General features: G+C 39.6%; 3 protein-coding genes and 1 pseudogene across 11 annotated transcripts; 2 read left to right on the top strand and 2 right to left on the bottom strand.

The window, feature by feature from the left end:
* The first annotated feature begins 60956 nt into the window (after positions 1–60956).
* Positions 60957–174985, top strand: DNAJC5B (DnaJ heat shock protein family (Hsp40) member C5 beta). 2 transcript variants are annotated; one of them, XM_080802171.1, is made up of 7 exons: positions 60957–61424; positions 97765–97884; positions 104515–104642; positions 142888–143101; positions 146962–147133; positions 174223–174281; positions 174497–174985. In XM_080802171.1, the coding sequence occupies exons 3-7, from the start codon at positions 104524–104526 to the stop codon at positions 174548–174550; spliced, it is 618 nt and encodes a 205-aa protein (XP_080658297.1). In that variant the 5' UTR covers positions 60957–61424; positions 97765–97884; positions 104515–104523; the 3' UTR covers positions 174551–174985. The 2 variants fall into 2 exon arrangements, with proteins under 2 accessions (XP_080658297.1, XP_080658298.1); XM_080802172.1 differs by lacking the exons at positions 60957–61424; positions 97765–97884; positions 174223–174281; positions 174497–174985 and adding an exon at positions 160209–161533 and having other exon boundaries at positions 104521–104642.
* Positions 69011–69458, bottom strand: LOC308341993 (small ribosomal subunit protein uS12-like; annotated as a pseudogene). Its single transcript has one exon. The product of its transcript is annotated as a small ribosomal subunit protein uS12-like (transcript).
* Positions 174986–187764: 12779 nt separating the features above from the next.
* On the top strand, positions 187765–230807 carry TRIM55 (tripartite motif containing 55). Of its 7 annotated transcripts, none has more exons than XM_080800618.1 (11): positions 187779–188106; positions 188664–188836; positions 195321–195486; positions 197292–197387; positions 208325–208558; positions 208904–208926; positions 209030–209154; positions 210645–210901; positions 212259–212511; positions 213886–213973; positions 229805–230807. In XM_080800618.1, the coding sequence occupies exons 1-11, from the start codon at positions 187939–187941 to the stop codon at positions 229908–229910; spliced, it is 1689 nt and encodes a 562-aa protein (XP_080656744.1). In that variant the 5' UTR covers positions 187779–187938; the 3' UTR covers positions 229911–230807. The 7 variants fall into 7 exon arrangements, with proteins under 7 accessions (XP_080656740.1, XP_080656744.1, XP_080656739.1 ...); XM_080800613.1 differs by having other exon boundaries at positions 212259–212546; positions 229805–230799; XM_080800614.1 differs by lacking the exons at positions 213886–213973; positions 229805–230807 and adding an exon at positions 212965–213612 and having other exon boundaries at positions 187765–188106; positions 212259–212546.
* Positions 230808–231727: 920 nt separating this feature from the next.
* Positions 231728–233697, bottom strand: CRH (corticotropin releasing hormone). The gene is made up of 2 exons (XM_080800625.1): positions 233526–233697; positions 231728–232786 (listed from the first exon to the last, which is right to left on the bottom strand). Exon 2 carries the CDS (start codon positions 232770–232772, stop codon positions 232182–232184), a length of 591 nt encoding a protein of 196 aa, XP_080656751.1. The 5' UTR covers positions 232773–232786; positions 233526–233697; the 3' UTR covers positions 231728–232181.
* Positions 233698–288358: the final 54661 nt, after the last annotated feature.

The following is a 288358-nucleotide window of genomic DNA, read 5'->3' as shown; positions in this document are numbered from 1 at the left end:
AGAAGTATGTTTCCTTAGATTGTTTATGCATAGATTATTGCATAGACTCACTTGGCTTCTTATATATATAAAGGTAGTTATTGAGATTCCAAGAGTAGAAAGATTGTAGAGGTATCTGCTCACTGAAGTACATGCTATATTCTTCATTGAGACAACGTATATTTTCTTTTTTAAAAACTTAAATTCAATTAGCTGACACATAGTACATCATTAGTTTCAGATGCAGTGTTCAACAATTGATCAGTTGTGCACAACACCTGAGACAACACATGTTTTCAACTCAACATAACTTACAAGTCTCCATGAAAATAGAAGCCAAATACATTTTTGTTTAAGGCACAATGCTATTCAAAAATCCAGGTCAATTTTAATTAAACACTAAAGGGAAAGTTTGAGTAATCAATCAACTGTTTCAGGGGAAATACTTTTAATTTTGAATGCAAAAATCTGTGTATAATTTAAAAGCTTATCAAAAAATTCAGAGATAAAGCTTATATTTTGTCACCAAAGGTGGTTTCAGCTATTTGCCAAAATGATAAAACTGGGACATCCAGAAATTGAGTTAAGTTCTTACTATATCACATGCATTTTTAGTATAAACATAGGGACATACTATAGGATTTACAACACAATTGCTCTTTCTGTAGGAGGAAACCATTTCTAATATATTGTTAGATGGGTAGCTTAACATTTTCCTTGCTTTTAGTCTGTACTAGAGTACTTAAGCTTTATTGTTTTTTCCATGAATCAGACCATGTAGTCTACAACCATCATGATTATTTTGAAGATTACACATAGGCAAAAAAATTTAAGGATCCTAGACCTGTTTTTCTGGTCTGTGGAGAAAGCTCGTTTTGGGTCCTGAATCCATGATGAAGCATATTACTTAGCTCTTCTAATGAGAAGTCATATTTTGTTAGACTATTGTCAAAGGTTTTTTTTTTTTTTTTCCTATAAAATTTTGAACTGGAAGGTCAGAACCATCACCCTATATTCTTCTCTTCAGAGCCATCAACCACATGCAAATCCACCTAGTCTAGTCTCATTTTCCCAAACACTTCTCATATTGTGGTACAGGAGACCTTGCTGGTTGCCTTATGAAAAGCTACTAACACTGGGTTTGTTTACTTCTTTTTATCTGACCTGTTAGTAACTAAGTGTGGTGGCGACCCTGTCAGGAAGGTTTGTCTTTTCAGTCCATGCTGTGTATTCCATGAAGTTCATTGCCTCCTTTAAGTGCTATTTATACCGTTTTTCAATTCATTCATTAAGCACTGTTATTAGGACATTATTAGATGTTAAAGATGCAAAAGTGAGTTAAGTTGGTATGTTCCCGGGTACCAAGTGAAGCAGGCATGCCAATCAGCATACCTGTTCTGCACCATGACATAAAGTGAAACAATTAGAAAGCTCTATCTCTAAATCATCAAAAGGAAAAGGGATACATTATTATGTGGGGTGCATGTTTACTGAAGTTCTTACGAATGTAGCACCTAGTGTTTTAAACACAGGACGATATCATATCTCAAGCCTTACAAAGATACGATGACCAAATGAAGTCACCTGTATGTCCAGGCCTTACTAAGATATACTATTTGATATATCTAAATAAAGTCACACTTTTGACAATAAATTATTTTGCTTTGAGTCCTCTCTCATGAAATTATTGCTCTTCAGTACCATATTTGCTTTTTTTTGCTCTTTCGGTATACATATGCATACACAGATGTGCACACACACACACACACAGGTTAATTTTTATTTTATTTATTTAATTTATTTATTTATTTTATTTATTAATTTTTTTGGTTCAATCACTTGAGAATAAGCTGTGGGTGTAAGTGACCTTTCACTTCTAAATACCTGATCATATCTCCTAAATCCCTAAATACATCCTAAGGACAAGAACACTATCTTACATAACCACAATTCACGAATCAAATTCAGGAACTCTAACAGTGATATATTATTATTATCCAACATACATCCCATTTCGAATTTTGCCAATTTTCCAATAATTAAATGTCCTCTATGACATTTATTTCTTCTATCCAGGAGTCAATCCAGGATTACACATTTCTTTGGTTGTCTTATCTCTCGTCTCCTTTTCTCTAGAATGGTTTCTCAGCTTCTTTGTGCCCTTTATGAAATTCACATTCTTGGGGCACGTGGGTGGCTCAGTCGGTTAAGTCACTGCCTTTGGCTCAGGTCATGATCCCAGGGTCCTGGGGTCAAGCCCTGCATCGGGCTCCTTGCTGCGCGCAGGGAGCCTGCTTCTCCTCTACCTGCCATTCCTCCTGCTTGTACTTGCTTTTGCTTTCTCCCTCTCTCTCTGTCAAATAAGTAAATTAAAATCTTAAAAAAAATAAAAAAAAGAAATTCACATTCTTGGGTATAGGCTAGTTGTTTATGGAAAGTCCTTCATTTTGGTTTCTCCCATTATTTTCCCAGGTTATTTTTCAGAGTTCCCCTGGGCACTGCCTCATGTGTGATCTGGAGCTGGTCCTTCCAGTTCTGTCTGGCTGGCTGACTTATCTGCCCTCCACATGGCTCCCACTTCTGCTCCTGCACACTTCCAGAGGAGGCCCAGTGCTCTCTCTCTATCAACAGCCACCACTCAGATCCTCTCAGGCCTCTGAGAAAGTACACTGCAGCCCCATGGCCTCTCACTCCAAACCCTGAATGGTTGTTCCTTAATTCCTCACAGCACACCTGAGCCCAGGCTATAGCTTTTCCACAGAACTAAATTCAATGTTTGAGGGTAACACAAACACAACACAGAGAATGATGTCACACTGCTACTAAAAGTTGCTACACTTAGAGCCCACAGGCTAAAACATGACCTCAGAGTCTTTAAATAAAGTGGTTCCCACCTCCGTATGGAAGGGTCAGCTCACTTTATCACAAACGGTCCCATGATGTCCATGGTAGGAAATTCAGAACCTGCAGAGTACCCAGGCCCGGAGAGATTAAACCATTGTCCTCAATGGCCTCGTTTCTTGATTTAGGATAGGAGGATTGATTTCCCAGGTTGAGAGATACTAAGGACTTCCATTCCCTTACCTGGGAACCTTACTTTTAAGTATGAATCAGGCTCCATGGCTCAGCGGGTCCAGTCTTCCCAGACCACATTTACTAAAGTTAGACTGTCTAGTTTTCTATTACACCACAGGTGGGCCACCAAGAATGCAGCCTGGAAAGCATTACCACAAGCCAAATACAATTCCCTTATAGCTTTTCCTCCAGCATGCAGTGAAGAGAAGAGTGGTTCTTCACACCCCTACTAGAGCCAGGTTTTCACTCCTGATTTCTTGTAAACAAATGCTTGGGCAAGAATCAATCATCACATCTCCCAAGACCAACCGGCAATTTTCAGACATAAGAAATTCTAAATCTAGATTGAGAAAAAAATTATAACTCTGCAGGAGCATAATTGAGTTTAAGATACACCCAACTTACATTACTAAATAGGCTGTTCAAAGCATTTGCATTTGGGTTACTTCATTGCATTTTGGCCTTTTTAAGAAAAACAGTGAGTACTTACTTGCCCTTATACTGACACAACTAAAAGGCCCATTGAAAGGATGTTTACAAAACCTGATTTAGCAGTTTGGCCCCAAAGGTAAATTCCAGTGTCTATCCCAGAAGTGAAACTGGTTATAACTTCAAGACTGGGAGGCTTTCCACCCTCAATTATTTTTACTATTTTAAGGCAGATTTTCAGCATCTTCAAATGTCTTGCCTTTCCAGCTTTTTGACCTGAGGTCCTCTCTCACTGTCCTGTGCTCCTGCCAAAAAAAGCACTTTGCTGATCTCTGATTCTACCCCTTACTTTCTCACTTCCCCACTCTTGCTTTTGTGGGCCTCTCATCTTGAGTACTCTCCCCATCATTCTGAACTTTCAGACTTCTACTTAGTTGTCAGGGACTGACCCTAATGCCACCTCCCACTCTCTCCAACTTGGTGTGATAGATCTTTCCTCTTAAATCTCATAGCAGGATATTTGTAACTTTTTCTTTTGGCCGTTATGTTCTACCTTATGTTGCAGTTACTGGGTTCATGTCTTATCTGTCCCACTAGGCTTCCTTCCAGTGTTATACTCCTCTTCATATCTCTCCTATCATCTGGCATGGTGTCTTATAAATAGCAGGCATTCAAAGGACTTGCAGAGTTGTACTGAACTAAAACCTAGTGAATACAATATTTCAGATGATTGCTCTGACCTAAATTACATCACATGAACTCGTAGAAAATACTAGTTCAAGAGTGAGAGATGAAGTGTTTCAATTTGTTGTTAATTTGCCAACCACGGCTTTAACTAATCATGAACAAAGAAAGGCATTGTAAATAGAGCACTTTTTAAGTGAAAACTTATAGACTTTTAATGACACAGAGTAGAGCAACTGGATATAATGGTTCCTGGGTTGTAGAGTTGGAGGTTTATGAGAAAAGTACAATCCCAGCTACATGAGAAATAATGTCGCCTCTACTATTTGGTTGGCTATACCTAATGGAAAGTTAAAAGTAGAAAAAAAAAAAAGAATGTAATAGGCTAAAAGATCTTTACTGACACATTTCTGGTAATGTTTTATTCGTTCTATTATTGTTATCAAATATAGTCACTGAAGGCCTATTAGAACAGGTTGCTGGTCAGATAATTCTACCACAATATAATGAGATGGAAAAAATATCATATAACAAATGTACACAGGTTCTCCATGGGGGAGACTCACCTTTCTTATGGATAAAGCCTTGAGAAACCAGTAAAGAGTGACTACTTCCCTGAGGGGTAATGTTTCAGATGCTTTGAAGTCTTCTGAGGAGGAAGGGAGACAAAAAGAGAAATTTATTTGTATTTGGGGTGGGGCAGAGGGAGAAGGGATAGAGAGGAAAAGGAGGATAATAGATCCAAGCACATGCCATGTTGGTTGGAATACCATGAACTGAGCAAGGTGACTCTTCTCAGTGATCTCATGCACAGTCAGGAAATTTTATAAAATCACAAAAACGTTGAGGTGATTGGATTTCTTCTGAAAACCAATAAAATGGCCAAGTTCTGCATCATGGTTTTTGTGGTCAATAAAATTGAGGTGGTAAGCTCTGGTGCAGGGGACTGAGTCAGAGAAGAGCTGGAGGCCTTAAGTTGGTGAGAGTCCCCAGAAATTCTGGGGACTTCCCCACCCGTTAGAAATTAGAGGCTTTGAAAAAATTTCCCCCGGAGTCCAGAAATAGAGAGGCTCTTAGATAAAATCAGCATTACAGAAGTTTGGTGGTCACAGGTTTATAATCTAATATTCCAGAAATGATAACACATGACTTATTTACATAAACATTACTGTTGTTTATTTTTTTAAAAAGGCAAATAATGCTTGAGGCAGTATAATGTAGCATTAATGAGGATAGATTCTGGAGCCACATGCCTGGATCTGATCCTTGGCTAGACTTTTTTTTTTTTTTTTTAACCTATAATGTACTATTTGCTTCAGGGGTACAGGTCTGTGAACCATCAGTCTTATACAATTCACAGCACTCACCATAGAACATACCCGCCCCAATGTCCATAACCCAACCACCTTATCCCTCTGCCCACCTCCCCCAACACCCCAGCAACCCTCAGTTTGTTTCCTGAGATTAAGAGTCTCTTATGGTTGTCTCCCTCCCCAGTCCCATCTTGTTTCATTTTTTCCCTCCCTTTCCCCACAACTCCCCGCCCTGCCTCTCAAATTCCTCATATCAGAGAGATCACATGATAATTGTCTTTCTCTGTTTGGCTTATTTCGCTTAGCATAATACCCTCTAGTTCCATCCACTTTGTTGCAAATGGCAAGATTTCATTTCTTTTGATGGCTGCATGGTATTCCATTGTATATATGTACCACGTCTTCTTTATCCATTCATCTGTTGATGGACATCTAGGCTCTTTCCATAGTTTGGCTATTGGGGACATTGCTGCTATAAACATTCAGGTGCACGTGCCCCTTAGGATCACTACATTTGTATCTTTAGGTACAGTAGTGCGATTGCTGGGTTGTAGGGTAGCTCTATTTTCAACTTTTTGAGGAACCTCCACACTATTTTCCAGAGTGGCTGCACCAGCTTGCATTCCCACCAACAGTGTAGGAGGGTTCCCCTTTCTCCGCATCCTTGCCAACATCTGTTGTTTCCTGACTGGTTAATTTTAGCCATTCTGACTGGTGTGAGGTGGTATCTCACTGTGGTTTTGATTTGTATTTCCCTGATCCTTGGCTCGACTTTTTACTGGCTTTGTAATGTTGAGTAAGTTATTTGGCCCTTTGTGCCTCAGTCTCTTCGTTTGAAAAATGGAGAAAATGGAAGTAGCTACCTGTGAGAAAAGGGTCTAATAAGCCTATCATTCCTCTGTGAGATTTAACCATTAGTTAACTCTTCAGCTCTGTTCTCCTGGTAACCTGGAAAAAGTAGAAATGCCAACTATGTTACTAGATATTGTTGTTTATGGTAAAAATGAGCCCTGAGTGGTACATCGCATCTGGACTGGGAGGAATTAGAAAAGAATGATAAGTACCTGATAGGAATGCCAGGCTTTGGGCTTCTCTCAGTATGATGACCCTTAAAACTAGGCTTATACCTTGCAGGATCCTTGTAGCTATAACATCAACATCCCACAAGAAATACTTAAATTGACCTAGCAATTGCACTGTTTGGTATTTACCGAGATGAACTGAAAACTTACATCCACACAGAAGTCTATGTGTGACTGTTTACAGCAGCTTCATTCAAAATTGCCAAGGGGCATCTGGGTGGCTCAGTTGGTTAAGAGTCTACCTTCGGCTTAGGTCATGATCTCAGGATCCTGAGATCAAGCCCCACATCCGGCTCTCTGCTCAGTGGGGAGTCTGCTTCTCCCTCTTCCTCTGCCTCCTCCCCCCACCATGCTCTATCTCTCTCTCAAATAAAGAAATAAAATCTTTTAAAAAAAATTGCCAAAACTTGGAAACAACCAAGATGCCCTTCAATTGGTGAATGGGTAAACAACTATGGCACATCCATACTCTGGAGTATTATTCATATATAAAAAGGAATGAGCTAATAAACTGGGAAAGGACATGGAGGGATGTTAAGGGCATATTGCTAGGTGAAAGAAGCCAGACCGAAAGCCTGCATATTGTATGATTGCAACTCAACGACATTCTAGAAGAGGCAAAATACTGGAGACAGTAGAAAGATTGGTGGTTGTTAGGGGTCTGGAGGAGAAAGGGTGAATGAAAAGGTGGAATTCATGGAGTTTTTAACGACAGTGAAACTATTCTGCATGATACGGTGATGGTGGGTACATAACGTGACATTATGCCTTTGTCAAAATCCGCAGAATGTACGAAATCAACAGTGAACCCTCGTATTAGTTATGGACTAAAGTTAATAATAACATATCAACAGTGGCTCATCAAGCTTAACAAGTGTACTACGCTAATACAAGATTTTAATAATAAGGAGTACCGCATATGGATAGAGCGTTGAGGGTGTATATGGGAATTCTCTGTACTTTCCATTCAATGTTTCTGAAAATTGTGGAGAATGAAGTTTCTAAGCCCAGTGGATCCTGCAGTCACCCCATGTGGGTCTTTTTCCTGTCCTAGAGCTACTGGCCTATTCAAGAATTGCCACTGAAGGGAAAAGTCTGAAGCTGCTGGCAAGCTTTGGTTCTTCTCTTATGTTCTTTTGAATAGGCTGGTGGCTCATGGTCATTCGGTCTGAGCATTTGATTGTGCCTAAGAAGATCTCTTGGTGGGCTATGCGCTGTCTCATAAAACCCTTGTGAAAATTAAGTGAGGTAACATTGGCAAAGCACTCAGAACAGGATTTGGGCCATGTAAATGTTACGTGATTGTTAGTCATAATTTATCATAGGAGTGGTTGTTACTAAACATTTTAACAATTACATCACAAAAAATTATGAGTGATAGGCTATCTGCAATATCAGATCAAAATATACTTTGTGTGTATATATCCATATGGATATATATGTTATAATGTCTGTAAGATGAAACATATGTATTCATTATATAATGCCTTGCCCATAGGTTGGTGTTTGTTTTGTATTCTTTTCTGAGATGGTCTGTCAGGAGCAGCCGCAAGAGGAGACATGGGAAACACTCAGAAATAAAGCAGTTTATTATACTCAAAGGTCCCAGAGACAGGACGCACAGCATGCCATGCAGGGCCACAAGGGTACCAGGGTGCGAAGATAGGAGCAAGGAGAAGTTTAGGCCAGAATTTTTGTTGGGATTTCCCCAGGAAAGGTAAGGCAGAACAGGGTAAACAAGGTACCTGAGTGGCTCAGCTGGTTAAACATTAGCCTTAGGCTCAGATCATGATCCCACGATCCCAGGGATCGAGTCCTCTGTGAGCTCCTTGCTCAGTGGGGAGTTTGCCTCTCCCTCTCTCTCTACCCCTCCCACCTGCTCGTGTTCTCATGTTCATATGTGTTCTCTCAAATTAATTAATCAATCAATTAATTAATTTAAAAAAGAACAGGGTGAACAGTTTAGGATTGGCTAGTTTGAATATTTTCCATGGGCTTTGGGCTATAAGGTTGGCCCTTAGTTACCTGATACCTGACCCTGGGATGAACAAGGAAAGGGATATCATCTTCTTAGATGACAGGCTACATAGATGAGGTCCGACTCTAGATTGGTTAGTTTGCATATGAAGGACATACTCCTGGCTGGGCCCTTTGCTATCTCTAAGAATTGTCTAGGTCAGGGAAGAGTGATCTTTCCCCAGCTAGAAAGATTTTTTAAGATGTCAAAATAATGTAACAGAAAAAAAAATACATATATATATACACATATATTTGTACCTATATACATATACATATATATAAAAATAAATAAATAATATGGAGATCTTCAGGCAATTCCCCACATGCTATTATGTAGAAATATTTCAGTGATTACAGCTTGGAACCCAAGTGAGGACTACGTCTTTAAAAACTTTAGCCTGCCCTCAGCCCAGTTGAGTTCCCTCCAAAATGAACAAATTGATCCTTAACCTTTTTAAATGAATTTATCTGAAATCTATGCTTTTCTTGCTCTTGTATCCCAAGTGCTTAACATAATGTCTTGCACTTATTCATTTCCTCATTTATCTACTTTTATTGAGGACCTACAATACACCAAGCACAGAGCTAGTAGCTGTTAAAAAAAAAATCCTAATTAAAAATACGAATCTGGTACTGAATACAAGTTATGGGTCACCTCACATTCTCTTGGCCTCACACAGCTCCTGAGCCTTCTGCCACTCACTTCTGTTCAGCTGTTTCTGCAGCTGTCAGCTCCCCGCCTGAATTCTACTCAGTCTGTACTGTTCTACTGCCTGAGGCCAGTGTCCAGAATCTGTGCCACTTGCCCATGACCTCCTCCCCTCACGTGGATGAAACACGATGCCACAGGTTAGAAAACCCTGGCTTCACAGACTAAATGGGCCAGGCAACCTCACAGAAGTTTGGGGAAGGTATCCTTTGGGGGCACACTTCCATGACAGATAAACTTCTCTGTCCCTGCCTATAATGGGCTGTTCTGAGGTACGGGGTCCTGGTACAGTATAAAGGAGGTATCCCCTTTATAGAAGAGGCTTTCAGTGTCCCTTCACAAAGGAGTGAAAGCTCTTGTGTTTGCTCCTAGCATCACTGCCTTTCTCCCTCACTTTTGCTGCCTGGAGATTGCATCCCCCAATGAAGCAATAGCAATTAGGTGTTGCCTTAGGCTCTGTTTTCTGGTAAGTCCAGGCAAAGCCTTACTCATAGAGCCATGCTCTCAATAATCCCAGTTACCAACCCTTCTGCGTATCCTACTGTGGGTTCTTTCCTTGCCCCTTGCATCCAATTCACATTCCAATTTCACTCAGCTCCGTACCATGACTCTCCATGACTCTCCTGATTGACTCTCCTGATAAAATTGGCTCCATGGATTCCCACCTATTTTTATCCCAGTCCCCCTGTTATTTTGCATTTCTTTTTCCAGCCTTTGCTCCTCCTTCTTATTATAGTTCACAGTATTTTAATATTGGGGGGGGGGATTACTCATCTCCTACCCTTAGTCATGTGATTCAGGTACAATTAAACTTCCCTCCCATACTGTCCAGGTAGTCATAATGATTAGTTTGAAGAAAGTCATATGACTAAGTTAGTCCAAACAGAGCCAGTTTTGAGAACTTTGTTGGAATGACTGAGGAATAAAAGCTCCTTTTTTATCTAAAGAAGAGAAATGAAGTAAGCTTGGACATGGAGTCAGTCTGAGAATGAAGCCAGATCCAAGAGAAAGGGAAAGGGAGGCTGGCTTTGGAAGAGGAGGTTCAAGCTACAGAATTCCTTCATGCCTGAAGTTTTCTATCCTTAAATCTTAAAGTTTTTTTTTTTAAAGATTTTATTTATTTATTTGACAGACAGAGATCACAAGTAGGCAGAGAGGCAGGCAGAGAGAGAGGAGGAAGCAGGTTCCCTTCTGAGCAGAGAGCCCGACTCGGGGCTCGATCCCAGGACCCTGAGATCATGACCTGAGCTGAAGGCAGAGGCTTAACCCACTGAGCCACCCAGGCACCCCAAATCTTAAAGTTTTTTGAGGGAATAAATTGCATTTTTGCCTTTCTGTCCCTATAAAGGGTGTATACAGATAAATATAGTTCTCTTTCTTTATAAATGCCGAGCTCTTGGGCATTAATAAAAACACCTGGGGTACCCAACAGGAGAGAATAGAGCTCCCTAGAAACTTGTGATCTCCATACCTTTCCACTACAGTGTTGTGGGATGAACGTAAATGAGTCATTTGGTAAAGACAAGGATTGAGTTACTGGCCCCGGGGGCAGACACTCCACACCTGGTACTCAAGGAGCCATTCCACAGTACACTCTGTCTTGTCACATCTTGCCTCTCCCCTTTCCCTCCTGACCTACGATTCTGTGTGAGTGCCTTGCCAGCAATCTGACGCAACTTCTTAAATTCTTAAAACTGCGGGGGAATTTTGAGGCCATTCAGGCACACAGTTCTTAAGTAGAGCAGGGCAGGTGGAATTTCTGGCACCTTACCAGGCTGGAGGTACAAAATCTTGGTGTCCCTTTTTGCAGCCATACCCCCCAGTCTACTGAACAGACTGACTCTGGACAACCAGGTGACTTTTAGACAACTTTGATGGTGGAACTCAGGTGTAAGACAGATGGAACAAACAATAACAGTAAAATGCATTGAGTACCTTCTACATGCAAGGCACAGGCTAGGTGGTGGCGGTTCAAAAAACCAAAATCATTCAATTAAGACATTATTACAAGCTGTAAAAAGTACTTTGAATGAAATGAGCAAGAGGCCAAGAGAGAATGATAGGGGAAGGTGACCATTCTGGAAGGGCTTTTCTGAGGAGGTGACGGGAAGTATGACAGAGAGAGAGAGCGAGCACAATGATCATGCAAGCAGCTGAAGGAGAATATTACAGCCAGAAAGCAGAGCATATGCAAATTCTCTGGAGGTCAGTTTGTTGAAGAAATGGAAAGAAAATCAGGGTAGCTGAGGGGTAATGAGCAAGAGGGAGAATGGTGCAGGAAGAGCACCGCGGTGCCCGGAAGCAGCAGGTCTGACCTGGAGACAGGGACTTGGAGGTTGTCAGCATAGAGACGGCACTGAAATTCATGGGAATGAATGAGGTCCCCAGGGGAGTGTGTGGTAGGGAAACAGGAGGGCAGAAGGCTGTCTGCTCAAGTGTCCTCCACAAGTCCTGGTCCTGCCTTCTTCAGGCTTCATAAGCAAGACGCAGTTCCCTTCTTCTCACAAAGAAGCCTAATGGCCTCTGTACAGAGTGAGCTGACTCTGGTTGTCCCCTCAGAAAGCCCAGTCTTTCAGCCTGTCCCCACACCTCTACCTTCCACTTTCAGATGAGTTTCCTGCCCCCACTACTGAGGTAAATAAATGATCTTCACACTAAGAGAAAAGGAAGGAAGGAAGAAACCCCAAAGAACACTATCATCACCTCCCAGCCAAGCAACTTAACCAACAAACAAAACTGAAGTGTGAGCTCTCAGGAAGGAGATCGCCCTGCTGGCCAAGTGTTGGGGGATAATGTGCTCTACTGCCGTTAGCCTTGGAGTGAATCATGCTTCCAGCCTGCTCTGCTTTGCCTCGATAGTCAGTTTATCAGTGCGCAGCACAGATCACACGGAAGGCTGGAACAAGATAAGTTGACTGTCTCTGGGCCAACCGCAGCCATTTCTGGATGAGCATGTGCTCCATTAAAAATGGGTCATGAAGCCAACATGCACCTGTAAAGACATCATGGATCTTTCTGGGTAGTGTGTGAGCTTCAAAGACCTCATTGTGTAATTACCTGCTCTTTTAGTGTGAACTGGTCAAGAGAGTCTCTCATCTCTCTGTGAATACTCCCTACTTCTGGCAGATTCACCCTCTTACCTCCTCTCACCAATAGCTTCCAGACTAAGCCAGGAACTAATTCCTGTACCAGAAAAAAGCAAACAGGAAGTGTCCCCGTTGTGCCTGTAGACCGCTTGCAACACTGAGGTTTCCTTTTCGAGTTTTGCACCTCTCCTTTTGTTCATTTTGCCCTGCCCTTTTCCTTCCGGTAAAGCATTCAGGTCACTTTGCCGGCCTTTCTCTGTAGTGCTGAGGGACCCCTAGTTTCTTACCTTCCTGACTGGCTCGCACCCCGCCATCCGTCCTGACTGGGCATTGCTGTGCTGCCCAGACTGGTGGTGATTCACAACGTTGCCCTTGTGCCTGATCTGTACCTGCCTCTGGCCCCTGGCCTCCTGGCAGGTTGCAGGTCTAGCTGTGCAACCCAGATCCACAACTTATGCACGTTCTTTGCTCCCCCAGCCCAGCTTCCTGCCTGTCTTTCTGTGCAGCCACCACCCCCACAGCAACTCTGCCGACCGATAGTGCACGCACACAGGCTGCTTTTTGTTTCATGTTGGTTCTAAATACCCGGACGCCGTGGTTGTACATCCTTATTTATACACTTCATGACGTTTGGCTCACCAGTAACTACTCCACCTCTGACTGCTTCCCACCCAGTCCCCCTCCTGCGTCTCTTCCCTGGTGGTCAGCAGTAATGCGTGTCACTGCCCCTAAGCAGGGTTGCAAGTTAATTCTTAAAAGTGTTTCTCCTTCCTGTCCTAGGAACGTCAGCTTCACGTTAGCTCCTCAGTCAGTGTTTCTTGGGAAACATGCATGCGGACAGGGGTTGTAAAGAGAAAAGCAAGTGTTGGGAACAATAAACTGATGAAGTTCCACCCTTCACTGACATTTAATGTTAAGTCAGCTGTACAGTTGGCATTAGTGAAGATGGTTTTTTTTAATTAATTATTTTTATTAACATACAATGTATTATTTGCCCCAGGGGTACAGGTCTGTGAAACGTTAGGCTTACACACTTCACAGCACTCACCATAGCACATACCCTCCCCGATGTCCATAACCCAGCCACCTTATCCGTACCCATCCATCCCCCCAGCAACCCTGTTTGTTTTGTGACATTAAGAGTCTCTTATGGTTTGCCTCCGGATCCCATCTTGTTTCATTTTTTCCTTCCATTGTCCCCCAAACCTCCCACCCTGCCTCTCAAATTCCTCATATCAGGGAGATCATATGATAATTGTCTTTCTCTGATTGACTTATTTCGCTCAGCATAATACCTTCTAGTTCCATCCGTATTGTTGCAAATAGCAAGATTTCATTTCTTTCGATGGCTGCATAGTATTCCATTGTATATATACACCACATCTTCTTTATCCATTCATCTGTTGATGGACATCTAGGTTCTTTCCATAGTTTGGCTATTGTGGACAGCATTTGTAAAGTTGTTTAAAGAAAGAAGTTGTGGGTGTCAGTAGACTAAGTTGTCTGGGTCTCCTGGGCGCATATGGTTCAGTTCTACTTCCTCTTTCCTAAAAAAGTCAGGTGTGACCATGTGACTTGTTCTGGACAAAGAAACATGAGTGCTAGTTGTCTGTGATACTCCTAGGTAGAAACTTTATGAACGAGTGAGCACTTGGCTGTGTTTCCTTTTTTCTGACAAGACCAGCCCCATCCAATAGAAACACGATACCAGCCATGTATGTAAGTTTACATTTTTTAGTAGTCACATTAAAAAAGTAGAAAGAAAAAGGTAAAATTAATTTTAGTGGTAATGTTATTATAACTCAAGATAGTTTATATCAAAACTCTCATTTCCACAGGTAATCCATATTGAAAATTACTCTTGAAATATTTCACATTCCTTTTTTTATATTGAGTCTTTGAGTGGGGTATGTATTTTACACTGAATCTAAATTTGGACTAGCTATAGTTCAAGGACTCAGTAGACAGATACGCCCAGTGATTACCATGTTGGACGGCATAGGCTTCAGCCATCCTGGAATCACAGAGTCCCAGTCTCTGTTCAGGTGGCTTTCTAGGGAGGTTGACAGAGCAAAGGCCACACTGATGCAAATGGATATGAGGGCAAGAATGAGAAGGAAGCCATTGTTGTTTTCATTCCTGAGACTTGAGGGTTGTCTGTTAGAGCATAACTTAGTCTATCCCCCTGATGTAAAGATCAGTGAAAGGCGTATAGCACTGATGTAACAATATACTGGGATGTAACAATATACTGGGGATACATGGTATTAGCTCAGGGCCCAGGCAACAAGTAGCAAGGAAATTATTATTCCTTAGAAGGATCGTAATTCATTTTCTGTAATGGCAAAACATTTGGTAAATCTCCCTTTTCTAAAACTTAGAAGGTTGTTAGTTGCCGTTGACTGTATTTATTAAGGTATTAAGAAAAATATCAGCTCTGAAGAGAATTGCTTGATTTGAAAGTAGAAATAAAAGGAGATAAAGACTGTCCAAACTTTGGAGACTTTCATGGCAGAGGCTTATTAATCGCTTATTAATGCCAAACATAAAAGATAAATTAGGAAATGGATCTGACAACAGGGAAGATTCATATTCAGCCGTACTGTAACTATCATATCAAGGCACAAACATGGAAACCTCTGAATGGATTAAATAAAATCTTTCAATTGGATAAAAGATATCTCTTTGTCTTTCTCTATTTCTACATCTCCTACTAAGTTTTAAATCTTACCACTAGAAAACCATAAGCCAAAACTTCAAAAGTCTGTGACTTTCAGGACTTAAAAAGACCCGTAGGTCACTACTTTCTGATGGGCAGGAAGCTAGTCCCCAGCGAAAGCATGTTCTCCAAAGCTCACATCAGACGTGCTCAAGGAGGATAATGGAACACAGAATCGAAGTGCATTCTTTGTCTCTGAGTAGGAGGCCTTTATGTTCATCCAATAAGATTTTGGAATCTAAATGAATATATGCCTACCATACGTTCCCAAATTGTAGTGGAAAGCTGATAATAAGGCATAAAGAAAAAATATTAGAGCAGCAGAGGGATGGTAGAGATATTGAGAACAAAGGGAATGATAAGTTACAGGTAATCAATTAGATTCTCGTTGGAATTACTTAAGGAATAAAATTTGGAATTACAGTTAGATACAATGGTTCCTTGACTATTTCCCCAAACATAACCTTTTACAGATGCTGCTGTCACCAAGGCCATGACACTATGTGTTGAAGTAAAACAAATCAAACCTGGTGTAGGTCATTCATCATTAGGACATGCCACATCTATCCTCCACACATCAACCAGACTGATCAGAAGTTGCTACTGAACTGTTCGGTGGCCTCCCATTCCCTCTAAGATAAAACTTAAGCTCCCTTAACGTAGCATCCCAAGCTCTTCGTGATATAACTGCTCTATTTTCTTTTTCTTTTTCTTTTTTTATTACTATTATTATTTGAAGGTTTTATTTCTTTATGTGAGACTGAGAAAGAGTGAGCGAGAGAGACATAGAGAGGGAGAGCATGAATGGTGGGGAAAGGCAGACAGTAGAGAGAGAAACGGACTCCCACTGAGCAGGGAGCCTGACTCAGGTCTCCACCCTAGGACCTGGGATCGTGACATGAGCCGAAGGCAGCCACTTAACTGAAGTGCCACCCTGGCAACCCCCTTTTTTTTTTTTTAATTTAAATTCAATGAGCCAACATATTGTACAACAATAGTTTCAGATGTAGTGTTCAATAATTTATCAGTTGTGTATAACACCCAGTGCTCATCACATCATGTGCTTCCTTAATGCCCATCACTCAATTACCCCACACGCACAACTCCTGTTTTCTTTTGCAGTCTCATTTCTTGTTACTTTCTTATGATTTTTGTTTCAGGAACACCAAAGTATTTTGTGTATCTTCCTCATACCTTGATGCTTCTTTTTATTCATACTTTCCTACAATATCCTCCTTCCTCCTTTTTGCCTGGTTAACGCCTACTATTTAAAACTTACTTCAAGTGCCATCTCAGAGAAACCTTGCATATCTAAGAATTAAGCTTATCACTTTTTTAAAACTTATCACTTTGTATTAAAATTATTTATGTATAATTTGTTCTTGGGGGCTTGGGAGATGCTTAATACATGTTTCGTGAATAAACATTTCCTAAATAAATGTTTCTGGAAGACAGAGCCAATGATCACAGAGAAGAATGGATGAGGGAGTCCTTTCCATAGTTCTGGGTTAGCAGAGGCTTAACTAATGGTTCTTTTTTTTTTTTTTGTAAGATTTTATTTATTTATTTGACAGAGAGAGAGAGCATAAATAGGCAGAGCAGCAGGCAGAGGGAGAGGGAGAAGCAGGTTTTCTGCTGAGCAGGGAGCCCGACCTGGGGCTCAATCTCAGGACCCTGGGAACATGACCTGAGTCTAAGGCAGACACTTAACCCACTGAGCCACCCAGGTGTCCCTTAATTAATGTTTCTTGAATAAGTGGCCGTTGAGTAGTTTGTTGCTAAAAATAGCAGAATCTAACTATAGTTTACAGTCCTCACCTGCATGGCAGTGGTATTTCTATGCCAGTAATGGATCATAATTTCCAGAATTTATTTTTTACCTAATGGGTCACCCAAATTCTGATGGTATCAGTGAGTCAGTTTTTCCTTGTCAGCTTATCAGAGAGGAATCCCTAATGCTTCACCTTTTGTTGTAACTTGCCCACTTCCTAGCCTTACAGGTAGAGCTGTCAGACAGAAATTAGAACCCCAGGCAGTAGTTCCTGTGGTGGAAGGAGCTAGTTATGTGGCAGTTGTGATTACGTCTTGTCTGATTGTGCAACCACGGCTGACATATTAATGGCCCCTTACACAACCATGACATTTAGAGTAAATTTATGGACTATGATATGAAGTAACAGATACTTGTTAAGCAACTTTTTATCAAATACTGAGATTATTAGAAATTTGCAGCACTGTGTGCTCCGGAAACCAATTCCAAATCTTCTCATCTTATAACTTACATTGTCTCTTCCTTGTGACTATCTTGGAAACTTATATGCTTTCACATGATCTCCTGGCCATGGTGGATTGGTTTGTGAGTAGAAGCATGAACCCAGAGGGACCAATCATCAAACTCCTCAACTTCAACTCATATTTGATTGCTCTAGAGATTTTCACCTGACCTAAAATTGACAAATAAAATCCAAGATTGTTGGGCTTGGTAAAAGACTGATTGGAAGTTGTAAGATGCAAGCCTTGGAAGATGAATGTAATCATCTCTCAAAGAAAAAAGAAATGAAAGATATAGTTCCTGGTATATCTGAGAAGTGCTTCCAGCTGTTCCTTTGATCCAGATGCTCTCCCCACAGTTTTATCACACTTTCTTGGATAAAGTGAGGGAATATCTATATCCTTATAGATATTTGAATTGGATTTCTGTCATTTTCAATAGGAAAATTCTACACTCATATGTGTTAGGCAGTATGCTATGTACTAGAGACACAAAAACAAAATACTATGGTTCATGTCCTCAAGAACCTACATTCTAATGAAACACTAGTGTTTTAGGTCAATGGGTTATTTTTATATACATGTCAGCAACTCATACATTATCTCATTTTTAATTTTAGGTATATCATTTTAGTAGACCTTTGTCATTCACAATAGATAAATGTGGTGATCTTTAGGAATTCCAAAGTCAAAAATATAGTAGAGAAGTAGAAACTTCATTATGTGTTTTAAATTAACAGATGAAATATTGAATTTGATGGCATATTCATTCCTGTCAGCACTAGAGGCTCTATTAAATGAAATATCCTTCTATTTTATTTATCCAAAACTTTTAAGAGCCACATCTTTTATTTGTCTTTGGTTTTTCTTCCATCACCAGTATAACTTAAAATAGAAAATTCCCCATAAGGACCAAAGTTGTTTGTTTGTTTGTTTTAATTTAAATTTTAGCTAACATACTGTGCAATATTGGTTTCTGGAGTAGAATTCAGTGATTCATCGCTTACACACAACCCATCCTCCACCAACCTTCAGTTTGCTTTCTATTGTTAAGAGTGTCTTATGGCTTGTTTCCCTTCTCTTCTTTTTTCTTTTCTCCCTTCCCATGTGTTCATCTGTTTTCTTTCTTAAATTCCACATATGAATAAGATCAAATGATATTTGTCTTTCTCTGACTGACTAATTTCACTTAGCGTAATAGACTCTAGCTCCAGCCACAGTGTTGCAAATGACAAGCTGTCACTCTTTTTGATGGTTGAGTAATATTCCATTGTGGGTGTATGTGTGTGTGTGTGTACATACATACACGTACACACACACACACACACACACACACACACACACACACACCATCTTCTTTATCCATTCGTCAGTTGATAGACATTTGGGGTCTTTCCATAGTTTGGCTGTTTTGATAATGCTGCTATAAATAGTGGGGTGCATGTATCTCATTGAAGTCAGTATTTTTGTATCCTTTGGGTAAATACCTAGTAGTGCCATTGCTGAATCATAGCGTAGTTCTTCTTTTCACTTTTTTTTCCTTTTAACTTTTTGAAGCTCCATACTGTTTTCCAGAGTGGCTGCACCAGGTTGCATTCCCACCAATAGTGCAAGAGGGTCTCTTTTTTCTGAATCTTCTATTGTTTCTTGTGTTGTAATTTTAGCCATTCTGACAGGTGTAATGTGGTATCTCATCTTGGTTTTGAGGTGTCTTTCCCTGATGGTGAGTGATGTTGAGCATCTTTTCATGTGTCTGTTAGCCATCTGGATGTCTTCTTTGGAAAAGTGTCCATTCATGTCATCTGTCCATTTCATAACTGGATTATTCATTTTTTTGGTGGTTGAGTTTGGTAAATTCTTTATAGATTTTGAATACTAAGCCTTTATCAGATGTATTGTTTGCAAATGTCTTCTCCCATTCCATAGGCTGTCTTCTAGTTTTGTTAGTTGTTTCCTTCACTGTGCAGAAGATTTTTATCTTGACGAAGTCCCAATAGTAAGGAGTTGCTACAGCTGAGGTCAGAGAGGTTTCTGCTTATGTTCTCCTCTAGGATTTTGATGGTTTCCTTCATCACATTTAGCTCTTTCATCCATTTTGAATTTATTTTTGTGTATGGTGCAAAAAAGTGGTCCAGTTTCATTCTTCTGCATGTTGCTATCCAGTTTTCCCAACAGCAATTATTAAAGAGACTGTGTGTTTTCCATTGGATATTCTTCCCTGCTTTGTTGAAGAGTAGTTGACCATATAGTTGTGGTTCCATTTCTGGGTTCTCTATTCTGTTCCATTGATTTATGTGTCTTCTTTTATGGCAATATCATACTGTCTTGATGACTACAGCTTTGTAATATAGCTTGAAATCCAGAATCGTAATGCCTTCAGTTTTTTTCTTTTTCAGAATTGCTTTGGCTATTTGGGATCTTCTGTGGTTCCACACAAGTTTTAAGATTCAGCAATTGCTGGGTCATATAAATATCTCTTGTAGGATGTTGATGTTATAGTTACAAGGATCCTGCAAGGTACAGGCCTACTTTTAAGGGTCATCATACTCAGAGAAGCCCAAAGCCTGGCATCCCCATTAGGTCTTTATCATTTGATAAATTAAAGATTTTTTGTTCTAGCTCTGTGAAAAATGCTGGTGGTATTTTGATAGGAGTGCATTAAATCTGTAGATTGCTTTAGGTAATATAGACATTTTAATTATGTTTGTTCTTCAAATCCATGAGCATGGAATGCTTTTCCATTTCTTTGTGTCCTTTTCAATTTCTTTCATAAGTGTTCTATAGTTTTCAGAATACAGATCTTTAACCTCTTTAATTAGGTTCATTCCTGGGTATGTTATTGTTTTGGTCCAACTGCAAATGGGATCGATTCCTTAATTTCTTTTTTCTATTACTTCATTATGCAGATTTCTGTACAATGATAGCCTGCACAGATATTTCTGTGCATTGTGACTTTGCTGAATTCCTGTATCAGTTCTAACAAGTTTTTGGTGGAGTCTTTCAGATTTTCTACATAGAGTATCATGCCATCTGCAAATAGTTGAAGTTTGACTTCTTCCTTGCCAATTTAGATGGATTTTATTTATTTTTGGTGTCTCATTGCTGAGGCTATAACTTCCAGTATTATATTAAACAGTAACAGTGAGAGCGGATATCTTTATCTTGTTCCCTTAAGGAATAAACTTTTAAAATAAACTACAAAAAATTACTGCTAAGTGACATAAGAGAGAAACAAAGCTCTAGTGAGTTGTATGTAGATGTTTATAAGTAGGCCAGGGTCAGCAGCGTCACAATAAACATGATTTAAATGGATATTTTGACCAAATGACAAATTATTTCATATCACGAACCTTTAGGATGATTCTAATATAAAAGTCACCATGAATATCAAATTACAGAATACTTATGTCCTATTGTATTTGCAGATGAGGAGACTGAGAATCAGAGAAGGAAAATGAAACCAAGATAATAAACATCAGTGAAGGAGACTAGACTTGGGCATCAATCATATTGGATAGCCTTCTGATTTCAAATCTCCTGGTCTGTTAAAGTATGGAGAACAATAGATTCAACTTTGTGGTGTATTAAAGGTGGTCACAAAATCTTTGATACTTCCCCCATTAAGAGGTGGACTTTATGTCTCCTCCAATTAAAATAAAGTTGGCTCCCTGACTGTTGTGATGCATAAAATATAGTGGAAATGATACTCTGCTAGTTTAGGGACCCAGAGCTTAGGAGACTGACAGCTTCTATGTCTTCTCACTTGGAACACTCATTTATGGAAGCCATCCTCCATGAAGAAGTACGACTACCCTAAGATCATCATGATGTGAGAAACCAGAGCCTTATGAAAAGGCCTTGGAGGATGAATACCATGTGGAGTAAGAGAGACAAACGGGCACTGAGATTAAGCTGGACATATGAGTGAAACATATAAGCCATCTTTGAAGTGGATAGCCAGCTCCAGTGACCCCCACTGATCAACAAATGGATCAGACACAAGTTGCCCAGCTGAGGTCACCCTGAATGTGCCTGAATTCTTCACCTTCAAAATTTGAGCAAATGAACTAGTTGTTTGGGATACTAGATTTTGCGGTGGTTTGTTAAGAAGCAATAGATAATAGGAATCAATATATAGGTACCTAGTAAAAGTGTGTTGCCATTACAAAAAACCTAAACTATGTGGCATGGATTTTGAGACTGAATGGTGGGCAGAGACTACAAAGATGTTAACTGAGTCTGGAAGGACAGAAGGTTATTATTGAGGCTTGGCAGAATGGCAACCCATAATGTAGAGTTACATAATGTATAGTTATATAATGTATAGTTACAATTATAGTTACAGAAGTGCAAAACTATCACCTGAAGTATTTTGGAAACAAGATGGACATAATGAGCCAGTGGATCTCGATAAGTAGGTTGTTAAAAGTGACAACTGGTTTCTGTATCTGCATATGATAAATATGCATGGGGAGAAATAAGATAATGAAATTATTATTATTTTTTTTTGCAGAATTCATAAGAAATGTATAGGAGCCAAGACTTGTTGGCTTCAAAAAAAGAAATATTTCCCATCTGTTTTCCAGGTGAGAAAACATTTTTAAGGTACAAAGTAGCCTCAAGACAAGATCAAATCCAGGGTGGTAAAGCAAAGACTCAGGGCAAAGATGAAGTCAAACTGCAAGTACAAATCTCTGTGATAAGATCTCAGAAAAATTTAAGTTGATATTCATAGACTCTATCAGCTAGATTTTGAGGGTACCTTTATAGTCCCTCTGTTAAACAATAGAGTTTCTAATAATTTTAAGGATATTGTCCCATCCTTAAGCAATTTTGCAGAAGACCAAAGGTAGAGAAGAGCCTATCTCAAAAATATTTATAGGCATGATTTTTATCTAACAGAATGGATTATAGTTTTTTTTAATTAAATTTTTTATTTATTTTCAGCGTAACAGTATTCATTGTTTTTTCACCACACCCAGTGCTCCATGCAATCTGTGCCCTCCCTAATACCCACCACCTGGTTCCCCCACCCTCCCACCCCGCCCCTTCAAAACCCTCAGGTTGTTTTTCAGAGTCCATAGTCTCTCATGGTTCATCTCCCCTTCCAATTTCCCTCAACTCCCTTCTCCTCTCCATCTACCCTTGTCCTCTATATTATGTTATGCTCCACCAATAAGTGAAACCATATGATACTTGACTTTCTCTGTTTGACTTATTTCACTCAGCATAATCTCTTCCAGTCCTGTCCATGTTGCTACAAAAGTTGGGTATTCGTCCTTTCTGATGGAGGCATAATACTCCATAGTGTATATGGACCACATCTTCCTTATCCATTCATCCGTTGAAGGGCATCTTGGTTCTTTCCACAGTTTGGCGACCGTGGCCATTGCTGCTATAAACATTGGGGTACAGATGGCCCTTCTTTTCACTACATCTGTATCTTTGGGGTAAATACCCAGCAGTGCAATTGCAGGGTCATAGGGAAGATCTATTTTTAATTTCCTGAGGAATCTCCACACTGTTCTCCAAAGTGGCTGCACCAGTTTGCATTCCCACCAACAGTGTAAGAGGGTTCCCCTTTCTCCACATCCTCTCCAACACACGTTGTTTCCTGTCTTGCTAATTTTGGCCATTCTAACTGGTGGAAGGTGGTATCTCAATGTGGTTTTGATTTGAATCTCCCTGATGGCTAGTGATGATGAACATTTTTTCATGTGTCTGGTAGCCATTTGTATGTCTTCATTGGAGAAGTGTCTGTTCATATCTTCTGCCCATTTTTTAATATGATTATCTGTTTTGTGTGTGTTGAGTTTGAGGAGTTCTTTATAGATCTTGGATATCAACCTTTTATCTGTACTGTCATTTGCAAATATCTTCTCCCATTCCGTGGGTTGCCTCTTTGTTTTGATGACTGTTTCTTTTGCTATGCAGAAGCTTTTGATCTTGATGAAGGCCCAAAAGTTCATCTTTGCCTTTGTTTCCTTTGCCTTTGGAGACATATCTTGAAAGAAGTTGCTGTGGCTGATATCAAAGAGGTTACTCCCTATGTTCTCCTCGAGGATTCTGATGGATTCCTGTCTCACGTTGAGGTCTTTTATCCATTTTGAGTTTATCTTTGTGTACGGTGTAAGAGAATGGTCAAGTTTCATTCTTCTACATATAGCTGTCCAGTTTTCCCAGCACCATTTATTGAAGAGACTGTCTTTTTTCCACTGGATATTTTTTCCTGTTTTGTCAAAGATTATTTGACCATAGAGTTGAGGGTCCATATCTGGGCTCTCTACTCTGTTCCACTGGTCTATGTGTCTGTTTTTATGCCAGTACCATGCTGTCTTGGTGATCACAGCTTTGTAGTAAAGCTTGAAATCAGGTAACGTGATGCCACCAGTTTTATTTTTGTTTTTCAACATTTCCTTAGCAACTCGGGGTCTCTTCTGATTCCATACAAATTTTAGTATTATTTGCTCCAGCTCTTTGAAAAATACTGGTGGAATTTTGATCGGAATGGCATTAAAAGTATAGATTGCTCTGGGCAGTATAGACATTTTAACGATGTTTATTCTTCCCATCCAAGAGCATGGAATGGTCTTCCATCTTTTTGTGTCTTCTTCAATTTCTTTTAGGAGTGTTCTGTAGTTCCTCGAGTACAGATCTTTAACCTCTTTGGTTAGGTTTATTCCGAGGTATCTTATGGTTTTTGGTGCTATAGTAAATGGAATCGATTCTCTAATTTGCCTTTCTGTATTTTCATTGTTAGTGTATAAGAAAGCCACTGATTTCTGGACATTGACTTTGTATCCTGCTACATTACTGAATTGCTGTATGAGTTCTAGTAGTTTGGGGGTGGACTCTTTCGGGTTTTCCATATAAAGAATCATGTCATCTGCGAAGAGAGAGAGTTTGACTTCTTCCTTGCCAATTTGGATAACTTTTATTTCTCTTTGTTGTCTGATTGCTGTTGCTAGGACTTCTAATACTATGTTGAACAAGAGTGGCGAGAGTGGGCATCCTTGTCGTGTTCCTGATCTCAATGGGAAGGCTGCAAGCTTTTTCCCATTGAGGATGATATTTGCTGTGGGTTTTTCAGAGATAGATTTGATGAAGTTCAGGAATGTTCCCTCTATCCCTATACTTTGAAGCGTTTTAATCAGGAACGGATGCTGGATTTTGTCAAAAGCTTTTTCTGCATCAATTGAGAGGATCATGTGGTTCTTCTCTCTTCTCTTATTGATTTGTTCTATCACATTGATTGATTTGTGAATGTTGAACCATCCTTGTAACCCAGGGATGAATCCCACCTGGTCATGGTGGATAATCTTTTTAATGTGCTGTTGGATCCTGTTTGCTAGGATCTTGTTGAGAATCTTAGTATCCATATTCATCAGTGATATCGGTCTGAAATTCTCCTTTTTGGTAGGGTCTTTGCCTGGTTTGGGGATCAGGGTAATGCTGGCTTCATAAAAAGAGTCTGGAAGTTTTCCTTCTGCTTCAATTTTTTGAAACAGCTTCAGGAGAATAGGTATTATTCCTTCTTTGAAAGTTTGATAGAATTCCCCAGGGAATCCGTCGGGTCCTGGGCTCTTGTTTTTTGGGAGGTTTTTGATCACTGCTTCAATCTCGTTACTAGATATTGGTCTATTCAGGTTGTCAATTTCTTCCTGGTTCAATTTTGGGAGTTTATAGTTTTCCAGGAATGCATCCATTTCATCTAGGTTGCTTAGCTTATTGGCATATAACTGTTGATAATAGCTTCTGATGATTGTTTCTACTTCCTTGGTGTTAGTTGTGATCTCTCCCTTTTCATTCATAATTTTATTAATTTGGGCTTTCTCTCTTTTCTTTTGGATTAGTGTGGCCAATGGTTTATCGATCTTATTGATTCTTTCAAAAAACCAGCTTCTAGTTTCGTTGATACGTTCTACTGTATCTCTGGTTTCTACCTCGTTGATCTCTGCTCTAATCTTATTTCCCTTCTTACGTGTGGAGTTGGTTTGATTTGTTGTTGATTCTCTAGTTCTTTAAGGTGTAGAGACAGCTGGTGTATTCTGGATTTTTCAATTTTTTTGAGGGAGGCTTGGATGGCTATGAATTTCCCCCTTAGGACCGCCTTTGCTGTATCCCATAGGTTTTGGAGTGAAGTGTCTTCGTTCTCATTGGTTTCCATAAATTGTTTAAGTTCTTCTTTGATCTCCTGGTTGATCCAAGCATTCTTAAGCAAGGTGGTCTTTAGCTTCCAGGTATTTGAGTTCCTTCTGAACTTTTCCTTGTGATTGAGCTCCAGTTTCAAAGCATTGTGATCTGAGAATATGCAGGGAATAATCTCAGTCTTTTGGTATCGGTTGAGCCCTGATTTGTGACCCAGTATGTGGTCTATTCTGGAGAAGGTTCTATGTGCACTTGAGAAGAATGAGTATTCTGTTGTTTTAGGGTGGAATGTTCTGTATATATCTATGAGGTCCATCTGGTCCAATGTGTCATTCAATGCTCTTATTTCTTTATTGATTTTCTGCTTCGATGATCTGTCTATTTCTGAGAGAGGCGTGTTAAGATCTCCTACTATTAATGTATTCATATCAATATGACTCTTTATCTTGATTAATAGTTTTCTTATGTAATTGGCTGCTCCCATATTGGGGGCATAGATATTTACAATTGTTAGATCATCTTGGTGGATAGTCCCTTTAAGAATGATGTAGTGTCCTTCTGTATCTCTGACTACTGTCTTTAGTTTAAAATCTAATTTATCTGATATGAGAATCACTACCCCGGCCTTCTTTTGAGGCCCATTGGCGTGAAAGATGCTTCTCCATCCCTTCACTTTCAGTCTGGGTGTATCTTTAGGTTCAAAATGGGTCTCTTGTAGACAACATATGGATGGGTCCTGTCGTTTTATCCAATCTGCAACCCTGTGTCATTTTATGGGTGCATTTAGGCCATTCACATTGAGAGTGATTATTGAGAGATACGTTTTTATTGACATTGTGTTATCTTTGAAGTCTTTCTTTCTGTCGATTGTCTCTATATTTCTGTTCAATGCTATTCTTAGGATTTTTCCTCTTTTATAGAACCCCCCTTAATATTTCCTGCAGTGTCGGCTTGGTGGTTGCATAGTCTTTCAAGCCTTGCCGGTCTTGGAAACTCTTTATCTCTCCATCCATTTTGAATGTCAGTCTTGCTGGATAAAGTATTCTTGGCTGCATGTTCTTCTCATTTAGTGCCCTGAATATATCTTGCCAGCCCTTTCTGGCTTGCCAGGTCTCTGTGGACAGGTCTGACGTTATTCTGATGGGCTTTCCTCTGTATGTAAGGAGCTTCTTTGCCCTAGCGGCTTTCAAGAGATTGTATCTACAATTATGATTCCTCAATTTTACTATGAGGTGCCTGGATGTTTTTTTTGAATTTATAATCTTGGGGGGGGACCTTTCTACTTCTAGTACATGAACACTTGTTCCATTCGCAAGATTGGGAAAATTTTCATGAAAAACTTATTCCACTATATCTTCTAGACTTCTTTCTTTCTCCTCCCCTTCAGGGATTCCAATAATTCTGACGTTGGAACGTTTCATGGCATCATTTATTTCCCTGATTCTGTTTTCATGGCTTCTAAGCTGTTTGTTCCAGGCTTCCTCCTGATCCTTTCTCTCTATTTGTTTGTCCTCCAGATCACTAATTCTATCTTCTGTCTCAATTACCCTAGCTTTTAGAGAATTTAGATTAGATTGGAACTCATTGAGGGCATTGTGAACCTCATCCCTGGTGGCCTTCAGCTCTGCCCTAACATTATGAACCTCCTCTCTGGTCGCTTTCAATTCTGCCCTAATCAATTCCGCTTGGTCATCCATGGCTTTCTCCAACCTAGCTATTGCCTGGATAATTGTTAGCCTGAATTCTCTTTCTGACATATTGTCTATGTTGATAGCCGTTAGCTCGGTTGCAGAAGGCCCATCCTCTGTATTTTTCTTCTGTTGGGGATTCCTCCTCCTAGTCATTTTGGTGAGAGATGACTGGACAGATGTAGCTGGATGTATCGACCGTGGTGCAGTCAAGGTGCACCCTGGAACGCTTCTGAGCACTCAGGATTCCCCACCCAAACGAGAGAAAAAAGAAAAGAAAAAGAAAAAAGAGGGAGAGAGAGAGACAGGAAAAAAAGGGAAGATAAAAGAGAAGGTTCAGCCCAAATGGGCCCCAGGGTAAGATTTATGACGTATACAAACAAAGACAGACAAACAAAAAGACTGATAAAAGTATATGACGAGAGAAAATATATATATATATATATAAGCAAAAAAAAGGAGGAGCCTTGTCAAGAAGAACCCCAAGTATAAGATTTATATACTATCAGGACAAACATAAATACACAGAGACACTGGCAGAAGAAAAAGATGGGAGCATGGTTATAGATTCTAGGTGTGGGCGAGGAACGTTATTTTGATTCTTCCTGGATGTATCTTGATATCTTTGTTAAAGGACTCAACTTTCCTAAGAAAAAGGGGGATTAAAAATTGGTTCACCTATAGGGGTAGCATTGCTTGGAGAAAGGAGGTTACCTTGAAGTTTAACTCTATATGAATATTAGAAAATAAAAATAAAAAAGGAATAAACTGGACTAAACTAAATTAAAAATTTTTTTTAAAAATTAAGAAAATAGAAAAGCAAAAGAAAAACACATGTGTATGTATGAAAAAATTCAGGTTAGAAGTTTATCATGGAATTTGATGTACTGGACATCTCACTGTGATGGTAAATAGGTTAAAAAATTATCCATATAAAAAAAGGAAAAAAAATGAACCAGAATCGTGGGAAAGAATTAAAAATAAAAGTTGTATCTATGAAGTAGTGGTGGTTGTTCTCTTTAGTCTTTTTTTTTTTTTCCTTTCCTGATTTGTTTTCTGGGGGAGGGGGCTGCCACGTGGGTTTTCAGTCAATGATGTTCCCTGAGTTAAGTCCTCCCGACCCCCTCAAGGGGGTGGGCTCTGAGAAAAACAGTTTTTTCAGGTTTTTGTTCTCTGGAGGTTTTTATGTTTGTTCACTTCTTTTCTCTCGCCTTGACAGCTTTTGATGGTTTTTGGAGGTTTAGAGGAAAGAAAACTGCACCCCAACCTCCCTCTCAGAGAGAAGCCTCAGTCTGCTCCCCTGCAGGTGCTGCAGCCGCTGGGCCGCTGGCAGAGCAGGTTCTGAGTCGCGGTCCCTGGGGACGCAGGATCTCCTGCTTGTACGCAAAACCAAGGCAGCTGTGGCTGTCTGGGCAGCTCCAGACCGCCAGAGAGGTTCCAAGCAGCGATCGCACACTGAGATTTTCCCGCCGGCCGGGGCTAAGAGCGCCGGGCTTGCGCGCAACTCTCCCAGGGGAGGGTTTGGGGCGCGGCGCCTCCAGCTCTATCGGCTCTATCGCCGCGTGGGTCCGAGAACACCAGGCTGGGCATTCGTGCACCTCTCTCAGGGGAGGGTGAGGCACGCGTGGATCTCCAGTAAGGTGCGCGTTCTGCCGTCTGGTGTGGCTCCCAGCCCCTCACGGGAGCCGGACTCCACCCGTTCTCGGGCGCACTGGCGGCTCCGGGACAAAGACCAGGTTTCTCCACCGCACTCTCTGGCTCAGCGCCAGGGGAGGCTGCCCTGGGTCTGGGGACTTAAGCCCCTGTCCCTAGCCGCCCCAATTCCCACAATTTCCCCGCGCAATCGATCCTTTGCTCTTTTGAGTGCTTTCAACAAGACTCCAAGTTAATGCTGGTCCCCAGATGCAGGGCACTCTCGTATTGGGGTATTATTTTCCAATTGGTCGCCTCTGGTGGCTCCCTCCCCCTTCTGTTTATCTTCTGATATCAGTCCGACGTTCCCACTCCACTTTACCTGCCCACTGGCGTCTTCTGGCCCCCGTAGAGATCCAGACGTGTATAATTCTGATCTCAGGCTGATTTCATAGGTGATCAGAGTTCTTTGGTAGGTAATCAGCTCACTTTAGGGTACAGGTTGAAAAGGTGCCTCCTCCTACTTCCCCGCCATCTTGTCTCCCCTCTCGGATTATAGTTTTATACACAGAAATCCCATGATTTTTTTTAACTTTATAAGATTTTATTTATTTATTTGAGAGAGAGAGAGAGAGAGAGAGAGCAAGCATGAGAGGGAGAGGTCAGAGGGAGAAGCAGACTCCCCGCCGAACAGGGAGCCCAGTGTGGGACTCTATCCCAAGACTCCGCGTTCATGACCCAGGCCGAAGGCAGTTGCTCAACCAACTGAGCCACCCAGGCGCCCCCCCACCATGATTTTTTTTTTAAAGATTTTATTTATTCATTTAACAGAGAAGGAGAGTACAAGCAGGGAGAGCAGCAGGCAGAGTGAGAGGGAGAAGCAGGCTCCCTGCTGAGCCAGGAGCCGGATGCGGGACTCGATCCCAGGACCCTGGGATCACAACCTGAGACGAAGGCAGCTGCTTAATGAACTGAGCCCCCCAGGCGTTTCCCCCACCCCCCCATGATGTTTTTAAAGGAATTATAGCAACTTAAGATGAAAGTGTCAGAGAAAATATAAAATTAGAAAGATGGCTCTGGATCCTTATACTAACAGAAGAAGGAGTCAGGCTGAGAAACTTACTCAGTAGAAAACACAGAATATTTCTTTTGGAAAATGAGAAATGACTTAGAGGACAGAACTAAGAACCACAGAGCTGTGTACCAGGGTGCGGGACCAGGGCTTAATGAAGGAACTGTCAATACCTTTCTGGATGTCAGCATTGTTATGAAACAGTGATTGCTCTGTGCCTCCTGTTTTCTCCCATTTTGAAGGCACATGTCTATACTGGCCTGCCCCAGCCTTGTACATTGGTGTATGAGTGTGTGTGTGTGTGTGTGTGTGTGTGTGTGTGCAAGTAACTTAAGTCTTTAGTCACAGGACTTCAGGTTAAGAGGACATATACCTGAGGAACCAAATCTAAGAAGGTTTATCTGCACCTGGCTCTGAGATCTGCAACCTTAAACCTAAGTCAAATGACATAATGGGGTGCAACTTTTGGGGACTGTGGAAGGGGGTTAGCAAATTTTGCGTGCGGGAAGAATATAAATAGTTTGTGACCCTAGGCAGCATAAAGATGGCCACCAATTCCTTGACACTCTTCCTATGGGTAAATGGGGAGTCTGCCTTCCTCCCCTTGAACCTGGTTAAAATCTATGACTGTTTTAATCAAGTGAAAGTGGCCAAAGTGAAACTACACTGGTTTCTGGATCCAGGTTTAAGGAAATAGGCAACTTTCTCTTCTTGTTTCTTGGAACTCTTAGTGTTGGAAGTCAGTCAAGTCTAAAGAAACATACCTAACCTAATACCAGCATGCGGTGAGAAACCCAGACTAGTGAAGAGACCCTGGAAGATGAGACATCATGGGTCAGGAGAGAAAGCCAAACAACAACTGTGCCACATCCCAGTGGAATAATCATCTTAGCAGTAGATCCTCCAGTCCTTGCCACCCCAACAGAGGCCTCATAGATCAGAAATAAACCCTTTCTGAATTCATGATGTGTAAAAATCATGAGCAAAATAAACTGGTTGTTTTAAGCAACTAAGTTGGAAGCAATTCATTACATAGCCACAGGTAACCAGAAAAACTTCTACTTTTTTTTTTTTTACCACTTTTACTTTGAATTCACTATTTAATCAACAGCATTTGCCCTTCCCATTCATAAAAATTGTTACTTACACATAATTTTAATCTATAGGACCTTATGACTTCTTGCCAATAGATGTGACAGAAGTGGTATCTAAGTTCTGACCCCGGGCTTCTGCTCTTTCTCTTCTAAATGCTGGAGCTTGGAGAAATGAGTCATCCCAGATGACCTTGCAGCTGAGTCCCTGGCTGACCATAAACTTATGAGCAAGTTCAGCTGAGATCAGCTCAGCCCAGCCCAGACCAGAAGAACCCTCCCAGTTAGACCCAGCTTCAAGTGCCAACTCAAAGGATCATGGACTAAAAAAAGGTTGTTGTTTTAAGTTGTAAGTTTTGAAGTGGGTTAGTTAAATAGCAATAGCTAACTGGTACAACACCCTTCTATTTGGTTTACTGTTAACCAAGAACAAAGAGAAATATTGGTTGTTCTGTCCAGTTTTAGGTATTTTTTTTTACTCTTGTTCCTTTACAAATTTGAGGATAAAACTGATACACTAACTTTTAGTGTTTCTCTGTGGCACAATAGAATGAGAACACAACAACTATGTGACATTTCTGCTCCCAAATCAAAACCTGAATCCAAGTATAAAAAACATCAGGCAAACCCAAATCAAGGGACATTCTTCAAAATTGTCAAGGTCATGAAAGACAAGGAAACATTGAGACACTATTCCATTGAAGAAGACTAAGGAGACAGGACAACAACGTACAACACTGTTCTGGAATGGATCCTTTTACTATAAAGAACATTTTTGGGGGACAATGGACAAAATATGGGTAGTCTATGGATTAGATGGTAGTAGGACATTAGTGTTAATTCACCAATTTTGATGGTTGCATTGTGGTTATGTAGAAAATGTCATGGTTTATAAGAATGATGTATTAAAGTATTTGGAGGTTTGGGAGCATCATTTAGGAAACTTATTCCTAGTGGTTCAGTTAAAAAAAGGCTTGAAGAAATATTAAAGAAAAGAATATTAATGGTAAGGCAGCTCTGGTCCCACAAATACAAAGAATAGGTACCTCCCACTTAGTCAATAATTTGTTCTTGATAACCAGACTTATTGCCCCAAAAGTGTTGAATAGGAGCCTATTTTCCATTATTTAAATGAGAGAAATCATATGGTTGGCATATCAACTTAAAACATCCAACAGGAGTGCCTGACTGGCTCAGTCAGTAAAGCATGCAACTCTTGATCTTGGCATTATAAGTTCGAGCCCCCATTAGGTGTAAAGATTGCGTAAAAATAAAATCTTGGGGCACTTGGGTGGCTCAGTGTGTTAAGCCTCTGCCTTTGGTTCAGGTCATGATCTCAGGGTCCTGGGATTGAGCCCCACATCGGGCTCTTTGCTCAGCAGGGAGCCTGTTCCCCCCTCTTTCTCTGCCTGTCTCTCTGTCTACTTGTGATCTCTCTCTCTGTCAAATAAATAAATAAAATTTTAAGAAAAAAAATTAAAATTGTAAACAAACAAACAAAATCCCCTAAAAAACCACCCAACTGATTTCCTTAGCAGGGAACAAAGTACAATAAAATGCCTAAAATGCTTATCTCTATATAAGAAATACAATGTTAGTATGTAATATGGTTAAAACATCACTTTCTGATCATCGATTAATATAGTTATTAACAAACTTTTGCTTTGTATCTAACACCCCAGATATAGTCCCCTTTACTGTTGCTTGGTATGCTTTTAAATGGTCTACACATTATGATATTAATATAATTATGAGATTCTACTAATTTGATTTGATTCAAGACTAATTACTAATTTTATTATTCTTTATATTAACTCAAGACATTCTATCTGTGCTTTTATTAAAAATGTGAGTTTGGGGGAAATATACAATTTTTCTATAAGCCGTGGTGAAAATATTGTACTGAAAAATAAGTATGTTCAATGAAATTTATGTAGTAAAATCCAGGAAGCATTCTAATGAAAAAATTGTTACCTGTGGAGCCATAAGGATTATGCCTGCATCTTATAAAGCTACAATCACTTCAGCTGTAAGTCTTAAATAGATACCTCTGTAAAACATAATTGATTGAATCTCAGAATTATATCTATACTATAAAATGTTATAAATATTCAAATGAGTGAGATCACTGGCTAGCAATTGAGAAAACAGGTTAGACCTATATATACATCAATATGAACACCAATTTAAGATAAATTAAAGAGTTAAACATTTTACATGGAAAACCTAGAAGAAATGGAATCAATTTTGTATATTTTGTATCTGAAGAGCTGCCTAAGTTTAGAAGAAACAGAAGTCAATAAGGGAAAATTACACAGATTTTGTTACACTGAAACTTTAAAGTTCTGTGTACATGAGTTTAAAAGCAAAACAAATATTTACAGCAAATAGGAGACCAAAGTATTAAATAGTAAGAGCTCCCACAAATCCATTAAAAAAACACAAAGACACTGATAGATATGCCGGAAAGAGTGCAAAGAGTCAGTTTGTCTGAGAAGAAATACAAATAGGGAACAAGATTATGGGAGAAAATTACTTTGCGAGTAGTCAAATTGTGGAAAAAATTAACTTTGCTAGTAGTCCAAGAAATGAAAATCCTAACTGGGAACTATCAAAAACATCTATTAAATTAGAGAAGTCATTAAGAATACCATAAACTCCAATGGCAGTGAAGGGTGTGGGCACTCTGCACATAACCGTTGTCTGTATAAACTAATAGAACCCTTTTGGAAAGTAATTTGGCATGCTGACCCAGGAGCTATGAATTTACTTTTTGGCCCATTACATTTTTGGAATTCACTATTCTTTTTGCACAGCGATGATCATTACAGTGTTGTTTTAATAGCAGAAGAAAGCGTCTATGTTGGACTGGGGAGAAAACTAGCTAATGGTGAAGTAAGCTGTGGCATCACCACTTTATACCACAGTATGTAGTCATTAAAATAACTAAAAATGAACAAAAGTGATGAGACAATGTTTGTTTTCTTTCTTTCTTTCTTTCTTTCTTTCTTTCTTCCTTTTCTTTCTTCTTTTTGTTTTAAGATTTTATTTATTTATTTGAGAGAAAGTGAGAGAGAGCATGAGAGGAGAAGGTCGGAGGGAGAAGCAGACTCCCCACGTTGCTGTGAGCCTGATGAGGTCCAATCCTGGGACTCTGGGATCATGACCTGAGCCAAGGCAGTTGCTTAACCAACTGAGCCACCCAGGTGTCCGCTCTTTCTTTCCTTCCTTTCTTTCTTTCTTTCTTTCTTTCTTTCCTTCTTTCTTTCTTTCTCTTTCCTTTTTTAGAGAGTGAAAGAGAGAGTAAGAGCAGGGCAGGGAGGGGAAGAGGGAGAGGGAGAAAGAGTCTTAAGCAGACTCCATGCCAGCCCAAGCCCCATGTGGGGCTCAATCTCATGACCCCAAGATTATGACCTGAGCCGAAATCAGGAGTCAGACACTTAACTGACTGAACCATCCAGGCACCAGTTGAGACAATGTGGTTTTTTTTGTTTGTTTGTTTTTTGTTTTTTAAAAGCAGAACACAAAATTGCATAGTGTGTGTAATTAATTAACTTTGTCACATAGAAACCAATGCATACAAATTAAATGGTGAGATTATGCACCAGGATATTAACAGGGGAGGGAAGCAGTGATGAGGTAATAAAAGTTTCTTTAAAAAAATCTTTTCTCTGTTTTTCTAAATTAAAAAAGAACATACATTGCCTTTGTAATTAAAACAAAGCAAAAGAAGGAGGGAGGAGAGGGGACCTGGCTGGCTCAGTTGGTAGAGCATGCGACTCTTGATCTTGGGGTTATAAATTTGAGTCCCATGTTGGGTGTAGAGATTACTCTAAAAAAGTAAGAATTTTAAAAAAATTTAAAAAGGAAAGAAAGAAGGAGGAGAGGAGAGAAGAGGGGAGAGACTATGTTCTATGTTCCATGTTTGTAGTCAAATGAGAAATTTTTCCTATACAATTATTCAATAAGTATCTCCATAAGTCCCTGAAATAATCATACAGATGCCGGTGACTACACTCAGGAAAGCATAACCGGATCACAGACCACTGTAAAAAGCCAGAATCCCACAAGGAGCTGATGGCAACCCTAATAAGGCTGAGGTCATGTACTAACCTGTTCAAGGAGACTTTCCATATAGTCATAGCTGCTGTAATACTTTACAAGGCTTCATAAACACATCAAATGCTCACTGGCCAGGAAATAAACCTGGTAGTTAGGTATTTGTGTTTATGCTCAACATAAAGTGTGTCTGTGTTTTTCAACTTCTCATAAGGTTAAGATCGCAGTGTTTTTCCGTTATAAAATTGCTCTTAGAAGAAAAAAAAAAATCAGCAGTCTCACCATACAGTGTGTTTTTAAAGTAGGAGCAACCGATAGAAGGACCCATTTTTTTTGTTTTTCAAAGATCATTTAAAAAGTTGAAGTTGGATTTATGCTGATAGTATTTTAAATCAAGGAAGTACATTGGCGATATCATTTTACTTGTAGCTTTGCTGTTCTTAGAGTGGAGGATGTTTAAAATGAATGTAATACAGTAGGGGGTAATCTTCCATTTAGCTTTACAATTCTATCAGCAAAACGCCAGGGGAGAAGGAATATCATGTTCTCTTTGAATTGCGTTTTTGCAACCCGAGCTTCAAGTTCAGGTTTCTTGACGCACCCCTGGGCATTGAATCTGAATTAATTATTGTGTCCAATTTCCTCTACCTAGCCCCTGAGACAAGTGCAAACAAGCCATCCGTGGTTACCCTCATGACCACCACAGATCGTATCAGAGGAAAGTGCAGAGCAGTACAGTATTCTACTGGTAAGAATTTATTCATTGAGAAAGATCGAAGGGAGAATCAGGTTGACACAAATTGAAAGCTATTGGATATACTGAATGTCTTCTAGTTTAATTCACACCTTCCAGGTATGGATTAAAACATATTACAAAGAACTTTGCTATAATGATTGAAGGAGGTAGTTTCTTTCTTTTTGTACTTCAGCAGAAATCAGCTGGCCACTGTCTACAATGTGGAAGGCAGGCCTCATGCCAGGTTGTGTGTGTGTATGCTGGTCAGATTGCTACCCATTCTTACCCGGGAAATCGTTCTTCAAGACTGGTCTAAGATTTGTCTGCCTTGAAGAATGACTCGAAAACAAAAAGGAGATCTAGGCTTTTTTGAAGTTCCTGCTTTTCTGAAGATTTGAAAGAAAATGTTACCAACCCTCAAAATGTGATTTCCTATGATATAAAGTTCCCAATAAATAATGAGTGGATTAACAGAGGAATTTGATCATTTTGTCGAAGCATACACTTGCTCTCAGATTGTCTCTTTGTCTTGGTTTTTATTTTCTATAAGACCTAATAATGGGGCACTGAAAAGTCTCATCCTAGGGGAAGTAAAATAGAATAGCTTTTCTTACTCTTTTTTTTAGAGACTTAAAAGAATTTCCTAAAAAAAAAAAAAAAAAAAGAATTTCCTCCAATGTAATTTAGCTTTTGGGGCAAAAATTTGAGAATGACTTTGCAAATCACCTGTAAACTAAAGAGGATGACATATGGAGTTTAGTTTTGTACAAAGGAGTATTTTTAAAATAAAAAATAATAAATAGTAAGTATTACTATTAATAATAAAGTAATAAAAGTCAACTTTGGTAGTGGAGAAGTTAGTCCTTAAAAATAAGTCTCCAGGGGAGACGAGGTGGCTCAGTCTGTTGAGCATCTGCCTTCAGCTCAGGTCCTGATCTCAGGCTCCTGAGTTGAGCCCTGAGTGGGGTTTCTTGCTCAGCGGGGAGTCTGCTTTTCACTCTCCCTTTCCCTTTGCCCCACCCCTCTCATGCATGCATGCACGCATGCTCTCTCTATCTGAAATAAATAAATAATAAAATCTTAAAAAAAAAAAAAAAAACAAAACCGAAACAACCAAGTCTCCAGGTAGTACATTTTTGTAGTTACAAAACATTGTGTCTGTCAGTTGTGAGTTAATACTCATCCTATTTTCTTTCAAAAAATCAGAACAGATTCAGGATTAACTCTACATTAACATAAGCCTTGCTTGTATTCCCATGTGGCCTTTGTGAATCAAAGAGAAATTTTAGGCTTTTGGCTACTATTCTGGGGGGTTGTGACTAATCTCAGATACAGCTATTGTGTCCCCCCCCAAAGATCTGGTTGTAGTTCTAACTTCCAGTACTGCACAATGTGGCTTTATTTGAAAATAGTCCTTATTATGTAATTGGTTATGAATAGGGTAGAATAGGGTGGGGCCCCTAATTCAATACAATTGGTGTCCTTATAAAAAAGAATGTCATGTGAAGAGATAGAGACACACAAAGGAAGAGGGCTGCATCAAGATAGAGGCAGAGGGATGCCTGGGTGGCTCAGTGGGTTAAGCCTCTGCCTTCAGCTCAGGTCATGATCCCAGCGTCCTGGGATTGAGTCCCACATCGGGCTCCTTGCTCGGCAGGGAGCCTGCTTCCCCCTCTGCCTCTGCCAGCTACTCAGTCTGCCTATTCTCTCTCTCTCTCTCTCTCTGACAAATAAATAAAATCTTAAAAAAAAAAAAAAAGATAGTGGCAGAGACTGAACTGTGTAGCCACACAACTCGGAATGCCTGGGGCCATTGGAAGCTAGGAAGAGGCTAGGAAAGATCCTCTCTTAGGGACTGTTGGGGGGGAGCCTGGTCCTGTCAATACCTTAATTTCAACTTCTAGCCTCTGGAACCATGAGATAATAAATTTCTATTGTTTTAAGCCCCTGAATATATGCTACTTTGTTATGAATGCCCCAGAAGATTAATGAATCTGTTAGAGGTAGGCCGGTGTTTGGGTGAGTGTCATTTATTATCAAGTATGAGATACCTCTTCTGAACAAAGAGAATGGAGATAAAGAAAAAAAATCTATTTTTTTTCAAAACTATATTGAAGTTTAGGGTTGTTGACTATAAAATTTTGCGACTGGCTAGATATTAGGAATCTTCACGGAAGATCCCAGTGTCTCAGCCCTGTAATCATCTCTTGATAAGATTGTTTAAGATGGGATAAATGACCAGAATGCCTGAGGCACTCATGCTGTGATTACGGGGGCGGAGCCAGGGGTCTGCCTCCAGGAAATGCTCATAGGAAATCAAGATTGGGCCCTTGTAAGGAAATGATACCTGTCTTAGCTCTGGCCTAAAGATTCTCAGAAGTGGGGCCCGGGTGTGGCCTTGGGATGCTTGGCTGTTCCTAGATTATGAGGCTATGTCTGGAGCATGGCAGACATCAGGACAAAGCGCAGGATGCGTTTTGGTTCTGTTTGGGGTTAATGCTAAAATGGAAGATTGAGAATTCTTGTTTCAAAGCTGAATAATCCAGGATGTTTAGCAGTTAGTTTATGATTTAGATCCTAAGAGTCCTTGTCTAGGAAAGATTCACAACCCTCACCAGTCACCTGGGAACTTGCAGCAGTCAGAATCCTGAGAGAAAGGACTATAGCTGAGTAATTGAGGTGGTTTTATTTAATTTTATAATTTTTTTTAAGCAGGAAGCTTTTTTCTTTTTTCTTTTTTTAAGATTTTATTTATTTATTTGGTAGAGAGAGAGAGAGAGATCACAAGTAGGCAGAGAGGCAGGCAGAGAGAGAGAGGGAGAAGCAGGCTTCCCATTGAGCCGAGAGCCAGACATGGGGCTCGATCCCGGAACCCTGAGATCACGACCTGAGCCAAAAGCAGAGGCTTAACCCACTGAGCCACTCAGGCACCCCTTGAGGTGATTTTAGTAAAAGGACTATTTGCAAAAGGTTTAGAGAGAGAAAAACAAAGGAGATGGCTTACTTTATGCTAGTCAGAGCAGAGAACCATTTCTACATGTGGGAAGCTACAGTGGAAGAGGGCAGTTACCAAAACTGGGAGATAACTGTGTGAACATGGCTCCCAGGAGAACCTGTGCATTCAGGAGAGGTTGCAGGAAACCCAAGCTTCAGATCTCCTGTTAGTGACTCCCATTGGAAGCAAGAGGGTAAAGGAGCCCAAGGATGCAAGCCACATATTCAGCCTTTGGGGGCACAGAGCAGGGTGAGGCCATGGATAGAGGGACTGCCAAACACAGATGTCTTTTAGTCAGGACCCTTCTGCGTGCAAGTGACAGAACCTCATTCTAATCTAACTGAGATTTAGTGAAAGTATCAGTGGAAAGTGCATGAATGCATTTGAATCTCAGGGGACTGACACATTGTCACTTTGGATTCTCAGCTCTATTCCCCCCCACCATTTCTGCTGTATGCTCTTAAATCAGTTTAATTCATCAGCATCTTCTACCTTTATACTTTAACACCAAAGAGAACCTAAATCCCTTTGTCTGTGTCCAGTGTGAAAAATCTCAGGACTGACTTGGCTCACATCTGCTGAGTTCTAACAAACCAGCTGTACCCAGCACTTTGGGGTGCTGGGACTGACTGAACCTCACTAGATCCCTGTGCTTGGAGAGGTGGCAGAAGAAATCCCCAAAGAAAAGTTGGCAATCCCAGAAAAAAAAGAGGGTCCTGGGCAGAAAAAGAGACTAGGCGTCCACTGTAGGAAGAACGTGAAAATGACAGTGAGCCACTTTCTCAATGGGGACATTGAGCAGGTGGAGGGACATTCTGGTCAGGCTTTAACCAGAAGCTGTAACCTTTGCTTGAGTTATTCCCCTTCTTGCTGTGATGGCAGACACCTCACCACCTTTCAGGAGGACAAAAAGGATGAAATTCTCAGCCCGATGTTTGACCCAAGCCTGGCTCTCTCATTGGATCGTCATCATTCTCATGCAAGTTAGGGTCCAGTGTGACAGCATATTTGCGGTTCTCCAGGAATGACCCACACAGCCATACCTGGCTGACTGCTTTTCCTGTATCTCCACCTTTTGTGATCTTGCTCATCATCCAAAAGCCTGCTCAAATCTTGCTGTTGCGAACATCCCTGTTCCCACCCACAGGAAGGAAGCTTGTATTCTTCTGTTACCATCAGAGAGCTATTTTAAATATTTATCAAGGCCAGCTCTCCATTAGACTTCTTTATCTATGTCTACCTTCCTTACCAGATGGTGAGACCCTAAAAAGAAGGGGTCATCCTCCCCAACCCCCACACACTTGTGTCTGGCACAGGGACTGTATATATATTTTTTTAATGGCTTAATATAAGTATAACAGCAAGGACTGTATATTTTGGAATTGTCGAAAGAATCACAGGAGAAGTGGGACGGAATGGGGATTTGAACATATTTTTTTTTCTTTGAGTATAACTGACACACAATGTTACATTAGTTTCAAGTGTACAACATAAGCATTCAACTTTTCTATACTTTTTGCTATGCTCCCAACAATTGTGGCTACCATCTGTCACCATACAACACCATTACAGTATCATCAACTAAGTTCCTTATGCTTTGCCGTTCTTTCCCACAGCTTATTCATTTCCTAACTGGGAGTGGGAGATAGAGCTTGGCTTTTAAAAGCACGCACTGCCTAAAACACTGAACTCCAACTCTACCATGGTTAAACATGTGACGAGTTTCCTTTTAGAAGCTGTGGTGCCTCATGAAAGCCAGGGTTGAAATCTGTTAGGGAGTATTTTTGCAAGAAATTTTAGAAAAGTACTGATCATTAAGCCTAATTGGTCAACAAATGTGCAAAAGCATCAAACACCATTCGCTTAACCAAACAGAGAGCTTGATCTGGTCTTTGCAGCCTATTGTAACTCTTGTATTCAGACATTTCACCCCCAAATTTATTTATACTTTACTATTAAGAAAGAGAAGTAAGACTGTTCATTGAGTGGACTGAAGGTCAATGGGCTTTCCTTCTTTCTTTTTTGGTGTTAACCACAGATGTCTTTAGCTGTACATAGCCTTTCCAAATGACCCTTTTGGTTTCTATAGCTACTACTTTGTGAACTAAAGTTCAACAGTTTGTCGATTCGACAATTTAACTTGATAATCCCCTAAGCAGAATCTGAAAACAAAACAACTTAATATCTCTGTGAAGAGATCTGATGAAATTCAAGTAAATAAGAAGTCTCCAGTTTTTTGCCTACTAGTAAATAGCCCATCTGTGCCAGGCCATAACAACCAATTAAACAAAATGTGGCCTCTAGCTATTAAAGTTGCCACTTAACAAAATTATCAAAGGAGGTAAAGGAGAGGATTTAAACTTTTTTGTTACTTCTAGGACACCAAAGAAACAATCCCATCTTCTTCCTCTTTTCTCCATCAAACTAAAGGTGGAGAAAGGAAGGAAGGAAAGGAGGGAGGGAGGGAAAAAGGGAGGCAGAGCGATGGAGGGAGGGTAGGAGGGAGGAAGGGAGGAAGGAAACAAAAAAATGCAAACATTGTCAACAATCAAACCAGTAAAAATTTAACCATGTCTCAAGAATAGGTACTGTACTTCTTAGATGAACATTTTTCATTTAGCTGAACAAACTAGAAGCTGTAATACTACTTCTCTTTTGGCTCTAAACCCCTATCATGACATTTTATTGAATCTATATTTCTATGTTAATTACTACAATTTTTCTAGAATAAAACAGAACAGTAGTACAACGGTTGTGATGACATTCAAACTGTTCAGCTGTGACACACAAATGACCCATGTTGAAAGGGAGGGTGAGAAAGAGGATACTTAATGTTTCCAGCTTCTATAGTAGAAGATGACAAGAGAAAAAAGGAAATTGGAGATAACAACTAGATTAGCCAACCAGGTGAAAGACATGGCTTGCAGGTGGAATGTATAAGGTTTGTTGGAGGAAGGGCAAGTAGATAACATCTCATTGGAGTTGAGTGTACCTGAGAATTAAGAGATGAGATCAGAGAAGATAGCTGGGCACTCGGACCCTACCTGCCGAATGAAAGAGTTTGGAATTCATCCTTTTAGCAACAGGGATCCATTGGAAATCTGAGTAAAAGAGTGATATGCTTAACAGTGTCTGAGCGCCAATAATCTGGCCAGAGTATTGAATATACTGAAGGAGGAGGCTAAGAGACCACTGCAGTGGGCCCTCCATGAGATGGACATGAATGGTATGGAAGAAAAGTATGACTATGGAAGAGATCATAAAATATGAATGGTCAGGACTTGTTGACTAATAGAGAACCAAGAAGAGGGGCATCAAAGATGACTTTGAGGTTTTAAGCTTGGATCACTGGGAAGACATGCAATAGAAGTAGGACATAAGAAGGGAGCTGTTCTTAAGAAGAAGATTAGTTCAAGTTGAGATGTTGAGTTTGAGGCAGAGACAGAAGACTGTGCAATGGAAATGTATAAAAGGCACAGCCCACAAGATATTGGACATTAAGAATAATGTCATCTCTGGTGCTGCTCCCCAGGATATATTTGGCACAGGAAGTGCGGTGGGGTTTCCTAGAGAAGAGTTTATAGAGTGTTTCAGAGAAAGGCCAAAAATTCCCTATATCATATGTACTTGGTACAAGGGAAGCCTGAAAACTTTTTGAGATTAGTATTAATGCCCCTCAAAACAAGAAGTGGACAGGGGCACCTGGGTGGCTCAGTGGGTTAGGGCCTCTGCCTTCGGCTCAGGTCATGGTCCCAGGGTCCTGGGATCGAGCCCTGCATCAGGCTCTCTGCTCAGCGGAGAGCCTGCTTCCTCCTCTCTCTCTCTCTGCCTGCCTCTCTGCCTACTTGTAATCTGTCTGTCAAACAAATAAATAAAATTAAAAAAACAAAAACAAAAACAAGAAGTGGGCATTTCATGGCGGTAGGATGAAATATTCAGAAGTGTAGCCTACAATCTGGGAGAGGAGAATCCAGACTGTGTAAGAGCTGAGACAATTGCCACAACCACAGGGACTAATTGTTGTCAACAAGTTCTGAGTGAGAAAGAACCTGAGTATTCAGAATCGCCTGGATTTTTAAATCTAAGCTACTTGTTTAGTAAACTTTAGGTGTCGTTCTCTTTCTAAAAGATGCTGTCATTCCAACAAGACCCTTTGTCAGATCCCTAAGTTAAGGAACCTCTGCATTAAATTGTTACAGGTAGATAACTAATCTCGGTAGAAGGGAACTAACCCATACAGCCAAGATGTTCTGCCAGACTTGACACGCCCAGGACAGACACGCCAGAATGCTGTGTCTGCCAGACCCCTATTTTGGTCTGCCTGTGCCTCTTGCTGCAGAGTTGATGCTCTCAGAAGCTTGAGATGGGCTAAAGGTCATCTCCCTGAACACAGTCATTTGGCTTGAGGTTGAGAGGATTCAATTACATGGCAGAGGAGGGGCACCAGGTGGCTCAGTCAGTTAAGCATCTGCCTTCAGATCAGCTCATGATCCCAGGGTCCTGGGATGGAGCCCCACATTGTGCTCCCTGCTCAGCGGGGAGCCTGCTTCTCCCTCTCCCTCAGCGCTTCCCCCTGTTCATGCTCTCTCCCCACAATAAATAAATAAAATCTTTTAAAAAAAGAGGTAGAGGAAATACGTGTATTCATCAAATTTTCTATATGAAGTAGGATTACCTTTTTACTTAGGAAAAAGTTATTAATAAGAAAAACTTCTGAGACCCCCAAATTAGAATAGTCTTAAAACCTTTTTTTTGAAGAAGATAGAACAAGGTGAGTGGAATCATCCTTACAACGGTGTTGTTTTGTAAGTCAGTGTGAGTATCTCAACTTCCTTCCAGAGTTTTCATCTTCTCAGAGTTTATCTGTACACTGGGTTGCCAAGGCAACCAAGAAACATCCAGCAGGACTCAAACACCTAAATTAATTTTTATGAATGCCAGCTACCAGACTCCTTTTCTTTGTGTTATGTAAGGCCCAGAGCCCAGCATTCACATTCTACTGCAGTTTATCTTTTGAAGCCTGTTTTCTTTTCGTAGAAAAGGATGGTGATGAATGTGTACAAGATATAATCATATGTGCATTTACATGATACACTGTTTATGTAAAAGATGTAGGACATTTGTATACACGTATGGGGAAGAAAGTATGTGTGGCCATTTAAAAAAAATGTAAATGGGGTAAAAGTTACTGAAAAAAAAATCCCGAAGAACAAACAATAACAACAAAATGTCTTGACTATTCATATATGAATTAAAATTAACGGCTAAGTTTTCTGGCTTTTTTTTCCCCCTAGAAAAAACAGACATGCAAAAAAGTCCAATTGATCTCAGATATCTTGAAAATGCCATTATTTTGTGCTCTGGCACTTTCTACAGTGGGAGTCCTTGTTAGGGGCGTGAGAGAGGAGAGACAGCTGGGAAAGAGGACACAGACTACTCACAGTGGTGGGTCAAGAGACCCCCGAGGGCCCAGAGGACACCAATGCTGGAAAGCAGACGGGTCCACTGCAAGGAATAAGTCAGCAACTAGGCAATTCAACTTAGCAAACATGCATCAACTCTAACTGTGTTGAAAAAATATAATCAAACCCCTGCTTTCACTTGTTCAAATTGTGGTCTAAGCTCAACAGGAAAAGTAAGACCTTGTCCTTTGGACCAAACAAAAATGCTTGAAAACTCCTCATGCCAAACCTTGAGTCCTATTAATGAACAGGCTGTCTCAGCTCCTTTCTTGTGGTGGGTGCCTTCTGCTTTTCATGTATCTCTTGTAGCTCACTGCAGTACTTGGTTAAGACTCCTACGTCTTGATACCCAAACCCTTTGCCTGGTGGGTCACTTGACTTCCTGGCTGTCGGGTTTCCTCATCTGATTCTTCTTCTTTCTCCTCTCAGAGCCTGGAAATTGTCTGCTCACAGACCTTTCTTGGTCCTCTCTATTGTTGCTTCTCAGCACTCTCCCATTCCTCTTCTAGTTGAATTCCCAATCCTGGCTCCTAAGCCTTTCTATACTGTATTAGGAAAATTAGGATCTCAAGGAATCCAAATTCTTCCACTCTACACTTGATCCAAGCCAGAACATATCTGTCATGTTCACTGCTACTTGCCCAGCACCTCATAGTGCCTACATATGCTTGGGATACAATAGACATAAAAGAAAGAATAAAAATTAAAATAAGTTGATAATGTAATATTGACCCCAAACTTAGGATTTTTAATAAGTTTGAAACAAAAAGGTGTTCTGCTTAATCAGCAGTTTATTAGAAAAATTAAAAAAAAAAGAAAAAAATTTGTATGCTTATAGTTGAGATTTAAATCCTAGTTAAGCCTTTTACCTTGGCCTCCTCACTGCCCCTCAACTACAGGAAGTAGCATCCTGCTTTAGGGCCTTTGTATTTGATATTTCTCTGCCAGAAATCTTCTTCCCTTAGTTACTGCATGGCTCATGAGTCCTGGAATGTTTTTTTTCTCCATTTCTTGAGTGACTCGTATGTTCACTTCCTCCATGTCTCTGCTCAAATGTCACCACAGAAGGGAGGCCTTTCCCTAACTCCTCAGCTAAAATAATAACACCCTACCACTTTCTAAATCTTTTGCTTTGCTTCATTTTCTCTCACCTGACACATCATATGTTCATGGGTCCATTTCTGTCTACTCCTACTAGAATCTCTAAGTTCCATGAGCGAATACCTTTGTTTTCTCTACTGCTGTATTCTCACTCACTGGAAGCAAGTACACACTAACTATTACATTGAGTGGGCAATTCAAGGTAGGAACTTAAATATGCGCTTCTAAATCTGATGCTTAAAACTACATTCTTTTTTCCTTTTAACATTTTATTCATTTATTTGTCAGAGAGAGAGAGAGCAGGAGAGAGAGAGAACACGCACGCACAAGCAGGGGGAGGAGCCGGGAGAGCAGCAGAGACAGAGGGAGAAGCAGGCTCCCCGCTGAGTCCAGAGCTCAAATGCAGGACTCGATCCCAAGGTCCTGGGGTCATGACCTGAGATGAAGGCAGATGCTTAACCAACTGAGCCACCCGGGCATCCTTTAAAACTACATTCTTAATCAGTACTGCAGTTCAACTGAGCAATCATTATTATTGGAACATATAAGAAATCATAAAAGAAAATAGCCTATTGTATTTAATTCTATTGCATTTAACTACACACTATGCTTATAGTTATAAGTATTGTGACTTGAGGTACATTTTCCTCATTTTTACTTACCCTATTGAGCCTCATTAACCTATTCTAAAATATGTCACTGCTTACTCAACAATATTTCATCTTCAGGCTAAATAAGACAGAACATCTGTCTCCTAGATTACATATAATAGATCATAAAAGTACAAATAGTACATACAGACCCATGTTAGGAATAGTAAAACAGACTTCTTTAAGAAACACTCATGTTTAATCTTCAAATGGATTTTCTGTGGGGCTTCCGACAATCTGAGAGCCAAAGTGCATTTATGAAATAATGCTTTTAAGGGCACCCACTACTCATCTGTGGGTAATTCTATTGAAAAAAATTTTTTTGTCACATCTAACGGTAAGTCCCAAATCCATGCCATGGGAAAGGATAAATCAAATGTGGGCATTTGTCATGATATCATATAGTAGACACCAGAACCTAACCTCTGGCTTCCCTGCTAAGTCAGAGCACCCAGAAAAATATACATACACTTGTCATTCCTAGGAAGTTAATGATCAAAATGGATATAAAGGGATTATAAACAAAAATCAGGATAATCACGGTGCAGAGAGGGCAAGAAGGGAGTTTACAGTGGTGATCTTGAATGTCCAGAAAATATTGTGTGGGTGGTCAAACAGATTTCTTTTTAAGCCTGTCAAGCAAGATTAAAACTTTATTCTTTAGTTATTGAAACATAAGTTAGAATCTTCTGCTGCTCTTTTTCAAGTACAAACGGTCAGTAAAAGTACAAACTGTAAAATTTCTATAGGGAAGACTTGAGGCCTCTCCCTCTCTTCTAGAAGCTAGATTAACAAATAAGCAGCCTGGTCTGGAAGCAGAAAAATACTTCCCTGGCATTACAAAAGTTACTCAATTTCTCTGAGCCTCCCCATTTGTTAAGCAGAGATAATAATAATGTATATCAGCAGTCATTATAAATATTAAAATGAGATAATATACGCGTGCTAAACTGGAGACTTGTGATTTAGTAAGCACTCAATAAATTAATATTAATGATTATTTCTTCCACATTCTTTCTACACCCTCACTTTTTCTCTGCTCCATTTCCTTTCCCTGTGTTTTTCCCTCACCACAGAGCCCAACTTTAATTATTATTTGTAAATATTTATTGAGCATCAATCAATTACCATTAAACAATAGTTCAGAAGAGTCAATATGTATGTGAGGATTTACTCAACAACTCCCAGAAGCAACAGTCTGGGAGAGACGATGTGTGTGGTCTCTGCCCGGTTGGGTACACAATCACAGCAATGAAATGCAGGCTGTTAACTCAGCTTGGGACAGAATTGCTGTTGGATAGATCATGGTGGCTGGCCTGACAGACTGAGAAGAGAGACCTGAAATGTTTGGATTCTTAGGAAGCCCGTTCCCATTTGGGAACAAGAAGTTTCTGGGTAAGTGCTTCCTGGTATGGAGAGTGAAAGGAGCTCATTTTCCTGCCTCCTAGAGTCCCTGAGCTCAGGAGAACAGCCTCTGTGAACTCTGGGGCCTGACTCTCTCAGGATATTTCTGAGAAGCAGGCCTATCTAGAAAAAGGGTGAATCCCATCAGAAACACTGGCTCCACTATAGCTGGGTAGACAGCAGTGAAAGTTGTTTCATGGAACCCTTCTCTGTGCTTTCCTTGCTCATACCTTTGTCTTACCTGATCTCTCTCCCTACTCTTTCCATCCCCTTTGCAGAACTACTGCTCCCAGCTTCCAAATTTCTACACCAGCCATTCTGAAATTTTGACAGTTTCCTGAAGGAGCCTTGTCTTCTCCCCTTTGCTTATTAAAGAACAGCTTCCTCTGCCTTTATTAAGGCGCTTCTTGGTCTGTCTTTTATTTGTAAAGACCTAGCCCAAGTTCACTTCCAGCAGTCTTCCTTCATCCCATCTTACAACAAGGTGTGCCTCAGCATGTTCCCGTGGTCTCAGTGTCTGGAGCCATGGTGGCTCTCATCAGTCAGTCGGTACGTAACTGTCATGACTATTCACTCTTCTGTAAGCATCTCCATTGTACAGACCATGTTTATTTGTTTAATCTTTGTGTCCTTGGTACATAGTACATACTATGTGTAAATAGGACAGTTCCTGATACTTAGAAAGTGCTTAGTAAATGTTGGGGGAACAAATGAATAAGAATCCGAATTACATTCCTCTCCATACTCCAACTGCAGGCGAGCTGCTGACTGCTAAAAAGTTCAGTAAAATAGTGTTGAAAAAGTGTACACTTTCACCTGTCTCCTTTGGTGTTAAAAAGATTAATACCTATTTGGCAACAAAAGTTGAGTGAGGAGCCTTAAGTTCCTTGGAGGAAAGGGGCCATACAAATTTTAAAATTCAGTAACAACTTTTTTTCCCCAGTAATAACTTGTATCCATGGTTATTGTCACCTTTCTCCTTGTGCTCTGCTTATAGAGAATTCAGGTGTCCCAAATTACTTAAGAAAGTGGTACGATTTTTTAAAACACTAAAAATGACTATTACTCAACATTCTTGTGAGATGAAATAAAGAGGTATTTTAAATAGGCAAACAACAACGACAACAACAACAAAACCCCAAACAATCATTGATTTGATTCACATACTCTCCACCCTCCAATTGGGGAAAACCAATATTGTTGTTGTTGTTTTAAAGAAGAGTGTGGACTGCCATCTGTTTTTTTTCCTGAGATAATATGTCCAGACATCATATGCCACATTGCCATAGGCAGAAGTTAAAGAAGATGGGTAGGACACAGATTCAGAAATGAATCCAAGAAAAATATTCACTGGGCATTGGTGGCTGCTCTACTTGGCTTCTGAGAAATCCACAGAGAGATCTTTGCTGAGTAATAGTGAGGGTTTATTGAACACAAAACCCTCCACTCCCAAACATCTAGTTCTACTATGTCCCTTAATGTTTTTCAAAATAAACTCTTCTACCTACCTTTGCTTCAGGTGCCCTTGGCATTGATGACTGGCCTTCCATAAATGACAATGGGTAGAGCTTGAAGATTCCAACTCTGATCTACTTTCCAACGATATCATCACCTAGGGTTTATAAAATAAATGTAGAAGAAAATGCATTAAAATCTTGAATTTTCTGGGAAAACCTCAAAGATGAGCATTAAAATATGTAATGAAAACAGAACTGTTGAAATGTTTCTTGCATTCCTGAGATACCTCCAAGAAAATGCCCTAAAAATGTCACCAGAAAGAGAGACAACCTTATCACTATTAGTGAAGAAAGTAAATGCATAAACTTCTATAGTATAAGAAGAGCTTTGACCAGATAGGAGGTAATGCAGTTGTAAAAAACAAAAACAAAAAAAAATGGACTTTGTAGTAACAGACCAGGTTCAAACTCTGCTCTCACATAGTAGCTGTATAACTTTGGACAAATTACTTAATTTCATGAAATCTACATTTCTTATTTTTAATATAGATTCCTAACTACTTTACAGATTTATTGTTCATTCACTCAAGTAATTGATAAATGTTTAATTTTTGAGCAATTACTAGAAACCAGATACCATGCTGGGTGCTAGAGATTCAACAATAGGATAGGATGGATTTCATTGTCTAGGAGCAGAGATAGGTGAATAAATAAAAGAATCACAATACATTATGACAACTGCCTTAATACTGGTTAATTCAAGGTAGTACAAAGGTAAAAGTGAGGGGTGTACAAGGTAGTACAAAGGTAAAAGCCACCTGGGTGGCTCAGTTGGTTAAGCCTCTGCCTTCAGCTCAGGTCATGATCCCGGGGTCCTGGGATCAAGCCCCATGTCTGGCTCCCCACTTAGCGGGAGAACTGCTTCTCCCTCTCCCATTCCCCCTGCTTGTGTTCCCTTTCTCGCTGTGTCTCTCTCTGTCAAATAAAGAAATAAAATCTTAAAAAAAAAAAAAAGGAAAAAGCAAAAGGTCAAAGTAATTGGGTCCCCTTAGGACAGTCAAGAAAGGCTTCAAAGAAAAGAGGGAGTTTAAGTATCAGGTAATGTTTAACAGATGAGCAGAGATAGGGAATGGAAAGACTTCCCCCAAAACAACAGAGTGGCCAGTGGCATGATGTGAAAAATTTAGAAACTTTAAGAGTTCAGGAAACATCAAGTGGCTCAACTTGTCAATATATTTAAGAAGTAGGAAAGGATTGGTGACCAGCTGAATAAAAAGGCTTAGCAAAGAGAAGGGTGATACCCAGGCTTCTTTAGTAAGAGACTCAGTTGAGATGGAATTCCTTTACTGGGGACACAGAGAAGGGGTATTAAGAAGAAGGGATGACATAGATAAAGAGGCAATTCAGGGACAAATTGACTGTGTGAGGGTTCTATGAAACATCTAAATGAAATGACTTGTAAGCAGTCCAGTGTACTGTTTGGAGCTCAGGAGAGAGAGCAGACCTGGAGATTCAGGTTCAGAACCCAGAGCTGCATATGTAAGACCAGGTGAGCACTTGGATCTTTCCTCCACATAGGCTAGCCTCAAGGCAAATGAAGAAGTCTGGGTTGGGGGGTGGTGTCCAAGGGGAAATCTGCACTTTGGTTCAGAGATTTTGTGGGGAAGAGCTGTATGCTTGGGAAACCCTGTGGTCTATCCTTACAGCAGAACTTCCATAAAGGAAAATATGCCATAAATCAAAAAGTACTGTCAAAATTATATAAAGTATTTTATTGGCTTACATTTTAAAAAGCATCTTGAATGAATATAAAGACCATAGCAATGCTTCTTAAAAGCCCTGTCTCTTTCTCATTTGCTTCCCTTTCATCACAAACTGCTCCTTCAACCCTCCTACATGTCCAGAAAAGCCTTCCCCTACTCCTAGCCCCCACATCTCCTATTCCTCTATCCCTCCCACTTTCTCCTTATCCTGCATCACTAAAATCCCCACAGATGAGCCCAATAAGGCAGGAAGAGGCTTCTTTGGAGGGTAAGGAGGGGAAGAAATGAAACCTGCAAAGTCAGGATCCTTTTAGGGGCCAGGAAGAGGAGAAAGGTTGGAAGGACTCATACATTAATAATTTTCTTCTTGTTACAGTAGACTCAAAAGCCACGCTGATCATCTAAATAAGGTTATGCATGCATAGAAGCCTAGCAGAGAGCAAGGTTCCTTGTTCCAGGGAATGGGATGGAAACCAAAAAGAAAAGAAGGTTCTAAGTCACAGGCAAAAGGTGTTTCCTAGAGAAATTCCCTGGGCATTGGGCAACTGCTGCAGCAAAGTGTATATGTTATAGTGATCTCTAGCACAGGAGAAAGAAGCCATTGAAGTTTCTGCTAAGGCCTAGGTATCATTGGAAGAAGATATAGAGTGAGAAGAAAATAAGAGGCATCACAGAAGCTTAGGGATCATTTTGATGGAGAAAGTCAGCACAGGAGACTGATGAGAACCTGTCAGGAGGTGGAAGACAACTAGGAGTACATGGTGTCTTGGAAATTAGGTTGCTTTTTTTTTTTTTTTTCAAGGAGACAGTGCCAAATGTCCCATAATCATCAAATTTGATACAGAATCAAAGTAATCACTGGATGTGACAATTGAGAGGTCACTGACAACCTTAGCAAAAACATCTTCAGTGAAATAGTAGAGGGCAAAAGGCAAATTACAGTACATTCATCATGAAAAATGAAAAACTGGAGGCACGAGGACAACCATCCGAGAAGCCTGTCTGTCCCCTCCCCTTCTCTCTCTCCCCTTTCTTCTTTCCTGATGGGCAAGACTTGAATCTCTTTAAAGGCCGTTGGGTAGGATCTTGTGAAAAAGAGTTTAGAAGTTCAGAATGGAAATTGTAGAGAAGGAGGTAGGGGGAGTACAGGGTTAGATTGAAGGATTCACCAGGAATAATAGAAGAAGGAATATGGTTTCCTCCGAGAGTAAAGGGAAGGAAAGTTTTAGTAGGAAAGTAGGAGGTCATCAATCAGGAAGCTGAAGGAGTTTCTCTCTGCTAGCCTTGGAGTTCTTTGCCAGGGAGTTGGCAAAGTCATCCACTGTGAGTAAGGTATAAGGAGGGAAGAGTTGGGTAGGGGGAAACAGGGAGAGGTTTGGAATAGTGACAGTAGAGATGGGAGAGGGAAACAAGTTAAACAGCACAAAGGGTTCGTATTTTTGATGTTGTTCACATGATGGTATCCACATGTTGAGAATAGACTAGTCTCAACCTGGTCTATTTGAGACTCCTAGGATATTTTTCCCAGCTACAGCTTCATGAGGTGTAGAGATGACATCATGAGATGTATTCAAGGATGGCAGTTTGAGGGAGGTGAAGTACACTAAAGAAGTACAGGTTAGTAGTATAGACAACATGCAGCTGTGACGTTCTAGCAGGAAGAAACGTTTTAGTGAATTTCAGTGAACTTCAGTCAAGTGAAGTCTAATCATGCCATTTAGTCATGGCCGTGAAGGTCTTCTAAAATTGTTGGTTTTAACTTTGGGTAGATAAAGTGCAAAATATCAGGAAGTGCCACTTGGTTACTGGACCTCAGGTTGTGACTGCTGTTATCTTGAGGACACAACAGGAGTAATCAATTCCCTTTTTGCCCTACCCAAGTCAAGGGAGACAAAAGAATTCCAACAGGGCTAATCCTCTTGCCCTTGCAGACAACCTCTAACATACCAGGAAGTAGCAGAACGGTGACGTTGGGGAACATGCTCACAAAGTATCCGCACACATGAGATCATTTCTTACAATTATTGCATAAAGGCAGAAATATTTCTTTCTTGGAAAAGAGATCTGAATTCAGATAAGGCAGAAGCAAATACAAAAGAGCAAGAACCAGAAGCAACCAACTTGTCCTTTTTTATCCAGTTAAGAAAGTAAACCTACTCTTCCAGCAGATAGGAATCAAAGCTGGCAAGAGAGATGGAATTAATCAGGAATGTCCAAGGATTCATGGAAGTCATGTCTATGCCCCCTAAAATTGCAACGTTTGTGTAATATTTTAGAGAGAAACCTGTACCTGAACCAGAGCCCATCTTGTGGCATTAATTTTGGTATGATCTGGGAAGGCGGCTCATGCGTGTCTGTGTGAATGTATGCAGAACAAAGCAGAAGGAAAGGAAACTAACATTTACTGGATCCTTACTATATGCTAGCACTGCACTTTTTCTCATTTAATTCACATATCAACCCTGTGCCATAGATGTGATTTTCTTTATTTCACAGAGGAAAGAATCTGGGGCTCATTGTGGTATGAGAACTTGCTCAATTTGTCTTTAGAGATTGCACACTGCATGGCTCAGACATGAGTCATGGAGACAGGCAGAAAGGGCCTGATGACTTGGCTCTGCCACTAACCACCCCTATGACTTGGGGTTACAGTCTCCAATTATTCAACATTATTCTAGGTGTTGCTATAAAGGTGTTTTGCAAGGGTATTAAAGTCCATAATCAGTTGACGTTAAGCAAGGGAGATTATCCTGGATAATTTTCATGGGCCTGATTCAATCAGTTGAAAATATTTAAAAGTAGTGCTGGGGCTTCCTTCAAGAGGAAATTCTACCTGCGGACAGCAGCTTCACTCTGTCCCAAATCCCAGAGTACTCTTCTCTACAGATTTTGGACTTTCCTTGTCAGCCCATGCAATCACATAAACCGATTGCAACAAATCTCTTAGTATGTGCCTTTTACAGATTCTGTTTTTCAATAGGAATCTTGGCTGACACAGCACCTCCCTCTGGTGGGTCATGCAGATTAAATGAAGTAATGTATGACTGTCCAGAAAGTACCCGACGTGGTGTCAGAAACACTAAAAAGGTTTGGAAAATGGTAGTTACTATTATGATGACTTGGCAAACACAGGTTGAGTCTAGTTGGCTTCGAACCTGACTCCCCACCTGACTCTACCCAACAATTTGGTCAAGAACTGTAGTTACTGGTCTGGGTTTTCTCCCTAATTCAATGTGACCTTGAGCAAGCCAGAAACTTTTACAGAAAGTTTCCTTTCTGTAAAATAAGGAGCTGTATATCGAATGATTTTGGTACAAACTCTTCCAGCTCTGATGTTCTCTGGGTCAGTTTTGACTTAATTTATTAGTTTTTTTTTTAAATTTTTTATTTCTTTTCAGCGTAATAGTATTCATTGTTTTTGCACCACACCCAGTGCTCCATGCAATCCATGCCCTTTTTATTAGGCCTGGTCCGTCTTATCCAGCTACCAGTCAAGATCTATTCCATTACAGTTACGTTCAAGACGGTTCCTACACAAATATCCCTCTAATTACTGGGTGGTTTATGGCCTGAGAAAACAAACTAAGTTTAATATTAACCTGAGCAAAGCATTCTTGTTCTTTTAGCCAGTGGTTATAGAGCTCCTGCTCTACCCCAGACCATAGGCTTTAGGGAATAATAAAAGAGCATTAAATCTGGTTCCTGCCCTCAAGAAACACAGCAAGACATCTAAAAATCAGGTACTACTATTGGGGACTATTTAAGTCGAAGCACTGTGGGAGTTGAGAAAAAGGGAAGAATAAGATCACTCTGAGCTAGAATGATCAGAAAGGCTTAATAGAAGAGGCAGGGATTCAGATAGATAGGATGTCTATGTAAGAGATGAGAAAGAAGTTAAATCTTCCACTCTTACTATGCATCATTTATTCCACAATGAGATTTGGTGAGATTTGGGCAGCTCTTTATATTGCTACTTGCCTTTGTTGGCACAGATGATAAAAAAGTGGATGCTTCATAACTTCAGGTTTTCTCTCCTATTTTACCGGCATGTTCTGTGCAAAGATGAATGGACAATAGTTGTACTACCTTTCACACATTTACACACAGATACCTTCAAACACCAGGGCAACCCCCATCATCCATGGATTAGGGAATCCCCCCCATAGGAAACTAAGTTCCATTAAGATGGGATCCATGCTTCTCTTGTCTGCTATATAAATATTCATGTAATAAATCGATGAAATCATTAGCCACCAGAATATGGGAGACATAAAGGCAAACTTCCCTAACTGAAACCTTCAAGGGATTAATCCATTAAACACAGTGATTCTTATACTTTGGAAATTCTTTGATTTTCAATGTCAGCCCATTCTGACTCCCTGGTCCTACACCTTGCAAAATGTTGCTTAAGCCCTACTGGCAGGGCTTCTTTTCCAAAGAGCCATTGACAGAACTTCTGCCAAAAATTTGCTGGAGCTGAACAAAAAAAACTAGTCACTGTGTGTAGAAGAAAAGTTATGCTTGAATAATAAGCAAATATCAGAAGGATTAATTTTATAAGTTTATCTTTGAGATCAGATAAAGGCAGCTTAAGTCTTTAAAGATAATATTCATTTTTATCAGTTTAATAAACATCTCTTAGCAATATTGATAGCCATCTTTACTGGGAAGGAACAAAGAAACCTTATTAGCAGTAAAACTTAAATTGTTCACTAATCTTACTTCAGTTTATTGCCTCTTTCATGATGATCTTTTGCTAACTGAGTCTAAAAAAAATACTTGGTGATACGTGTAAAGAAGCCAGAAATTCTCAAGACTGTGGTCTAATGAAAGCAAATAAACATGGTTTACAAAATAATTCAGAACACTGAAAGAGACAGTGTTTGAGGTGTAAGTATAGATTTCTAGAAATAAGAAATTAATAATCATAAGTCAATATCCACAAGGATCACTATAAAGATTGGAAGTGGAAAAATATCCTCTGTATTCAGAAACATTTCCTAGTCAATTGCAAAATAATTCTGCCCATAGATTATTAACATTTACATTCCAACAAATTTTTGTAAACATTTATTCAGTTCCAACTATGTGCAATGAAAGTTCTCAAAACATACTGTATCCAATCAATGCAATCAATCATTGCATATTTACCAAGGACTGGACTATGACATTATATTACCCAGACTATGAGTAGTCTGGGTAATATAATGTACATATGCTGTTTTTGTCTGTCAGCCTCTGTGTATTCCCCCTTCTTCTGTTAACAACACCTAAATTTTCCCTTTGGGGACCCACTCTCTCCCATTTCACACTATGTGCTTCTGTGGGATTGGCCCCACCTTGCTAGCTCCAAGGATATTCAGGTAATCATGACCTGCTCAGTTGTCCTTTGGCCAGAGTGATTGATTTAAAGATGGGTATACAGATTTAAGTAGAGTTGAATTTGGTGATAAAAGCCAGGCCAATGAGACTAAACTCTGGGGTTTTATTAGAAAAACTTGGGCAAGAAAAGCTCTTTTCAGTTACTTGAGTCAATAAATTCCCTTTTTCCTAAAGGTTGTTTCAAATGGATTTTCTGCTTCTTACAACAGAGAATTCTAATATAGTTTGTCAGGTTGTTTTGAATGCATAGATTCACACAGAACACTTACATAAAAAGGAGAGGATGCGCTAAAGGACTGAACTGAGTCCCAAATTCATATGTTGAATATTATATATCCCAGTGGGGATGCAAAGAGGAAAGCCCTGAGAAAAATGGAGGGATTATGAGTGTGGCTGGAGCCTGCTGCCCAATACCCCAGGAGGAGCAGGTGTAAGGAGGAGCAGTAGAGCAGGTACATCTATTATGCTAGGCTCCTTGGTTTTGGCATTGATGAAAGGGATGGGATGATCAGGACCATGCCCAATGAACTCTGCTTTCAGTTCTTCTCTCTGCTTAAAGCAAGGAAAGAACTTGGAGACCTAGGACATCGTAAATTCCTTTAAAAGACAAAAGGATTAGCTCTGTCATCTGCAGCAGAAGTAGTGGGGTTGGAAAGAGAAATTTCTAGATCATTTGGTGGATTAACTGGTGAAGAACAAAACAGCAGCCCTTGGAGAACATGAAGGAGCATCCAGCCATGGAACTGGAGTCAGATTACTATCTGGGCTGTACTGATGCAGCCCAGCCCTAACTGGTCTTTTAGGGAAAGGAGCTACTTAAGGGGGAGGAAAAGGGGATTTGAATTTTAAGTGGTTGCATATTAAACATTTTTTTCCCTAACCATATTTGCATCCCTCCTCTTCCAGCTCCACATACGTTCTAGTGACCATCTGAATGATGAAAAACAGAGGCCAGACCTTTATCTGGTGAGGTAAATTGTATTATTGTCATGTAAATAATTGCATTTCTTCTCCTCCCTCTATTGACATTAGGTCTAGTCATGTGGCTTGCTTTGACCAGCAAAATGTGGGTAGATGCTTAAAACATGCTCCTGTGACTTGGTTTTGCCTTCAGCATTCTTGCCCTCTGTCATAGGAAGAGCACTCTCCTTTAGCTGTGTCCCAGAGTGAGTGAGTATAGAAACCAACTACAGGCTGGAGTAGAGCCACTGCAGGCAGCCTCAGACCATGAGCAAGATACCTTCATTTTATAGGTTATAGAAATATGTGGTTTTTTTTTAATGACACAGTATTGTTATAGCAAAAGCTGACTAATATAGAAATTAGTCCCTAAAAGTATGGTGCTGCTGTGATAAGAACTTAAAATACTTGTTCTTCCCTTGGGACTGAACATCAGATAGCAAGAAAGTGTCAAAGACCACAAAGATGATGATCTTGTAGAGCAAGATTATGTCGTAGCAAATATTTGATAAAGCAATAACTTGAAGACAGAAAATATACCTCAAGAATGAGTGGTTTGGGGTGACAAGACTTCAAGACAGACTGTTATTAGCATGAGTTGGTTGCTGCCTTCGATTACGGTCTTTCCTGATTACGGTCATCCCTGCATGTAAGCAGGGATTAAAGAGTAAAGAGTGACTCCAGAAATTCCAGGACTTGCAAGTCTAAAAAACAGAACTGTTTCTCATCTTCAAATAAAAAAAGGAAAAACAGAAAAACACCAAAAACCACAAACTCTGATTAATGCTAATTACAACCAAGTCTCAAGACAAAAATCAAATAAAGAGCACTATCATACTCTTTCTTAAATGTGTTAATGTATAATGTGTAAATATATGTATCCAATATATATCCAATATATTCTCTTATCTAGACCAAATAGCTCATAGAAAAGAGATACGGACTAGGTTCCACTAACTTAATAAGCTCAAACTGTAATTAAGCCTAGAGAGAGAGAGACATGGCTTGAAAATTACTGTAGATATAGTTGTTTCATGGAGCTAATTTAATCACATACAAAAATTAAAAATAGTTTTTGGGGAGAAATATAACTCCCAAAACACTATTGCCTGGATTAAAAGAGAATGTGACTCTTTGAGCCATGAAAAAGACCTTAGGATAATAAGATATCAAAATTGGTTCATTAATTGTAACAACTATACCATACTAATGTAAAATTTTAAAAATAGTGAGAGCTAGGTGTTGGGTACATGGAACTCTGTATTATCTTAGTAACTTCTGTGTAAATCTAAAATTATTTTTTAAAAGATTTTTTATTTATTTATTTGACAGAGAAAGAGAGATCACAAGTAGGCAGAGAGGCAGGCAGAGAGAGAGGGGGAAGCAGGCTCCCCACTGAGCAAAGAGCCCTACAGGGGGCTCGATTCCAGGACCCTGAGATCATGACCTAAGCCAAAGGCAGAGGCTTAACCCACTGAGCCACTCAGGCTCCCCTAAAATTATTTTCAATTAAAATTTTATATAAAAAACTGAAAGACTAAAAGTTTTTCATCTAAGATCAAGAGCAAGACAAGGATGTTGACTCTTGCCACTTTTGTTCAATGTAGTACTGGAAGCCTTTGCAGCAGCAATCAGACAAGAAAAAGAAATAAAAGACATTTAAATTGCCAAGGAAGAAGCAAAACTCACTATTTACAGATGCCATGATACTATACAAAGAAAATCCTAAAGACTCCACCAAAAGCTTATTAGAACTAACAAATGAATTCAGGAAATTTGCAGCATATGGAATTAATAAACAGAAGTCTGTTGTAGTTTTACACATTAATAACAAAGTGGCAGAAAGAGAAATTAAGAGAAAAAATTCTATTTACAATTGCATCAAAAAAAAAAAAAGAAAGAAAGAAAATATGTAGGAAGAAATTTAACCAAGGAAGTGAAAGACCTGTACTCTGAAAACTTTAAGATATTGATGAAAGAAATGAAGATGACATAAACAAATGGAAAGATACCATGTTCATGGATTGGAAGAATTAATATTGTTAAAATATCCATACTACCCAAAACAATCTACAAATTTAATGCAATTGTTATCAAAATACCAGTAGTATTTTCAGAAAAATGAATCCTAAAAGTCATCTGGAATTTTAAGTCTCCCACATGGCCACAGCTATCTTGAGAAAGCTGGAGATATTACACTCCTGGTTGCAAATTATGGTACAAAGCTGTAATCAAAACTGTATTGTATTGACACAAAAACAAATACATAGATCAATGGACAGAACAGAACAGAGAGCCCAGGAATAAATCCATACTTATATGGTCAATTAATCTATGACAAAGGAGACAAGAATATACAATGGGAAAAGGACAGTCTCTTCAATAAATGGTGTTGGGAAAACTAGATGGCTACATGTTATCCAATTCATACAAAAGAATGAAATTGGACCACTTACAACATAATCTATTTCAATTTGAAATAGAAATTGAAATAGATTAAGGCCAAAATGTGAGACCTGAAACCATAAAAATCCTTTAAAAAAAAAAGGCCAGTCATGTCGTGAACATCAGCCTTGGCAACACTTTTCTGGATATGTCTCCTCAGGCAAGGACAATAAAAGCAAAAGTAAACTACTGTGACTACATCAAAATAAAAAGCTTTTGTACAGTGAAGAAAACCATCAACAAAATGGAAAAATTAACTCACTGAATGGAAGAGGATATTTGCAAATAATATATCTGATAAGTTAATATACAAGATATAAAAAGAACTTATATAACTCCGCAGCAAAAAACCAAACAGTTGGATTAAAAAATGGGCAGAAGACCTGAAATAGACATTTTTCCAAAGAAGACATACAGATGGCCAACAGACATATGAAAAGATGCTCAAAACCAAGAGCCATCAGGGAAATGCAAATGAAAACTATGATGAGATATTACCTCATACAAGTAAGAATGGCTAGTATCAAAAAGACAAAAAATAAGAAGTGCTGGTGAAGACCTGGAGAAAAAATAACCCTTGTTGCTGGGAATGGAAATTGGTGCAGTCATTGTGGGACAGTAAGGAGTTCCCCCCAAAATTAAAAATTGATATACCATATAATCTAATAATTCTACTACTGGGTATTTAACCAAAGAAAATGAAAATGCTAATTCAAAAGAATACATGCAACCCTTTGTTTATTGCAGCATTATTTATAATAGCCAAGATATGGAAGAAACTTAAATGCCCATCGATAGATGGATAAAAAAGATGTCACACACACACACACACACACACACACACACACAGGAGTATTATTGCACCAACATAAAAATGAATGAGATCTTGCCATATGTGACAACATGGATGGACCTAGAGAGTATTTACGTTCAGTGAATAAGTCAGACAAAGAAAAACAAATACCATATGATTTCACTTACAAGTGGAATCTAAAAATCAAAACAAATGACTAAACAAATAAAGAATAACAGAAACAGTCTCATAAATACAGAGAACAAACCATGGTTGCCAAGGGGGAGGGGGGTTAGGGAATGGGTGAAATAAGTGAATGAGATTGAGGTGCAAACTTCCAGTTATAAAATAAATAAGTTATGGAGATGAAAAGTACAGAACTGGTAATATAGTCAATAATACTGTAGTTAACATTCATGGTGACAGATGGTAACTGCTCTTATCATGGTAAACATTGTGTAAGACACAGAATTGTTGAATCCTCAGTGGGCCACACACCTGAAACTAAAATAAAACATTGTATGTCAACTATACTTCAATAATAAAAAGAAATGAACCGTGCAAAATTAAAGACTTAGGGTCCCCAACATTCTGTAGGCGGGTAGTAGGATAAGGAAGCTGCTCAGCTGTCAGGGGGTACATATTTTCCTTCAGAAGTGGCCAAGAAAGACAATGGAAAATTACCTCTCAGAAGGTGGAGCTAAGAGTCATGAGAACAATGAAAAGAAAAGCTATTCCCAGGGAACAGACTTGGAGTCTAATCAAAGAACATTTCTCACCTTCAGGTTGGGAACCTGGCAACATTTGCCCAGTGAGATTTCAGAATTGCTACAGACCAGTGACAGCTTCCCCTTCTGCAATGGGCTATTTTTGGCTACCCTGTGACTGTCCTGTATGGTATGTTGAGTGGGATTGCTATCCAGCAAATTATCGCTTCTGTCTCTCCTTTTTCACTTACATGAAGACTATCCTACCTTCTCCATTGATGCTGACCGCCTTAGCTGTTTTGGACAACGACGTGAGCAGAAGCTTTGAATGCATTTGCACCATTTGGCTTAACCACTTTGCCTTTTATGCTCCCACCCTCTACGTTAAGAAGAATTTGCCTAGGAGCCACTGTTCCTTTGACCTCTCTCCTAGAATGAAAGACTCATGGAACATACCTAACTGAACATGACCTGAAGCTCAGAGCAGGACTACTGTACCTGCCCAACCAACCTGTAAGTAAGACAAAAAAGTTTTGCTATTGGAAATCAGTGAGAATTTTTGGTACACAATAAAAGCTGATTAATACATTCAGCAAGGGTTCCCAAGGGACTGAGGAATGGCTCTAGATGGGATTTGCCCATAATTAAGGTAAGGGAGTAGGTGGAAGAGAGAGTTGTAGGGAGTTTCCAGATAATGATCTACTTTATCTCCAAAATCAGGGTAGAGTATTCCAAACCTCACATTCATGGGAGATTCTAGAAGTTTCTCCAATCACTAGAGTCCAGCATTCTATATCAAACTTTAATAATAGTGATACCATTAAAATCCAGATAATAACTATAGTCCCAAACAATGTCCTATAATATAGAAATTCCTTGGGAATGAGATTGAGATATAGAATGCTAACGAATATTAGAACCTCTTAGATCATTTTAATGCAGAATACACAAATCTTAATGACACAATCTCAATTGTGGTTTTCTGATAGATATCTTGAAAGCAATTATTAAAATAGGCATCTAAGGGAAAAATTAACTACTATATTTACAGAATAAGATTTAAAAGGCACTTGTTCATCTTTTGAGCTATAAGTTTGCACCTGTAAGATGAACAAAAGTAGAATTAAAACTTTTTAACTGCAAAAATTGTTTGCCAATAATGGTTTAATAACAATAACATTGATATTTACTTTGCTCTGATACAAGTTTTATATATTTAATTTCATGCTAAACAATATTTGATACACAAAATACCAACACAACAAAATAATTCAGACTTACCCATGAAGTTTGTTTTAATGGGAATTGACCTATGTTCAATGACTGCAAACCACTTTAGCAGATTTTACTTGTTTATATAAGAGACATTTTTTAAAAAGACATTTATTTTCCATTTTTCCTGGCATTAACTAGGGACAATCTTGCCACAATTCTACTTTACAAAACTACAAGGAAGGAACACTCAATTTGATGTTCATGTGAAATATAATTACCCACTTTTCTTCCTTTACAACATGTACTCCATAGTCAGGATGACAAGCCAAAAAGTGCATAATACACTGCTTGTCATTAATAACAAGTATGCTCTTTTGAAATTATTTCACAATAACACTTACTCAAAATATCCTTTACTTGCTTTTTTGACTATTAAATTAGAGCACCTCAACAAGTATTGCCTTGTTTCAAATCAAAGAGAGAAATAAGAATTTATCGAGTAAGTGAGTTGACTAGGTACAATAAGTATTATGAATTATAAATTAAATTGTAATGCAAATTGTAAATTTTAACAAATACCAAGTTTCCATCTCTGCCCATGTTCCATAAGGAAGTTACACTGGCAGGATAAGGGTCTGTGTGCCAGGATCATAGAAAGACACAGTTCCTCCATCTTGCCCTAAATAAATACGATACATTCTTTAAGGCTCTTCACAAAGCCCACATATTGACTAAAGTCTTTCTTTAGTCTCCCAAGCACATCTGATCTCTTTTTCCTTTAAATCCATAGTGTGTAGTTTTCCTCTCTAATAACGAAGCTAATAAGAGTCAAAATCAAACTGATTTATCGTTGAGAACTTCCAACATGCTTTGAGTATGCTAAGTAAATTATTCACCATCTCATTTCTTCTTTGCAACACTCCTGCAAAGCATGTATCATTATTTCCACTTTATAGATGATGAAACTGGGAAAGAATCTGAATTCAGGATTTAACTCCTAAAATGATAGCATTAATAACTCTGCTGGAAATACAAGTTTTTTTTTTTCCTAAAATGTTTCTTATTGGCCCTCTATATAACTTTCTGTTCTTCAGGGAGGAGCCAACCTTCTAGTACTTAAACTGAGAAGTCCCTGAGACTTTGGTTACGATGCAGAATAAACTCTATCTGGTAATAACATTAGCATTATATTTTTTGGATCTGTGATTCACTTATTATTTTAACCTTCCAAAGCCAAAAATTTTAAAGCACTCAACCCAAACTACTTTTATTGGGCAGGAAATGTTTTATTGCAGTTTGGCTGACATTTTCTTTTACAAATGTAATGTCATCAGCACTGCTTAAAAATGAATTATGTTAGGGTGTACAGTACTACCTTTGTTTTGAAAAAATATATGATTCCATGAGTACATGAAGTGGGTCTCATGGGAACAAACATTAGCAATATGTAGCTTTCTGATTTTCCAGGCATGCTTATATTTTTATTTAGCATAAGGAGCTTGGCTTGGGAAAAGGCATAGCTTTAGATTTGCTTTTGTGGGTTTATGTTGAATTCTCCTAATATCCTTTAAAGGACGGTCCACAAAGACTTAATTAAAATCGCACACATAGGCTGCTCATATCCCTTCCCTATTTTGTAGCTTTAACTCTGGTAATTATTGGTATGCTAACATCAGTGTTCCGTGGGTCACTGAAATAGAATTAATGCAGGCATCTGAAAAATCAAGCATCAGTTATGCTCATTCTTCAACATTCTCAAATATAAAAGGTGCAAAATGAAGGAAATTGGTGCTGTTTATTACTAGCCTTGGAGAATCCTGAATGGATGGACATAGATTGCAAGTATTTCAGTGGAAAAAGAATTATTTGTGGAAAAAAATACTAAAGAAAATAAAAACCAGAGTAAGGATAAACTTCCTCAACAAATTCTTTTCCAAGTCTTTAATAAAAATACTCAAGTCTCAAATTGCATTTCCTAGGTCTTTGGAGATGCTTGTAGAATCTCCCTGGTTTCTTGGGCCGAGCACAAGGGTTTTCAAAGTGTAGTCCCAACCATTTGCTCCATCATTACGTGGGAACTTGTTAAAAATATAAAGTCCTGGGCCTCTCCTAAGCCTCCAGAACCAGAAACCTGAAGGTGGGGTAAGCAATCTGTGTTTTAACAAATCCTCCAGACACTCTGATGTTCTGCTCTGAAGTTTGGGAGCCTCTGGCCTACAGCAATTGTTCTCAAACATTTCTGCATGGTAGAATCGCCTGGAGGGTTTGCTTAAGCATGGGTTCCCTAATCCAGCTCTTAAAATTTCAGTGGCAGTAAAACCAGGGAGTTACGTGGGAATCCACATTAATATTTTGAAAAAATAAAGCAGGTCGTTCTGACCTAGGTGGTCTGTAGCCCACAATTTGAAAAACTGTGGCTTGAAGTGGAATTTAAGTGTTGACAAAAGGAGTATTTCCCACCCCACTCCCCACAAAATTCTCCTCCACAACTGAGCAAGAACCTTTGAACTCTGACTTCCATCTATAATTTATTTAGTCTGAAGAACCCTGCTTGCAGAGGTTTTCCCTCATTCCCCCACTGTCTGAGGGACCTGAAACCTTTGTGGGCTCTGTCTCTGAGGCTTTGCTTACCTCTTCCCCAGTTGACACATGTGTTTCATTATAGAACCCTACACAAAAGAACTGATGTAGTTCTTACATTTGCAGAATGTAAAGTATTAACTATATGCTCAGACAACATAAAACACAAGTGAAGATGTGATTTTTTTTTTCCTGAGATAACTGAAAGGAGATCAGTTCAAGAAAAGGAAACTCAATCTATATCCTGCCATGAGAATCCTTTGTTCTAAGAAAGATGACTTTTAAACTAAGTTTTGGAAATTATTCCTTCACTCTATGGACACTACTAAAAATACTAATGAAAATAGGGAAATTGTTGGTTCACTTTATGATTCTTCTAACGAATCTCTGCTTGCTCTAGAGGTCTTTCCACTTTGTGAGATAAGAGGAATTTGATAATGTAAATGTTTGGGTAATAAATAAATAAAAAGAAATAGAAAAATGTATGTTGTATACTGATTTCACTACAGAAGCAACACTACAGAGATGTATACATGAATATAAATGTTCCATAGCTCCCTCCAATTTTACCTACTAAATGTATACTTCAAATAGCCTTTTTTCTTCATTTAAGAACATACATCCATTCTAAAACATTTAGAAAAGGCAAACAAGTAAGAATTGAATCACACATCATCTCCCATTCTGAGATAACCACTGTTGATAATTTGGTGCGGACCTTTTGAATTTTCCCCAGTATGTGTATTTATTAAAAATGGTACCTACTTGGGGAACCCGGGTGGCTTATAGTTGGTTAGGTGTCTGCCTTCAGCTCAGGTAGTGATCCCAGGGTCCTGGGATCAAGCCCCACATCCGGCTACCTGTTCAGCAGGGAGCCTGCTTCTCCATCTCCCTCTCTCCCTCTGCTGGTCCTCCTGCTCTCTCTCTCTCTCAAATAAATAAATAAAATCTTAAAAAAAAAAAGAAATATACATAATTGCCGTTTGGAATCAGATATGCACTACGTTTCTTTTCCTCACAGAACCTGTTGTACAATGGTGGTGAAAAAAGATATCTAATGCAGAAAGGTGAAGTTCATGACAGGAATAAAGGGTATTAATTGTGATTTGATTAAATCAGTCACAGTTTCTGCCAGGTATCAGCACCAAAATCAATGCATTAATAGCATTACTTCAACTCAATGCATTAATAGCATTACTTTGTATTCTTTTTTTATTTTTTTTTAAAGATTTTATTTATTTATTTGACAGAGAGAGAGAGATCACAAGTAGGCCGAGAAGCAGGCAGAGAGAGAGGGGAGGAAGCAGGCTCCCTGCCAAGCAGAGAGCCCGATGTGGGACTCGATCCCAGGACCCTGAGATCATGACCCGAGCCGAAGGCAGCGGCTTAAACCACTGAGCCACCCAGGCGCCCCTGTATTCTTTTTTTAATCAAAGAATAATTGACATACAATATTGAATTTGTTTCAAGTGTACAACATAGTGATTTCATAGATATATACATCACAAAATGGTCACCACAATAAGTCTAGTTACCTTCTAACACCCTGCAAAGTTATTGCAATATTACTGGCTATATTCCCTATCCTGTATAATATAACCCTGTCTGGAAGACTGAACCTCATTATCTATCCCCTGTCTGCCTCCCTGCTGGTAACCTTGAACTTGTTCTCTGTATCTATAACTTTCTGTTTTGTTTGTTCATTTGTTTTGCTTTTCGTATTGCATATGTAAGTGAAATCATCCAGTATTTGTATTTCTCTGTCTCACTTATTTCCCTTAGTGTAATACCATCTAGGTCTATCCATGTTATTATGAGTAGAAAGATTTCATTCTTTTTTATGGATAAGCAATATTCAAATGTATGTGAATATTATATATAATTTATACATTAACATTAAATCAAAAAAATATTATATATAATATAAATATATAAAGTCTTCCACCCCATGAGCATGGAATATCTTTCCATTTATTTCTATCATCTTTAATTTCTTTCATCAATGTCTCACAGTCTTTCACTTTCTTGGTTAAACTTATTCCTAGATCTTCTTTTTGATGAAACTGTAAATGGGATTGCTTTGTTTCTTAACTTCTCTTTTTGATAGTTATTAGTGTATTAGAAATGCAACATATTTTGTGTACTGATTTATATCTTGCAACTTTACTGAATTTCGTTTATTAGTTTTAATAGTCTTTTTTTCATGGAGTCTTTAGGGTTCTCTATACATAGTAGCAAGCTGTTGCAAATAGTTTTCCTTCTTCCTTTCCAACTTGGATGCCTACTCTATGAACATAAGGGATCTTGGCCTGTAATTTTCTTATAGTGTCTTTGTCTGAATTGGGTATCAGGGTAATGCTGGTCTTGTATATGTGTTTGGAAGCATTCATTTCTCTTCCATTATTTGGAACAGTTTGAGAAGAATAAGTATTAACTCTTCTTTAAATATTAGGTAGATTTCACCAGTGAAGCTGTTTGGTCCTGAGCTTTTAATAACGGATTCCATTTCATGAAGAGTGACTGGTCTGTTCATTTTTCTACTTCTTCCTGATTCAGTCTCAGAAGGTTCTGTTTCTAGTAATTTATCCATTTCTTCTAGGCTGTCCAATTTGTTGGCATATAATTGTTTTAGTAATCTCTTATGAGCTTTGACATCTGTGCTATCAGTTGCAACTTCTCTGCTTTCATTTCTGACTTCATTTACTTGAGTCCTTTCTCTATTTCTGTTGATGAATTTAGCTAAAGTTTCCTCAATTTTATTTTTTAAAGAACCAGTTTTTAATTTCATTGATCTTACCTACTGTTCTTTTGGTCTGTATTTCATTTATTTCTACTCTGATCTTTATTATTTCCTTCCTTCTACTAACTTTGTTCTTCTTTCTCTAGTTCTTTTTAGGTTTAAGGTTAGGTTGTTTGAAACTTTTCTTGTTCTTGAGGTTGGCTTGTATCACTATAAACTTTCCTCTTAGAACTGTTTTTGTGTCCTTTGGACACAAAATTTTGGAATGTTGTGTTTTTATTTTCATTTGTCACATAATATTTTTAAATTTCCTATTTGATTTTTTTTCATTGACCCATTGTTTAGTAGCATGTTGTTTAGTCTCCGCATTTGTATTCCCAGTTTTCTTCTTGTAATTGATTTCTATACCACTGATAAAAAAAAATATGCTTGATATGATTTCAATCTTGAATCTAATGAGACTTGTTTTGTGGCCTGAAATGTAGTCTATACTGAAGAATGCTTCATGTGCGCCTGAGCACATGTGCTGTCTTCAATGCAATGTTCTTTATATATCTATTATATCCTTCTAGTCTAATGTGTCATTTAGGGCCAATGTTTCTTAATTTCCATCTAGATGATCTATCCATTGATGTAAGTGGAGTGTTAAAGTCCCCTATTATTATTGTATTATTGTTAATTTCTCCCTCTGTGTCTGTTAATATTTGCTTTATATATTTAGGTGCTCCTATGTTGGGTGCATAAATATTTATAATTATTTTATCTTCTTGTTGTATTACTCCTTTTGTCTCTTCTTACAGCTTTTGTTTTAAAGTCTATTTTGGGGCACCTAGGTGGCTCAGTCTGTTGGGTGTCTGCCTTCTGGCTCAGGTCATGATCCTGGGGTATTGGGATCAAGCTCCATGGTGGGCTCCCTGGTGGGGAGTCTGCTTCTCCCTCTCCCTCTGTTCCTCCTGCTGCTCATGCTCACTCTCTCTCTCAAAATAAAATCTTTTTTTTTTTTTAAAGATTTTATTTATTTATTTGACAGATCACAAGTAGGCAGAGAAGCAGGCAGAGAGAGAGAGGAAGAAGGCTCCCGGCTGAGCAGAGAGCCTGACGTGGGGCTCGATCCCAGGACCCTGGGATTATGACCTGAGCCGAAGGCAGAGGCTTTAACCCACTGAGCCACCCAGGCGCCCTGCTCTCAAAATAAAATCTTAAAAAATAAAAAAATAAAGCCTTTTTGTTTGATATACATATTGCTTTCTTTTTGTTTCTATTTGCATAGAATATCTTCTTCTATCCCTTCTATCCCTTCACTTTAAGTCTGTATGTCTTTAGGTCTGAAGTGAGATCTGAGCCTCTTGTAGGCAGCACATAGATGGGTCTTGTCTTCTTATTTTAATCCATTCACCCACCCTTTCTTTTGATTAGAGCATTTAATCCATTTACATTTAAATTATTATTGATAGGTATGTATTTATTTCTACCTTGTTAATTTTTTTCTGATTGTTTTGTAGTTTTCTTTTTTTTTTTTTTGGTATATGAAAATTTAATACTGTCTTGTTTTCACCGTTAAAACTTATGATCTTGGTCTTTCCTTCTTGCCTTCGTTTAAGGCCAAAAGAGAGACATTGGCTCCTTTGACAACCATAAAGCAAATGCCAGGAATGTCACTGACAGCATGACTTTGTGATCAAATCAATCAACCAGAACCTCGTCATTTTCCTCCATAAAGTTCAAACAACTATGATTACAAAGGCTATGATTGATTGATTGGTTGATTGATTGCTTTTGGCCATTCTTGATCAGCTGGACCTGACACACTTCCTGATGGCAGAATTTGGCTGTTTGGCTTCATCCCCTACTTTTTCTAGCACAATTCTCTTCATATGGAAAATACTTCCAAAAGGGTTAGCCTTCAGGGCTGTGCTCAAATGGGCTTTCTTGTACTGTTTATCATGTTACTTCCAATCTTCTTGGTGGATATGGAGCTTCCTGAAAGTATGAAGACCACGACACTTGCTCATCCTGCCAGCACCACAGGCCTGATCAAAAGAGCTATAGATCTTTTCCATTCCTTTCTTCTTGCTTTGTCTCTTCCCTTGTGTTTTGATGATTTTCTTTAGTGAAATGTTTGGGTTTCTTTCTTTTTATTTTCTGTGTATCTATTATAGTTTTTTGGCTTGTAGTTTATATATATATGTATATATATTTCATATATAACAACCTATGTATTTAGTACTCTTTTAAGTTGGTGGTGGCTTAAGTTGGAACACATTATAAAAGCACTATTTTTTTATTCCCTATCCACCATGTTTTATGTTTTTCATTTCATATTTACATTTTTATTGTGTGTATCATTATTATAAAGTTGTTTTTACTACTTTTGTTTTTTAATGTTTATATTAGCTTTATAAGTAGTTGATCCACTATTTTTACTATGTGTTTGCCTTACTGATGAGATTTTTTCTTTCATATATTTTCTCCTTTCTAGTTTTGGCCTTTTCCAATTAAAGAAGTCCTTTGATTCCGCCCCTCCCCCCCAACCTTGAGAGAGAGTGGGAGTGGGGAGAGGTAGAAGGGGAGGGAGAGAGAGAATCTTCAGCAGGCTCCACACTCATCATGGAGGCCAAAATGGGGCTCCATCTCACAACCCTGAGATCATGACCTGAGCTGAAATCAAGAGTTGGACACTTAACTGACTGAGCCACCCAGACACTCCATCCTTTGATATTTCTTATTAATAAAGCTCATTTAGTGATAATGAACTCCTTTAGCTTTTGTTTATCTGAGAAACTTTTTATCTTCCTTTCAATTTTGAATGATAACCTTGCCCAGTATTCCTGGTTGTAGGTTTTGGGGTTTTTTTCCCCCTTTCAGAACTTTGAATATATCATGTCACTGCTTTCTAGCTTGCAGTGTTTCCGCTTAAAAAATCAGCTGTTAGTCTTCCAGCAGTTCCCTGTATGTAACTAACTGCTCTTCTCTTGCTGCTTTTAAGATTCTCTCTTTGTCTTTAATTTTTGACATTCTAATTACAATTTATTTTGGTGTTCATCTTGCTTGAGACTTTCTGGGATTCCTGGATCTGGATATCTGTTTCTTTTGTCAAGTTAGGGAAGTGTTCAGCTATTATTTCTTCAAATAAAGTTTCTGCCCCTTTCTCTCTCTCTCTCTCTCTCTCTCTCTCTTTTCTCTCTGGGATCTCTAAAATATGAATGTTAGTATGCTTGATGTTGTCCTACAGGTCCCTTTAACTATCTTCATTTTTAAAAATTCTCTTTTCAATTTGGGTGATTTCTCTACCTTGTCTTCCAGATTGCGGATCCATTATTCTGTATCACTTAATCTGTGTATTCCCTCTAGTGTATTGTTGATTTCTGTTATTGTATCCCATAGCTCTGATGGGTACTTTCTTACTTTCCGTCTCTTTATTGAAGTTCTCACTGTGTTCATCCAATCTCTCCTGAGTTCATAAAGTAAATGTCTTTATGACAATTACTTTGAACTCAATTGGGTAGATTGCTTATCTCTGCTTTGTTCAGTTCTTTTCCTGAGATTTTGTTTTGTTTTTTCACTTGGAACATATTCTTCACTCTCCTCATTTTGCCTAACTCTGTTTCTATATATTAGATGATTCGGCTACATCTCCCAGTCTTAAAGGAGTAGCCTTGTGTAGGGATGTCCTGTGGGGGCACAGAAGTGCAGTCCCCCTGGTCACCAGAACCAGGTGTTCCAGGAGTGTCCTGTGTGTGGGCTGCATTCACCCTCCTGTTGTGGTGGGGTCATGACTGTTGCGAGTATAGTGGTGGATAGGACTGGCCCAGGGCCTGACTTTGTTAAATCTGTTTTTATGGTTATATGACACTTAAGGTAACTATACTACATTTTTATTTATGTAGTGACAAAAAAATTACTTTTAAATTCTCTTATTTCAGTAAAGTGTAAGAGTTAAAGAAGATAGTAAGTAGATATTTGTTTTCTATTATAAACAATGCTTCAAAGAATGAACCTCTTGTAGCTAAATATTATTCTTATGTATGATAATTCCCTTAGGAGAATTCACAGATGTGGAATTGTGAGGTTGAAGGGCAATGATTATATTATTTTGAAGTTTGAAATTAGTGTTCACTAACCATTTCTCTAAGTTTTTATTGAGACATGTAGGAGGTTAGTAAAGCAGTATTTATGACCCAGAGGAATACTTTCTTCTTTGTTAATCAAAAGGTTGCCTAATGTAATTGCCTTCAAGTGTGTTCCCAGATCACATGACAATTCCTCCCACCCCAGGGAAGTCCCGTGGTGGGGAAAATGCTTGGTTGGAAGATCTGGTTTGTAGCTGATGTTACCCTTTCCACTTAATTAGCTTTGTGATCTTGTGCAAGTAACAACCTCTCTAAGTTATAATTTTCTCACTCATAAAATTGTTCTAAAAATAATACACTGTTTACTTCACTTAGCTGTGAAGATTAAATGAAATGATATATGTGAAAATAGCTTGTAAATGCTAAAACATGATGTAAAATGTTAGTTGTTGGTGTTATAAAAGTGCAATATATGTTCCCCTCTTGAGAAATTTTGTAAGTACAAGTCTCTGGCTTCACAGATACAAGTCATCTCATGCAATGCATATAATTTTTTAATGCCATATGGGGACAGTATCTAGAAAAAGTGAATGGTATGAAAGAGAGTTAAATTCCAGTGAAAATCTATTGCTTTACTGATTATTCTTTCCCATTCTCTCCTCAACAAACACTAGAATCTTGTATGGCATTGCAGCCATTGCTAATCCTGGGTTGAGCATTCTTATCATTAAATCTCACTGAAAACATCAGTTACTCAGAAGTCCCATTACTTGTTAATCTAGAATAGGTCTGGTGGCTCAGGATTTCTGAGTGTGGGCCAGGACCAAAATTAGTTATTTCTGGTACCTATAGATTGTCAGAAAACCTAATGATCTTCCCTAAGACTCTGTTCTCTTCCCACAATGCACATTACCTGCATGGTTTCTTGTCATGGGTAGACTCAGATAAAACTCATCCAACAAGCTATCTATCAGAGAACAATGATGTTGACAAACTCCATAGAGTAGGACCCAGCAGGGGGGCAGTGTGTTCAGAAGAACAGGCGGTTAACCCTGGGCACACCTGGGTTTAGATTTAGCTCTGCCACTTACCTACTTGGAATCTGAATTTCCCCATCTGTAAAATAAGGGAGTTAGATTAAAATCTAGTCACTAGGTCTCCAAGGTCTCCACCCATGTTAAGAGCCTATGATTCTATGGCTCAGTTAAGAAATAAAAGGATTAACCTTCCCCACCTCCCATCATGCAAGACAGAAAATGCTGAAGCCAGAGGGTCTCAGCTGGGCCTTTGGGAGGAGCAAGTATTCTACTCTGTGACATCACAATATCCAGCCCAGGCTCAGCTGTGGCTACTGAGTAGAAGGTAACAGAAGGTTCAGCTATTGATATATTAGAGGTGGGACGCTACCTGACAGAGCTAGAAGGAATCAGCCAGCCATGCCTCCAGTTCAGGTATGTAACAATTGCTAAGCTTAGAACAGAAATTGCTGGTATCTAAAAAAACAGGAAAAGACCATAAGATGAGTGTATCATCAGGCTTAGGAATAATAGTACAAGCACAGAGACTATGCACCAGACACTTTACAGTGAGCAGATAAAAGGCCGAAGGTAGTCCTACCAGAAAGAGAGCTGAGGAGTAGTCTCCCAATAGCCAGACTTATTTATTGTCATGAAGCCAGATGAGGACATTCCCAAGATTGTCAGCCCCTTACTGTTCTCTCCCCAACCAATGTAAAAATGCAAAAGAAACAATTACCTCACGGAGTCAGTGTAAAATTACTTTGTAAAGTAGTTTACATTTATTACCTGGTAGTGTTTATTCTTTTAATAGCTTCTCCCCATAATGACAGGGAAAAATAAACTAAACAAAAAGTAAGTTAACTGAAAGAGGCATTTTAATAGAATATAGCATAAAAATAGAAACAAAAATAATAAAAAGAGGAGAAATAAATTTATTATGTGTTAGCAATCAAAATTAATCCTAAAGCCTGGTTTTGAGATTTCAAGGCTTAAAGGGCAAAAAGGCCATCGTCCCCTATAAACAGTGAAAGCGAAGGGCCTTATGGTTGAGAAGTAGGTAAAACAGTTCAGCTGGAACCATTTACAACTCCTCCCCCTCTAAAGAACTCACGCCAGTGAAATCATCGCTGGGGATGCGGACATTTCTGTTTTCTTTACCTTGCCTTGGGGTTTTGGCTTCTAAAGTATTTGTTTCTTCCTGGAGTCTTGGGGCCCTGAGAGGCTCCAGTGACGGACAAATAGCTGTTCTGTTTACCAGTAGGGCGGAGCGTGGGGTGGGTGCCAGGTCCTGACTCATCTCCATTGGCCTCCCTCTGTGTCTCAGCACACTGCGACCCCAGAGCTGAGTACAGGACTGTTCAGGCAGGCACGCTGAGATTTGCCTGCAAGAGCTAAGTTTATTGCCACATTCCTTCAGTAGAAGCAGCAGTCTAGTTTCTGACAGGTAAATTAGTTACCCATAGGAGACCCCACCAGCAATAGATAAGGAGGAGGGAGACAATCTCTAACCACAGGACACAATTTTTAACACTCTTTGGTCTCCAACACATCAGGAATAAATATATCCCAGCAGTAATTCCAGCACTGTATATACTATAAAAGTAATAATAATCCAAAGCATGTTGATAAATCCAGAGGTCCAGATAAAAACAAAATGTACTTTCACATTAACTCTAGTATATATCCAACTTCCCTCTAGAGAAGCCACCATAATTTTTACAATTACATTATGATCCAACATCTTAGGTCCTTGAAAATTAAAACTTCACTGATCCAATTTTTAGAATTCATTCATAGTCAGTGACAACTAAGTTTAGGTTTAACCTGAAATAATATCCCCAAAACATAGAATGTCCTAACTTGTCTACACATATTTATTGACTATAATGTTCTCTGACCATTGTGTTAGTCATATACCACAGAATTTTAGAGTTGGAAGGGAACTGAGAGATCATCCATTCCAATGTCCTCATTTCCAGAAGAAGAAACCAGCATAGAGAGGTTGTGTCTTGACTTAGATCATTAAGCTACGGATTGCTAGCTTGGGAACCATAGCTTAAAGCCTCTTACTATTAGCCTGGTGGCTTCTTCAATACTGCCTCCCCTTAATTCATGCTGAATGAATTTCTTGGTTCATATTTCAGCTATTTTAGAGTATCCTAAGGGAGGAAATCTCATTTTACTCCCTTGATGTGGTTGTTGGCCAATTCAAGTACTCTATGGTGAGTGACACTAGTCACAAATCTCTCCTAGCCTTTACCACTCCACATAAAAATAAGCTTTGGTCAGGGCGCCTGGGTGGCTCAGTGGGTTAGGCCTCTGCCTTCGGCTCAGGTCATGATCCCAGGGTCCTGGGATTGAGCCCCGCATCGGGCTCTCTGCTCAGCAGGGAGCCTGCTTCCCCCCCCCCCCGCCCCCGCCTGCCTCTCTGCCTACTTGTGATCTCTCTGTCAAATAAATAAATAAAATCTTAAAAAAAAAAATTCTACTCAGCCATGTGACAGCTCAGAACTTTGCTAGCTCCTCTCTGAGTTGCATCTCTGTGTGACAAAGCCATCTCAGAGTGATACTGTGCAGAGATGTGAAAGGGGCTCTGTTGACTACTTCACAGTTTAATTTAAAAAAAAAAAAAAAAAGCTTTGGTCAAGGTCAAGAAAAGGCACCCAAGACCCCTTTGAACAGGCTGAGATAACAACGAAAATAAATCCAGGGAAATCCACAGGTTACTCTGCCTTGAGGCCTGATTAGGAGTAGTTTGCTGGGAAAAAAAAAAAAAAAAAAGGCATTTATGCCATTGATGGCCCTTTTGCTTTATAATAAGCATGCAACATTTCTGTGGTCTTGTCTTTCTGGTTTAGGTAGATCACTTTGTTTATGTGTATGTGTGTGTGCCTACTCTGTGATACACATGTGTACTCCATAAACGTATGTATGAATGGACACTTCATCTGGCAGGTATGGCTGTCATACCATCTGTGGTAACTGGCCTATCCTTATTACCTCATATGTCTCCTTTATGAGACTTTCCTAACTTATGCCACAAATTAATATTTCATTTAGAGTTACCAAAGCCTTTTCCAAAGCCTCAGAGCCTTTTCCAATTCAATTCATTGCAAATATATTAATATCTGTTTGAAACCCTCAAATCTGAAAGAAAATGAAATGAATAATCACTAAATATATATATAGATGTCATTCTCATAGTCATTGGCTGCAGAGGTCTGATGAATATTTTCTAGGTCATTAGGTTGTTTTTAACTTAAAGATCTTCCATACGTTTCTAGCTATCCACACAGATCATCTTTAATAAAAGTATTATTAAGTGATCACAAAGAGAAAAGAACACCCCATCATGGCATAGGGTTTAAACAGGGCTGTGGTAGTATTCTTTCAGCTTCCATATTAATTTTTCAAAGGCTGTGTAATATGTTGGGTAATTGCATACATACATAGCATAAAACTCTAGGAGAAATTTGGTTATGAAAAATGGAGGGATAAAAAGAGCTTTAGTGGGACGCCTGGGTGGCTCAGTTGGTTGAGCGGCTGCCTTCGGTTCAGGTCATGATCCCAGCGTCCTGGGATCGAGTCCCACATCGGGCTCCTTGCTCAGCAGGGAGCCTGCTTCTCCCTCTGCCTCTGCCTGCCTCTCTGTCTGCCTGTGCTCACTCTCTCTGACAAATAAATAAATAAAATCTTAAAAAAAAAAAAAAAAAAAAAAAAAAAAAAAAAGAGCTTTAGTTTCAGATTCTTCATTGTGAGTTTTAAATTCCCAAATCTCTCCAGTAAACCGAAATGCAGGTATGCCAAATGAACTTTTGAAATGTTTTCCATCAAATTCCCCAAAAAGTTTCATCTTGATAGGTCTTATTTAACAGCCTTGGGAGAAAAAATAAAAGAAAGCTACCTCGCTAGAGATCAAGACATTTGATTCTTTCTCTTGCTATTAACACCTGGGGTGCTTTGGCATCTGGCCACACCTGGATCTCTGACATACACAGGACTTTTCTTTATCCCAGCCCAGCCTCCATGCCTATTCTCCTAAGAATTGTGCAATAAGACCTTTGTAACCCGAGGCCTGTAAAGTCTGGAAAGGAATGTGACACAGAGCCAATAGACATTGCTGCCACCAGAGCAAAGGAGATTTCCTGCTGTTCACCTGGTACCTGGGGCAATCTCAGAAGGGGAAAGGTGTATGCTCTAAAAGGAGTGGGAATGGAGCCCTTGGCAAGATTGTGAGGCAATCACTCCAGTGTCTTTTCCTCCTTGTCTTTGCCAACCTCCAGAGTCATGTTTCATGCTGTTCCCAAGAGTAGTCTCACATCCATTTTTGAAGCACTTCCTTTCCTACTGCTAACTGCACTCCCTGTTGAAAGCTATGAGTTGTTGTTCTCATTCTTCCAGTGCTCCCATACATGCTGAAGGGTGATCCTAATGGGGGGGGGGTTCCATATTAAATAGTGATGTTGATGGTAGACTGACAGATGCTTCTGGCAAGGCAGCTAGAGAGATCTTTGTGATCTGAAGCCTACTGGTACTCATCAGCTAGCAACAAAAATCTCTTCTCCCCAATGCCCCCACATACATCTTCCTCCATCAATGACAAGTGCACAGTCTGCTCACTGGCAATACCTGGGGTTATCCCACCTTCATTCCTCTGCCCCGGGAATTATGTAATGAGCCGAATCACTAAGACCCTTCTTTTAAGTTGCCCAAACATCACAATGGCCACACAAGTGGACCTCTAACTAAAAGGAAGAACTAAAAAGAAGTTAAAGACTTAACCCTCAGTCTTGCACTGTTTAGTGCAACTAAATATAATTAACCATAAAGGACACATCCTGTATTTTATCAATATTGCTCATAAGCCAAAGGTGGCACCTGAAAAAAACACTTTTTAGCCAGTTGAGAAGACAACTTACTTGATAATTAGAATACCAGTATTCCTCTCTTCCTTTTAAGCATATTTAGAATGCAAAGTCATTATTATTAGAAGAGGGGGAGAGCATTTCTTTTGTGTTCGAATAGGTTCCTTTCTAGGTTAGGAACTGATACTATCTCACACCTCTAACCGACACATTATCTCTTGATGTACTCTGTCCTGTTAAGGTGGTTACTGTCCTTTCTCCTTTCTTCCCCAGATGAATTCAGTGTCAGTTTCAATTCACTTTGTGTTTTTTTAAAACTTAATATATGACAATTAAAAAAACTACATGTTGGGAATAAATTTGGCTTTTAAAGAATTAAAAGACTTGGGAGACATGATATACACCCGTGAAGAGTTCAAAAGCAAAAAAGGAACTGCATAACTATGTGAAAAATGTTTGCACTGTGGCTTCAGAGTGCCCCCAGAGCTGAGTGCAAAGTAGAAGTGAAATTGTCCTGAGAGTTCAGTTTGCTCATCACAGCAGAGTTGGGACTTGAAGAGAAAGAGTAGTGATTGACACAAGCTTGGAGATAAAAACAATTTTCCAGTGCAAATTTCAGCCCTGGCCCAACAGATCTTCTCCCACTTACAGACTTTATCTCCACTTGCCCTGTGTTTTTACAACTCCTTCCCTGCATGCAAGGCAAACAATTCACATGACCTCGTCAGGATATGGAAAACAGGAGACATGGAAACATGCCACACCAGAAAACATGAAACCAACCCTAACAGGTGGTTTCTGTGAAAGGCTCCACACGCTGTACCCTGGGTTGTGTCTGATTTTAATTATGGACATGGGCTTCTTGACCTTATACCCCAAAGTCCAACATGTTCCAAACTTAATTCATTATCTTCCTCCAAATCTGCTCTCCTTTTGTGATTCCCATCTCAGCCAATGACCTCATCATATTCCCAGTTACTCTGGCTAGCGTCGTGAGTGCGCTCTGATTCCTGGGTCTCTCCTCCCCTTCACTTGGTCATCAAGCCCAGGACGTTATCTCCACATCTCTTTCAAATCCATCGCTTCCTTCTAGTTCTGCCTGCTGCTGCCCTGGGGCACACACTCATCCTCTTTCCCTAAGATCACCCATCTCCCCAGCTTCATTCCTCTGCACTCTGTTGTTCACATCTTTCTAATATAAGAACTGGAGGTAGTCATTTGCCAGTTTAAAAACAGTTCAAGTTTTCCCATTGTTTAAAAAATGAAGATCAAACTCTATCTTGGCTTTCAAGGTCTTTCACCTTCTCTAATCTCACCCTTCTGCCACCCATTCACTTGCCCTCCCCATTTTATTCATTAGAGGGACCTCTATTCTTTCCATTGTCCAGCCTGCCCAGCCCTTTCTTTCATCAATGGTGTTACTCATAGGGCTCTACAGCTCTTTCCTCCTCCTTTTGCTCCTCCTCCTCCTCCTCCTCCTCAAGATTTTTTTTTTGGGGGGGGAGGGGCAGAGGGAGAGGGAGATAGAGTCTCGAGCGGACTCTGCACTGAGCATGAAGGCTGACACAGGGCTTGACCTTACAACCCTGAGATCACAATCTGAGCCAAAACCAAGAGTCAGAGTGCTTAACCAACTGTACCACCCAGACACTCCATACATCTCCCTTCTGTTAGCTGAACTCCTACAGGATTCTTCCTAAATGGGTGACTTTTTCTTCCTCAGTTATTTATAATTTTCTTATGACACTCTCTTATTTTTACGACCCTTCATGCTGAAGGAGTGAGCAAGGTGGGGTTGGAAGACCAGTGAGGAGAGAGTAGAAGAGTTTTTCATTCTCTCTCTCTTTTTCTTTCTTTCTCTTTCTTTAGATTTTATTATTTATTTGAGAGAGAATGAAAATGAGTGGAATCACAGAGATAGAGGGAGAAGCAGTCTCCCCACTGAGCAGGGAGGCTGCTGTGGGACTCGATCCCAGGACCCTGGGATCATGACCTAAGCCAAAAGCAGATGCTTAACCAACTGAACCACCCAGGCACTCCAAGAGTAGAAGAGTTTCTTACGATAGGAAATAGCATGTGCAAAGACTCAGAGAAAAGAGAGAATGGTACCTTCAAGGAACTAAACAGTGTATAGTAATTAGTGGAAATAGAATCTGAGGAGAGAATAAGGAATTGGAGAGAGATGGCAGTGGAGACAGAAGCAGAAGGTTGCCCTGCTAAGGAGCTGGGATTTTAGCTTAAGATCAGTGTACAGTTTTGGGTTTTTTTTTTTCCTCTTTAAATAAAGTTTATTTGATTTTTAGTAATCTCTACATTCAATACAAGGCTTGAACTCACAATCCCAACATTGAGTTGTGTGCTCTTCCAACTGAGCCAGCCGGGCATCCACAGTGTTTACAAGTTTAAAGGGGAAGAAGCAGGGGAGAGTTAGGATACTATTTGCATTTTAAAACAATGTAGTGTCTGGAGAACAGGTGAGAGTGGAGAAAAACCGCAGAAAGGACTGTCAGGAGGGCATGGTAAACCAGGAAGATGATGAGTTTGGTTTAGGATAGTGACAGGCGGCGGACTTCTGGAAGGCCCAGGAATGATACTAGTAGTACTACGTGCAGTATCACTTCCCACTAATGCCGTACTAAGCAGATCAGACTTTCTATTGTAGGAAACAAGGGCAACAAGGATTTCTTGGCTTAGGTAAATTTACACTTTTCAAAGAGAACACTGGAGATGGTGTAGAAGATGGCTAGAAGGGGAATACTGGTTGCAGTAGGACAGACAGAAAGGCAAGGCGGCTGAGGTAGGGTGTTAAATATTGACAGTGGCCAGCTGCTCAAAGCAAGTGGGCCTTTCAGTATCTGTGATCCTGCCCCAGGCAGAGTTTAATGGAAATAGAGTTTTAATTAAAAAGTTATACGTGCATGTAGCAAAAATTCAAACATCATAAAACTTTATGCTATGAAAAACCATTCTCCCTCTTCTCCCAGTCCCCAGTCCTTTCCCTCCATGGGACTTGAGACAAATTTCACATGCTCTCCAGAAATATTCTATGCATATATGAACATGTGTAAGTATGTATTATGCATACGTCTCTCCCTCTCTCTGTTCAAGTTCCCAGGTCACCTAGGTATTCAATAAACCTTGGTGAATAGGTGCCTGTACCTCTAAGTATTGTTCCTGATAGTCTCTACTATTTTTTCCTAAGAATCATTGGACATTTTATCCTCTATTACTCTTCACAGCATAAATTTTAATTTGACCTTTTCCTTCTCTCCAACTCAGATTTTAGAGGAAAGTCTTGATTTGAAGAAGTTTCCTACCTGCCAGGTCACTGATAACCCTCAAAGGCTTCAATGGGTCCCTTTCAGGGTGTGTAATGTCTGGTAGCCAGGGTCATCACCGGAAACCCAAATTGTGTCCTTTGACAGTATCCTGAAATAGCTGTCCGAGTCCAACATATTTCTTTCTCAAAGTCATTGCCTAAACCAGAAAAGATAAAGTGACCCCAGGAGCCTTATTTATATTATAATATATAATGTATCTATATCTTGATACATACCTACATACATGTTATAATAAGTGCTTGTTTTAGATCGAATACACCTTCTGAATAGCACACAAATAGTGCTATTTAGGCCATTATTGCTATTTTCCCCATCTCTCAAACATAATTTCAGTCAAATTTACATAAAGACAACAACATTTCTTGCCAAGTTCTAAACTAACAGAAATAACAATCATAAAAACAATTTTTTCGTATTTAGCGCCTACTGTATTAGGGTGCTCCAGAGAAGCAGAGCGAATAGGAGATATCTAGCCATGTTTATATCTGTATCCATATCTATATCCATGGTTTATTATAAGGAATTGGCTCACACAATCATAGAGCCTGACAAGTCTTAAGACCTTCATTTGGCATGCTAGAGACCCACGAGAGCCAATAGTATAGTTCTAGTCCAAATGCCAGCAGGATAGAGACCCAGGAAACACCAAGGTTCAGTTACAGTCTGAGGGCAGGAAAGAACCAATGTCCTAGCCCAAGACAGCCTGGCAGAAGGAAATTTCCTCTTCTTTGCATGGGGGTCAGCCTTTTTCTTTTATCCAAGCCTTCAACTGATTGAATGAGGCCCACCCACCTAGGGAGAGTAATCTGTTTTACTCAGCCTACAGATTCAAATGTTAATCTCATCCAAAAACACCCTCACAGATATATCTGGGGTAATGTTTTTGGCCAGACACTAGGCACTCCATGGCCCAGTCTAGCTGACACATAAAATCAGCCATCACATCCTTTATGCCACCAGCAGGCTTAGTAATTATGTAATTGTCATAAAGAGCCACGTAGAAAGTAGTGTCACTTATATTTGGTCAGAAGACATTTATTTAACAAATGTTTGCACATTTTAGAGATGAGGAAACTGAGGTTCAGAGAATTAAAATAAGTTCTGTCAGGTGGCAAAGCCACGATTGTAACCTAGGTCTAAATGATTCCATCTGGTATGCTTAGCCTGTGTGGTAGTTGCCTCCCAGCACTGTTGCTGCATTCCCCATAAGTCTGGAGGTGCTCCCTCCTTAGCAGTGGGACATGTCTGAAGGCATGAGCTGTTGGTCCAAGCTCAGGGGCAGCAGCAGCAGGTTTTTTCTTCCCCCCACGTGTCTGAACATACCAAACTTGAGTGCCACTCGGAGCTACCAGGAGGTTCTCCACGTTCCTTTGCCTTTGAGGTAATCCACAGAACATTAACAGTTGCTACCCTTTACTGAAAGCTACGTGCTTGGGCTTTGCATGAATAATTTCATTTAATGTTTGCAATGACCCTGTGTTCTTCCCACCAGTCTACTCTCCCGTGGAAGGGTGAGGATGACATGGCTGTAGACTGCCAAGGGCAGGGACTGTGAGATATCCCACTTAAACCACTGTCTTCAGAGCCACCAAGAGTGCCCCACATTGTCTTCAAGGTTCCCATGGACCAGCAAAATCCTATAATGCTCCCCCAAATTTGCCCATAAAAACAGCTTACAACATGCGTGAATGAATAATTCTACAGCTGTGTGCTGTCTGCTGATTCACCCATGGAACAGGCCTGGGCTTTCCCTTCATTTGGTTTGTTCCTCATGGCCTGACATGTTGCTGCTCCTCACTTTCCACCTCCTCTAGCCCTTTTAGGAAACATTGTCCAGTGACAAACTTACTGTAAGTCTCTAAATCAAACTCATTCAAAGGCGACTCCTCCATTCTGACTTCCTACAGCACTTTCTGGGTTGCTCTCCAGAAGTGCTCTTCGTGCTGACAGCATAAGCAGTCTCTACAGTGCTGCTGAGTCAGCTGCAGCCACAGCAAACCCCTTGTCTGAGAGAGCAGGAATGGCTATCGGGAAGGCATGTCTTACCCACAATCACAGTTAGAAGCCAAATCATCCATCTCCCAGTTCACTGTTTCTGGCATACCGCGTAGATATCAGTTCTGATGGGAGTGGGGTTCAGTCCAATACAGTGGAAGCAACATATCTCCAAGGCAACATATGAGGGGCAGACATGCAGTCTGTACCTGGTGACAAGGGGTGTCAGCACTTCTTTTGCATGTCTGCCTCTGTTTACAACAATGCACAATGACATAGGTGCAGCATGAACAAAGCAAGTATCGGCAGAAAAATTGGGACAAGGTGGTCCTTTTATTTTTATCAACAGAAGCAAATTGCCTTTGGTTTTCATGCTTCCCTGGAAGGCCCAGGAGAGAGCTAAGATTCTTATCTGTCTGGAATTGGAGGAAGTGACTCACTATGGCCCCCATTCCCAATGGAAGTGGCTTTGGCTTGTAGCATGTGTTTACAGAAAATCAGCTTGTAAGTGTGCATGGATCCACCCATGATCCACCTGTGTAGGCCAACAGGGAAGCATCTGGGGTCCGTGGGATGACATTTCTAAATCAGAGCACTGGTCTGGCTCCCTCCATCTCATCGCTGGTGTTTCCAGAGCTTGTGAACCATACGACAGAAGCTGAGAGTAAACAGGTTTGTTTCACCAAAAACTCTGAGAACTCCCTACCAGAAAAACACTAACACAAGGAAACAGTCATTGGTGGTAACAACTCACAAAAGAAAGAAAAATAAGACTTTTATTTTATTTTATTCAAGGTCATCTACTTTTTATTTTTAAAGAGAGAGCAAAGGAACTCTAGGTACTTTGAGAGCAATAAGGCAGCTGAGAAGGCAGCACATTCTAGAGGGGCATAAAGACTTTGGAAGGTACCCAGAGACATGGGTGCCCATCCCAGATGCCAAGGACTTATTGGTGCCCTTGGACAAATAGCTGACTTTACTGCTTGACCTGGGATTCTCGGAATTGGGAAACCTGTGTTTCTATCAGGTTCTGCTAATAATTATCTGATGTTGATGTGAACGTTCTCTGCACCTCAGTTTCTTGATTTGTAAAATGGAAATAATAACATATACCCTGCCTACCTGTACCAATCACTGTGGGTTAAATGAACCCATGTGAAAATACTTTGTAAACAACAGAGTGCTCTCTAAGCTTTTTCCTATGATGCACTCATAATGTCTTTTGCTGAAAGTGAAGCAGGAGATTGGAGGAGGGTGGTGGAGCATAGTAAAAAGACTAGGGCCCTCTGGGACACAGAGAAGCATGTGGGACAGGGATGCAGCTGGGTTTGGAGACTATGGGCCTATGGTGGCAACATCTGCCTCACCAGTGAATGGGCAATTGACTATCGGCTATAGTGGTGGAAGAAATTAGGGGTGTTGACAAGGGAATAGTTACAATGGTGATGCCAGAGTCTAAATTGAATGGGGAAAGGGTTGAAGAAAGGGACTTGGTTGATAGATTTGGGGAGCTGGAGGTATGAGTGAAATGTAAATGTTATGTACAGAGAGGAATTAGCTGGTGAGGTAGGCAGTGATGGGCTTGGAGTATGAGGTTGGAGTTCAAGGTTTGAGAGCTGGAGGATATCCTAGTAGGGCAAGAAGCCATGAGGGAAAGAGTGCTGGCTTGGAAAACCACCTGGGAGCTGAAGGGCCCCAAGTTGGTGACAGGACTTGGCGTGGAGACAGAGCTGAGTGCCAGAGTCCTGAGAGAATATGTGAGGTGTCAGATCTGGGAATGGGAAGGGGAAGACACAGAAACATGGATGGTAGACACATCAAAAGTAGGGGGCAGTGTGTGTGGAAGGGCTGTGAGGAAAATTCTGAAGCTCTTTCAGGGTAAGTGAGGCTCAGAAAACAGAATGACCCAGAGGCATGCTTAATTTAAAATCTGGTATGAGTTATATATAAATCAACCATTTTACGTTTTGATTATCAAAAGTTGTAGGGATATCTTGGCCTCAATATGCAAATATTTAAAACAAATTATAATGGAAAACTCCTTTTAACCTGTGACATTTTTTAATATAACAGGCCCAGTGGCATGCTGGAGCCAGTTAGTACCAGTGGATGAGAGCCACACATTGGTAAATTCTCTGGAATTTTACGAGCTGGATGTCATGTTGGCAGCTTGCAATCGGCCTGGAGGGAATAGTTACACCATGAAAATCCGCAAACACTATGAACTAGGGCTTTTTCTCGCCTGAAGATCTCTCTGAGTGTTAAACATTTCCCAAGACACCACTGAAGAGGCCTAAATACAAACTCCAAATCTATAAAAAATTTATAAAATTTATAGTCCTGTTGCTGTGGGTCTAGCTGCCTTACTAACAGACATCTGGTTAAACCCCTCGGACCTGGGACTGTGACCTTGTTTGGAAGCAGGGTCTTCGCAGATGTAGTTAAGATACGTTAACATGGGGTCTACAGGAGTAGGGTGGGTCCTTATTCCAATTTGACTGCCGTCTTTATAAGAAGAGGAGACTCAGAGACAGACACACAGAGAGAACACCATGTTGAGATGCAGACACAGGGAAGAACGCCACTGCTATGGCAGCAGAAATGGAGGTACCTCAAAGATGGTCTGCCACTCCAGAAGCTAAGAGGAAGTTGTGATCCAGACTCTCCCTCAGAGCTGCCGAAAGAACCACCACCTGCTGACACCTTGATTGCAGACTTCCAGCCTCTAGGACTGTGAGGGAATACACTTCGGTTTTTCTAAGTCACCCTGTTTGTGCTACCTTGTTACAGCAGTGCTCGGAAACTGAGGTTTCTGTTATGCTATCAAGTTTGGGCACAAAGCAAGTGGAAGTTCCCCAGTGTGAACCGCAAAGGGAAGGTCCCTGGTCCCTTTGCTCTGGTTCCCAGGGGGATCCTCCCCTCCTACTCCTCCAGCATGTATTTTCTGTACCATCCTCTTGTCCTTCTTGTTGGGCGCTTTGTGTTGTGTATGATGCTTTCAAGTGGAGACATGTTGCCTCCTACTCTTCTAGGTGGTAACCAGAGGTTGTAAACTCATGCCTTGTGGATCAAAGTTGCTAAATGTGATGCTGGGAGAACCATTTTGGAATGTGTGTCTGCCTTTATTTATTTATTTTTTCAAAATTTCTTGCACACTTTATTGTTTTTTAACTTTATTTTATTTTTGTGTGTTTGCCTTTAAATAAAAACACCCCATCTTGCTGGCCAAGGAAAACTTGACTAAGATCTGCCATCTGGGGACTTCCTCAATATACCCAAGGGAGAGAGAATGTCTCTTGGCCTTTGCCTCCCCCACCCCCCTACCCAAGCTGGCAGGCATTTATTCAGCATGAACTTGCTGCCTGGATCTCTTATATCTTCTGACCTGGCCCAGCCAATCAGTAGATGGGTCCGGGACCTCAGAAGTTCAACAACTGTCCTGAAGTTTCTGCCTTCAGACAGAAGCTTCAACACAAATTTTTGTAAGGTTGTGATTGAAATCGCCCAACTGACTACTTGACATTATTGCAAAACTTCGGCTTTGGAAGAAAGCAATAAAAGGGCGGTGCCTTGCCCCACCCTGATGCTTCCCTGAGTGTTTTTCTCATAATTCTGGGAATCTCAGGTGGCTGAGGGAAAGGCATCAAGGATACTGAAAATCAAAGGTGATTTGGGATGAGGAATATTTCAAAGTTGAAAGTTGTTTACAGTCCATTGCTGTTCCAACACCAGAGGGCGATACATCCACACTGAACAGCCAGTGCCTTGCTTCAGGACTGAAATCCTGAGAACCCATGAAATTTTTTCTTTCTTTCTTTCTTTGTTTTTAATGTGAGAACAAATGCTGAGCTGAATATTTGCTCATTTGCCTATTTTGTTCAGACCTCTGATAAAGTTACAGAGAAGGCTTTTGAGCCACTTACTGGATGTCCAAGCCCTGGGACTTGGGGCAGGGAGACCTGCAGATGGGTGCTGGACAAGGTTGCTGCTTCCTTTGTGAGCAAGCACTTGTCACTCACACTCTCACTCCATCCAGAGATTGTCTAGTTCTGGTGAGTTTTGTGGGAGGGTTTAGACTGTGTCCCGGTAAGAGCTACCTTGTATAGAGACCCAGCTTGTCACTTCCAGGGCTAGTCATTTTTAAACTGGTTCCGTGGGATTGCTCTACTTAGTATCTGGAGGTGAGGTCTGGCCCTGAGAGAATGGAGAAGACAGAGAGGAGATGCTGTGAGGAGGATCGAGGGAATGCAGAGATCCTAACAGTTATTACCCAGACAGCAGTAGGGCTCTGGCGATGGTGGCCACTGACCAGTCTGTGTCTGTGGTCTTATACCAGCTCCTACCAATGCCCTCTGATAGTGAGGACATCCGGCAGAATGTGCATCGTTTCTGGAACAACACAGAAAACTCTATCGTTCACTGAAGAGTCTGGAAGGAACAGGAGTAGGGCTGCAGAGTAGAGTAGAGGAGGAACTGGGGAGGCTGGGAGGCTTGCCTATGGGAGTGGTGGTGAGAGCCCTGGGAAACGGTGACTGGGTCGACATTTAGGTGAGGACTTGGCTTTGGAGCTCTGAGGCCTGAAGGGAGAGCCCAGTTTGGACAGATGCCTGCCTAGGTGGCAGGAGGGAGGAGATACCACCAGCAGTGCTCATCTAACCTTGCATATCTGGAACCCATGGATGTGTGTGCGCAATTGTAGAAAAATCTGCACCCAATTACATGACTCATCCAGAAAGGGATTTGTCCACATTCACCCTCTGGGAGAGACAGCTAAGCTTTAGTCATTCATTTCTGAGCACCTTCCACTGGTACTCAGCAGAGATCAAGATTGTTCTTAGCAATGGCGTGTTTTGTCTGGTATGTTGTCAATAGCAAAGTACCATTTACCATATAAGATACAAGAAGGTCTTGTAGACCAGAAATTGTGATAATGGGTTGGTTGCAATTTAGTGGGCCAGCTGAAAGGGAAAAGTTTGACAAAATGAGGGAAGAATGTATATGTAAAATAGAAGGCACAAGGTAACTGTCATTTTTCAGATGAATAAGATGAAATGTACCAATGAGAAGATTCACTTTGGACAGTAGAAATTGGTGCAAAAATCTTGGCGCAGTGGACCCAGAAGGCACAGAGGATTGCTTTGCTTCCCAGTCCTGTGATCATCACAGGGGCTGTCTGGCTGTGTACACCAATAAGAAAAGATTCTCTTTGTCATTTACAATCATATTGCTCAATACAGCCTTTCTACTTAAGGATATAAAACAACAGAATTTGGAAGCAGGGCACTTAGAGTTCACTTCAGTTCCAGCTTTTTGTCCCTCATCATTGACGTTCATGCTTGGGGAAGTCATATGACCACCCTTAGCCTGTTATCTCTTTCCAAAAATGAGCATTGAGTATCAAACGCTGTAATGACCAGTGAAAATACTTCAGAAATTACCAGGTGGGATATAAGTGCAGTTACTGGTCTCTAGAGGGCGTCCTTAGCAATTCCTTCTCTTTCAAATGTTTGTCTTTTCCCTGGACTGGGTGAGGCTTTTCTTTCTTTTAAAAAAATTTTTTTATTAATTTTTTTAATTTTTTTATAAACATATAATGTATTATTAGCCCCAGGGGTACAGGTCTGTGAATTGCCAGGTTTATACACTTCACAGCACACACCATAGCACATACCCTCCCCAATGTCCATTATCCCACCACCCTCTCCCTACCGCCCTCCCCCTGGCCACCCTCAGTTTGTTTTGTGACATTAAGAGTCTCTTATGGTTTGTCTCCCTCCCAATCCCATCTTGTTTCATTTATTCTTTTCCTAACCCCCAACCACCCATGTTGCATCTCTGCTTCCTTATATCAGGGAGATCATATGATAGTTGTCTTTCTCCAATTGACTTATTTCGCTAAGCATAATACCCTCTACTTCCATCCACGTCATCGCAAATGGCAAGATTTCATTTCTTTTGATGGCTGCATAGTATTCCATTGTATATATATACCACATCTTCTTTATCCATTCATCTGTCAATGGACATCTAGGTTCTTTCCATAGTTTGGCTATTGTGGACATTGCTGCTATAAACATTCAGGTACACATGCCCCTTCGGATCACTAATTTGTATCTTTAGGGTAAATACCCAGTAGTGCAATTGCTGGATCATAGGGTAGCTCTATTTTCAACTTTTTGAGGAACCTCCATGCTGTTTTCCAGAGTGGTTGCACCAGCTTGCATTCCTGGGTGAGGCTTCTCATGAAAGGGGGCTTCATTAGAGTTAAGATAAAGATATATGTTAGGTCAGTACTGTTATTAAACTACCACTTAAATGCCAAACAAATAGGGATGAAAACTATATTGCTTTCCATGTACTGTTTTCATAGGCTGTTTAGCTACATTCAGACGACAATTTGTAGAACAATCCCCTTATACTGGAAACCCTGTCATGAAGGTCTTTTGCCTTGAGCAAAAGTTTTTGCCTTCTACGTTTTTTCAGCTAATTAACATAAGGAACACCTTGGGCTACTGCGAACAGAGAAAAACTATTGGTAAAAACAAGGATCAAGGGTCAGATTACAGACATTTTGTCAAAGAAACACTTCTGTTGGATGGGAAGCCTCCTTGATTATTACAGCAATGGCTTACTGTAAGTAAGTGACAAGGTGTTTAAGCTTCACACCTGTGAAATATATACTGCGTTCCCTGATCAGGGGACAAGTCTTGGTCAATTCTTTTTTTTTTCCCCCCAGTAACACAGGTCTCAGACTCAGAGCTTACTTAACTAGATACTGTCCTTGACCCTGAACTGCAAGGTAGACCTCATGAATGAATGTGCTTATGGTAGTTCCTTGTTTGTCGTTATTCCAACAATTTTTTTTTTTCTTGAGCTTTCCCACATACACTATCTGGCTCAGTCACAGGTTGATAAGCAAGGGACTATCACAGGCAGTAGTCCCCTGCAATTAGGCGGTAAGCTTCTGAAGCAAAACTCTGAAGTGCGAGCTTAGACTAGGGAACGGCCAGCCAGTTTCAAAACCTGGGTCTACTGCTTACTGGTTGGCGACCTTGGGCAATTCATTTAACCTCTCCTCTCTCAAATAATTTTACACTCCTCCTCTGTAAAATAAGGATGTGAAAGTACCACCTTATACTTTTGTAGGATTTCAACGAGCTAATCTAGTTAACTAACCTAGTTAACACGTGTTAGTTACTATCATCATGACGTCATCATCATCGTCACCACCTCTGAACCTCACAATTTCCACTGTAGTGCTCTGCACAGTGTGACAGCAGGGGAACAATTTCCCTTTGCGGTGCAACTGACTCTACCTACTAATGAATTAAGAGATTTCAGATGAAATCTACCAGGAATGCCCATTCAAATTCTTGGAGACTTCCAGTCTACTCTGCTCTTATTTTAGGGGGTAGGAAGAGAGTAACTTCTTAACAGTTGCCTAAATCCCAACCCGAGAAGACAATCATTAGATCTATGTTTATAAAAATTCCTGGTGTAATCTTGGCACGCCGTAGCAGACTTTGATAAAAGGTCTGAGAAATAGAAAGGTTCCTATTTCTTTTTACAGAGAAGACACAGGCTTATAGTGACTTACAGTCTAAGAAACAGGAATGTTGTTTTTGGATAGTCTTTCCTAAGTTAAATTAGGCAAAGTCAAATTCTATTTTGTGTTTAATAACACAGATGCAATTATCTTTAGTAAATGTTTTCTTAGGAAACCAAGTAGTGAAAAATTCCTCCAGAGAGCTGCTTGGTTGGCAGACATGTTCTGTTGCTTAAGCGAGACGTCTCTGTCCATGAGATCTAGTGAATAAAAGAAGTGATGAACAGTGGCTCTCAACCTGCTCAGCTCTTTAGAACCATCTGGAACCCTAAAAATGCCTGAGCCTTGCCCCACTCTGAGATTTTACTTCAGGATAACTCAGAGATTTTGCTTTGGGATAATCTAGCAGGGCTTGGGCAACAGAATTCTTAAAAATCTTTCTGAGCAATTCTAGAACGACTTCTTCTTCCTCTTTAGCCTTCTATGATTCTATATTCTATATTCTATATATATTCTATATATATATTCTATATTCTATATATTCTATATTCTATATTCTCACACTTTCTACGTACATATAGATTTAGCACAGATTTAAAATACAGATTTAAAATACCATCCCTTTGTAACTTCTCTTTAAAAGGGACATTTTTTAACTTTGGAAAAATATGAAACATGATAGGAATTAAATAATTTGTTTTTCTAGACCATATATAAAAATCTGATTTTACAGAGAAATGCCATGATTGCTCTGTCTGAGATGTCACTGGTGTGGTAGCCAATAGCCTCTTCATTTTACACAATCAAGAAAGCACCTGCTTTTTTTCCTTTCTAAATTCACTTAACAGAAGGAAGCTTGCCCAAAAGACTCTTCCCTTTGAAATTTACAGAAGGATAACCCAAACTCCATACATTGTAATGCTAACACAATGTAGAGAGGTAGTAAAATAGTAACAATGTTGCTAATATTGCCTCTGTTCATCCTGTTAGACTGTTTTGAATAGGATTTGTGGGGGAACTACATGCTCTTCCATATTGTATGTTCAAAGATGAGTGATAGCTGCACCTGCCAAGATATGAAATTTAAATGAAACTGTTTACTCTGATTTTCATGACTGATAGACTATTTTGGTTGAATATCCAAATTCCTCTGGTACATGCTGCAGCTTCTGTGCTGCGGTACTAGTCATTTCTTATAATAAGCCTAACTCTATACAGCAACAGAAAGAGGAGCATAAAAGGTCCCTAGGAGTGCCTAAGGGAATGGCAAAGACCTCATAAACAGAAAACACAGGGAAAACTGGCATGTAAACTACTCCCTCCCCACCATATATGGTTCTCTCTCTAATTTTCTACCTCCCAGAGAGAGCAACTTTTGCTCAATCTTGGAATATCTCCTAAGCTCTCCTCTTTAAACTTGAATGATTCAATTGGCAATGCTTTTACCATACACTTAGTGCATTTCATATTGAGGAATTATTTGTGTGCTTGCCATTACTTCTTTCCTTTTACAAATATCACTTGAAATACACTGCTTCTGGAAATTCTCATCTGGTTAAGTGGAATATGATCCCATTAATCTCTGGCTCTATCTTTAGATGATACATCAGAAGCCATATATCTGAAATCCTATGTATGAGAGCATATGTCTGCATATTTCTTTTATTTCCCCAATTTAAGCACCGTGGAACAGGTATGTTCAATGGAATGTACTCTTCCAACTGCTCAGAATATGTTTTGCTTCTACCAGCACCCCTTCCTCTAGCTCTTTTCAGAGCTCTGCTTGGTTATTTTTGTTCAGGGAAGCTTTCTCTGCTCTGTTACACGGTTGTATATGGTATTGGAACATCTCTCCTAAGCTTCATTTATGTACTTATCTGAGTGATCATTTGATTAATACCTGCCTTTCTTGGTAGACTGCAACTCTGATCTCAGACTGAAAGTTTACATTTGATTTTGTTTACCAGTATATTTCTAGCCTTGAGCCCAGTGCCTGGACCTAGTAGGTGACTAATAGCTGAAGGACTAGATGAATAAGAAGCTGTGTGTTTTCTCTTTGAGACACAGATACAGTTCTACTTCACATAGAAGTATTGCAATACTTAGACAATTTTCAAACTCATGGCTTATGCAACACATTTAAAGATTAAAAAGTAAGGATGAAGAAGACTTAAGAAGTGGTTCATTATGGGGGAGGAGTCAAGATGGCAGAGAAGTAGCAGGCTGAGACGACATCGGGTAGCAGGAGATCAGCTAGATAGCTTATCTAACCATTGTGAACACCTACAAATCCAATGGGAAATCGAAGAGAAGAAGAGCAACAATTCTAGAAACAGAAAATCGACCACTTTCTGAAAGGTAGGACCTGCGGAGAAGTGAATCCAAAGCGACGGGAAGATAGACCCCAGGGGGAGGGGCTGGCTCCCGGCAAGCGGCAGAGCAACGGAGCACAAAATCGAGACTTTTAAAAGTCTGCTTCACTGGGAGACATCGCCCCAGGGGCTAAACCGGGGGGAAACCCAGGCGGGGTCAGCATAACCCCAGGTCCCGCGGGGTCACGGAAGGACCAGGGGTGTCTGAGGGTCGCGGAGCTCGCAGGTATTGGAGCGGGGAAGCCAGCTACACCGACAGAGACGAGGACTGAGCTCTCAGCCCAGGGTTACCTTGTGCCGGTTGCAGGCTGGGTGGGCTCGGAGCACGGCCGGAGGCCACGGAGACGGAAGCAACTGGGCGCTTTTCTCCAGGTTCCAGCAACTGACTGCTTTCCTCAAGGCGCGAATGCAGGCCAGGGAGGCAGGGCGGTTCGGCGCTTTTCTCTGAGGGCACACTGAGGAGCGGAACCAGACTTATCAAAAAGAAAAGAGAAAGGACCCAAATAAATAAAATCATGAATGAAAGAGGAGAGATCACAACCAACACCAAAGAAATACAAATAATTATAAGAACATACTACGAGCAACTCTACACCAACAAATTTGACAATCTGGAAGAAATGGATACATTTCTAGAGACATATAAACTACCACAACTGAACCAGGAAGAAATAGATAACCTGAACAGACCCATAACCAGTAAGGAGATTGAAACAGTCATCAAAAATCTCCCAACAAACAAAAGTCCAGGACCAGATGGCTTCCCAGGGGAATTCTACCAAACATTTAAAGAAGAATTAATTCCTATTCTCCTGAAACTGTTCCAAAAAATAGAAATGGAAGGAAAACTTCCAAACTCATTCTATGAGGCCAGCATCACCTCGATCCCAAAACCAGACAAGGATCTCACCAAAAAAGAGAATTACAGACCCATATCCTTGATGAACACAGATGCGAAAATTCTCACCAAGATACTGGCCAATAGGATCCAACAGTACATTAAAAGGATTATTCACCACGACCAAGTGGGATTTATTCCAGGGCTGCAAGGTTGGTTCAACATCCACAAATCAATCAATGTGATAAAATACATTAATAAAAGAAAGAGTAAGAACCATATGATACTCTCAATAGATGCTGAAAAAGCATTTGACAAAGTGCAGCATCCCTTCCTGATTAAAACTCTTCAAAGCGTAGGGATAGAAGGCACATACCTCAATATTATCAAAGTCATCTTTGAAAAACCCACCGCAAATATCATTCCCAATGGAGAAAAACTGAAAGCTTTTCCACTAAGGTCAGGAACACGGCAGGGATGTCCGTTATCACCACTGCTGTTCAACATAGTACTAGAAGTCCTAGCCTCAGCAATCAGACAACAAAAAGAAATTAAAGGCATCCAAATTGGCAAAGAAGAAGTCAAACTATCACTCTTTGCAGATGATATGATACTATATGTGGAAAACCCAAAAGGCTCCACTCCAAAACTGCTAGAACTCATACAGGAATTCAGTAAAGTGTGAGGATATAAAGTCAATGCACAGAAATCAGTCGCATTTCTTTACACTAACAAGACAGAAGAAAGAGAAATTGAGGAGTCAGTCCCATTTACAATCGCACCCAAAACCATAAGATACCTAGAAATAAATCTAACCAAAGAGGCAAAGAATCTATACTCAGAAAACTATAAAGTACTCATGAAAGAAATTGAGGAAGACACAAAGAAATGGAAAAATATTCCATGCTCATGGATTGGAAGAACAAATATTGTGAAAATGTCTATTCTACCTAAAGCAATCTACACATTTAATGCAATCCCTATCAAAATCCCATCCTTTTTTTTTAAGAAATAGAAAAAATAATCCTAAAATTTATATGGAACCAGAAAAGGCCTCGAATAGCCAAAGGAATATTGAAAAAGAAAGCCAAAGTCGGTGGCATCACAATTCCAGACTTCAAGCTCTATTACAAAGCTGTTATCATCAAGACAGTATGGTACTGGCACAAAAACAGACATATAGACCAATGGAACAGAATAGAGAGCCCAGAAATAGACCCTCAACTCTATGGTCAACTAATCTTTGACAAAGCAGGAAAGAATATCCAATGGAAAAAAGACAGCCTCTTCAACAAATGGTGCTGGGAAAATTGGACAGCCACATGCAGAAAAATGAAATTGGACTATTTCCTTACACCACACAGGAAAATAGACTCCAAATGGATGAAGGACCTCAATGTGAGAAAGGAATCTATCAAAATCCTTGAGGAGAATGCAGGCAGCAACCTCTTTGACCTCAGCTGCAGCAACTTCTTCCTAGGAACATTGCCAAAGGCAAGGGAAGCAAGGGCAAAAATAAACTATTGGGACTTCATCAAGATCAAAAGCTTTTGCACAGCAAAGGAAACAGTTAACAAAACCAAAAGACAACTGACAGAATGGGAGAAGATATTTGCAAACGACATATCAGATAAAGGGCTAGTATCCAAAATCTATAAAGAGCTTATCAAACTCAATACCCAAAGAACAAATAATCCAGTCAAGAAATGGGCAGAGGACATGAACAGACATTTCTGCAAAGAAGACATCCAGATGGCCAACAGACACATGAAAAAATGCTCCACATCCCTCGGCATCAGGGAAATACAAATCAAAACCACAATGAGATACCACCTCACACCAGTCAGAATGGCTAAAATTAACAAGTCAAGAAATGACATGCTGGTGAGGATGCGGAGAGAGGGGATCCCTCCTACACTGCTGGTGGGATGCAAGCTGGTGCAACCATTCTGGAAAACAGTGTGGAGGTTCCTCAAAAAACTGAAAATAGAGCTATCCTATGGCCCAGCAATTGCACTACTGGGTATATATCCTAAAGATACAAACGTTGTGCTCCGAAGGGGCACGTGCACCCGAATGTTTATAGCAGCAATGTCCACAATAGCCAAACTGTGGAATGAGCCTAGATGTCCATCAACAGATGAATGGGTAAAGAAGATGTGGTATATATACACAGTGGAATACTATGCAGCCATCAAAAGACATGAAATCTTGCCATTTGCGACGACGTGGATGGAACTAGAGGGTATTATGCTTAGCGAAATAAGTCAATTGGAGAAAAACAACTATCATATGATCTCTTTGATATGAGGAAGTGGAGATGCAAGGCGGGGGGGGGGGTTGGGGGGAGGTAGGAAAAGAAAAAATGAAAAGATGGGATTGGGAGGGAGACAAACCATAAAAGACTCAATCTCAAAAAACAGACTGAGGGTTGCTGGGGGGAGGGGGGACGGGAGAGGGCGGTGGGGAAATGGACATTGGGGAGGGTATGTGCTATGATGAGTGGTGTGAAATGTGTAAACCTGGCGATTCACAGACCTGTACCCCTGGGGATAAAAATACATTATATGTTTATTAAAATAAAAAAAATTTTAAAAAAAGAAGTGGTTCATTATATAAAAATAATGTGGTTCATTATATAAAAATAATGAATGTTCCTAAAAATATGAAACTGAATTTGAAGCATAAGCTATAATTTTTTTAAAACAGTCAGCCCTAATTTCATATTATTATAGCAACTTTTTCATTTCATCAAAGGATGTTGCCTTTAAGCTGATACTATTTTCATTCTAAATGTTTTTAGCTCTCCTCCCCCACACTTCTCTGCATGATGATAGGTTTCTTCCTAAACTCTGACTAGAAATCAGGATCTATGAGATATAGCTTTTTATTCCTCTATATCTAAAAAACAAAAACAAAAACAAAAAACCCAGTGCTATCTAGAGACAAAACTGCTCTGAAATGTTCACATAAAATAACCTAGGCTTGCTACCTGTTATGCTAAGTGGCACAACTTAAATTCTGCCTTCAGCCTCAGGAACCAGACCCCATTGTGCCAAATTCAGAGTAACCTCGATCTCATTTGATTTAAGACATTTTCAGTTATAGGATCTTACTCAAAATCATAAGAATTGTCCTTTCATGTGACTTTCTGTTGTATATGAAAGTTAGGACATTGTTTTAACAAGAGGTTCCTTCATTCTTAAAATCACTGCATTTATCCCTAGGACTTGGTGCCTCTTGACCAAGATTCGAGTAAAATGTTTAGATATGAAAATTAATGACCAATTAATGATTAATGTAATGAGCAATTAAACTCTCCTCTTTATTAATGTTACATGGTCTTTCCAGTATTTTTCTAATTGTTGAAGTATGGTTGTCATACAATGCTATATTAATTTCAGATGTACAACATAATGAATTAACAATTACATACATTATGAAACGGTCCTAATGGTAGGTGTAGTTATCATCTGTCACCATACGATGTTATTGCAATATTATTGACTATATTTCCTATGCTATAATCTTCATCCTGGGACTTGTTTTACAATTGGAAGTTTGTACCCATTAATTCCCTTTCCCTATTTCACTGAACTCTCCACCCCTTTGACAACCATCAGTTTGTTTTTTGTATTTACGAATCTGTTTCTGGTTTAGTTTTGTTTTTTAGATTCCACATATAAGTGAAATCATATGGTATTTGTCTTTCTCTAACTTATTCTACTTAACATAATACCCTTTAGGTCAACCTACGTAGTCACAAATGGCAAGATTTTGTTACCTTTTTATGGCTAAGTAATATTCCATTCAGATCTTCTTTGTCCATTCATCTACTGATGAACACTTAGGTTGCTTCCACATCTTGGTTATTGTAAATAATGCTGCAGTAAGCATGGGATGCATCTTTTTGAATCAGTGTTTTTGTTTTGTTTGAGTAAATACCAAGAAGTAGAATGATTGGATTGTATTTCTATTTTTAAATTTTTGAGGAAATATTGTACTGTTTTCCATAGTGACTGTATCAATTTACATTCCCACCAACAGTTCCTTACCTTCTACATCCTCATCAACACTTTTTATTCCCGCATATTTTCTTAATCGGTTGTTCTGATAGAAACCTGGAAGCAGTTCCATGGTAGCATTTGGTTGATCCAAGCACCAGCTGACTCATGATCAACAGTTAATGTAACATTTGGTATCACTTGGTACCTTGTAATGGCAACCTTTACTGTCATACATGTTTTATTCTCCCTTTGTTATGTTTTCCAGAGGGATAACGAATTGGCTGATAGAGTAACAAAGGAAAAGTAATCTGACTCCACTGACCTGCTTAACTCTGGATGAGAACAATGGAAAGGAGTAGCCTTTTGCTTTGAAACAGTGGAACAGGTACAGAATTGCTCCTTTCATTGTTGCCTCCCTTTATTTCTTTGCACATCTATTTCCAGACCAGTTAAAAACAGCAAGTTGCTCCTGTTTTGAGAACACTGAATCGGAGTTATAGGAACAGGTACTGTGGGTTATTTGTAACATTTCCAAGTTTTCCCATCTTCAAGTTGCTATTTATATAAGTGCCAATGCAATTAAGAGATAATTATTTTTCTATAATAAGTAATTATGCTAGGGAGAATTATTACTTTTAAACATAAAATTAGCATTTTGGATGTGTGCTTAGCTTTAAGATACAATGTTATTTGAATAAGGAAGTTTTGCTTCACTAAGTAGATTTCAATGGAAGAATCACAGAAGTAATAATAAAATGGTAAAGCATGTTGGTTTCCCCAATGACAGCCACTGGAAGTGTTTTTGCTCTGTTTGATGATCTAATTTCCCTTGCCCACGTTCATTTTCTGAGTCTTGAAGAAAACCTTTCAAGAAAGGTATAGTTTGATTTTTTTCCATTTTTGAGAATTCACATGATAGATAAAGGTGATTTTTTTTTTTTTGCTTTGAAAGGAACATTTTATGTCAACACAAAGAATTTAAAACAGCATTTGTAAGACTCCTGGAATTAGAATCTTTAAAATCAGTGTTTATTTTGAATTGGATGCCCATAATCATTGGACTACTAAACCTTCTTTTGATTATATCTATTATCAAAAGACAGGTGAGCTGTAGGTGTTTTAGTAGTAACCTTATAGTTGTCAGTGCTTTAAGAAATTATGATGTTAATGGCATTGTAATGTACCAAAAAAGTAATTTAAGTTCAGAAGATTAAGTATCATGTACTGGATGATCAAAATTAAATTACTTAATAATTTTACATGACAACATTTTTTCTTCATTGGATGGCTTATATAGATGAGGGACTATGAATAAATAATAAAGACTTGAATTTTACATAGGAATATTAGAATTCAAAAGTCTACAGAAAAAGAATTCATAAAAATTATATTTTATATAAGGAATTAAAGAAGAGTATGGCTTCATTATTTAGTATTTAGTTTAAGGTTATTTAAGGAGAGGTTTTACAAGGCATTTTAACTATTACTCTGTAATTAGTATGTTCTCAGGGCACATATCTATTTTTATATATTAAAACGACTAAAAGTTTCAATGTATTACACCACTGAATTTGAAACTAAATGTCATCTACATCAATAATATATGAAGAGTCTAGTTTCTATATTAGTAAGGAGACAGAAAAGGAAGCACGTTGTTGCTGTTTGACGTACAGAGAGCAATTCTACAGTTTTTTGGTCCCTTTATGCTTCTCTCTGTAGAATTAGCCAACAACTAACCACACGGACCAACTATTGACCAACTGTCTTTATCTTATGTTCCAATGGTGATATAAAAGGGCTCTTTTTTAAAGTATCTTAACAGACTTTATCTGTTTGAAAGGAAATCTTTTGGGAATAGAGCAGAGTAGATGAAACTTAGTAATTTCCAAATTCTTTATAACAACTCACTCTACATATTGTTCAATCCACACCAAAAAACAAGTCAGCTACTGGATTTTTTTTTCAGTAGGAATGGATTACAGTATGATTGGATTTCTGAAAGAGGGAATTTGAAAAAATACATAAACCAAAGTAATACCAAGTTACCTACCATGTTTTCCTGGGTGTGAGTTTCTACATGTGAAACTATTTGAGAGATGGAATCTGCCTTCCTTTTTTCTATCGGGAAGAGGAATGTGTAGAGGGATAGCCATGGGGTAAGGAACGATAAATCCTAGGCCGTTTCCATGACTGCTCTGTGGAAAGGATTAAGGGTAGCTCCCAACTGACCCCATCTCTCTTGTTCTAAAACTGGGATAATTTTGAAGGTGGTGCCTCAGAAAAAAAAGTCCCAGTCACAATGTGAGAATGTCCTCCCTTCTCCTTCAGACTCTAAGCCCAGAAATCTTCTTTCCTTTTCAGTTATACAAATAAATGATCAAGAGAGTCACTGGTTACACATCAATGCAGATCCAATATTAGGCTGAGATACAAGGGCTGTAATAGAAATTTGTGCCAATTTCTACAGAAAAAAAGTGGTTGTATTATTATCAGCCTAGATTTCATCTTTTCTGTGATGTTCTCCCTAACTTTTCCATTCGAGTTAACCAGTCAGCTTTGATTTAATTACCCAACAGACATTTATCACACACCTAATACATCCCAGACACAATGTTGGGCCTCTGGGGGCTCAAAGCAGAATCCCTGCCTTCCAGAAAATTCCTTCTTGTTCTATCCTCAGTACTTGTTTAACCTCTAAACACTAGTTTCATTATTAGCTTACAGTTTTGTATCTCATATTAGTCTGAAATCTCCTAAAAGACTTGGCCTGCATTGCAGGCCTTGAATAAATAATTGAATTTTCTGCTGCGGGTATTACCATAATCTGTTTAGCAGATTATCTTCAGTAAGTATAAATCCTTTTCCTGGATTAGTGACAAGATCCAAGTAGGAAGGAATCCAAGCTGGTCATGGAGCATGATGCTCACAATTGTGGAAATTGTGCATGTCTGTGTCTTGTTAAGATTAATTTTACAACATCTGTCGATTAATGGGAGCCATGATATCTCTTATTTCATGAAATAGATGAAGAGTGAATACATTTTTTCCCTCAAATCCAAACTGTTTCTTTGGAATGCTGAATATAGACATAAATAGATAAAGCAAATATAACTACTTGTCATACTTTCATTTCTTCTTAGTTCTCCCTAATAGCTATCCATAAACTTTTGCTGTGAAAGTGTTTTCTTTCTAAATTTTTACATTTATTTATTTTTATTTTTAAAAATTAACATATAATGTATTATTTATCAGGGGTACAGGTCTGTAAATCATCAGTCTTACTTAATTCACAGCACTTACCATAGCACATACCCTCCCCAATGTCCATAACCCAGCCACCCTGTCCTTCCCACCCACCCCCCAGCAACCCTCAGTTTGTTTCCTGAGATTAAGAGTCTCTTACGGTTTGTCTCCCTCCCTGGTCCCTCCCTACCTCCCACAACCCCCTGCTCTGCCTCTCAAATTCCTCGTATCAGAGAGATCACATGATAATTGTCTTGCTATGAAAGTGTCTTAACCCAGATTTATCACTGCTCCTTTTATCTGTACTAGTAATGTCTACACAATACATCTGAATGAATCTGTTTGAATATCTTAGTATATGTTGTTATTTCCCCAAAGTTCATTTCCAAGTACCAGGAAGCCACATTCAACTTAAAGGATGAGTAGACGCAGTAATTTAAGATTAGCCTGGCTTGGAAGTCCATGGGAAACCACTGGCGGTGTTTAATTGAGAGAGCACATGACACTTAGGAGTTTGGGTTAACAGTGAACAAACCTAGCTAAAATATGCTCAAAAGAAAAAAAAAGTGTGTAAATTTGTGTATGGATAGGAATTTTATTGGCTAAATCCAAGGAAAAGTTGATTGGCAAACTGTGGAAGGGGAAGAGTTGTAAGTGCACTCTGAAACAACTGGACCAGAAGACTGAACTCTACTGGGTCTCTCTCTCCATCTTTCAGCCATGACTCCCCTTCTGCAGATCAGTTTGAATCTCTCTCATTTCAGGCCAGCCAGTAATACCTAAATTTTACATTTTACTGGTTTTACCATCTGCAAGAACTTTCTGTGTTTAAAAAAAATGCTAGGGAAGGACTCCTATTGGTCTGCCTTGGTACCCACTCTCTCTCTCCTCAACTGAGATCAGGTAAGACTGAAGCAGGTGTCAGGAAGGGCATATGTTGCAGTGGGAATCTGAGCATCACCCAGAAAAAGGAGAGCTAATAGATTAATAGTAAAGTTGTCTGCTACAATGATCTATGGCCCAAATTTCCCAAAAGGCATTTGTTAAGCTGGCTTATATAACCCCTAACTCCCTATCTTACAGTCCTAAATTTGAATTATTATGTTGATATCGTCTTAGTTTGTGACTTAGTTTGTGACTCTGGGGATCTTGTGGCCCTACTCCTTGTCCACAAAGCCACACCTATCTTCCAAACCGCACTCATTTGTAGCATTTAGTATGACTTGTGGTTGCCTCCATTCCTGGGAACCTGGGTGAATGTATGGTGGAGAGCATCAGTATCTCGACCATTCCTTTGTGTGGTGGTAGAAGGACAAGGGAACAGGGAAGGAAGTAGAGAGGGTGTCAGACATTTGGGTACTTCTTCTTCCTTCAATTGTGAATAATCAGCTGGGCTGTGATTCTAAGACAGGGCTGACCTGTAGGACTGAAACACAGAGATGAATGACATACCCCAAGCCTGGAATTGCTTACTCCCTAGGAAAGTTGTGATGGGTAGGCAAGAAATGTAAGTTAGAGCAGTAATGAAAGTAAGTGCACAATTTACTGAATGGCTGCTAGTCAGTATGGACATTAGAGTTTGTTTTGTGGCATGCAAAATCAGATTTCTTTTCCTCTTATCCTTGTGTGAACCAGGAATTTGGGACTGGGGTCCTTCTGGCCTCCATGGACACTAGTTTCACAAGAAGCTGATTGAGGAACGGACGATGCAGCCATGCCACAAAATAAGCCCTCGTCCTTGGTGCCTTTAGGCAAGATTTTTGCCCAGGTCTGACTTTTTTCAGTACTCTTCAAAGCTCACAAAAATATTTTAGAATTCCTCGTATTGTTGTTCATTGAATTCTTTAAGACCACAAACATGGTACAACACTGGGGCCTCAGGGACCCCTAAGGCCATCCTGACCCACCAGTTGACATCTAGGGGCTCTGCTCTTGTATATGTTGGTTTGGTTGGTAATTAGTCTGGTGAGAACAGAGTTGGAAGGTCCGCTCCATTCAACCTCACCCACCACTGGGATGTCCAGTTCAGCTGTTGTCACTGTTGTCACCAGGGATTTCCTGTGTTGGACATGAGTGTCTCCACAGTCCTAAGACCATCTCCCGAGTCCTGGTATATTCATTCATTCATGCTTATAGCACTGGCTGTACAAGGCTCAAAGCTAAGAAATGCACAGTGATTTTCAAGGAACTTCCAGCCCTTGTAATCTAAGGACTTTGCAATCGAAGTAATTTTTTTCCCCTTGTTTTGTATTTGTGGCAAAATTTAATATTTACTCTTTGAACTATTTTTAAGGGTACGATTCAGTGATACCAAGTACAATCACAATGCTTTCTAATCATCACCACTATTTCTAGATTTTTTTCATCATCCAAAACAGAAACTCTGTGCCCAATAATAATAATTCATCATTCCCCATGCCCCACAGTCCTTGATAACCTCTACTCTACTTTTTGTTTTGACAAATTTATTTATTCAAGGCACCTCATATAAGAGGAATTATACAATATTTGTCCTTTTGTGACTAGTTTATTTCACTTAGCATAATATTAAGGTCCATCTATACTATAGCATGTATCAAAATTCCATTTCTTTTTATGGCTGAATAATATTTCATTGTCTGTACATGCTACATTTTCTTTCATTTGTTCATGGACATTTGGGTTGTTTCTACCTTTTGGCTGTTATAAATAATGGTGAACATTGGTGTATGAGCACTGGTGTATGTTTTCTCTTCTTTAATATATGAATATGTTTAATTCTTATAACAGCCCCAGGATTTTAGTCATATTTCAGTCTCTAGTTCACAGATAGGGAAGGTCATTCAGCTGGTCATGACAAGGCCAATATTCTGAAAAATCTGACTACAGTGCAGTCTCCGAATTACATATGGTGCTGCCTTTAATAAAAAATAGTTATCTTATTCTTTGAACCCATTATGTCCTGCATATGTTCCATACATTATTTCTAAATCCCTAAGATATCCTTGTGATGTGGGTTTTATTATCCTTTTATTATAAATGAAGACCTTAAGCCTTAGAGAGAGGTTGAGTGGTGGATGCAGGAATGCCCCCTAGGTACGCTTGCTTATTTTTGCTGCCCTAGAGCCAGAGCATGGAAGGCAGATTTTATCTGGTTCTTAGGGGTAGCCCCATTCCTTCTGGATAGACCATAAGGAAATGATCTATCTCAGGTGCAAAACCCATGAGCACTGTGGGGGACTCACATCCTACAGGTGCAGAGGAGAAGTTCTATCCTGGATCCCAGATTATTTTTTTCCTCTGATACTTCAAAAAGTTTTCTTTCTTTCTTTTTTTAATTTCTTTTTAAAACTCTTGCTCTAACAATGGCAAGGCCAATAGAATCAAAGTAAAATGGAAGATTATTTCCACTGCTAGCTAAATTTGGAAAATATACATAAAAAGAGCTGTTCAAATTCTGGCAAAAAAGAATTGACATAGGCTGACCAGTGAGGATTTATTTCCAACAATTCTGAATTAGCTGGGTATTTAGATAACATTTCACTTCTATTTAACCATGTGGACAAAGCCATATTCCATTTACATGACTGCCTGTAGCCTTTAACACCCTGACTTGAAGCTCTACTTTTGGCTCTCCTAACCCTTTTCTCTTCTCCTTGTGTGGCTGGCACACAAATGTACTTTAGATTGTCATTTTGCAAAAGGTTGGAGATAAACTGTCTTTCTCTTTAGATAGTGGGACCCAGTATGCATAACCTTCATGGCTTTGCTTTTCCCCTCTTTGCTTTCACAGCCTGAGAAAATGGCATGTAACATACCTAACCAAAGACAGAGGACTTTGTCTACATCTGGAGAAGCTCTATATGAAATTCTTGGTCTGCATAAGGGAGCATCAAATGAAGAAATTAAGAAAACCTACAGGTACAGAGAAAGTTCAATGATGACATCATTCTACTACTAGCAATAGTTATTTTGTGATAGGCAAATTGTGATAGACCCCCAATTAAAGACAAAAGCTTCTTGCCAAGACCAAGTAATCGGAGTTTTGAATCTCATGTCCCCTGTTCTACTACATAGGCTGTTAGAAATAGACAAGTATGAAACTGACTTTTTAAAAGAATACTCTCATGATTTGGGGCCTTATAAAAAGGAAGCCTGTGTTCTAGGCCTTCAGTGTGAGAGAAAGACAGAGATCACTGAGAATGACCAGGAGTTTTAATTTAACTTAAATGATATAGCATCATGGAATCTGGTAGAGGGATTTTAAAAAGGGGGGGGGGGATTGTCACAATTGTCATATTTTATGCTTTGCTTTTCAAGTGTTCAATTTTGATTTTTCATCTCTGATCGAGTTCAAAGTTAGATATAATTGGGAAAAACTTGAATATATTTTTCTTTAGAGCTCCAAGAAATTAAAAAAGTATTGAGCAGGAAATACTGTATAAAATTTGAAATTGCTCAAAATGAAGGCAATAACATTTATTCACAATAATATCTCTATCAGTAATTATTGATATTTTGTTTTCTTCTAGTCTTTTTTTTCTGTCTAGATAAGACATTTAAAAATCAAATTGGATTTGTCAATACCCCTATTTTTTACACTTTGAGCTATTTTTTTTTAAGTTTAAGTTCTTTAATTTCCTCCTATACAGATATTCCTACATGCAAATCATGATGCATATTTCCAAATATTTCATTATTTTCTTGTAAAAGATTATTTATTTATTTAATAAATTATAGCATGCAAGTAGGAGTGGGGAGGAGGAGCTGAGGGAGAGGGAGAGTGAGAATCCTAATCAGACTCCCTGTTACCACAGAACCCCATACAGGGCTCTAACTCACAATCCTGAGATCATGACCTAAGCCGAAATCGAAAGTTGGACATTCAGTCAACTGATCCACTCAGATCCCCCTTATTTCCTTATCAAAGAATAAAGCTGTGCCTTTAGAGGAAAAATTCAATCAAAATATAAATGAAACTTTCAGATTTTAATTGGTTACTTCTTGATTTGACCTTGAATTTGGTTTTTTAAAACTTAGAGTATATATATTTTTTGACATATGAGAGTTTAGAATTATGAAGACAAATTTGCTAGTAATTTTCTTTGTGGATTTTATCTGTCATGTTTAAAAAGCTACTCTTCATTATAATATTATAAAAATATTAGCCCATGTCTTCTTTCAGTACATTTATAATTTATTTTCATATTAAATCTTTGATCCATTTGGATTTTATTATGACATATGGTATGAAGGTAAGAGTCTAGATTTATTTTTTCCCAAATCACTAGCCCACAAATATTTATTGACGTCTCCATTTCTATGTACTGATGGGAAATTCTTTGACTTTGGATTGTAACCCTCACCATGTGGTAAACCGTGGGACCTGAAATGCCTTCAAGAAGCATGTGAAGAATAAATGACAGAGGTGAAAATTGCCATTTGGACCCAAACAGTTCTGTGAAAATGGTCAAGGAGCTTGATCCAAAGTCACTATAAATCTTCTAGTTTATGTTTCACTTAAGGTACTGGGGACAGAAAGTCTTTGCCATTTCATTGCTCCCCAGAGTTATTTAGAAGTTTACCTGGGAGCTGTTCAATGTCCTGTGGATAGATACCCTTGGCTGAAAGTTATTAGACTTGACTTTTGTAGCTTCAGGCTGAGACACCATGCTGGAAGTGGGGGTTTGGAATCAAAGTAATTACACTGTAAGCTTATTACCTATAAAGATGCTCCCCCAAATGAGAAAAAGAGTGATATCTAACTACCTTGTAAGCCTTAAAACCCACTTTACTTTACAAATGTGACTTTTAATTGCCTCAATTAATTTTGTAAGCTAAAATTTCAGGTCATATCCTAATTAAGGCACTAATTATGCCTGTTGTTTGCAAGTTTAATAATTACAACCTAAAATCTTTTCATGTAATCAGTGTCTTGCTATTAATTTTGTTTTAATGTCATACAAATATCATTTTTTCCAGCTGATTAGGGTGCTAGTATGCTGCCAAAAGCATCTACTTCTATCTAAATTACACATTTGTATTCTGCAAGTTATTATTCAAAATGTATGAGCAGGCTGAAAACCCACTGAGAACATTATTCTTATATTCAGAGATCTTGATCAAAGCAGTCACAATATAGTGAAATTAAAAGTCAGTGAAATTTAATAAAATTACTAACTGTTGAATCCATACTCTGCTTGACCAATGTTGCAATGCTTGATTGTGCTCTTGAAAGCAAGGCTGAATTAGATTTCTTCTTCTACATTTTATTTTTATTTTTGAACAGATAATATATTCACCTGATTAAAATAAGAACATGCAAACACATACACAAAAAAAGTTTCCCTTCTACTTCATATTCCCTAGGTTCCCTCCTCAGGAAACGCAATTCTTTGTGTAACTTCTAGAGAGATTTTAGGCCTATATAAGCTTATATAGAGATCTTCTGATCTGAGCAAAATGGTGTAGACTTGTTTCTCTCTGCTCCTTCCTGTCAAGCATAACTAAAAGCCTTGGAAATAACACAAGTGACAACTAAAGAAGAGCCCTAAAAAGTAGAAACAGGAAGATGAATTAGTTAGGGACCAGAGGACCAAGGGAACAACACAGTGGCAGGGCATTCTCTGGTTCTCCAACCAAGAGACTATAACCCAGGCCCAGCCTTTTGTGATACCCAATCTAGCAAGAAAAGGCAGACAGATAGCCTTATTCTTCCTCCAAACTGAGCAGGAGTCCTGGCAACAACTCTAGACAAGCCCAGAAGAAATAGCAAGGATAACAAACTGAAGGTTCCCCAAACAGTAACCTACCAGAGAACTTTCCCACCATCTGAGACTCCCTTCTCCTACCCAGAGACTCCACCCGACAGGGGAGATTAGCAGGTAGGATTCTTTCACCAGCACCCAGCCCAAAAAAGTGTTTTTTGTCTCTGCAGCCTGGAGATTCCCTTTCTCCACATAATGGCACCAAACCACTCAGCCTGGGAAGCTCCTTTCACTTCCTCAGCTAGTACCAACAAGTACCAGTGAGGTCTCAGAGGCAGGAGACAAAGAAGACAAACATAGTACCATCAAGGCTCTGAAAATCAAACTGTCATTGGAGCCACAGCCCATAAAAGTAGGCTATGACCAATATGCTAAATCTAAACAGAGTCAATGCCTGTTAAAATAAAAAACTTAAGACCCAGAGTCTCCTAACATAATAGCAAAAATTTCCAGATACAATTAAAATCACTTATCATACCAAAGAAAAAAACCCCAAGAAAATTGTAACTTGAATGAGAAAAGATAATCCTCTGAGTCTCATACTGAGATGAACCAGACATTAGAATTATCTGACAAGTAACTATCATAAAAAAAATTCCACAAACAATTACAAATTCTCGTGAAAATTAAAAAACAATAGAAAAATTCAGCAGAGAAATAGGAATTATAAAACGGAACCAATGGAAATTAAAGAACTTAAAAATAACAGAAATAATAAAAATAACTTGAAGGGTTCAGTTGTAGAGTAAACTAACAGACGACAGAATCAGTGAAGTTGAGGACAGATCCATAGAATTTACCCAATTGGAACAAATGAGAGAAAATAAACTGAAAACAAACAGAGCCTCAGGAACCTATAAGCCCATAACAAAAGATCCAACATTCATAGAACTGGTGTCGTAGGAGGGGGGAAAGAGAGTGGGACTGAAGAGTATTCAAAGAAATAATGACTGGAAATTTCCCAAATATAATAAAACATATAAATTCACAGATCAAGCAGCTAAGTGAATTCTAGAAAGGATAAATCCAAAGAAATCCATGCCCAGACACATCATAATTACACTTCTGAAAACTAAAGACAGAAAATATCTTGAAGGCAGCCAGAGAGAAACCACGCATTACTGATAGAGGGACACCAATTCAAAAGGCAACAATTTTCTGACCTGAAACAAAAGAGGCCAGAAGTAGCAGCACACCACTTTTCAAGAAAGAAAATTACTGTAAACTGAAAATTCCAAATCTGATGAAACTGTACCTAGGGAATTAAGAGGAAATTAAAAAATTCCTACATGAAGGAAAACTGAAAGATTTTTGTCACTTAGCCAGATATGCTTTTAAAGAATAGCTGAAGGACATATTATAAAAGAAATAATAAGAGAAGGAATCTTACATTATTAAAGAAGGAAGAAAGAACAATGGAAAATATAGAAATATGGGTAAATACAACATACTATCATCTTCATGAATTTTCTAAATTATATATGACAACTGACACAAAAATTCTAACACCATCTGATACTCAAGACAATGATATTTAAAAGTAGGAAGGACAAGAAAACCTAAATGAAAAAGTTTTGTACTTAGATTGGTAAAACACTGATATCAGTAGACTGTGATAAATTATATATACATACTCAAACACTAAGAAAACTATACAAAGTAATATACTCCAAAACACTACAATAAGGCTCTTCAGCACTGGGAGATTTCTGGGAGGCCGTAGGCACCAAACTTCCAAGCATGCCATGAATTGCCCAGATTCCTAGCCCTTAACAGTAGACTGTGATGGCTCAAAGATGGCATCCCTACCATAGCCCTACAACAAAGTTACCTGATTCTGTGTTCCTCTTGGTAACCTGAATGAGGCAACTATAGTTCACCAACCACTTTAGGCCTGTCAATGTATGTCACTTTTCTTGACACTGACTGGCACATAAAAATCCTTCACTCCAAACCCAGTAGATTGTTGATCTATACCGCATACTGCTGCCTAATTATAATGAAGCTAGGAAGACTGATCAGGGCATGTAGCATGTAGAATGTCTAGAATCTCTTAGAATCCTAATGGCTTTACAACAAGGCTTGATCATTATTCAACAAATATTTCTTGAGTACTGTTTTGGGCACTGAGAAAATTGCATTGAAAAAAGGAGATGAAGTCCCTATTTTCCTGAAGCCTATATTCCGGGCTGGGGGAAAAGGGGGGCTTAGTAATAAATAAAGTATACAGTCTATCAGATATTGGTAAGTGCTGTGGAGAAAAGCAAAGCAAGTAAGAGGTTGGGGAGTGCTAGAAGTGGTGCTTGAAGTCACATATTCTTTTTAAGTTGTTCTAAGTTGATTTTAACACTAAACTCCCTCAGTTGCAGTGAATTTTAAGTATAAAGTAGCAGCAGTTTAGAGTAGAGGGTATGAAATAAGAAAGACCTGGATTCAAACCTCTTCTCTTAGCCTCATTTTCTTCATGAGTAAAATGGAGAAAACAGTACTGACTGCAGAGGGTTGCTAAGGATTAAAAGAAGTAATATATATAAAATGTTTAGCCAAGTTCTGACACACAATTACTGTGTACCACAAAGAATACATAAGGCATCGGAGAAAGAAGCCTATAGAATGGCATTCTTCAAAGTTGGCTAGGGCATGGGTGTAAGAAGAGTCTCCAAGAAATATGTGTGTATGCATGCCTATGCATGTATGTGTGAGAGTGAGTGTGTGTGTGTGTGTGTGTGACTGTGTGTGTAGTTTCTGTGATATTTAAATTCTGTTGATAAATTTAAAGGAGTGTTAAAACTTTTATTTTAACATATCAATGTCTATAATATGCTGAAAATTACACCCTTTGCATCTGTTTTATCTTACAAAGAATTTAGATGCAAAGTTTAAAATGTTGAGAGGACAATTTCTCAAATTTATTTTAAGGAGCATATAAGCAAAAAATTAGAATCTAATTGAGAGAGGGAGAGAGAAAGAGAAAGATGGAAACCTAAACATCATGCCCAAAATGATTATGAGGAGCCATTTAGGTTGATTGGGAGAGAAAGCCGATCGGGGCCTTCCCTGTGGCGTTATATATATTCCATAACTCACTTTGCTGTTCAATGAGAGCATAAAATTCTCACAGGTTGTAATTCACTCTTCTTTTCTGCCTTTCCCATTCCATCAATTCCTTCAGGCCAAGGATTATGTTTTGTCTTCCATTGCACTTCCATTAGTTCTAGCTAATATTTACTAAATTCAAAAATGAATTGGTCAACAAATAGATTTTGCCTGTGGGTGTATGTCTCTTTCTCCATACTTACATGTTTAGCTCTGTCAGGACCTTGTCTCAAATGTTTTGCCACATAGTTGAGCAAAGAGTCATTCATTGACCCAGTAAAGAGAGGGACAGCTCAGCAAGGAAAGACTACAGTTTCAGACTGGGACACAGTGCACTTTTTTATGGCTTGAGACCCTCAAGTAAAATGTAGTTAGGGGATAAGGAATAGAAAACTCTGAGAAAATAGAGCCAGGTATGTAATATAGAAAATGTGAATATCGAGTATTCAAAGTCTCATATGCAACTTAAATGTCAGTTTTTATTTACACTGATGTGTACATTTGTAAATTTAGATAGAAATAAGAGTAAGATACCCAAAGGAAAGCCAGCAGGTTTTTCTAGTGTTTTGGGTACAGGGGCCTAACAAAATGCTGGCCTACTTGAGGAGAAATAAGACAAAGATCTAGCCCTTCCTTAGCTCCTCAGAAAAAAACACAAAATAAGAGTGAACTAGTTTTGTACAGCACCTGGGTTTCTGTGCCTCATGGATGAGCTTGTTGATGAGGTACCAAATGTCTTGGTTCACAGGGCACAGGGACTAGATTTTTCTATTTCATTCAATTTCACATGGAATTTTCTGGAAATCATCCTCCATCTCTGAAGAGGTGAGTTTGCACAGAGTAGACTAACATGAGCCAAAAGCTATTCTCACAAGAAGCAGGAAAGAGTATCATTTCCATAGTGATCTGTGGCAACCCCAATCTGTGGTGCTTTTACCCATCTTTATTAGCAATTATAGGTCATAAGAGAGGCTGCTTATGAATAAAGTGTAAATGTCAGGGGAATGCATAGCTAATAGGAGAATTGTAAATATTTACAAGGCAAAGTGATGATTCAAGCTCACAAGATAAATTGAAATTAATCTCTATCAGTACTAATTTGTTTCCTGAATTCTAAAACCTTCCACTAAAAAGAAGAGTATATGAGGCTACCTCAGAGTTATCTTTAGGTCAGTGGCATAACCCCCTTTGTCCCAAGACAAATATTCTTGGTCCTCTTAGCTCTTCACACTACTTAATTTGTTCCTGGGCACTAGAATTGTTATGACAAATGACTTTTTTTTCCTACCCACTCATTCAATCAATCCTATTTACTTTTGGATATTTATTTATATTATACTCTGAGAAATGAAAATATGTATCTATCTACGTATCTATGTCTATCCATATACATGTAATTTGTACCTTTTAAAGAGTTAGATTTAGTAAGGTTGAAAGATACATATAGAAAGACAAGCAAAATAAGGGAGACTGTGGTAAGAAGAATAGATTGACTTGAGCATAGAACTCGTATTAATCATTTAAACAAAAAAATGCTTCATTCCATCACTTATTCCTGTCCTAGAAACTATGCTAGTTTCTATAAAGAAATCAGTTCTGACATATCCCTGGGAATCTAGAAGCTACTCACCTGCCCACAGTTGTACACACACTTGGGAAAGACTTGAGAAAGCCCTAAGTTCTCACTTCTGGCTGACATTGTAGCTCTGTTCAAGCAGGAATAAAGGCTAAGGCAGAGTTGTAAACTCTCTGGCTCAGCACTGAAGATGTGTCCTAACACACATAAAATTCTATATATAGTAAAACCATCCATCTAAAATGAAGGGAGATATTAATTTATTTCTAGATAAATGAGTAACTGAGTCATTGGCAGACCTTTTCTATAAGAAATGCCAAAAGGAATCCTTCAGAGTGAAATGAACACTGGACCCTAATCTGAATCCACATGAAAAATTAGAGAACACCGGTAAAGGTAACTTCACAGGTATATATGTTTGTAGATCCTCTTTTTTCCTATCTAATTTAAAAGACAATTGCATAAAACAATAATTATATATCTATGTTGAATGACACACAATGTATAAGGATTTAATTTGCAACAATAGCAGCATTAATGAGGAGGTGGAACTATATAGAAGTTTTTGTGTACTTTTGACAGCATATTAATGTGAACTAGATATTTAAAAATTAAGATGTTAATTGTAATCTGAAGGGTAACCACATACACAAAAAAAGCCTTAAAAATATATAAAAGAAATGATACAGGAATTATATAACTCCTAGTAATGGAAAGAAGCTGGTAATAGTAATAGGAGAATTGAACAAAAGGGATAAAAGAATATAAATAGAAGAGTGCCTGGGTGGCTCAGTCAGTTAGTGTTCAACTCTTGATTTCAGCTCAGGACTTAATCTCAAGGTTGTGAGTTAAAGCCCTGAATTGGGATCCATGCTGGGCATGGGCTCTACTTAAAAAAAAAGAAGAAGAAGAAAAGAAAGAAAGAAAGAAAAAAGATACAAATAGAAAAATGACCAAAGTCCTTCCATATCAGGAATTACTTTAAATATAAGTGGATTAAACTCTCAAACTAAAAGACAGCAATTGGCAAGTGATTTTTTAAAAAAAGATTCAATTCTATGCTGTCTCTAGAAACAGTCACCTTAGATTAAAAGACAAATAGGATGAAAGTGAAAGTTGTAAAAAAAAATATTATATGGAAGTAGTAACCCAAAGAGAGCTGAAGTGGCTATACTAGTATCAGACAAAATAAACTTTAAGATAAAGTTATCAGAAACCAAAAAGGAAATTTATTTATTTTTTAAGTCAATCTTTCAAGAATATATAGCAATTGGAAACATTTATGTGCCTAACAACAGAGTTCTGAAATACATGGAGGAAAAAAACTGATGGAATTGAAGGGAGGGACAGATGGTTCAACAGTAATAATTGGAGACTTCAATAACTCACTTTCAATAGTGAACAGAACAACTACACAGAAGATCAGCAAGGAAACACAAGACTTGTACAGTACCATAAACCAACGAGAACCACTGAATATCTACAGAACAATCCACCCAATAAGAGAAGTGCACATGGAATATTCTCCATATTAAACCATATGTTTGCTCACAAAACAAGTATCAATAAATTCAGAAATATTTGAATCAAAGTATGTTCTCGGCTACAATGGAATGAAATTTGAAATCAATAACAAGGAAATTTGGAATAATCAGAAACATGTAGAAATTAAACAACACACTCCTAAATAACTATTGCATCAAAGAAGAAATCACATGGGATATTGGGAAATACTCTGAGATCAATGAAAACAAAAACCTATGGGATGCAATGAAAGTAATTCTCAGAAGGGAACTTAGAATGGTAAATGCCTACATTAAAAAGGAACAAAGATATCAAATAACTTAAACTTCAACTTTAAGAAACTAGAAAAAGAATCACAAATTAGACCAAAAGCATGAGGGGAAATAAGACTAGTAAAGATTAGAGTGAAAACAAATGAAATAAAGACTAGAAGAATGAGAAAACCAAAAGCTGGTTATTTCAAAACACCAACAAGATTGACAAATCTTACCTAAACTGACCAAGAAAAAGAGAAAACTCAAATTACTAAAATAAGGAATAAAAGCACAGGGACATTACATTTGACTTTGCAAGAAAAAAAAATTATAAAGAATACTATGAACAATTGCTTACCAATAAAATTAGACAACCTAGATAAAATGAACAAATTCTTAGAAACACACAAACTAATAAATTCACTCAAGAAGAAATAGAAAATCTAAGTAGATCTATAAAATGTGAAGATTGAGTTCATATTCAAAAAAATATCCAACAATGAAGAGTCCTGATCCAGGTGTCTTCACTGGTGAATTCTACCAAGGAGAAGGAGGAGGAGGAGAAATAACAATAATCCTTTCTCAAATTCCTTCCAAAAAGTAGGAGAGAGGACACACCCTAACTTCTTCTATAAAGCCAGGGTTACCCTGATAATAAAGTTAAAGATATTACCAGAAAGTTATAGGAGTATAAATCTTATGAATATAGGTGCAGAAATCCTCAAGAAAATACTAGAAAACAGAATTCAATAACGTATTAAAAAGATGATACACTATGACAAGTATTATTTATTCTAAGAGTAAAGTTGGGTCAATATATGCAAATCAACGTATTTTACCAGATTAATAGAGAATGGGACACCTGGGCAGCTCAGTCTGTTAAGCATCTAACTCCTGATTTCCACTCAGATCATGATCTCAGGGTTCTGGGATTCAGCCCCACATCAGGCTAAATGCTCAGCAGGGAGTCTGCTGGAGATTTTCTCTCTCCTTCTTCCTCTGCCTCTCCTCCTGCTCACTTCCTCTCTCCTTAAATTAAATAAAGAAATCTTGAAAAAAAGAGAATAAAGAAAAAATGCATATTCATCTTGATAGATGCAGAAAAGGCTTTTGACAAGACCCAATACCTTTCATGACAAAAATATTCAACAAACTAGCAATAGAAGGGAATTTTCTCAACTTGATAAGGGGCATCTATAAAAAACCCATAGCTATCATCATATTTAAGTGTTAAAGACTGAAAACTTTCCCCCAAAGATCTGGACCAATATAGGAATGTCTTCTCCCATTACTTCCTTCAATGGTATATTGGAATTTATACTAAGACAATTCAGCAAGAATAAGAAATAAAAGGAGCCCGTATAGGAAAGAAAGGAAACTATCTCTATTCACAGATGACATTATCTTATACATAGAAAAACATACTGAATACATGTTAGCGTGCATGTACACACACAATTAGAACAAACAAATGAGCTCAGCAAAGTTTTAGGACTTAAGTTCAATATACAAAAATCTATACGCCAGCACAATCCAAAAATAAAATTAAGAATTTCATTCACAATAACATCTAAAAGAATAAAATACTTAGGAAAAAAATTTAACCAAGGAAGTAAAAGACTTACACTGAAAACTACAAAATGTTGTTGAAATAAATTAAAGGCCTAAATACATGGAAAGACATCCCATGTTCACAGATTGTAAGACTAAATATAATTAAGATGAATCTTCATATTTGATGCAATCTTATCAAAATTCCAACTACATTTCTACAGGATTGGATAAACTCATCCTAAAATTCACATGGAAGCGAAATGCAAAGAACCCAGAATAACAAAACAGAATCTTGAAAAAGATGGATCAAGTTGAAGGACTCAACACTTTCTTATTTAGAAACTTATCACAAAATTGCAGTAATCAAAACAGTGTGGTACTGGCATAAAGACAGAAACGTAAATCAACAGAATAGAATTAAAAGTTCAGAAATTAACCCATACATCTATAGTCAAGTGAATCTTCGTAAGGATGTCAAAACCATTCAATGAGAAAAAGAAAAATCTTTTCAACAAATATGCTGGCACAACTAGATATCCACATGTAAAAAAATGATTTTGATCTTCTACCTCACACCTTATACAAAATTTATTCAAAATGCATCAAAGCCCTAAAACTACAAAAATTAAAACAAAACAGGAAGAAATCTTTAAGACCTTGGATTAAGCAACTGTTTTTAAAAATATGACACAAGAGAAAAAACAGATAAACTGGACCTCGTCAAAATTATAAACTGTTGGGGTGCATGAGTGGCTCAGTAGGTTAAGCCTCTGCCTTCAGCTCAGGTCATGATCTCAGGGTTCTGGGATCAGTCCCGCATCTGGCTCTCTGCTCAGCAGGGAGCCTGCCTCCCCCCTCTCTCTGCCTGCCTCTCTGCCTACTTGTGATCTCTCTCTGTGTCAAATAAATAAATAAATAATCTTAAAAAATAATTTTAAAAAATTTTTTAAAAATTAAAAACTGTTGTGCACCAAAGGACACCATCAAGAAAATAAAAAGACAGCTCACAGAACTCTAGAAAATATTCAAATAAGACATCTAACAAGTGTTTAATATCCAGGATATATAAAGAATACTTACAACTCAACAATAAAAAGACAACACAATTAAAAAATGGGCAAAGATTTAAAATGGACATTTTTCCAAAGGAGATATACAAATGGCCAATAATCACTAGATTAAAATCAACATTACTTATCAGGAAAATGCACATCAAAATCCCAATAAGACACCACTTCTTCACTTTTAGTAGGTTGGCTACCATTAAAAAAGATATTGAGAAGAATATAGAGAAGTTGGACCCCTTGTACATTTCTGGTAGGAATGTAAAATGTTACAGCCAGGGGTGCCTAGGTGGCTCAGTGGGTTAAAGCCTCTGCCTTCGGCTCAGGTCATGATCCCAGGGTCCTGGGATCCTACTCAGCAGGGAGCCTGCCTCCACCTCTCTCTCTCTGCCTGTCAGATAAATAAATAAAATCTTTAAAAAAAATTTTACAGCCACTGTGAAAAATAGTCTAGCAATTTCTCAAAAAGTTAGTTATCATATGACCCAACAGTTGTGTGCCTTAGTCCCAAGAGAACTGAAAACATATTTACACAAAACCTTGTACATGAACATTCAACTAGTATTATTCATAACAACCAAAAATGAAAACAACCCAAATGTCCACTAACTGATGGATGGATAAACAAAATGTGGTACATCCATATAATAGAATATTTTTCAGTCATATAAAGAAATGAAGTACTGATTGATACCTGTTATAACATGGATGAACTGTGGAAATGTGCTAAATAAAAGAAACCAGATATAAAAGACCACATACTTTATGATTCATATGAAATGTCCATACAGCTAGTCCACAGAGTTAGAAAGTAGATTACTGGTTGTTAGGGAATCAGGATATGCAGGAATTAGGAGGCACAGAGTTTCTTTTTAGGGTGATGAAAATAATCTGGAATTAGATTGTGATGTTTGCACACCACTGTGAATGTACTAATGTATTAAAACCACCGATTATACATTTTAAAGTGGTCAGAATAGTTAAAATTTGCATGATATAAATGGTTGTTTACATTATGTAAATTTTTTCTCAATTAAAAACTTGATAGTTTATTGGATGAATGTTTGTTTCTGATCATGATCTTAAAACAAATTAAGTGTATTACTTTGATTACAATATTTACTCAATTTAAAAAACCATCCATAGGGCACCTGGGTGGCTAAGTTGGTTAGCATCTGACATTGGCTCAGGTCATGGTCTCAGGGTCCTGGTATTCAACCTGTATCAGGCTCCATGCTCAGCTGGGAGTCTGCTTGTCCCTCTCCCTCTACCCCTCTCCCCCTCTGCTTGTGGTCTCTCAAATAAATAAATAAAATCTTTTTAAAAGGCCATCCACATAACAATGCTGTTCAATGAGCATCATTTTTTTTTTCCTGAGTAAGACACACAACCCAAAGAATTGCAAATCGTCAACCAGTCAGAATTAACATTCCGTAGCACAGAAAACTATAATATGTCTAATGCTAGACCTAAATAGATACTCTTATGAACTCTGTTTGGGGCGGGGAAACGGAAGCTTGTTGGAGATTTTGCTGGTTTAGTTCAGATAATTCCAGGATTTTGTGAATACGAAATCTTCCCTGAAGCAAAAGACATGATTTTTTCCCCCCTTCAGCACATCTTGAAAGGAAACTGAGGGTATTGTAGAAACATGATGCTAAGTTGTTTTTCTAGTTCACTTATTTATTCATTTATTCCATAAATATTTCATAAGTATTTCTTTTTGGCAGGCATATGCTAAGCTTGGATCCACAAAAGACTAAAACATGCCTTCATTTAAGAAGGTATAAAACAGATAATATAGTGTAATCAAAAGAGAAAAAATAGAAGAAAATGCTATGAGAAAAGACAAGAGGTTCAGGGTAGGTCTTTCCATAGGAGTTAATGCTTTGAGATAACAATTCAAGCATGAGTAAAGATGAATAGTTAGACAAAAAAAGTATAGAAGTTGGGGAAAGAATGTAATGTTAGCAAGGATAGGTATGCAAGGCAGAGACAACAGACTAAGCAAAGATGGAGAAAAAGGCCATGGGGTATTTGAAAAAATACTGATAATGTGGCCATGTCAGTGCATAATATACTGTGTGTGGAGGACATGAGACAGAAGGTAACCCAGGATATGATTATGAGAGTTTTGTAACCATGTTGACAAGCATAGACTTGCACAGGGAGGTGTGTCAGTGTGTTTCAGATTTGAATAATATGTCATTAAACCCTACAGAAAACAAGTCATATGAACTCTCAATATTATGTTAAAATAGCTTTATGTTACAAACCCAATTTGAAGATAAACTCTGAGTACAAACATAAAATAAGCCAAATTTAACAAAATGAAGGATAAAAATCATATGATAACTTCAACAGATGCAAAAAAGCATTTGACAAAATTCATCCATTTATGATAACTGCTCTCAACAAAATGGGTGTAGAGGGGATGTAACACAACATAATAAAGGCCATATAAGACAAGAGCACAGCTAAAGTCATACTTAATGGTGAAAAGCTAAGAGCTTTTCCTCTAAGATCAGGAACAAGACAAAGATGCCCACTTTCCCCACTTTTAGTCAACATAGTATCGGAAGTCCTAGCCAGGGCAATTGGGGGATAGGGCAAGCATTCAAACTGGAGAGGAAGAAATAAAACTGTCACTATTTGCAGATGACACATTTTATAGGGAAAACCCTACAGACTCCACCAAAAGACTGTTAGAACTAATAAACAAGCTCAGTAAGTTGCAGGAAACAAAATCAATATAGAAAAATTAGTCAGCCATGTTTCTTTACACTAATAACAAACTAGTAGAAAGAGAAATTAAGAAAATAATCCTATTTACAACTGCGTCAAAGGGAAGGGAATAAATAGGAATAAATTGAACCAATGAAGTAAAAGACCTATGCTCTGAAAATTATAAGACACTGATGAAAGTAACTAAAGAAAATGCAAGTAAATGGGAACATATTCTGTGTTTATAGATTGGAAGTTTAATATTACTAAAATGTCCATACTATCCAATGCAATCTACAGGTTCAGTGCAATACCTATCAAAATCCTAATAGCATTTTCACATAAATAGAACAAAGAATCCTCAAATTTGTATGGAACCACAAGAGACACAGAATAGCCAGAGCAATCCTGAGAGAAAACAAAGCTGGTGATATCGTGCTTCCTGATTTCAAACCATATTACAAAGCTATAATAATTAAAATAGTACAGTATTGGCATAGAAACAAACACAGATTCATGGAACACAATAGAGAAATCAGAAATCAATCTGGGTAGGGGTGTAAGGGTGTCAGTTAACTATCTGACACTTGATTTTGGCTCAGGTCATGATCTCAGGGTTGTGAGATCAGGTCCCATGTCAGGCTCTGCACTGGGTGTGGAGCCTACTTGAGATTCTCTCCCTCTCTCTGCCACCCTCCACTGCCCCACTGTTCATGCATGCTCTCTCTCTAAAATCAATGAATCAATTGATCCAAGTACATATGGCCAATTTGTAACTTACAACAAAAAAAGAAAGAATGTAGAATGAGGAATGGACAGTCTCTTCAATGAATGGTGCTGGGGTAACTACACAGCTACATGCAAAAGAATGAAACTTGACCACTGTCTTTCACCATATTACCTCACCAAAATTACCTCAAATTGGATTAAAGATTTGAATGTAAAACTTAAAGTCATAAAATGCCTAGAAGAAAACTTAGGTGGTAAACTCTTAGACTTGGATCTTGGTGATGCTTTCTGGATTTGTCAACAAAAGTACAAGCAACTAGAGCAAAATAAAGAAATGGGATACATCTAACTAGAAAGCTTTTGTAGAGCAAAGGAAACCATCAACAAAAGGAAAAGGCAACTTACCTAATGAAAGAGTGGATATTTGCAAATATCTACTAAGGGATTAATACCCCAAAAAATACATAAAGAAAACATGAAACTCAATAGCAAAAAAACCAAATAATCTAACTTTAAAATGGGCAAAAGATCTGATTAAGCAATTTTCCAAAGAAGACATACAGATGGCCAACAGGTATAAGAAAAGATGCTCATCATTAATCATTGGGAAAATGCAAATCAAAACCACAGTGATACCCCAATAACAAAGTAGCAGAAAGAGAAATTAAGAAAACAATCCCATTTAAAATAGAATCAAAAATCCCATCCAAATCTGGGAATGAACCTAACAAAGGAGGTGAAAGACCTGTACTTTAAAAATGATAAAACACTGATGAAAAAAATTAAAGATGACACAAACAAATGGAAAGATATACCAAGTTCATGGGGGACCACCTGGGTGGCTCACTCAGTTGTGTCCAACTCTTGATTTCCACTCAGGGTTTTATCTCACGACCCTGATCAAGCCCCATGTTCAGCTCTGGGCTGTTTGTGGAGCCTACTTAAAAAACAAAAAACAAGAAAATGATATACCATGTTAATGGACTAGAAGAATTAATACTGTTAAAATGTCCATACTACCCAAAGCAATCTACAGACTGAGTGCAATCCTTATCAAAATGCCAACAGAACTTTTTATAGAACGAGAACAAATAATACTAAAATTTATATGAACTACAGAAGACCCCCCCCCCCATAGCCAAACCAATTTTGAGAAAGAACAGAGCTGGAGATACTACAGTCCAGATTTCAAGATACACTACAAAGCTATGGTAATCAAAACAGTATGGTACTGGCACAAAAGTAATACACATAGATCAAGAGAAGAGAATAGAGAGCCGAGAAATAAACCCATGATTATATGGTCAATTAATCTATGACAAGGGAGGCAAAAATATACAATGGGGAAGACAGTCTCTTCAATAAATGGTCCTGGGAAAACTGGACAGCTACATGCAAAAGAATGAAACTGGACTACTTCTCAAGCCATACAAAAAAAATCAGCTCAAAGTGAATTAAAGACTTAAATATAAGATGTGAAATCATAAAACTCCTAAAAGAAAATATGGACAGTAATCTTTTTAACATGGACCTTAGCACCATTTTTCTACATATGGCTCCTCAGGCATGGGAAGCAAAAGCAAAAATTAACTACTGAGACTATAGCAAAATACATTTTTGCATGGAGAAGGAAAGCATCAACAGAATGAAAGGGCAACCTACTGAATGGGAGAAGATACAAATGACATATTGGATAAGGGGTTAATATCTGAAATACATAAATGCTTATATTACACTACACCAAAAAAACAAATAATCAGATATAATAAACGGGCAGAGGACCTAAATAGACATTTTTCCAAAGAAGACATAGAAATGGCCAACAGACACATGAATGAAAAGATACTCAGCAATACTAATCATCAGCAAATCAAAACCACAACGAGATATCACCTAACACCTGTCAGAATGACTAGAACACAAAAGACAAGAAATAGCAAGTATGGGTGAGGATATGGAAAAAAGAAAAGCCTTGTGCACTATTGGTGGGAATGTAAACTGGTGTAGCTAATGTGGAAAACAGTCTGGAGTTTCCTCAAGAAATTAAAAATAGAAATACCATATGATCCAGCAATTCCATGACTGGGTATTTATTTTTAAAAAAATGAAAATGATAATTTGAAAAGACATGCACCTCTATTTATTACAGTTATGTGCAATGGGCAAGATATGGAAGCAACCTAAGTATTCATCAGTAGATGAATGGATAAAGAAAATGTGATATATATGTATATATATTGTGGTATATATGCATGTATTTATAATGTATATGTGTATATATAATAGTATAATGGAATATTACTCAGCCATAAGAAAGAATAAGATCTTGCCATTTGCAACAGCATGGAGGGACCTAGAGGATATTATGTTTAGTGAAATAAGTTAAACAGAGAAAGACAAATACTGTGATTTTGCTTATATGTGGAATCTAAAAAACAAAACCAAACAACAAACAAAAAACCAAAAGGAGAAACAGACCCATAAATACAGAAAACAAATGGATGGTTGCTGGGGGGTTGAGGGGCAGATTAGGCAAATGGGTGAAGGGGAGAGTAGAGGCTTCCAGCTATGGAATAAATCATGAGGATGAAACGCACACTATAGGGAAACAGTTCATGGTATTGTAATAGCATTGTAGCTATACTTGTGGTGAGCATAGCCTAACATAACCTAGTTGTCAAATCACTATGTCGTACCCCTGAAACTAATATTGTGTGTCAAATACACCTCAATAAAACATTTTTAAACCAAAATGAGATGTCACTGCATGCCTGTCATAATGGCTAGTATCAAAAAGACAAAAAAGATCTAAAAGATAAGTGTTGGTGATAATATTGAGAAAAGGGAACCCTTATGCACTGTTGGTGGGAATGGAAAGTGGTATAATCAATATGGAATACATTATAGAGGACCCTCAAAAAATAAAAGTACTATAACTACTATATGATCCAGCAAATCCATTTCTGGGTATCTATCTGAAGGAAATGAAGAAACCATTTGGAAAAGATACATGTACCTCTTTATTCATCGCAACATTATTTGCAATAGCTAAAACATGGAAACAACCTAAGTGCCCACTGTTGGATGAATGAATAAAGAAAATTTGACATGTATACAATGAAACATTATCAAGCCATAAAAAAGAAGGAAATCCCATCATTTACAACAATATGGAGAAAGTCAAGGGTATTATCCTAAGTGAAATAAGTCACACAGAGGAAGACAAATACCTTATGATCTCATTTATATGTGGAATCTAAAAGAAAAAAAAATAAAAGAAAAAACTCATAGATACAAAGAACAGATTGGTGGTTGCCAGAGCCAAAAGGTGGGGGTAAAATGGATGAAAGAGGATCAAACGTTATAAACTTTCAGTTGTAAAATAAATAACTTCTGTCAAAATATACAAAACAAAAGGAGCAGGCTTCACATGCTTTGGTAAAGATCAAAGTGCCACAACATGATGATATGTGTACTCAATGCTTTGCCATAAATATTACACAATATGTTAAACTACCATGGGGGAAAAAAAAAGCATCAAAAAATAATAGCATTCCAAAAAAGTTGTTAAGAAAGTGTTAAATAGCTTGGAAATTGGCAATTCAGTAGTACATTTAAAAAAAAAATAAAACAAAAAACCAAAAAGTTCTATCCAAATAGTCAACTTCATAGAAACAAAGTTAGAACTGTGGTTTCCTGGGTTTGGGAGAGGGGAGGAGAAAACATGAAGTTATTCAACAGACAGAGTTTCAGCTTCGGCTTTGCAAGGTTAAAAAGGTCTAGAGCTCTGTTGCACAGCAAGGTGAAGAGCTAGTGCTGCTGATCTGTACGCAAAGTGGTAATTTCACATTATGGATTTTTTTTTAAAGATTTTATTTATTTATTTGACAGACAAAGATCACAAGTAGGCAGAGAGGCAGGCAGAGAGAGAGGAGGAAGGAGGCTCCCCGCTGAGCAGAGAGCCCGATGCGGGGCTCCATCCCAGGACCCTGGGATCATGACCTGAGCCGAAGGCAGAGGCCTTAACCCACTGAGCCACCCAGGCGCCCCCACATTATGGACTTTTTTAAGCACAATGAAGGAAGGAATGAAGAAAGAGAAAGGAAGTGGGGAGGGGAAGAAGGAAGGAGGAAAGGAAGGGAGGGAGGGAAGAAGAAGGGAAAAGGGAGGGAGGAAGGAAAAAGAAAAAAGAAAAAAAGGAAAGGAAATGAAACGAAAGGAAGAGAGAAAGATGTGTTAAACAGTAGTACTTCAAAACCAGACTTTAGTACACAGCCAAACCAGCTGTCGAGTTTTGCAAGCATACAGATGTCCCAGACCTACAGAATTAAAACCTCTAACAGTAGAAGCCTGACACATGAGTTTTTAAAAACATCCCATTCACAGATGATTCTGAGCAGCAAATGTTGAAAACTACTGATTTAACTGGGGAGCACAGAAGAAATGATAAACATGGATGACTGTAGCAACAGAGTCAGATTGTCTACTCTGTTTCCGGTCCTTTTTATGAGAAGTGACCCTCCTTTGGTTTATTGAGAGTGAATAAAATCCTGTACGTGACATGTCCACTTAACTCTCAAGCGCCTGCTCCTGGCTTCCCAGTTGTTCGTCTGCCCTATCCTTACTTGGTGTTTGAATACTAGCTTGCTTTTGGAGCACTGGTCCCTTTGGGTAATACTCCTGCCAATCTTGGCCCCAAGGAACCCACATATGTCTGCCGCCTTGTCTAGCCTCCCAGTCAGGATAGGGCAAGAATCAGGAAGTCATCCTGGAAACCAAGGGAAAAGAAGGTGTGGTCAACAAAACTTATAGAAAGGTCAAATAGAATGAAGGCTAAAAATAGCACATGGATAGGATGATGGAATAGAGAGCAAGTAGAGAACTAGAAATCAGATTACAGTGGGTTGAAGAGTGAGTAGACACTGAGAATGCAACCTTTTTGTGTAAACTATGCTTTGAAGAAGTGTTACGAAGAAGGGAAGGAGGAGATAATTCAATGATTTGAAGGGCAGGCGAGGACATAAATATAGTTTTCCTTTAAAAAAATGATGGGGCATGTTTGCTTGCTGAAGACAAACAAGACATTATTGAAGATAGTGGAGTTGGGGGGGTGGGTAGGATTGGTGACTGATGGACCAGGATTTGGAAAGATGAACAGGTAGATCCTAGAAAACACTGGCAAGGTTAATCCTGAAGAGAAGAGGTTCTTCAGATTTAAAAAAAAAAAAAAGAAAAGAAAAGAAAAGTAAAGTAAAGAAAAAAAAGAAAAAGAAAAAAGAGGGAAGGATGGCACAATCATGTAGAATTATTTTCTTCTAATGAACTTTTAAAAACTTCTCTTGAAGTAGGAAATGAGGTTTCTTGTTGAGAGGGATGAGGAAGAGGAATCAAAGAGAAGATGTAAAAGCTGGTATAACTGCCACAGGAGACTTGAGAGGGAATTTATTGAGGCCAAGCAAAAGGACTGGCAAGTAGCATAGAAGATCAGCTGAGGCAGAAAAGTGTAGGTCTTTATTGGCCCCAGTTTGCATGGTTGTGCTATCTTTTGGAGCAATGTTGGGCATCCCAGAAATGGGAGTACAAGCAATGGAAGACTAATTTCCTTGAGGGCATGGCAGGATATACAAAATATTTATAGAATTGAATCATTTGATTTGAGTGGTCATGCACTCAAGTGCATGACCACAAGGATCAGACCCTGTAGTTAAGGAAATTAAGTCAGTGAGGCTGGCATTCTGGAAAAATAGGTCCTGGTACGTTTAAAAGACAGGTTTAGGGAAAACAAGAAAGTGAGTGCTTAACGCAAAGATGTATCAGGGAGTTATGCTATATATTTTTGCACTGAGAAACCTAGAAGATAAAGACACTGGAGAACCTACAAGAACTACCAGCCTGGACCACCACTGGAAATTGCCAAGAACTATCTGCAGCCTTGACACAATTCACTATCACCAGCATTCGAGCTGTCAGACAGTAGGTGGAAGGCTTGCAGAGAGCAAGTGCCTGCTAAGGGCTTTGACTAGAACCAGAGGTGGCACTGCTGTTGGAAGAAGGAGACAGAGTTTGTATGGCCATTTCTTCTACATCTCAGTCTTCTCCCTTGATGTCAGAGTTCAGTAAAATTGCTAGCTTAAAAAAAAAAAAAACAAGAATGCAAAATTTTTCCCAAGAAACATAGTAAGGTTACAGGTCCAGAAACTTTTGCTGGAAACCTGAGCCAAATATAGAGATGTTAAGTTGTATGCAGCTCTCGGATTCTGGGCAAGCTATAGGCTGGTAAGAAAAACACATTTAATAAAATGTAACACACAGAGATCTTAGTGGCGTGTTAAAGACTTGAAGGTTTGCAGTGGCCGACTAGTGTCAGAATATCAGGTCCTTATTCCTTAAAGCAGTACTTTTACGATTGGTATAAATATTGGTATAAATATAGAATTAATATTTCTAATGTTGGACACTTTATCTACCATGTTTATACAAATATTCTAGTCTATTCCATCTGATCAGGAAGGATAAAAAGCTGGTTCTTAAAATTAACCTTAGAAAATAACTGTAACCATAGAACTATATAAAACAAAGAGTTATTGATTGGCATTTAAACCTCTCAAAAGTTTAAGTATTTTTAACTCTCATATTAAAAAAATACTCGAGCATAATACCTCATAAAGTCATTATATAGTCTGATAAAAACTCAAGATTATTTGCCATGCTGTCTTGGTGATCACAGCTTTGTAGTAAAGCTTGAAATCAGGTAACATGATGCCGCCAGTTTTATTTTTGTTTTTCAACATTTCCTTAGCGATTCAGGGTCTCTTCTGATTCCATACAAATTTTAGGATTATTTGCTCCAGCTCTTTGAAAAATACCGGTGGAATTTTGATCGGAATGGCATTAAGAGTATAGATTGCTCTAGGCAGTATAGACATTTTGACAATGTTTATTCTTCCGATCCAAGAGCATGGAATGATCTTCCATCTTTTTGTGTCTTCTTCAATTTCTTTCATGAGTGTTCTGTAGTTCCTCGAGTACAGATCCTTTACCTCTTTGGTTAGGTTTATTCTCAGGTATCTTATGCTTCATGGTGCTATAGTAAATGGAATCTGGCATAAAAACAGAAACATCGACCAGTGGAACAGAGTAGAGAGTCCAGATATGGACCCTCAACTCTATGGTCAAATAATCTTCGACAAAGCAGGAAAAAATATACAGTGGAAAAAAGACAGTCTCTTCAATAAATGGTGCTGGGAAAATTGGACAGCTATATGTAGAAGAATTAAACTTGACCATTCTCTTACACCGTACACAAAGATAAACTCAAAATGGATAAAAGACCTCAATGTGAGACAGGAATCCATCAGAATCCTAGAGGAAAACATAGGCAGTAACCTCTTCGATATCAGCCACAGCAACTTCCTTCAAGATATGTCTCCAAAGGCAAAGGAAACAAAAGCGAAAATGAACTTTTGGGTCTTCATCAAGATCAAAAGCTTCTGCACAGCAAAGGAAACAGTCAACAAAACAAAGAGGCAACCCATGGAATGGGAGAAGATATTTGCAAATGACAGTACAGACAAAAGGTTGATATCCAGGATCTATAAAGAACTTCTCAAACTCAACACACACAAAACTGATAATCATATCAAAAAATGGGCAGAAGATATGAACAGACACTTCTCCAATGAAGACATACAAACGGCTATCAGACACATGAAAAAATGTTCATCATCACTAGCCACCAGGGAGATTCAAATTAAAACCACATTGAGATACCACTTACACCAGTTAGAATGGCCAAAATTAGCAAGACAGGAAACAACGTGTGTTGGAGAGGATGTGGAGAAAGGGGAACCCTCTTACACTGTTGGTGGGAATGCAAGTTGGTGCAGCCACTTTGGAGAACAGTGTGGAGATTCCTCAAGAAATTAAAAATAGATCTTCCCTATGACCCTGCAATTGCACTATTGGGTATTTACCCCAAAGATATAGATGTAGTGAAAAGAAGGGCCATCTGTACCCCAATGTTTATAGCAGCAATGGCCACGGTTGCCAAACTGTGGAAAGAACCAAGATGCCCTTCAGTGGACGAATGGATAAGGAAGATGTGGTCCATATACACTATGCAGTATTATGCCTCCATCAGAAGGAATGAATACCCAACTTTTGTAGCAACATGGACGGGACTGGAAGAGATTATGCTGAGTGAAATAAGTCAAGCAGAGAGAGCCAATTATCATATGGTTTCACTTATTTGTGGAGCATAACAAATAACATGGAGGACATGGGGAGATGGAGAGGAGAAGGGAGTTGAGGGAAGTTGGAAGGGGAGGAGAACCATGAGAGACTATTGACACTGAAAAACAACCTGAGGGTTTTGAAGGGGGGGGGAGGTTGGGGGAACCAGGTGGTGGGTATTGGGGAGGGCACGTATTGCATGGAGCACTGGGTGTGGTGCAAAAATAATGAATACTGTTACACTGAAAAGAAATGTAAAAAAAAATTCCAATGCTGTTGACATCTTAACAATTGAATAAAATGTAGAGAGCTTAAAAAAAAAAAAAAAAGATTATTTGCCATAAAGTGGTATCACTGCCTTGACTGCCACTAGAGGTCAGCACTTGACTCTCCATCTGGTTTTACACGGGGCGGGGGGGGGGGGGGGGGATCAATTCTCTAAAACAGATCATCATTTATGGTTCCTATTGTTATCTCATGCCATCTGTCTCGAATCACGAATGTGACTGTGGATCACAGAGAACTAGAGAACACCCTGACAATTGCTGGGGTGAGCTGTTCTATTCCATCTGCAAATGTGAGGAAATCATAGGACTGTGTAATGTGGCCTTCAGAGGGCTGGGGTGCCTCGGTGGCAGAATACTTGAATCATATACTATGGCAGCAGGTGTTCCAGAAATAATTACATGGCAGGGCAGTGTTGGCATCATTATTTGCAATTGGAAGCTAAATGGTGCCCTGAATTTTCTATTCTGTCCCTTTTGCAGGAAATCTGCACGAATCCTCACCCAGTGGCTCTCTTCCTTGAGCCCCACTAACACTGTTCCTGATTTCTTTCAGCCGCAGACTGTATTGAGTTTCTTGTGGGGAAGGAAAATGTACTGGGTAGAAATGCATGCAAGTGTTTGTCAAGGGTTCAAGGGATTTGGGGGCTGATCAAGGGAAACAATATGACCGTGAGAGGCAGTAACACACAACAAGATTTATTGGGTGTGGCTCAAACAGGATTGCTTATGAGGGGAAAGACCCTCACAGCATGAGACCATCCAGAGGCTTACAGCTTGGGAACTACCCTCAGAAGGGGAGGGGACAAGGGAACTCAGAGAGGAAGGGAGGCAAGAACATTGGAAAGGGGGCTTGCATGTCTGGGTGATATCACTCAGGAGCATAGTAGGAAATCTCTGAGTCAGACAGCTCCAGGGGGCCATGGCAGCTTGGGGTCTCAGAACCATAAGCCTCTATCTTATCAATGGCTCCCACATGTAGGGTGAGGTCTTGCAGGATATAAAGTGAGTAGGCTCTAAAAGGGTAATAATCTGTTTCTTTGGGGTATTTTAAAAATAATTAAATATGTAAAAACTTGAGTTTCACTCTGCTCAGCTTTTGAGCTAATGGGTCTCAGCTTGCATAAAGAAATAAACAATACATAGAGGCAATCTTTGGGCCATTTATATAACAGTGGTATAAAGCCTTTTATGCAATTAATATCCACAGTTGACCCTTGAACAACATGCATTTGAACTGTGTTGGTGGTTCACTTTTATGTGGATTTTTCTTTTTTAGGTAAATATAGCCCAGTACTGTAAATCTGTCTTCTCTTTATTTTCTTAACAACATTTTCTTTCTCGAGTTTATTTTATTGTAAAAATACAGTAAAAATTGACTGTTTGTGTTATCAGTAAGGCTTCTGTAAACAGTTGGCTATTAGTTGTTAAGGCTTGGGGGAATTGAAGTTATACATGGATTTTTGACTGTGTGGGAGGTTGGCACCCCTTACCCCGACATTGTTCAAAGGGTCAACTATACTTGAAGGAGGTGATGGAGACATAAAAGATAACCAGGAGTTCCTGGTTATCACTGACAAAGTAATTTTGATTGGTTCTGCCTTCCACTGAGAGAAACTAGAAAAACTGGAAAAAATTGTATTTTTATATATACATCTTAAAAAAGCAATTGAGATTAAAGAATTACTGCTGATTAGGTCATGATAAGGAAGAAGAGCAGCTGAGAGGCTGAGCAGGACTCTACAGAGAAAGGAGAAAAATCTGGGACCCTACCTGACAAGTACCTGCAATTCTGTTTAGACTCTGCAGTGCTGTACCCCAGGACACAGGGAAAAATGGAAGTAAATCATCTGTGGCTCACTATTTATTACTTTTGTGGTCCTCCGTAAACCATATTCCCTGGTATTCATGTCCTTGTATGGCCCTCTTGAATCTGGACTGTTTCTTTGACCTAATTTAACCCACAGAATGTGGCAGAATAGTGATGGTGTATCTTAAATCCTAAAAAGGCTCAGCAGCTTCTGCTTTTGCAGTCTGGTTTAAGTCAGCCACCTCTTAAGAAATATTACTATCCTGAGATTATCAAATACTGGGGCTCCTCACCGAGTCACGTGGAGAAGCCACATGGGGAACAGAGCTCCCAGTCAACAGCCCTCACTGAGCTCTCAACCAGAGCCAGTACCAACTTAACAGCAGGTCAGTGAGGCCATCTTGGAAGCAAATCCTCCAGCTCCAGCTGAGCAGTCCTAGCCAAAGCCAGAGCACAGAAAAACTCCCCACCGAGGTCTGCCTGATTACATTGCAGGCAAATGAATAAAATGTTTGTTGTTTTAAGCTGTTAAATTTCACCATACTTGTTATACAGAAACAGATAATAGTAAACACCAGTCTTTATGGATTATAACTGAACTTTGAGCCATCGGGGTGACTGAAAAAATCTCAGCACCTAATACTGGACTGTAATGACCCCAGTTCTATAAATGCTTCCAGATACCTGAAAGTAGGAAATAAAACTGCTCTCTGGTATAAGACGACATTGTCTTTATAGTCCAATTATTTCTTTTAAGATTTTTTTCCAGTTCTATTAGGAAATAATTGGCATACATCACATGTAAGTTTAAGGTGTACAGCATGATGATTTGATTTACATACAATGTGAAATGATTGTTGCAATAGGCTTGGCTAACATTCATCATGTCCTATAGATACAAAAGAAGGAAAGAGAAAAAAATTTCTGCTTACCATAAGGACTCTTAGGATTTACTTTTTCACCAACTTCCTATATGTCATATTCTTTTGGACTTCCTATTTTTTTTAATTTTATTTTTTAAAGATTTTCATAATTTATTTATTTATTCCTGAGAGAGAGAGGGAGGCAGGCTTAGGGAGAAGCAGGCTCCCTACAGAGCAAGGACCCAGGTGTGGGATTGAATCTCAGGAGCCTGGGATCATGACCTGAGCTGAAGGAAGATGCTTAACCGACTGAGCCACCCAGGCACCCCTCCTTTAAACTTTTTAAAATACAATATCTGAAAAAAAAAGAATACAATATCTGGCCAAAGTGATAAGCATAGAAGTCAAGACAATATGAACAAGAATCACCCGAAATGAGACAAGAGACACAGTACCATAGACAACCTCAGGTATTAGAATTACCAGATATAAATTTTAAAGTATCTATGATCAAAAAATAAAATACAAGTTTGAGAATTTTCACAGAAAACTGAAAATCATTAAAAGGGACATTTCATTTTTTTTTAAATGAACACACAAATTTTACAACTAAAAAATATAGCAACCGAACTAAAGAATTCAAGGGTAGTGTTTAGCAAGTTAGCTGACTGGAAGAGAATTCAGAATAAAATAGCAAGAAAAAAAACTACAAAAGGACCGGAAACAATGCAAGAAGGTAAAATACATAAAAGATCCATTAAGAAGGTCTTAGAAAAATGCAACTGAAATCTGAGAAGGAGAGTGGAAAGAGAATGAGAGGAAAGCCATTTGAAAACAATGTATGTGAATTTTCCAGGTTCACAAACAGTATCAATCTATATATACCAGAAGCCCAATAAAAGCCAAGCAGAACAAATAAAAATAAATCTGTGTCAAAGCACATCACAGGAAAACTGCTGAAAACCAATGATGTAAAAGCCGTTATGGCAATTCGGGAAAAAAAAAATACAAACTATCTTCAAAGAACAACAATTAGACTTAAAACAGATTTTTCAACAGAAATAATGGAATTCAGAAGACAATGGACTGACATTTTCAGTGTGAAGAGAAAATAATTGATAACCTATAATTCTATACCCAAGGGAAATACCCTTCAAAAATGAAGGTGAAATAAAGACACTTTTAAGTTAAACAAAAATTGCAAGAATTAATTATCAGGAGATCTGCACTAACAGATATATGAAAGGGTGTTCATAGGCAGAAGGAAGATAATTGTTGATGGATGGTCAGAGATGCAAGATATAATCAATAGCAACAAAATTGAAAAATACATGAGTAAATGCACATAAACACTGAAAATCATGAAATAATGATTATATTAAATAGCAATTCTTGAAGGACTAAGAGATGGAGAGAATTAAAGTACATGCTACCAACAACATTTAAGTTGGGAGGCAAGTAATAGTGTTCATGTTCTAAGATTTTTATATTGTCCTGGGGAAAGGCAAGAAGTACCTTGACACTGGGCTGTGATAAGGGTTTTGTAATCTCTAGGAAAATCCCAAGGGGAATTTTAAAAATGTGTAATTTCCAAACCAACAGAGGAAAAAACTAGAAAAATTAAGAAGAACCAATCCAAAAGAAGGCAAGAAAGGAGAAGAAAGAAAATGTATCTTAAATGTGACCAAAAAAGTGGAAGTGGTAGATTTAACCTGAGATATATCAATAATTATATTAAAAATAAACATAGACCAAATGCTTCAATTAAAAGAAAAATATTGTCATTGTGAATTAAAAAAACCAAAACAATATGGTGTTTACAAAACACACATCTAATTTATAAACATACCAAAAATTTGAAACTAAAAGTAGAGAAAAATATATCCCATGTGATGCCTACCCAAAGAAAGTTGGTGTTGCTTTATTAATATCAAGGTGATAACTCAAAGTGTTACTAGGGATAAAGAGGAATATTTCAAATGATAAAAGTTCAATTCATTGGGAATGTTTAACAGTTCTTAATCTGCATGCTTCAAAAACCACAGCCTAAAATACAGCAAAAAGTGACAACTGTAAGGAGAAATATGTAAACCTACAGTAACAGTGGGAGACTGCAGGTTTAACAAACCTTGTTTGATAGAGTAGTAAAATGCCCAAGAATTTAGAAGATTTGAACAAAAAAATGATCAAATAAAATCTAATGCTCTTATACAAGAATGAAGCATTTAACAGGTATGGAATGTATTCTGTAAAGTATACTATGTATTCTTTTAAGTTCACATGAAACATTTACAAAAATTGAATAAATAGAGACATAAAGCATCTCTCAAATTTTGAAGGATTTAAATAGAAATATTTTTCACTATAGCACACTCAAGCTTGAGAGCAAAAACTAAAAGATAACTAGAAAATTCCAATATATTTGAAAATTTGGAGGCACAATTTAAGCTAATTTGTCAGATCAATGGAACAGAATACAGAACCCACAAATGGACCCTCAACTCTATGGTCAACCAATCTTCAACAAAGAAAGAAAGAATATTCAATGGAAAAAAGACAGTCTCTTCAACAAATGGTGTTGGGAAAATTGGGCAGCCACATACAGAGGAATGAAACTGGACCATTCTCTTACAGCATACACAAAGATAAACTCAAAATGGATGAAAGACCTAAATGTGAGACAAGAATCCATCAAAATCCTAGAGGAGAACACAAGCAGTAACCTCTTCAACATTGGCCACAGCGACTTCTTTCAAGACCTGTCTCTAAAGGCAAGGGAAACAAAAGCCAAAATGAACTTTTGGGACTTCGTTGAGATAAAAAGCTTTTGCGAGCAAAGAAAAGAGTCAATAAAACTGAGAGGCAACCCATGGAATAGGAGAAGGTATTTGCAAATGATATTACAGATGAAGGGCTGGTATACAAGATCTATAAAGAACTTCTCAAACTCAACACCCAAAAAACAAATAATCCAGTCAAGAAATGGGGAGAAGACATGAATAGACACTTCTCCAAAGAAGACTTACCAATGGCTAACAGACACATGAAAAAGCATTCAACATCACTAGCCATCAGGGAAATTCAAATCAAAACCACAATGAGATACCACTTTACACCAGTTGGGATGGCAAAAATTAACAAGAAAGGAAACAAGTGTTGGGGAGGATGTGGAGAAAGGGGACCCTCTTAGACTGTTGGTGGGAATGCAAACTGGTACAGCTACTCTGGAAAAGAGTATAGAGTTTCCTCAAGCTCTAAAAATAGAGCTACCCTATAACCCAGCAATTGCACCACTAGGTATTTACCCTAAAAGTACAAAACCAGTGAAAAGAAGGAGCACATGCACCCCAATGTTCATAGCAGCAGTGTCCATAATTGCCAAATTGTGGAAGGAGATGAGATGCCCTCCAACAGAGGAATGGATAAAGAAGATGCGGTTCATATATACAGTGGAATATTACTCAGTCATTAGAAAGGATGAATACCTGCCATTTGGATCTACATGGATGGAATTGAAGAGGATTATGCTAAGTGAAATAAGTCAACCAGAGAAAGACAACTATCATATGATTTCACTCATATGTGGAACATCGGGAATAGAGCAGAGGACAACAGGGGAAGGTAGGGAAAACTGAATGGGAAGAAATCAGAGAGGGAGATAAACCATGAGAGACTCTGGACTCCGGAAAACAAACTGAGGGCTGTAAAAGGGAGGTGGGTGGGGGTAGGGGGGTAGCTGAGTGATGGGCATTAAGGAGGGCATGTGGGATGATGAGCACTGGGTGTTATACGCAACTAATTAATCGCTGAACACTACATCAAAAACTAATGATGTGCTATATGTTGGCTAATTGGACATCATTAAAAAAAGAATACATATAGCAAATAATGTGTTAAAAAATAAAACACAAGTAAAATGAGAAAATATCTAGAAGTGAACATTACATATTAAAACTTGTGGAATGCTTAGAGGAAAATTTATAGAATTAGATACACATACTAGAAAACTGTGTCCAGCAATAAATTAAAAAATAATATGTAATGACCAAGTTGAGTTTATCCAAGCACACAAACTTCATTTAACATTAGAAAACCAATCAATCATATTAACAGAGAGAGAGAGAAAAAATGTGTTTCCTCAATAGATGCAGAAAAAGCATTTGATAAAATTCAACATCAATTGACTGTTAGTGAATAGTAAAAGAGAAGAACTTGCTTATTTAAAAGATATTTATTTATTTATTTATTTCAGAAAGAGAGAAAAAGAGAGCACAAGCTTGGGGAGGAGCAGAGGGAAAGGGAGCGAGAGAATCTCAAGCAGACTCTGTGCTGTGCACGGAGCCTATTTCAGGGCTTGATCCCATGACCCTGAGATTATGACCTTAGCTGAAGTCAAGAGTTGGACACTCAAACAACTGAGCTATCCAGACACCCCCCAGAAGAACTTTCTCTTTAAGATACTAAGAGATACTTTAAAGTACCATATTCCAAACTATTATTGGCCCAGAAATAGCCAAGCAGACCAATGAAGCTGGACAATCTAGACATATAAGGAAAGGATTTTATTTTTTAAATAAATGGTGCTGGGACAGTTGGATAACCATATTTTAAAGATGAGACTGGACACCTACATTCTACCACATTGAAAAATCAGTGACAAATCAATTCCTGACTTCCATGCGAAAGGCAAATCTATAAAGGTTTTAGAGTTTAGAATTTATAGGACAATATCTTTCTGAATTCATGATAAAACTCTTCAACTAAATTAAGAATTCTGTTCATCAAAAGATTCCAGAAAGAAACTAACAACAAGTTCCCAGAAAGGAAGACTATATATGCAATACATATAAATAACAACAGATTCATATATATAATATGCATTTTTTAAAATGCTACAATTTAAACATCAAACTAAAAACAGGCAAAAGACTATGCACTTAAATAGATGATATCCAAATGGCATATATGTGTGTGTATATATATCAGCCTCTTTAGTAATTAGGAAAATGCAAATTAAGCCACAAAGGTGGTGGTGTATCGCCAGACTGTCAAACACTCAATGTCCACCAACACCAAATGTCAGGGAGACGTGCACTGGGACTACTATATTGGTTTATTATGTTATCACTTGGGTGTTAGCTTAGTCCAAGAGGGCACAGGAGTTCCACTGAACTTCCAATATTATGACAACTATCGAGTTCCATTATCGCAACACTTGCCATCACGTGGGGTTGCTAATCTAGTTTGTTTTCACCTTCAAACTCTGGTTTACAGCAGTTCGTTTTCCTATTTATCACCAGTCTCCTTCCCATGATAGCCAATTTTTTCTAGAATGAATAGTCTATGTCTCAACTCAAATTTTGCTTTCTTTTGCAGCCTGAGCTTTTTCAAACTCAGATTTTGCCTTTTTTTTTTTTTTTCTATTTTTGCAGTAGATGCTGACTCTGTCACAAGGGTAGTTTTAAGGGCTCTAGGATATGGGGGGAAAAAATCACTCTTCCTTTTCTGTTCTTTCCTCTTAGGCAGCAGGTAGCTTCTTCTGGGACACTGGAAGAGCGGCAATAAACTTTGTAGCAGAGAGAGCTTAGCAGAAAGTCACACCACAGTGGAGATTTTTTTTTTTTTTTTTAAGAGGAGGGTGGGTGCAAAGGGCTGAGGGAGAGGGAGAGAGAGAATCTTAAGCAGGTATACAGGCCTCCATCTCCTGACCCTGAGATCATGACCTGAGCCTAAGTCAAGAGTCAGACGCTTAACCAACTAAACTACCCAGGCACCCCTATAAAGGAGAAATTTTGAAATAGGAAACAGTATGTGGTCATTGGAGAAACCAGCTGGAAATGTATTGAGCAGGAAAAGGCAACTTATAGACACAGCCATGCCATGATGGGACTTAGTTCCCAGAAGCTTAGATCCCCAAGGTTTCCTGTGACATTTCAACCCCATGGAGTTATATCTGGCCTACAGGTGAGGGAACATGGTCAGAATCAGGTCTCAGATAACTTAGAGCCTGGTAGACAGCGGTAGGTAGATCTGATGTTAAGAGGATTAGATGTTAAGAGGAAGAGAACTGGGCAGAACACTTTAATTCTTATTAGAATTATGCTACTGCCTCAGAATAGGGGCATTAAGTAATTACAACTATATATCCCATGTTTATCTTATCTGCCACTCATTGAATTCACTATGCATTTCAGTTGACAGTTGTCATTGGATTTTGAAGTGGAAGTTAGAGGAATTGATGCTATTATTCTAACATTAGTTATAGCCATACCAGATTAATAGGTGACTAACTATAGAGAGATTTAGAACAAAAGGCATACATTCTGGTTGAGTATTATGTCACTCTTAAGTATAAAATGAGAAATTATAAGATCTTTAAAATGAATTAGGTAAATTTTATATTTAAGTGTACTCTAGACACTTCCCTTTTACTCTAAATTCCATACGTGCTTCCTTGCTCTATAGGCAATTCCCAAAGATGGGTTATTGACCAACTACTTCCTGAGAAGTTGTGTAATTTTGGCAGCTGCCTCTGCTAGCCATATTTCCCAAGGATTCCTCAGAGCCAAGAGTTTCTGCCAAGAGGAGTCAAAATGCTGCTGACGACCAGGAATTGGATTTGTTACAAATGGAGATGGTCCAGACCTCTGAATTTGCCAAAGCTATTGTTAGAGGAGTGTGATAAATGGTTGAGTGCATCTGCCCTTGTGAGCTGACAAAGAGCTGAGCAGCTTAAAATATGACAGGAAGCCAGGCTTCTCTGGTTAAGTCTTGGGCAGTTTGTATCAGTCTACAACTGAAACCTAAAAACAAGGAAATTTATGCAAAGAGACAGTTACCAGGGGTTTATTTTTTCAAGGCAGAAGTAATGGCTCTTGTATTTGATTGGCCTGGAAATGATTTCTGGGCCAAGTAGGGGAAATGTGGCAATTGTATCCCAGAGCACAGTGTGAGAATTCCAGGAATATCATCCCATTAAAATTAATGTGTTTAAAGGATCCATTTGATTTTTTTTTTTTATGATGATCACTGTGTCATTGAAGTTAGAGGACTTCTTTCTTCCTTTTTTACCCCTTCTAATTTGGTGGTGGGTCACTTAACTACTAAAAGAGAACAACATTTATAATGAGCTTGGAAATGCTTACAGAAGGAAACTGTGCAAGTAATCTGTATATTTTTTGTAACAAGAAAAAAAATAATCATCTATAACCCTAATGTGCAGCTATAAGCATTGTTAATTATGGTTATAAACTTCCATGTTCTTTATTTTCTACTGATTTTTCTGCTTTATTTTTCCTTATATAAAGACATATATACCAATGTCTGTGTGTGTGTGTGTGTGTGTGTGTGTGTGTGTGTGTTGTATGGGTGTGTGTGTGTCAAGGTCACTAAAGATTTTTTTTTTTAAAGATTTTATTTATTTATTTGACAGAGATCACAAGTAGGCAGAGAGAGAGAGAGGAAGGGAAGCAGGCTCCCCGCTGAGCAGACAGCCCGATACGGGGCTCAATCCCAGGACCCTGGGATCATGACCTGAGCCAAAGGTAGAGGCTTTAACCCACTGAGCCACCCAGGTGCCCCTAAAGATTTCTATATCACTAAACCCAAGTGATCAATTCTTCATCCTCATCATATATTACCTGTTAATGGTGTTTGACAGAAATGACCATTATCTTCCTTGAAATACTTTGTTCACTTAGATCCCAATACACCATATTCTCCAGATTTTTTCTTCTGCATCATTGGCCTTTCGGTTTTCATCTCCTCTGCTTGTTCTTCTTTCCTGAAGCCCAGTTTTTGGACTTCTCTTGGACCCACTCCCTTGGGAGTCTTTTCCAGTTTCACGGCTCTAAATACCATTTACCCACTGAGAACTCTCAAACATATATCTCTCACAATAATTCTTGCCAAAATTCCAGACTCATATCTCTTTTACCTCCATGTCCACTTGGAAGTCCAATAGGCATCTCAAAGTTGTCTAAAATACAACTCTATATTTTAGCAAACCATGCCCTACTGCAAGAACAAACAAAATCTCTTGCCAACTCATTAAATAGTAACTACAAACTTTTGTTTGCTCAGGCCCAAACTCTGGCACCATCTCTGATTCCTCTTTCTTTTATATCCCACATCCAATCCATCAGCTATCCCTCAAAATACATCCAGAAGCCAACCACTTCTCATTATATTTTCCACTACCACACTGACCAGAACCACCATGAACTTCACTAAAAAAGTGTCACCGCTTTGGGTTTTGTCCTCTCCAAAAATAATCCTTCTAAAACTAAAGTCAGATCATACCACTCTTTTTCTCAAAAAACCCCAATGGCTTCCCATGCCACCTAAACCAAAAGCCAAAATCCTTAAAACGGTGTACTAACATTCTATGTGCCTTACTTTTTAAATTTAAAAATATAAAACAGGCAGCACGGCGATGGTTAAGAGCATGTGTTCAGGGTCAGATTGCCTGTATTCCAAGCCTGGTTCTAATTATTAGTTGTATGATATTGGGCAAGTTACTTAACTTTCTGGTGGCTAAATTTCCTCATCTGTAAAATGGGATCATTATAATACCTATTTCATAGAGTTGTGAATATTAACAAATTAATATTTGTAACATGCTTATAATAGTGCTGGTATATAGCAAAGATTATAAAAGTTTTTTTAAAATGACAAAATAGGCATTTATGCTTTTGGCATGATTTCATCATGAATTCTGCACATCAAAAACATCTCCGGTGGTCTCATCTATAAGAATTTATAGATAACACAAATGTTTCTCAAAAAGCGTGAAATGGGGGCACCTGGGTGGCTCAGTGGGTTAAGGCCTCTGCCTTCAGCTCAGGTCATGATCCCAGGGTCCTGGGATCCAGCCCCACATCGGGCTCTCTGCTTAGTGGGGAGCCTGCTTCCTCCTCTCTCTCTCTGCCTGCCTCTCTGCCTGCTTGTGATCTCTGTCTGTCAAATAAATAAATAAATAATCTAAAAAAAAAAAGCGTGAAATGTTTTGGTTAAACAAATTTTAAAAATGAACTATCATTGCTTTTGTTTATTCCGAGTTAAGAGTTGAAATAGATTTTATACCAGGATTTATACTTTTAAGTACTTTGGTACTTTTTTTTCAGTAACTGTATTTATTAGTCAATGCTCACCACAATAAGTGAAGCTACCATCCATCACCATACAACAATATGCCGATTATTATCGACTATATTCTATATGTTATACTTTTCATCCCCATGACATTTATTTTATAACAAAGTTTGTACCTCTTAATCCCCTATACCTTTTGTGCCCATTTCCTTTCCCTCTCCACTCTGGCAACCACCAGTTTGTTCTCTGTATTTATGAGTCCGTTTCTGGTTTTGTTCGTGGGTTGGTTGGTTTCGTTTTTCAGATTCTACACGTAAGTAAAGTTGTATAGTATTTGTCTTTCTCTGTCTGACTTATTTCACTTAGCCTCATACCCTCCAGGTCCATTCATGTTGTGCAAATGGCAAGATTTCATTCTTTTTTATGGCTCAGTAATGTTCCATTATGCATATATACTATATATTATCCATATCCCTATCCATACTCATCTATCAATGAACACTTGGCTTCCATATCTTGGCTATTGTAGATAATGCTGCAATGAACATAGGGATGCATATATCTTTTCCAATTAGTGTTTTTGTTTTCCTTGGGTAAGTACCCAGAAGTGGAATTACTGAATCATATGGTACTTCTGTTTTTAGTTTTTGGAAGAAGCTCCATACTGATTTTTATAGAGGCAGCAAGAATTCACATTCTACCAACAGTGCACAGGGTTTCCTTTACTCCGTATCCTTGCCAACATTTATTTTTTCCTGTCTTTTGATACTGGCCATTCTGATTGGTGTGAGATGATATCTCGTTGTGGGTTTGATTTGCATTTCCCTGATGATTAGTGATGTTGAGCATCTTTTTACATGTCTGTTGGCCATCTGTATGTCTTGCTTGGAAAAATAACAGGTCCTCTGCCCTTTTTTAAAAATTTTTATTTATTTATTTATTTAAAGGTTTTTTTTTGTTTGTTTGTTTTGTTTTGTTTTTGACAGAGAGAGATCACAAGCAGGCAGAGAAGCAGGCAGAGACAGAGAGGGGGGAAGCAGGCTCCCCGCTGAGCAGAGAGTCTGATGTGGGGCTCGATCCCAGGACCCTGAGATCATGACCTGAGCCAAAGGCAGAGGCTTTAACCCACTGAGCCACCCAGGTGCCCCCCTCTGCCCATTTTTAAATCAGATTATTTTTTAAGCATGATGATGCTGAGCTGCTTAATCACCTACTTCCTAACCAGCAATACTTTAATTCCTAAAATAGGTGTGATTTTTTTCTCCCAGTTTACTATGTAGATTGACTTATAAAGTACACTTTACTTTTCTGCTCTATTTATGGTCCATTATTATTGCATTAAAATGAAATGGTTTAATCTAAACCAAAACAAAAGCTTAGGATATATTCCTACATACATAGCTCTCATGGCAACAGCAGAGAGGAAAAAGTCATACAAAATTTCCAGTACCGAGTCATAAAATACATTGAGTGTGTTGTGGAAAAATTACTACAGGCTCAGTTTTTTTTTTTTTTTTAAAGATTTTATTTATTTATTTGACAGACAGAGATCACAAGTAGGCAGAGAGGCAGGCAGAGAGAGAGGAAGAAGCAGACTCCCCGCTGAGCAGAGAGCCCGATGTGGGGCTCGATCCCAGGACCCTGGGATCACGACCCGAGCCGAAGGCAGAGGCCTTAACCCACTGAGCCACCCAGGCGCCCCCAGGCTCAGTTTTTTAACATGGTTTTAATCATTATTTAAATCTGTCTGTAAAGGGAAGCGAAGGAAATGGCCACCAGTTACACCCCTGACTATCATAGCTCAGTTCTTACATTCATTTTACAGGGTTTTTTGTTACACTTGAGTATAACTGAAGAATAACCCTCAAATATCTTCCCCCCCCCACACTGTAACATAACACACACACATACCCTTCAGGAAATGACTTATGATCCACAGAGAAGAGAGCACTTTTTACTCACAAGTAAATTTCTACAGATTATTCAAAATGGAAAGACCTATTTGAAAAGAAGTCAAATATACATTCGAAAACAAAGGAAGTCATAGTAGCTGCTCATAAAAACAAAAGGGACTAAGGATTTGTGTGAGATTTGTGAAAAGGGTCATATTATTTATTCAAGGGAATATGAATCAGATTTTTTTTGACAGTTGAGTTTAACTTTTTGAATATGTGGTATGAAGTTTTGTTAATTCTAGAAACTTGTTCCAGTTCTAAGTGGAATTTTGATATAAACTGACCCAATTGCACAAACTCTTAAAGGCCTCTGCATATTGAAGCGGGCCACTGATCGGCTTCCAGGTAAAAATAAAGTTCACATATTTGCCAACAGCAAACACAGACTCCACAACTATGTAGCAGTTTGAGAACTCCTTTGAGGATGTGAGGACAGAAACAATCCTACTGTGCCTGCACATTAGAAACAAGAGACAACACCTGATGAAAACTTGCTCAGTTACACCAACATTTTTGTGAAACTGACCACCTCACAGTAATTGCCTGTAAACACAATGTACAAATGAATAGCTTCCCTCCTAAAATGTCACTGCAATTCTTGTCAAATAACACTTTTCCTTGCTTTTTTTTAATTTTAAAAGAAAATTGGCCCTGAAACACCATCCAGACAAGAATCCAGATGACCCAGCTGCTGCTGAGAAGTTTAAAGAAATCAACAACGCCCACACAATACTTACTGACATGTCAAAGAGAAACATATATGACAAGTATGGATCGTTGGGACTCTATGTGGCTGAGCAATTTGGAGATGAAAATGTTAATACCTACTTCATGCTGTCAAGCTGGTGGGCAAAGGTAAAGCAGTTTTTTCTTTAAAAATGATATCCTAGAAAAATCATGGTATTATTCACTCTTTAAACTCCATTTCAGAGAAAACCTAACCTTCACTGTACTAATAAACTCTTATAAATAAAAAGAGATACTGCTTTGACCAAAAGCTCTTATTCGAGGATCCTTTTTGTTTTGTTTTAGCTCACCAAATAATTATAAAATACAGCATGACTTAAAATACCTCTAGACATTCATTATAATTGAATTTGAGGCTTTAGGTTAATTCTGACTGCCCTCCCTCTCCCTGTAATGACTAATTAAGAACTGACTCACTGCTCAAAAACAAAAATAATTTATTAGTGTGACAAGTGCTTAGTAAATTATTATAGGACAAATTTAGCCATGTACTTTACTATCTATAGCATAAGCTACCTGAGCAAACATAGTACTTGGGAGAATGTGTGGTAATTATGTCATAGGCTCACATGGGGTCTGACTTCAAGTAGTGGAGAAGGAAATGAGCTGGAAAAAGTGAGAATTAAGTAGTGCTCGACAGGGTGTTGAAGAGACACAGAGGGAGGGGAGAAAAAGGGTATCTGGTCAAGAAGGCAACGTTTTTAAGGATTTAGTGCAATCAGAATTGACTTTTGACAGTAAGTTTTGTGTGGTTTCCTAGGAATACCTAGTGTTTGATCATGAGTGTTTGATGATGGTTACATATTTGGTTATGAATTTTAATATCCTTATCTTCTGATAGAAGTGTATTTACATGTGAACCATACATATGGTCCATCAGCATATTTTTTGACAGTTCATATATTTTGTGAAAGCATATGAACTCACGTTCATATGGGTACTAATTAATAACTTTAAAAACTACAGATTTCCAAAAAGAAGGACTGCTATTTTCTTCCACTAGAATAAATCTTGCTAAATTGAAGAGTTTTATATATGCAGGAGAAGAGTGAATATATTTTTATACATAAGCATGAAGAGTCTGCAACCTGAAGGCTCACTTGTCTTCTACGGTCTCCCAAATTTCTTTTTGTGGAGATAACTGGGATTCCCACTGAAATCCCCTTTCCCTATTGTTGAAGACCTGGGAGGGAAACAAGTTCACACTGAGTGGATTGGACCTTGAAATGAGAGTGTACATAATGATAATGTCATTTATGATAGATGGAGTATTCATGTAACAATGTGGGCTTGCCTGTGAATCTAACCTCCAGGTATGACATTCTCTCCATGGGAAGGTGCATCTGGCATGCTAGATAATTTACACACTAGCACCTGGTTGCATATTGGGGCTAGCCTTCATAAAAAACAAGAATAGGCTTCCTTGCTGAGGAAGTTGACAAAACTGACCAAAATTCATATAGAAAAGCAGAAGCTGTCCAGCAGTATAAGAGGTATGTGAAATAATTCCTAATATGGCTCTTTAAGATAAGGTTATAAAAAAAATCCACGTCGTTCTTCTGCTTATGTCAAAAACCTCATTGTGCAGTGCCCATTAGAGTGGGATGGCACATAATGACCGTGTATTAAGTATGCACTGCAAGAATGATTTATGGTCCCACTGAAAATATGTATTTCAAAATATTGGACTCCTACTTATGCCTAGTAGTGTGCTAAGCACTGTAAGTATACAAGGCAAGGTTATTTCTGCAAAAGGTAAATAATCTAGTTGGAATAATTAAAGAACAAAACAGTATATGGATTAAAGGAAATTTTTGGAGAAGGGGAAAAAATGGGAATTGTATGGTAAAGACAAAAAGGACAAAGGTAGGTAAAGAAAGGAGGAGCTGGTTGGGGCAGTAACTCAGGAATACTGCACAGGAGTGTTTTGGAGGCAGTTGGTGAGGCGAAGGGTGTTATAGTTTTGTTGTCAGAGTAATTTATTTAAGTCTATGAAAATGTAGAGTATACACGGCAAAAAGATGATTGACATGAGAAGTGTGACTAAAGCTACCTCACTCCAAGCCACTGTAGGCTCCGTGCCATCATGGGGGCCAGAGTCAGGGATGGGGAGCTGGTCTAGGAAGCAGAAATGAGCCAGATGAGGTTCATCAACGTTAAAGATTTCTACCCTAAGTTTCTGAAGAAGTACATATGAACAAGATGATCTTCATCCACTTCCTCTTTTTAGATAAAATCTGCATTCTTATTCAAAGATGTATAAAACACTTCCTAGATCAAATAACACGTTTTTTTTTTAAATCAAATTTATTTCCCTCAATTAACAAAAGTTGGCATATTTTAACTTAAATTGGAGGTTGGGGAAGTTTCTTTTTATTTGTAACTATGGCAGACTTAGTAAGCAAACTTTTTATCTTAAACTTTTTAAAGTATTTTTATTTATTTATTTTTGAGAAAGAGAAAATGAGCACGGGGAGGGGCAGATGAGCAGGGAGCCTGATACAGGACTTGATCCCAGGACTCTGGGATCAGGACCTGAGCTGAAGGCTGATGCTTAACTAACTGAGCCACCCAGGGACCGTTAAGCAAACCTTGTATATGCTTGTGGGAAAACCCTGGTGCTGGCTGTTCATTAGGAGGAACAAAACATTTATTTATCTATCAATTAACTTCATAATTCATTAATTCAATAAGTATTTATTATCTTCCACAGGACAGGAACTAAATCTTTAGGTTAGGAGGGACTGAAGGATGACTAACATATAGTTCCAGCCTTCAAGAACCTCAGTCTAATGTGAGACAGACCTAAAAGTGATCAATGTCCTAAAATGTCAACAACAACAACAAAAACGTGGGGCAAAGTTACAGTTGGGGTGTAAAGGAGGGAGAAACTGTTTGAGTGGGGGGATCAAGAAAGATGTCAGAGAGAGGATCTTTGAGATTAATCTTGAACACAGAGTGGGCATTTTTTAGATGTCTGGGGAATGGGAAGAAGCCCTATGGGCAGATGGATCCACAGGGAAACCAAAGCTAGGGCAGGTATAGCAGGAACAGGGTTGTGCTAATTCACTGAAGGGTTTTAAGCCAGATGACTATTAATAAGGAGCTTGAGCCTTTCCTGAGAGGCAGGAAAGTTGTTACATAGGTTCAAGAGAATGTGTATTTCAGAAAGTCCCAACTACAACGTGCAGAATAGAATAGGAGGCAAGAGTAGAAGCAGGGTGGCCAGTTAGGAGGCTAGTGAAATGTTAAAGGCAGAGATAATAAGATCTTTCTAAAGTCCTACCGGTCAGAATAGAGACAAAGAGGGAGGGTGTAAGAGATCTTGAAGAACTGGCAGGACTTGGTGACTAAGAGAAATGTGGAGGTGGAAGCTATAAGCTATCAAAACTCTTCTTTGGTGAGAATGATTCAGTCCCCTTGGTTAGCTCATTTGATCTGTAGAGGTTTTTTGTTGTTTTGTTTGCTCTATTCTTTTTTTTTTTTTAAGGATTTTTTTAAAAAAATTATTTATTTATTTGACGGAGATCACAAGTAGACAGAGAGGCAGGCAGAGAGAGAAAGAGAGAGAGAGAGAGGAGGAAGCAGGCTCCCCACTGAGCAAGAGCCAGATGCAGGGCTCGATCCCAGGACCCTGGGATCATGACCTGAGCCAAAGGCAGAGGCTTTAACCCACTGAGCCACCTAGGCACCCCTTGTTTGCTCTATTTTTAATAATGACCGCCATAGCTTATGAATAAAGAAGAAAACATCACCCTTCATTACTTAGGCTACAAGTCACTTCCTATGAACTTGTCAGACAAAATTTTAGAAGGAATTTGTTTCCAAGATAACTAAAAAGCTGTTTCTTATGTGGAATAAGGATGAGGGTGACTATGGGGTCTGCATGGAGTCACACTTAATTTCTGGGATTCTCCCACACCCCACCACCCCTCAACTCTATTTTGCTTTGCCTTTGTCTCCCCTAGACCCTGTTTGTCATCATCGGCCTCTTGACTGGCTGTTATTTCTGCTGCTGCCTATGCTGCTGTTGCAACTGTTGCTGTGGACACTGCCGGCCCAAATCATCGGTGCCAGAAGAGGACTTCTACGTGTCCCCAGAGGATCTTGAGGAGCAGATCAAAACTGACATGGAAAAAGGTGGAGTAAGATGAGAGCAGAGCTAATGGGTGTCCCTTCACAGACCTGACCAAGCATGAGGTCCCTGATGACAATTATCACTAAAGTGAGAGAGATCCAACAACCCAATGGGGGGAATCCCAAAGATGGTCACTTTTGGTACCTCTTTTGAAAAGGATGAAAGGACAGTTCCCTTTCCCAGCTGCAGAAAAAAGCAGAACCTGAGACCATTAAAAAGAAATCACAAAATATGCTGATCGCAGAGTTGGTACAATTCATGGTCTCGTTACAGGAGCATAAGCTCTAGGTGCAGGGAGGTTTGGGTGAGAATGCTCAGCCATACACAAGAACCAAGCCTGTTACCTTGGGATAGCTATTTATATAGAAGGGAATGGACATCAGGAAAAGTCAACAACCCTTGACTTTTTCTTCTTTCTGATCACTTGATAATGAGTTTTGGGTAGGACTGGCGAAGGGTGATCTTTCTTCTCTTACAAATCCACACATCCAGAGCTAGCCTCAGCCAGCATCAAGAGTTCTGTCCTGTGGAAATGGGACTATTTGCTTTGCTAAATCACCTCCACATGTTTGTCTATTTGTATACATGGCCATGACATACTACTTGATTCTTCAAGCTCATTCCACCCAGAATTGATAAAGAAAAAAAAAATTAAAGAAAGATGAAACCTCACAGAATTCACAACACCAGGAATACTTCATATGCTCTGGGAAACGCCTTTGTGTAAACAAGCTGGACTCAAACCTGCCATTGTCCTTTCTGTCTTGCATCTATAATCCTACTATCATTTTCTCCTATAGAATGCCTCGTTATTCTGTATTACAGACTTCATCACTAAATCACAAAGAACCCTGCACAGCCAAATACAAGAATTACTTGATAATTCAGATAGGGACCCATTGTTGTCAGAATTGCTGATATTAGGAATGGTACACTTCTCTGGACTGGACTGGACTCTGATTCTTTTGATCACAATGAAACAGAATTTCTATGACATCAAGCAGCAGAGACTATTTAAAATCTTCCACATACTTTTTATTCCCTACCAAATGTGACGCTAAGTAATAGTGTTACTACCCACCTTGAGTCCAGCCTGAAGGAAGAAATCTTCCATTATATGAATCACATCTGGTCCAGACCATTTTAGAATTGAGAGTCAGAGAGGACTGACAGATTTTCCTGCAACCTGTGACCCCTTTCTATGGGGACTACTGGGTGGTCATTCTGGAAAACAGGGGAGTTACTCTAACAATTTTTTTTTTAAAGATTTTATTTATTTATTTGACAGACAGAGATCACAAGCAGGCAGGCAGGCAGGCAGAGAGGCAGGCAGAGAGAGAGGAGGAAGCAGGCTTCCGGCCAAGCAGAGAGCCCAATGCGGGGCTTGATCCCAGGACCTGGGATCATGACCTGAGCCAAAGGCAGAGGCTTTAACCCACTGAGCCACCCAGGCGCCCCTCTAACAATTTTTTTAAAAAGACTTTATATATACATTTGAGAAAGAGAGAGAGCACACAAGCAGGGGGAGCAGCAGAGGGAGAGGGAGAAGCCGGGTCTTCACCGAGCAGGGAGCCTGATGTGGAACTTGATCCCAGGACCCCGGGATCATGACCTGAGCCGAAGGCAGAGGCTCAACCATCTGAGCCACCCAGGGGCCCCTAACAATTTTTTATCACTGCCCCTGGAGACAAATTATGGGCCCATGGTGAAATATAATTATAATTGAATTTTGCCTAATTTGGGATATAAAAGGACAATTAATCTTTTAATGAGGACATACATATCAAAAAGAGCAAGAAGCAGTACTACTTAAAAATGGGTTAAACAGAAATATATATGTATGTAAGCACTTCTCCATGGAAGGGCCAGTGACCTTGCATAACTTGCTTAAGAATGATGACTCCAGTTCATTAATCTCATCTGCCTTTGCAAGGGAGATAAATTGTTATAAGATCACATTAGCTGGCTCTGTTGTCTACAGGATCTCCCATAACATCCATCAATCCAGTACAATATTCAGTTACTAATAGAGACAGGAAGGGATGGTGAGATAGGAAAGTACTGTCATCATCATCGACTGTGTCGACCTTATCTTAACTTTTCCTGCATAGTGCAGAAACCAAAACTAGGTGAATTGAACCTAGATATCCCAAATCACTGTTTCACACTTCTCTGAAAAGCCTCAAAGTCCTCCTCTTTTAAATTAGATGAAAGCTCCACCAGGTCATTTCAGCAGACCTCCTTTTCAGTTTCTTTTCTGGAACAGAAATTTATACTCGGTGCCAAATTCCACCCAGGTTTCCTTCCTACAGGATGACTGGTGATAAATCTGTGTGCCTCTCACTGTTCTCAGTTCTGACACCCCAGAGTTACCAATTCCATTGCAGAGGTCATATTCTAGACTAAGTAAAGCATGATTTCACTTGACTGTGTTACTAAGAATCCTTAAGCAAAAGGAAAAGCTTTATTCTATGCCCAAACATTTAAAAGCTCTGTGCAGAGTTGATCCAAGTTTTAGAGGGCCAGACACTTAACACAACTTGGGCAGTGCTCCTTAAGAAAAAAAAAAAGCACAAAGTTACAAATACAAAATTAGGTCTGAAAGCAAATATTTGTAATGAGAAAAGGAAATCACAACAAATTGCAAAGCTTAAAAACTGAAGATACCATAAATATCACAAAGTCTAGAAAAATAGCAATAGTTTACTTAACTGCCTGGCACACCTCTGTAATACTGTCCCCCTATGTTTTCTGGATGTACTATTCTTTGACTGCCTCTTCATTTAACGATAATTTTGGAATATCATTTTCTATAGGAAGAATAGAAAATTGTTTTTCCTCTAGCATGTTTGATCAAAATTTGTTTTCTCTCATGGTTTTATAACTCATTATTGATAATGTCTAAATTTTTAGGGATAGCTATTAAATTTGGGAAGACTAGTCTATTTCATCTATAAGGCGTAAGATTGGGAAGAATTTTTCACAGGCCACTTTTTCAGTCTGCACATTTCCAACTTTGTTTCCCCTCCATCACCCAATACTTCCAATATTAGAGCTCCTGGGCACAATCATACAGGGTGACATCCCCTCTGCCATGGATTTTCATGTCTCCTCAGCAAGTGAACTGGCATAGGGAGCTATAGGAGTATTCCTCAAGCCATTCCTATGCCAGTATGGCTAGCAAAAACTAACTATATACAGATTTGCTGCAAACCACAAAAACATATGCTACTAAACTCAAATGAAGCTTATCTCTCAACTCTATTTCCCCTTAACTGAATCCCCAAAATATCCCCCCTCTGTTTCCCCTCATCAAAAAGAAATGTATGATGGAGGGAAAATCGAAATGGAAAAAGACCCTGTTTTGGCTGATTATGGTTTAAAACACCTTACTTTTGCAAATCTACAAAAATATAAGCACTTTGCTTATATTTGCTTATATTTCTGAGGACCCCAAGGGCCCTCAGAGAGATCTGCACAAATAGAGGTCCCTGAAGGTTCAATTTCATTAACCTTATTGTAAATTCACCACTGCTCTTCAGTCTAACATTTCATTATGAAAATTTATGCCTTATTTGCAGCTAGGTACTAGTTTCAGATTTTTTACTCCACGAATTCAGAGACTTAATGTAGTTTACAGATAAAATTAGTGTAAGTTAGGGCTTATAAAGATGAAAAAGCAGATTCCATGTAAAGATTATGCTTTCTGGACTATGACCCAATAAATGGAATGTGGGCTTTTCTGTTCTACAAAAGAAGGGGACCCACTTAAAGTTGTTTAAGAAAATACACTTGAGGTGGCCTGTCTGGGTAGTTCAATCGGTTGAGCGCCCAGCTCTTGGTTCCAGCTCAGGTCATGATCTCAGGGTCCTGAGACTGAGCCCCAAGTCATCTCAGTGGTGAGTCTGCTTAAGATTCCCTCCCTCTTGGGACGCCTGGGTGGCTCAGTTGGTTAAGCGGCTGCCTTCGGCTCAGGTCATGATCCCAGCGTCCTGGGATCGAGTCCCACATCGGGCTCCTTGCTCAGCAGGGAGCCTGCTTCTCCCTCTGCCTCTGCCTGCCTCTCTGTCTGCCTGTGCTCGCTCGCTCTGACAAATAAATAAATAAATAAAATCTTAAAAAAAAAAAAAAAAAGATTCCCTCCCTCTGCTCCGCCCTGCTTGTGCATGCTCTCTCTCTAAAATGAACTTTAAGAAAACAGAAAATATACTTGAAAGAGGTTACTGGTCATTCAGATATCAATCTACTCAACACAAATGATAAGCAGCACATATCAAGATTTGAGTCCATTAGACGGCATTGGCAAGCCCTGGGCCTTTAAGACTTTTTTTCCCAATGAATCTGAAATTTAAAAAAATATGGCAAACATTTTCTCACTTAGGGAATTCTTAATTATCTTACATTGAATCTAAACATAAAATCTTAGGAGTTTTGAGTTGGAAGAAATCCAAATAGTCAACCCTCACCTCCCCAAAACTTTTCTAGCAGATTGCTGCCTAGCCTCATTTGAAAACTGCCAATGGTGGGGAGGTTTGGGACCCTGTATAAAAGTAAGATATTCATAAAAATTCAATAACTGCAGAAGAATACAGAGTCAAAAACAAATTTATATAAACATCCTGGTACCAGCTCCCCAAGGATAACAACACTTTTAAAAATTTTTGTGTAAATATTTATGGGATTTTGTTTTACAAAACTGTTACCATGTCAACATATATTTTTTTGCTTCTTTGTAGAGCAAAAATTTGATGAACAAGCTGTCAAATTTTTAAGTGGATTATGCTTTTAATGTCATGTCTAAGAACTTCTAGCCTAACCCTAAGTCATGAAGATTTTCCTCCAATGTTTTCTAAAAGTGTTACAATTTCAGGTCTAATATTTAGATCTATGACCTATTTTGAGTTCATTTTTGTTTATGGTGTGAGACTTAGGTCAACTTTTTTTTCTTGCACATCGAGCTTAATTGCTTTAACACCATTTGTTGAAAAGATTATCCTTTCTCCATTGAATTGTTTTGCCCCTGTCAAAGATCAATTGGCTGTATTTCTATGGTTTATTTATGGACTCTATTCTGTTCCATTGAGCTATGTGTCTATCCCTTCCCCAATAACACACCATCTTGCTTTCTGCAACTTAAAAGTAAGTCTTAAAATCAGCTAAATGTGATTCCTCCAACCTCTTTCTTTTTCAAAACTGTTTTGGCAATTCCAGTTTGTCTTTCCATATAAATTTTGGTATGAGTTTGTCTAAATCCACAGAAAAATACCAATTTTTAAAATTAGAATTGCATTAATTTGTGCATTAATTTGGAAAAAATTGAAATCTTTATTTCTTTAAGATTTTATTTATTTATTTGACAGACAGAGACCACAAGTAGGCAGAGAGGAAGGCAGAGATAGAGGAGGAAGCAGGCTCCCTGTGGAGCAGAGAGCCCGATGCAGGGCTCGATCCCAGGACCCTGGGATCATGACCTGAGCTGAAGGCAGAGGCTTTAACCCACTGAGCCACTCAGGCACCCCCAAAATTGAAATCTTTATTACTATGTTGAATCTTCCAATCCCAACACAATATGTGTCTATACTTAGAGGTCTCATTTGATTTCTTTTATGTGTAGTGTAGTTTTCAGCATACAGAGATGGTATATGTTTTGTTAAATGGGTACCTAAGTATTTCATTTTGGGGAGGACTATTAGAAATGGCATTAGTTTTAATTTGGGTTTCCAATTGTTCATCACAAATATTTACAATCATTTTCATGTATTGACTTTGTATCTTGTGTTCTTATTAAGCTCACTTACTAATTTGTATTTTTGTGTGTGAATTCTTTGGGATTTTCTATGATGACAATTATGTCATCTGCAAATAGAAATGGTCTTATTTCTTCCATTCCAGTCTGCATGCCTTTTATTTCTTTTTCTTGCTTTATTGCACTGACTAGGATTTCCAACATTTGGTTTATTGTTCTGCTGTCACCATCTTCAAATTCTTAGCTTTTGAATTAGATATGCCACATTTTCATTTTGCATTGGGTTTTGTAGTTATATAGCCAGTACTGCTGAAATATTTCCCTGTATGGACTACAGATACTTCAAGCTTGATACTCACTGGTAAGGAATAGAATAAAATGCCTCCACAGCATAATACCCTGTTTTTAGGGAAGACTGAAGCTAACTGAGATGATAAGGTGGGGTGGGGAGAAGTAGGTGGAGCATGGGTTTTATATTATCAATCTAAATGCTATGCTACAGATTATACTGTGCTTAGAGACTTGGCCTGCATATTAAGACTATGACTGAAAATTTATTTTTCATAGGTGAGTATTAATTTTTGAAGAAGTATGGTTAACATTTCTTATATTATTCTGAATTTAATTTCCAGAAGTGCCAAGATTAAAAGTATAATAAAACTAATATGAGATTATCCTCTCTCCAGAATAAAAGTTAGAGATGCTTTGTCCTTATGGCCTCCTTATGTCTAACTATACTAACAAAGAAGAAGGAGGAACAGGAGCTAACTAGAGGAAAGTATTTCTGATTTGCTCAAATTTCACTTTTAAGGACACATTATAGAACATTGTACATGCCTCTAAATTTATAAAAATCCAAATTTAATATCAAACTTTTTAACCAACTGACTTATTAAAAAACATTAGAAATGTTTTTCACCTACCTTGAGATATTTAATAATTCTAGTTTTATATCTAAAGTCTACAATTTTTCTTAGATTTTTTAAAAAATTAAGTGCATATTTCAAATATGCCTACTCCTCAATACTGGCTAAAGTCCAAGATACCTTTTGATGCTGTGAAATGTACCAGTTTCTGTTTGAGAATAGTTTTATAGGATTTGGTAGTAGAAAGGAAAGGTCGGCTTTAATTATGGTTTCTCTTTCAACTATGTGAAAGGGTATAATCCAGCTTCTACCCTTAGGAAATAAAGGGGGGAAGTTCAGTGGCATCTTCAATGTTCACTGGAAACTATGGGACTTGTAACTGGCTATCCAACTCTTTCTCAAAATAAAGATATACCCCCAGTGGGATCCTAGGAACACAGGGAAATGCTATTATTCTTATAAATCAATAAGGATTAAATAGAAAAAAGTGTCTAGGGGGAGATCATCACCCTCTTTTTTTATCTTGGAAAATTTGAAACTTGAAAGCTAAAGGTTATGGACACCAGGTGATTTCCCTAGCCAAGAGAACTTTGTAGACCATTTTGAGGTACCCTGTTTCCTGGCACCCTGTGTCTGTGTGTGTGTGAGAGAGAGAGACAGACAGACAGACAGACAGTGTAACGAGATACAGTAGCAAGAGCATAAATGAGAACCAGTTATTTCTAAACACCCTAGCGAAAACAAACCAAGAATACAATAGCTAAATTCAGGTGTTAATTTGTTTGTTTTTTCCCCCAAACTAAAGGCAATGGACTGAAAACTCCCATTTAAATCCTAAAGATTTGGGGCAATCATGATTTCCCCATTTTTTTTTTTTGAAGGAGAGGGAATAAGATACCTAAAGAGAATAATTTTTAGTGTTGACCTTGGATCTAAAAATATGAAATACAGTGATAGAAAAAAAATCTATTGATTACTTAACTGTTCTTGATACTCACCTGGATAAAACCCTAATAAATTCACAGCCACTGAGTTGAAAAGGCCATATGGCTTGTAATTAGACTCTTGCTCTCAGCCAAGATATTGAGACATTTATTATTACATTTCCTCTTTAGCATCCATCACATATTGCTGCCCAGGAAAAGGGCACAAGAAAGAGATTAAATTCACCTTCCTTTGGTTAACCAACCAGTAAGTATCACCAAGGCTCTGGGCCAGGGGATCAGGACGAATGAGTCCACTCAGAATATGACCCCAAAAGCGGCTCAAAGTGGAGGGGTTTCTTCAATTTTTGGCTACCAAGGTTCAGTGAGCAAATTAACTAGACAGGCTTATCCAGCTAGCTTTTCCATAGCAAACATAAATTGAGCACTTCATATTTTTAGACATTTTTTCTTCATCAATTAAGATGATCATGATTTTTCTCCCTTAATCTGTTAACGTGAAGAATTACATAAATTATTTTTCCAATGTTAAGTCTTATACTCTTGAGATAAACCCAATGCAGTCATAATGTTTTAACTATTTTATTTTTTAATGAAATGGGTTTGCTGATGTCTTGTTTTAGATGTTTGTATCTATGTTAATGATTGAGATTGCTCTACAATTTTCCTTTCTCGAACTTTCTTTATAGAGTTCTATACCAAGATTATGTCTCACGAAATAAATTAGAACCTATTCCTTCTTTTTAAACTTTTCTTAAAGAGTTTGTATATTACTGGATTTCTTTCTTTCTACAGGATTTTGTAGGACTTTCTGGGCTAATGTGTGATTGTACAAATTTTAGATTACTGATTCAATGTATTTAATGTTTATAGGCCATTTAGATTTGCTATCTTTACTTAAAAAATTAGTTCTTCAAAATTTCTTATAACCTTTCATGTGTCTATAGGATCTGTATTACTATCCCATTTTTCATCCCTTATATTGCTTATTTCTCCTTTTTGTTTTTTAGCCATTCTACCAGATTTTTGAAAATTTAACTGGTTTTCCCAAATAACTTTTGGGTTTGGTTCTCTTATATATGCATTTTTAATTTTTATTCTTTATTATTTCTCTTAATTTATTGTGAATTTCCTAACTTGTTAATTTTTATACTACTTAATTTCCAAACCTCCTTTTAGGACAATAAGCATTTACGGTTGTAATTAATTTTTCCTATAAGTACCATTTTAGTGTCACATGTGTTTTTAGATTGTTCTTAAAATATGAGTTCTAAATATTTTCTAATTTCCATTATAATTTTTTCCTTGATCTATAAATTGGGCCTATATCTTTTTTTTCTTTAAAGATTTTATTTATTCATTTGACAGAGATCACAGGTAAGCAGAGAGGCAGGCAGAGAGAGAGGAGAGAAAGCAGGCTCCCCACTGAGCAGAGAGCTCAATTCAGGGCTCAATCCCAGGACCCTCGGATCATGACCTGAGCTGAAGGCAGAGGCTTTAACCCCCTGAGCCACCCATGCACCCCTAGGCCTATATGTGTCTTAATTTGTAAACATGTGGGGATTTTTCAGGTTCTTTATTGTTGTTTGTATCTAACTTAACTGCACTGTGATCAGAAATTATGGGAAACATGATGCAATATTTGAAAATATCTTGAGGCTTGCTTTACATCTTAGAACTTAAATTTTATAAATGTTCCACATAGCTCCGAAATAATACATACTGCATTTTTTTAGATTCACTGTTCCATTTATGACTATTAAATAAACCCAATTTTTATATGTACTAGTTTGCTAGGGCTGCTGTTTACAAAGTACCACAGAGAGGGTGGCTTGAACAACAGAAATTTATTTTCTCATAATTCTCAAGGTTAGAAGTCAAAGTTTAAGGTGTCACAGGGGCAGGGTGCCGGGGTGGCTCAGTCAATTAAGCTTCTGCCTTCGGCTCGGGTTGCTCTGGTCATGATCCCAGAGTCCTGGGATTGAGCCCCACGTTGGGTTCTCTGCTTGGTGAGGAGCCTGCTTCCCCCCCCTCCCCTGCCTGCCTCTCTGCCTACTTGTGATCTCTGTCAAATAAATAAATAAAATCTTAAAAAAAAAAAAAAGTAAGGTGCCAACAGGGTTGACTCCCTCTGAGGCCACTCTTCTTGGCATTAGATGGCCATTTTCTCCTCATGTCTTCACATAGTCTTCCGTCCATGTATCTGTGTCTTAATATCCTCATCTTATAATGACATCAGTTGTATTCAATGAATGCCTACCCTGAACCTCATTTTAACTTAATTACCTCTTTAAACACCTCTCTCCAAATATGATTCACATTAGAGGTACTGGGGGTTAGAATTTCAACATATGAACTGGAATGGGGAGGCAGAGTGTTTGAAACAATTTAGTTCACAACATTATCCTTTTCGAATGTTTTATATTCTTAAGTATTTGCTTGTTTCATCAGTTACTGAAAGAAGTGTTCAAATCTTCCACTGTGATGATGAATTTCTCGATTTTTCTGTAAGGTTCTGTCAATTTTGGTTCATGTATTTTGAGGCTATATTAGTGTATATAAGCCTAGAACTTTAATAGCTATTTGGCGAATTGAATATTATATTTTATATTACTCTTTAGCTCTATCAATGTTTTGTCTTTTGTCTGTTAAAATATAGTTACATTAGCTTTCTTTTTAGTAGTGTTTGTATGATAAAGATGTTTACATCTTTTTACTCTCAACTTTTTTTTTGCCCTTATGTTTTTTTGATGTGTATTTTATAAACAACATATGGTGGGGGTGGGATTTATCAGTTTGAGAACATTTTTCTTTTAAATAAGGTATTAAGTCCATTTGTATTTATTATAATTAATGATACTTTTTTTTTCCTGCTAACTTACTCTTTTATGAGAGCTAGTATAGCACAATTTTTAAGAAAACAGACTCTAAGAAATACTGCTTAGGTTTGAATACCAGCTCTATTACTGACTACCTGAGGAACTAGGGCTAGATACTTAAAATTAGTTATATTAGTTATTACTTTATTATTTAATTATCACTGTAAATTGACTTTTTTTGTTTTTTCTTTTATAACAATAGAATATTTCTTTCATATTTCATTTCTTTCCCTCCTCTAGTTTGGAAATTATTTTCTCTCTCCTGTTCTTTTAGGGTTATCCTAAAACATAACAAGTATGCTATAAAAGTTCAAAATTAATTCTTATCTTTACCCCCTCCTGAACAATACAAGAAATTTGTAACATTTTAACTCTGATCACTTCCTTTTTGAGTTATATACTATTCTTGTATTCTAGTTTTATCTTAATTTTAATTATTATTGCTGTACATAGTCAACAATCACTTATTTTTATTCATATATCCACCATTTTCTTTACTAATCATTCCTTTTACAACACAAATTTTCCATCTACTAACACTTTCTTTGTGTCTGAATTACATCTTTTAAATTGAGTCTGTTGGTGGCACAATTTCCATTTCTGTTGTCTGAAAATGCCTTTATATTATGGTTTTTAAAAAAGTAACAATAAGACAGTTTGTAAACAAACTTAAGTTGATATCTTCTTTTAGCATATTAAAATTATAATTCCATAGTTTTGGGGCTTCCATTTTTGCTATTGAGAAGTAAGATTGCTGTTAAAACCATTGTCTTTGAGGGGTGTCAGTTAAGCATCCAACTCTTGATTTTGGCTCATGGATTTAGGCTCAGGTCATGATCTCAGGGTTGTAAGATAGAGCCCCCTGTGGAGCCCCACAATGAGCTCCACATAAGGCTCTGTGCTGGACATGGAGCTTGCTTAAGATTCTCTCTCTCTCTCTGCTCCTCCCCACCCACTCTCTCTCTCAAAAAAAAAAAAAAAAATTGTCTTTAGTGTTTATCGAAGTCACTAAGATGTTTTAAATATGAGTTCTTGGGGCACCTGGCTGGCTCAGTGGGTTAAATCCTCTGCCTTCGGCTCAGGTCATGATCCCAGGGTCCTGGGATCGAGCCCCACATTGGGCTCTCTGCTCAGCAGGGAGACTGCTTCCCTTCCTCTCTCTGCCTGTCTCTCTGCCTACTTGTGATCTCTGTCAAATAAATAAATAAATAAATAAATAAATAAATAAATAAATAAATATATATGAGTTCTTCTTTAATTTACCCTGATTCTTGAATCTGTGGATTGTTGCCTTTCTAGAAAATACTCAGCCACTAAATCTTTAAATATTGCCTCTAATCTTTTCTTTTACTTTTTTTTTATGGAAGTTTTATCAGATATGTTAGACTATATCATTCTATTCTTCATGTCAACCTCTCTCGTATTTTATTTTATGTTTCTCTGTGTGACATTCTGATTAATCTCCTCAGATCTGTCTTCTCCTTCATTAATTCTCTCTTTAGCTGTTAAACCCATTCATCAGGTTTAAAATTTTCAGATATTTTGAACTCAAGTTCTTTTGCATTAGTTTCAAAATCCACTTGATCACTGAAACTCATCTAATTTTTTTTTAAATTCTGTGTCTTAAAAGTGCAGGATTTGGAGTCTTTTGGGGTCTTATCCAGCCTTCCACTGTTTCTACTAGCTCTCAGTGTACATTGTTTTTGTGTGTAATCTTTTACTCTTTCCTTCTCAATATTTAAATCTCTCTTTCTGTTTTTTTACTCAATTCACGTTTCTTATAATTTTTTGTTATTTTTTGAGGGTTTCTATTTCTCTAATTCTTTCTATCTCTATCTCCCCTTTCTCTCTATTCATTTTTATCTTGAGTTCATGTGTGTTAGCAATACTTCAGTGATTCTTTGAGGTCTGGGTTGAAGATGGGGTCATTCTTTTCTGGTAGGTACTTGTGAGCACATCTTATATTGGACCATTTTAAATTAAACTATCAGCTGAGGTTTCTTAGTAAATACAGATATTTAAATTTGTTCTGCCAATATGTGTGCTCATTGTCTTGCCATTAAATATTTGTAGGGGAGCTCTTTCCTCTTTCACTTGAGCAACAAAACTCCAGGCTAACAAATTTCCTTGTAGATTTAGGGGTATGGTGATTTAGAGAGTGCATGCCATTTTGGATACCAGCTTTATGTGGGGAGCTTCCTATTAGACTGTCATCTAAGCAAGCTCTGGGCTTTGACCTCTGTCCCGAACAGGACCACATATGTAATTGTACACTGAACAACTTTAGGGGGCATTTTGCATACAGATATATACTAAGGTCTATATGACCTACATGGTGGACCTGTCCTCATTCCCACAAGATGGTGAAAACTAAAGCTCCAGTTCACCCGGTTCAGCAATTTCCTCAAGTTGAAAGCGGGGTTTAGTGCTTTAATTTTATAATTCTATAACTGACAGAACTTAAGAGTAAAGACAGTGTCTTCTCCCTTTTGAAGCTCTTTAAAAGGCAGGCATCCTCAATATCTTATGAAATGAATTAGTTTGCCAATCATCATTTCAACAAAAATATCCACCACTTGCCCCATTAAGGGAAATGTAACATGATCAGAGGGTGTTTATTGCTTTGCTTTGTTTATTTTTAGATGTGGACTTTCCAGTTGTTCTCCAGCCTACAAATGCAAATGAGAAAACACAGCTAATCAGAGAAGGACCTCGAAGTTATTGCACAGACTCTTAATATTGAGACCACTGAGGGTCCACTGTACCCCCTCTTGGTTCAGCCGTGTCTCCAGGTGGTCATGGGTGGAGCAGGGTAGGGGACATGAAATGCTGTGAACTTTTCCACATTCGTATTTTATTTTTTAGGTTAGGAAAAGATGATTGCTACATAATTTTCTCAGTATGCAGTCTCACTCTTTGAGTAGAATTCCTAATGAAACACATTCCATTTTGATGAATAAAAGCCTGAAGAATTATCTTATGCTCCTTGCATGAGGTAAGATGGTGGCACTGGACAGGCCACCTGAGCCAGCCCTTTCTGTGACCCAGATCTAATTCCTTACAGACTACAGTAGCATTCCAAACAGAAGCCACATTTCATCTATTTAACTGAATGCAATATTCCTATCTGCCACAAATATCAGCAAAATATACATGGAAACTTAAAAGGAATTTTTTGTGTGTGTGGAGATTTTCCCCCGTTGATATCTAATATGGCTACAGAAATATTTCAAGAGGCAGGAAGAAATTATTAGGTAAAAAAGACAAATCACTTAATTTTAAAGTATATCTTTGAAAGATTAAAAGTTGTCATTTACTGAAAACTGATGAGTAAAACCAGGAAGAAACAGGTTTTGTATACTTTTAGACTGGCATAAAAAACAAAAACAAAATTTCAACCTGGTCAAATGTTATAAATGACGCAGGAAATCATACTGAGCCCAAAACAGCTGCCCAAAATATGCTGACCATTTTTAAGTAAAAACAATTATTATACAACTGACCTAGATTAAACAGAGTCAGGAAAAGAAACATGTAGGGTAAAAAGTAGAATTCTAAACTCTGCAGCCTAACTTTAGATTTGAAGGCATTTCATTTACCCCATTTTTGGTGAGAATAATTACATTGACCAGAAAATGCTCAGTTCTGTGCATGTTGAACAATGAAGCTCAAAGGTCATATCTGCATTTACTCTTTGATCCTTATATTCATTATGTGGTCAAAGTCATGTCCTAAAACCATGTTTTAAAATAGTATAGAAAGTGTTTGTTTTTTCTCAGTTCTTTATATAACGTTGCAGCTTTCAAGATCTTGTCATGTTTTTATATAATATTGCATGAAATGCCATTTTCTTTTTTGTTTCTTTTTCCCACCACCACCACCAAATTACAGTCAAATGAGCCTAAAATATACATTGTAAGTGAAAACTGGTGTTACAGCTCTGACAATTCTGAAATCATTAAAACTCTACTTTAACTCTTGAGTTACTGAAATTTTTTTTAATCGACAATCAAGTACAAAAAGCCCTGGCTGGAAGTTAGGAAACCCCGTTCTAATCTAAACTCTCACTACCTAGCCCTGTGACCAAGTAAGATGAGAATTATATGGCTAATGGCTCTATGACTCCGTTACTTGCTCTGACCACCTTCTAAGTTGCTGTGAGACAGGATGAAATGTCTGAGGTAAAAGCACTCTACAAAGTCAAGTGTTTGACAAGTATGAGGTGGTTTTACATGAATTTGTATGTTTATACACAGACAAATATAATGTGACTTCTTATGCAGATAAACTCTTACCAGCAAAACTCATGAAGATACATAGTACTAACAGTGACCGGCAAGAGCTTGGAACTCTGTATTCAACGAACAAGTGCTACTTTCCATTTGAAGGGAACATGGGATAAATGCCCTGTCTGTGGTAATTTGAGCCACTACATTTCCTTCCTGGAGTCTTTTTAAGCAAAAAGGTCAGGGCTATTTTTGAATTACAACCTGTAAATCACAAAGGTCCTTTTTCTCTCCCAGACATCATTTTTCTTACATGGAATTTTTTACTTCTACTCCCAGCTTGTCCAGAGCACTGGTACAAGCGTAGAAAGATGAGAACAGGGCATGAATCAGAATCAGAATCAGATGGTGGAATTAAATTCATAAAGGGGTTCTTGTTAATGTTCCCCACAAAGGGCTAATTATTGGTTACAAGGATGTGTGGTAAATGTTAAGGACATGAATGTGTATGAATGAGGAAATGCATCTACAGAATGCCTCTTAGCTACATAGAAACGAGGATCAACCCTTCATCTGAGGAGAGGCCACTTAGGTATCATGTGGGGGTCATCAGAAGCTGTCACCCAGAGTGACTGGTTATTCTGAATCCATAAGCATCTTAGCAGAGAAGCACCAAGAAGAAACATGCTCATTATGAACAAGCACTTCAGTGGCTTACCACCTAGTCCTGGGCTTCAGGTTATCAGGTAAAAAAATTTGTGTAAGTTTTCAAAGTTCCTCCATTTATTTTTTGCTGTTTTACATAAGAACATAATTTTTAAAAGTATGCATTTTTCTTTACCAAAGTACAGATGTTTTAATTCTTTGAGAATAAATGACATTCTAGTTCTACATTTTAAATGGTATGAATGTTAAATCACATTTGATGTTTCCTAGCCTGGAAATACACCCACCTGGTAGTGCACTGCTTGATTTTTTTATCTACACAGAGGGTTCCACTTAGGGCTACATAATCTTTGTAGCTGGCACAATGATGCCCCCTCCAAGATGTACTTATCCTAATTCCCAGAACTAGTGACTATATCACTAATATATCACTATATCACTGGATATATCACTATATCACTGGAAAAAGTCACTTTGCAGAAGAAGTCATTGTTAAGGATTCTGAGATAGGGAGATTATCCTGAATTGTCCAAGTGGGCACAATCTAATCACATAGCTCTCAAAAATGGAGAATATTTCCTGGCTATGAGAGAGATGGGACTCTAGAGGGGTGCCTGAGTAGCTCAGATCTCAGAGTCCTGGGATCGAGTCCTGCACTGGGCTCCTTGCTCATTGGGGAATCTGCTTCTCCCTCTGTCTCCTAACTCTCATTCTCTAACTCAAATAAATAAATAAATAAAACCCTTTAAAAAAAAATGATCAGAGCTATGCCTTGAAGTTAGAGGAGGAAAGGGGCCATAAATCAAGGTATGCCGGCAACCTCTAAAAGCTGGAAAATCAGCTTAAAGATATGGATTCTGGGGGCGCCTGGGTGGCTCAGTGGGTTAAAGCCTCTGCCTTCGGCTCAGGTCATGGTCCCAGGAGGCATCAGGCTCTCTGCTCAGCAGGGAGCCTGCTTCCTCCTCTCTCTCTGCCTTCCTCTCTGCCTACTTGTGATCTGTCAAATAAATAAATAAAATCTTTATATATATATATATATATATATATATATATATATATATATATATGGATTCTGCTCTGGAGCCTCCAAAAAAGCCACCTTGATTTTTGCCCAGTGACAGCCATGTCAAACTTCTGACCTTCAGATTGTATGAGTTTAACACTGAGTCAATGCTTCTCACTTGTTTGTTTGTTGTCCTCATTCCTTATTCTAGATTTATTTTTTTTTCATTCCTTCATCCTGAGAGTCCAGCTTCCTTTTCTCCTCTGTCCCTTCCATTCCCTGTTTCTCAGTACTCCATCTCCTTTCCTGTTCTTCTCTCTTCTCCCACTCCTACCTTTCTTCGGTTTGACACTTACCCCTCCGTTTTAGTCTCCTAATCTCTCTGCTGGCCACTATCAAGTACATCTCCATATTTACTGGTCTTTTACAAAAATTGAACTATTGTAAATTTACCCCTAACCAGTGGGGCAGGGAGAGAGAGCAAACAATATTCTTATAAAGGAATGTCCCACCCCCCGCTCCAAATTCAAGCCAAACAATCATAATGCTAATAGGCCAGAGGGAAACAAGTATTTTTCAAACAATTCTGAGTATATTAACAAGTAGAAATAATTTGTATTGGCCACATTCATTATTTGAATGCATGGCAAGGTAATTTGAGACATTGTTTTGTTTTGTCCTTAGTAAGACTCAAAGGAATGAGGGTTCTCCTTCTGAGATTCTTCTTAAAAAGGTCACTTCCTTGCTACGGTGACTTTGGAGGTTAAAAACAAAGGTAGAGAGACACCTGGAAAACCACCACCCAGGCTTTGTCTTGGTTGCTTGGACTGTGAGAATGGCTTTTAGAAAGATATATGCTGAAATTGAGGAAGAGAAGTACCCTATCATGAGGGACCTCTAGAATAAAGATGGGTTTGGGAGTTTGGGGGGGATTCCCATAGTACCCCATATTTGCATCTGTTAGAGTAGACAGTTATTAGATTCTAACAGAATACATGGAGCCCAGCAATGAGGAATTCATGGCCAGCTATCAGGAAAGTAAGAGGCCTGTCCCAGCAGCACTCCACAAGAAGTCAGATCAAACCATACAGGCCCAAGATGGTGGGTGCCATGACAAAAAACTCCTGACCAAATAAGGAAGAAAAGGCCAAAATCCTGCTTCCAAGAAATCCCTCCCCAAGTAAGGAATATTCCACCCCATAGTTTGCAAGTGTCAATAAAGGATAGAAACCCAAACCCCAGGGTGCACAGTGCTCTCTTCAGGTAGCCTGCTCTAACATCTGGAGAATATACTTGAGCTTTAATAAACTTTCCCACTGTGTCACTCATCTACTGTCTTGTGTCTGTCCTTGAATTCTTCCTCAGGAGGAGGCCAAGAACCATCAGCATCATCTTTGTGATGGGCTGGGTCAAGGCTCTAGGGCCCAGGGTCTCCCCAGTTCACTGTGAACATGACCACAGGGGAGAGCTCCTTTGATGAGATAACACTTAGATGCCCGGGTGACAAAATTAAATCTTGGCTTCTTAGCCATAACAAAGGATTCCTGTACCCACACCTGGCCCCTCAAAGAAACCATGTAGGGTTGAACACAGAGACCTCAAGAGCAACCAGGCTAGAGTAAGATGAGGGACTGGAAACATACTCAGAGGAAGACAGAAATATGAGGATCCCATACATCCCTAGGGATTGAGGTTCAGGGGGAGACTCTCAAAATGTGACTGAGGGGGCACCTGGGTGGCTCAGTAGGTTAAGCCTCTGCCTTCGGCTCAGTCATAATCTCAGGGTCCTGGGATTGAGCCCTGCATCAGGCTCTCTGCTCAGCAGGGAGCCTGCTTCCCCCCACCCTCTTTTCTGCCTCCTGCTCTGCCTACTTGTGATCTCTGTCTGTCAAATAAATAAAAATGTGACTGAGGTAAAATTTCTCATTACCTTGTTAAACTTCATCTCAGAATTAAATTAATTTAGTACATGTAATGTATTTAGACTATGAAGAGACTTCCCCAAGATCTTTTCTCAAATGTCACTTCTTCATAGGCTTTCCCAGACCACCCTATCTAGAACTGTACCCCACCTCATGCTTCCTATTCTACACTTTCTACTTAGTACCTTTCACTAACATACTTTTTAATCTTGCTTATTGTCTGTCTCCCACACCATGAAAACAAAGATTTTTGGCTGTTTTTGTGTCCTGCTGAATCTCTGGCGCTTAAAATAATGCCTGACATATGATAGACTGCCTGGGAATATTTGTCAAATGAGTAAATGTTTAACCTGTGTCATAGAATAGAGAAATTCCTACCCACTAGAAATGGAAAAGCTGCTAGAAGCTTTAGTTTTTAGGGAGGTTTAGTTTTTTGGTTTTTTTTTTTTGCATATTAATATGAATAATTCAATCAATATAAAATTAATGGTAGTTTGGCACCCAATCGAGCCTCTGACCCAATCCAGAGTTATCTTTCTAAAATATTTCAGCACCTGCCCTCCCTTACTCCTCATTAATATGAAGGCAAATCCACTTCCAGAGCACAAGTCCTCCTTCAAGAAAAACCTTTATTTGAGAAACAAAGTTCTCCTCTACAAAACCCCTCTCACCTACGCAACTAAATAACATTGACCTGTATATTCGTTCTGAGCAGTTCTAGACTACAAAGGGCCAGCAATTTAGATTAAATCATGTATAACCAGTTTCTATATAATGAAGCCATTTCCAGACTGTAGATGGCTCAAATTAGCAGTGATTCGCAGAATGACAACTTACAGTCAAGAGTTTACATCTGTATTTTACGCAGCGCTAAAAACAAAGTAGGAACTAATAAACACCTATTGTTTGATGGGTTAATTCTTACAACATGTGCCATTTCTGGGAAAAACCTTTCTCCAAAAAGAGACCTAACCATGCTCAGTGTCAAATAAATGGGAGTGACAGAACTTTCTGGAATTTTCATGCTGTTCAGAGCTGTCCCCAAGAAGCAAAACTAAATTCCCAGAATCAAATCAACAGTAATAGGACAGCTGTTAACACATTCTACTTGTTGCTGGGGCTGCCAACCCAGTTTTCTAATAGCTGAAAATGTTATTATCAACTTCCCCAAGGCCTGAGAACCCCTCAGGCACATCCTCATTCCCAGGTCCAGGAAGAAGGGCTCTTATCTGGTGAAGGTTTTATCCTCCTGAGGAAGCTGGTCTGGTACCTAGGTAATCTCCACTCCTGAAATGATGCCCAGATTCATCCCTTCTCAGAGAGCTACAATGTACTTAATTTTCTGGTGAAAAATAATTAGGGGAAAATTTTTAGTGCAGATTTTCACTTTGGGAATGGAATTCTGACATTTTTCTTTTTAGAATTATCTATTCAGGCATGTATATATTAGCTATTTATTAAACTGGCATTTTTCAGGATTGTTTATTATAATTGCAGAAAGCATATTTCAAAGCTTACCTAGGTTTAAAAGAACCAGATGAAAGCCATCAGGAACTGAAACATAGAATCAATATATAGATTCATTTATTAGAATAACAGTTTTATATAAAATGCCTTCATTTCAAATGTTTCTTTAATATATTTAACATGGAATTTATCTTTTTAAGATTTTTTATTTATTCATTTGAGAGAGAGAGCATGCACTTGCAGGGAGGAGAGTCAGAGGGAGAGGGAGAAGCAGACTCTCCACTGAGTAGGACACATGACATACAACTCAATCCCAGGATTTCACCCTCCTCCCCATCATGACCTGGGCCAAAGGCAGCTGCTTAACTGACTAAGCTATCCAGGTGCCCCTGGGATTTATTTTTTAAACTCAATATATAGCATACTCAGAAAGTAAAATTTTAGCTACCAAAACCTGAAAGATACAGTTTATTCTGAGTAAGAGGGTAAAGTTTTAATAGAAAATAAAATGATTCACTTCTCTGCTTGCCTTCAGCTTTTCTTTGTTCTCTCTTACGTCTTCTCTAGCACATTCCATCCCCCAAACTAAAAGATTTGAAAGGAGGTGGGAAGTGGTGGCTTTTAGGATCACAGGAGCATTTGTATTCGAGCAAGATGATTTATTCTTTCATGAATTAAAAATAAATCTGTCAAATGAACAATAATAACAGTCATAGTACTTAGTACTTGACATTGCCCTAAGAGCTTTTTATTCACTTTATATATTTTATATTTATATATGCACTTAATACACTATCTAAGGGACAATCACTATCAGCATTATCATTCCCCATTTCCAGACTGACAAACAAAACCACAGAAAGTTTAAGTAACTCCACCAAGATCACCCAGCTACTAAAGGGTAGAACAGGCCGGTCCTCAAATCCATGGTATTAATAGCTGCACTATACTGCCTCTCCACCGTGGTCTAATATTTCCAACTATGTTTATCCTTCCTGAAAATTAACTCTCTCCACCTTCCTGCCCAACTCTTTTCCAGAGTTCTCTTATTTTCAGAAAATACTCACTCTGTTTATTATGTACCTTTCTCCTTAACTGCCTTTTGTAGCGTATGATTCCCCTAGGTAATCACCCTTTCTTAATTCTCAGTGTCTTCTTCAAAAGCAAATCCTCAAAGACTCAAAACCCCTGAATCTGAAAGAGCAAATTCCCCAACACTTCCTCTGTCACTGCTTCCTCTTCCTCTTCCCTCCACCTCCTCCTCCTCCCTGCAGCATTTCTTTACTTGGAAAGCCTATGTGGCCTTGGTAGCAGTCTGCCACATTCTCTGGTCTGACCAATGAATAACTGCAACGTTGGTCAAGTGAGTGAAAAGCTGGATTTTCACTTTAAAAGTCAGGGGCGCCTGGGTGGTTTAGATGGGTAAGTGTCTGCCTTTGGTTTGGGTCCTGATCTCTAGGTTCTGCAATTGAGTTCAGCAGGGAGCCTGCTTCTCCCTCTCCCCCTGCTTGTGCTCTGCCTCTCTCTCTCAAGTGAATAAATAAGACCTTTTTTGATCTTCTTTATACATTTATATCTATATATTTATAGTGATTCTAGAATAGTTGATATTAGTAAACAATCCTGACTGAAAATTCTGGTAAAGTTCCTGCCATAATTTTCCAGGACTGTAGACAGTGCTAAGAAAACTTTTAATGTATTTGTAAATAGCAAACATATATAGGGCACTTACTATGTGTCAGACACTTTCTAAGTGCTAACTATAGATTAATTCATTTAAGCCTCACAGCAAACCTATGAAGTTGGTACTATTATTTCTCATTTTGCAGATGAGAAAATTGGAGCTGTTAATTAACCTGTAACTTTAATAATAAGAGAACCAGCATTTGGACTCAGGTAGTCTAGCTCTAGGGTCTATCTGCTTAATTATTATATGGCACCTGGCACCATAAGACATTTGAATTCTGTAAAGTTAGCTACAACTACTTATTTAATATCAAAACAGTGCTTATACTCAATATGCTTGAATTTGTCTCTCCCCTACTAAAAGTGAATACTGATGCCATTGTGAAAAGCATGTACCCTCCATACTCTGGAGATCTACCTGTGCTTTTATTTTTCCTTTGGCACTCACCATGGATGAGCCTACTATAGATACCATTTATTGATATCTATATTATTGATAACTTATTGTCTGTCCTTCAAAATGTGTATTCGATCAGAGCAGAAGTTTGTGATCGTTTTGCTTACTGTTGCTCCCCAGCACTAGAACATAGGTACATGGCACATAGTAGAGACTGAATAAATGTTTAGTAAAGGAATAAATATGAATCTCTGAAGAAAACCTCCCTGCAACATCTTTTCCCAGCCCCAGCCCCCCTCTCCCCAAATCATATCTTTGGGAAAGACTGTATGAACAACATGACAGTTCTGCTTTTCCTCAGTGTGAAAGACTGCAGATGAACCTGAAGTCTTATGGAGCCTTGGAACTGGGTGGGTCAGTCTTGCAATCTCCCTGTAGTACAAATGGTTCCTGTTAACCTCCTTAATGGAGGTAGAGGCTGCAGGCTAGTCTCATTGAAATCTTTTGACACAGTGATTCATCATATAATTCAACATTTAGTTTGGCCTGATAATACTATTAATCCTCATTATTCACAGATTCGATATTTTGCAAATTTCCCTACTTGCTAAAATTTATTTCATGGTCATTCACAGTAATATATGTTAAATAAGTTTCCTAGGGGTGCCTGGGTGGCTCAGTGGGTTAAGCCTCTGCCTTCGGCTCAGGTCATGATCTCAGGGTCCTGAGATGGAGTCCCGCATCGGGCTCTCTGCTCGGCGGGGAGCCTGCTTCCTCCTCTCTCTCTGCCTGCCTCTCTCTCTATTTGTGATCTCTCTCTCTGTCAAATAAATAAATAAATTTAAAAAAAATCTTTAAATAAGTTTCCTAAACAGTAAGACATAAAACACATACTGATCACTTAAGAAAAATGTTGTGAACAGAGGCCCACAGGAACTTAACATTGTATTTCCCCTAGGAGCAATGGTTCTGTATTCACTAAACCACTGTTTGTGGTGACTATATAGAACATAACCACCACAAATAACATAAATACATTGTATCTCCCCTGGAGTTCTCTGGAATGGTTCCCTTTCTGACTTTGGAAACTCTATCTCTGTGGTTTCTCACAACAAGCAAATGTTCTCATTCCAATCTTGTGGAATCCTTGGAGATGGTACACATTTACAGAAAGTCATGGATGAGCACTGAGTAAGCCTGAATTCAGCCCTGGTCACCCAATCTGGAGAATCATCCTGAAGAAATTATTTAACATTTCTCGGTAGAGCTTCCTGAACTGTGAAATGGGTTCCTCAGCTGAAAAGAAGAACTTGAAAGTTCTTTCATGTGTGTATATGTAAGGTATTTTTCACGTTGAACAATGTTTATTCCCTTCCCATCTCAGGGTATCATGAATAAATTTTGCGGAGCACCATTGCTAATTAATAAATCTTAAGGATTTGATCTTTGAGTTCTAGAAGTAAGAAGAGAGTTCCCTTTAATAAATGGAACACTGGTAGTCCCAGAATGTCCTGGTTGTTGTCTAACCTTACCTAACATCAGAAATTGCCTTTCGACCTCCTTCCTCCTGGAAAGCAGTCCAACAGTCCAGTCTCTCTAGTTCAAGTGTCCATTTGATGACAGGGAAACCAACTAGTGCTAAGGAGAATCCTGGCTGGTGACTGAGCTCTCATCTGCCATTACTCAACTCTGTTCCTGAAGGTAAGTCATTTCATATCTTTGGTTGTCAGCTCCTTCACTTCTAAGCAATTTTTATGAGATGATAATTATGAAACTGTCTGTTTCATAAACTGTTGTATAAAATAACTTGCATATAGTTAAACAAAAAATGCAAATAATACCAAAGAAAGCAAATTTTTTTTTCCTCACCAATACTATCTTAGTTTCCTAGGGTTGTCTCAAAAAATATCATAGACTGGGTGGCTTAAACAAAATGAATTTTCTCACAGTTGCGGAGGCTAGAAGTCCAAGATAAAGTTTCAACAGGTTTGATTTCTTCTAAGGACTCTCTCCTTGGCTTGCAGATGGCCACCTTCCTGCTCTGTGTTCACATGGTTTTCTCTTTATTCATGCGCATGTCTGGTGTTTCTGTGTTCTAGTCTCTTCCTATAAGAACACGAGTCATTCTGGATAAGGGCCCACCCTAATGACCTCATTAAAATCTAATTACCTTTTCAAAGGCCCCTATCTCCAAATACAGTTACATTCTGAGATATTGGGGCTTAGGGCTTCAGTATTAGAATTTGGAGAGGAGTAGGGGAAAATTAGTCCATAATATATGCCATCAATCTCTCAAAATTGTACCATATTTTAGTTTGCTTTAAATTTGGACCATGAATTCTTTATAAAGCTCTTTGTATTTTTTTTTTCAGAAATTTCTAATTATCTTTGGTTTGCAAAAATGACATGCTTGACAGTATCTCTAAAGTCTTCCTGGTCCTTACTTAATGACATTACTACTGTGAAAGAATCCAGTTTCTTTTTGAAAGATCATCTTTGTAGAACCTTCTGACCTTTTTTGTTTTTTTCTTAATTTGTCTTGATTGCTTTCTTGGCCTGCTGAATCACTGCCAACTTGGGATTTAAGTTCCTTGGTTGATTCCCTTTTTTCTTAAGTTCTAGGTTTTCCTCTTTCTTGTATTTTCTATGCCCCCCCCATTTTGCCATCATCGTCGTCGTCGTTGCTGTTGTGCTGAAGTACATCTGTGGCAGACAGAGATTTGCTGCTAGATTGCTAGATTGCCTTTCAAGAACTGCCTAGCTTCAAGGAGGATGGTTAATTGAGAGCCTCCAGGTGTTAACTCCTTTAGGGTTTACCTTGGCTTTCCAGAGGAGGTTTTCAGCCTTTGGCCAATGACTGAGCAAAGTGACTGTATGAAAACCTGGTCATTCCTACCCAACTCAGGACTCCTCTAAAAGGAAATCTTTGCTCTGTAGGTACAAAGGCAGAGACTATTGGGTCTGCATTGCTGTGCCCTAATACTATGTAATATTGTATACCCCACCCCCCAATTTTCCATTCACAAGACATTACTCCCCACTATAATTCTGTATTCCAGCTGTGTCAGCTTTTGCTTCCTAAAGAACATCATCAGTATGACGTCTTCAAGTAATGTTTATTTTTTTGTTTCAGAAAAGAATCATAGGATTTAAATTTTATGATGCCTCACAAGTGTGACCTATTTGTTCTCATAAGTGATTGCTACTTTGATTATATAATTCTGGTGATGTGGGAAACAGAGAAGAAAAATTATTAAATTTCCTTATCCACTGACAAGCCCTTGAAACAGACAGAGTGACTTTCCTCTAGGGACTCAGCTGCTTACACCTTAACACTTTGCTAAGGACAAAGGGCAATTCTAGCTTGACGGACCCCTACCACCAACCAGGAGACTGTAAGTCTACTAACAATTCCTTCGGAAACTTCCTTTACCTCTAAACCCTCCAAAATAGTGTTGACAATCATTTCCAAGCATATGGCCCACTGATACACATCTAAAGCGTTTCAGGACAAAGGTTTTATTACCAGTAATGAATAACCTTTTTCCAACAACAGCTAGCCCCTCAAGGTCCTGGAAACCTTGCTTCCAAAATCCCTTAGAGACTTATGTCATCCCTGACCTCCTCCCAACTTGCAAGTATATAATGGACCACTCCTCACAACCCCCAGGCAGCAGCTATTTCTGCCCATGGGTCCTGTCCCCGTGCTTTAATAAGCCACCATTTTGCACCAAAGATGTCTCAAGAATTCTTTCTTGGTCATCAGCTCCAGACCTCACCCCACAGAACCTCACTTATATTCTAAGACTTCATCGCTGGGTTCAAAATTATTTCCCCACAGAACTTCAAGGGTCTTGCTCTACTGTGTTCCAGCATCCAGTATTACTGAGAAGTCTGATTATAATCTGATTCTCGTTCTCTTGTAGCTAGGCGATTTTTTGTTTGTTGTTCTCCCCATCTCTGAAAGCTTTTAGGACTTCATCTTTTCTCAATGCTTTTACATTTCACAAGGCTGTCCAGGTCTGGTTGTTCTTCATTCATTATATCTGGATGGCACTTTTGATCTGCTGACTAATGTCTTTCTTCCACGCCTTCCCATGCATTTTCTCTACTTTCCCTTTCTGGAAGTCTAAAGCCTTGTGTCTTCTGGGCCTATCTCCCAGGCTTTTATATTTTCTGCTCTCTATATTTTTGTTTCCTGGGAGGCATTTTCCATTCTATCTTCTGTATCTCCAAATTTGATCTTTAGCCATGACCAATAGGTTATTTTTCACTTTGGCAAACTCTTTTCGTTTGCTATTTCCTCATTGCTCCTTTTTTTTTTTTTTTTAAGATTTTATTTATTTATTTGAGTGAGAGAGAAAGCGGTGGGGGATGGAGAGACAGAGACAGAGGGAGAAGCAGATCCCCAGCCGAGCAGGGAGTCTGATGTGGGACCTGATCCTGTGACTCCAGGATCATGACCTGAGCGGAAGGCAGATGCCCAACCACCTGAGCCACCCAGGAGTCCCTCACTGCTTTTTTAAATATTACCTCCTACTGGTTTTTATTACTGCAATAGCCTCTTAGATGTCCCTAAGGATACCAATTAGCAATTCAAAAAACAGTTCTGTACTATATGCCTTGCATTATCAGTTTCCTCTTGAATCAGTTGTGTGTTTATCTTGGACTTTCTTTTTTAAGTTGTTTCATCTCAGATGTCTGGTAGACATTTGTTCACATTCTTGAATAAAGGACTACACTGATTTGTGTCTGTAAAATGGCTGGTCCTGCGGACATGCAGGCTTTTACATTAATGGTGCCTGGAAGAAAACAGCCATGCTGCCCTCAAACCCCCCAAACTACTAACTCAAGGAGAGTTATTCTCTGGGAGTGGGGTGGGTGGCCTTTCTTTCTCTCCATGTCTGTTATTAGGCTCTACTCTTCCTCTCTCTCCAGCCCTGTATTCACCCCCTGGGCTCTCCCCAGGCAAATCTACTCTGCTTAAGCAGTTCCCTAGGCAGCTCCACCTGGGACAAATGCAGCAGCAACTGCAAAATATTGTGGGCCTCTGACCTTTGTGCTGTTGCCTCTGTGCCTGGAGCCTCTCGTGAGCTCCACGGAGAGAACAGTTTTGTCTGCCAGCTTCTAGAATATGTACTTTGAGCCGTGTTTTTCTCCATTCTGGGTTGTGTGTCTACATAACCTCATTTGCATTCCACATCCCAGAAATTATTTAAAATCTCAGGTTTGCTCATTGCAACTACTGTTGTCTTCCATCCATAGACCTTTTCTTTTTATCTTTATTAGCTTTCCATTGGGATCCCAGGAAGGAGGAAAGCAATATGTGCCCAGCTATATGGCTACAGGTGAGTCAACCTTGAGGGGTGCATGTATTCCTGACCCCCGGACACAGTTCAGGGGTAAAGGGTGAGCATCTGAGACCAGAACAGTGAAGAGTTTCCCTGTCAGGATTGAGAAAGAGAAGTGAGTCTCTGGTTGATAGCTTAGTCTGTTTAGACTGCTGTAACAATATACCACAGACTGGGTAGCTGTTAAACAATAGGTATTTTGTTTCTCACAGTTTTGGAGGCTGGAAATCCAAGACCAGGGTGCCAGGATGATCAAGTTCTGGTGAAGACCCTCTTCCAACGGTCTTCCAAGGGTTGCAGACTGATGAACTTCTTTCTTGCTCTGCCCACACATGGTGGAGGGGGAGGAGGGATTTCCCAGGGGCCTCTTTTATAATGGCACTCTTCACCTCCATGTCCTAATTACCCCTCACAGGCCCCACCTCTTAATACCATCTCCTGGAGCATTAGGTTTTCAACATGAATTTGGGTGTGTGTCAGGGAGAGAAACAGACATTTGATCTACGGAGATAAATGGTGAGGGGAAACTATCAGGAATTGGGGCGGGGCTGGTAGCACCATGTTGCCAACTGACCACTAGAGAAATATAGTGAGGCACACAGAGGCACTGAGAGAAAAACCTTAAAGAAGCCCAGTTACATTTCCTTCTTGGTTTCCCTAGGACAAACTTGTACATTATAATAAATGTCTCTCTGACTTACATTAGCTCTGTGTGAATTTCTGTCACAGAATAAGAGAGCCAGAAATAAGAGAGAAATAAGAGAGCCAGAAATCACACACCATCTTGGCCCTCTTGGAGAGTGTTACTCTGGCTGGCTGCTGGGGAAAAAAACGCAAGAAGGGGATAGACCAGGAAGCCAGAATTTCTCCCACAGTGCAGTGATGGCCATGACCTTGACCTCTGCAAATAATAAACCCCTTAGGTGTAAAATGAGGAGAAGGTAGGAGTAAGATGGAGGCTCTTTCCTTGTAGCCTAATTTTCACGGTTCTGTCAACAAACTTGGGGGAAAGGATGCAACATATGTCCCCAACTTCCCACAGAGGTGTTTTTTAACTCTCAGAAAGAAACACTATGTAACTTTAAACATGTATCAGTTTGTTTTATTCAAAAATGACAAAATGTTGACTAGGAAACAAAAATAAAACCCATCAGTTTGTTCAAATGGTCTGTACTTGTGTCTACCGGTTCCCCAATTTCTAGCTTCCTTTAACCGTTTGTACACCTTTAAGGAAGCGGCTTTCCCACTTAAAAATTAGTCCTTTCCCCTAACTCCGTATTTTCTCTCCCCTAATTTATCTCTTCCCCAAGTTCACATTGTATTAAAGCTTTTACTTTTGGGAATCGCTGTCTTACTTGGGAGATTTAAGAGAGAATTCTAAACCACTCCCCACAAATAAGATCAATAACTTCAAAATAAAAACTCAATTTGTTCAAACCCACATGACATCCTCTTGGTTAAAAGACCCTCGAGGGCAGAACCCAAGTCGCTAGGTGGTTTTTCTGCTTTGCTTACAACGGAGAAGGCTCAGGACCCTTTTTAAGATAAAATGTAAAACAGGAACCTGATCAAAAAGACATTGTGAAAAGAAAAACTTAACTTTCTTTCCTCTGCAAAGTCGGGGGTGTGCGTGGGCCCTTGCTCTAGTGACTCAGTGACTGAAGTCTTCAACTATCTTAGAAGACCCGAAGAAGGAAGCTGCTGCAGAAGCAGCAGCCTTGGGATTTCAACCAGCTGCGTGGCGGGGACTGCAGGCTTCATTTCCCAGGTCCCTCACCTGGCTTCCTACCTAGAGCCCTTGAGCGGCTCATCCCCCACCCCGCTTTCCCCAGCGCCTCTCCCCACACCCCCGCCGGGCCGCAGCGCTCTCCCGGCGGCCGCCGCAGGGTCTCCTCGGGGCTCGAGAGTTCGAGGAGGTCGTACCGGAAACGCCCGCGCGACAGCTTTCTGAGCTCAAAGTGCGGTAAAACACTCTTGGCATTTGTGACTTGAAGAACCCTAAAAAGTAATAATCCTTGGGTTTTTAAAAAATATATTGCGATTAAAAAAAAACCGAGCCAGGCAGGAGTCGAACCTACAATCTTCTGATCCGTAGTCAGACGCGTTATCCATTGCGCCACTGGCCCTGCACACGGGAAAAAACTGAGGGGAGGTACAGATTACAGAGTGGTAAGGCCACACTCGACAGTCATCCCCAATGTAGGGTAGTAAAGGAACGTGACGTCGGATTCTCTGAGCCTAGGCTCCACCAGCCCCGGACACATGAAAAGGTTGGCGGGGGGACGCTCCTCCCCCGGGGGTCCGGATTCCACGAGAGGCAGCCGGGTGGTCTTTCTGCGCACGCGTGAAACAACACACGGGCATTTGCTCCCCTCCCCTCCCTGTTTCCCAGTTACGCATGCTCTATTCAACCTCTAACCCGCGGCTGTACTTGCTCGGGCTCCTGAGTTTGAATCTCAAGGGGCACCAGCGGTTTGCCCGTCCCTTCGATAGCTCAGCTGGTAGAGCGGAGGACTGTAGCTGACTTCCTGGTAAGAGACATCCTTAGGTCGCTGGTTCGATTCCGGCTCGAAGGAGACACTTTTTTGTTTTTTAATACCAACTTTGTAGGATTTACGGCCTGTTGCACGGGTCCCCTTCCCCAATACACATAACATTCCAACGAACAGTTGGAAATGCTTGCACTTTCTCTCCAGTTTTGGCCTATGGCAGTATCCCCCGTGTGAAATCTTTGGTGAATCCCCGCAACGTGCGGTCCTAGTAACAAAGGCCGGAGTCCGCACTCCGCGGGGCGGAGGCCGGCTCCCGGCCTTCCGTCTCTAAATCGTCTTCGGCGTTCGCGAGTTCCCTGAGGGCACAGAGGAACGTCCCGAGCCAGCTGCGGGCCCTTCTCAGCGCTCTGTGGAGGGCGGACAACGCGAGCGCCCGTTGCAGCTGCCGTGAGGAGCCGGGGGGTTCGCTAGAAGCGTATCTTATGGTCAACAAACCTGGGAGGCACGAAAGAATCGCGGTAGAAAGCACAAAAAGCTTAGAAAGTAAACATTAGGAAGGAAAGTCGACACCCAGCCACCCCGCTCACTTCGATAGCTCAGCTGGTAGAGCGGAGGACTGTAGGCGCTTATGCCCGTAGCCATCCTTAGGTCGCTGGTTCGATTCCGGCTCGAAGGAGAGGGGTTCCTATTTTTGTTACTTTGCCTTTATCTGTAGGGCAAGATCAAGAACACAATCAAGAAAAATATAGTTTCTGTTTCCAAATGCTCTGACCTCTCTCTAGAGGAAGAGATAACCGTCCGTGCCCAGCGGTGGGGGATTAGCTCAAATGGTAGAGCGCTCGCTTAGCATGCGAGAGGTAGCGGGATCGATGCCCGCATCCTCCAGTTTTTTTCCTCTTCTCTGGTAATTTTTTCTTTCGATTCTCATTCAACTCGAGGTAGAACTTAGAGTCAGCCATCGGGCAAGCGCGAGACGGGATGAGTTTGAGATTACCGCTCCCTAGAACTTCCTAAACGAGGGATTATGGGTGTTGACGGAGTTTAGTCTTACAACTTAAAAAATCTTAGACCCGTTTACTTTGGGAAGCTCACGAAATTGCTTTTTCTGTGCAAAAATGGCTACGGCTTGCAGTGACCTCTGTTGCCAGTCTCTTTGTGATTTGTGATTGATCGCTGCACTTCCAGAGACCCATCTGATACTAAACTGCCCATATTTAGGGGGAACGGACAGAAAAAAACACCACCAAAACCCACAGAACTTGGAAAAGGACGCTAGCTAGCTAGCTACCTTAAACTTATGTTGAGCCGAGGAAGCGAGAACTATTCCGCTTCGTCTCAACTGACCTCCGTGGAGTGCTCAGCTGTGGGCAGATCTACTAGGACAGGATAAAGCAAGAGGAAGGGGAAGAGAGGTGAGGACGTGGAGAGGGGCCTAAACCCAGAGACCTGCTACTGAAGGAGGGTTCTAATGCCATTTTCCTCCTGGGAAGTAACTGTGGAGAATTGGAAACTAGCACTAAAAAGGAATTAAATAAAAACAAAACCAAAAACTGTTTATTGAGCATAGTCTGTTTTGTTAAAGACAAGACAAAAAATAAATGCACACTCACTGAAAGATTGGGAAATTGAGAAGAACACGCACAAGGCTTTTCTGGTAATAAATTCTCCCTATCCTAATTTACTAGACTATAGGTATTAAAAAGCTGTTGAAACCATACAGCAGTTCTCAACACAAAACATACATTTTAAAAGACAAAGACAAAGGCAGAAATATTAACCTTTTTTGAGGATTACAATTAATACATGACAATTCTTTTATTATATAATTCTTTGTGTTCTAGGCAACCTATACTTGTTTGTTACCAATGTGTACAACCTGTTGCATTTTATTGGTGTATCTTTCCTTTTCTAAGGCAGTTTCCATTTTATCTCATTTTACTCTTTTCAATAAAGTCTTTAAATTGAGTATATAGTGATTCATTTAAAATATATCATTATTTTCATGAAAACAAATTTACACAGTAGGAAGAGGAATCCTTTTATCAGATGTTATGTCCCAGTTTTAGTTGAGATTATGAGTGCTCTGTCTGACTGGAGGAGATAGCAGTAAAATTATAAATGACTATAAAAGCAAGAAATGGATAATAAGTGGACGGAATGCTCCCAAATCCAGGTGGAGAACATGTGTCCCAGGGCTGTCCCAAGGCTGTCCCAGGGCTGGTGAACTGGGCAAGAACTCAAACAACATCTCAGGATTAACAACTCAGGTGTGGAATGAAATTCATACCAAAAGTCTAAAGGTATAAGCTGAGAGGTACTGTTGCACAGTAGTCAGTCATGTGGGCTGTGACATCTGATGGCCTTTCTTGGCTTTCACATTCCCTAGCTGGGTGACATTGGGCAAGTTGCTTGACATCTTGGTGCTTCTGTTTCCTTATTTGTTAATTAGGGGTGATAAAATGGTACCTACTTTTAACTGAGATGTAACACGTAAAGCTTGTACTATTGTGCCTGGTACATAGTAAACACACCATAAATATTAACTGTTATCAGTGTATGTGAGCAGTACCACAAAGGGAAGCCCCAGAGGGAATATTCTGAGGGTTTGCATGTGTGTTTATACAAATGTATATGTAAGTGCAGGAAAGAGATGCTTGGGTCTACTGTGGCGGGAAAGTAGAACAATCCTAAAAATACAAAATGATAGTTTTAAATAAACTATAGTATGACCACTTAATGGACTATATATAACCTTTGAAATTATTAAGAACTATTGACATGGGAAATTTAATCAAATGCTAAGTTGTTAAATTAGGTACAGGGAAGTATAAACAATAACAATATAAACAAGCATTATCAGTAAAAAGACTGAAGAATACATTTAAATATTAATAGCAGGGACCTTTCGACAGTAGCATTACTGTGATTTTTTCTTCTTTATAATTATAAAATATTTTCTAATTTCTGTAGTAAAATTTGTAAGTTTTAATTGAACATATAAGATGCATTTTTTAAAAAGTAGCTAACAGCATTTCTTATAAGCCAAGCACATTAATACATGTATTAATGCATATATTTTTCTCTAAAAGAAAACACCAGGCCCAGATGGCTTCCCTAGTGAATTCTACCAAACAATTAAGGAAGAAATAATACCAAGTATACACAGACTTTCAGAAAATTGAAGAAGAGGGAATGCTGTCCAACTTAATCTATGAAGCCAACATTATCCTGTTCTCAAAGCCATACAAAGACATTATGAAAAAAGAAAACTACAGACCAGTATCTTTATGAAAATAGATGCAAAAATTTTAAACAAAAATTTACCAATTAAATCCAACAATTTTTTTTAAATCCAACAATTTATAAAAAGGAAAATACATCATGATCAAATGGAATTTATTCCAAGAATACAAGACTGGTTCAACATTCAAAAATCAACATAACTCATTATAGTAAACAGGCTAAAGAAGAGTAACCACATGATCATTTCAGTAGATGCAGAAAAAGCATTTGATGAAATTCAACATCCATTCCTCATTTTGAAAACTATCAACAAACTTGGAAGGGAAGGGAACTTCTTCAACCTGATAAAGGGCTTCCATGAAAAACACACACTTAATATTATACTTAATAATATGAATGCTTTTCTCCCAAGGTCAGGAACAAAGCAAGGATGTCCATTCTGAGATTTTTAGCCAGTATCATAAGGCAAGAAAAATGAAGTGAAAGACCTCCCAGATTGGAAAGGAGGAAGTAAAACTATCTCTATTCACAGATATGTCATTTTTTAAAATATTGATTATCATTTTTTAAAATATTGATTACATGTTGAAATAATAGTTTATATTTTGAGAGTGTTAAATAAAATATATTAATAACCTTAATATCAATTGTTTCTGTTTTTTAATGTGGCTACTAGAAATATAAAATTTTATATATATATATGTCTCATATTTGTCAACCACATCTTATTTCTATTGGACAGTTAGGTCAGAGAGGCAGGTAGGAGCCAGATCTTGTCAGGCCTTAGAGACCACAGTGAAGATTAATGTTTTTATCCCACAGGTAATTGGACCATTAGTGGGATTTAAATAGGGAGTGACTTATGAGAAACAGATTGCAGAAAGCTAGAGTGAATTCAGAAAAATCAATCAGGAGGCCGAGGTGGAGGGATGGTGAGGCAGATTGTGTGTGCTGAGAATGGACTGAAGAAGGCCCTGGAGTTCAGACATGACCATTGGGAAGGCCTTAGGCTAAAGTATTTGCTACTTGTTGGGGCTGTCACTATTCATTTCTGGCATGTGAATTGTGCCAGGAAATGTTCAGAGAAAAGTAAAATATTTTAATTTTTAACATATCCTCAGAGATATTTATGATGAATTAAGATGTATAAACAATAGATTTGGAGGAGTAGTTATCAAGAAGAGAAGCTTACAGCCAGAAGTTTGCAAGCTATCTAATGAAAGAAATGCCATAGTGTTAGATTTTGTAACGTACTTTTCAAGTTAATTCATTTCTCTTTGATTTTAGATTTTGTAAAGTGTTTCTTTTCATTGAAAAAAATTTTTAAATCACATATCCAAGCTTCCTACTGCCAGATAGACAGCTAAATTGAAGAGACTGACAATGTAGGCAGAAAAAAAGTTAAGTATTGTATAGATATCGTGAGTTGAGTCCTTGATGTAAAAAGATTGCAAGAATCCTTTTACTGGAAAGAGTTCTGGGTTGAATTTTTTTTTCAAGTAACTTGTAAAGTTGGTTAGAAAAGTCCTTTTCTAAATTACACTCTGAACCCCAGAATACTAAAAGAAATAATATACTGTACATGTCTCCTGTGCTCAGATGGGTTATATCTAGCAGGACTGATCAGCAGAGCCTGGCTCTTGGAACACCAGCTCATCTAAATCCTGAATGAAGTGCTGCCTTCTCCCCACTGGTCATGTATTAGTGTTCTCACTAATGGAGGGAGGGAGAGAGAGAAAGATGGATGGATGGATGGATGGATGAACAGATGGATATTGCAGGGAAGAATTAATAACCTCACTGTCTTAGTTTAAGAGGACCTGGTCAGCACAGTATCAAGCATTGTTTTGGCAAGGAATTAAAGTGACTTTTCAAGAGATATAACTGCGGCTGGAGTTGACCTGAAAGTGCCGGTTCACTCATGCCCTAAGTGTTCCAGGCTAACTAAACCTGCTTCTTAAGCAGCCCCTACTTCTCTGCCTCCACATCCACACCATCTGGCATTCTTTCCCTGTTTTAGTGACTTAGTCAGCCATTAACTTTTTCACTTCCAGTGGGTACAAGAAGGAAGAATTCTCCTTCCTCTCTACATTAGATGTTGAGCCAGAAGCAAGATCAGCTTTCTAGTGCCCTTTGTTTTCTCTTCCTTCCAGCAGGGTTGCACTCTCTCTACCTCACTGCTTTGCTTCAAATTTTATCTTTTTTTTTTTTTAACTTCTTTTTAGCTCCACCTTCCATTTGACCTTAAGTCTGATACTCTGTTTGATGAATGACTAGCTCCTCCAGCTAAGCCTTGATTATTTTCAAATACCTGTATTTGCAATTACCTACGCTAAAAAGACAAAAAGAACATGGGTAAATGAAATGCTAAGAACATTCTGGAATCCTCAGAACAGTTTGCAAGCCTGACACTGATTCCCTGCAACTCTTCTAATGCCTCCCACTCCCAGAATGGTCTCTTTTGTTTTTGAAAGTTAATTGATGTTGCTCTTGTAAGTATTCTGGGGTTAGAAGTTCCTATCACTCTGACCAGGAAGTATAAAATCCACTAAAAGGAGAGGACCCTGTTCCTGCTGGAGAATCCTTTAAATATGCTACAATTTTCTCCCAAGATTTTTTAATATGACATATTCTAGAGCTGGTTGTCCAGTATGGTAACCAGTAGCCACATATGATTGAACGTAAGCTTAAGTTACATAAAACTTAAAACTCAGATCCCAAGTTGCATCATACACATTTTAAGTACTCAGTAGCCACCTGTGGCTAGAAGTTACATAGTATAGATAGAGAACATTTACATCATTGCAAAAAATTCTAATGGAGGGTGGAGGGGGAGGGTATGCTGTAGAGCGTGGGTGTGGTATAGTTTAGTGGGTGAGATCATGGGCTCTGTAGTCAAAAGATGTGTCTCTGAATCTGCTTCACGACTAGCAGCAATATGACTAGGCAGCTGCTTTGCTGAGCTACAGTTGGTTCAGTGGAAATTATAATACCTCTTATAGAGAGCTATTGTAAGTAATGATTAGTAGTCTGTACATATTTATTATGTTTGTTTTGGCAGTATACAGTTGACCTTTGAACAACATGGAGGTAAGGATGCTGAACCCCCATGCAGTTGAAAATCTGCATATAATTTTTGACTCCCCCCAAATTTAACTACTAATATCCTACTGTTGACCAGAAGTCTTACTGTTAACATAAACAGTCAATTAACATATATTTTGTATGTTATATGTATTATATACTATATTCTTAAGATAAAGTGAGAGAAAAGAAAATGTTATTAAGAAAATTATAAGGAAGAGAAAGTACACTTATAATACTGTAAAAATATCCACATATAAATTATTGTTCAAGGATCAACCATAGTACTAAAAGTAACAGATTTTAGAACCCCTTTTTCTTCCTTCCCAAGATGAACACACAGAAACCCACATTTCACTCCTCTGCTCTGTCTCCTAAAGTCTGCGTCCATTTGGCCTTATAGCTAGAGGCTGAAAGAGGTAAAAAAGTCTTCTCTTTCTGCTATCACGCCTTAATGCCAAGTTTGCTGACAGTAGCATAGTCAGGTTCTTAGGGACCCATCTTGCTTCCTCTGACTTACCTTGGCGGTTGGGAAACTGCTGTTCTTCTAGAGGTGAGAGCATTGGTGGTTTTGCTTCAGTTTCTCAATTGTATAAATATAACCCTGCCCTAGTTTGGTAGGATTTGGGAATGAGGGGCAACTGGGGCTTCCAACTAAACCAACTCCCTGTACAATTGCCCCCAATTGGTTTCAAGCCCCTCTCCTAGTTGTGGTGGGTAGGGGTTAGGGAAGGGGAGAAAGTTGTGCATTACTCATATACAGGCCAGGATACCTTCAGGAGACTAAGCTGGTTTTCACGACTCTGCGGAGGCACAGATCCACTCCAAATCGCAGATCCTTGAAGTTGACTTCAAATCTGATTCCGTTTCAGAATTTTCTCTATTTTTCAGACTCTGTGAATGATTTGGGAACACACTAAAATTTTCTGGTTCTTCCCTAGAGCAGAGTGCTACTCCCATGTCCCACTCTCAACTCATATGCCCACCTCATGGACTGCTGGTCTCTTAAGAGTGGGGAGGAGCAAAGAATGGAGAAAAGAGGATAAAGAGGGGATAGTGATAATCACCTATCAACTTGACTCTTAAGCCTGGGAGATTCTTGCTAGTTTGCTGGGTCACCTCCTAGACGCAGTTCTAAGAAAAAGCACAAGGCAAGAAACAAAAACAGAGAAGAGGCTAGAGATCAACTTTACATCAAATAATTGAATTGGAGATTCTTAATGTCAAAATTAACATTGTTTCAAAGGGTTTTTTTCCCCCTAAAAATACTGTTAAGCTAGGTTCCGAACACCACTCACTTACAAATAAAAGAAATGAAATTCAGCTAGGTTGAGGTCAGTTTCCCAAGACCACAAAGTGAGGTAGAAAAGGAAGCTGGATTAGAAAGACTGTCTCCTGACTCACTGTGCATCTCTCACTGCATCATTGGTGTTTGCTCAGACTCAGAACATCTGAGTCACCCCTGTGAATCCTAATTTCATAGCTTCAGAGTCCCTTTCTTCCTTTCCTTCCCCACTGCCATCGCCCAGTGCCAGGGCAACATGACCTCTCACCTAGGCTCTTGGCAACAGCTTCCCATCTGGTCTTTATCAAGGTCATGTTCACCCTGATCTATCCCAACCACCACTATGAGACTAATCTAACCAATGAACAGCTCTCATGAAGATGTTTCTGTGAGAAACTTCCAATAACTTCCTGTTCCCTAATTTACTAAGTGTTAAAAACTCTCTGGCCAGGATTTGTGGCCTGCCAATGTGCCACCAGCATGCTCTGCACTCTGGCCCAAAACACCATACACTCTAAGCATTCCGTGCACTCCTGTGCCTTACTGGCTTTGCTTCTGTGCCTTCCTTTGGGAAGCCCCAACTATGCCCCACCTGACTTTATATCCATTCACCTAAGTTCTCAGTGGATCAGCCCACCCATGAAGCCCTCCTAATGAATCCAACTCTGAAATTTTGTAGCTCTTTATCACACTTTGTTTTGTACTATGTTTCTGTATATGAATGTCTTATTTCCACTGTTAGACTGAACTCCATTTTTCCATCCATGGAACTGAGCACAATGGGGGCACATGAATATTTTTTGAAAGAATGAATTTTCTAATAAGGATAGTCTTGGCTATATTGTACATTATCAGTTTGTTTTTCCTTAGATTGAACAGTCTTACTGTAGAAACTTTATCTTCACTAGAAAATAACTCACATATTGCATTCAGACCTCCATAGCCCATGTAATGATAAATACAGTTAATTGCCTATGCTAGGTGAACTGAATTAATGCAGTAAAAAAAAAAGTCACTGATTCCCTTCTTTATTGGAGTTGCTAAATAGATATTGAAAGGAATCACAAAATTCTCCTAAGGTGCCTGAAATGTTTATGAATGCGTGTAACTTATTAATAGCTAATAGAGCTTCTTAGATTCTCAATAAGCTTTCAGTGCACACAGCAATAAGACCATAAATAACCAGTCACACTGGCCTACTCTACTTGTGATTAAGTGCATGCTGGTGATTTATTGACAAAATGTGTTCACTGTTTGAATATTTTTTTAAAAGATTTTATTTATTTATTTGACAGACAGAGATCACAAGTAGGCAGAGAGGCAGGCAGAGGTGGGGGTGGGGAGCAGGCTCCCCGCCAAGCAGAGAGCCCAATGCAGGGCTCGATCCCAAGACCCCAGGACCCTGGGATCCCGGGATCCCAGGATCACGAACTGAGCTGAAGGCAGAGGCCTTAACCCACTGAGCCACCCAGGCACTCCTTGAATATATATATATTTTTAAAGATTTTTATTTATTTATTTGACAGAGATAGGCAGAGAGGCAGGCAGAGAGATAGAGGAGGAAGCAGGCTCTCCGGGGCTCAATCCCAGGACCCTGAAATCATGACCTGAGCCGAAGGCAGAGGCTTTAACCCACTGAGCCACCCAGGCGCCCCACTCCTTGAATATTTTTAAGTCAAGGAGAAATTAACCTGCAGATTCATCACAGATAAACAGATATGCATCTCTTTCATTTTTGATCTGATATTTGATTTTTAAATAACTACATATTGATGAAACAGTTCTTTTACAAATTCCTGGCAAACATCAGGATCACTATTTATGACTCAAGAACAGACCACGAATATCAGAAATGACCAGGGAGACTATCATTTAAAAAATTAAGTTGGAGGAGGAGGCAAATGCAAAGAAGTATAGTAGGGATTTCAGACCAGAGAAAACTCAGGTATAAAAGCAGGACTCCATTTTCACTTCAGTTGGCAACAGCACTGATATCTGTTCCCTGCTTTATGGAAAAATGAAATAATGGGTCTCCTACCCAGATGCCATTTACTACTTCATTATTATTGCTGCAATTTAAAAATTTTTTTCCCCTCTAGGCCCTACCTGATGTCCACTAAGCCTTCCAAAATCAAAATGTTGAAGGATATTGTCATGGTTCATTTTATGTGTCAACTTGACTGGGCCACAGTGCCCAGATATATGGTGAAATATTATTCTGCATGTTTCTGTGAGGAGGGTTTGGATGAGATTAACATTTAAATCTGTGGACTTTGACAATCAGAGAAGGACAATTAACATATGATCTCACTGATAATGAGGAATTTGAGAAACAAGACAGAGGATCATAGGGGAAGGGAGGGAAAAATGAAACAAGATGAAACCAGAGAGGGAGATAAACCATAAGAGACTCTTAATCTCAGGAAACAAACTGAGGGTTGCTGGAGGGGAGGAGGCAGGGGAGTGATGGGGTGGCTGGGTTATGGACATTGGGGAGAGTATGCTATAGTGAGTGCTGTGAATTGTGTAAGACTGATTATTCACAGATCTGTACCCCTGAAACAAATAATACACTATATGTTAATAAAATAAAAAATAAAGAGTACAGTATATAATACGTACAAAAAATAAAAAATAAAAAAATAAAAGATTACCAAGTTTTCTTTGTTTTTGGTGTGTGTAAGGAGGGAGTTGTAGGCATACAGGATGGAAGAGGGTTTAGGGAGGAGGGAAAACAATGTGGAAGAAAAAAAGAACTTACTAGAATTTTATTAACAAGTTTTTTAAAAAACAGGCTCATCCAATGGTGTTTGAATTTTTTTTCATAGATACTTTCACGGTGAAAATGATTGAAATCAGTTTTTAAATCAGAATTTTTCCCAGACCACAACTCTTGCAAAGATGAAAAAATTAACGTTAAGCAATCTTTTTAGGCGATTGCCCTTATAAAGCCCGGGGCATGATTTTCAAGACCTGTTTTATTTGTTTTCACTTAAGACATTATGATCATGTCACTCTTGGTGACTCGCCTCCTAAACTCTCAAGGCAGAAATGGCATCCGTTATACAGTTTGACTCTCGGGCTGCATTCTCTCCAGTCCTGCAGCGAGCCATCACCACGCTCTTACTGAGTGCTCACAGAGGGCATGGCTCAGTGACTAGGCATGCACATTTGCATTTGTTGTTGACAACTGTCAGCTTCAACCTCTCTCTCCTCACAACCCTGTCTAAATGGGGCTTGTAATTCTTCTTTCCACCCACTCTCTTCACTCCTTGGGACAGGAATGTTGGCTCCTGTTCTCTGTCACCTGTCAGAATCCATCCTCCTGTCACTGGCTTATATGGACAAGTTAGCCCACTGTCACGTGACCCCCGCTGCTAAAAACAGCTCGGGCACCTCCTCTGAACCTGGGCCTGAAACAATGTCTTCCACCGAAAAAACAATTAAGGACCCTTGATCAACCCAATCCTTGGAATTATTTCCAGGAAACACTCGCAGAAACCATTCGGAGCACGCTTTCCCTGGCAGTGCACAGGGGGACGGCCAGGAGATGAGCGCATCTTTGAATTACAAGTCTTTTTCCAAAGAGCAGCAGACCATGGATAACTTGGAGAAGCAACTCATCTGTCCGATCTGTTTAGAGATGTTCACGAAGCCCGTGGTTATTCTCCCCTGTCAGCATAACCTGTGTAGGAAATGTGCCAGTGATATTTTCCAGGTAGGTTTGTTTGGAATTTAGGGGGTAAAAAAGGAGTCTCTTTTCTCAGAATCAAGTGCTCACCTAAAAGGTGAATTCTTTTAGAAGACGTTTTAAGGCTACATTCATTTTAAGAAATGAATTTTTTTAATGATTTGCTTTCTGCTTTGTTCTTTGCCTCCTCCTTACTCCTGAATCTAGTTTTACTTTAATACTAAGAATCATATTTGTTAAAAAAAAAAAAGAAAGAAAGAAAGACCTCAAAACATTGAATCTGCTTCAAAATTGTAAATGAATTATTGCCCAAGACATTAACGTTGGAGTTTCTGGGTGGAACTTTTGATTATGAAAACACTGGATAGAAAAGTGTCTCATGCTGAACATGGTACACGGCCATTGACGGTGGATAAGTGCTGGCCCTGTATTTTAGGACCACTTGCTAGAAGGCCCTAAGGGATTATTTTATGGCCAGCTTAAAGTAGAAGTTGATGTTCTTTGTAGTAACAGAGTGAAAAGAAGTCTCAGAAAAGCTACCTGTGGCATTACTCTATTCCTCTTTTCTTGCTTGGCAAGAACAGGCCTCTAACCCCTATTTGCCCACGAGAGGAGGTACCACCGTGGCATCAGGGGGCCGATTTCGCTGCCCCTCCTGTAGACATGAAGTGGTTCTGGACAGACATGGGATATATGGCCTTCAGAGGAACCTGCTGGTGGAAAATATCATTGACATCTACAAGCAGGAGTCCACCAGGTATGTTTCCTCCCTGTGTCAAACCCATTTGAAGCTCGTTTTTGTCTGTTTGTTCGTTCTAACAGATGAGTATACCAAACGCTTGTTTGCTAATCACAGACATTGTTTTCTCTGAAAATGTTTTTCCAAGGGAGTCCTTCCCAGCATGAGAATTGCTCATGGAAGAAGGGAGCTGGTGCCGAAGCCTTTGTATCAATTTAAGAATGAAGTAATTCATTAACACTAATCCATTCAATAATACTGAAAGAGGCATAACTCAGCCCATCCTTCTAAGCCTTGTATTACGTATGTTTTAGACATCCATGCTCTTCACAGGTCCTTTGTAGCTCCAGATTCTACATAGCAGAAAGCTTATAGTACAAAACTTTAAGGAAAACTAATAGAAATGGCATTTTCCAAAATAAGCCAGTTCCTCGTTTAGACAGTCTCACCTGAAAATTGTCTAGATGATCATAATAAAAACAAAATTCTCTAGCATAATTAGTCATGATATGAACTCTGGGAAGTTGCAAAGCAATGCACAGTCCTGTCCTTTAGCAAGTTAAAGTTCAGAGACATGGAGGGGGGTGTCTTTCAGGCTGTTTCCCTAGTCTCTAGATATTATTTGCCTCCTACTGTTAGCATTCACCTGCTGATTGATTGATATTCACCATATGCATCCATTCATTAAAAAAAAAAAAAAGGCTTCTTCCTCATTGGATCACATTGGCTATAGCTTTCCTTTCCTAGAGACAACACTGCAGGAGTTCATTCCTAGAAGGCATGGTGTGAAGAGCCCTTTTCAATTGTGCACAGGTCAGTCTGGTCCACAAAGCTTGATAGTAATATTGAGACCATCTGGAAATGAACTTATTGTGATTCTTATTAGGAGACATGTATTTATGGAACATCTGCAGCACCCTAAGAGCCTTGCACTCTTAGAAGGAAAGCTGTTCTATAAATCTAACATATAATTATTATAATCATTATGGCTATTAGTTTCTGCTTAAGATTCAAACTAAATTAGATAGTGCCAGAATCTAGATGGAACTGGGGAAGAAGAGTAATTGCCGATGACATATTGCAGAGACACGGAGTTAGCTATTCCCTTGCTTCCAGAGTCTCTGGAGAAGAAAGAAAGTGCTATTGTTGCTGCTGTTGCTTCACAGATCTGATCGGATTATATTTCGTTACTTAAAAATGCAAGTACACGCACTGTCTCTTTAAAAAAAAATCAGTCAATTAATAACCCAGACAATTATTAAGGGTGTTTATATAACAACAGATTCAGTGCCTAGTATAGTGTCTTGCATAGAATGGTTACTTTCTAAGGGCCCATTGACAAAGCAACACCACAAAGCTTCTTACACGTCCTATTTATTGCAGTAATTTCATTTTGCTACTTGCTACAGTGAGAGCTTGAGATATGGGAAATAATTGCAATAGTGTTACGAAATGCAGAGAAGAGATAGTAAAACTTGCAGCATTAGCAGAACCAAAAGATACATCCTTACTTTAACCATAAAGTCCACATGCGCATTTGCCAAAAAAGTGCCCAGGTGAGCAAACTGTATGAAAGTAAGGAACCAAATTTCCAACCATGAAGTTCATAACGGCATGCCCTAGTGGTGTTTTTCTGATTATCAAGTTCTTATGCTGTTATTTCTTGAACTTGAGACCTGCCTTTGGTACATTTTTACTTAGTGGCAAAAACACAAGTTGCAAAGAGGGCCCAGGTGTTTCTGTTTGGGCATAAACCCAGGTGTTCCCTGGAGATGGGCAGACTTGCCAGCCCAGGAGCCTGAGCCTCAGAGTCCATTAGGCAATCTGAGAACAACCTTGGATAACAAAGTGAGAGGAAACCATTTCTGGCTCATTGTCATTGGGGTGGGGACAGAAAGGAGAGGAGGACTAGAGATTGTAAATCTTGACAACACCTGGCCTTCTTACCTAGACTTCTGCATGGTGCTAAACTAGCTACAGTTTGGGGAGGTGAAAGAAGAGGAATTTATTTTGCTAATGTTAATCATGAAAGTTATAATAAATAACTTTATGATAAGTAAAACTACTATGTGCTGAGTACATGTCAACCGCTGTTCAGAGTCCTTTACACATGAATCGTGTATAATTCTCATAACAATCCTGTGAGATTGTGATTATTATTACCTTGTTAGAATTTCTGAATATTTCACTGAAGCCAAGTCGTATATAATTTAAACATTCAAATAGTAGGAGACCGCTAAGGAGGCCTCCACTCTCATATTTTTTTTTTTTTAAGATTTTATTTATTTGCCAGAGAGAGTGAGAGAGAGAGTACACACAAGCAGGCAGAGAGGCAGGCAGAGGCAGCGAGAGAAGCAGGCTCCCTGCCGAGCAAGGAACCCGATGCAGGACTCGATCCCAGGACCCTGGGATCTTGACCTGAGCCGAAGGCAGTGGCTTAACCAACTGAGCCACCCAGGAGTCCCAGAGGCCTCCACTCTCATCCCACTCTCTCTCTACCCCCAAGTCTCACTCTCCAGAGCCAGACAGCTTTCATTGTTTTAGCTATTTTTCTGTTATCGCCCAGTGACATCTGTATACTACGACTATATGCACATTCAATTTGACATTCACTGTGGACGATCAGGACAGTGTCCTCCTTGGCTGGGCTTTGCCTAGTTGTACTCTTCCCTAGGCTGAAGCTTTGTTTCCTAGAACCTATGTTTGTCTCTTCGCTGGTTTATTCTGTTGTTTTTGTGGACCACATTCTCAAGTATCTCCCCAAATATGCAGAAAGCGCACCACTTTGCAATCTCCTACACACTCCTGCCTTCTGAGCACCTGGCTTCCGCAGTTCCAGAGCCTTCTTCGGGTTCCACGGCTGGGGTCAGCTTGCTCCTTGCAGGCTTCTCCCCTGCAGGCACTTCGCAGAAATAAGATCCACCTCGAGCAGCTCACGTCCCTTCGTCCAGATGTTCTCAGTTTCTAACATTTGGTCGACATCTCTCATCTGCTGTCATCTTGCTCATTTTTTGTCCTTATTGATTTATACTAGAATGTGATTCTTAAGATTTCCTTGCTCTCATTTTAGTGGGATTTCCACAGAAAATACAAATAAAAAAGGCATAGGTTCTTTCTGCTGTGTTTAATCAGAAGACCCTCAGGCCAATTTTCAGATATGAATAAAAGCGGAACCTGAAAAGAGGTTAAGTAACTTGCCCGAGGCCACAAAGCTGCCACATGGAGAAGCTCAGCTGGACTTAAACTTGGAGAGCAGTTCGACTCAAAAGGCACTGCCCGCCATGTATCACCAAGACCAGATGCCCACTCTTCAGAAACTCCGGGATGGTCCCCACCTCCTGAGGCCAGAGGCAGCAGGTTCCAGACTCCTTGAGGCAGGTCCCCACCAAATGGCCAGGGGCCTCTGTCCACATCTGGAGCAGAAGCCTGAGCCGCAACTTCCAGCTCAAACACTCTCACCTCATGAAGGGTCATTTACATTGTATTTACATCATATTTATGCTCTGTTTGACCCGAGTCTGAGATACGTGTTAAGTTGTATAAAGGTTTCTATTATACACCCACTTATAAGTGGGGGATGCCTCTGGGCCCGTGTTGCCACCTAAGGAAGAAAAACCTGATAAGAAATATGGGAAGTAGTTCTCAGCCTGTATCATATTATGGAAAAATAATCACAATCAAAACTAAACATACAGCCTTATGGCTATTGCCACATTTTTAGTGTTTACGTATACTGTGTGTATATTTATACTATATGTATATGTATATGTATTGTGTATATATACACTCACATACCTGAGCTCTGGCCAGAGCTGTTGACATCAGAATAGCACATGGGACACAGGCTGCCCTCAGGAAATGCTGCAGGGAGATGAGCCACAAAAGCATCACCTGTGCTATTTTCCAGTGAATGTGCTCCAGGCATTTGCTTCACACTTATTATTACGAGATGGAGATACATGGTAGGGAAGGTATTGGAGGTGGAGAAGCTTTTGAGCAAGCAAAGAGCAAACCACCACTCCTAGTCTCTAGATAACCCCCAAAGGGCTTTGTCACTTATAAATGGCATCTTCAGAATGTTGTCTGGCCTCTTCCTTTGAGGCTCACGAGTACCAAGTGACCCTGGGCTTTCCCCATATTTCACATGCCTTCCCCAGATGAGTGGTCTTTATGTTCGAGCACAAGGAATACTGTCCATTAAGCTGGAAAATTCTCTCATTTGTCATTCATTCAACAAATATTTACTGAGTACCCATTCTGTGCAAGGCATTGTTCTGGGCACTGGGGTTTCTGCAAAAAAGACAGGCCTGTCCTCGTGGAGCTCACATTTTGGTGGAGCAAACAGACCTGGGCAGAGTTTACTTTTCTCGGTTGACTTCCGAGAATATAGCAGAAATTCAAGTCAGGAGGCCACCGACTTTATGGAAAACACATGGCTGCAAGACCGGGCAAAAATTCCTTTTACAAAACCAGATTCTGAAGTCTTGAAGCTGGAAGCCCATATAAATTTACTTACCAGACCCAGGGCTTCTCCCCACAGCCTAATATCATGACTTGATCACCTAGTGATTTATAGATGTAAATCAGTATATTCTCCGCCTTTCCCTGAGTTTCTGGGGCTGCAGCTACATGGTACCCCATCAATAGCAATGGTTTTCCAACCATTTTATTTATGTCTCACAGTAGAAGTACATTTTACATTGTGAAACAGTGACCATTACATACATGGATGGAGAGATAGATAGATATGAAATATATACTTTTGTTTCCAGTGTACTTAGATTTATGTACACATACACACAAATATGTACATACATACACATCTATGTACAACAGAAACAAAAGTTTCACAAACCATTACCTTATTCTTACTACGTGTAGTTCACAGTATTTACTGTTCTATTTTACTGTGATTTTAACGATGTTGGTGATGACCCTGAAGTTGATTTCAAGGCCCATAATAATCAATTTCATGGCCCATGAAAACCTGCAGTTTTTAAAAAGTGGATCTTGATAACAATAGAAAAATTCAGTCCCAAATCTTTTAAATAACCATGCTTTCAAATAACTATGTGTTTGGGAATGTGAGGAAAGGCTATGGATTTATATTTACATTCTTCAGGCACCTCTGAAAACTATTAACAACCTTGGTCTTTAGATAGGATATGTAAGAATTCCAGGTTTTTGCAGAAGTAGGCTACACCCACATCTCTCACCATGCTCTCCAGAAAGGGCCTAGAACACCATGACTTGGCATAATTTTGATCTTGATCATAATACATAAGCCACGCTGATTGTTAGGGGAACATACAGGGCCCTACCATGTGCTGTGAACTTGGGTGGTTCCAGGTGATTCTATAGCTAACAGGTTGTTCTTAAATAGCAGTGACTTGTCTCTCCCGTTCCATGCTTTCGTTCTTCATTGCTTGGTCATCATCTCACTAACACACACAAATCCGATGCTCTATTATTACCTGTTGCAGTTCTGAAAAGTCTTGGCGGGTGCTGAACTGTTGGGAAAACGGAAACTTGGGGATTATCTGTGAGAACCTTACGTCTAAAGTTACTACCATGGGGGCGCCTGGGTGGCTCAGTGGGTTAAGCCTCTGCCTTCGGCTCAGATCGTGATCTCAGGGTCCTGGGATCAAGCCCCGCATCGGGCTTTCTGCTCAGTGAGGAGCCTGCTTCCCCCACTCTCTCTGCCTGCCTCTCTGCCTACTTGTGGTCTCTGTCTCTCTCAAACAAAAAAATAAAATAAAAAAACCTTAAATTTACTACCATGTCCCAGAACAGCATTTTGCATTTTCTTATTGCTTCAAGTACTGTTCACCTTCACTGAGCACATACTAACCACTCTTAATCTTAATCAGTTATTTGTATGTCATTTTCTGAACGGCAGAAAGAGACCCAAACATTTTCCTTCTTACACAGAGCTTCTTCTCACCAGTGTCCAGACTAATAATCAGAGACTTGGACTCCTCCAGCCCACTCCCCGCCTCCTTGTGGTAGGAAGGGTGTTTGCCAGAGGCTAGAGAGTTGGGATCTAGAGGCTCTGCAAACCTGGGGGTAAATTTGAGACTTAGAGTTTCAGCCACTTCTCCTTCTTTACCCATAATTGGAAAGTATCTCAAGAGACTTTTGAGTGTGTGTGGAGACAGTGCTGGAGCACACTCCGAACACAAAAGCCCGGTGTCCAACTTTCAGGAATTCCACTCACGTGTTTTAAACTTTCAATAACTTGAAATCATCCACGATGGGAACACTCACCACAGAAATTATCAAATGCTACAGGTCAGAGTATCCGTGTCCTATCCCCTCCTTCAGGCTGGTTGTTAGAAAACTAGAAGCATGCCACTGCCAAGCCCACAGGGCAACTAAATTCGGAGGGTTCTGGGCACAAGAAGGGTACCCCGGGAGTTTTCTGGAAACTGGAAATGCTAATCACCCCTCTCTGCTTTGCCCCAATGGGAGCTAACACGTGCATCTGCCTACCTCCTCCCAGACCAGAAAAGAAGTCCGACCAGCCCATGTGTGAGGAGCACGAGGAGGAACGCATCAACATCTACTGTCTGAACTGTGAGGTGCCCACCTGCTCTCTGTGCAAGGTCTTCGGGGCACACAAGGATTGCCAGGTGGCACCCCTAACTCACGTGTTCCAGAGGCAGAAGGTAATAGAGCCCCCACAGCTCCTCCTTTGCAGCCCCTTCCCAGGACCTGCAGGATTGGCTCCCTTTGCTGAAGGGGACCAGCCCAAGCCATGCAGTCCTAAGGCCCAGAGGCACGGAGGGTGGAGTGGGAAGTGGCGCAGTGCTGGTGAGCACGCGGCCAGATCCCCTGGAAAGGAAGGGGACTGCTAGAGAAGGAAGGGGTGCCAAGGGTCAGAAAGGTGCGCAGAGGGCAAGGGTTGCTCTTTCTTCGGCACCTCAGAGGTTGCTGAAGACAAGCAGTGTGCTGGCCCCTGGTCTGAGCTATTTGAAGTTCAGACTCTGGATGTGAAAAGGATAACTTTTCACTCCAGGCACAGAAACGTTTCTTCATTTGCTAACAAAACGTTCTGTTTGCCGCACCCCTTCCAGGCCTTCTCTCCCCCACTCCTACTGTATTAGGCTTCAAGGCTGGGTTAGGCTGGCCTCCTGGCCTTTGCCCCAAGGCCAGTTGCTGAAAGGCCCTCCTCTCCCCCCACCCTACCGTTTGGCACATGCCCCCACCCCAGGGCCTTAGCCTCAGGTGCTCTCGCTGTGACCAACAATAGTTTTTCCCCCAGCTTATCACTGACCTGCCAACCTGGTTTCGTCCATTGGCAAGTAGCAATGTGCCCAGTTAATGCAAATAAACAGCCGGTAATGTGCTCAGAGAGATGAGCTGCTCCCACACCTAGACCTTGAGTGGCTCCATAGCCGGCTTCTTTCTATGAAGAATCACAGAGCCCACATTTGGTCAGTGCTTTACGTGTGAGGATCAGAGTTGGAATCAAATCTGAAAGCCAATCTTTCGGACAATACCAGTCATAACCAGTGAGTACTAGCTGCTAAAGAAGCAGGATTTAGCAAGATATCTGTAATATTTATTTATTTTTCCATCCGCTTAACAATTTATTTCCCCTTTTTCCTTCCACACCCGCCCACCCCGCTCAAGTCATGGTATGTTAGAACTGAACGGTTCTTGTTTCCCACTGTTGCCCTCAGAGCCCTAGAAACTCATGTGGGATGGACAGAAGGACAGGCTGGCAGGACTTCCACCCTGCTCCTGTTTGGGCAAAGCAGCTTCACTTTTACGTACTGGAATTCCATATTAGCTTCGTTTTGAAGAAAGTGTTCTGAGGCTTTAAAATGTTTTATAACCACTGTTCTGGTCCGATTTTCTCACTTTATATCTGAGAAAATTAGGGTCCAAATTGATTACAACTTTGCCCAACATCATAAAGAAATTAAAGGCGGAGTTGGACCAAGCAGGTATGTGTCCTAAGTCCCCACTCAGTGCTGCCTGGTGGTCCACAGCCGGTCTAGGAAAGGGCTGAGTACAAACAGTGGCGTCTCTTTGAGTCAAAAGAGGAGAGGAATTTCAAGTTGAAAATTCTGCCCTAGAACCGTCGAATGTTTCAGCTTCAAGTTTGTAATGACTTAATCTTGTCTATATGTATTTGTGCACCTAACACATAGAAGGTGCATAATATGTTCTATCTATTGTCCATAATTCAGGGTTTATCATTTTTTTAGCAGGGTCACAGTCTCCATTAAGAATCTGGTGACAACTATGAAACCTCTTTCTAGACAAATGCACTTATATACACACGCATACAGAAGTTTAGTTACAAGACCAGGAGGTTGTCTGGCCTTCCAAGCCTCACTATTACTCCAAAGGGGTTCGATGGACCCTGCATTAGGAATCCCTGAAGACAATGCTGTGATTTATCTGCAATCAGTACTAACTAGAAAACTCCTAAAATCTTACATGCCTCTCTTCCCTTCATTAGTCTGAGCTCAGTGACGGCATCGCTGTCCTCGTGGGAAGCAATGACCGAGTCCAGGGAGTGATCAGTCAGCTGGAGGACACCTGTAAAACTATTGAGGTAGGTCAAGCAACTCCAACCAAATATAAACAAATCCTGAACTCCTGGGAGTGGGGGGGTTGTGGCCGCCTCATGCCACCCAAGCTTTCCATACAGAATGACCCTTTTCCTCATAGGTCTCTCCAACACTCTCCTGGCTCATGAAGACAAGTTACCACATGAGTCAACAAGGCAGATTTTGCCACATTTACTAGGATGATTGTGACATTTGTTGCTCTTTCTTGGTCAACCCATTTGGAAAGATGAGCTACAGGAAAAATCAATTCCCAATAATGCAAATGAGTGTTGTCCACCGTGGACAATTTTTTTGTTGGAAATCCAAACGGTCCTAAGACACACTAGTTAGTGCTTTGGAAAATCCCATGCAGGTTCGAGCTACCTATCTGTGCTCTGACAGCAGGGCCACAGAGGGGGACAGCAGGAGGAGACAGATGTGTCTGACTGTGGTTAGAGAATGATTCAGTAGCTGGGAGCTCACTGAGACCAGAGTTCTGGCTCATCCATCCCTGCCCTCTGCCTGGCCCAGTGCCTCGGACATAAGAAACACTCAGTACAAACTCGATGAACACATGCGTGAATGGCTGGCTGCATAGCTCACACTTAAGTCTGACCTATAAGAAATACTTCAAATCCACCCTTCCTCAAGATCCAATATAAGGTGCGTAATTGCTGAAGGCAGAATTCTGAAGCCTCAGAGATTTAGCTATGTGGCAAGTATGTTGTCAAGAACTAAAGATTCACAGACTAGTGAAGCCGGGCGGCCCAGAGGGCAGGAGCAAGACCTGGATGTGTGCAGCTCTCTGGATCTGCAACCTGGAGCCATTTATTGCCATCTCCCTGCTTTAAGTTTTGGGGTTACTTGTTTTTTTCACTGGGGCCTCCGGTGCAATGTTAAGGCATTGTTCTTATTGCTGTGGGCAAGGCTCCTCTCATTATCTATTTATTTCCTTTCATCCCCATTTCCCACTCTCTTCTCTGTAAATAACCACTCTAATATGTTCGGTGTTCTGTTTACCTACTCTTATAAAATCTTTATCGTTTTATATACATGCCTTTTACTTTTATAAATGGTATTGTGCTATATTTCTCATTCTGCTTATTACTTTTTTTAAACTAAGCATTGGGTTTTAAGATCCATTCTCATGTACATTCAATCCCTCATTCTCCTCTGTAAAAATGAGACATAGTACCCATTTTATAGAGTTACTTTGGGAAATTAAGCATAAACAAAATGCTTACCACAGTGCCTAGTACATGGTGAATGCCTGGTAAGTACCCCATTTTCATTATGTTATCGTCAGAAAGGCAAATTCTATCAAAAGCCCAAGGCGGGTTCCTAGATGATGATTTCAAGAGACTGGCCATAATCATCTCATTTTAGATTTACACATCATTAAAATCAATGTCCTCTCTTCTCCATGCTCATATTCCTGAAAAGAGCATGATAAATCTGGGATCCATTTATAGAAGAAAAGTTTTCTCTTGGTGAAGGACCCAACAAGATTCAAAGTGGACATTATAAACTCTTCTCTTTTTGCTTACTTACAGTAAAGGGCCAATACAACTGAATCAGTAAGCCATGAATCAGCACTCCAGTGTGGTCCTGTGTTGAGTGTTCAGTGTATAAATAGGAGCATGTTGCTTGTGGGTGAGTGAGGTAATCCCTATACTCATCTCTGGTCAGGCCTTCATCAGAGACCTCCGTCCAGGACGTAGAGGCTGCGGTACACAAACAGGAGAAAAGCTCTGTGGGTCACCTTTGGCCTTGAGCAAACAACTCCAGTTCCATTTAGCCGGTCTCAGAGGACACTGAAAGGGCGAGGAAAGATTTGACAACTGCTTTTCTTCCTGGAGGCCAGTCAGGGGCACAAGAGGAAGCAGCTGTTTTTTCTTTCACTGAGAGCAAGACAAGAAGGAACAGGTTTGAAGTTAAATCGACAGAAGGGATTTAGTGCAGATATCAGGAGGAACTTCCTGGCAGTGGAGGTCGGGGTTAGGACTCCTCTTATTCCTGATAAAAGCGTTCATCAAACATGACACACATTTACAAGTATTTTTACGGGTTACTAGAGGAGTATAACGGTTTCCTGTAGGGCTTTCTGATGAAGCTGTAAATTGGCAAGAGTCATAAATGTGTCCATCCCTTTTACCTATTTATTTCACTTCTGAGATCTTACCTTAAGGAAATAAAACTATATAGAATGTATATATTCATAAATAACCCTCATATACATTTATAGGGGGAGAAAACCCCAGAAACCCAAAGGTTAGGAGCAGTGAACAGTGGGTCTACTGCCTTCCTTATATATTCCTATATTACACATTTTTCTAAAGTGAGCCTGACATTTTTAATAACCAATAAAATAAGGGATGAATGAATGTGTTTCAGATAAGCACAGTCCTTTCAGATCAGTTTGGTGGCTTATCTGAAGATGTAGGTATTGGCTCAGAGCCTCATGGGGGTCTCTGATTTTATGATCCCTACTTGATGCAAATATCTTCCATTTGAAGAGGCCGGAGGCCAGAGACCCTGCCGCAAATGGACAGAGTGCACCTCTAAACCTCGAGATGATCTCCACAGAGCCAGGACCATATCAGTGGGCAAAAAACCAGAGGCTCCCTTTGTGTGTGCCAGCCTGCAAGGCAGCATGTCGTGAAGCACCATGGGCTCTTGGCTTGGAGCGAAATGGTCCTACTTTGCAGAGCAGGTGAATTCTGCACCGGAGTTCAGGTCACAGAGCTCCTGTTCTCCCATCTTCCCTGGGGTGGTTATTTTCCTGCCTGGCTTTGCTCACCACCTGCCTGGAAACATTTTCTGGGAAGCCAGGGGTGGCTCTTGGCCAGGGGGTGGGGAGCTGTTGTTAAAGAATTCTCTCTTCTGATTGGCGAAGAACCCCTTAGGGATGGGAAATGGAGTAGTCTCTGGGTGGGCACTATCCTTCCCTAATTACCTCGCCTCTTCCCACTTGGGACCCTGACACCTGCCCTTTGGTAAGAGTGTCCATCCCTCACCCATGTCTAATTTTGTCCCTGATCATGTAATGTCTTGCAGGGCTGGTCTGGTCAGGCACCCGGCCCAGGACCAGCCCTGGGGAGCTGCTGAGCTTAGGCTAAATCACACTATGGACTCCTTATTACCCTTTAAAAATAATGTATGCAGTTGATGTGGGTTTACAATGATTCTGAGTGGCTTTGAGAAGGACTGTAGTCACGGAAGGCCAGTCTGAACTGTGTCAAAAGGGGAAGTGGCATTTTTTTCTCATTGTTGTGGGCTGGCAGTGTGTAAAGGAGCCTTCAGTCTTTTTAGCTGAATGTGGCTAACCTGGCTGAATGTGGCTCAGCCTGAGACACTCCCAGAGCTCTCTAGTTCAGGTTGTTGGAGGGCCTTCTAGACTGTTCTAGACAAGCCCAGCATGATCTGGAGCCACACCTGCCTTTCCAGGCCAGGAAATGTTCTGGGACAGGCTTTGACTTAGAAAGAGAGATGCTGGTTGGAGTAGACAAGTACACTGCCTTCAGAGCTCTCTTGCTTCCAGAAAAATGTGCTTGGCTTTCCTTCCTCATCCCTAGAAATCATAACCTCCATCTTACAGTCTTTACAAAGGGCACTTATCCTATGTCACTGGACACCCAAGAGAGTAGGCTATTAATACTAGCCTCCTGAGGCAGGCAGGCAGGCAGGCCTAGAAATAATCCTGCTTTATATGGATGCATGTCTAAAGAAAACAGCTACAAGTTGAATAATAAATATTTGACCTTGAGCATTTCCATTATCTGAAAAATGACAACTTTAATAAGATCCTCCAATGATTTTTGCAATGAAAACAAATCTATTATACTTCCAAAACAATAATTTTTCCCAAATAGCTTTTGGGACCTTGTCCATGCTGTTACAAATATGAAGTCTAAATATAAGAATCATTTTAATAAGCATGCCAGAATTTTTAAGGCAACATTTTAAAGGCAATAGAACATAGGCTTAAAAGACCAGGCTTCAGAATTTGAATTTTAGTGGTTATTTAACTATATGACCTTTGGAAGTAGCTTAAGCCCTTTGTCCCTCAACTTCCTCACTGGTCTAGTGGGGTTAGAAATACGTTCTCCACAGTGTTATTGTGATGCCTAAGTTGGGGTAAGAGGCACAGGCCAGGGCCTTGATTAAGTTACCTCCTATTATTCTCACAGTTAGCTTGGAAAGAACACACTTATGGTAATGATGCTAATAATTGTTTGAACCACTGGGGCATTGGGATCATCTTTTAAATGGTGTCAGAATAAGACTATCAGGGCCTTGGTCGCTTATGATGTGGGGCTAAGAGACCCCTTTCAGACAGAAAAACTGAACATGAACAGTAGAAGATAGTAGCCCTATTCTTGATCTAAGAGGCTTGGAGGTAACTTAAAATATTGGGAGAGGGAGGCTAAGGCTCTTCTGGGAAACGCGTTGACTCTCCACTGCAGACAGGAGTAAATTAAAGAACTCATCTCACCGTGCTCTTGTGGCTTTCACTGAGCCAGAGGGCTCAAGTCAGTACGGGCTCACAGGGCTCTCTGCTTTACAGAATCTACTCAAGGAGCTTCTAAATGGTCTGGACAGACACCCCAGGAGTAAGCTTTAGCGATCCCATGAATTAGAACATAATTGTTCTTCTAACACGAAGTGGGTGGCAACATGGTAACAGTAGAAAACAGCATGAATTTGGGAGTCCCGAGCCCTACGGTCCCTGGGTAGAGTTGCTTCACAGAGCACTGCACAAGCCACCCCACTGACAGGAGAGGGGCTGAACTCCGGCTCATGTGCCTGGAAGGAACATGGTCTCCTCATTTGTCTTCTCTAGTGTAGGCTGGCAGAGACCCAGCTGCTCATCCTACTCTGCACTCACGGGACTTCTCCCAGGTGCTAGGAATTGAGGCCTTAGGAGCAAAGGGTTGGCTAATTTCCTCAGGAGACTATTCCTACCTTAAGATAGTCCTTTCTTTAGTGTTATTAACCTGCTGTCTGCTTTTTTCCCCTTCTTTTGGGGGTTTTGGGGACAGAAAACCCTACTGGGCTTAATGAAGGGAATTCTGAAGTCCTGTATTTCAAATGAAGCTGAGGGTGCCCTCCCAGACCCAGAGTTGCTGCACCAAACAAGTGTGGGTGTCGACGCGTAGTAGAGGAATGTGGTGGGTCTGTGAATGAGCCGGCTAGAGCCAGTTGCTCAGTGACAAGTGGTGGGGCGAAGAGCTTATCTGCAGCTCTATTTTGGTCCCAGAGGCATGTTCCTTACATGGTAAGAGCAGCGGTTCCAATTGTCTTAGGTTTTCCTGTCATAGCCCTGGCACATTCCCAAGCTGGGACTGACATTGCAGGGCCGGGAGATAGGATTTATGTCTTCATGCTGGAGATGACCACCCTGAAATTTGCCAGGAGTGGAAACATTTTAGAGACCGAAGACTGGAATACCTCTACATTTACCTCAAGTTGTCGAGTCTGGAACTACAGAGTCAGAAGGGACCTTGGCAATCACCCAATCCCATCCCTTACTGCAGAGATAAGAAAACCACCCTAAGGCTAAGAGGCTTCCCTCTGGTTGCATGGCTGTTTTTTGCTATCTTCCTTTGAGTACTGAATGAAGCAGAGCCTTGGAGTATAGAAACTTTTGAGGACTGAATATCTCTAGAGACAAGTCATATTTCATTCACTCCGCCATTCAGTCTTTCTTATGTGTGCCCACTCTGCTGTATTCTGCACACATAATGCTGGGAAGTAGTGATGAACTAAACAGAGAAGTTTACTGCTCCCAGGGAGGTTTTGTTCTAGGAGGGGAGTTAGACCATAAAACCAGTAAGTGCTTGGGGAGACGGTGAGCCCCTGAAAATCTGGCCATTAAAAACAACGGAATGATGGTTCTTTGAGCGGCGGGTTCTATACTCTTTAGTAGGAGAGAGTCTGTAGTTGATTTTTTTCCTTGGAATGCTTCTTTCTGCAGCTGCATATCTTATATCTTATCATCACTAAAATATAAAGAAGGCTCAAAATTAGAGTCTGTCAGTTTTTGTTTCTTTTTTTTTTTAAGATTATTTATTTATTTATTTATTTGGCAGAGAGAGATCACAAGTAGGCAGAGAGAGAGGGGGAAGCAGGCTCCCTGCTGAGCAGAGAGCCTGATGCAGGGTTCCATCCCAGGACCCTGAGATCATGACCTGAGCCAAAGGCAGCAGCTTAACCCCCTGAGCCACCCAGGTGCCCCGAGTCTGTCAGTTTTAACATTTCTGTGAAAGCAACAGCTAAACAATGGGTTTTAGATAAATATTAAAGGTTACCTACTCACGTCTAAGGAAATGGCCAAATGATTACTTGGTCTTTTTTCTTCTTAGCTGGATATTATGACATTGGTTGGAAACAGATATTCCACCTGTCATCATTTTGCCATTTTACCACAGTTTTCCCTTTATAAAGTCACCCCTTTTTGGTATATTGCATCCCTACTGGGTTCACCTTAGAGAAGAGATGAATCTTATTTTCATTCAAGGATTACAGACGACTTCTTTTGGTTCTTCTAAGTGTCTTGGCAGACCCAGGAGGTAGGTCATGTTCCAGTGGGGGTTACACATCAGAAAATACTTGAAGGCAAATACCTAGTGCCTTTATGACGGAAGTTACTTCAGTCGCTAAACACATTCACACAGGACCACATGTACACCCCCGACACACACACACAGGAAAAAGGAACTGCAGATATCAAAATGAAGAAAATGGAGAATATTTGAAAAAATAAATTTCAGAGTTCAAAAAGTATATATCTTGATTCAATTACCATCCAGAGAAGTGGGGATAAGGAGAAGGTACACAGACGAGAATTTTTACTGAAGCCTTTTTTTTTTAACCAAGCTTTTAACTGAAGTAAGTGCAAAAGAATGTTAAAAGGGAAAAAAAATTTTGAGGTGAGGAAGTTTTTGTGGAGAACAGATAAAGATGGCTGCTATCATGCTTTTGCAGGTAACAATCATCCTTTAAAGTATGCTACCTGCAGACATTTTGATGAGGCAGAAGTCCACATTTTTCCCATTCCATTTTTCAGGTTACTGGAAAGTCACTGTTGAAAGCATTTCAGGTCCATATTTACAGAGGCACAGTAGGTGCTGAAATTCAGAGTAATCACTATCACTAGCGAGCTGGCCTCTAAGAAAATATTTTTCTTTCATAACATATACCTGTTCCTTAATTACCTCAGAGGGTGAGTCGATAAGCTGAGCTGTTTGTTGTTAGCTGACTTTTGTAGCACTTTGAAGGTCTTGTAGTCCAGAAGGATAGAAAGTTACCCACCTTAGTCTCTCCTGTATTGCTTCTACATCAGAGTATGAAAAAAATAAAAGAATTTTAATTTTATGGAATGTTTATCATTTGAATCTGACATTAGGTTAACCTGAACATCTTAGGTTCATTTCTAAAAGTCTGTAAGTACAAGTTTCATAATTCCAAGAAAAAAGCCTATTTTTCCTTTTTTAGAAACGTATTTTTCTGACTCATATAATATTTTTCATAGAATTATACTAAAGGCACATTAAGCAAGAGGGAAAAAAAGAAGTTTTTTGTTGTTGTTGTTAGAAAATCTAATCATTTTTCTACCTTTCTCATGAACACTGGAAAAATCATGGCAGGTTTTTAGATCTTCTAATGCCTGGTACATAGTAATTAGTGAATTTTGCTGAAGGAGTGAACTAATGAATATAATTCTGAAACAATCTGAAGTTTCTTTAAGAGCCAACTTGCTGCAGAGTCACTTTGTTAAAAGACATATATTTGGTTCACGGTAGTTGACACAAAATTTTTTTCAAGTTTCTTTCAAGGGTCTCGCAGCAGGTTATGGTAGGAGTAGTTGAGACCCAGGAATTCAAAACCCTTGGCTCGAGGCCGGACACCAACAGTAAGTGGCAGAATGGTTTGAGAAAATGATTTAACTCTGCTGGGCTTCAGTTTCCACATGAGTGAAATGATTGCTCTGGAGCAGGTTACTTCTGATATTCCATGCAACTTCAAAATTCCACAACTTAATAATTCAAATTAAGGATAATTAGACCTAAATTTAATGAGCACTGATATAGTGCCCATAATGTGTCAGGTAATATTAAAAGGGTTTTATACAGCATATAGTTTTATAATAATAATAATCAAGCATGAACTGTGCATAAGGTAGCATTTCATATACTGTAAATAAGTAAATAATAGTTTCTATTAAATGATAGTAATTTTATTAAAATTAATATAGTAAAAATTACTAGAAAACCCAATGGAAATAAAATATACTTGGAATTGAAAATAACGTAAAAATAAAGTGGTTATTTCATTTAAACCACTAGATAAAACACTAGCCATGACACATGATTTCTCATCATTCTCATTATAAATAATTTGGGTTTTGTGAGCTTGAAGTTCTCACACCTATTAAATTATATGGAAGAAAACTTTCCAGAAACAAAAATATTCTACCAGTATCACATCTTACTATTTGTTATATATGTTTCAAGTGCACAACTTCTTTTAGAAAAGTAAGCTAGAAACCATCAAATGTTTGCAGTAAACAGTAGAGCTTCTGAACATCAAAGAGGCATATTTCAGGAATGCGGTGAGCACAAGGTTTCCTGTGAGCTTGAAACAGAAAGCAATACAGGGAAAGAAAGTTTGACTGGGAAGCTACTAATAGGCTTCAGTTCTGAGACCTCATAATCATCCAGATCTTAAGCTAAAGGGCTGGAAATGGATGCAAATTTGGCAAGCCCAGTGATTTCCAGGTCTGGACATGCTTTGTGGGCTTTTGTCTTATTACCTTGACAACTGTCAAGGCTCCATGGATTTTTATCCCCTCCTCACACCTCCTCTGCTCCCGCTCATCTTTTATGGCCAAAGCGGGCATCGCTTCCACTAAGAAGCTCTTCCTGAGCCATCCACCCCTGCTCCCCTTGAATGTCCTGCACCCATAAACTTCCATAAAACCTGCTATAAATCTTTAACATATTTCAATTATTCAGCCTACCTCCTTCATGCGTTATTATTGGCCAGAAAATATGATGAGAATTGACTGTGTTCCAAGGGAAGCAGTAGAGTGAGGCGTATTTCCTGCACATTTTTGGAGTATCTTCATAATCAACTATTTGGTTTAGGTTATCCATTTTTTCCCCTTACTCTAAGAATAGTAGAGAAATTGGGGGAAAATGAAACAGTTTTAAAAAACCTGTTTAACAGATATATACTGAATATCTGTTGTCCAAAGTGGTATATGTCCTAAGCAGACCCAGATTCTGTCCTTAAAGAGCCTATACTTTAGATATTTAAGAAACTCATGTATAGGAAAAAAGTGATACTTGACACATAAGAGACCAGTGTTTACTAAAATGAAAGAACACGTAATAAGGGTCACAAAGGTCAGAGATGTCAGATAAATTGGATGGATTACCAAGAAGCCTCCACTGGACAGGAGAGCTATGTTGGATCATTGGTGTCTCAAAGCCTGTTCTCAGCTGTGAAGGTCCTGGACCCAGAGATGGTCAGGTCCAAGGAAATTGGCATATACACACACCAAGCTTACTGGAGCTTGAAAAACCAAAAAGCCAATGATCAGGCCAACTGCAAAGTTAATTATGATTTAACATGGACTCAAAGAGAAGGAAGTTAAATGGTACTAGAGATGTTTCAGCCACACGATGGAAATGCACAAGTCTAATCTCCCATACAGCCTTTCTCTCTTTCTCTTGGGGGCTCAAAGACCAGATCCAGTATTTCCTTGTTTTAGACAGTATTGGATAAATAGAGCACTAGGTGGATAGAGGTATATGCCAATGGTGGTAAATATTATGGGATTTCAGAAGAACTAAAAGATGGCATTCAGTCATAGAGATCAAATAACATTTTATGGAAGAACTGGTATTCCAACAATGTCTTTAAGATTACATAGAGTTGGAGCACCTGGGTGGCTCAGTCCTTAAGCGTCTGCCTTCGGCACAGGTCATGATCCCAGGGTCTTGGGATGGAGGAACGAATCGGGGGCTCCCTGCTCAGCAGGAAGCTGGCTTCTTCCTCTCTCACTCCCCCTGTTTGTGTTCTCTCTCTCGCTGTGTCTCTTTCTGTCAAATAAATTTAAAAAATCTTAAAAAAAAAAAAAAAAGGATTACTTAGAGTTTGCAACTGTGAATTGGGAAACAGCATTCTAAAAAGAGGGGAAATGATGAGCAAAGAAACTGAGTGGTTTGTTTTTGCTGGATACAGGGTATTGCGAAGAAGTATAGTACAGTACTATGAAGGAAAGCTGGAACCAGGTCATGGAAAAGCTGGAAAGTCAATTATGAAGTTAAAATATTTTTCTTTGGAAAATGAGTAGTCAGAGAAAAAGCACTATACCCCAGGGAAATGTACTCCAGGAAAATGAATTTGGCTGTAGTGTATGGATTTGCCTGAAGTAAATTCCAGATGCAGAGGCCAGTGGGAAGAACCAGAATCTCCATTCGAGGACTGAAACTGGGACAGGAGTAGTGTAGGCGGAGCAGAGAGAGACTGAAGTGTACAAACCAGGAAGTATCATGGTGGTTTCCTTACATACACACACATATACACACACTCACCGTAAGACAAAATATAAAACTCTAAGCTATCTAACCAATATATAATTTTTTAAAAATGCGTCCCAATTTCTATGAAATTCTCCATTTATAAAGAACATAATGAAAAAGTCATTGATCCATTTAACCAATTTGGTTGATTTGGGTTTGTCTAAGTATCAAATTTGATAAATATGAGATTTTCAAAGTGTCAACACAATGGGAATCTCTATCTAAGGGACAGCTTGAAGGAAAAAAAATACCCTATATATGCAAATTTTATCCTCCAAAACATTCCAGGTGATTTCACCAAATAGACACTCTTTCAAACACTTTCTAACATGAGCTAACCCAACTAACAGGAATGCTGCAGAAAACAGAAACAGGAACTCTGTGAGAAGTTTGATTACCTGTATGGCATCCTGGAGGAAAGGAAAAATGAAATGACCCAAGTCATTACACGAACCCAAGAGGAGAAACTGGAACATGTCCGTGCTCTGATCAAAAAGTATTCTGATCATTTGGAAAATGTGTCAAAGTTGGTTGAATCAGGAATCCAGTTCATGGATGAGCCAGAAATGGCAGTGTTTCTACAGGTAAGTCTCCTTTTGGTACCTAATAGAACTAATCAAGAAGGTGGGTGCTGGAGAAGTAGCTGTCATCATATTTTTGTTATTTTATGTATATCTCATTTTGACTTATTTTACCAACTACAATATAAGCTCATTATGTGTTCATGTCTCCATCTGTTTAAACAACTTCATAAGCATATATTTAAGGGACCATGACATCACTTAAATATAAGAAGGTTCTGGTATAAAACAGCAGTTATTCACAACATTTAGAAACTGAGCTCTGAGATTTTCAGAGTCAGCAGAGGAAAGAATTAAGTCTTTGATGAAAAGAATTTAAGTAGGTCTGTCTTTTGTTTGCTTTCACAGAATGCCAAAACCCTGTTACAAAAGTAAGTAATTTTCATTTTATGGAAAAATGCATACTTTTCATTTTTACCCAAGGCTATCAAACATTAGACCGTGACAGAAAGTGGCAACTTGTCTTTGTTGCAGAATTTCTGAAGCATCGAAGGCATTTCAGATGGAGAAAATAGAACATGGTTATGAGAACATGAACCACTTCACAGTCAACCTCAATAGAGAAGAAAAAATCATCCGCGAAATTGATTTTTACAGAGGTTTGTTTTTCTTGTGACCGTTTGGCCAAAGTTGCAGGTGTGTGAGAGCTGCAGCTGGGTTCAGCCGGAGAAAGAGGGGATTCAGGATCACCTCCAGAATGGATGTCGACAATTATACAAGGATCATAATCCAATGTGAAACTCTATTTCATTACAGATTCATATAGTTGGTTGACAGTGTTTAGCTTTGCACAGCACAGTGCCCATTAGAATGCCATTATTGGGCATTTGACTCTGAGCAGTCAAACACTTAATAATTGATGGTGATGATGATGTCTCAACAGCAACCCTACACAAGGCATCAACCACAATGCTGTGAAGTGTTATCGAGTGCAAGGTTAAGGATGAGATAAAAGTAAAATGTAGAAGACATTTGGAGAGATATTGTAGCACATCCACTTAATCGGACTTTAGAGGGCAAGAATAGTAATGAGTCACACCTGGAAAAAAAACTGGCTTTCTGTGACCAGCTGTATTTTATGAGTTATAAATGCATCTCTACCATTTGGTCCAGAGACCGCCCTCTTGGAAGTTAGTCCTTAGGAAATAATTGAAAAGAGGAAAATAAACCTTGGAACTGACTAAGGTTATTGATGGTCTTGATTCATCATGGTCATCTAGATGACAAGACACCTTGACTAAACCACTAATAACCAGGGAGCTATATCAGTGTATACACATGTAACTTTATTTATTTATTTTTTTAAAGATTTTATTTATTTATTTGACGGAGATCACAAGTAGGCAGAGAAGCAGGCAGAGAGAGAGGGGGAAGCAGGCTTCCTGCTGAGCAGAGAGCCCGATGCAGGGCTCGATCCCAGGACCCTGGGATCATGACCTGAGCCGAAGGCAGAGGCTTTAACCCACTGAGCCACCCAGGCACCCCCAGATGTAACTTTAGAAGCAAGTCTTCAGGATGTATCTTTTTTAAAAAATTACTTAATATTGTCATCTCTCCTTAATATTTCCTGAGGGAATATTAAGATCAATGTACTAGAAAAAGAGTCTCGGCATTAACTGTGACAAAAGTCAGCACTCACTGGACAGAGGAGGTAAGACATTAAAACAAGACGGGGTTTTGTATGTTTTCTGAGAAAGGGAAGAGAGTTGCATTTCCATTTAATTTGACACAGATAAACAAGGGAAAATCTCAGGCCCAGCCCTCCAGGAGCTTGCAGATAGTGACAAAGTGTGGTATAAATGTGGCCAGGCTCTGGGAGTGGGGGTCAGGTGCATAGTTCACAGTAGCAGTAAGGACTGCACTTTGTACTGGAAAGGGGAACAAGGAGGCTGGAGATGGTTGGGCCCATCTTCACATTTCTCCTGTCCACATTTAACTAGAATGTGGCATATCGGGGCCATAGTCCAGTGTCTGATGGAGAAGATCTCCCTAGCCCGACTTCAATCTGGGCTGTTAAGTACTGGCCATTAATTGATTTCATAGCTGCAGTGGTAATTATAATGATTTTAAGAACACATTACCTTACCAGAAGATGAAGATGAAGAAGAAGAAGGAGAAGAAGAAGGAGGAGGAGGAGAAGGAGGGGAAGGAGAAGGGGAAGAAGCAGAAGCGGAAGAGGTAGAAAATGTTCGAACAGAGTCATCAGGAGAAGAGGAAAGTCCAGAGAAAGCCTTGGAGCCCTCTCAGCTGGCCTCAGAGCTCCAGGCTGCCCCAGGGGCACTTCCAGTTTTCTCCCCAGAGCCACCTCCAGCCCTGCCACCCACTGCAGATGTCCCAGTGACACAGGTAACCACTCACTAATGCCCTCCCACAGGACGCACAGGTGTGCCTCCTTGCCGAATAGCCGAAACAACTTATTCTGCCTGAAGAAAAGAGTAGCTTTAGGCCAGACATTTGTATGTGAAAGACAAAAGAATTCAGAGCAGTCACAATGTCAGGGGGGGAAAGTCCACTAGGTGATTCAACAGTTCATTATTATCATTGGTTGGTGAGACTGAGTTTAACAAGATTTTCCCACCAATAGCACCCTCAAATCTGAGGCAATCTTTGGAAATTTTGTGTGCAGGGGAGAGGGCTATGTGTGTAACGTTAGTTCATAGAGTGCCAATGTCATGAAGATTGGGTTGGCTCTGAAACCATTTATGGGGTACAGGGTGAGAAATAAAATGACTATACCTTTAGAACTTCGAATTTTCTGTAGATAATAAAGGTAGTGAATAGAGAAGTCATGCTAGTTTATCCCTGTCACTCACCCTGACATATAACTACATCTTTCAGTAAGTGGACAAACAAATGACATCTAATTCTCTATATATCTGTCATTTGATGAGATTATATGTTACAAGAACTGTTATAGAGATTTCCTAGGAGATAATTCATCCCAAATCCTGTATCTGATTGGCTGACCCTTAGTTTCTAAGATGTCACTGTCCAGTTTTCAAGCCTTTGTGCTGACTTCATGACACCTTCAGCAGAGAGGTCTTGACTTATGGAGTCTGTGAGCAATGTAGATTCATCAAAAAGGTGTCCTGGTTTTGCACCTGCTTTCAAAGTGGATTGAAAGTATCGATAGAAACAAAATGTCACAGGGGAAACTCTGAATTAAAGAATTACATTCTATGTTCAGTTTCCATAGGAAACCAGGCTAAAAGATCATTTACAGTTCCTCGACTCTTGAAATTCTGGGTATGCCAATTGCCCTGAGTTTGAAAGAGGTGTGGTAGCTAAATGAGAGGTGGATTTGATCAATAAGATCAATTTGGGATTTTAGAAAAGAGGTTTGGTGAGCCCACCTGGAATGTCAGAATATTAATTGTGGCCAATAGATCGACCTTTCTCCTATATCAGATATTTTATAAGCACCCTTCATTTCAGGCATCTGCTATCTGTCTCAGCCTACCATCTAGTGAAGGACAAGCACAGAAAACAAGAGTGGGCATGTGAAGGTGCCCAGACAGAGGAGCCCTGGCAGCTCTCCTTCCCTGAGTGCTCACAGAGGGTGGGATCAACTAGAACATGCGTTAAATCAGGCACTGCACAGACAGCTCACTGTTTTCAAACCCAAAGGGAACTAAAACCGACTGCTTTTTCTTCTTCTTCTTCTTCCTTTTTTTTACTTTTGAATGTATCTGCCCCAATTAAGGGGGAGGTTGTGCCCACTGGCTCTCAGCAGACCACAGAGTCTGAAACTCCAGTCCCTGCAGCAACGGACCCTGCGGATCCCTTGTTTTACCCTAGTTGGTATAAAGGCCAAACCCGGAAAGCCACCACCAACCCACCTTCCACCCCAGGGAGCGAAAGTCTGGGACACATAGGGCCTCCTGGTTCTGAGGATTCGAATGTGCAGAAGGCAGAAGTGGCAGAAGCTGCAGCCAGTGAGAGGGCAGCAGTGAGTGGTAAGGAAACTAGTTCACCTGCAGCTACTTCTCAGGTTAGTGTTGATGCTCTCGTGTTGGAATGCTCCCCCATGCCACCTAGCATCCTGCTGGGGTCACAGCAAGAAAGAAGGGCTTCCCAAGGGGCAGAAAGAAAACCTGGCTGTGGGGAAAATGCAGAAACAACTCATCCCCCAATTTGGGCTTGTCTGTTTGTTTGTTTGTTTAAGGCTGGTAAAACAAAAAGGAAAACAGATTGACTTCACTCTATGGGGTGACCCCATACCTGGCTTCCCAGGGGAGGGGGTCCAAGCACACCGGGCCCTGACGCATGCAGTCGAAAGCTGCTTTGTCTGTGGTGCCTGGCTGCTGGCCCAGGTTTCCCTTCGCCAAGGCCACTTGCCCTTGCTCAGCCTTTTCTGTGTCCTCCCTGGGCTTCCAAAAACTAATCCCAAGCTTTTGTGTCATTCCCAGCAACCGTGAAGGAGCACGTTTGAACTGAGCTCTAAGTCCGCTCTGGAAAATAACCTCTGATTGACTTACGGATTCTGGGAGTGTGCTGGCTCTGGCTAGAAAAAGATAGTCTTGGCTTGATTAAATCAGAGCTTCCTAAACATGAGCTGCGGGGAGCAGAAAAGCACAGGTTTTCCTACATTAGGCTTTTTTTAAGGGTCACTTAATACCTTTTGTTTTTTTCCTCTTTATAACGTACTTTGAGGGCCATGGCTTTTTCCTACAATGGGTTAGATGTTTGCATGGCTCAAAGACTCCCTAGAAGAAATATTCTATAATTTCTTCACAAAGAAGAATGCTCATGGTTGCTCCACCCTTATGAACATTCTTAAATGATGTGTGGACATGAATGTTGCCCAGACATGGGATGTCAGAGAAATATTCCCTGGTTCCATGCGCCGGGTCATCAGGTGATAACGAACAACAAACGGCATTTTTCAAAAAATCAGAAAGTTACTTATTGTCTTGACTGTATCTGCTCAAGTGAACCTTAATTTCCTGAGGTAATAAAGGGAAATTATTTTTGGAAAACTGAAAAGTAACATGCTTTTGTGTCATATATTTGTTTTCACAAATGAAAAATAACAAAAATAAATGTTTGGTGTGAGGAAACATTTTGAGGTAGTTTTTCGGTTAAAAATGGAATAATGTAAAGTTTTCTAGAAAATATATGGGAACTTTATTTCTAGAAAGTTAATTGGATTTCTTACGTATTTAGTGGAAGTTGAGTCAGGAGGAGCTGTTTTCTGAAGACAGTGGTGCAAAACCCCATAATAGGAGAATGTAATAGGGCTCCAAACCAAAATGCAAAATCCATCTACATGATGTTGAAAATATTATTTGTGATAATATCAGTGAAGCTTTCTTCTTGTTTTCTCACAGGAGTTAGTAATCTGCCTAGCACTTTTGGCTTTTCTTATACTTCACTACATCTGGCGTCAGATTCAGTGCTTGGTTTTTACTTTAATGGGTAGGAAATATTTTCTTTTCCCTTCACTAACATCTCATGCAGTTTCTTCCATAATGTTCCTACTCTATAGGCTCAGAGATCAATTTCTCCCCAACTTTGAGGCTCAGCCATCGAAAAAGATCCAAATTCTAGATAATACTCATGGCTTCAAGCTCCCTACAATGCAATCACCTCAAGGTGCCTTCCTGAGGAGAATTGCTCCATTATCTAATCCTGCATGGAGGGGAATCCTGACTCAGAGGGCAATTATTCAGTAATCCACTAAGAATGCACCCTCCAGAATGGCCACGAGTGGAGGCCAGTTTCAAAAGTGTTGTGAGGATTCACTGCTCTTAAAGTAGAGGGAGGACCAGCAAAGGACGAGTTCAGGAATATATACAGTTTCCATAGATTAAGAAGCTACACTTCGTACGCTTACACCAGAGGCACCCAGGATGGGGCTGGATGACTCCTGTCAAAGATACACAGGCAGTTCTTGCACTGGCGGGCAGGTGGTCCGGGTGACTTCTCAGTTCTCTTCGAATCCTCAGAGTCTACGGTCTTTCCTGAGAGAGGAGATCTCAGAGAGAAAGATACCCTGGGTGCAGCACCATCAAGGGGATTTCAGCCAGGTGAGATCTGAATGAATAAAAAGCAGGAAGATCAACGTTCATCCACCAGACGTAAAGAATGAGAACCAAAGAAAAGTCATAAAGCCAAAACCTTTCCTTTCCCTAGCCAAGTCTTTTCTTAATGACTGTTGTAAGATTTGCATGGGAACTGACATCCTACTCCTTTAACAGCCCTTGGAAGATTATCAGTTTAATAATATTTAAAGATTCAAACCTCGTGTTCTTTTGAGTAAATGACCCTGTTGGACCTGAGGCCCAGCTCCTTGTGCCTGTAACTCAGAATCAATTCAGGGTGACTGGTGCTGAAAGGCCTCAGCTATTTCTGGCTCATTGACTTTTTCCTGGGTTGACATTGACTCTTCTGCAAGCTACCATCGTAGTTCCTTTCTGCCTCATTAGCTGTCTGTTCAGCAATGACAGTAGGATCTCCATGGGTCCCTGTCACGTCTGAAACTATGGGTGACTAGGATCTGTCCCCAGTGTCTAATAGTGAGCCAGAAACCTGTGTACCCTAGAATGTTCCTAACATCCTTACAGTCTGCTTGTTATTTGTGGTGAAGAGCAGTGGGTAGAAGCATTGGCCATGGACTCAATGGGGCAAATGAGGGAGAGAGAAAACTCCATATTTTATGGGAATACCCTGAATTACTGTGGATCTGAATAATTGTCTGAAGAGTTCAGTTTATATTCTGAGAATTCAGGTTTGGGGTTTTGTTGCCATATATTCTTGTAATGCTTCTCTGAGGCTGCAGGGGGAAGAGTCATGCTTCTTGTCTGCCATCCACTGAGCCCATGTCATGTACCCCGACATTCACATGCCTGTCTGCTAAGATGAGGGTGAGACAGTTGGGAGTGCCCTGGAGTAGGGTGATTGGCATTCACCATTGCAAAGAATATGGACAGATCAACAGAGACCTCACCATAGTATCAGATTCCTGGCCCCTGAGGATTTTTGCAGGCCTGCTTCATTTTCACCACTTCAGAACCCAACTCACTAAATTAATATTTGTGCAATGCAAGGTTAGCTTATTGGAACTCCATGCTTTATTATTAGCCTTTCCCTGGACATTTAGGATGTGACACAAAAGTTCTCCTAGATTCCCGGGTGGTCTTACCTCTCTTTAGTATGTGTCAGGGAATAAGGTTGCCTGAGAATCTCAAGCATTTCAGGCTCAGCGACTGATCTATAAACTCACTTCAGTCCCTTTCAGGCCTTTAAGAAGGCAAATGTTCTGTTTCCAAGTGCCTTCTTCACATCCATTCACACAGTGAAACCCACCCCAGCAAAGGCTGCCTATGATTTCTGATACCGTACAATCTCCACTTTATCCCGTACTTTCTCTCTTCACCCAACTGCATAGGCAGATTATTTGTTAGAAACTGGTCGTGGCAAAAACCAGACATCAGCAGTCTCCACCAGTGGCCACCTGGGATTCAGAGGAACACTGTAGCCTCCCCCCACCCCCCATTCTTGAAAAATAAATAAATAAATTTCTCAGCAAGGTTTGGATTTATCCCTGTGGCAAAACTGAATCCCACAGAAGAGAGACTCTTCTGCAGGAGGCACTTTGAATCCTGTAACATTCTATTTCTCCCAGAAAACCCCGTGAAAGCCCCTGGACATGAACTGTCTTTAGCTGCAAAATTGCCCTCTAAGTTTCCACCTTTCTGGGCCATAACTATTGTATGCTCAGTCAATGCAAAGAGAGTTTAGGAGAAATAACATTTGATCTACTTCATGTATTAATGTTTACATTTATTTTGAAAAAGTGACATCACACCCTAGTCAATCTTAGAGCACAGGGCAGTAATAAGATGGGAAAGAGGCGGGTCAGCTGCCCTTGGAAAACAATCTCTGTGAGCCGCATCTCCTGGGCATGCCTTGTTGTGGCCATTTCCAAGTCCAGTCTGCTTCCCTCCTTTGCCCTTCCTCTTCTTATACAACTTACATGCAAATCACACCTGAGTGTTAAGACAAGGACCACTCCCACAACCTACACTCATGGACAACTGAGCATTTTATTGGGAATATATGCGGCAGTTAGATTTTTCCAAAGTGGGACCAGCAACAATGAAAGACCCTCCCTGTTTCCCTTCCTCCCGCCCTAAGGAGGCTTAGTGGCCTTGTGTGGAAGAATTTGTCCAAAGTGTTTAAAGGAAGCTGTTCAGGGAACGGGGATTTCCAGAGAAATGTCTTCCTGTTTGGTGGATTAAGTTGGCTGCTGTTCTGGCTGATACTTGAGCTGGACCATGCCGGCTGCCTCAAGGTCAGAGGACCTCCCATTCCCCACTCCCCATACCCCAATGAGAGTCAGTTACTTTGGAAATAGGGACTTTGACATTAAAATCTCTGCAAATTTCTGCCTCTATAAGAACCACAACTCACATATTTCACCAGAGTATGAAGCTGCGGTTATAAGAGAACATAGAAGCTTTACCGTATCATAGCTATTTGTTGAAGAATAGAATAGCTACTTTTCACATTCCATTCTTCAAGTCTGAAAATGGACAAACAAGTTGGGTAGGAATCTGTCTCAGGCCCTGGAAGGATCTATGAAATTAATAAAAAGGACTTGGGTTCCTGTCCTTCCACTTCTCTGCACCAACTCTGGACATTTACTTTCTTTGAGCCTCAGTTTTCTCACAGGGAAGATGAAGTAACTACAAAAAAAAAAAAAAAAGATTCATTGATTTACACAGTAGAGAGTGAAAAATGTAGTACTAAGAATTTTATAAGTTGTTTCAGTATGTTTTCATTGGGAGGGTTACAGACTCAGGCCTAATATAAGCCACACCAAGGGACAATAGTAACGGTTCTCAGTGAAATAGACAGCCCATCGCATTTCTCAAAATATATGTCCTGCCTTGAAGCTCTTCCATAAACGTCCATTTCCCAAACTCTCCCAAATCTCTTCCGTGGCATGCTTTCAGCTGAATGTTTACAGAGCTGCAATTACCCCTTTTGATGCCATAAACTCCATAAAATCCATTACGGCTCAACTCTAAAGACCACCTGAGGGCACTTACAGACCTCACTGCCCAGTAGAGCAAATTCTTAGAATGTACACGGTAGAGCTAATCACAGAATAGTAGCTGAATGAAGACAAGAGCAATATGTGGTTTAAAAATGTACCTAAGTGTTATAGTTCAATCAGTTTTGACAAATATGTAGATGTAGACTTCTATAGCTACTACACAAGTAAGATGTAGAATATTTCCATCACTCTACAAAGTGCTCTCATGTGCCTTTGCAGTTAATCCCCTCCCTGCATCCCCGTGGGTACAGTGTCAATCTTCTTTATGCGTTAGCCATTCTAATGGATGTGTATTTTATGTTATTTAATTTGCATTTCCCCAATGACTACTGATGTTTAGCATCTTTTCATGTGCTTCTAAGCCATTTTGATATTTTCTTTGATGGAGTATCTGTTCACAATTGCCCTATTTCTTTGGGCTGTTTATCTTATTGGAGAGTTGTAAAAGTTCTTTATGTTATTTTGGATAAAACTCTTATCAAACATGTTTTGCAAATATTTTCTCCTAGTATGTGGCTTGCCTTTTCATGTCCTTAAGTGTATTTTGAAAAGCAACCATTTTTAGTTTTGATGAAGTTCAATTTGTCATTTTTTTCCTTTATGCTTTGTGGGTTTTGTGTCTTAAGAAATCTTTGCTTACCTCAAAAAATCACAAGGATTTTATCTCATTTTCTTCTAGAATTTTTATAGTTTCAACTCTTAAATTAGATCTAAGATCATTTTAAGTTAATTTTTGTATTGTGAGATAAGGATCGAGGATTTTTTTTTATCTGCTCATTTTCCATATAGATATTTGTTCCAACACTATTTGTTCCAACACCTTCCCCCAGTGAATTACCTTGATGACTTTGTAGACATTCCAATGACCATATGTGTTCGGGTCTACTTGTAGATTCTCTACTTTGAACCATTAATCTATATGTTTGTCTCTCTACCAATACCGGCACTGTCTTGATTATTATAGCTTTACGGAAGTCTCTAAATCAGGTAACGTAAGTCTTCTACTTTATTGGTTTTATTTGGCTTTATTGGTTTTCCCTCTCTCTTTTTTTCTAAATTTTCTATTTCATTCATCTCTGTTCTTTATTATTTTCATCCTTATGCTTACTTTGGGTTTAATTTTCTCTTCTCTTTCTAGATTCTTAGGGTGAAAATTTGAATTATTGGTTTGAAATCTTTCTTATTTTCTAATATAAGCATTAATGCTATAAATTTTCTTCTACTTACTGCTTTAACTGCATCCCACAAGATTTGGTATGTTGTATTTTCACTTTCATTTAATTCAGAATATTTTCTAATTTACCTTGAGATTTGTTCTTTGACCTATGAGTTATTTAGATGAGTAGTGTTTATTTTCTACATATTTGGAGATATTCCAGATATCCTTCTGTTTGATTTCTGGTTTGATTCTGTTGTGGAGAGAGAATACTCTTTACATGATCTCAATCCTTTTAAATTTAAGATGTGTTTTATAGCCCAGAATATGATCAACCTTGGTGGATTTTCCACGTGCACTTGAAAACATTGTATTTTCTGTTGTTGTTGAGTGAGTGTTCTATAAATGTCAGTTAAGTCAGTTAATTGATAGTGTTTTTCTTTTTTTTTTTTTAAGAATTTTTTTTCATTTATTCATTTGACAGAGAGAGAGAGAGATCACAAGTAGGCAGAGAGGCAGGCAGAGAGAGAGGGGGAAGCAGGCTCCCCAGTGAGCGGAGAGCCCGACTCGGGGCTCGATCCCAGGACCCTGAGATCATGATCTGCGCCAAAAGCACAGGCTTAACCCACTGAGCCACCCAGGTACCCTAATTGATAGTGTTTTTCAAGTCTATGATATCCTTACTGATTTTCTCTTGACTTGTGTTATCAATTGCTGAGAGAAGAAGTTTGAGATCTCTGATTATAACTGTTGGTTTGTGTATTTATCCTCGCAATTCTATTACTTTTACCTCATGCATTTGAAACTCTGTTTAGGTGCATTTATATTTAGCATTGTTCCATTGTCTTGAAGATGAGTGTTAAGCAAAACAAAATTCTTTTATATCTCTCTCTTTTGTGTGCATCTGCCTGCTTTAATGGGTATGAGGGTCCTCATACACATATACTATCTTTTAAAGTAATTTAGCAAAGTTAGAAGGCAGGTGGAGAGAGCCTAGGGGAGAATAATGCTGACAATCCTTAAGGTGTAGCAGTGTCTGGCAATAGGGAAGGCCTCATAGCTCCAATCCAACAATCCCGTCTCCCCTTCTGCCCCTAGCAATGTACAGGGTCAAGCATTTCAGGAACTGAAATAGCTGACATATCTAATGCTTTTAAGTGACTAGGCTGAATTTTATGATTCAATGACTGGTTGTCACTGGTCTGTGGTGCCCTATTTTTAGTTCTGATGTAATTAGCTGTATAAGCAAATGTCTCTGTATATTTTCATGATACACTTACGCCCTAATTCACTCCTTGTCTTATCTAAACCAGTTTTCACATTATTGACAGAGGCCACTCTATCATGGGCCAGGGACTTCCAGCACCAAGCTGCCTTCTTGGCTAAGAAGATCTGAGATTCCCAACCCAAGTATTGATAGGCAGGAGTGCATGGTCCTTTCTACTGTCTCAAGTGTTTCCAGATTCTTCCTATCTAGCATATCATGAGCTCAGATACAGAACCTAGGAACCACATTGGTCCCCTACACCTTTGAGCTCTTTACTTTAAAATAGCAAAAGGGATGTATGGAAGTCAATGCCAGTGGGCAAGTGTCACCAAGGAAAATCAGTCCATACCATCTTAGTCCCCAGTCCAGGCACTATAAATATTACCCTATGAGGTTACAAAGGTGCTCCCAGAGAAAAATTTAAAAAAACATTTCATAAAAGAGAGAGAGAGGGAGAGAGAGAATGGTGGAGGGGAAAGGAGGGAGAAAAAAGGAGGAAGAAAGGAAGAAAGGAAGGCAGGAAGGCAGGCAGGAAGGAAGGAAGCCTATGGTTTAACAGGTAGGGGCTCGCAGAGTCTTTTCCCTTCTTGAAGGGTTTATCTCCTAGGTTCTCAGAAACCAATATATGTGTCCCCAGATCTGAGACCTTATCAAATTTCTCATCATCCCAAGATTTGGTCTCCTAGAAGATATTCATATCTTCCTAAACCAAGATGAACATTAGGCCAAAGTTCCAAGGAAAAGCACCATGTGGAATCCTGGGTCTCCACAGGTGTCACATGCAAAAAGATAAAATCATTTTCATGCAAATGATCTTTGAGACCAAACCATTGATTCTGATTTCCAGGGCAAATATTAATTCTAGTTGCCACCTGAAGACTGAGAGGTGAGAGATGTTGGTGGCAAGAGGGCTGGAAAGCTGCTTTTCCGAGTGAATTTAATCTCCCAAGGTATTACAGAACATTTTAAAAAATTAAGCAGGAGACCAAGAACATGATTTCCCATGAGTGTGACTACAGGTCCCATGTTCTTTGAAATGATCTATTTAATTTTCCAAAACAAACTGAAATGAATGAAAATTTAACTATGTTCTCTAAATTTAATTGAGGGATTCAGGGTGTCAAATTATTTTCAGACAGAAATCCCTACTGAGAGCAACTGGTTTTTGTTTTTTTTTTACAAATTAGGAGATTCAAGCTTACAAATTGCTGATATGCCAGCACCCTGCCTGTGCTGGAATTTAAACTTGGTAAAAATAGAGAGAAAATTGATCAGGACTCAGGACTGGCCTATATTTACTGCATAACACCATCCAGGACTTAATAACTCTAGCAGTTATAAGAAGTTATGATAAAATGCAGTCCATTTTACATAGAAAAAACTATAGGAGAGAGTAAGATTTTTCTTAAGGAAGTTTTAATGAGACCATTACATTAACATTATTAATGCTTTTTCATTTGTATTCTTCAATTGCAATTATTTTTCTGGCTTTTTTTTTTCCCCCTGTTGGGAAAGTGACTTCCTAATAACTGTCAAGTTGGGGGCTTTTCTAAAAGGACAAAAAATATCTATACTAAAATTGTAGGCTCTATTTCTCAGGATCAAATAGCATCCTTGGTAAAGGTTATTTTAACAGGAAGCTAAAATGGATGTATCCATTTTAAAGAAGGAAATACAAGTTGTGTGTAAGCAGTATACTGAACTCATTTCCCCTGGCAACCTGTGCCTACAGCCCTACAATTCTGAGAAAACAGTAATGCAGGCTCCAGGGAGAGCTCTCTGGGGGAGTTCTTACGACAAAGCTAGTTGAATTTTGCTTCCAGTGTCTTAAAACTGTTTATTATTCTAATTTAACCCAAGACCCTTGCTAGTATTGCACATACTGGGGATTTCTTTTCTCCCACTACAACCCACAAAGAACTAATCCATCACCACGTTGATGCATCTGAAAAACCAATGCTGCGTGACAGGGCTGTCACTACTGTGCGTCCCTTGCTTTGTCATTTACAAAGTCTTTCACAGACGTTCTCTCATTCAAAGCTCCCAACAACCCTGTCCAGGAGGAATCGTTAGGCTTGCACATTTTATGGGAGGCGGGAGCTTAGAGCCCAGTGATCCTTGCCCCGCTCCACCTTGCCCGGACACGGAGTGTGAGCTGTTAGCTTGCAATATACCCTACACCAAGCTCGCGTGTAGGAAAAGTGAGTGAATCCCCACTTCACATGGGTTGATGACTAAGCCAAAATAGGGCCTCCCCTGCTTTGAGTCCCAGCTCTTGACACACTGGCACAGACTCACGGGGCAGAGAGAGGTCGTTTCTAGGTCTCCGCTGCTCGCAGGCGCGTGGCTGACCGTCGCAATGGCAATACCCTTACTCTTAGTTGCACCCCACACTGCTGACCAACCTGCCTCTCTCATCTGACTTCCAGTGCTGGGATTGGCCCCTCCCCGTGAGTCTCACATGCTCAACAGCAGCAGCTTTTCTCTTTGGATTTGTGGTCACTGTTAATCTCTCTCAGCACTCTCATTAGCCTTACTTTGAGCAAGGTCCTAGCCTCCTTGAGCCTGAGGTTTCTCATCTGTAAGTTGGACATAGTAACACTATCAGCCTCCCAAGACTCTAGAAGAGGACCTGTTTGGCCTATTTGCCTAACACAAGGCACAGAAGCTCCCGTCTGTGAGGAATTAATGATCAAATGAGCAGTTCTTTGTAATTCAGTATTTCTTTCAGAGTGGGTGAGAACACAGACTCTACAGTTGAACACACAATCATCAGGTCCACATCAGAGAAGAAGGCTGGTTTTGTTCGTCAGGCTGTGATACCAACGTTTTAGCTTCTTCCTGCTCCCCACCCCGACCCCATCAATGCCTAAATACCATATTTAAAACAAAACAAACAGTATACACCACAAATCTTACTCTGGGTTAAGAAAAAGTGGTAAGTTTAGTTTTTTCTTGTTTCATAGGTCTGAGGAAATTACTCTGGTTTCTGGTCTTCCCTTAACAAGGAGCAAAGCTCCCAAATCAAATCCCTTCACCCACTTCTTTTTCTTTTTCTTTTTTAAAAAGATTTGTTTTACAGAGTGAGAAAGAGAGAAGGAGTGTGGTGGGGAAGGACAGAGGGAGAGGGAGAGAGACTTTTCAGCAGACAGCCCCCTAAGTGCAGGGTCCAAAGACACCCACGGGGCTGGATTCCCGGGCCCCAAGATCATGACCTGAGCTGAAATAGAGTTGGAACCTTAACCAGGTGAGCCACCCAGGCGCCCCTCCCTTCACCCATTCCTTTACTTAGTGTGTACAGCTGCAAATCCTCCCAAGAAAAAATGCTTTTAGTGGGTGTTTTTCTTCTATAGCTCTTTTGGAGTGTACCTATTTTCTTCTTCCTGTAGCATTCACAGAGAGTGTGCTATATTTACACACCTCTGTGCTTCCTAATGCATCTCAGTTGCTCCACCACCAAGCAGAAACATCTGTATTACTGTGAAAGAAATACCCGAGGTGGAAGACCTGCCCTGCAGAATTTCCAGGGCTTAGACCCTCGGCTGTGAATTATAGACCACATCCTACTTATTCCTCAGACACTGATGCGTGGTTCAGGTTCTTGGACGTATTCTCTTTTCCAGTCTGGAATCCATAATGCTTAAGCTATCCAAGGGCCTGCAGTTGAGGAATGTTAAGTAAGGAGCAGGCCAGTGCTTGAGTTTAGTCTTTCTGACTAAACATTCTAGGCATGACCTCCGCAATCCTACTCACACCTGTTCCCAGCCTCTGGCTTTGATTCTCTGACCTGGCCTAGCAGGTTCGGAGTAAAAACAGGGTGATTGCCCACTCAGCAGCCTCAAGTCTAGCCTTATCCCTTCTATCCACATTCCTTTAAGGCAAATGGATTTCATTATAGATGGGTAGGGGTCCTTTTGAATTGGCCAAGGAGGACTGGCATTTAACAGGTGGGAATAACCAGATCTTTCTTTCAGGTTGAATTTGTGATTGGCATACACAGCAGCAGAGAGGTGATGGAAGCCCAAGGGTGGGGGCTTGGACACAAATTTTCTCACTGACCCCAACAACCCTTCAATGGTCTGACATAGTGGCTCCCATGTGGCTCACCATAGTTGTCCCTCAGGATAAGACATGGACATTCCCATGCTATGTGGCAGGGGTGTACATTAAGCCATCAGCACCCATTAATGTCTCAGTTGTCATTCAGTTGATCAGATACCTTACTGTCACCTGGACAAGGCGAGGAAATGGAACACAGGCAGGTAAATAATGGACCAGGATCATCAGTGGTAGAAAGAATGATCATTTGGGGCAAAGCAGATGCAGGCACCTCCTGGAGTCTCTAGGCAGCCTTGAAGAAGCCTGAGGGCACTGGTTACTGATCAGAGAGCCCAGCTTTTCACTTGGGCCAGCTAAAAAAATCTTTTCCCTCTTAAATGTGAACCCAGACTTGTGCGAGAGTGACTATCAGGAACGCATCTGTGTGGTTTTGGTCAGCCAGTGGATCATGTGGTGCAGGATGTATTTCGGTAAAGAGGCTGCTGCTGTTGCTTCCGTGCTTAGTATAAGAGCATTTCACTAAACTGCACCAGTTAGATCCCCTCTGCTAAGTGCCCAGGGACACATCTGACTTCAGTTGAGCACTGATGGCAGTTTCATGCTTTGTCAAGAATCTTGCTACCAGAAGCATGCCACCTTAAAAAAAGAAAAAAAATCACGTTTAGCATAAAAATCAAGCCAAAGAGGGGCACCTGGGTGGCTCAGTGGGTTAGGGCTCAGGTCATGATTCCCCAGTCCTGGGATTAAGCCCCCGCATGGGGCTCTCTGCTCAATAGGGAGCCTGCTTCTCCTTCTTCCTCTGCCTATGGCTCTGCCTACTTCTGCTGTCAAATAAATAAAATCTTAAAAAAAAAAAAAAAATCAAGCCAAAGACTCCATTGAACATTTCATGCTCTTTTCTTTGACGCTTTCCTACTAAAAACTAGCCTTTGGTTAAGAGCAACAGGTTTGTGTGTCTTTAAAGAACACAAAGGTAACATTAATGCAAAAGCAAGCCAGGTAAAAGAAAAATGTTAATAAAAGCATAAATACAAGATTTAATTTGCCTTCCTCTTTAATCTGAGCATAGCAACTATATAAGCACACAAAAAAGGGGGCCACTGAAACCAGCCTTGCAGCAAAGGAGGCAAAAGGGAGTAGTGAGCACGATGGAAATCAGAAGAGAGAGAGAGAGCATACCCAATCCAAGGGGACAGAGAGTGGGGGTTCTCCATGCAGGTGCTGGATTGCTGTATTTCTGCTTTGTCAAGAGAACCTGCAAATCCAGATTTTAATGTGAAGTCTCCTATTTTTTTTTTCTTAATTTCTAATTGTGGTAAAACCCACATAACATAAAAATTACCATCTTAACCATTTCTGAGCATACAGTTCAGTAGCCTTAGTATATTCACATTGTTGCACAACCAATCTCCAGAATTTTTAATCTGGCAAATCTGAAACTCTGTATCCATTAAAAAACAACCTCCCATTCTACCCCTTCCCCCAGTCCCTGGCAACCTCCATATCCTACTTTCTGTTTCTATGAGTCTGACTACTCTAGATATTTCTTGTATTCTGTAAGTGGAATCACAGAATATTTGTCATTTTGTGACTGGTTTATTTTACTTAGCATAATGTCCTCAAGGTCCATCCATGTTGTAGCATGTGTCAGAATTTTCTTCCTTTATGAAGCTGAATACTATCCTGTTATATGTATATGCTACATATACATTGATGAACACTTGGGGGTTGCTTCCACTCTTGGCTGTTGTGAATAGTGCTCCTATGAACATAGGTGTGCATGTATGAGTCTCTGCTTTCAACTCTTTTGGGTATATGCCCAAAGGTGGACTTGCTGGCTTATGTGGTAATTCTATGTTTAATTTTTTGAGGCAGTGCCCCACTGTTTTCCATACCAGCTGCACCATTTTACATTCCTACCAACAGTGCACAAGGGCTTCTCTTTCTCCACATCCTTGCACCTGATTTTTTAATGTTGCAACTAATTCAAGTTTGTATCAAGATACCACTCAAACCACACAGTTCAGACCAAGTAAACACAGTCCATAACCTGGAACTGTCCTGTGCACAGAGACAGATGTCCACAGGCCTCTGGAAGAATGCATGCTCCTTGATCCCCATCAATAAGCAATGATTCTAGATTACCTCACTTGATAAGGATGATGCCAGCACATCATGAAGCTTTGGGTGGAAGAACCTCTCATCGCCCTACTCTTCAATGGAGTAAGACCCTTGTACCATAATCTGACATTAATTTTTTCTTCTCAAAAAAACATTTGATAGTAACAGGAAAAAAATCCAAGGAAAATATTTTATTTCTGCGTGGATCTGATTCATGAATACCTGGCATTCCTGGTCAAGTTCATCTAAGAAGATAGCCTTCCTCCTAAGCAAATGTATGTCACTCCCCTCGACGGTCTTTTGTGGATCTTGACTGAATTTTATCTCGCAGTTGAAACAGGGAAAATGCTGCCTCCCTAGTCCCATTTCCTGCTTTTATTTTATGCCTAAAATTCATTTCTCAAATTATCTGAAGCCCCATGGTGATACAGCAGAGTGTTAGGTGATGGTTCTAAGTTTGGTTACCGGAGAAAAATGTGTAAAATTTAGTGTAATAAGGGACTAATAATCCTTTCTTCATCTTTTTATATATCTCAAAGTAGACTGAAATGCAGGACAAACACAAAAGCAGGTAGGGAAGTTCAGTGCTTGTCATGTTCTGTCCTTTGTTCAGCTCCATGGAACACCTGTATTCCCAAGAAATAGCATTTCCTGTGATAGAGGAGCATTTGGAAAACTACCTAAAGGAATACATATATAAAATTCTATTTGAGGACAGCTATAGGAAAAAGGTCTGCTTATGATTTAATGGGCTGTACTCATAGAAACGAGGTTTCTAAATCTTTAACTCATTCTTCCTTTAGGAAAGAGTCATATATAAAGTTGGGCTACTTGGAGATACACTGGATAGATCATGGATAATCATGATTACATTATGCCACAGGAATTAAATCCTATAATAATCAATTCTGACAAGAGGATTGCAAATATAATCATTTTTCTTCACTGGGGGTCACTGCTATTGTATATATTTCCTCATTAGCCGTCCCAGGTGATTCTGCATGGTAGGGGAGCCTCTTCACTAACATAAGAAAGGAAAGAAGGAAGGATGAGAAGGAAGGGGTGAAGGGGGAAGGAGGAAATGCATATTTTAAAAACACTTAATGTAAGTGAGGCATGTGCAAAGTGCTTCAGATGTATCACTTTATTTATTCAGTACTTACAACAGCCTTGTGAGATAGGGTCTCATCTCTATTTTACAAAAAGAAAAACCTTAGTTTTTTAAGTCAGAGGTTAACTGACTTATCCAAGTCATACAGCTAGTAAGTGGTTAGTCTGGGATTCTATGACAGGCTCAACGTCTTGGCATAAAACATCTTTGCTGAGATGGTTGGTGGGTCCCCAAGTTTACATAAACAAGACCAAGAAGATGGTGTAACCACCTGAAAATACTCAGGATAAATCTCTGCTCTTGGCACCCACTCTGACACTGGCTTTTCTTCTCTGAAAGACAGCATCTGTCCATATCATTTAGAAGGAAATCTAGTAACTGCATGAAAACACAAGGAATGAGCAACCTAAACTACTTGATACCAAGTTTTGAAGGCTGTCAGGTACTAACAGCTAGAACTTTTTCAATGGAAGATAGATTTTCTTCTCAAGTACAGAAAAGCACAAAAATACATACAAATCCCAAAGGCAGTATCAAATGGTTTGTTAGCCACCAGCAGTTTTGCAAAGATTATATCCCTCTACAGAAAATACCTTACGCAACTAGTTTTGCCCTTTAGATAGTTCAGAACAGCTGTCATGGAAGATTCCTCTAGATTAGGGTCTGCTTTCAAGGAAAAGAGGCTACAAAATGCACACTCATGGTCTGTCTGTTTAGGCAGAATTCAGTATTCACTTCTATAAAATTGTGGTTAGAAAAAGGTCTTCCAGAGTTCACTGATATGCCCAGATCACTTGGATTTGGGGTTTATTTGGTTGTTTTTTATTTTGTTTGTTTTATTTTGGTTTAGTTTTTTTTTTTAATTTTGTTTTATTTTTAGGATTAGTTAGAGTAAGGTGACTACAGTGGGGAAGAGAATAGTTTGATGTCCATAAAAAGGCACAGGGTTTTGTCAGGATATTGTTTTTTCCACATCAACTTCAAGGACACAGAGGTATCTAACCCATTACCAAATAGAATCTAATAGTATAATAGTAGCCTTTAAAAAAAAAAAAAAGCCCAATTTCACTTGATGTCTCAACTATTCCTTCATGGAAAACTACTTGCTTTGGTTTTATTCTACTGTGACTATGATTTCATGGCCTTTCTAAATTTTCTATTAAGGAACAACATGGCAGGTGGAAGGATAGTCCCCGAACCATAAAGACTTGGGACAATTTTACTGAACTTGAAACATTACCCTAAAACACATATTTATGGTAAAATCTGGGAAGGTGCAGGAAAAGCACTCATTTTCACTCTAAACTATTTTAAGTGGCAACAACACAGCGTACTTACCAAAATTCTGCTTTGTCATGTCAGCTTTCTATGGTCCATTCATGCAGCAGCTTCACAAAATCACCCCGGGCTTCTGCATTGAATGCATGTGCCTAACTCATTGCTTTGAAATCAGTGCCATTCTAATCCAGCAGGATAATTTTACCAGTGAAGTCATCAGAATGTGTTAGGCCATCTTCCGTAGCTCTAGGAAGAGCTGTGTTTGTCAAAGTACCTTTAAATGTAAGGAGTCTGAGTATACACATCAAATTGCATTTCAGCAAGACTTCTTTATGATTGTCCCCCATTTCATCATTATTTTTTTAAACTCAAAACAACAAAAATTAATTTCACTTACGAGATTAGATTGGTCAATTACTTCAAAATCACAACGGTACCTGTCTGGTATCTATAAAGGATAGATACCTTTTATAGAGCTATCTATATAAAAAATAGATATCTCTTTAGAAATTTTGATGTCATTAGATGTTATTGCCTAGAGAAAAAAAAGTCCTCTCATTCACGATTTGCTCAAAACTAAGCTTGCAGCTTTGCAAAAAATATACTATTTACATATAAATATATAATTTACAGCACTGTATAAGTTTAAAGTGTAAGTGATTTGACTTAACATGTATCATGAAATGATGACCACAATAAGTTAACATCCACCAACTCATATAGATGCCAAAAAGAAAAAAGTGTGTTTTTTTCTCATGGTTTTTTTCCCTTGTGATAAAAACTCTTAGGATCTCCTTAACAACTTTCAAATATGTCAGACAGTGGTGTTAACTATAGTCATCATGTTGTACACTGCGGACTTTTCTAAACACAAGTTCCTATTAGTTCAATGCCACTTTCGGCTTAGTAAATCATATATATGTGAACTTAAAAAAAATAGCCTGGACCCTTTCCCAAAAACTTCCCTCCACTGCATGCGTTACTGCTGCCCCTTTTGGGATCATGAGTGTGAATTATTTTCATGGCTCTTGGCCATAGCCAAGACAGCCTGAGCTTGCTTTCCATCCCTAATAATAATTATGTTCTATATAATAATTATTATTATTATCCTTTCTCCTGAGTAGAAAAGTGACTGGACCAACCCAGAAGGACTAGGCTCTTCTTCCTCTGATCCAGGTTTTCTTCTGTTGCAGATTGGATTTGAGGACCCTCCCCTCCAGGAACAGGCCGCAGCTTCAGGCAGTGGGAACGGAGCTGATTCTGAGCCAGCCCGTCATGTCTTCTCCTTTTCCTGGTTGAACTCCCTGAATGAATGATGTTCATTCCAACTGCTGTCCTCTGTCTGCCTGGCTGAGATGCATACCAGCAGCAGGGAACCTAGGTGAAATTAATATGATGCAGGTGATGAAAGGGACCCCTGAACAGGATTTCTGCAAAAAAAAGAAGAAACCCTTTAATTCCAAATGACTTTCCAGAGGGAAAACAATTTTGAGAAAATAGTTGCTGAAAGTATTGGAAAAAAGAAACTTGACCTTATGCAAATCTTTTATTGTGTGGGAAACATTATGAAGAGTATGTAGGTGTGATACATGTGTGTGTCTGTAACAAGCGGCAAGTATTAAAAAAGTGTGCACTACACTCTTGTCTCTAATAGGCACTGGCTTTTGTTATAATATCATAGTAGCTCTCTCTTTCTTCTTTAACATTGCAGTTGGTCAGTGAAATTCAGTGTTAATTCAGAAATGACTGATTTATCAATATATGGACAAAAGGTAAATCATTGACCAAAGATATGAAACATTTTACAAAGGTTTCCTCTTTTCCATAACAGATGTCACTGAGGTATATCCAGAAATGTTCCTTAGCTCTGGTGACACTTCTTAGTCCAGAAGGCTGAAGGCCTAGGGCATTTCTGGTGAATTTTTCTAATCTTAGTTAGATGTGCAGATATCAAGCACTTGAATTGAAAAAGAATTTCCAACAGGAACTGTCTATTTTCTTATGTATCTACTGAGGCACAAACCTGGTGAACCATAGAATAACTGTGTATTTAAATATCTATACACATACAATACACATTTAAAATACACATTTAAATCGTGATTTATTTGTCCCACCATAATGCCTCTTTCAAAAGTATTACTTTATTCTGTATGAACTCTTAAATAAATGCTGTTTTTAACAACTTAGTCTTATAATGACTTATTCAGTGTTCCATGTGATCTTATTAATATGTTAGCCAAGTGTATTCAAAGGGTCCTGGGGAAGAAGCATCTTCATACATCCAAATTAATTTTGGAGTATTAAACATTCAACTGAATTTTTTTTAAGTTATAACTCAACTACCAAAGATAAATGCACTGTAAAACTAATTGGATGTGCCTGTTCCATTTTCAAAATGCACAGTTTATATTCTTAAGAATTACAGTGATGAGGATTGGTATAGACATAAATGAGAAGAGCATTTGTGAAGTTATTAAAGTCAAAATATTTTTATATGAAATATTTTCCCAAGTGCCATTTTATAGCAATTAAATTCGTTTCTTTAAGTAGAGAAGCTATCAAGTTTCTCCTATTAAAAGTAGGCACTGAAAATAGCATAGAAAAAGTATATCTTTGGTACCAAATAGTGAGTCTTTCTCATACCAAAAACAAAAAACAAGCAGTGTTGGCCCTACAGTTTGGAGGAATGCCTTGCAAACCTTTCTCCTCTTTGCCTTTCCTCTTTCCCTGCCCTCTACAATTATTTAACATTTTATAGTTAATCAGGGTTAATTATTATTTCCATTATGAATTGATCTCCTATTCATAGAATTATCAAGTCTCAAAGTTGGAAGAAACTTCCCAAATTATTTTAACTTAACCTCAGAGGTGTAATCTGAGGTACAGAGAGGCAATTGCAGTATCTGTGTAAGCCACTGGTGTATGTTTGTATTTTTAGTAGGAAATTAATGCAAGGAGTTTTGTTTTCTCTTGTGCTGAAGTCAGGGTGCAGAAAGCCAGTAGCTGAGAGCTTTACTCCTACGAACATGGAAAAGGAAAAATAAAGTCACCATTATCTTTGCAGCTTTTATTAAAAATATAAATATTCAACATTCTCTTACACAACCAAATTGACCAAGGATTGGAAAGATGTTTTATTACCGAAACGTTTACAAGGAAAGGTTGATTCAAAGAGCTTACAGATTTTGTTTCACCTACCCAAGAGAATGACATTCTCTTTGGCTCAGACCACAACAAAATAAATTGGGTGACTTCTGTCTGCTTCAAAACATTTCCTTCTGGGTCTATACTTTCTAAACACCATTAAAGACACCTGGAAATGGAAACTCAGAGTAGACAATACAAATAACATTTTGTTGCTGTTACTGCACGTGAATACACTTTGTGCATGCTAATTAAGGAGTATAGGCTCTCTCACTGTATATCGGCTAGGCTTCAAGCTATAAAAAAATAAACAAATGGTATTAGAGCAACGCTATGATACAGAATACTGTATTATTTTAATTTTTTTTCATTTTTGTGTGTGTGTGTGCTAAATGCTGCATCTTTTTGGCCAAACGCACCGTTTTATTTCCCAATAATCTCCATCAGTTTCCTGTTGCTGTGAGCTTGCTGCGCTAACTGCTCAGCCCTGGCCATTTCCAAGACTTCTCGTAAGAGGTGGAAGGTGAGATCCAGCGAGATGGGAGGTTCCTCGGATCGCCTTTCCCTCTCCGGTGTCTCCTGGCGGCTGCCGAGGGCGTTCTCGGCTCTGCGCTCCGCGGGACCTGCGGGGCTGTCGAGCGGGCGCCGGGGCAGCGGCAGCTGCTGCAGCAAAGCGCGGAAAAAGTTGGCGGCCGTCTCGTCCGGCGAAAGGCGGCTGCCGCTGCCGCCAGCGACAGGTGAAGAGGCGGGCAAGAGGGGAGCAGCGGGGCTCTTGTTGAGGTTACCCAGGCGGAGGAAATATTCCTCCCCCATGCGGAGCAGGACGGGCCGAGCCTGCGGCTGTTGGGGCTGCTGGGGCTGTGGCGGCAGCTGGAAGAAATCCAGGGGCTGGGGGTGCTGCGGGGCCTGCCGGGCGCCCGGGATGGGCCCCCGGCTGAGGAGGGCCCTGCATGGCGGGCAGGGCAGGAGAGCCACCAGCAAGACGCCCGCGGACAAGAGCAGCGGCAGCCGCATGGTAGGGGCGCTCGCTGCGGCACAGAGGTGGGCGGAGAGCGGAATGAGAGAAGGGAAGAGAGAAAGAAAGAGTTGGTCAGAGTTTAGCTCAAATGGGAGGTGCGCTTGGGTTCTTTCTACCGGATACACACAGACGTGCCTCCGGGGTTCAGGCAGGTACTGTCCGCGGTGCTGAAGCTCTCGAACTAGGACTTCTAGAGTTGGAGTGAGCTTGGGGCGGGGGGGGGGGGGGTCAGGAAAAGGGATGCCTACAGGGCTGAGCACTAAAGCTCAGCCCCTCGTCGGGCTGGAGTGACCCTTCTTCCGAGACCCTCGAAGTGTCTCTGAGCCCCCTTTCTAACGATCCCCAAAACTGATTCCCCGAACTCTAGAGAAGATCTGCAATTTTAGATCTCACCCCCCCGCCGAATCTTTCAGCTTTGTCCTCCAAATTGAGAACTGCTGCCTCCTCCTCCTCTTTCTCCATCCCAGCCCTTGCGTCCTTCTCTCGGGGGTCGAGATTTATGGCGGGGGCTCATCTACAAGGCCAGCGAGGAGTAACTGGTAGCAGCCGTCTAAGTTTGCTTTTGACACTCCCGGCTACTACCGGAATCTTGAAGCACAGTCAGCAAACACACACACGCACACACACAGGCGCGCACACACTCACACTCACACACATACTCTCAAAGGGACACCCGGCTCCGCCGCGCACACCATGGCAGTTCAGGCAATGCAAAGTTGGAGGCGCGTTTCCGTCTAAGCGCTCCCTACCTTCTGAGGTGCTTCTGCAGGTGAGTGGGGCGCTGCCGCCTCTCTGCAGAGGGACGTCTGCGGGGCTTTTTCAGGGGTTTTCTTCCCTTCGCCTTTCTGTCCTCACTCTCTTTTTCTTCCCCTCTTATCTTTCTCTTCAGTGTCTCAACGGACTTGGGCTCTGAGTTTCTCCACACCAGAGCCTGGAGTGGGATTTTATAGCGTCGACCCTCTTCAGAAACCACGCAGCATTTGCCTAATAAGCTGACGCTCTCTTGACAGCTCGATTGCGTGCTGCCTCTGCTCCTGCATAAATCATAGGGCCCTGCCAGAGAACGAGGGGCAGAGTTTTGCTATCTCAACACTGAATCTCACATCCAATTATATCAACAGATATTTATCGCCTCCTTGGTGACGTCAACGAGCCCTAAAATGGAAGGGCTTCTTATGACTTGTCCATTGACAAAAATTCTTGAATGAGATTTCCCAAGTGTGAAAACATACTGATCTCTTACTATGAAAGGTCAAATTCGGGGTCAGAAGGACATCGAATGAGAGGGGAGGGAAAAAGAAAGTGTGAGGGACAGGAAGTCTATCAATGCACACAGTCCTATGGAGAGAAAGCAGCAACCAGTTCTAAGGGCTGGATCTGGATCCTCCTCTTTCCTCTCCCTCCTAACTTCTCTGACCAGTTGTCTCTAGCAACACCTCAGTATCTGAAAATAATCCTTTGTTAGAGACAGGTGTTGCATCAACTTTCTGCCTGGTTAAGAATGATGAACAAGGAGATAGGATCGTGGGGATATCTAGCTTTTAAGCCTCTACCTGCTTTTTCTTCCCAAGAGCAAATAAAGGAATTATGAGTCTGCAGAAGCAAGACCAATAAGTCTCTTGAAATGAGGCTCAAGTTTTTCAAAAACGATTGGCAGGAGCTGCTTTCCATAATGAAGTGGCCCAAACTAGGGTCAGTTGGGGATGCAGTGAGATTTTAAATTCCCCCAGAACTTCACTGCTCCCCCTTTGTCTCTCCTGTCAGAATCCAAAATTAATAGTGGATTTTCTTATTCTCAAATTAGAGAGAGAAAGGATTTGTGAGAGGTGCATGAGTTATACAATCTTCATTTGGTCTACCTGATGCAAACCCAATGAAAGAAGCACTCATTCTAACTTCTGGTTTTATATTGGGAAAGGCTCAAACTGCCTGATAAGAGGTTTGAATTCATCAGCTGCACTTTTCATTGATGAATATTGAGCCCATAAAAAGGTAATCTCATTCATTTTATTTCTAAATACTATTAACATCCATTATAGTATCCAACAGGGACACCCAGATTGTTGTTGGTTTTTTTCTTAATCATCTCTTTTTCCAAATTTAAATGCATGGAAACCTGATGAATACATAAATGCTCTCTGCTACCACAGAATGGAATGCTAAGCTTGTAAAACCATACTCAAATTTCAAATTAAATTGACACTATCATATAAGTAGGAGGCCGTTACCTCTAATTTTGCAGTTCAAAATGAAATTCCAAATTCTGGTGTCTGTGATTTAATTCAGCTTCTAGATAACCATGAGTTATTTATCAGAAATCTCCTGTTGCTCATTTCTGGTTAGCTCTGCTGCTTTCTTTGTAGCTACATGACAAATGATGCAATACATATTTCAACTCCCATTTTGGGTCTATACTAATCCACAACTGCTCTTAGAAACAAAAGGAAGGTAGAAAGAGAAATGCTGGCAGTTTCCAGAGAATTCAGCCTATAGTTGGATCATTGTGCTATGGAATGTACTTTTAGATGAAATGTACATAAGAGAACAAAGACATGAGTCTTCTGGGAAATACGTAGGTTGTTAATAGAAAATGAGAATTATAGAAAATGGTTGAGTTTCTATAGGGAAGCAGTGTTTTATGTTGATGGGGGCATACAGAACCTTGGTTTTTGTTACTGTGAGTTTTTTTTTTCCCTTTGAGTGGAACTTAACTTTTTGTTTAATTTCCTTTATGACTCCTTCACTGTCCCCAGTGGCAGAATCAGCTTAGAGGTCAATCTGGAGGTAGAAGTAGATTTGGAAGTTCAGGTAAATGATACAGAAAAAGAACTAGGAAAGGGATAAGACCATGAGTTTAGCTGGGAAGGCCTGAGAGGTTCCTCCAGAGAAGATATACATTTTGGACTCTGACTAACCCTACACCCCTTCAGATCTCTCTCCTTTGGGCCATATGAAGGATGTTGTTTTAGTATAGCTCCCTCATCACTGTTGAATTCTTGCTGTCAGAATTTCCTGGAGTAGGTAGTTGGTGGGGGACAGAGTGGCTCTGAATAGGGTGAGGACAAAAGGCCTGGATCCCAGAGGAGGAGGAACTGGGCAGAACAGCCCTTACTCAGTGATTAATCCAAAAGTAAGATCTCATCGAATCACTGACTTGAAGAGATCATTCCGTTTAAATGAAAACCAGAGAGGTTAAGTGATTTACCTAGTTAATGATAAGTCAGAATTAGAATCCAGTTCTTTTGACTAGCAACCTGTACTACTTCTGTAAGATAACAATACCTTTTGAACCTCCCCTTTTTTAGGAGACACACAAACAAATAGACATGAGAAGATAAAGTTAGATAAAGTGAAACATTCACACACCAATCCTAGACTTTCTTATATTAAGAAATCTCCTAAGGCATGAGACCACAGAGATTTTCTTTGCATACTGATGCCCCGGCACCTCATCTTAAATCTCTGGTGCACACACTGCAATTTACCTTTCAGCTGAATCTTGTATTATAATGTGAGGTTTTTAAATGTATTGCCAATTTACAATGCATTAGTTTGATCTTCCACCTTAGTTCATGTTGGACAAAAGGGATCTTTGGATGAAATACAGAGTTCTGTGGTTCTCAAAATAATTATATAAATGTGTGATTGGAGAAATAATATGATGCAGAGGACTTATATGTGCAGTAAACTGAATGTCCAAGTCCATAAAAATCACCACTGATAGATTTGATCCTACATGTAGAAGTAACTAGTCACTGGAGAACCAATTTAAATGCTTTTAGAACTTAAAAACACAAGCCAAGGAACATGGGCATAAAAATAGTGATTACTTCACATTTTAAACCACATTTTTTCAATAAAAACATACTATAGGATACAGTTAAATTTTGAAAGACATGGCACAGTAGCCCAATTAATAAAGAAATACCAGATATAAAGAACTGCTGGGCTTATCCTTGGCATCTGCATCTCCTTGCACTTTTGAGGAGCATCCCAACATGTGCTTCTATTAGCAAAATTCATGGCAAACAAAGACAGTCTCCAAGTTTGCTAACTGAAACATTTGTTGAAAGGAATCTACCAACTCCAATGATAGTCTTTTAAAAAGTCTAGGGTAGAGAGATGTTTTGGTAACTGTTTGTGCTTCAGATATGTTAGTAACTGCCTTCAGCTTCCATAGGTAGGACTAGGGAAAGGATCTCAAACAGCACAACTACCTAACTGCTTTACCACTAATGATAACTTCTATTATCAAAGCCACTTATCCCTTGTAGAAATTTGGAAAAATCAGGAAAGTATAAAGAAGAATATAAGATTCCTCAGATTCCAAAATTGAAAGATAATCTCAGTTAATATTTTGTGTCCCTTGAGAATTTTTCCTGACACATACATTTATGTAATTGAGATAATAGTCTTCCAATTTTGAATCTCTGCTTTAAAAAAGAAAACAATCTCTCTTATTTAAAACATAAAAAAGTTATTGGTTGAAGGAATCTTTTCCATATTCCTAAATTAGGCTTAGGATCTGTGCTCAGTGCTCTCCTAATATCATGAATGTCCTCCATCATAGAGTTCACATTTTTAAATAGTTACTGGTAAATATGTCTTCCTTTCTGGACTGTAAGCTGTGTGGCAGAGACTTGATTGTCTTTATAAACTTCCATTTTCAATACTCACAGCCCTAGCACAGTGCCAAAACATAGTAGATAACCAACACACCTTCTACATGGATGAACTACAGAAAATGTGTTGAATGAGGTATAGAAAATGACCCGTAAGCCACCCATCAAAAAATAACTAGATGAACATTTTATAAAATTTTGTAGTCTGCTTTTTTTGTTTAAAATATCTCAAATATTTTCCTATATCTAAATGGCATCCATTTTATTGACTGCAAGGACATGTACCACAATTTCTATACATTCCTCATTTTAGATCACCATACTAATGACCTGCTTTGTAATTTTTCTTCTACACCTTGTCCTTGTACCTTTAGGTACTACATCTACAGAATAATTTTCTGATCTTTCAAATATAAATAATATCTCTTAACTTCCAGATGGTAATGAGAATATTAGTATCACTTTAGCTTTTCAGCCTCCTGCATCTTGATCTCCCAGGCTCTCTTCTCTGTACTTTTACTTCTAGGTTCTCAGTGTTAATCTTTTTATAATTGTAGTTGAGTCTTCAGTGTTTTAACTATAGATTGATCTAAAAGTCAAAAAGCAATACAGGTGTTAACCATTGACTATGTAAAAGTTGTTTGCTGCATAACGAAGTCAAAGACTCTGATTATATCTCCTTTCTTGTTTTTGTTTTACCAAATCATCTTTTGTCATATTCAACAGTCTGATTTTTCCTAGAATTACTGTCTTAATTTTGTTCCTTCCCCCCACCCCCAGATTTTATATCATGACAATTAATCTTATCAAGCCTCCCCTTATATTTAAGACCCCTCTCCTTGAGCACTATGACATGCTGCTTTAGACTGGTTACTTTCTAAATCTGGTGCACAAAATTGAATTCTCAATTGAATTCATTATCTAGAATCACATGATTTATTTCTTCCTGATTTCTGAATGTATTTTGCTGGAGCATATCCACAGTTAGCTTTCTAAGAAAGGATGTATGGTAAGTAGATTTTCTGACTTTTTGCATTTCTGAAAATGATTTTATTTTATTCATATAATTGCTTTGAATGATACTTTAGCAAGGTACATAATTCCAGATTGCACACAATCTTCCTGCAGGACTTTGAAAGTATGGTTCCCTGTGTTTTATCATCCAATGCTGCTGATAAAAAAATCCAATTTATTCTGATTCTCATTTCTATATAGGACCCTTTTCCCTCTTATTCACACTTGAAGATTTTCGTATTTTCTCTTTGTTGCTGATATTCTGAAATTTCACAGTGATATTGGATCTTTTTTCATTTATCTATTTGAATTTGGGGATTCTTGTTCTTCAAGTGTTTAAAAATTTCTTGTATTATTTTTATGATTTTTTTTCCATTTTCTGTTCTTTCTTTCTGGGACTTTTATTGTAAGATGTACCTTCCCTGTTGGTCCTCTCTGTTCATTATATTCTCTCTTTTAAGGGCTCTTTCTTTTGTTTTCTACTTTCTGGGAGGGCTCCTAAATATCCTCCAACTCTTCAATTAGTTTTATTTTACAGTCATATATTCAATTTCCAGGCCTTTTATTCTTTCTCCATCCTTTCTTCATAACCCTTATTTTTGCTTAATAGTATAATCTCTTGTCAAATTTCTTTAAGAATATTAACTGGGAAAATTAGTCTTCTTTCCCTGAATCATCTATTCCATCTATGGTCATTTAAAAAAAATTATTTACCTTGGTTTCCCTGTTTTATGTTGGAGACTTCCCTTAAATCTCTTAAGGTAACCTTTGTATAAATGGTGGTTCTCTCATATTTAAGAATTAGGTGACACAAAGCTGGCTAGGAGCTATCTATGAAGAACAAGGACCTTGTTATCAAGCAGCGTTCCCTTTAGGGTGATTAGAAAGAGAGTGAAACAGTCAATACTGTGGGATGTAATATCCATCAATGTCAAATTACAGAAAACTTTACTGTGACACTATTCAACTTCAATTGAGGAAAATTTATGTATTAGTTTGTTGAAACTGCCAACACAAAGTGCCATAGACTGGGTGGTTTAAAGAGAAATTTATTTTCTCACATCTCCAGAAGCTAAAAGTCCAAGATTAAGATGTCAGCAGCCTGACTTCTTCTGAGGCCTATTTCCTTGTCTTGCAGATGGCCATCTTCTCCCTGTGACTTCACATGGTCTTTTGTCTGTGTATATGTCTTAATCTCATCTTCTTATAAGGACACCAGTCATACTGGATTAAGACCCATCCATATAACCTCATTTTACTTTAATTACCTCTTTAAAGGCCTTATCTCCAAATATAGTCACATTCTGAGGTAGGGGGCGGGGGGCGGGCAGGGTGGTAAGAACTTCAACATATGAATGTTGGGGGGATGTAATTCAGCCAATCACAACATATTTTACAAATGTTTATTTCTTTGCTTTTTGCCTAACAGGTAGATATTTGAATGTTCAATGTTCTCATAAAGGATGAGAATGATTGGCAGAGGGATTAACTCTTCCATGTATAGACCTTCAAGTATGCTCCCTATTTTGACCCCTTTTCTCCTTCCTGCCTTTGGCAATACTTGGAGTTTCTAAGTCCTGAGCCCCTCCTGAGTTCTGCAGGGGGGATTCTTCCACAGCTGTCTGCTCCTTTGTGTGGCTTCTGCAAAGACTTCCATACCTCTTACCTAAGATACTCCATCTTCTCTGTTTTCCTTCTTCAGCTACCCCTTTGCAGACCCATTATAGCTGCATCCTCTGCCTTGTTTCCTCAGATACCACTTCATCTTCTCTCTTATTTCAGAAGTTTGTTAAAGCCTCTTATCTGCTTATGGTCCTCATCCTATTCTCTTTATCATTTGGGGTTTACACTATCATTTTAATGGGATCTCAGAGGGAGGGGAGGTAAACACCCATGTATTTTGGAAAGACTTCTGAATAGAGAAGAGTAGATTGTTAGAGAGGAGATTGGAGGAACAGGAGGCAGATAAACAACCTATGGTCTTTTGGTCATTACAACTGGGCCTCTTTAGCAAGAACATCACATGCCAGTGATGCCAAGAGCTGTATAAGACAATGGCAGGGTCTCCTATGACTGCTCCAGGAGCCTGGGACACTACCTGTGGGCAGCCATACTCCTGTTTAGTGAAGGGGTAGGGCTTCCTTTCAGTTCCCCAGCAGTCAATAATTCTCTCAGCATCCAGAAATCACTAGGTGCTTCATCTCCTTTCCTCAGAAAATGGTAAGGATTTTATTATCTGTCCCTTTATTTTTTCCAAAAGTTAGGAAGTAACTAACTCTGGGGAGATGACTCAGAGCTACAGAAAAGGGGCACGTTTCTGCTTCTCTAACAAGCCCTGGCCTTGATAGACATGACTGACCTTTCTATTTACATCATAATACATTGAATTTTCTGTTTTAGGCTCCAGATAATGGATGGAGGGCAGTGAGAAGATGTGTGTGAACTTTCTGTCATGAAGGGCAATTTGCAGCAACTAATCATCTTACAATAGTTGGTCATCAACCAAGCATCCTGCATAGGTATTTATATTCATGAACATTTCTTGACTTTAAAGAAAGATTTCTCAAAGAGCTCTCCTAGGAATGTTACTGGTGTTACAAAGGGAAAATAACATGGGGCGCCTGGGTGGCTCAGTGGGTTAAAGCCACTGCCTTCGGCTCAGGTCATGATCCTGGCGTCCTGGGATCGAGCCCCGCATCGGGCTCTCTGCTCAGTGGGGAGCCTGCTTCCTCCCTTCTCTCTCTGCCTGCCTCTCTGCCTACTTGTGATCTGTCAAATAAATAAATAAAATCTTTAAAAAAAAAAAAAAAACAAAGGGAAAATAACAGAGAAGGGGGGGATGTAAAGAAAAGTTATACACATTTTTTACTGCAAAAATTTCTAGTACTTTAAAATATTTTTCCTGCACTATAAATATTCAAGTCTTCAGCATTTCCCAGACTTATTTGACCACAAAGCAAGTATACTGTGGGACTAATCGGGAGATATAATAAGTCAAGGCATTTCATGCAGAGTCCAGCTTTACTTTCTTTGGCATCCATATTAAAGTACATGACTAGAACTACTGAGTCATCTTCTACCGCTCCTGGGAGAAACTTTAAGGATGATACTTTTTACCCTTGAAGAGAGGGTTTTGAGAGAGAGTATCTATTCCAATGCTTCTCAGGATTATCTGCCCTGGAAAGGGTCACGTGGGAAAGAGCTGTAGAACTCTCACTCACCACCCATAAATGGTCAGGTCTAATGCATACCTCCTCGTGAGGAGAAGGAGGTGATCTCTATGGTAATTTAACTCAGTCAGAATCTGTAAATTGTAATCTTGCAAAGGAGGACCTTCTTTGGGTATCAAAAGGCAGAAGTGTCCTAGACAAAACTGACTGCAATGGGTGATATTGGGTTTTTCACTAAAAAAAACTCGGTCACTCAAGAGACAGGATACAGTGAGGGCTGTAAAGGTGGAGAGAGCGATGAGCAGTCAGTGTTTAGGAGCTGTGGATTTCAAAGATGTTGTTCCTGGTTGTAGGTGTAGACCTTTTTTGAACCTTGCTATAAGCTCTTTTCATCTCCAAGGCTTCTGTCGTTCACCTGTGGGAAATGTGATGTTAGCTTTCATTAGGAAATCTACAGTTATTTTCGTGTGTGTGTGTGTGTGTGTGTTGTGTGTTTTCTGTTTTCTAGCTCTTTGCAAGATTACTTCCCATTCTGTAGCCCGTAACTCCTGGTACACTGCTTATACATGGTATTTACTGGTGTTTAGACTGACTACTAGATTGTTCTACTAGTACTACTAGTACTAGTTCTGACTAGTCAATTGTTCTACTTAAGAGAAGGACTATGTTAATTTGAGGTGGTCTCATAATTATGAGTCAACAACCCCTTGAAAGGATGGTTATACGAAACCTACATGTGGGAAAGAAAGGATCTGTCTCATTTGCCACAGTCACTGTTCTCTTTCCCATGAATTTTAGAAGTGATCTGAGCAACAGTGTTCCCAGGATAATGAAAAAGATTTTAATGGCCTCAAGCAGCAGTGAAGCTTAATGCTCCTATTCATATAAAGTTAAATATAGATACATATTTGAGCCTCACCTCATTTCCCAACTTGTTTTCCTTGTAGTTTAATTCTCAATAGCTGTAAAGTTCTGACTTGTGCTAATGTACTCTTCACAGCAACAATAAATGCAATAAAGGATTTTTCAAATTTATATAGAGAAATACAATTATATAATCTGATAAATTTCTTCTGTAAAAAAAGTTACTCAGCTTTTTGACGCAGAACCATATCTGATTCCTATTTATAATGGAATTTGTTCTAATATCTTTACTTGAAGTTTTCAGTAAGAACAAAGCTCTTCAAAGCAGCCTTACATATAGAATAAAGAATGTTACCTGGTTCCCTGTTCCTGTGGGGACGCACTAGACTTCTGATTGGCAGTTGTCCAATTACTGCAATATAGTTTTGACTCTATTATTTCCTAGGCAGGTGACCTTAGACAAGTTATTTAAATTTTCCAAACTTATTTCATTATTTGTCAAGCCAATATAAAATGTTGCTTTCTTTATTTGTTATGGGATTAAATGAGATAGGGAATTCAGGGCCTAGACTATAAGAACCAGTCAATAAATATTAGGAATTATTGCAGTCAGCTAAAGACATGGTTGTTGTTACTGCTGAAAGCAGTGATTCTATTTAATCTCAGTTCTTCAGAGCCTAGTATCAGTTCAATATTTATTAGGCTTAATGCTCATTCATGAAATAAAATAAATGTAATCACTGAGATTTTCTAATACCAGAGGTTTTTCAGCCACCCAGATGATTTAAGAAAAAAAAATTTAATTAATAGATTCTACTTTTTTTTTTTTAAAGATTTTATTTATTTATTTGACAGACGGAGATCACAAGTAGGCAGAGAGGCAGGCAGAGAAAGAGGGGTAAGCAGGCTCCCTGCTGAGCAGAGAGCCCAATGCGGGGGCCCGATCCCAGGACCCTGAGATCATGATCTGAGCCGAAGGCAGAGGCCCAACCCACTAAGCCACCCAGGCACCCCTAGATTTTACTTTCTTAAGAGAAGTTTTAGGTTTACAGAAATACTGAGCAGAAAGTACAAGGAATTCTCACATACTCTTTCTCTTTACCTTGGTTTTCCCCTATTGTTGTCATTATTATTAATGTCTTGCACTGGTATGCTACATTTGTTACAATTGATGAGCCAATGTTGATATACGATTACTAATAAAGTCCATTGTTTGCTTTAGGGTTCACTCTTTGTGTTGTATATTCTGTGACTTTTGACAAATGCATCATGTCATGTGTCCACCATGACAGTATCACATAGAATCATTTCATAGCCCTGAACATCCCCCTGTGCTCCATCTATCCATGTCTTCCTCCCTCCCTCCCCTCCTCCAAACCCTGATCTTTATACTGTCCTTATGTTTTGCCTTTTTCAGTATGACATAAAGTTGGAATCATATAGTATGTAGTCTTTTCCGACTGACTTTTTTCACTGAGCAATATGCATTTCAGGTTCTGTCTTGTCTTCTCAAAGATACATTTTTACTTAGGAATAACATAATTTTGAGTTGAGAAATATCTGTTTGGGTGGTGTCACCCTACTTGGTAGAAGCCTGCTCACTTAAGGATTATTTTTGTGTTGAAACTTCTGTTCTTAGCCTGATCATTTATCCATTTAATTGAAAGTAGGTGTACTCAAAGGGGAATTTTACATTATAAGGAGGGGTTAAAAACAATTAAGATCCCTAATAAAAAATAAAATATAAGAATATATACATCTCTTTTCTATTCCAAGATCAGTAAGTCCCTCACTTCCTAATGGGAGCACCTTCATTGCCCCACAGGCTGCTACAGACTTGTCTGTCAGTGTCTCTGACTGGATGATGTGAGTGGATGACCACTCACATCAAGCTGGCTAATGTTTCATTTATTTTCTCCATACCCTAAACATTCTTGGATGACCTCACTATTGTTCATTCTTAGTCTCTGGTCTAAGGCCAGGCAACAGAAAATAATCATTCATCATAATTTTTTTTTTTTTTAAAGATTTTATTTATTTATTTGACAGACAGAGATCACAGGTAGGCAGAGAGGCAGCCAGAGAGAGGAAGGGAAGCAGGCTCCCCGCTGAGCAGAGAGCCTGATACGGGGCTCGATCCCAGGACCCTGGGATCATGACCCGAGCCGAAGGCAGAGGCTTTAACCCACTGAGCCACCCAGGTGCCCCCATCATAATTTTTTTAAATCCCCTTTACTCATCTGTTTCCCTGAAGTAATCTCCAGATAGATACCCCCTCTCCTTTATTCAGTCAGAGGGACGAGGTGGGGACAGCACAGGTACAGTTGGCTTCACAACTTTCTAGGAGGCCAGCCTTGGACTACCAGGCCTCTTCCAAATCTCATTTCCTTGATAATTTCATGTTCATCCCGTTCCATCAAATATTCTGAGATACATTTTCTTGAGCAGCCCTTCAGCTTCTTGCTACCTTCTTAATGTTTACACCTTTCAAGTACTTATAAACAGTAAGTCTCTCCACTAGTCTAAATTTAGAAAATGCATAAATATATTTATTTGGCTACTTCAGTGGCTTTTCTAGGCGCTTGAACTTTCCCTAGGGCTTTTTGTGAGAGAAGATGGGAAAGATTAGTCTTTTTACTAAATTTCCTGAAGCTGGATCATTTTGATTTCTATAAAAGAGCTGCCATGTTCCTCCTGCTCCTATTTCTATGTCTAATTGTGGGGGCAGCTCCTGATCTTGCAGCATGGTGCCACTGAGACTCCAATTCCATACACACAGGTGGCCTTCCTGGTACAGGGCCAGGGTGGTGAGACTGGTCAGGATGGGACTGGGAGCATCAGGAAGGGGAAGGCTCAAAGCAGGGCCCTTATGTCTACGCAAGTCTCAGTAGTATCCCCAAAGTAATGGCAAGGCCCCTGAAACCAAGTCAACTCTCTCCGACAATGAGCATCTTTTTGGGGCCAAGAATAAACATAAGAATGAACATAAGCAGTAACTGAAAATTGGGGCCTTGAGGTTTTAATGAAATACAAAAATGTCAACCCATGTTTCTATCTGCTGAGATTTTATCAGAAATCTTCTGATGGAAGGGTGCCCTGAAAGGGGCTGAGCAGGTTCTCGGGAATTAGCCACAGAGACTTCTCCTCTGGGAACTTTGGGACACTGCAGCAACTTCCCTTTTGGTCAAGGAAAGTGTAATAATGGCTTCCCTTGTTTTTGCTTCTTCCAGAAGCCTTTACCTTCCTTATTTCTCATCTCACTGGAACTCTGCTAAGAAGTAGATGTTATTATCTACAGTCTAAATGAAGAACCAGAGGCTCGGAATGTGAAAGTAACTTGGCTGATGTATCCTAGCTGATACATGGAGGCGTGCTGGGATCCCCAAAGAGCTCCTCTGTTCTCTTCTTCTCCTCTTTTTCACTCAGGCCTCCCAGGAGCTCTGAAGAGGGTTAGGGAGGGGTCAGATGATTTCGAAAGAACAGGCCCCGTATTTACCCCATGCTTCTGGTTTGTCTCCTTCCTCAGCACTAACCACAAGGTGTGATTATGAGGAATACCACACTACTTGTGTTCATGTCACTCAAAAGAACACTATCTGGCCTTGGTGGGAACATCCCCGCAAACTTATCTAGGTATTATCCATAGTTATTTGCTGTTTGCTCTTGGTTTTTCTTATTTTAAGCCTCACACCTCTTCTATATAAACTATGATGAACGTCCCATCCCATCTATCATTTGCTATCATTCCTCGGAGCAATAGGGATAATCTACTAAAAAATGTGCTTATCCAGATCCTCCAAATAGATTCCAACCTCCCCAAATCTCTGGGCTTTGAAAATATTTATGTGGTTTCTCATTCTATAACGGATGTTACATTGATGTTTATGCTTCACACCAGTTTCTAAATTAATATTTGCTATATGGAGGCCTGCTAATTAATATGTACCTTTCCTAAAATTTCAAATCAGCTATTTGAAATGGAAGGAAGGCAGAAAGCAACTTGCAAATTCTGTGCATAATGAAGTGAGGAACAAGCTCACATAATGAAGACAAACAATTATACAACATTTGCATGATTCTTTTTTCTTGCAACATGAGACAAGACACACGGAGCTGATTAGCATGCTGCCTTTGCCGTGAGTTTTGTTTCTTATTTCCCCACCATTTCATAGGATTCTCAAAGCCTAGAGCAGGTCACACTGTTTTGTCAAAGTTTTCTTATATTATCCTAGGAACTGTTAGGCAACCAAGATCACCTTGCCAAAGTCAACCTGACGCTGGTGACTTCTGTTTCTGTGACGGTACTGGGGGTGTGTTCCTCACCTGATATACATATGCCCACAGCAAGACCCCAATTCAGGCTCTAACCACTGAATTCACCTAGCCAGAGAGTACTAAAATTCTTACTAGTCTCCACATTTTTACTGAGCTTCTACTATGTCCCAGCCCCCATGTTAGATGCTGGAGATAAAAATGAACAAGTAAAATACCTGTTGTCCTTGAAGTATTTACTGCCATCAAGGAAGATATGTTAACAACATCTATAGTAAGCATTCTGTGAGTATGAAGAGGGGAGTCTACTCTGACAAGTGGGTGAAGAAAGGTTCTGGAAGAGCTCCACAGAAGGAAACTGATTCAGGCAAGCTAGGTATTCATCCAAGGTGCTTGAGAGGCTGTCAAATAGCATAGTTAAGAGCCCACCTTCTGTGTGACTGGATAGGTCATATAAATTTTCTGTACCTCAGTTTCTTCACCTGTAAAATGGGGATAATAGTAGCACTTACCTCATACAGTTATTGCTATGAGGATTAAATGAGTTGTATACAAAGACCTTAGTATGGGTTCTAAACACATTAAGTGCTCTGTAAGTGTTAGCTCCCATTATCTGAACTATGGCAGGAGCGGGAGAGGGAAGTCACAGCCTCAAGAAATGTTAAGTGCAAGTAAAGGCAGGATGTAAGGCAGAGGAAGAAATCCAAATGGATCTCATCATTCTGTCTTGGGTGATGGGGCAGTTGGTAAACATAGCAGGAGATCAGTTTGGTATAAGAAGATGGCAAGATTTATTTGGGAAATACTGAGACTAAAGAACCTGGGGAATATTCAGATAGAAATATCTAACCAGCAGTTGTAAATAGGAACGTGAGCTCTGGAGAGAAGTCTGAGCAGGGCTAGAGAACTGGAATCCTTAACAAGAGGTCGAAGCCATGGCTCTGAATGGTCTAGGGAGCGGGATGAGAAGAGAAGCTTGTGAGGGAGCTGAGGACAGTCAAGATTTAAAGGGTAGCTGGAGACCATAGAAGAGACTGAGGAGGGGCAATTCAAGAGTGAGAAGGAGAACCAAGAAACCATGGTCTCATGAGGCAAAAGAGAAGAGAGCTCTTGAAGGAGAGAGCAGTCAGAAAAATAAAATGCTACACAGAACTGCCATGATAAAAAGATCAAGAGAGATCCATTTGATTTGGCAGCCAAATCCAGGGGTCAAAGGGCTTGAAAAAGCAGAAGGGAACACTGAGAAAGCACAGAGATTTTAACTGCAGGAAGCAACCACCTCCTCTAGGGCTAGGGAAACAAAAGGCAGAAGTGAGGGGCACTGGAATCCAGTCCTTGGAGAAGAAGCCCCGTGGAGCTAGGCTCTGGTCTCTAAGAAGGGAGTGCTGCCCAGTGGTGCTGACACCTCTGGAGCCTCAGAGAGCTGGGGCTCAGGGAAGGGAGCCCCCTCAGCTAGACCCGATGCCTTGGAAGCTTGAAAGATGGACCCAGGAGAGGAGAGGCTGGGACCTCTGAGGAGAAGGACATGATGATGGCTCTGGGGGTGCTGGCAGAAGCAGGAGACTAGACTCAACTACTCTATATGGAGTGTGGGCATGTTACTGGAGAGATGATGACCAAAGCAGCAAGCAAATGGGGAAGAACAAACCCTTCCCACCTCCTTCTGCCTACCAGACTCCCTCTAGTGTCCCCTCTCAGGAAGACCCAGTGGAAACCAGATAATAAAGGAGAAATGGAATTTGCAGACTGCTGGTCCCAGGATCCCAAAGCAGAATCCAGAAAGGTGGTTTGAGGCTGAGCAACTGGTTTTATAATCTGCACAACCCTATGAGCAGAATTTCAGTGGTTTGGAGGAAAGCCATCTAACCATCAGTTGAGAAGTAGAAGTCAAGACAGTAAATCAGGACCATTTTTCCCAAAAAGTTTTGCTATAAAAAAGAGGAGGATAAAGTGGTAGATAGAGGTAGATATAATGTTCAGAAAGGGCATTTAATCATTTGTTTGTTTGTTCAATTGTTAACCAAGAAGGAAGACCCTAAAGCAAGTTTCAACCAGAGCCTGCAGCAAGTTGAGTTCCATACTGATGAGTTAAGGCACCTCAAGGAGATGGGAAAGATGGAACCTAGGGCACAGATACAGGGGCTGGCCAAGAAAGAAGCAAGAGAACATCAATTCCTCTGAGAGGTGAAGATGTTGCGCAAAACCAACCAAACAAAACACCCACTTTGTAAGTGACGCGCTTAGTCTACTAAATGATATAAACTATCAAATGATCTAAAGTACCTCTCCTCTTTTCACCAAGGAGATCTTTCCGGTCTTCACACACATCATCACTGAGACCCTCTTGGACCACCCTATCTAAAATTTTAACCCATCCTTTCTTACATACTTGAAAACCCCCTTTCTATTTGTCTTCCTTAGTGCTCACATTCTATCTTACTTAATTATTGGGTCTATTTGTTGTCTCTCCAAAAGGCAGGGATTTTTGTCTGTTTTGGTCATTGTTGTAACCCAAAGTTAAGACAATGCTTGACACAAAGCAAGTGCTCAATAAATATTTGCTGAATACATGAATGAATGAAATCCCCATTGTAAGTACTACTGAAACAGAGAAGAGGATACATATATTAATCAACTAGTATTCAGACACCTTCTTCTGGGCCCTGTGGGAGACATGGGAAAGGAAAATGGAGGAGTCTATCACAGAATTTATAATATTTGAAGAAATGAAACAAATTAGCCCATATGGTAAACAAAGAATGACTGAACTCTGCCTTCCTTCTTCCCGGGCTCCATTTTCCCCTTCAGACTGGTCTCCAACCATCTGTCCCTTTCTTGGATCCCTGGAGACTCACAGTCCACAGCATCCTTTCTGCTCCCTAGCCCAGGATTCAGTGCCTTCAGCTGGTCAAGGTCATGAGCTTCAGTGGGCAGAGTTCTTGGCCCCCTCCTGTGGATAAGATTAAAAGGTCTGGGCCCACTGATGCAGGTTTCTCACACCTGACATGTGTGTATTTTGAAAGCCTCATCAGAGCTGACTTTGATGGGCAGCAGGAGCCCTCCAGGTAACGGGCTGCCAGTACTGTCAGCCCAAATTGGGTGATGGGGGTTGGGGGTCAAATCACCAACTGTCAAGGTGTTAGAAGAGATCTCAGAGTGCTTCATGGATGCAAAGGATGAAAATCAGCAACACTGAATAAGCATGTGCAGTTCTTAGATGAAGCATTGGGTAATAGTGCAGTACTCTGGACTATTTCCACAAAATTCTGCTTATTCTTTTTTGAGCAAACCCAAATTTAATGTACCTAATGTGTATGCACACATACACATGACACATAGAACTGCAGAGACATCACACACACCTACAATACACAAACACAGGCAGGTACTGAGTATGTACGTGAAGACACACAAACGTACACATACACACACATTACAAAGCTTGTCCTTAGCCAGAGAGTTTGGAGAAATAACTAAAAGAATAAATGAATGAGTGAATGAAATTAATGTTTTACCTGTAATCACTTAATAGAGGATAGAACACAGTAACCACAGTAACTCTCAACCCTGCCAGTTTAAAAGAGTTTCTTACTGAGATCAGAGTTGAAGTTCTTTTCTAAAAAATTCAAAAGGGCTCCTCCCCAAAGTTTTTGCTATTACTAGAATTTATTATTTTAAAGGATCCAATTTGTTGGGGACATTTTCCTTTAAAGAGAGGAAATCTCTCTAAAGAGAATGGCAGTGTGTTTACTAGTAAATCATGCTGAAGCAGCAGAATTGGGTTCATGGAAAGGGTACTGGATTGGGAGCCAACTGAACTGGATTCCAATCATGTCTCTTTACTATTGTTAGATGCAACTGTGTGCAAATTACCTCTTCTCTCAGAGTCTCAGTTACCTCATTTATACTTGAGTGGTGAGGTAGGAGAGTGTTTGCTTAAATATAGTGCACTGACCATCCATACTCATCTGTATTCTGTCCTAAGACTTCTGAAAATAGGGAAAGCCACAGATTGGTTCTCAACTGGGTGCGAATTTTGCCCTACTCTCCAAGGATATTTGTCAATGTCTGAAGACACCTTTGGTTGTCAAGACTGGCATCTGGTGGGTAGAAGCCAGGGATGCTGCTAACCATCCTTCCACATATAGGATAGGTCTCACAACAAAGAATTATGTAGCCCAAGATGTCAAAAGTGCCGGTTAAGAAATCCTGCTCTTGACCCAACAGTTGATCTTGTACTTTTAAACCCTCTCCTTATTGGCAGACTGACAGATATCTATCTACCTACTGTTATGGACTAAAAAGTAACCTTCCAAAATTCGTATGTTGAAGTCCTAACCTTCAGTACCTCAGACTGTGAGCGTCTTTGGAGATAGGGCCCTAAAGAAGAGGTAATTAACTTAAAAGGGGGTCATTGGGGGGGGGGTCCTAATCCAGTAGGCCTGCTGCATTTATAAGAGGAGGAAGGGACACCAAGCACACACATACTCAGAAGAAAGGCCATAAGGGAACACAGTGAGAAGATGACCAGATGTTGGCAAAATAGAAAGGCCTCAGGAAAAACCAAACCTGCCAACATCATGATCTTGGACTTGCAGCCTCCAGAACTGTAAGAAAATAAATTCCTGTTGTTTAAGCCACATGGTCCGTGGCATTTTGTTATGACAGCCCTAGAAAACTAATACACCCACTTCGCAAGTAACAAGAGGATTCTTTTCCAAAGCAGTGGAATACCCACAGAGAAAAGACCTCCAACCTGACAGCTATGGGTTGCCAGGACTATTGCTTACTTCCCCACACCACATTAAAGGGAACTGCCAACCTGCAAGCATTGGCCACTCCCCTTCCCCCCTTACACACACACACACACACACACACACCTCAAGATCAGCTTATTGTCTGGTTCTTTTTTTTTTTTTTTAAGATTTTATTTATTTATTTGACAGACAGAGATCACAAGTAGGCAGAGAGGCAGTCAGAGAGAGAGAGGAGGAAGCAGGCTCCCTGCTGAGCAGGGAGCCTGATGTGGGGCTTGATCCCAGGACCCTGGGATCTTGACCTGAGCCGAAGGCAGAGGCTTTAACCCACTGAGCCACACAGGCGCCCTTATTGTCTGGTTCTTAAATACGATGGAACACCCAAATATCATTGGACTTTTGAAGAAATTCCTCAACATGAGAGAGACCAAGATAAACAAGCAGCATATGTAACTCTGAAAGGAACAGGCATACATTAGAAAAAAGCACAGTTTAACTTTTAAAAACTTTAATTATTATTCCTAGAAAGAGAAAAAAAATTATTGCATCAACAAAACACAAATAGCTAGTGAGGAAAAACTATTATAAAATGAAAATGTGACTCTGAAATTCAAATAAATTGTGGATAAAATCTAATAAAATCACCAGGTAGTAGAACACAGAGAAGTGAAAAACCAAGAAAAGGTAAGATATAGAGAGGATCAGCCCAGGAAGCCTCACATCAAATCAATGGAGTGACACAGAGAGAAAACAAAGAGGAAATCATCAAGGAGATATCACAAAGGATTTTCCAAAAGTCAAAGACTTGAGTGTACAAATTAAGATGCCAATCAAGTGTCCAAGGCAATGAGCTACCTAAGTCACATACAGGCATATATACATATACACATCCAGGCTCAGCATTATAGAAGTTCAGTATTTCAGTAATAAAGAGAAGGTACTAAGAAGCTTTAGCAGGAAAAAGAGAAATTTAAAAGATACTTACAAAAAACAAAAACTCTTGGGGTGCCTGCGTGGCTCAGCGGGTTAAAGCTTCTGCCTTCGGCTCAGGTCATGATCCCAGGGTCCTGGGATGGAGCCCCACATTGGGCTCTCCGCTCCGCGGGGAGCCTTCTTCCTCTTCTCTCTCTGCCTGCCTCTCTGCCTACTTGTGATCTCTGTCTGTCAAATAAATAAATAAAATCTTAAAAAAAAAAAAAAACAACTCTTACCAGCATCAGATTTCTCATCAGCTATATTGGATCTAAGAACACAGTGGAGCCAAGGCCTTCAAGATTCTGAGTTAAAATGATTATCAACCTTGAATTCCATACAACTAAAAATCAAGGATTAGGGTGGAAAAAGCCATTTCCATAAATGCATAAACTGAAAAATATCACCTTTCACACTTGTAAGCAATACCATCCTGAGACCCCTGCCCTTTAGAAATGCAATTCCTCGAGGTTCTAAATTCCCTGCTGGGCCTGCGACTTAGAGCCAGATGGGGAGAACCGAGCTCAAATCTGATTTTGTATGTGTTCTGGTCTTCAGAGGTGTCTTCTTTGAAATTTCCTAAGGCCTCCTCCAGTACCTGGGACCAGCCAGGGTCAGCAGAACCCCCCTGGAAAGCACCCAGACCAGGATCCATGTGGGCCCTAGTCTTCTTTCATCCCCCTCTTCATGCTCTTCTACCATCTACCCTATCCATATACCAAAAGGTTTCTTCAGGTCCTGGGCTGACCCTGGTTCCCAGAGGACATCCTGGCAAGTGGAATGCTCATGCTGCATGGTTCATAAATTCTTTCATAGAATTGCGTGAGACTGGGCTACCAGTATGGCAGTGACATGATGATTTTTACTGACTCTCAAACACTGGATATAGGACAAGTTCAACACCAACAGACCCTTGGCTTAAGCTGCGTGTGTGGGCCCATGTGTCAACTCTTCTCTGGCTTTGTTTTATGGTGCTTTCTCTGACCCTTAGTACCCAAGGGCAATCCAGGATGGCAGCAGGTATCCTTTATTCTATGTGACCCCAACTGAAGTTCTCTCCTGCCTCCATTGATGTAAAGACATTATGCTTCCCAGGTCAGCTAAATCTATGCCTGGTGAGAGACAGCCCTTCCTTGTGCAAGTGAGGCCTCTTCTCATTCCTCCTATAGTCCTCTCTGCTGATGCCAATGAATGGAAGGCAGGGTGCAATTAACATTAACATACTCATTTTCTGGGAAGGTAGTGGTTGCTGCATAAAGAATTCAAGAGAAGAAAGATTTGAAAGATGGATTGTTTTAGATTTATGTTACAAAATTCCAAGTGGTAAATTCAACATAGCCAGAATGGAAATAATTGTTCACATTTTCCTGCATATTCTGGATAAGAACTGCATTTGTAGTCATCATCAATGAAATACAGCAACAACTTTTGAGGGAATCATTAGAAGCCAATATTCACAAGTGGTCTGATGGATGATAATGCATCATAACTAACAACAACCAGTGTTCAATAATGGTATTACAGAATTGCAGAACACAGATCTATATTGTTTCAATGCATACAGTTTTTTATACAGCATATTTTTTTTTCTTATGGTGGAAGATAGTAAGGAATAATGCACTTGACAATAAAGAATATGGAGAATAAAGAAGAATCTTCACATATACTGAATGAATATTAAATAGATAAGATTCTTTCCATTACTCTAAATTTGCTCCAATAAAACACTATATTTGACATGTGTCAAATGTCTTGAATTTAATAATACTTTTTAAAATAAAATTATTTATGTAGAAAGAGGCCTCACAAAAATTATTTGTCTGAGGCCTCATATACCTAGGGGCAGCCCTATTTTTAGGAAATTACTTGAGGATCTGCTTTAGCCCATCAAGTAAATTTGAAAAAAGAAAACAAAAAACCAAAATGAGGTGATCCAAGAAATAGGAGAGTCAACCAAGAAAAGAAAAGAGAAGTCTCAAAATAACAAATATGAATATAAATCTGGAAATCAATTAATGTAGATCAGAAGAGAATGGAGTGTTTCTGGGGAAAAAAGAAAATAGCTAATATAACTTAAAAATTTTGAAATGGAAAAATGATAAGAACATAATTGTGATATTAAAAAAGAAAAAATGTCTGTTCATGTCTTCTGCCCATTTCTTGATTGTATTATTTGTTCTTTGGGTGTTGAGTTTGATAAGTTCTTTATAAATTTTGGATACTAGCCCTTTATCTGACATGTCATTTGCAAATATCTTCTCCCAAAAGACATTTCTGCAAAGAAGACATCCAAATGGCCAACAGACACATGAAAAATTGCTCAACATCACTCAGCATCAGGGAAATACAAATCAAAACCACAGTGAAATACCACCTCACACCAGTCAGAATGGGTAAAATTAACCAGTCAGGAAATGACAGGTGTTGGCGAGGATTCAGAGAAAGGGGAACCTCCTACACTGTTGGTGGGAATGCAGGCTGGTGCAGCCACTATCGAAAACAGCATGGAGATTCCTCAAAAAATTGAAAACAGAGCTACCCTATGACCCAGCAATTGCACTACTGGGTATTTACCCTAAAGATACAAATGTAGTGATCCGAAGGGGCATGTGCACCCCAATGTTTATAGCAGCAATGTCCACAATAGCCAAACCATGGAAAGAGGCTAGCTAGATGTCCATCAACAGAGGAGTAGATAAAGAAGATGTGGTATATATGCATAATGGAATATTACGCAGCCATCAAAAACTAGAGGCTATTGTGCAAAGCAAAATAAGTCTGTCAAAGAAAGACAATTGTATGATCTCACTGATATGAAGAATTTGAGAGGCAGGATTGGGGGTTGTGGGGGAAGGGAGGGAAAAATGAAACAAGATGGGACCAGGGAGAGAGACAAACCATAAGAGACTCTTAATCTCAGGAAACAAACTGAGGGCTGCTGGAGGGATGGGGGGTGGGAGGGTGGGGTAGCTGGGTGATGGACATTGGGGAGGGTATGTGCTATGGTTAGTGCTGTGGATTGTATAAGACTGATGATTCACAGACCTGTACTCCTGAAACAAATAATACATTATATGTTAATAATAAATAAACAAATAAATAAATAAAAAGAAAAATAGAAAAAAGGAAAAAAAAAAAGGTCAAAGTTGTGTGGGTGGCTCAGCAGGTTTAGCATCTGACTCTTGATTTCAGCTCAGGTAATGAAATTAGGGTCATGAGATTGAGCCCCACATGGGGCTTTGCACTGCTGAGTTTGGAGCCTCCTTATGACTCTCTCTCTCTCCCTTTTTCTGCCCCTCCCTCTCTCTCTTTTTAACAACAACAAAAAAAAGGCAATTAGAAACTCATGAAGGGCACCTGAGTGGTTCAGTCTGTTATGTGTCTGCCTTTGAGTGGGGTGATGATCCCAGAGTCCTGGAATCCAGTCCCAAGTCGGGCTCCCTGCTCAGCAGGGAGTCTGCTTCTCTGCCCCTTCCCTAGTTCGTTCTCTCTCTCTCTTTCTCTCTTGAATAAATAAAATCTTAAAAAAAAAAAAAAGAAAAGAAAATCATGGAAAAGCAAAATGCTGGGGCATCTGGGTAGCACAGCCTGTTGAGCATCTGACTCTTGGTTTTGGTTCAGATCATGATCTTAGGGTCATGGGCTCAAGCCCCATGCTGGGCTCAATGCTTGGTGCAGAGTCTGCTTGGGATTCTTTCTCTCTCTCCTTCTGCCCCTCCTACTCATGCTCTCTCATTCTCTCTCTCAAATAAATCTTAAGTTAACTAGACTTACTGTGGTAATCATTTTGCCATATATATAAATATTGAATCATGTTGCATACCTGAAACCAATATTAAGTAAAATTGAGAGGGAGGGGAGGTTGTGTTGAAATACTACAGGTTACAAAGAATTTTCTATGTTATTCTAATTATTCCTTTAAGTGTAAACTTCTTGGTTTTCCTATTAAGTATAATTCCTATTGGGAATAAAATCTTTAGAAAATAAATAAATAAATAAATCTTTAAAAAAAAAAAACAAAAATGCTGACAAGAACCAATGTAATCACTGTCTTCCACTTGACTCTATAGTAAACCACATTTACTTACCACACTTAGGTAAATGGGGTTTATTGACTGTAATCCTTTATAAACAACTTATAAACAAGACATGAAACACTCAAGGGAAGCCTGGGTGGCTCAGTCAGTTAAGCGTCTACCTTCCACTCAGGTTATGATCCCAGGGTCCTGGGATCAAGTCCCACATCAGGCATCCTGCTCAGCAGGGAGTTTGCTTCTTTCTCTGCCTGCCACTCCCCCTACCTGTGCTCAACTTCTCTCTCTCTGTCGCTCTGACAAATAAATAAAATCTTAAAAAAAAAGACATGAGACAATTATGATCATAAAACAGAATGTAAATGTTGCCAACTTCAGCAACACAGACATAAAAATTTAAATGATGGAAACTGGGAAGTGGGAAGAGGGGTAAAGGAAAGAGTGGGGTGCCAATAGCTTCATCTTTTAAAGTGTGAAGCCAAGGATTATAGCCTCATGATAAATTTAGGAATAAAATGGTATACCTTCTGTAGTCACAAAGTTATCCCATGAAGAAACTAACAATATGATAAGACTACATTGGGAGTCTGGATAGGGAGATAGTAAGTCTAATGAAATAAATTTTCATATATCAGAGCACTAGATACAAGATAATGTCTAAAATTGAATTCAGCAAGATATTATCTTCTACAGAGTGGGATCTGATATGCAATGGGGTAAGAATTTATCTTTCATAACAAATATTTTATTTTAAAATTATATGAGGATTTAAAAAAACTTATATGAAGATTTCTTTGTTAAAATTAAGTTTTAAGGGCCCCCTGGGTGGCTCAGTTAGTTAAGCATATGCCTTCAGCTCAGGTCATGATCCCAGCATCCTGGGATTGGGCTCCCAGCTCAGTGGGGAGACTGTTTCTCCCTGTCCCTCTCCTGCCTCTCCCCACTGCTTCTGTTCTCTCTCTCTCTGTCAAATAAATAAAATCTTTTTTAAAAAAGTGCATCACAGCCATGCACTCTCAAACTGTATCTGGACTGCCATTTTACTTTGTATGTTACACATTTATGATTGTTGTCAGACTACTTAACAATGAGAAAATTCCACCTTTGTGATCAGAAAACAATATTACTAAGTATTTTAAAATATAGTTGATATATTTCTCTAAAAAATAAGTTTTAAATGCAAAAGAAACTAAAATATGATGGCTGGGCAAGATGATTTTTAAGATTCCTTTCACATCTAAAATCCAAGAAGTGCTTCCAAAGCTTAGTCTACTCATGGGGAACCCTGGAATTTTTCCCTTCAGAAAGGCTATCTGAACACAAGCTAGTCCATGCCACTGGGAATCTCACAAATATTATTTTGATACATGTCAAATTTCTACTCCTGACCTTATTTTATCTTCTCAGTAGCACTACAAAGCAATTATTATAATCATCTGGGTTTTAGAGATGTAGTTCAATGAGACTAAATTAGCTTTCCTGAGTGACATGAGTTTTAAATTGCTAGAATGCAGTTGAATGCATGGCTTCCTTGTCACTCTAAGTCTTCTTCTTTCCTACTATATCATACCTCTTGCTGGGCAGAAAGAGAAAAGTGAGAAAAATTCTCTGCCCAAGAGCCAGTTCCCCAGTGAGATGTGTATGTGCATGCGTGCGCGCGCATGTGTGTGTGTATACATACATACATACATATATAAGCTCCCCCTGGGAATCCGATGGAGAAGGCTGGCAAACTATAGCCTTCTTTTCTACTTAGGCTCATGAACAACAGTGATCTGTCAGCGCACTTCACCAAACCTTCAAGAGCTCATCAAAAGACTTGGAAAGGCCCATCTAAGCAATGGGCACCGACATAGCATACAGCATCCAGAGGGCACTGGTTACAACCATTTGGATCCCCAGCTGCAGCACTTTTCCTTACACTTGACCCACCCTCATTCTTGACATCTTTTGGAAGTCCCAAGTCATGGTGACATACTCCTACATTTCTTTCTCATGCTACAATGAGGAGAGTGCTTCCCAGACACGTGGCTCTCAGGAGTGCAGGGACTCCAGGAAGATTTGGGGTGGGCTGCAGCACATGCCTGTCAGACAGAATTTCCCAATACCTGTCTTCCCAGGGAGCGCGGGGTCACTCATGTTACCTGCACTGACTTGTGCTTGGTGCTGCATGGCTGCAGAGTATCCAGAGAGGGTATGTTTCGTGTTACGATAACAACAGAGCCCTGACCTGCAGAAATCCGTGAGAAACTGGAGACTGCTTATATAAGTTTCCACTTAAAGTATTTTGTATTTCAAGGGGCTCTGCCAAATTGGAAACTGCATCCTCGGAGCGACTTTGTGAAGTCACTGTGGTCCCTGCCTGATTCCTCCTCCTTCCTTCTCTAAGTGTTCTCCTTTCCCCGCCCCCAGTGCTGGCTACCAAGAAACGGACACCGCGGTGTACCCTCCATTTGGGTCAGAACAACACTGCCTCTCCAGACTTCCTCCTCCTTCCCTCTTTTCTGAGAGTTGCATTTAGGAGGCAGCCCAGATAACTTGATAACGAATGGCACTGTACACTATATATTGATGTGCTGTCCCTCCGAGTAACATGTCTGCATTCTGCAGGAGGCCTTCAGTGCCCAAGTCTAAGGGCTTGACAGATGGAGGAACATGTGGGCCCTGGCGGGTCTACTGAGAGTAGCGGCTGTTTTGAAGCAAATAACTCCATGAGGCAACACCTGATGTCACTGATACAGAGTGCCAGGGCCGTCCTGGGGCACAACAAATGACATGGGCCACTTAGAAGTTCCATTGTCCTAGCACTCTGTTTACTGAGGTGATGCTGAATATTTTTCTTTGGACTCTACATATTTCTTAATATTACATTTAATGTTATTTCAGTTTCATTAATCAGGTCTCTTTGGCCACACTAAGACCCGACGTACCAAAATTACACTATTTAGTAAAATAAATCCAGATCACTTCCACACTCCAGAGAGATAAGCGCACCACTTCCTTGACATGTGGACTTATATTTTTAATTCATATATTTAAAAATATTCAAAAAAGATATCAAGGGAATACATTCAAAGGCTCAAATTCAGTCTTTATAAACAAGAAATAAAAATGTAGTAAAATAAGTATAAGGAAAAGAGCAACTTGCATAAAAATCTTACAGAATCATTTTTCATATTAGACTTGTATATTCTAAATGAAACAGGAACCAATGTTTTATTTTTAAATTTTTAAAAAATATCTTGGTTTTTCCTAAGATTTATCTATTTGAGAAAGAGAGAGAGTGAGCGAGCGAGAGAACACAAGCAGGGGGAGCAGCAGAGGCAGAGGGAGAAGCAGACTCCCCGTTGAGCAGGGAGCCTGACATGGAGATCGATCCCAGGACCCTGGGATTATGACCTGAGCTGAAGGCAGACACTTAACCAACTGATCCACCCAGGTGTGCCCAAATAATGTTCTAAATAAATACATAAGCTCTGTCTTTTAGTGGCTAGGATATATAAACTTAGCCTCAATTTCTTGAATGGATATGCAATAAACTATTTATAACATTTTCTCTGTCCTACTTAACTTATGACTAATCCTAAACAATTAGAGAATCAGATAGCTGAGTATTTAAAGAAGCAAACATCCCAAATAAATAGAGGGTCATTTCTAACTGAAATCCGGAGCCCCAAGCCCCTACAGATACATGGCTACGGGGTCATTCACCAACAGCTCCGAAAGGAAGCTGCAAAAGGAATCCTACAGAATCCTGCAATTTGAAAATAAGGAAAAACAAAGGTGCCTTAAGATCTGGACAGCATGGTCATCTGGTGGGGGCCAGGAAGACTCCCCAGGCACCTCTAATAACTTCAAAAGCAATCTTCAGTTTTCTATATACCTCATGAAATTTTACCACGTGGACCCTTCTCTTGACAATTTGGGAAATAAAAACCTGCATCAACTGCTGATTTTTTATGTTGCCAACATCCCTAAAACCTTTCAACACCTCCTCCCCCTACAAGAGAAACCTTTTATAAAGCAAGGCTGGGTCTGCCCCCAAAGCCTACCATTTCACTAACACTTAAAAATATTTTCTCAACATTCTCAAGCAGTGCTCAAAATCAGCCTGATATATATAGAGCCTCCTTTGTGGAATAACAAGATTATTTTTATCATTTTCCGGTTCTCAAAAATCTGACCTGTCACCAAAGAACTTCTAAAAATATCAGGATGATAATGATATCTTTCGTCATTTCGCTCCTGGCTAATGGTTGCATTACTAGAGTTGGATTTTTATTTATTTTCTGAGGGTCCTCTCTATCACAGCACTCATCTTTTTCATTGCTTCAAGATGTGGAACAGAATAGCTATCTTGGGAAGGTGGCTGATTTTTTTCCCCACCTTTAAAGACAAGGTGTTTTTGCAAAACATTCAGCTCAATTCATTCTCTGCCTATCTCTTAAATCACATTTTTGTGTTGGAAGTATATTGGAATGAATCCTAGAAAACGAATGCTGACTTAGAAGAAGTATTTTGTTTTTTTACCACAGCAAATTTAATCCAGCAGCAGCATTACTGAGTGCCTACTATGTGTCAGGAATAGAAAGATGAATAAAATACTTCTCAAATAGCTCACAACTTACCAGAGTAGATAGTCCTGCTAACAAATAACAATAGTAGTCTATGAAAAGAGCTATAATTTCATTGTTGTTTGTATAAACATACAAGAATAAAAACACCACTAAGAGAGCAACAGATACTGTCTAGGGAAATCAGAAAGGAAATGGGAAGCTAAATGATATATTAGATATAGAACCCAACAATCTCTTACTGCTCAGAGAGTTTGTACCAACCTTGATATATTTGGGATTGAAAACAAAACAAAACAAAACAAAACTGGTTCTAGAGAGTTATTTAGAAGCATGTGCTTTCTGGATAGAATTTAGAATATATCTGTGAGGGTAAGTGCTCCCCCATTTATTCTTGGGTATTCATTTTGGTGTCTTTTTTAGTCATGGACAGATTAAAGTATCTACTGATTGGTCTTGCAGATTCCTGAACAAAGGAGTGTCCCAACTGTAAATGCCTCACATGGAGAGGACTCATTACTCTAACAATGACAAATTCTATTTTCAGATTGGGCAAGATACATCAATATGTTGTCAACTATTATATTGTCTATTACATTGTCAACAGGTTTTCCCATACTTTGACTGTAGGTCTGGAGAGAACAAAATAAAGGAGACTTGGATCCAAGCAGGGACAAGAGTAGGCCCTTGTTCCAGTGGTAGGAGGCTAGGGCCAGAGGGGAGTGAGAGCCAGTAAAGGACTGTCTTCATAGGGACATGATAGTGGGATCTAAATATCGTGACAGATGGTATCTGATTTAGGCCTTCCTTTTCTCTGTAGAAAAGTTCATCGAACATCATTATCTCATGTTGTTATGTTAGTAAGTACTGGTGGATAAAAAGAAGGTTCTATATCCATGCTTTGCAGTTGAGTGAATTAAGCACGCTGTGACAACATCAGAAAAATCCTTATGAGATGGCCAGAGATAAGTGGGGCAAAGCTGGGAGAGGGGTGGGACTTGGGTAGCACCTAGCTGAGTGGCAAGGGAGAGACCTGGGGTCCCACGTGTTCCTTTTACAAACTCCCAACCAAGTCTCCTGCTTTCAGCCCCGCTCAGCTCACTTGCCTTTATGGATTCCATGTGTTTCCTACTCTAAGCCTTTCTGAGGTTCTACCTCAAAATTGGCTTGCTTGCTTTCTCATTCCTTCCCATTGGCTTCTCTCCCCTGGAGACAAGCAGCTTTCAACTGCCCCTAGTCGAATAAGCATGTTACTGTCCTTCCGTTTGCTTTCCCACTTCCTAAACTGAGTTTTTCTCTCTCACCATCTCTCCTTTCTCTTGTTCTCATAGGTTCATGCATTTTAAATTCCTCTACTGTGAGGTTTTGCACAGGAGTGGAGATGAATGCATGTGTTCAATCTGTGGTTTTCTTTCTCAGTATATTTTATTTATCTATTCATTAACATTCCATTTACTTGAAAATAACATGACACCAGGACCCTGCTTACAATTAGCACTAGACCTCCAAAATCAAGACCCTCGGGGTGGGAAGGAATTGTAAAGGTCAACCTGTCTCTCATCAGATGTTTAATCCAGGAAACTCTTTAGCTTGCCTGATACAAATTTAATTTATTGAGTAAAAATGCATAAAGCTAGGTTATGATTTTATATATCATTATATATCATACTTAATAATACTAACAATAGCTGCCATTTATGATACACTTTCCATGTGCCTGACCCTGTGCTAAGGGGCATTTATGCCTCCCCACAATCCTATGAGGAAGTATTATCATGGTCCACTGCTCCAACCACCCCCAACATTTTGCAGAGAAGGAACCAGGGGTTTAGTGCAGGTTTAACCCTCTTCCTGATTGCTGGTAGCTTGTACATGATAGGCAGAGCCTAGTTTTGAGCCAGCTTTCTCAGATTCTAAAGCTTACTCTCTTAGCTGTGATGGTTTCAGATTTAACACTGTAAGACTCTCAAAGAACTTAATTATCTCTGCAGGGTGTCTGGTGTGTGCTTTCTGCTTTTTTTTTTCACTTGTAGTTTTAGCCATTAATAATGTTGTACTTGTTTATTGTTGTCTACATTTGGGTCTTTAGGGTTATGATCCACAGTGGTCCCAGGCTGACTTTTGTTTACCAGATTACTTTTCTTTTAAATTAATATGAACCCAGAAAATAAAAACAATTTTTAAATTAGCTTAGGTCAAACAATGAAGGTAAATCTGTTGTCAAAAAAGACATGCTAATAATTTCTAGGTAGACAGATGCATTTATCATCCATTATATAAAATCACTATAGCTTACATATTGAGTATAGTTAAGTATTAGCATACTGACTGAGCCAAAGATTCTGGGTTTGGTGGGTTCTTTTTGTTAAAAATAATCAAACGGGGGGCACCTGGGTGGCTCAGTGGGTTAAGCCTCTGCCTTCAACTCAGGTCATGATCTCAGGGTCCTGGGATCGAGCCCCGCATTGGGCTCTCTGCTCGGCAGGGAGCCTGCTTCCCCCTCTCTCTCTGTCTGCGTCTCTGCCTACTTGTGACCTCTCTCTGCCAAATAAATAAAATCCTTTAAAAAAAAAAATAATCAAACGGTTCTCCTGTCAACAATTTCAATGTTTGAGGGTATATCATTAGAAAAGGCAGATGTAATAGGAACTATCTGGAACCCTAAATCAGAAGACCCAGGGCTGAGTCACAGCTCTTCATTTCTGTATTTTGAATTTCATCTAATTTCTCTGAACCACAGTTTCAGAATATGTAAGAAAGAGAACCTAATGTGCGACAGTACTTTGAGCACCACTGAGACAATGTATGTTTAAGTGCTTGGCAGAGAGTAGGAGCTTAATAAAAGCTCATTTATCAGCCTGTTCCAAGAGACTCTAGCAGTGTTGAAGAAATACTTGTTGAATAAATTAGGGAGTAGGAGATTACATTGGAGGATATGTACAAGAGAAGAGAAGAGGTTGGATGTCTGAAATCCCTTTCTAAAGCATCCCCCAGATGCCCAGAGATGGTCCCTCTAATTATAACAGCTATACTAGTCATGGAGAGGCCAGAAACTCGAAGTGTCTACATTTAGCTGTGTAGGGATCTGTGATGTGTGGTACGGTATTACCTGTGATTTGTTTTACTGCTACCATTGTTAACCATAAATCCTGCCCAGCAAGTCACAGCATTGAGTTTCATCTGAGTGCAGAAGATAGTAGAATCTTCTCTTGGACTCACTATGGATGTCTCCCAAGGATAAGCAATGCTATAGGAAAAGCAATTTATCTAGGTAAATACTATTATCTTCTAATGTCTAAAGTCTGCTAGACATAAATTTAAATACCAACAGAAAAGTCTTGGAAAGGTTTGCCTCTGTCCTAGGTCTTCCAACTTCAGAAAGACTCCAGAGAGAAAGGGGGACATTTTTATTCTCTTGGGTATTTGAGAATAATGGCTCAGACTGGAGGTGGCATTAGGAATCCCACAAAGAACTGAATGCTTAGGCTTAAATCAGAGCAGCCCCCATGTGCAGATGTTTCTACAGAATGTCCAGTAAGGCCTTTTATACCAGGAACACAGAGAAGGCACAGCCAACTCCTGTAGGGTCATTTCAGATTGGATCCAGGCTCCTTAGAAATCCTTTGTGATTAGTCCCAACACCAGAATGGATGCAGAAAATGGCTTGATATTCTGGATTCATGGAGAAAGGAAGGCATGGGACAAAAGATCTTTGTCTCATCTCTTTCCTGCTTATCCCTCAAATGGTCCTATCCTAGAGATATGTACCTCTTAAGCAAGAAATCATTTTGACTCTCAAAGATGTCTATAAAAAGTGGGTGGTCAGAGTAGTACAATGGTCCCTAGTGGGCCAGGAGCTACAAGATTGAACCCCAATCCCAGGTCTGTCACTGACAGAACACTTCAAATTATTTAATCTCTCTGAACCTAGGTTTGTTGTTTTTTAACTGAAAAAAAAAAAAAGAATAAGAACAGGGGAGTAGATTATCTCTCTAGACCCTTCTAATTCTAAATATTTCTGATATATCCATTAATCTGACAGGAATGAGTTAAGCTAACAAAATCATATGACTAGCAGGGAACATTCCATAGCTAACACTATAATCAAATACTTCTTGTTTCCTCTCTTGAGTGTCTGATGGAACTGAGTTAAAGGGTGGGGCTTCTGGATTCTTGTCTGAGCTGTCCATACCAGAAAAAAAGATGAGCTGTGGCCTTTAAGCTGTTGAAAAGTTTTCTCACAATCTAAGTAACTTTGACACTATGCACTACAGCCTGACAATTAAATTTCTTTTCTCTCTCTCTAAATTTCAACCAGTGGATATGCTACATTGAAACCATTCTGATGTAAAGACATCTCTTTTCTCTCATCAGAGCCTAAAAAGCTGTCAGTGCCAGTTTCCTTATTAGTAACCAATCTGCTTGCTCAGACGGTGCCTCGCAGTTTATACCAAGAGAAAATGCTGTTCTCCAAGAACAGAGGAGCAAACACAGCTGAGGAATCGAGTAGAGCTGGGGTGGTTTGCAGAAGGCCATGGGAGCTGAAATTAAATGTGCTGCTCACCTCACCAAGACAGGGAAAGCAGAGTGATGCATACATGGTGCCTGGGAAAACACTCTCTATGACTGCATTCAAGGAATTGCTCAGCTCATGCCTTGGCCCACGACTGCCTTTTCCCTTCATTAGGCACTCTTTTGAACTAGCATGAGTGATACAGTTTTCTCCAAGGGAGCTTCTTCCAGCTTGACAAAATAACCATTGAACCCCATTCCTGTCCTGCCAATGCACAGGAAACATGCTGTGTACCATCTGCAACCCAACCTGTAACTAGTTTATTGCAGAGCAAGGCAGTCTGGAAGCTTGGTCTGCACCCCCCAAAACCTCTAAGACCCTTGAGCAAATGGGTCTCAAGGAAATCTGCTGAAAAAGGAAATCTGCTGAGGGCGGTTTGTCACAAAACAACAAGACCCCAAAGACAGGGGGCCGTTAGGCCCAGTGGAGAAAAATAAAACAAGGAGGACACTCAAAGGAGAAAGAATTTTTATAGACTTCCACGTGAATATCATGGGAAGTGGAAGTTAGGACATGGGTCATGGAAGTGAGGGAGGAAGGGTGGAGAGAAAACTGGCATCCCAGTAACGGAGAGCTCTGGATTTGAAGGCAATGGAAATAAACTGGGAATCCAGCAAAGTCCATATTTTCTGTGGACGTTTTTGTTATCTTCCTACTCCCTCTCTTCCCCAGCTGATGGAGCCAATGGTTCTGTCCTGCCTGCAGTCTTAGATACTTTCAAAGGGACAAGTGAGCAATTTTTTGCTTCCAAGAGCCCCTATATTCCTTGATTCTCAGACCAGAAATCTCTTTGGAAATTTAGGTGACAGTATTCATTTTACCATCATTAAAATGACAATATCTTACTGAACTAAAACACATCACCAGAAAAGCCAAGAAAATCAATCATTTGGATGTGAGCACTGAAATTCTCCACATGGGTTCTTCTGTGTTCTCCAATAATACTCACTCTTCTGTCATAGCCTGGTGGTTAGCTGAGTGTAAGTACTTTATTTTTTATTTCTTTTTTACTGTGGCAAAATACACATCCAGAAGAGTGTACATATTAGAAGTGCATAGCTTTACAAACTGAACATAGCCATGCAACCAGCACCCAGATCAAGAAACCAAAAATCACCAAAACTCTTTCCCTCACTCCCTCCAGCCATTCTTCCCCTTAAGAGCAACAATTATCTGGCCTTACAACTGGATAGATTGGTTTTGCTGGTTTTGTTCTTTATAAAACTGAAACCATAAGGTATATTCTTTTTTCTGTCTGTATTATTTCCCTCACCAGTGTTGGTGAGATTCATCTATATTGTTGGTGTAGGTACAGACTATTCTCATCACCATGCAGTATGGTATCCCACTATAAATCACCACATGTACCATTCCGCTGGGATGGATCCTATGGTAGCTTCCAATTGGGGCCTATTTTAAATAGTACTGCTATGAACATCTTGATACCTGTTTTTGGTAAACATATGTAGTCAGTCATATTTTCTTATAGTATCTGGCCCTACAGTAGATAGTCACATATTTAGCTGCTTTTCCAGACTCCATTTTAAAAAACTCAGTAAGAAAGTATGTACTGGGTGTATTTAGAAATCTATTAGAAAAAAAATAGGGTGATTGGACTTTCACATTGTCTCTCCACAATATTTTGTCAGTTGTTCTCTAAAATCAAGCAGCAACAACTAAGCTTAAGCTGCAGTCTTAAATCTTATTACCGTGGGATCACAGCATTCTCACTTGACAGACTCCTCCCGCCTCCTGGCAACGGCTGGTAATCACCCCAGTTACGTCGTCTATTTTCAGCTCATATAAAATTCTTCCTTCTTTCTTTTTCAAAAATACTTTTTCCCAGTCTAATTTTTCTTCCTTAAAATTCTTTGATTTTTAAATTAAAATATAAAGATAGACTAGTTCAGCCTAGTATCCTATCTTCAAAATGACACTGAAAAATGTTTTATGGGAATGTGGGAGACAATAACCTTTCTATTTCCTGAGAGGAGATCCTTTGTTCTGTATTTTAATATGGAAACTTAATGAGCAAATTCAGAAAAATTATTCCCAGGCTGTGTGTGTGGTGGGGGCAGAAGGTGAGTGATTAAAACATGGTCTCCAAATTCTTTGACATCCCTCCCCTCAAGAGGTAGAATCTGAGTAGACTGTGATTGGTTTCATCAACTGAGTAAAGGAGAAGTGATGCCATGTGACTTCCTGGCTGGGTCATAAACAGCCATGCAGCTCCTGTTTGGTTCTCTTGGAATGTTCACTTTCAGGATGTTCCCTCTCAGAATCTAGCCACCAAGCTATGAGGTATACAAGCCACCTGGAGAGGCCACGTGTAGGTACTTTGGCCATTAATGTGAGTTCAGGAGCTTTTGAGTTCATCCCAGCTGTTACAGAGTTGAATTGTGTCCCCCCAAAAAGATGTGCAGAAGTCTAATCCTCAGTACCTCAGAATATGACCTTATTTGGAAACATAGTCATTGCAAATGTAATTAGTTAAGATGAGGCCATCTGGAGTAGTGTGGGCCCTTAACATGTTCTTATCAGAGAGAGGAGACCATCATGTGAAGACACAGACACACAGGAAAGATGGCTAGGTGCAGATGGCATTAGAGAGTGAAATCATGCTGCCATGAGCCAAAGAGCACCTGGGGAGACCAGAAGCTGGAAGTTACAAGGAAGGATCCCGCTCCCCCCTCCCCAGAGCTTTTGTAGGGAACATGGCCCTGCCAACACCTTGATTTAGACTGCTAGCCTCCAGAACCATCAGACAATACACCTTTGTGGGGTTTTTTTTTTTAACACCTTTGTGGTTTTAAGCAACAAAAATTTGCAGTATTTTCTTGCAGCAGCCTAGGAAACACACCAGCCCAGATGCCAAACATGCAAGTAACAAAGCCCTCAGTGATGTCAGCTCCTAGCCAATCAAGCCTTCTCAGCTGAGAACCCAAGCACTGTAGAACAAACAAGCCATCCCTACTGTACCATTTCTGAATTCCTGCCCCACAGAACGTATTACGGTGGGGTTATCTTGTGCCTCTAAGTTTGCAGTATTTTGTCATATACTACTAGTAAGTGGAGCAGGAGCCATTAGAGTTTCAGGCATGGGAGCCTGAGGCCAGGCCCCTCAGTCTACTCTACACAGAAGACAGACCTGTCATCTCTGCTCTGAAAATGTGCTCAGCATCAGTGTCCATCGACACAAAAGAGTAACTCAATCCTTGGGTATTCGGCAGGAAGCACGGGCTTTGAACCTGGAACATGTACTATAAGCCAAGCCCACGCTAAAGGATTTCACGTGGGTTATCTCATTGAATCCTTCCAACAGCCCAAGGAAGGGGGTCCTATTTTAGGGTCACTTTTATAAATGAGGACACTGAGGCACTAAGAAGTTAAGAAACCTGCCCTGAGTCACACAGTTCATAGTTGGTAAAGCATAGGCTTCACACTTAAGGAAATGGTACCAAGAACCAAGAAGTTTACTACAGTCATTGGAAAGAGAGGATATGATGCAGCTGGTTTCCAGTGCAAGACAGTGACCCAAATGTTTATTTGCTTACTTAATGGACATTTCCTGAGTTCTCTTCTGTGTTATTTACTGTGTCACTTTGGGAAGGCACAGTCTTATCACCTTAAAGATTCAGACACGTAAACAAGCATCTTTTTAGTTTGGTCCAAAGTTGAACTATTCAAAAGAAACTGTCTTGATTAGGAAAATGAGAGAAAATAAAGTAAACCAGTGCAAGGAAACAATGGGGTTTCCTTGCTGGTAGAAACAGAGAGAAAGCTGAAGTCAATGATAACTAAAATTCTAAACTATAAAGCAAGTTTAGGGTTAATCAAGAAGTGGAATGTGAAATTCAGCTGTGATTGGGTCCTATGAATCCAAGCAAAGCCCCACATACTCTCAGTGGCCCAAGGCATCTGATTAGATCAGATCTACCTTGGTGGGACAAAAATACTCATGACCACATCTAGATGAGTTCACTTTTAGACTTAGTTTTCCCTTCAATCAAAATATACCCTTTGAGGTCCCAAAGTAAAGGAAAAAGGAGGAGAAGACATGGAGAATAGTCTGGTGGATGAAGGCATTTCCCTGCTCTCCCGATGCTCAGGATAGCCTGGCCACAATGGTCCCTCCGAGTGGTCACCTGGGCAGATAGGCAGAGAAACAAATTCCAGACTCAAGGAGTTTGCCTGTGATGGATGGCCCTGACTGTCGTCCAACCACTTGAAGGGTGAGGGTGTTGTACTGTTTTGCAAAACTGGCAGAAATAGGTCAATGAAGCTCCCGGAACCTTAGCTCACTCTTCTGGCTTTTTGTCCCTTCAGCCCAGTCACGACTGCTTTAACCTTTTCTTCAAGTGGAATGTTCCTTCAAGAACTTAAAATAGTTTCCAAAAATGTCTCACAGGAAACAGAAAAGGTGAAGGTTACATGGAGCTGGCTCACCCATTTTGTAAACTAAGATGAGTACTTTGATTTTTATTTCTGATATACTTTATTACTGCTTTAAAAGGAGAGAGCGAAAGGCATCTGGGGATGCTCCGTCAGGGAAGGAGTTCAGTTCAGGACTTCTTCAGACCCTCTAGAATATCTGGCACCCACTAGTCATTTGTGAGGAAGGGGAGAGATTGAAACCCCTAAAAGCCAAACAGTATTCCTTATTTCTGCTTATCACACAGCAACTCATTACCTACTGGCTTCAGAGCAAGGGAGACGTATTTGTAATAGAAAATACTGTCTGCTATAGAGAACCTTTTGTTAACTCAATTATCTTTATTATGTCCAATGGACATGGAGCCAGGATCACAACCAAAGCATACTTGGAAATGGTTTCAAAATTCTCCCAGTTCCAATTGAGATATGCTTTTAACCTCCTAATATTTGCCCTTTCTCCATAGGAGTAAATCAAATGACATGGAGATGAATGGTCAATAGAAGATCCACTGAGAGGAAGACCTCTTTGAGTCTCTTATCACATGCAACAGTGCCTGAAGACATGATGAATGACAGACATTTCTGTCTTCACATTAACTTTAGTGTCAGAGGCAGTATACTTAGTCTTCTGGGCCAAACCTTATGGGTTTGAATCCAGGCTCTCTGTAGTTTACTAGTTGTGCAATTTCAAACAGTCTCTCTGGGCCCCTTTCCCTTATCTAAAATGGGACAATAACAGCATCTACTTTCTCGGACAGTTGTAAGGCCCTATAATAATTGTGCCATAAGGTATTTTCTATTATTTGTTATTAGTGTAGGAAAGGGAGCAAAAGAGTAGACTAAAATGAAACAATTGAGACCCTGAAAGTTAGAAAGCTAGTCCCAGATTCTGTGTCCTCCTTCTGAAACCACTTTAAAATTTTATTTATTTATTTTGACAGAGAGAGATCACAACCAGGCAGAGAGGCAAGCAGAGAGAGAGGGGTAAGCAGGCTCCCCGCTGAGCAGAGAGCCCGAAGTGGGGCCCAATCCCAGGACCTTGAGACCATGACTTGAGCTGAAGGCAGAGGCTTTAACCCACTGAGCCACCCAGGCACCCCCTGAAGCCACTTTAACCATCAGCATCCATGGTGGTTCTCTCATCCATGTGGAATGTACATTCAGCAAAAACAAAGAGCCCTTAATTGTTCTCAAGTCACCAGAAACACATAGGAAGTCACATAAAACCAAAGTGAGATCTCCTGCTTTTATTACTGTAAAAGTTCTACTATACCTCATTGACAAGATTCCCTGTGATGTATAATTAATTTGTAGGGCCATATAATCAATGATTATCTGAAAACCAGTCAAGGGTGGCTAAGGCAGATTGCATTTGCCTACCTGTCAAATTGCTTTAACACACAAAAGTAGAGTGAGTAGAAAATGGATAATACGAGGTAAACCATAAGGGTTACCTTCTTTCCAATCCTATGTTAAGATTGGTCCTTGTTCCATAATAAGTGGTCTTCTCTGACAACATGCCTTAGATCTCTTCCTTTAAGAGTCACTGTCCCTTAAACTCACTATCCCCCCTCTTAGTACAATTCCTGGCACACAGTACTCTTGGTTTTTCAAAAAAGAATGACTGGATGGATGGATGGATGGATGGATAGAGAGACAGATGTACATCTCTTCAGATAACTAATCCATTTGAAAGACAAGTATCTAGCTTTTCACAAATCCCCAAGATTTTAATTATGGAAATTTCTGGATTTCACCCAAATCAGTTTTCTGTACAGACACAGGCTTTTTGTGCATATCATTATACCACAAATTGTCTTTTCAATTTCCACTAAAATTTTATCTCTCACTTGATGAGCAATTTTTGTACTAGCTGAGACACCAGCTGAAATAGTTTCACAAAGTACTTTTTTCTCCTTTCTGTGGAGAATATATGGTGAATTGCTTATATTCATAGAACAGGGTCACTGTTGATTTTCACATCCCACTGCGTGATTTACCCAAAACTTCTGTTTTCTTAAACTATAACTGTCTTCGACCTCAACTTTCTCTTTACTTCTATCAGCAACACTGGGTTACCTTCCTTCCCAATCTTTTTCTAAAAACCACAAAAAAGTTCTAATTCTTTTATGGACACCACAAAAGATGTGGAGGTCTGGCCAGTCAGCAAGGTGAACTCACTGCCTAAGGCTATTGATCTTACATACTAGTCAAGAAATATGGCACACAGAATTTGCTCCCAACTTGAGTCCCTATGACACAGTATCTCAACTTTCAGTCCACCTCCACTCACACTATATGACTTCTCCTATTTAAAAAAAAAAGTCCCCTCAGTAATAAACAAATCTCCTATGTACAACCACCTGAAGAGTGTAACATCAATATCAATATTTCAAAATATTTTCTATAAAGTAAAACAGTGAGCAAATTTGGGGTTTTTGTTCTTTAGCATCTGTTCAATGAGTTGGAGGAGGCCTTCATGTTTTTCAGTTAATATAATTCCTATTGCAGATAACATCATTCACTTTAAGACTTAGAATGAAGGAGTATTTTTGATAAGGAGTAAGGTCAAGTAGTGTATGCTATGAGGTAATAAGTGCAACTCACATAAACATATCCTTGCTTTGTGGGCTGGTCTTTCAGTTTCTAGTCTTAAGAATTCAAGCCAGCCTCTGTATTCTGGGCTTTGAGGCTTGAGCACATAGAGTACTACTTGCTTTTCTGGAATTACTTTGCTTGGTTACACCCTATTAAATATTCCAAGAGTTGTTATCTATTCATTTTAGATCTATATGAATATTAAGATATGTTGGGTATATCTAAAGATATTTCCTTTGCTGCCTGGAAATAGAACGAACTTAAACTTCATGTTGGCTATTCAAACTGCAAATGCTTCCACTAGGAAATCTCCTCTAAGATTGTCTTTGCACAAAGGAAGATGTTCCTGGGCTGAATGTTTTTTTTCCCTGTTGGCCCTTGCTCTACTTTCATCTTGGTCTCAGCCCAGCCTACACCTCATTAAAACCATTTCTTTGTGGACTGACGAATAAAAACGAAACCAATGACATGTAAAAGAACCTCTGTCCTAAGAACCCCAGCTTCATAAAGGATAAAATCTCTTTATTGATAACAATACCTGACACTGGAACAGTGCTTCACCTTTTCAAAGCCACCGGTTCCATGGGAGTTCTCTCTTTAGAGCTCTCTGAGGTTGGCAATTATCACAGCGAAGTGCATGTAATTATCTGTTCAAGCCTCCTGACTGCTGGGAGACAACCCTGGGATCTCCATTCAGGGCATTAGATGTAACTAGGTTTCTAATTACACATTACGCAGCTTTGAAATGCAATGAAATTCTGGATTTCATTCAGTTGAGAAAATACATCTAGATCCCACTTAGAGACACAATACCCACTATAGCAGCTAATGGCTCTGACCCAATGGTGGCTAGATGGCAATGCTACTAATCCACACATACCCACCTCTTCATGGTCGTCACATTGCCCAAGTCAGCTGGGCAGCAATGTGAGTCAGTTATTAAGAGGCTGGTATAAGTCCACTCTTTTTATGAAATGATAACATCACATAATAGTTGAGGGTTTAAGGCATGCTTTGAGTTTAGTTTACAGCAGTTTTCCCAAGTAGTATGAAAATCAGAATACCCTGAGATGCCCTCTTCTCGATCAGATCAGATTTTCCAAGGGATTCATATGCTCAGGAAAGTATGGGAAGTACCAGTTTCATAAAAATCTTTATCTAAAGAATGACTGCAAAAGCAATTCAATTTTATTTCTAATATTTATGAAGTGAATACTGAGTCCTTCCTGCTAGATTCTCTGGCAGACACAAAGAGAAATAAAATAAATAAATAATAAAATAATTTCCTTCCTCTGTATCATGAGTTTTACATATTCATCTCTAAATCCTCATGACAAATGTAAGTTGTAGATTCCATTTTACAGATAAGGAAGCCAGGGCTCAGAATGGTTAAGTCACCATAGCTAATAAATAACTGAGTCCCAGTCATTCTGGCTCCTTGTCACTACCTCTAGTCTTATGTTTCTCCACGAGAGAGAGAAGATACGTGCTTGGAGCAAAATACAAGCAAAATGTTGTCTATGCCCAATGAGGGCAGAGATGGCATTAAGCAAATAAATTATTGGTGTGATCTGGACCAAGCCAGGAGGACTTCAAGGAGGAAGCAGGAGGACAGGCAAGATTAGGCAGGTGAGAAGAAGGGAGCATATTATGGGGAGGAGGAAGGGCAACATTACAAATGCCATAGAAAACTTTATTTCGTGTTCTCAAACAAATTCTGAGGTTTACAGGTTTGTGAAAAGCTCATTTGAAATGGGCTAAATTATTGATGATAATTAAATGTTTAAGACTTTACAGAAACTTTCACTGCTGGGGCACCTGGGTGGCTCAGTCAGTTAAGCATCTGCTTTTAGGTTCCCTGCTCAGCGGTAAGTCTGTTTCTCTCTCTCCCTCTGCCCCTCTTCCCATTTGCACTCTCTCAAATAAATAAAATCTAAAAGGAAGGAAGGAAGAAAGGAAGGAGGGGGAAAGTTCCACTGCCACCAGTCACATTGTTCTGCTCCATGAAATTCATCAGAGCATGATGTTGCCAAGGCCTCAGACCCCCTGGGAATGAAGGTTGCATGAAAATGCTAGGCAAGCCAGCAAGCCCTGTTGAGGTTATGCCTGAATGCATAGTGGAGGAGGGAGTGGAGGTGAACTAGACACATGAGCCCAAGGCCAACTGCAGTAATGGGTACTGCTGTTGATACACCTAACATCTTTTGTCTGAATTTCTCCTCAGGAAGAGAGGCCTGTGGGCTGCATGGAGGAGCTGTTTCTCCTTTCCTGTACAGAGGGGTAGATCAGTCTGTGGAGTGGGGTGACTGTGGTAGCCATGAAAATGCATAACTCAAATCCCCTCCTGTGGAAGTACGATGATCTGACAGCACCAGCTGCTTCCTCTCTCGACTCCCCCTCACATTCGCAATGGGGCCACGTTCCCCAAGCTGCTCCTAGCCAATGGCTGAGCATGATGCCAGCATTAGCACAGGTCCTTTTCTGAGAGATGCAGGAATCCTCCAAGGGATGACTTTGACTCAGGCCTTCCCATCAGAGCTGCGGTCCAAGGATCCATCCTATAGGATCACTGATTAAGGCAAGGAAAAGGATGCAGGGAAATAGTTCTGGGTTAACAGAGGTCTGGGCTACCTACTCATGGAGCTCACTTGTGCCCTCCAGTGTTGCTTGTTCTTGACTCCAGATGCATGATTTCCATTCTTCTCTCAAAGAATGCCAGTGGGCCCGACTGACTTTATGATGTGGGAGTACACTGGCCCCAGCTCCGAATGAGCAGTTCCTAATGCATATTCATTTGGTGCCACAGGGTCAAGCATTCCATCTTTACTAGGTCCTAATAACAAACCAGGAACTGCTTCTCAAAAGGTAATAAGTTAACAATACTATATAACACACTTAAAAATTTAAGAGGGTAGATCTCATGGTAACTGTTCTTACCACCATTAAAGCAAGAGGATAAAGCAAGAGGAAACTTTTAAGAGTGATAGATATTGGGACACCTGGGTGGCTCAGTTCATTAAGCATCTGCCTTTGGCTCAGGTCATGATCCTAGGTGCTGGGATCAAGTCCCGAATTGGGCTCCAAGCTCAGTGGGGAGCCTGCATCTCCCTCTACTTGCTGCTCCCCTTGCTTTTGAGCTCATGTGCTCTCTCTTTCTTTTATGTCCTCACCTGGCCTTCCGGTGCACAGCCTTCCTGAGTATGGGTATGTCTCTTCTTATAAGGGCATTAATCCCACCATAAGGAATACACCTTCATGACCTTGTCAAACCTTAATTATCTCCCAAAGCCCTCTTCAAATATCATATTGGGGGGCGCCTGGGTGGCTCAGGGGGTTAAGCCTCTGCCTTCAGCTTGGGTCATGATCCCAGGGTCCTGGGATTGAGTCCCAGATCGGGCTCTCTGCTCAGCAGGGAGCCTGCCTTCCTACTCTCTCTCTCTCTGTCTGTCTCTCTGCCTACTTGTGATCTCTCTCTCTGTCAAATAAATAAATAAAATCTTTTTTAAAAAAACAAATATATTTTGGGGATTGGCGTTTCAACATATGAATTTAGTGGGGGGTGGGGCACAAACATTCAGCCTATAGCACCTGGGTCCTTACCAGGTGTTAAATCCCACGTCCCAAGAAAGTGTCCCCAAGAAAATGAATTCCTGTTCATCTAGCCAGACACTCCAGCCCCCTTAATCAAGCACCTCCAAAATCTAGTTCCAGGGGTATTTCCTTGATGGCAGGTATTTCCTTCATTCTTGAAGCTCCTTTTGTGCCTAATCTCTTTCCTCCTTCATCAGGCACAGCATGTTTTCAGTCAAGTTATGCCAGGATTTAACCTGCTATCCACCTGGCAGCCAGGTGAGGAAGTGGGAACAGCTCCTGTTGTCTTGGGGAGGTGAGGTCTCCACAGCATCTCCCAGTGCAGGGAAAGTGCTACCATGTACACGGGAAACTCTGAGGGTTTGGAAAGGCTGCAGAAACAACCATTCAGATCCCTGCTGTGTTCCAGGGTCCCACGTTTTCTCAATCAAGGCCCTGATCTTAGTATGACAGACCTGCTGAACATCTGACTGTCTCTGAGCTCTGCAATTCTGCCTAGAGATGCTGCTCAGTTGGGTCTCTTTGTGAGGTATCAAAGCCAGCCTCTGGCTCCCACAGTTAGCCTTCAACTGCTCGTCAAAGGCCCTCCGTTTCTCACAGACAGGCTCCCATCTCATTCTCTGCAGGGCATCAGCACAACGAAGTAGTAACCAGCTTTTGCAGACCTCTTCCTCTCCCCACCCATAATTTTCAGTTCTCCTTACTAGGGTATTTTCTCTGGTCACCACTGGTTAAAGGTTGAGCATCTGGGCCTCCACCCTGTGCGGGGGATTACCATGCACTACATATCACTCAGGATGGTACCCTCCTTGCCTTCTGAGCTGTTAGGAAGCCCGTTTCACAAGCCCGTCTTGTGTGCTTTCTCAGACCGCTCCTGGCACCACTTGCATTAGTTTGAATCCTTCAAGGGTTAGATGTGCAAGAGATTTGTTGAGGGACATGCCCATGAAGGATAAAGGGGAGGAAGCAGGAAAAGACAGGGAAGACCCTCAGACCACAGTGTAGGTCTGACACCTGTGAAGTAAAGAGAACGAGAGGGGACTGGGTAAGGGGACTGGGTGTGGAAGAGCCAGGGACTGTAGCACAGTCCTTAGAAGCATTCAGTTGGACTGAAGGGGAGTCTTTCAGTCACAGTCACAAGAGACCCACATCTCTCAGGAACAGACCTGCATTTCTACCCTTGCTATGGTCAGTCATTCATTGCAAGTGGCCCACAGGAAGCAAGACCTTGTACGAACATAGTAGAGGCTCCAGTGAGCTAGCAGCTGGGGCTGACAGTTAACAATGCTCCCCAGAGCAGGAGATCTGAGTAGTGCATTTTCATGAGCACGAAATAACACACTAATGACCAAACTAAGTCTGGCCAAGATGTTAATGACTGATAATGGCTTGAGGCATTAGTCACTTTAAATAATATTCACATTTTGATAGCTCTATACAAAGAAACGACAATAATAGAGTAATTTTAAGATGTGTAACAGGACCCATGGAAAAAAATAACTTGGAGCAATTGAGTCTTCCTTTATTCTCCTCAAATCATACCATATAGGAAGCCATTCCACATGGTACATATGCCCTTGATATTCTCATAAAATGGAAACAGTACCATTTTAGAATTCAAGAGATTAAATTTCGGAGTAGGGAAAGGAATGCTCAAAATAAAGTCCATTTCTGTCTCCCTATCTTAGGCTGAGAGGTGAGTAGTATTACGATTGAATGAAGCAATTTTCCACCTGCATTTTTAATAGCCAGTGAAAGACAGTGGTGATGCCACCCTGTGCCGCCTCTTAATACTAGAAGGGACGCTATAAATCATGTCCGTGTATATCAGTCTCCTGCCCGGCAGCAAACCGGTGTGCAAGGTTCTCATCGCAAATTCCCAGAGGTTAATTGTCCTTGGCTTGTGCACCTCCAGTGACAGGGAACTCACTGCTTCCTGAGGTAGTCATTTTGTGGCAAGACAGCTCTAGTTCTACTTTAAAAAGTGATTGAGTCAGCACTCTTTGCCACACTTGGCCATGTTTTCCACAAATTACCTCACTGACTCCTTACAATGACCAGACAGGAAGATTTTTCCCCATTTTAAAAATGGGGAGCCTGAGAAAGAGTGGTCCTTGGTATACCCAATGTCACATAGCTGAAATTCAACTCCAAGTTGAATTCCTATTCTATTCTAGTTCTATTCCTCAGTCTCCTCACAAATGCCTTAGATTATGTTGGAGTCAGTCTCTAGTTTCCACTTTTACTAGTTCCAGTTCAAATAGAACAAACCTAATATTATTTAACACATGACGTCCCTTCAAATATTTGGGTGGGACCTTACATTATTCTCTAACATTTTAATATCCAGGTTAAACACCCAATTTCTTGAACTATTCTTTGAATACATCAGTCCCAGATGTCCCCAAACATGCTTACCCAGACACACTTTAAGTCTCTAATATCCTTCCTAACACGTCACACCCTACACTGAGCATATCTTCCAGGCATCTTATAACTTGTACGATGTGGAAGAAAACCATCACCTCCCATTCCCCACACACCATACTTCTATTAATTCAATGACATTATGCTACTGACTCAATAAACTTATAAATAACTTAAGCCTCTATGTCTGCTTCACATTATTGAATTGTATTCACATATTCTATATTAGTAAAAGTTTGGGGTTTTTAAAAAAAATCATATTAATTCTGTTTAACTTAGAGCATATTAAAAATCAGTCTATTGCTCCAGCCTGTTAAAATTCTTAACCCCCATGGTAGCATTTGAAATCATGTGGTCATCTATAAATTAGTGTTTTTGAAAGAGCATCTGGGGATTAACAAACACTGTAGAGACCAGCCTATCCCGTTATCACCTATTACAGGATCTATTAAGACCTCATTCCCTCCTTCCACTTCTAGTATCCTCTCTATCATAATGCTCCCGTTCCCTTCCTACTCATAGCAGAGCCCCTTGACGGAAGTGTCAGCTTCCCCTGGGAGCTTATTAGAAAATGCAGACTCCCAGGCCCCATCCCTCTTACGGAACAGAATCTGCACTTAAACAAAATTGCAAGTGATTCTGCGTGCACACTGCATTTTAGCTGCTTCAGTCTATGTACCTTGAGCAGGGGATTTAGCCCCTCTGCCTCAATGTCCTCGCCTATCAGAGGGAGAAGGATGAGAGGTAAAAAGCCCTACAGCCCCTAAGACCTCTAATTCTCTGCCTTTTCTTACTTCCTCAGTTGCCTTGAATTGTCCCCAGAACTGTCCTGCAGTTCCACCATAAAGGCAAGGGAAAATTGATGACTGATACAAAGATATACCTCATCCCTCTCAATATTAATAGCCATAAATGAGAATCTTTAACTCAGGAGTGGCAAGGCTCTGCATATGCAGCCTAGAGTCATTCGATCTCTGTCTTAATTGAATTCCAGATTTTTAGCTGAGTTCCAGAAATATGACACTAGCTCAGAGACCCATGCCACGAAAGGGCTCTGAGATATGTCCTGTCCACCTGGGGATATGGGGATTTAAAAAGAAACCTCTCCATATGAGGTAAAAGCACAGGCTCCTTTGGAATCAACAGATCAGAGTTCGAATCCTAACCAGTGTGCTCATCTGTAAATTAGGAGTAGTATATTTCTGTGACATGCTTAGCCCAGAAGAGCTCAATAAATACTCAGTATTATTTTTATTGTTATCCTTTCATATCTAGGACAGAGATAATTTCAATTATCTCACAGCACTGGTATAAATATCAAATAATGTGTATGAATATACTTTGCACATGGTTACAAATTACCCAACATTTGTTTTTTTCTGACTTCTACTGATCACCCACAACACAGATGCATAACAAAGAACAAAACTGAAAAAAGGTGTATAGGTTTCTGTCCTCTAAAAACCTGAACATCAAAATGAGGGTAAAAAGAAGAGAAATAAGCCAGAGAGCCTGGGCTCCAATCAAATTTGTTGCCTCTACACAAACTTGCAGTGTCACCACAACTCAATATTTAATCTATGTGTGTAAGTCAGCATTCTACAGAGAAACAGAACCAATGGGAATAAGAGAGGTTGATTGATTTTAAGGAAGTGGCTGAAGCCCAGGGGCTGCAGGGCATACTGGCAGACTAGAGACCCAGAGAAGAGCTGATACTGCTGCCTGAGCGCAAAGACAGTCTGGAGGCAGAAATCCCTCTTCCTCTGGGAAGAACTTGGTCTTTTTCTCTTAAGGCCTTCAAACGGACAGGATGAGGCCCACTCACTTTATAGAGGTAATCCGCTTTACTCTAAGAAGTCTACTGGTTTGAATGTTAATCTCATCTGAAAATACGTTCATAGAAACAGCCCAGCTGGTGTTTGACCAACTATCTGGGTACTGCGGCCTAGCCAAGTTGATAAATAAAATCAAACATCACATTATTTTACAGGTAAATACTGGCTCAATACAATTTTTATTATATCTTGTCTTCCAGCCCCATAGGTGACTTATTCTACCAGAAAAAACAATGATTGCTTTGTTCTGCTTGTCCACTGCAACCACAATTAGACAGACTTGTACCCCTGAAACAAATAATACATTATATGTTAATAAAAATAAAAGAAATTGATAGATCCCTTTACTTTTTTAAAAAAGGAAAAGCCCTCCAACTTACTATGAATAACATAAGTTAGTGTTGTTACATGGGTGCAATATACCACATCATATACTAGGCATTTTATACATTTTCACCATAACACCCACCAATCCTGCAAGCTTAAATGATCTCTCCTCTACTAATGAGAACGCTAAGGTTTCTAACAGTTGTATTACCTCACCCAGTATCATACAGTGAGTCGCAACAGAACCAGAATTTGAATCAAGTTCTGTCTTATTCCAAAGCCTTTGGTCATTTTACTATCACACTGCTGATGGCAAAGACAACTTAGCACAGTGATTAGTTTTTAAGGGGAAAAAAAGGTTAAACATTTTTGAAAGCTGGAACAAATGGCTCCACTAATTTTTCCATCCTTTTCTTCCCTCTCACTCTTCACTGCATTAGTATTTAATGTCATTTTAGGTGACAGAGAGAGAACATTCACCATTCCTTGTACATGGTGATTTGTTCTAATAATGTATCTTCCTCTTTTCAAACTGATTTTCCTTCACCAGTCCTGGGATAGAGCCCCACAATGGGTTCTCTGCTCAGCAGGGAGCCTTCTTCCCCCTCCCTCTCTGCCTGCCTCTATGCCTAATTGTGATCTCTGTCTGTCAAATAAATAAATAAAATCTTTTTTAAAAATTTATTTATTTATTTGACAGAGAGAGAGATCACACACAAGTAGGCATAGAGGCAGGCAGAGAGAGAGGAGGAAGAAGGCTCCCTGCTGAGCAGAGAACCCAATGTGGGGCTCTATCCCAGGACCCTGGGATCATGACCTGAGCTGAAGGCAGAGGCTTTAAGCCACTGAGCCACCCAGGCACCCCAAAAAGCTTTTTTTAAATAAAAAAGAAACTCGTTTGAAAGCGATTCAGTAGTCAACACTTTATCTAAACAGTTTAATAACCCAAAGTTGAGAATACCCCGTAAATGGTAGTGCTGGATTCAAACACCATGTGAACACCAATGCTTGTGTTCAGAAGAGCTCCCCTAGTTCATGCATATCCAACTTCCTTAAAACAATACATGAAGTCCCTGGGTTTCTGGTGCAGAGCATAAAGTTGTACTGCACAGAGCAAGCACATCTGGGACAGCTCACAGAAAGAAAATAGAGGCTTCCCATATTTGTCAACAGTTCTAAAAATTACATGATATGACAATAACAAGTTGGGAAGATGAAAGAAACTTTTCTAAACTCAGTAATAATAACACATTATAACCAACCATGATAAAAAGATGGAATTACCTTTCCATTCTTGCTATAGAAACATGACAAAATGGCTGTCATTGGAAGAAATGGTGAAAAAATTTACAGACAAAAATCTAGGCGAAAAATTCTGTAACAATGTATTAGGCATTTAATTCTATGACATTTGTTTTTAATCAGCTCTTTTAAAATCTGTACTTTGTTGTGATTTCTTGGTATAAGTAATTCTGTATCAATTTTGTATTCTAGTTTTTGTATTTTTTTTTTAATGAGAAATAACAAAATTATATCGGCTTTTGCCCCTTCAAAACTGAGTTCTACCCTGATTGCAGATGCTCTAGCAGGAGAGAATGTGATTAAAAATAGTGATTTGGGAAAGCAAATAAGAAATTCAGGCTTAGATCCTATTTAAACTTCTATTTCATAGTGATTATTCTTTTTATTCTCATAAGAATATAAATTTATCTTAATTTAAGGAATACAAAGAAATCTTCATGTGAAAATTACTATAAAATAAGGTGTCTTTCACACAGTAACTTCAATGAAACAGTTATTAAATATTAATTGGGGAAATGTTTATAATAAATGTGATGGCACATCCCAGCTCCCCATCTTATATAAATAATAATGAGAACATGTATTTTATTTGAGCTAATATGATTACATTAAGAATTCTTAAGTGGAAGGTAATCAAATATAACAAGTAACAAAATGAAAACAAAGCGTGAAAATATAGCACCCAAGACAATGATAAGTTGAGCTAAATAAAACTATCATGATATTATACACCTATGATGTTGTGATTTATAATAAGAAATAAATATATTTGGTCTTTGCCCTATTCCTGGTACAGGGCTCTTAAATCCTTATAAATTCCGAAGCAATAAGAGCACTAAGAACATCTTTTGTTTTTATATTTGGTCTTTGACCCCGGCCCCTGAAACCCTCGTAAATTCTTAAGTGATAAGAGCACTAGGCTCCTTTTGTTCTAATGAGGTGACTCTGGGTGGGCTCCTGGATGGCTCTTAGATGGGAGGGCTGGTCACCAGAAAGACCAAGCCATGATTAGAAGCTTGGAATTTTCAACCCAATCCACCATCGTCCAGAGAGTGGAAAGGGGCTAGAAATGGAGTTAATAATTGATCATGTTTATGTAAAGAAGCTCCATAAAATCCCTATAGTATGGGGGTTGGAGAGCTTCTGGGTTGGTGAACACATCCACATACCAAGAGGGAAACACACTCAAACTCCATGATGGCAGAAGCTTCTGTGCTTGGGAACTTCCCAGACTTGGCCTATGTACCTCTTCATTTAACTGTTCATCTGTATCTTTTATCAAATCCTCTATACATTGGTTTTTTTCTAACATAATAATAATAAGAAGAAGAAGAAGGAAGCAAGGGAGGGAGGGTGGAGAAAATCATCTTTTCATCTCATTAAGAACGGTTATAATAAAAAAGAAAAAGGGTGCCTGGATGGCTCAGTTGGTTAAGCGACCTCCTTCTGCTCAGGTCATGATCCCGGAGTCCTGGGATCCAGTCCTGCACTGGGCTCTCTGCTCTGCAGGGAGCCTGCTTCTCCCTCTCCCTCTGCCCCTTCCCTTGCTTGTACTCCCCCCCCACCATCAAATAAATAAATAAAATCTTAAAAAAAAAAAGAAAGAAAAGAAATAAAAGAACTGGTTATGAGAGAGAGCAAAGAGAACAATTAAAAGACTATACATATGCTTATATTTATGTTTAAAATTATAACTTATGCATGTAAGTGTGTTTTTGTTCTGGGTCTTTAGACCCAACTAAGTTTTTTAAGTATTTAAAAACTGCTCAAGAATATACAATCTAGGTAGGGTGAAAAAACAAAAATCACAAATTATTCATAATGATAGGGTGGAATGCCAAAGTAGAGACAGGGTTATTAAGCAATATAACACTATTGTGACTTATTTAAATCTAAAGAATTGGCATGATTTAGTAGAAACTACTTCTAGGTAAAATAATATTTGTGCAGTTAAGTAGTGCCTTGCCAAACAGAGTTGTTTGTTTTTAAAAAAAAAAAAAAAAAAAAACAGACAGAGATCACAAGTAGGCAGAGAGGCAGGTAGAGAGGTGGGGGGGAAGCAGGCTCCCCGTTGAGCAGAGAGCCCAATGCGGGGCTTGATCCCAGAACCCTGGGATCACGACCTGAGCCGAAGGCAGAGGCTTAACCCACTGAGCCACCCAGGCACCCCCCAAACATTGTTTTTAATAGCATTTGGCTAATAGATCTTATCACAACTTCTGCCAATTTTTCACTAAAATATCTATCTATCTATCTATATATATACTTGAGCAAATATCTATATATACTTATCTATATCTATATATACTTGAGAAAATAAAAACATACAGAATTATAATCATAAAGGGAGGATTCTAACTCTCTCAGAGGTTGACAAGTCATGCAAACAAATATAAAACTGGAAAGCATTTGAATAACACGATTAACAAGCTAAATCTAAGAAAACATCACTTTATATACCACAAAGGGGAATATGTATTCTTTTAAAACTCCTACATATTAGAAAATAGTATGGAGTTTCCTCAAGAAGCTAAAAATAGAACTACCCTATGACCCAGCAATTGCACCACTAGGTATTTACCCCAAAGATACAAACATAGTGATCCGAAGGGGCACATGTACTCCAATGTTTAGAGCAGCAATGTCCACAATAGCCAAACTATGGAAAGAGCCCAGATGTCCATTGAGAGATGAATGGATAAAGAAGATGTGGTATATATATACATATATATATATATACAATGAAATACTATGCAGCCATCAGAAAGGATGAAATCTTACCATTTATATAGATGTGGATGGAACTGGAAGGTATTATGCTGAGCAAAATAAGTCAGTCAGAGGAAGGTAATTATCATATGATTTCACTCATATGAGGAATATAAGATACAATGCAGAGGATCATAGGGCAATGGAGGGAAAAACAGGAATGAGAAGAAATCAGAGAGCAAGACAAACCATGAGAGACTCAGAAAGAAACTGAGGGTTGCTGTGGGGGAGGTGACTGTGGGGATGGGGTAAATGGGCGATGGGCATTAAGGAGTCATGTGGTGTGATAAGCACTGGGTGTTATATGCAACTGATGACTTACTGAAGTCTACCTCTAAACTAGTGATGTTTTCTATATGTTGGTTAATTGAATTTAAAATTAAAAAAAAAGAAAAGAAATCAACTAAGCATCAAATTCACAAACTATAAACAGAACAACAAAATAAGTATCAATAGAAGTAGAAAGGCTTAAGCAGAGAAATTAATAGAATGAAAAATACAGAAGAGTAGTCATGATCAAGAAAATCAAGAACTAGTTCTTTCAACAAACAAATGAAATAAACCTTTGGCAGTTGATGACAAAAAAAGAAAGGACACAAGTAAAAATGTTAAAAATTAGAGTAGGTAATTTTAAATAGAGAAATACAGAACAATTTTTAAATTGTAAGAAAATATTATAAAACTTTGTGGAAATAAATGCAAAAACCTAAAAGAAATGGGTCATTTTTAAGGAAAATTATCAAAAATTAGCTCAAGAAGTAGAAACCTGAATAGATAAGTAACTATACAAAAAAATGAAAAGGCAGTCGCAGATCTAGCCCTGATAAAAAGGCACTAAAGCAATAAGGTTTGAGTTTTACAAAACGCTTAGGAAACACATTAATGTTATGTTATGTTATTTACACTACTCCAGAACATAAATAAGAAACTTCTCAACTCATTCTGCTAGACTATCCTAACCATAATTTCATAATTGAATAAAAATAGCAAACACACATGCACATGCGCACACACACACAAACACACAACTATAGGTCATTCTCACTAATTAACAGGACTATAAACATTCCTGTATAAAATTATTGGAAAACAGAATCAGCAAGACAGTTATTGAATATGCATCATATTCGGGCAGACTTTATCCCAGGATTATAAGAATTCTTTATTAGGAAGTCTATTCATGAAATTCACAAGATTAACAGATTATATGGAAAAATTTAATCATTTCAAATTACTCTAAAATTTTTCTGATAAAGGTAAAAACATTTAATGAATTAAAAAGAATACAGTAGCAATGGGAGGGAGGACTTTCTTAAGGTAAAATATATCTCTTAGAAACATAGAACAAGGGGCACCTGGGTGGCTCAGTTTGTTAAACAACTGCCTTCAGCTCAGATCATGATCCTAGAGTTCTGGCTTCGAGTCCTGCACTGGGCTCCCTGCTCGGCAGGGTGTCTGCTTCTCCTTCTTACCCTCTGCCTTCTCATGCGCGCTCTCTCTCTCTCTTTCATTCTCTCTCTCTCTCTCAAATAAATACATAAAACCTTAAAAAAAAAAAACCACAGAACAAGTATTATACTTTGAATTTGAGAAACAAGGCAGAGGATCACAGGGGAAGAGAGGAAAAAATGAAACAAGATGAAACCAGAGAGGGAGACAAACCATAGGAGACTCTTAATCTCAGGAAACAAACTGAGGGTTGCTGGAGCAGAGAGGATGGGGTGGGATGGGGAGGGATGGGATGGTTGGGTGATGGACATTGGGTGGGTATGTGCTATGGTGAGCACTGTGAATTTTGTAAGACTGATGAATCACAGACCTGTACCCCAGAAAAAAATAACACATTATATGTTAACAAAAAATAAAATTTAAAAAAATGTTAATTATACTTTGAGTTGATATTAAACTAATTCTTTTTTTTTTTTAAGATCTTATTTAATTATTTGTCAGAGAGAGAGAAAGAGCACAAGCAGGCGGGGTAGCAGGCAGAGGCAGAGAGAGAAGCAGGCTCCCGGATGAGTAAGGGTGATGCAGGACTTGATCACAGGATCCTGGGATCATGACCTGAGCCAAAGGCAGCCACTTAACCAACTGAGCCACCCAAGTATCCCCATTAAACTAATACTTACTAAAATCAGAAGACAAGGATACAGGCAGCCAGTGAATACTATACCGGAGCACTTACCCAAAGCGTTAAGATGGCAAAAAGAATAAGGGGAAAATGTCATCATTTGTACAAAATAATGTTGTATAATGCAACAGAATCAACCAAAACCTGTTAGAATTAATAAGAAACCAACAAAGTTGCAAGATATAAACAAACCCCCCAAATTCTGCATCTTAGCAATGATCAATTTTAAAAGATCATTTAAAAAGGATTCTATTGGGCACCTGGGTGGCTCAGTGGGTTAAGCTTCTGCCTTCGGCTCAGGTCATGATCTCAGGGTCCTGAGATCAAGTCCCACATCAGGCTCTCTGCTCGACAGGGAGCCTGCTTCCCCCCTCTCTCTCTGCCTGCCTCTGCCTACTTGTGATCTCTGTCAAATAAATAAGTAAATAAAATCTTTAAAAAAGAAAAAAGGATTCTATTCAAACTAGCAACCAATAAATAAACAAGCTTATAAGTATATCTAACATAGGAACTATAAAAATTAACTAACAAGGGCGCCTGGGTGGCTCAGTGAGTTAAGCCTCTGCCTTCGGCTCAGGTCATGATCCCAGGGTCCTGGGATCGAGCCCCACATTGGGCTCGCTGCTCAGCGGGGAGTCTGCTTCCTCCTCTCTCTCTGCCTGCCTCTCTGCTTTCTTGTGATCTCTCTCTGTCAAATAAATAATAAAATCTTAAAAAAAAAATTAACTAACAACAAAAGATTAGAATAAATAAGGAAGATGCCCTTCAACAGACAAAAGGATAAAGAAGATATGGTCCAGGGTGCCTGGGTGGCTCAGTGGGTTAAAGCCTCTGCCTTCAAAAAATGGGCAGAAGATATGAACAGACACTTCTCCAATGAAGACATACAAATGGCTACCAGACACATGAAAAAATGTTCATCATCACTAGCCATCAGGGAGATTCAAATTAAAACCACATTGAGATACCACCTTACACCAGTTAGAATGGCCAAAATTAGCAAGACAGGAAACAACGTGTGTTGGAGAGGATGTGGAGAAAGGGGAACCCTCTTACACTGTTGGTGGGAATGCAAGTTGGTGCAGCCACTTTGGAGAACAGTGTGGAGATTCCTCAAGAAATTAAAAATAGAGCTTCCCTATGACCCTGCAATTGCACTACTGGGTATTTACCCCAATTATACAGATGTAGTGAAAAGAAGGGCCATCTGTACCCCAGTGTTTATAGCAGCAATGGCCACGGTCGCCAAACTGTGGAAAGAACCAAGATGCCCTTCAATGGACGAATGGATAAGGAAGATGTGGTCCATATACACT

Source organism: Martes martes (assembly GCF_963455335.1).
Source record: "Martes martes genome assembly, chromosome: 4".
Taxonomy (NCBI): domain Eukaryota; kingdom Metazoa; phylum Chordata; class Mammalia; order Carnivora; family Mustelidae; genus Martes; species Martes martes.
Note: the sequence above shows the minus strand (reverse complement) of the source record. Positions and strands in the feature narration are given on the sequence as shown.

Coding starts and splice junctions, on each gene's coding strand:
- DNAJC5B (XM_080802171.1), top strand. CDS start 104,524: ATGGCATGTAACATACCTAACCAAAGACAGAGGACTTTGTCTACATCT. Junction 104,643..142,887: donor GAAATTAAGAAAACCTACAG/GTACAGAGAAAG, acceptor TAATTTTAAAAG/AAAATTGGCCCTGAAACACC. Junction 174,282..174,496: donor GCCCAGCTATATGGCTACAG/GTGAGTCAACCT, acceptor TGTTTCTCACAG/TTTTGGAGGCTGGAAATCCA.
- TRIM55 (XM_080800618.1), top strand. CDS start 187,939: ATGAGCGCATCTTTGAATTACAAGTCTTTTTCCAAAGAGCAGCAGACC. Junction 195,487..197,291: donor ACGTGTTCCAGAGGCAGAAG/GTAATAGAGCCC, acceptor TCCCTTCATTAG/TCTGAGCTCAGTGACGGCAT. Junction 213,974..229,804: donor CTTGGTTTTTACTTTAATGG/GTAGGAAATATT, acceptor CTTCTGTTGCAG/ATTGGATTTGAGGACCCTCC.
- CRH (XM_080800625.1), bottom strand. CDS start 232,772: ATGCGGCTGCCGCTGCTCTTGTCCGCGGGCGTCTTGCTGGTGGCTCTC.